At 38.9% G+C, this 288358-nt stretch overlaps 1 protein-coding gene, 1 long non-coding RNA gene and 2 pseudogenes across 18 annotated transcripts; 2 read left to right on the forward strand and 2 right to left on the reverse strand.

Annotated features, from left to right (window-relative positions):
• The first annotated feature begins 6480 nt into the window (after positions 1-6480).
• PLCXD3 (phosphatidylinositol specific phospholipase C X domain containing 3) lies at positions 6481-237674 on the forward strand. 16 transcript variants are annotated; one of them, XR_006585552.1, is made up of 6 exons: positions 34781-35372; positions 38344-38439; positions 42091-42182; positions 48397-48515; positions 126527-126654; positions 127990-128812. XR_006585552.1 is itself a non-coding variant. In XM_045037674.1 (3 exons), exons 2-3 carry the CDS (start codon positions 181892-181894, stop codon positions 226715-226717), a joined length of 780 nt encoding a protein of 259 aa, XP_044893609.1. In that variant the 5' UTR covers positions 34725-35372; positions 181779-181891; the 3' UTR covers positions 226718-230800. The 16 variants fall into 16 exon arrangements, 5 of the variants coding, with proteins under 5 accessions (XP_044893609.1, XP_044893601.1, XP_019666963.1 ...); XR_006585553.1 differs by lacking the exons at positions 34781-35372; positions 38344-38439; positions 126527-126654; positions 127990-128812 and adding exons at positions 6481-6783; positions 7731-7833; positions 53277-53637; XR_439604.4 differs by lacking the exons at positions 126527-126654; positions 127990-128812 and adding an exon at positions 53277-53637.
• On the reverse strand, positions 30214-34406 carry LOC109491841. Of its 2 annotated transcripts, XR_002735811.2 has the most exons (4): positions 34264-34406; positions 33766-33882; positions 32041-32088; positions 30214-30453 (listed from the first exon to the last, which is right to left on the reverse strand). It is a non-coding gene; the product is annotated as an uncharacterized LOC109491841 (long non-coding RNA). The 2 variants fall into 2 exon arrangements; XR_002145389.3 differs by lacking the exon at positions 34264-34406 and having other exon boundaries at positions 33766-34056.
• Positions 237675-272695: 35021 nt separating the features above from the next.
• LOC101094906 lies at positions 272696-273481 on the reverse strand (annotated as a pseudogene).
• A 439-nt stretch (positions 273482-273920) lies between these two features.
• LOC101093995 overlaps positions 273921-288358 on the forward strand; it is a 21359-nt pseudogene continuing 6921 nt past the window's right edge.

Consider the following 288358-nt stretch of genomic DNA (forward strand, 5'->3'; position numbering starts at 1 on the left):
ACTGACCATTTAATGAGAAAAATAAATCAAGATTTCAAATGGCTTAAAAGAATGAAAAAATACTGCAATAACATGGGAGTGCAGACATCTCGTGATTTCAGTTCTTTTGTATATATACCTTTGATTTGCAACAACAGGGATGAACGGAGAGGGTATTATGCTAAGCTAAATAAGCTAAACCGAGAAAGACAAACACTGTACGGTTATCACTTATATATGAAATCTTAAAAAAAATGCAATTTCATAGAAACGAGAATAGAAAGGTGGTTGCCAGGGATTGTGGAGGAGTGGGAAATGGAGAGATGTAGGTAGGTCAAAGGGTACAAACTTACAGTTGTAAGCATAAGCACTGAGGATCTAATGTCTACAGAGTACTACAGTTAAAATGCAGTATTGTTTACTTGAAAGTTTCGAGAGTAGATCTTAAGTGTCATCACATTTTTCTTTTAAGAGGATATGTTTTTTTCCATAGGAATAAAGGAATATGATCTCACTTATATACGGAATCTAAAAAGAACTGAACTCAGGAAAACAGAGGGTAGAAAATGGTTGTCATGGGTGGAGGGCGGGGCAAATGAGGAGGTTTTGCTCAAAACACACAAAGTTTCAGTTTTGTAGGATGAATAAGTTCCGGAGAGCTATAGTTAATAGTAGTCATTTGCTAAAAGAGTAGATCTTATGTGTTCTCATCACATACATATACAAATGGTAATTATGTGAGATAATGGGTATGTTAATTATCCTGATTATAATCTTTGTAAAGAAATCTCACAATTTGTATGTATATCAAAATGTTACCTTGAATATATACAATTTTTATTTGTCAATTATACCTCAGTAAAGATAGGAACAAAGTTTTAATTACATTTAAAAATGACATGGTTCATGTGGTACTTGAATAACAGAAATATGAATATTAAGAAACAAGTAATAAGCCTCCCATAGAGTAACTAAAATTTCTGATATTTTAAACAAAGTTCATCTGTCACTTGTGACTGCTTCAAACATTTTACTGGCAAGCAAGTCTATTCAGCCAATAATGATGTGGAGATTCAGATATGAAAAGAGGGGATTTAAGTGACTTGCTTTTTAAAGAAAACAATGAAACATGGCTTGCAATAATAAAAATCTGGGGTTTGAGTTATGGGACTTGCTGGTCCCTCTTTCGTCTGTACAGTTCATTCCAGGGCTTGCTGTATTCCATTTACTTCTCATAAGGAAATTAAAACAGGGTACTGGGGTTGAGCAAACATGTCTCAATAAAGCATTAGAGAGCCCAGGAAAATTTAACGTAGAGAAGCAAATGCATTTAATAAAAACGTACTAATTGCTTATCCCTTCTCCATCTTATTATTGTTCTTTGCCCTTCTTTCTTTTCCATCTATCCTAACTCCCTTGGTCATTGCCTCTGGTCCCATGGCCTCAAATACCACCTACATGCTGACTGACGACTAATATGTACATATGGCTTTGACCTCTCCCAGAAACATTTCCACGTGGATGCCTAAGAGATGTTTCAAGCATTAACATGGTAAAAATGAAACTCCTACTCTGACTGCCCTCATTCCCCTTCCTCCTGAAACCTGCTGCTTAGGCTTTCTTCCTCACTAAGTCAGTGATAATTTCATCCTTCATTCGCCTAGATCAAAACCATTGCAGTTATGCTTCTCTCTGGCCATCGCGAAGGGGACGTGATGTCTAACATGGGGGAGGAAGATGGAAGGCATACACAGATGGAGAAGGAGCCAATCTCATCTTAGGAAATTCACAGGAAGCCTCAGAGAATATGTGTTCCAAGGAGACGTTTGACAGTGAAAACTCAGGGCTGGGTGTGACTTTTTTTTTTTTTTTTTTTTTTTAACCAAACAGTGCCATATTGGCTTCAGGAGTAGAATTCTAAGAAGAGTCCTGTAGTTTTAGACATCTGCTGCTTTCATCAGGTGTGCGGATGAGGGAGACAAAGCCATGATGAAAGTTATATTCTAAATGAGTAGCCTCCTCCAGGAGGGGTTGTTTCACAATGTTTTGGAGAGTCTGACTCTGAACACACTCAAGTGTTGCCAACGGTGAGGCGCACAGCAATGTCTGTTTTTGGTGACACTGAGAACAAGGCTTCTGATGATGGTCTCACCCACGGTGTGCCCTGCGAAACCCAACACCTGTGACTGTTCAGTCTTCTGTTATTGTGGAAATAATTATACTATTCATGGAACACAATAATCTGCAATATTTCTCAGAGGAAAAAGAACACATTCTGCCTCTCGGTTCAATTTCCAGAGCAAAATTCAACAGCTTCACTGTTCTACAGGAAAAACACACCAAAAGCAAAACACACTGACAACTCACATAAACAGAAAATGGCTATGGATCTCACTGAATATATTTATTTTTAATTTTCCCTCCCACGTGTCTTTTGTATAGATACAGTGTATTTTAAAAGCTGGCATTCAACCTACTATAACTATTCACTGTTCCACGCAGTCGATGATCATTCATTTTCCATGTACCGACAGTGCTTTTGTATGGATACGCTATGATCAATGGAACAAAATTGGAGTTTTCATTTGCCCTGAGATTTAGTAGTTAGGTGCCACTGGAATATAGGATGTGTAAGAGTTTACTTGTGTCTAATCTGATTGGGACTCTGGCTAAATATCAAGCAAAGGAATACAGGAGCCAAATTTATTTATTTATTTTTGGTTACTTATTATATTAAGAGGGCTAAGCACTTTAGGTCTATTTTTCACTGATCCTCAAAAACAACCCTAAGTAGATAGTACTGTTACTTTAGTACTACGACTACTGTTACTTTTTTTTCTTAAAAAAATTTTTTTTTAACGTTTTATTTATTTTTGAGACAGAGACAGAGCATGAACGGGGAAGGGGCAGAGAGAGAGGGAGACACAGAATTGGAAGCAGGCTCCAAGCTCTGAGCCATCAGCCCAGAGCCCGACGCGGGGCTTGAACTCATGGACCGCGAGATGTGACCTGAGCTGAAGTCGGCCGCTTAACCGACTGAGCCACCCAGGCGCCCCTACTGTTACTTTTTAGATAGTCCTGCTTTATAGGCAAGGACAATAGGTTTCATAGAAATTTAAATGGTTTGCTTGGCAGAGTCAGAATTTGAACCCAAGTCTCTTCTTTTACTTCAAAGCCTATGTGCTTATGTGCTTGGCTACTGCACTAAGGTGCTTCCCCACCACACACACACACACACACACACACACACAAGGGAAAGAATAAAACAAAGGAGTGACCCGAAGAAATGTAAAGAAAGATGACCTGCCTTCCTTTCTAGGGGGCTTGGAGAACACCCAAGGTGTAGACAGAGGAGGACTAGCGTGACAAAGAGTCAAGTCAGCTTTGACTTCTACTTGAATGTTTTGATGGCTTAAAGCCAGGCCTCAGTGAAAGTGGAAAAGAGAATATGGGAAGAAATATAGCTATTTAAAAGAAAATGATTCCCAGGCTATTTCCCAGGACAAAGAGAGCTTGCCATGGTCTTCATGTCTTCTACCATTCTGGCAGAATTATCGGTGGGGCTAGAAGAAGAACAAAGGAAATGATGCTTCAGCAATTTAACTCATAAAATGGGCTGGAAACCAGAGTCCGTGGATTTACAGTCGGAAAGAAGTGGTTTGGGAGTTTGACATCCTAATGGCTTCAGTATCCTGAGTGAAATGTATTTTCATCCTGCTATAATTGAGGATCTGATTACAGTTACTGGCTGTTAGTTATTTCAAGTTTGGTTTGACCGAAATGGAAGAAAATTCCCAAAGTTTTGCCATTCATTAATGATGCAAAACTACTTTGGGAACACGTTTCTCTCTTTCAAGGTCAAAATTCTTCTTGCCTTTTTGTTGCCAAAAGGGCCTGTTAGGGGAGAATAACAAAGTTAACAGGATGTCTTTGGCTAATTAATTATAATTTTCTAATAACTCATTTAAAAAGAAGTAATTGGCAAAATCTAAAAATGGCTAATTTGTCTGCCTGCCTGTATAAGTAAAACGTTGCATTGTCCTTGTAGGTTGTGAATAAAGAAATAGTTATGTGCATGTTTAGTATTGATGCTTAAGGAATTACATAAGAGCCTGATGCCAGGATGTATAATGTTTAGGCCCAAAGGTCTATTTTAAGTGTTATGATTAGGAATCACTCGTTCAGAACCAGGATACAAGCAGGAATTAATATTAGTTTCATTGTCATTTTTGTGAAAGTGAAAATTGTTTCCTAAATTAAAGAGCTTAGTTGCATAGATATGTTGAATCACACACATAAGAAACAAATGCTTTTTTGTAAAAAAAAAAAATTATTAATTTCCTAGAGCTGATAACAAATTACTACAGACCTGGTAACTTAAAACAACAGAAATAGGGGCACCTGGATGGTTCAGTTGGTTGAGCATCTGACCCTTGGTTTCTGCTCAGGTCCTGGTTTCAGGGTCATGGTATCGAGCCCCACATCAGGCTCCACACTAAGTGTGGAGCCTGCTTGAGATTCTCTCTCTCCTTCTGCCCCCTGCCCCACTTGCTCTCATGCATGTGCTCTCTCTCTCTCAAAAAACAAAAAACAAAAACAAAAAAGAAAAAAAGAGGAAAGAAAGAAAGAAAGAAGAAGAAAATAACAGAAATATATTCTGTCTCAGTTCTGGAGGCTGAAAGTCTGAAATCAAGAGGTCAGCAAGGCTATGCTGTCTCTGAAGGCTTTAAGCAAGAATCCTCCCTGCCTCTCTCTCAGCTTATGGTGGTTATCAGCAATCTTTGACATTCCTTGGCTTGCAAATACATCATTCCAGTCTCTGTTATGGCCATTTCTGCACATGTCTCTCTCTGTGTCCCAATTTCCTTCTTGTTACAAGAATCTGTCATTAGATTATAGCCTGTCCTAATCCAGTATGACCTTGATGACATCTGAAAAAGACTCTATTTCTAAATGATATCACATTCGCAGGTGCTAGGGGTTGGGACTTAGGCATAATTCTGTGGTCAGTGTCTCAAAGCATGATTCTGTTCCTTTTTTGTGCATTTCCCTTCTCGTCAGCTTTCTTTCTCAGGTACATAACCCATTGGGTTTCTCAGGCCAATAACCCATCTTCTCTGAGTTTTTACAAAACAAAAACAAGGAATCAGAAGAACTCATAGAACTCATGGACCAAAAGCAATGGATTAATAGTCAGACACCAGAGTCTAGTCAGGAAAACATAAATCACACCAGTAGTTTTAATAGAGAGAATTTAATATAAGGAATCGGAAGATGGGAAAGGCAAAAAAGCAGCAGTGAGGTGACACAGAGGTAGTAGCTGCGGGAAGATCAAAGGGGAATGGTTGGAACTTGTGCTTGGAAAAGGGGCTCACAGAGCTGAGACCAAAACCACTGTGGAGATGGTGTTGGGCCATCTGCTGGTATCTTAAGGGTACACTGAGGTTAGTTATGAGTCTGGAAAATATTGGAAACCAGAATCACCTGCCACTGCCTAGGTGACAAGATGTCGCTGAAATGACACTGATAGCAACAGCAAACATTCAGGAAGGAGCATGTCCCTTCTCCTTCTGCCTGTCACTAGCATCCCCTTAGTACATCTGATTATGCCAGAACCAGACTGGGAGCCATCAAGCACAGGTGAGACACGGTCCAGTGTCCTGGCTGCAGCATCGCAAAGCGGAGTGTGGAAAGATGGGTTTGGAGCTGAGAGATGTAGGTCCAAGTTTGCAGAGCCATTTTTTTTTTTTTTCAGATTTGAAAGATTAGTCAACACGAAGCTGGTAGAAAGGGGGTAAAAAGGAAGTCTTAATGAAACTCAGAAAGAAGCAGAGGAAGTGGGGAAGAAAGACTTCTTTCAAGACCAGGAAGTAGAGTAGAATGAATGAAGTTGGTGGATTCCTTACTAACACTGGATATTTTTAGCCCTTGAACTGAAGGTTTTGAACTTAAACACTTTGGTTGGAGATAAAGGCATGTGGGGGAAAACCTTACCTTCTAATCAAGGAGGAGCTAAAAAGACCCAGGTGGGAATTTCCTCACAACCTGGGGCAGCTGCTGGGACTGCATCGCTGTTTAAATTCCACTAATAGGGAACAAGTGCTATTTATTATATGCTCCTGTTGTATGCACTGAAGGGAATAGAAAAATAAATATGAACACATGTATAACTAATTATATAGCAATCAGTGGATAGGACTTTAGAGAACAAATAATTTATACTCTGTACTGCAGTGTTTCTCAACATATTTATTTCTCATTATATGTCTGCCCCTTGAAAGTGCCCCTTTCAGACACTTTTTCCTAATTGTTCTCTTCCCATAAAATTTTCATACCATAGATATACTTACTATACATCTGTCTATATAGTGTGGCTGGAGAGACACAAACCATTGTAATGCTGAAGGTTTCCTCTTCCCACACCCTGCAAGAACTAATTTACCCCCTCGAGGGAACACTGCCCCACTGAGAATTTATGCCACAGCGGAATTCGTAGATGCTCCACCAGGAAGTCGTACATGCTCCACCCGGAAGCTCCACCCAGAACTCCGTCAATGGTGGTGAACCTCTCCCCCCAGCTGCTTTGGGCGTTGCCCTAGGAGAACTCTCCAGAGAATTGCCCTAGACCCAGTGGAGGTTTTATCCGTCTCAAAATCTCATCAAATCCTCCCCACCTAAAAAAGCTGTACCTACTTACAGTGAGGTACAGAAGGCTGACCTTCTGTTCCTGCACGGGCTCCTGGAGGCCTCTAGCTGTGCCAAACCGGAAGCTGGCCCCTCAGCCTTAGGCTCCAGAGCAAGCAAGTAAGCTTTTTTCACAATAAGACAGGGGGTGTGTTTCAGTCCATTGTCTGCGCAGTGCCCTGGGGGTCCGCTGAGAACTCTCGGATGCTTATAGTCCCACAGGACCCAGAGCCAGGCAATCACTTAGTGACCCCTGGGAAGCAGCCGTTAAAAACCAGGGCACCAGGTGTGTCTAAAAGCTTCCCTCAGAGGATATTAGTGTTCTGGAGCGTGGCAGAAGGAAAGCATGAAGTTGGAGCCCACCAGCTGAAATGAGGCAGAGGGAGAGTATATAGATGTTTCCTGGGGGGAAAAGTAGGGGGGGGGGGGGCGAAGCCTAGGGATGAAAACAAGAAATATTTTAAATAGAATGGAATAGAATAGAATAGAATAGAATAGAATAATAAAGAGGGTGCCTGCTAGCTAGAGTGAGGCCAGGGGAGAGCTTGAAGATATTGCCCACCAGCCGGCAGGCCTCTAGATGAGTGCTAAATTAGATGCCTGCTCCTCAGGCCATCACTTTGAGGTTAACAAATGAGCCTCTTTCACATAACGTCTGGGCATCTAGATCTGCTGCTTCTTTGCCAAGCTGTGGGGAGAGTGAATCCCAGCAGGTGACCCCTATAAGAGCTATTTGTCAGAGAGCTATAGTCTTGTGGGCCTGGTGGATATGGGCCCCAGTGGCTTTTAAAGCTGGATGTTTTGAGGGCTTGCCTCTCAGGTACAGGTCTTAAAAGTTGGGGCTTCCCAATGTGGGATTCAAACCCTTTTCTTCTCAGGGAGAGAAGCTCCAGGTTCTGAGATCCCCCCTGACTGTGGTAGCCACCTGGGGGTAGGGCCTATGGTGAGACTGTGTCCCAGCCTCTGCTACCAGCTTTGATGTGGGCCTTCTGTCCTTTGTCCAATTAGGTACGATCACATAGTTTTTAGGTTCTTTTCAGAGGAAGTTGTTTCATATTTTGCTGCAGGTTCCATTTGTCTGTGGGGAAAGGTGAGCCTAGGGTCCTCCTACATCACCAAATGCAATGAGAATTCCAAGAAGCTCCATCCTAAAGGAAGAGTCCAAGCTAGGTGAGGAGGGATGCGTGAATGAAATATATTTGTGCACATCAGAATGGGAAAAGATGTGGAAATTTTTGGAGACGGTGAAGAGGCTGTGTATTCAAATTAAAGAGTAAATCAAAATGAGTGGACATGGTAGCTATTTCAGAGAATGGTTATTCTGTTTTGCAGAGAGATTAGGAAATTTTGAAGTGTTCTGGAGAAAACAAAAGCAATTCAATTTGTTAACATCAGGGAATGATTTACTGAGAGGTTGCTTACTTACTTACTTACTTGGAGTGAGGGAGGGGAGACAACAGAGGCAGGCACTTCCAGACCCTGATTAAGTGGGAAGGTCAGACACACACATGGAGTAGTCCAAGAGTGACAGAGGGTAGTGTAACAAAATGTAACATTGTATGGTTCCTCTGTGCTGGCTGTAGGATTGTAGAGAAGAGTGACTGATGTGGTTGACCGATTATGCAAATCCTGAGTGATAAATCAGGGCAAAATAGAGATAAAACAGGATTTGGAACTTAAAGCCGTTCATAGTATAAGTCATATTACCTCCTTATAGGCTGTTGGGCTGTAGCAGAATGAGGAGTGGGTGAAAGCAGATAGCTATTTGGACAACCTTTTCAATAGTTCTCTGTCTTCAGAGATCTGACATTTCCAGAAAAAGCAAGCCCAGAGTTTGTCAGATGTTCTGCTTTTGGACGAACGAGCTTCCTGTTGAGTTTTGTTCTCCTTCTTTTTGGCAGAAAAATCAAACTCTGGCTTATAGATTGAGAGAGCCAGTGAGAAAACTTCACTGCAGATCCCTATGGTTAATGGCCCTGAGCATTTGAGGAAACACATCTATTCCAAAGTAGTAGAGGACAAAACAGCCTATTGGAAATAAGAATAACTGAAAGGTAGTGGATCCAAGCAAAGGAACCATGGACATCTAGAAAAGGTGGGGTTAAGGGAGTATAAGATTAAAGAGAGAAAATGATAGTCGATGCAGAGTCACCTTGAGGCAGATTCTACAGTTCTTGCTGACTCTAACTTTTTATTCTTTCTTAAATTTGTCCCCATCTCTCCATACTCATTGCCACTGCCCCTGTTTGGATCACAGTTACTGTTCACCTAGACTGTTGCAACACTCTCCCAGCTTGGCTTTACTGCTTCATGCCTTGCCACTCTCAGCCTGACCCCAATTCATCTTTCACTCTGCTGCCAATGAGCTTTCTGAAATATTCATCCATTCATCACACAAATATTTGTGAAACACCTCCCATGAGCTAGGCACTCTACTGGGTGCTGGTCAGACATTGATCCGTTAACCATACATGGTCTCTGCCTTCAAGGGGAATGTCCTTAATGGACAGCTGCAAACAATGAATAGAGTTTTGAAGACCAAGTGTGAGGAGGGTGCCAGCACCACGGGGGTCATGGTGTGGTTGGGAGGAGGGAAGGGGCAGGATCTAAAAGAACCTTAAGAGACCGATGGCTGCAGGTCATGTTAGAGCTTTTAGTTATTAGCTGAAAGCTATAGAAAGGCTGGCCAGATGAAGTTTGTTGATAAGAGGAGATCTGAGTTTTGCGAAGACCATTCTGGCTGCAGAGCTGAGAAAAGTTTGGAGGGTGCTATCTAATTGTATCTCTGCCTTCTCTCCTCTCACACAATCCCTGAGTTTTCAGGTTTAAATCCTGGCCCCTTAGTTTAGTGTTCAAAGGCTTTTAACAGACTGACTCTGCCTCCCTGACCAGTTCCATCAATTGTTGGATTTCTTCTACAGTTTATACATCTGGCTCCCAGTCAGAATTACCTGGGGACATGTTAAAAATTCAGATTCTCAGAACCCATCCCCAGGTATTTTGTTTTATTAGTTACAAGGTTTGACTTGAAAATTAACATTTCTTTTTTTTTTAAGTTTGTTCGTTTATTTTTAATTTTTTTCAATGTTTATTCATTTTTGAGAGAGAGACACAGAGCATGAGTGGGGGAGGGGCAGAGACAGAGGAAGACAGAACCTGAAGCAGGCTCCAGGCTTTGAGCTGTCAGCACAGAGCCCGATGTGGGGTTCAAACTCACTAACTGTAAGATCATGATCTGAGCCTATGTCGGACACTTGACCGACTGAGCCACCCAGGTGCCCTGAAAATTAACATTTCTAAACAGTATCACATGCTGACAGTCTAGACCAGGGCTGTCTAAACATAACTTCCTGTGAAAATGGAATTTTCCCTTATCTGTAGTGTCCAATATGGTAGCCATTAGTCACATGGAACTATTGAGCACTTGAAATATGGCTAGTGCAACTGAGAAACTAAATTTTAATTGTAATTAATTTAAATGCATTAATTTAAATAGCCACCTGTGACAAGTGGGTAGCAAATCAAACAATCCAGGTCTAGACTCTAGTGTGAGACATTTCCTGAATCATGGCTGTACTCAATCTGTAGTTCCCTGCCTAAGGGTCTAGGCACGAGTTCCCCATTCCAGGAGTCTGTTCTCCCCTAATCATCCTGTCTTCCCTACATGGTCAACTTCCATGAAGTTTATGGGTCTCTCCTCCAAGAACATTCCCTTGACCTCTTCAGGGCTGGATTAGATACCCGTCTTCCAGTATCGCAAATTTATGCCTCTTTGTATTCCCAACACCTTGAGGGCTGCCTGGATACAGAACTGTCTGTACATACTTGTTGTATAAGTAAATAAATGAAAAAATAAAGAACACCAAGGTGCAGAATCACTTAACTGAGTCAGGCATAGATAGATACTGATAATTAGAAGGACTGCAACTTTGCTATATGGAACTCCACAAAGCTGACCTCCAGAGAATTAAACTGTTCATGATCTTTATTTGATAGTGGGGTCGATGTCATGTCTTCAATCTGTTTGTGGTTCAGTTAGCTTTGCAATGTGCAGGTGATGGCATGGTTTGGGGAGAAAAATTTTGGAGCCAGACTACCTGTATTGAAACACTGATTCTGTCACTTACTAGCCGTGTGACCCCAGGGTAGATGTTGTTACTTAACATTTCTTTTACTCAGTTTGGTCATGTACAAAATGGGTTAACCATAGTACCTACCTCTCAGTGTTGTTAATGAATTAATATTTGTAAAGGGCTTAGGACAATATTTGACACACATTAAAGAATTAAGTGTTTGTTAAGTAAATGAAAAGCAAACTTAGCTATTGACTCCATTAATATCCCTAGTTAGTGATCTTGTATCTTGATCAAAAGGGGACTTAGGAGAAATGTAGGCAGTATATATTTTCTTTCTTTCTTTCTTTCTTTCTTTCTTTCTTTCTTTCTTCCTTCCTTCCTTCCTTCCTTCCTTCCTTCCTTCCTTCCTTCCTTTCTTTCTTATTGGTTTTGTAGATGTTTTATTTATTATGCCACTTCCCTACTAACTTTTTAAATTCAGGTTTTTATTTAAATTCCAGTTAGTTAACATCTAGGCATAGGTAGATACTGATAATTAGAAGGACTGCAACTTTGCTATATGGAACATCTAGTGCAATGTTAGTTTCGGGAGTAGAATTTAGTGATTCATCACCTATATATAACACCCAGTGCTCATCACAAGTGCCCTCCTTAATACCCATCACCCATTTAACCTGTTCCTCCACCCACCTTCCCTCCAGCAACCCTCAGTTTGTTCTCAATAGTTAAGAGTCTGTTTTGTGGTTTGCCTCTCTCTTTTTTCCCCCCTATGTTCATCTGTTTCATTTCCTAAATACCACGTGTGAGTGAAATCATCTGATATTGGTCTTTCTCTGAGTTATTTCACTTGGCAAAATACATCATTAATAATTAGCAATCACCATGTCTTCTAGGACTCAATCAGGATGAGAGGGAGAGATAGCATTATGAACATTGAGACAGGTTCATGGTAAAGAGCACTGCTCTAAGAGTCACTACATAGACTGCAGAGTGTGAGGAGTAGGTGAGAAGGAGTTCTGGAAAGGTAAAAATGAAACAATCAAGTTTTAAATGGAATCTGGGGTGATTTTGATGTAAAGGTAAGCTTTCTGTAAAACACCTCCTTTCAGATATCTTATTACTTTTTCAATCTAAGCCTGAAATAGATTTTGGAAATAGAATGTAAACTTCCACGTCTTCTTTCTCAAAGGATTGCTAATGGGCATTGGATGTTTTCTCATCTACTAAAATTATGACTCTTTCCTACTAGCACCCTTCTTTCTCTTCTGGGGGGAATTTCCTCCTTGCCATTGTAGGTACTCTTGGTGGGGAGGAAGTCAAGGTGTCCTGTCCGCCTCTGGGGGATGGACATGGATCTAACACAGGCTAATCAGACACTTTCCTCTAGGACTTTGAAGTTTGACGGAAAGATATGTGAACTGGATTTACCAATCCAGTCATTCATTACCTTGATACCTAAACTCCATGGTTAAGTAGTTCCTTAAGGCTTTGGGCTTAAGGCTTTGGGTTTGCCCTTATTCCTGAATTGGTTCTGGAATTCTGGCTTCTTCAGAATATTAGCTACTAAATACGCCTCCAACAAATTCCAGGTTGTGTTTACATTAGCCAAAGTTAGTTTTTGGTGTAAAAGGTCTAAACTGATATGACTCATATTTACTTAAGTCATGACCTAATGAAATAAATGTTGAACTTCATAATTTTCCCTCAAAGCACTATGTTTGAGGATATTCTTTTTGTTGGCTCTGAAGTAGAAAAGGAAGTTGCAAGGTTGCAGTGATGGGACTTTTTGAAGTGAAAAGGAGTGCTAAACATTTAGGGATATCAAATAAGAAATACAGACTAAAAAGGGAAATTATGTCCCCAAATCCATCTCCAGAACAGAAGTCTGCAAATATTTTCTGAAAAGGCCAGACAGTAAATAATTTAGACTTTGAGGGCCGTGCAGTCTTGATCAAAACTCTTGAACTCTGCCTTGTATCACAAAAGCAGCTATTGACAATGTGTAAATAAATAAACAAGGCTCTGTGCCAATAAAACTTTATTTACAAATATAGGCAGCAGACAGGATTTGGCTCATGGACCATAGTTTGCTGACAGTTGCCTTGGAATTGTGCCTGGTATATGTCAGGCATTTAATGAATATTCATCAACTGGATGAATGAAAAAAGGGTCAGTCTCTAGGAATGGCACAGTTCCCATCTGATGACTTCTATTTTCTTTGAGTATTAGCAGCAAGAGGTCAGATATTGACAGTGGAATAGAGTTGGACTTTGAGATCTTTAGAGAAGTTCTGAAATAACGGCTGGTTGGGGACAATGTCTGACTCCAAAATCCAATTCCTGTAGTTGGCTAGGAATAGCTTACTGGAAGGGAAAGGAAAGGAATTAACATCCATTAAGAGTTCGTCATGAAAAGCTCTTTGGAACACTGGAATTATCTGAGGTGTTTGTTAATAGATGGGGATTCTCAGGCTCCTCCCCGGACCTTCTGAATCAGAGCCTCTGAATGCACTGCTATTTTCATCAAGGTCCTAAAGTGATTCTTATGCAAATTAAGTTTGAGGACCAGTGGCTTGGTTGATATCAGCAACTTAAAATATATTATATAATCTCCACAACAACCTTATGCAATAGATATTATTAGCCCCATTTTATAAATGGAAATACTGGAGCTTAGAGTCACAGAGAGGATTGTGCAGTCACATATATAGTAAGTGAAAGCACAAGGTTTCACATCTGCACTTGTCTGCATTAAAGTCCACGATTCCCCACTATGCTTTCCTGCCTCTAGCAACAACAACAAAACGAAAATATGGATTAAATTCTTCTAGGACGTTATTTGGCTCCATCTGTGAAAAGATTGAAAATACTACTGAGGTTCAGTTTGAAAATGAGATAGCTGAAGATGAAGCATTTTGGACTGAGATTTGAAGACTGTTGTATAAACTAAGGACAGACAGTCCTATACAAATGTAGTCCCTGGGATGAGTGGCGGATTTGGAGTAAGAAGGAGTTTCTTTGAAATGTGTCATATTTTTGTTTTCAGTGTTCTAGCACAACAGAGATATGCTAGAGATATTTTTCTGAGGCTGTTCCTGGAATCAATTTGATGCAAGCTCCTTTTGATGTGTAAAGAGATAAACTAAAATTCACTCATGTTGTGAATAACATCCAGATTGGCTCCTTCTATAATCATGTTGTATCTTATTTTACCATGCATAACATATTTAGTTCCCCTGTGTTTGCCATGCCATCATTTCACAGAATTATATATTATATAGGCTATGTTTCAGTTCAAGTGGGGTGAACTTAACTGCCAGTTGTTTCCAGCTATGTACTACCACCACATTGAACTGGGACTTCTGTGCTAATTCCTTCATGCAGGCCATCCCTTGACCAGCAAGCCAGCTGGAAGCAAATAAGCATAAGTATGATTTTCCTCCATCCAGTGAAGAGCTCTGAGATAGGGCTTGGTGAGATCCAGAAGGTACAAGAAAGGACCATGTGAATCTCCTGGAAATGAGCCATAGTTGGGTCCTCTTGCTCTTCCACTGATTGCTAACTTATGCGTATCTGAAGTTGTACAAGTTTGTTGCCTGGCTAACTTTATTCCAAGACTTAAAAGGCTTCTGTTTTTGTTCAATACCTGGAAATACAAGGCAACTATGAAAATTTGAGTATGGAGGAGGATCTGGAATACCAGAGGAGTAGCGATCTATATTAACTGTAAAGAAAATGTGCCTGTTCTGAACAGGCAATATCTATTCCATTTACTTATATAAAAGTAAACCCTAATCAGAAAGACAGAATTTACTGTACAAATTTAATAAAATTTAAAAATAACTCTGATTATATGCAAATTTGGGTTTATGGGATACCCTTTTGAAGGTCACCTTCCAGTATGATGTGACTCTGCTCTTTTGAAATAGTTGATACGTGCTGAATTGCACCTTAATTAAATTCCCTTATGTGTTGTTGGATTAAAAGCACCATCAGCACTTCATAAACTGTATGTAAATTTTTTAACAGAAATTTGAAACATTGTACACTGGCTTTTATTCAATACCCTCACCTCTTTCCATAAAACTGCTGTCAGTGGCTGTGTGCCCATTTAATACCAGTCTAGGCAAAGCATAGATGGAAAAAATCACATCTATTACCAAAAAAAATCATCCAGTATAATATGTTCCCCAATTATTATCCAAGTAGTATATTGTGCGTTATCTATGCCAAGGCTCAGCTTCTTTTAGCATGGAAAATCGAGAAAGGACTAGACAGCCAAAATTATAGTGTTTACAAAGGACAACTTTATGAGCCAGAAAGAAACTGCCCTACATTCCTGCCAATGGCAGGAAAGAATGCCTTCCTCCTAAGCCCAGCCATAAGGTTCCATCTGCCAGGTGATATTGCAGTATCAAGGAACAGATGATTCCATGGTCTGCCCTGATTTTCTTACCCCACAAGGAGTCTAATATATAACATATAACAGGAGGAATGGCTGAGAACTCTTGTACTGAATGAAACCTGCCTGACCAAAGATACTGCAGGGTCAATCCCCTGCTGATAAATGTCCTCTGGAAGAAGTAAGAAATTTCACAGTACCTTACTTAAAGGGACATCCAAAAGAGCTGCCAGAATTAGAGCAAGGAGAAAACTCTTGGCTGACAACAAGTCTTGAGACTCCTCTTGAACTTTTATCCTTAAGAATACAGGTTCTCCATTTTATGAACATCCCATTTGGAATTATTCTGTATATAAGAACAAGTGGCTCACGTCAGGTAGGGGCAGTGGAAGGAATAGTTAGTCTTTGCACTCAATTAGAAGCAAAATTTACCAGATCCTAACAGATGTCTGGAAACAACAGACCCCAATCAAGTAGAAGGAATGTAGACAATTTTTAGCAGTGAGAAGTCAAGCACCACAGCAATGATGTTTTGTAAGAAGCAGTAAGAGTTTGCATGATGGGTACCATGCCATAAAGACTGGAATCTGGGCCAGGACTCCAGATTGCAGGAGAATTCTGGGGAGAAAGATAAAAATCTCTGCACCAAAGGAGTGAAGTTAGGGAGCAGACACAGGAAATAGCACAATAGTTTTCCCAGAGCAGGAAGAATGTCTTAGTAATTTTGGGGCCCCATTTTCTAGCTCAGTGCCTCGGGAATAGGGAGTGCATTTGAAACTGCTGATCACTGTATTCACTCTTGAACAACAATTCCCTTTGGTTTCTGTGGCATTAGCTTTTTCTGTTATTCTTTAACTCCCTTGGCCATGCCTTTTAAAAACCTCCTTTGAAGGGTTTCTTCTCACTACTTACAGGACATCTCAATGGATATCTCATTGGTACCTCAAATTCAGTGCATCCAAAATACAGACTCTCATCTCTAAACCCGAGGCTTCTCCTGTGTTCCCTGCCTCAGTGAATAGCTCCATCATCTTCCCCAAAACTTAAAACACAAGCTTGGTGGCAGCCTTTCCTTTTTCATCTCCCTCAGTGTCTGCGTCCAGTCACCAAATCCAATTGATGTGTCCTTCTAAATAGCTTTCAAAACTACTACCCACTTTTTTTCCTACACTGACTGCACTACCCTATTCAGGCTACCGTGATCTTTCACCTACATTGCTGCACAACCAGCCACTCTTCTTGCTTTTACCTTTGCCGCCATCCAAAGCATTCCCGCTAGTGCAGCCAGGCAGAGCTTCTAAAAACACAAATCTAACCATGCCTTTTTCTCTGATTAAATCCTTCAGTTCTCCATTATTCTTGGATTTCCACATTAAGAATAAAGTCCTGGTTTCTTAAAATGATTATAAAGCTCTTTTTGATCTGGCTTCTGATTACTTCTCCAGCCTCCTCTTTCAACTCCTTTGTCCTTTATGTACCCCTCAGGCCTTTTCCACTTTATTCTAGAAGCATATTGACATGAGCTGTCTATAAAAACTTCAGACCTTTGCACACTGCTGTCTCTGCCTCAGATGCTCTTGCCCTCTTTGTCTGGCTAGCCGCTATTCATTTGTAGGTCACCCTTTATATTTCACCTCTTCTGGAGCATGGTCCATGCTCCAAACACCCCATCATGGAACTTACTAGAGAGTATAGTGATTGCTTTTCCTTTCTTATACTCTCTATTAGGATGTAATCTGCATAAAGGCAGACATGATCCATCTGCCTTGCTTATCATATTCCCAGAGCCTAGCCCTGTTTCTGGAACATTATTCTCTTCTAGTGAGTAGTGAAAAAATGAGGGTTTATTGAACTCACCTGAAGAAATTTATAGACATGAGGGTTGAAGGGAGAGGTTGAACATAAAAACAAGGCAACATCCCAAAGTTGTAGCCATTACAAGTGTGTGACCTTTTTAAGAGTCCTGGAGGAACTCTGCGGTAGATTAAAAATGGCTAAAAATTCTTTGACTCTTTTCACATGGAAAGGCAAAAGTTTATTTCCCCTCCCTTTGGACCTGGGCTGGCCACTGTCAATTTGACCAATAGAATATGATAGAAATGATGCTCTGCCAGTTGGGACCTGGCATTTGAGAAGACAGGTATCTTTTACGGTACTCTCATGGAATTCTAAGGTGCCACGTAAGAAGTTCAACTACTCTAGTGAAAGGACCACAGGGAGAGGCTCTGAGACTGCATGAAGAGAGAGAGGGACCCAGCTGAGCCCAGGCTTGCAGTTATCTTGTTAAGGTTTTGGGCATGTGAGTGAAGCTGTTGGAGTCTTCTAGGACTTAAGAAACAGGCTACCAGGCACAAGTGATCTCAGTAAACTCCAAGTGAGAAGAAGAATTGCTCAGCAGAGACTTGCCCATATTCTTGACCCCCAAGATCATGAGATATAGGAAAATGATTTAGGGGTGGTTTGTGATACAGCAGTAGATAACCAGAACATCCAGTGCTTCCTTTTCACTGGCTGTTAGAGATGCAAGGTAGGGAAGGGATTTTCTCAGTTCTGCCATGTTCTCCCTGCAGTAGCTGGGGCTTCAAAGACCTGTCCTTGCAACTTATTTCATTCCATCCCAGATTATGGGGTCAATCAAACCCCTAGGTGGAGTGCATATAATGGCTAAAGGAATTTATATAAGTTGGTCTTTTGTTTTGGCCTAGTAGGATTCTGGTGTACCAACTCCTAATTACTCATGGCTCATTTTCCTGTACCAAGTCATTGCCTGGTATCTCAGTCCTTTAAACAGGTATTTTTTATGATAAAAATCTCAGTCTCCCAAAGACCAAATCTGTGATATCTGCTGCCACATATCTCTTATTTATCTCAGACCTTGTGGTTTCTCTGAGATATAGAGCTCTGGAGATTACTTGACCCACCTCTACTTAAAATAATGTGCTTAGTTTGGGGATCCATTTGGACTTCTCCTCTCTCATTCTTGTGCTCTATTTCCCTCTCCAGTTATTACCACCACCTTCACCTCCCCTAAAAAGGTTAAATCTCCAGTTGGTCCCAGTTGACAGTGTGCTTAAGGCTTATTCTCAACTTTGTTTCCAGATTCCTACCCTTTTTATAACAGGGTTATTTCAGTTGTAAGAGACACACATCCAACTAAGTCTCATTTAATCTAAAAGAGAGAATGTATTGTTTTTTGTATCCAACTAGAGAATGAGAGCATCCTCTAGGGCAACTGGATCATGGGAGTGATCCATGGCATTATCTCCTGATCTCTGGCATCTGCTTCTCTCATTCCCTTTTGCTATAAATGTGTCAGGAAACAAAGCCACAGAATTCAGGACTTCTATCCTTTTAGTAGGAAACAGAGAAGGAAAAAGAGTTTTCATTTTTACCTGTTGCTCTGATCATTTTTAGCTGATCATTTCATGTGCCCAAACTAGAGCAGTCATCATAGGGCAAAGCACTATGCCTGCCTGGGTCTGAGCACTGTGCCCAGCACTGTGATGAGAGAGGGGCCTGTTACCAGGTAGGTGCTTGGCATAAGTGAGGCCTCAGAGACAATGGTGTGACTTAAGAAGACCCTCAACTTGTATTTGTAACTCTTGCAGCTGGGATTGTCCAGGAGTGAGCTGGGATGGAATGGATGAGAGGGACTGTGGAGTCATGAGGAATGAACATGGGAGAGCAGGAACAGAGCAAGGCAGGAGTGTGTCCATCTGAATATGTGCCTGAGTTCAGAGCAAGGGAGTATAGGGGAAGAGTAATGTGGATTTTTCCCAGAGAGGCCAGATCTTAACCGTATATCCATTTATAGAGATTTGTTAAGAATGAAACATCGAATATAAGCATTGGAGGACTGGACAAACTTGAGATTGAGCTGTTTATTGCTGGCATTAGAATGGTTATTTCCTCGGGCGCCTGGGTGGCTCAGTCGGTTAAGTGTCCGACTTTGGCTCAGGTTATGATCTTACGGTTCATGGGTTCAAGCACCGCATTGGGCTCTGTGCTGACAGCTCAGAGCCTGGAGCCTGCTTCAGATTCTGTGCCCTCCCCCTCTCTCTGCCCCACCCCTGCTTGTGATCTGTCTCTCTGTGTCTTTCAAAAATGAATAAACATTAAAAAAAAAAAAAAGAAAGGTTATTTCCTGCAGGTAATTCTATTTGAATCGTGTTTATTTACTTATACTGTGCCCAAAGGATAATGGCTGAACTTCATTTGAGCTGTTAGCAGACTCAGGAAGGAGGACCCTGACCTGAAATAGAGTATGAATAAAGATAAATATGTTTTTCTTTTTTCAGCCAAAAGCAGCTAAAGAGATGAGAAGCTATTTTCAGATAACTGTAAAATGATGAAGGGAAGGCAAAGAGATTTTTTAAAAAATTCTTTTTATGAGAAGGAAATTAAATATTTTGAATAGATAGCCTAATTACCTTATTTAATAATATCTTGTTAACTAAGAAAATAAAGTGAACATGTTTAAATAAATTATGAGTTGAAAAGTTATAAAAATGCCTTTAAAAAACAAAAGCAAAGATATTGCATTTTGCAATGAGTCAGAAACCTTCTGTCTACTTTGTTCGTTAATGTGCATATATTGCATTACTAAATTGATTGTCTAGAATATCCTTGCCACTTTATGGATTAAAGCTTAAGCATCTGTATAAGCCTTCATTGGTAAGACAATTGATTTTAGAGTCACCTATATTAAATCTTGGGATAATGCTATGTTTACACACATTAAAACAAATATTAAGTATGTACATATTAAGGCAAATCATGCTTTCCTAACAAATTATTCTGGAACTGCGGTGCCTTTTCTATTTCCTGTCTTAGTTTTGATTCTAAATCTGGTGGACAATTTTGAGATCTGAGATGAGAGAATATTCTTTTCATGGAAGTATTTTTGTCTTTGCAGAAGGCAAGGGCACTATAGTTGGCTGTTTTTCACAAAATGTGGCTTCGTGTTTCTTGATGGCTCCTGTGATAAGCTGACTGTCCAGAGAAATTTGGATTTCACATATGTAGTTCCAGTGAGTGAATTCATCCAGGTTAGACCATATGTCTTGGCTTCATGTTCAAAAAACATGGACTTTATACTCAGGCAGCAAGAGTGGTATAGATTTTACCAATTTTCCAGTGCCTACCTGGAAAGCTTAGTTCAAATTGGCTGAAGTGGGAAAACTGTCATAAAGTGAAAAGTGGCTCAAAGAATACAAGAACGTGTTTAAAATGAACACAACAGGTAGTACCTGAGCCACATATAGAATCCAGTTTATTAAAATGCAGATTGGACTAGAGGAAAATCATTGTAGAGAGCAATTCTCAATATGTGAGAAACTCACAAATCAGTCATCCTGCGGAAGGCACAGGTTGAAAAGTAATTTAAAATATCCATGAGTATACTGGGTTGTATGGACATTTCAAAATTGACCCATGGAAACAGATGATGAAAGGCAATAAGGAGACAAAATGTTTGAGCTGCATATTAGGAGGCAGCTTCTTTGCAGACCATCAGGGAGTAACAAACGGGCAAGATGCAACTGCCTTGATGCAAAGCCATCTCATGAGATAGGTAGATAGAAAAACATGGAGCCATGTCTTGAGAGGGTTCAGGGGGACATTTGTTTTCTCCCCTTGGTTTGATGATGTTAAAGTGTTGAATAGGGTCCCCTGCAAATTGACGTCTAACTAGAACCTCAGAATATGACCTTATTTAGAAACGTGGTCTTGGCAGACATAATTAGTTAAGGATTTCAAGATGAAATCATCCTGGATTTAAGGTGAGTCCTAAATCCAATGGCTGGTGTCCTTTACCAGATACAGGGAAGATAGTCATGTGAAAACACGGACAGAAATTGGAGTTATGATCCACATACCAAGGAATGCCAGGAGCCATCAGAAGCTGGAAGAGGCAAGGATCCTTCCCTAGAGACTTCAGAGCAAGCGTGGCCCTGCTCACACTTCTTTTTTTTTAATTAAAATTTTTTTTAATGTTTACTTATTTCTGAGAGAGAGAGAGAGAGAGAGAGAGAGAGAGAGAGAGAGAGAGAGTCAGAAAGAGAGAGGGAGACACAGAATGCAAAGCAGACTCCAGGTTTGAGCTGTCAGCACAGAGCCTGATGTGGGGCTTGAACCCACAAACCATGAGATCATGACCTGAGCCAAAGTTGGATACTTAACTGACTGAGTCACCCAGGTGCCCCCCCCCCCTTTTTTCTAATTTTGGAAAAATGTTTATTTATTTATTTAGAGAGAATCCCAAGCAGGTTCCATGCTATCAGCACAGAGCCCATTGTGGGACTTGATCTCATGAACCATGCGATCATGACCTGAGCTGAAATCAAGAGTCAGACACTCAACAAACTAAGCCACCCAGGCTCCCCTCACACTTCTGATTTCAGATTTCTGGCTCTAGAACAAGGAGGAAGTAAACTCTGGGTTTTATTTTAAACCACCGAGTTTGTAGTAATCTGTTACAGGAGCTCTTGGAAACTAATACAAAGGGGGAGCACTGTGTAAAGCTGTCTGAGACAGTGGCAAGTCCCCATGAAGCCACTGCATCTGGCTACATAGAGGTGGACTTTCTCAGTCTTTGAAAACATCTCATTTGTTAGTAGGGAGGGACCAAGCGCAAATAACCACTGCATGGGTAGGGTGAATCTAACGTACAATCATATTTACAAATATTACATCTGTGTGGGGAGTGGCTTGTGGAAAAACAGTATGTAAATTGTACATCAGTTCTCCAACTGAGAACTGACACGTAGGTACATTTTTATAGAGATTTTAAAAAATATCGGATATGTCTTGTAGCCCAAAATTGTTGAGTGGAGGGGAAGTCTGGCACTGGGAGTCTCAGTATACAAACCTGGTGCAGCAGGAACAGCTACTAGCAGCTAGAGGCTTCCACTAGTGGGAGGCTCTGAAAGTAAGGTGAAGGAACCCAATATGAGTAGAACATGTAGACATATGTAAGATGTTTAACAAAATGCTTAAAATGTGGTAAATATGACAGGTGTTTAATAAATGTAAATTCCCATCCTGGTCTCCTTCCCATATTGCTAAGCATAATTAACTCTACAGAATTATATATCTTATATATGAAATACTTTTGGAGCTATTCCCCATGTAGGTCAACGTCAGAGCATGGTCATATTGACACAAGCCAAACCCCAACAGAAATTCTAATGTTTACTTGTCCTTTTCTCTCAATGAGAAGGATACAAATATATATTTCATGGCAACTATTTTATTTTATTATTTTTTTAATGTTTATTTTTGAGAGAGAGAGAGGGAGAGAGCAGGGTCCGGGGAGGGACAGAGAGAGGGAGAGACACAGAACTTGAAGTGGGCTCCAGGCTCTATGTTGTCAGCACAGAGCCCAATGTGGGGCTTGAACTCACGAACTGTGAGATCATGACCTGAGCTGAAGTCGGACACTTAACCAACTGAGCCACCCAGGTGCCCCTCGTGGCAACTATTTTAAATTCTCCTATTTGCTTCTATTCTCCTTTACCCCCAAACTGGAGGTCTCTTATTGTTCTACCTCAAAGAACTTTGTCATCCATGCTATCCAGGCCCTGCTTGGATCTTTGTTCTAAGACCAAATCTTATCTATGCCTCTATGGCCCCATGACATATTCCTGACACTTGGGTGCAGTCAGGTCTCAGGGACTATAGTGCTTCCTTCTGTGTGATCTTCCCAAGAAGCTACATATAGCAGAAATTTCATCTTTTTTCTCCTTGAGGAAAAGGGAAAGAAGAAATAAATCATCAGGCAAAAGGTATCAGGGAAAGACGGCAAACCTTTCCACATCAAATGATTTTATTCAATTATATGCAATCTAATAAAGCTATCTATATTTGACTTTCCTATGTAGCACATTTTTCTTCCCATCTCATGTCATTTAACTGAATATGGAACCTTCATTTTAAACCTATTAACAAAATTACCTGATGGTGTGTGGTAGGTGCCATGTGCTATGGATGGGGAAATGAAACTAAGATGAAAAACTTGCCCAGAAAAGTATTGCCGAGCAAAAAATGATATGTTGCTACATTTCTGTCCTCAAATGCCATTGGTTTTGCTAAACCTAACCCACTCCTACTGATTCTTTAAACCCCCTTCCATATTGTACTTGTGCTGTGAACTCTCTTCTGTCTCTCCCAGGGATAATCTATCATTGTGACCCCACATAAATTATTACACAGTTATTTATGTGTGGATGCTTTGTAAACTGTTGGTGTATCTGTCCCCCTGGAAGACCACTGGTCCCTTAGGGATGGAGACCTTTATCCTTAGAGTCAAGCACATATGTAGTAAGCATTCTCTAAATATTTAATATAGTTAGTTATTTTTATACTCAGTTTCTCTATACTTTTCCATGCACTTTCAATAATTTATGATGAAGACTATTGGACCTACCTGATTCATTATAAGAGTACTATCTTAACTCATTGATTATAGATTTTGTCTTCAGTGGGCTTTGACATGTGACCTTTGATCAAATAGTATGATGGAGGAAGGATCCCTTGTGTGGCTGTTTAATTCCATGTTTCAAATAATGACCTTCATTATTTTAAAAGGGATACCCAAATATCTGCTAGCCATAAGTGAGTGGCCTCTCAGGAGACAAGAGGAGCTCAGAGATGAGGAGGCTTCAAGGAGCATGGATTCAGTAAAAGCTTATGAGAACGAACTTGAAATACAGCTGTTGGAAAAGGTCAATAGCCTCTGGTTCCTTTACACTTAGGCCTCACCTCCCGTCTTTTTCTTGTCAAGGACTGCCCTCATCTAGACTTGGACCAGTCATTTTGGACCAAGAGCTCATTTTGCTTGGTCCTCCAAAACTTTTTTTCTTTTCTCCTTTTTAAAAAAAGGCTGACTCTGTGAAGTACATTACTAAAATTGGCCAAGATTTTTGCCCCAGAAGACCACGAGGCACAGGAGGGACGTAGTGAAGAGGAATAACAGGAATTGAGAAACTTCTCTTTGTGAACCTGATGGAATGGAAAGAAGTAGACTCTGGGTCTAGAAAACCATCCTCAGGATGGGCATGGGAAACTGTAAAAAAGTGAGAAATGTGTAGAAGAGCGTCCTGCTTATTGCTGGCCAAAGTGTTGGTTTGCCGTGAATATACGCAGTATGGACATGACTTAATCTCTTATTGAAGAAGTTGTAAATTTGCTTCAAGCTGTATTTTCTTCTTTAGTAGCTTCTTTTTCTCTTTCTTTCTTTCTGTCACTTATTTTTGAGAGAGAGAGAGTGTGTGAACAGGGGAGGGGCAGAGACAGGGAGACACAGAATCCAAAGCAGGCTTCAGGCTCTGAGCTGTCAGCACAGAGCCCGAGGTGGGGCTTGAACTCACAAACCACGAGATCATCACCTGAGCCCGAGTTTGATGCTTAGCTGACTGAGCTACCCAGGTGCCCCAGTAGCTTCTAAGTTGCCTGCCACTGTATTATTAATGTGGTTGAGGGCTACCCATTGGCATGCAGGATTGAGTGGTTGAAAGTACTGGCCCCAGAGGTACACACCCTGACTGTTACCAGAGGAGTTAGTCTACAGATATGTTCTCTTACCTAAAATGATAATAATGCGTTAAGTTTTGATGTTCTCCAGGTGGAAGTATAAAAGTGCAGCTGCTATATTACCATCATCATCATAATGGCAATTATTGTTTCTGTTAACAGTAAGAATCTCAGAAAGCTAAAAGAACTCGAAAAGTGAAATTTAATGGAAGCTGAAATTGCCAGAAGAAAAATTAAGCACATTATCATTTATCTCCCCTTTAATCCTCCTCTGGAGGGAGCAGAGGGACAGAAATTTCAGGTCAAACCTTTTTATCAACAGTAGTTACACAGAAAGTGTATCAGACAACTTCTCTTCTTTTCCCTAGAGCTAAAAATCAGGGTGAAACTGTTTTTGGATATTTTATCCCTTCAAAGAACCAGAACCTCTGTTGCCTACTCAGAACATTCAGAATCCACAGCTTTGCAAAAGAGATTAGCTTAAAAGAAAACATTATTATCTGGTTTTACAGAGACTTCCAGCTTTGCTTCAAGTCATGTGTTTTTCTTCCCCTCTAAAAAAAAAAACAAACAAAAAAACAAAACATAAAGAATAGAAAAGCGGATATTTGGAAGGTCAAATGCATTGCTAAAGGGAGGATATATGGACTTTCAGTCTAATTTTCCTATTTCCCCAAGGATCCTCGGTTAGCTTGTGGGATAACCAGTGCAGCCACTATCGAATGGGAGTTCTGAAGCTGATGAGGATCACATATGGGGTACAATGAGGCGTATTGTGGAGGAAGCTATTCTTGTCCGGGAGGCAAGAAAGAACTTCCCCTATGAAATAATAGGTAAGAAGAAACCTGAATGATGAGTAGGAGTTACTGTTCAAAGTGAGGGAACATGATGTGTGACGTTCCCAGGCAGAGGAACTGAGAGAAAACCAATTTGGGTAGACTGTGTGGAATGAGGGATGGGGGGAGAGAGGAGAGGACAGTTTGGGAGGTAAGCAGACTTTGAAGGGGCTCAGAAGGCATTCTAAGGGTTTTGGACTTCATTCTGTAGTAATGGAAAATGAAGAAAAATAAGGATCAGATTTACATTTTGAAAAGACTCACCCAGCTTCATAACTGATGCAGCCAGTGATCATGGATGGATGCTCAACCATTGGATGGAAGGTCGAGGGGACAGGATAGTAGCATGGTGCTGGGGATCACCTGACAAATCACTTTCAAATTGGAAAGGGAAACATGTACAGTTACAATGGAGAGAGCCTAGAGCTGTCAGTCAACACCTTAATCAAGTGCTAAAATTTAGCATCTCAAAGTGAGGAAATAAGCCAACACATTCAGAATGTGGGACATTCTACAATGTAACTATCTTGAACTTAACAAAAATTCAGTGTCATAGAAAAATGGAGACAATTCTAAAATAAGAATTAAAAGAGATATAACAATGTAATGCAATGAGTTAATCCAGGTAGAGGAAGCAACCACAAAAGACATTCATTGGGCAACTGGGGAATTGGAAATATGGACTGGCTATTATAGGATATCATGGAATTATTTTTAATTTTATTAGACATGGTATTGTGGTTATACAAGACATTCTCCATATTCTTAAGGTGTGTACCCTGAAGTCATAGGGGTAAATTCTCCTGTTATTTATAACTTACTTTCGAATAGTATAGATAAAATTTGAATAGTTTTTTTTTTTTCAACGTTTATTTATTTTTGGGACAGAGAGAGACAGAGCATGAACGGGGGAGGGGCAGAGAGAGAGGGAGACAAAGAATCGGAAACAGGCTCCAGGCTCCGAGCCATCAGCCCAGAGCCCGACGCGGGGCTCGAACTCACGGACCGCGAGATCGTGACCTGGCTGAAGTCGGACGCTTAACCGACTGCGCCACCCAGGCGCCCCGAAAAATTTGAATAGTTTTATATTCATAAAAGTATTATATCAAAAGACTGAAATAAAGAAATGCAGTACAATGTTAACAACTGTGGAACGTACGTTGTTCATCGTAAAATTTCTTTGAAGATTTCTATGATTAAGACTTGGTAATAGAGAGGATTCAATACAAAATAAAAAGGAATAAAGAAAGCGAGTGAATGTGGCACAGTCAGTTAGGTTATTGTAGTAGTTCAGGTAAGACCTGGAGCATACATGATAGGAGTGGTGGAAGAGAGAACTTAGCAAGTTAGATCACTATTTAGGTAACAGAATGGATTAAACAGAATAAATTAGAAGTGATTGTTTGGAATAGTGCCTGGTGCCTACTGCCTAGTAGGCACTTAATTGTCTCAGTGCATAACAGGATGAATGTATAACATGGGATTCAAGAAGAGGGAGATGTATGCTTTACAGATTTTTTACTTAACCAATTGGGTGCATAATAAGACCATTAATTAAAATAAAAAACAAGAGAAGGAGCATGTTTTGGGAGGAAAATGATATGACTAGGTTGAATTTGAGATTTCTTACAGATCATCAAAGTGGAGGCCTCGGGTTGGCATTTATATATAAAGCTCGGGAGCAAGTGATTTCAGAATTATTAGCCAATTAAAAATTGAAGCAGAAAAAAATATCCCAGGAAGAGTTTACAGAATAAAAGCTAAAGCAAAAATGGTCCAGGATAAAGCCCTGAGGCACTCTAAACTTTAATGTATGGACAGAGAGGGGTGGCTAGCCAAAAATGTTGAAACTGAGTTGGAGAAAAACCAAGAGAGAGTAGCAACAAGGAAGTCAATGGAAGATTATTTTAAGAGGGAAGTATTTGAACAGTATCATATATTATCATATATTATTGAAAAATCAAGCAAGATGCGATTGAAAAGTGAATATAGAGACTTAGCAGACTTAAGTTGTTGGTCTGAAAGAACAATTTTGGAAGAGTGATAAGGGGAGACATTAACCCACATTGGCTTGTGAAGTTGAGTGAGGGGAGATGATATGAAAAGAGTGTTAACTCCTTTGGGAAATTGGACTGTGAATGGAGAAACAGAAACCAGGAGTGGGAAGAAAGTTTTTTTTAAAGGTGGGAGCATTGAACATATATAAATAGAAATTGGAAAGGAAAGCTGTGAAGCAAAATTATAGTTACGGAAGAGGGAGGGAGTACCTAATAGCACAAAGTCTCTGAGAAGATTGGATATGGTGGGATCCAAAGCAGAGATAGGAAAGGTAGGTCTCATTGTCTAACCATGCTAGGTTCCAGGTTTTATTGATGAAATGAAGAACATCAACTGAAAGATTTCCAAAATGCTTTTAGCTCTAGCAATTTATCGTTTTGGGTGTCTGGAAGAAGAGGAGGGTCTTGGAATGTGGATCCTATTAGGGTAGCAAGAGTGTATAAAGACAACAGGACACCATCAAACTTCAGGGTCGGGAGTGACTGTTCATGGGGTTGTCATCTGTAGGGTAGATGAAGTGAGTGAACGGACACCTGTGAAAATCACTCTAAACTGTGAAATACTGGTGGTTGGTATCACTCCCATCGAAGCCAAAACAGGAGGAAACAGAAATCACATTTATTTTGCAGTTTTACCCATGGCTAGTCTCACAGCTGCCAAAACTTTAGAGTTACTCTGAAGATATTTTTTCAACTGGCAGTTGAATTTAAAATAGTTTTCTTTAAGGTTGTTTTTATATGCAACTCTAATAAAAGAGTTTGACCTTCCCAAATGTTTTTTTTTGTTTTTTTTTTTGTTTTTTTTGTTTTTTTTGACTCTGTGGTGACTATGCCTAATGTAAGGATATTGGAGAAGGCAGACTTGAAATAGGAAAATAGTGAAAAGAGGGACTGTGGGCCAAGACGTGAAAGTGGGTCAGTGCAATGGAGAGGAGACAGGCAATGAGATAGGGACTGATAAGCACTGATGCTGGTTGTGACTCCTATAAGGGTTCAAGAGTCCATTTTTATTCATGTTAACATGAATCACAACAATAATATGACCATTTATTGAGCACTTACTTTGTGGGAGGCACCATACAAGGCTATTCATTATCTCATGTAATTCTCAAAACAATCCTGGGGGGTACTATTATTATTCCTATTTTATTTTATTTTCATTTTGGTAAGATATATACCACATGCAATTTACCATTTTAAACATTTTAAGCGACATTAAGTACATTGGCATTATTGTGCAACTATCACCGACATCCATCTCCAGGACTTTTTCAACATCCTGAACAAAAACTTTGTACCCATTGAACAGTAACTCCCTCATCCCCCTCTCCCCGATTATTCCTGTTTTGAAGATGAGGCAGCTAAGGCTTCAAGAAAATAACAAGTATTTCCCAAGGGCACAGAACTGATTTGTGTCCTTAGTTTTAGAGTCTAGAATTTATGTGTCTTGAAGAATTTAGTTTCAAGTGAATATGGATTTCCAGGCAGAATTGCCAGTCTGTGCCTTCAGGTATCCGTTGAAGTAAGAAGGATTATGCTAAGAATACAAGTCTGAGTTCTGGAATACCAAAGTCCCTTTAGAACAGTTAGCATTCTACTCTGGCAGAAGAGTTTGCTACTCTATAGTCTCTCTTACTCATGGTCAAGACCTTGGGCCTCTATGAAATCTCTCCATCCTGCCAAGGAATAAGGACTTTTGAGGATAACCAGGAAGCTTTCTTGAGTTACCTTTCAGGCTAGAATGGCCAGCTACAGAAGAATCTAGTAAAGTATATCATTTAACCCCAAACTGTGAACTCTCCCAGAAATTAGTAATTTATTGAAAAATAGCTTGACCAACCCCTTTTTTGGGGCACACTTAACTGAGAAATTTTTTTAAACACTGAGAAACAGTACTACTTTTCCTTGTGATTTTATTTGCTTCTTTTGCTGTTTATGCCTTTCTTTTTCCTGCCTCTTAACCTCTTCTGTAAAGTCAAGCTTACCCACAAACTATACATACATCCGTTGGCAGTGCACTTTAATATGTTGCTTGGATACAGATGTTTGGAACTATAGGAGCAAAATTTATACCTGATTCTGTTACTAAGGAAACCAGGGCAACTTAGGAATTTTCCTTTGGGAATCATGGCCATAAACTGGAAAGAAATCTATTAAGACTTTTGGAAGAAGAAAGATAGGTAAGACATGGTTTAATTGTATTTCTACACTGGCAAGTTAATATTTATGAGCTTCTGTAGCCTTTTTCTGCCTGTGGTATAAATATTGCTACATGAATCTTTTTCAGTAAGTTTGATCACATTATATGTGGGGGTGGCCAGGGTATTTAAATATAAACACAAATCACACTTGTAAAACATTTCCTAAACCAGACTATAAATAAAAGCATTCGTGCTTTAAGGGACAACAGTTACAGGATTTTAATTCTATAAACCTTTCCTTCACAATCAGAGCATGGGATTTGCAGGAGAAATTCTTTGCTTATGTCAGCCCTACTGGCAAATCATCTCCAGGAGAAACAAACAAGAAGTTAATTTGCAGAATCTATTTTGCTTCTCCAACTACAAGGACACATTACACCTGTCTGAGATTTCCGTCCATCCAAAACCCTGACTGGGTTTCTTAATGTTAGTGAGGCTGGCACTGCGAGAGGTAAGTTTAGTACAGCAAGAGAAACTCTGCCTGCCCAGGCTAGCTGATAGAACCTTTTAGCATGTATATGTAATCTTGTGCTGAAACAGAGCTCTTCATGAAAGCGAGAATGTTCTCTTCCAGACGGTGTCTTTGACAAAGCTCGGTGTTCTTGTTAGAGCTCTAGTCATCTTCTAAAAACTGCTGCAGCCCAACTGTAGGAAGTACCTTGTCTCTGAACACAGAGCCCAAACAGTGCTAAAAAGGGAAATGGAACATATGGTAATAAACTCTCTGAAGCTTGGATGCCGGGTTGTAATCAGCGACCAGGGTGAGAGAGGCATTGGCAAACATGAACTCTGCCCCTAGGGCCTCATTAACAAGGCCAACTGTGCCGCAGTGGAGGAAAACAGTATCACATACTCGAGGGAGATCACAGCCTGTCAGGGCAAATCCTAGATTTCCCTTTGGCTGGAGGGAACATTAACTGGAAGCAGAGGAAGCTTCCGCAAGAAGCTGGAAGAAAACCATGGCCCCCTTTGCCATACGTGTCTCTGCTTATTCAGAAATAATGATGATGAGCTTTTCAAAGTTTATTTCTGTCAAATGATGTATGCAGAGCACTGGAGGTAAGGGATCAGATTTGCTCTTTGGCTACCCCTACCTCTGGCATCACGGAGGTGGGAAGTCATTCTTTGCCTCACCTTTCCCATAAGTGTAATGAGGAGGGCTGTCTGGCCTGAGTATTCTCTAGGATCCTCCTATATTCTGCTAAGATCCTCCATGCAACAGACATTTTTCCTCAAGGATGAGAGCAGTAGTGGGTGATTTTATGGGCACTGCCAACCAAGACCATGTGTCTATATTTCCTTTTGACTTCAAAAGGTATCTTTATGGGCAAGTATTTCTGAGGCACACATGTATCTCTGTATACTGTGTACGTTGCACCAACTTCTGTTCTCTTCCTTTCTCTTCCTCTTCATCTTCTAACTTATTCTTGCTAATGATAAATTTCCAAAATTCTCGGTACTATGCGCTAAAGATACACATCAAAATGAGAAAAAAAGTTTCAAGCTGGGTAATATCCCTGATCCTACCAACTGATTTAGTCCCAGTGGCCTCTGGTTACCCATTCACAATCATATTATCTATTTGTATGCAGGGTTTTTTTTTTCTTTTGCATTTTACTGTGCAGTTCATAACTGCTTCTTACCTCTTTCTACTCAAATGCACTTTATTTAGCAGCTTTTCTTTGAAAATAATAATATTATTCAGTCATCCCTTTTTTGTGCTTGTTATTTTCTTTAAATACAACATCACAGGGGCGCCTGGGTGGCTCAGTCGGTTAAGCGGCCGACTTCGGCTCAGCTCACGATCTCGCGGTCTGTGAGTTCGAGCCCCGCATCAGGCTCTGTGCTGATAGCTCGGAGCCTGGAGCCTGTTTCAGATTCTGTGTCTCCCTCTCTCTGACCCTCCCCCGTTCATGCTCTGTCTCTCTCTGTCTCAAAAATAAATAAATGTTAAAAAAAATTAAAAAAAAAACATCACAATTAATGATTAAAATAAGTCTTTGGTATGAGTGTTATTATCTTCATTTTATAGATGAGGAGGCAGAAGCTCCTAAAAGCTCTAAGTCACAGAGGGAGTGAGTAACAGTCTTGATTCGTAGGCAGCTCCCTGACTTCAAGATATGCGGCCATTTAATTATATCAGGCTACCTTTCAGAGTAACCATTCTCTAGGGCTTCCATAGCACTGGTGATCACATGCCTCGTTCTGCCAGGAAATGGGGCTAGAAGTATATGTGTATGGGTATGTGAGGGGGAGCTGACATTCAGGCACTTACCCCAGATTTCCCTCCATCCTTTCACTGTTTCTCTTCTAGGTTGATGATCTAAGATATTTAGAAATATTTGTAAATATTAAATATTTAGAAATGTTTTTAAGATATCAAGAAGACTTGATTGTAATTTACCTGGAGCAAGAGGACATCTGAAGCTCTTTCCAGAGCTATATGTTGATGCTCTAAGTGTGGCACATAGTGTAGATATTTGCAGCCATATGGTTACAGTGAAGTATGGAGTAGGGTATGAGAAAGTGGTTGAGAAGTCAAGAGAGACTTGTATTCTACCCTTATTTCCAAGGGTAACAAAATGTAAGACTTTGAACAAGTCACTAACCAATTTGCCTTCCTATTCCTCCTCTGTAAAATGATTAGTGAACTTTTTATATGGCTGCTTTAAAGGAAAATTAAAAACCTTCTAAAATCTGTGGCATAGAGAAGCTAACTAGATCTGTATAACATTTATATTTCTTAAAGTCACTTAAACCTTTGTAGCATCTCTTAACAGCCCAGATGTGTTCTAGAAGATGGGTGTATCCACACCGAATGACTTTTCTGTGGGACTGGTAATTGAATGGAGAGAAAGGGGACAGAGCCCATGGTTGAAAATACCTCCAGACCCCAACTTTGGAGCTCAAGGTCATGATGCCTTTCTATCAAATATCTTAGATCATGAACCAAGAATTTTGGAAATTTAGAGGAGAAACAGTGAAAGGATGGAGGGAAATCTGGGGTAAGTGCTTGAATTTCAGCTCCACCTCACATACCCACACACATATACTTCTAGCTCCATTTCTTGGCAGAATGAGGCATGTGATTACCAGTGCTATTGATGCCCTGGAGAATGGTTGCTCTTGTTGGAGAGCATGTGTTGGGAAGTGCATCTCCTCTTGTTGAGAGAGATGCTCCCCAGGCAGAGCTGGAGAGACTACCCTACACTCTTCTAAACTGGGACATGTTCCACATAGGGCCTATTGTTGGTGCTTTGTGGATCCTTCCCTCCCAGAGCCCATGATAGTACTCTTCTTTGGAAGGGATAAAGAGGAGCCTCCTGCCACTACCTATTAAAGAGCCATGCTTCCTTCCTCCTCCATGAATAGCGTTAATCTGCTTCTCTCTCCTGTCTGGATCATCTCTCTCATCTGTGGGGTCATATACTAATAACAAAGCAAGATCTTTTATGTTAGGTCTCCCACCTTTTGGAAATGCTTGCAATGTATAGTTCTAAAAACTGCCAAACTTTATAATAAATGCCTATATATTGAAAAAATGTATGCACTCTGAAGTTGCATCTTGAGAAAACACAAATTCCTCCATTTTTCCTCTGGATATTTTTCCAAACAAACTACTTAGTCTTTTGTTCAGTCTTCTGCTCATGCTACAACAGCAGCACCTGCCCAAGTGAGATGTGGAGCAGGCAAGGTTTATTCTCACATGTACAGACTCATATAGTCAACTATCTATTGGACATCTCCATACATTTCAGATGTACCTAAAACAACACTGGAACTTAGCATGTTTGTTGAGCTCTTGATTTTCCCTCCAGCACCAGCTATTTTCATATTCTACATATCTACATTATTGACAACTGTCTTCTTTTAGTTACTGTAGCAAAAAATCTTGTGTCATCCTTGACTCCTCTCTCTCTTTCACACCCCATGACCAATCTGTCAGCAAATTTTGTTAGCTCTACCTTCAAAAAATATCCAGAAACTAACGACTTCTTACCATCTCCACTGCCAATCCATCATCATCTCTCACCAGGATTATTTCAAAAGCCTTATAAGCTGAATCCCTGCTTCCATTCTCTTCCACTATATATTTTTAACAGTGGCCGGAAAGGTCCTTTTAAGATAGAAGCCAGACCATGTTATCTTCTGATCAAAATCTTCCAAGGGTATCCGACATTACTTGGAATAAAACCCAAAGTCTGGGGCGCCTGGGTGGCGCAGTCGGTTAAGCGTCCGACTTCAGCCAGGTCACGATCTCGCGGTCCGTGAGTTCGAGCCCCGCGTCAGGCTCTGGGCTGATGGCTCAGAGCCTGGAGCCTGTTTCTGATTCTGTGTCTCCCTCTCTCTCTGCCCCTCCCCCGTTCATGCTCTGTCTCTCTCTGTCCCAAAAATAAATAAACGTTGAAAAAAAAAAAATTAAAAAAAAAAAAACCCAAAGTCTGCATATGATCTGGCTCCTTTATAACTTCTCAGAACTCATCTCCTACCACTTTACCCCTTGTTCATCTGCTCCAGCCATGCTGGCCTCCTTGCTTTTCTTTGAACACGTCTGGTATATTCCACAGAGTCTTTGCACATGCTCTTGTGCGACCATCCACAGGCTGGCTCCCTCGTCTTCAGATCTTTATGCAAATACTTCCTTTCATTGAGACTTATTTTGGCTACTCTATTTAAATGCATCTGACCCCTATTCACCACCTACACACATGTCATAATGAATTTTCCTCCTTCATTTTTCTGATAGCATCTGGTTTGGGTTGAATTGTGTCCCCAAACGCATCTATTGAAAATCCCAACCCCCTGTGCCTGTGAATATGACCTTATTTGGAACTAGTGTCTTTGTCCATTTAATCAAGTTAAGATGAGGTCATGAGGGTAGGCTGTAAGCCAGTATGACTTATGCCTTTATGACAGGAGGAAAACATCATAGAAAGACAGAGACACACAGGGAGAATGAGAAGTGACAACAGAGGCAGGGATTGGAGTAATGCAGTTGCAAGCTAAGGAAAGCCAACTATTGATGTTCACCACCAGAAACTAGGAAGAGGCAGGAAAGGAGTCTACTCAGAGTTCTAGAGGGAGCATGGTCTCACTAACACCTTGATTTCAGACTGCTAGCCTCCAGATTATGAGAGAATGAACTTTTGTTGTTTTAAGCCAGCTAGCTGTAGTACATTATTATGGAAGCTTTGGCAAACTAATACAGTATGTATCACACCTTCTGATATACTACATATTTTACATGTTTGTTGTATTTATCGTCTGTCTCCCCAACATGGTAGAGTAAACTCCAAGGAGGACACACCATTTCTGGCTCCCTAGTCCATACTGCTCTGATCTCTGCGGGGTTCCACTCAATTCGACTTCTGCCTAGGATTAATTGATCCTAATGCTTCTGGATGAACCTGCAGAGAAATTTCATGAAGATATGAACTGAACTCAAAGCAAGAAGTGGACATTCTACCTTCTAAGGATAGTGGAAGAATAATTTGGAATTGTATAAAATTTGGAGACGACAGACTACAGTGCTGTAAAGGAAGTCTTCCATTTGGACTCCCAGATAATACTGCCCATGTGCCCAGACCACATAGTGTAAAGGGTTAGGTAAGTGCCTGTGTATTAGATGAAGAAAATCATGATGGATTGGTTGGACACAGAAGGATATATACCACAGAGAATTCCTGATAGCTCTGAAGATATCTTGTCAAAAATTTACGTGTTTTTAATTTTTCCTCAGTGTTGGTTTTAATAGCTTTTAATTTTTTTTCACAGCACTTAAAGTGTCTCAATAACACTATGCCTCAAAGGAAATGTATTGTCTTTGTAACACAATATTATACGCATTATTGAATTCTGAAGCTAAACCTGCTAGAAGAGCAATGCAAAATGAACAAAGCATTCTCTAGAATGCTTCAAACAACACCAAAAAGATATGTTGTCCATCTATCACCCAGAAGATGCACTATACCTTATTTCTGGTCTGTAAATACAAATAGAAAATTATTAAGGAGAGAGAAAAATTTAAAAAAAATCTGAAAAATAAAATGAGGATTCTTAGGGCAATATAATGCAAAGTTTGGGGGAACAAGACTATGGAATTAGAGCTGGGTTTGAATTCTGGTTCCAAGACTCAGTAGCTGTGGAGTTACATGATAATAATAATATTATGTTAGTGACGACTAGTACACGCTTAAAGTGTTGTTGTAAGTTAAAGTGGGTTGTAAATTAAATACACATGAAAAATACTTAGCTTCGTCCTCAGAAAGTGGCACCTGTTATTGCTATGTCTTCCAATGCAATTGCTATCTATAGGTGAGATTTATTTTAATCTCTTGTGAAAGAACATTGAGAGAGAGACTCAGTTCGCTACTGTAGAGCCGCTCAGAATCTCCTTTCAGGCTGTGATCTGAATGTGCTTGTTGACAATGACTATTATTGGGATAAAGGAATCATGTACAGTCTTCTGATTAACTACTGTATCACTTCCCATCATTGTCCTTTTCATCTTATTTGATATAAATATGTAACCTAATGATCCTTTCACTTAAATCTCTCCTTTGATGGGGAGATTTTCAAAGTGCTTTTTCAGAAATTCATTAATTAGGCAAGTCTACCCATTTTTCTAGAGCCTATTACTGAGATACTTGAAGAACTTTGGGGACTAGGAAATTCCCCCTAATTTTCTAGAGGAGATGGAGAGACAGTCTCACAAATTTCAGAGTATATCATGTATAGGAGGAAAAGGGTTATTCTTGGAATTAACCTTATCACTGTTTTCATATTAACGTTTATTTGCAAGTTCCCTTGAAAAGCTTTCACCATATGCATGAATTGACCAAGTCTATCATGACAATTAGACCCTCCTGGAAACTGTGCCTCCCTATTTTGATTATCTTCCTTTTTTTAAAAACATTTATTTATTTTTGAGAGAGAAAGAGAGAGAGGAAGACACAGAATTCAAAGCAGGTTCCAGGCTCCAAACTGTCAGTGCAGAGCCCGACGCGGGGTTCAAGCTCACAAACAGTTAGATTGTGACCTGAGCTGAAGTCTGATGCTCAACCAACTGAGCCACCCAGGCTTCCCTGATTATCTCCTCTTTAAGGCCTGGCATCATGGACTCTGATTTCCCAGCAACACTTTCACCTCTCTGATTTCATATCATGGCAAATGTCTAATTGGGGGTTCAATTTTCCCCTTAACTAGATGTAGCTGGTTGTTAGATAACTGTGAACTTAAAAATACTCAGCTGGGGCCACCTGGGTTGCTTAGTCAGTTAAGCATCTGACTTTGGCTCAGGGCATGATCTCGGGGTTCATGAGTTTGAGTTCTATACTGACAGTGCAGAGCCTGCTTGGAATTCTCTCTCTCTCTCTCTCTCTCTCTCTCTCTGCTCCTCCCCCACTTGTATTTTCTCTCTCTTTCTCTCTCAAAATAAATAAACTTAAAAAAAAACCCAGCAAAAAACTACTAGGCTAAAGGAAACCACCAGGTTGCAGATGATCCAGGAACTTCATTGAACCTGAGTTTTGGCTGGCAATCTGAGCAGAGAGCTTGGCTGTCAACGAATGAAGCATGTTTTAATTAGGAAGCTTTATTACATCATTACAGGGAGTAAAGAGAGTGTGGTTTGAGAGATTGCAGGATTGCAGGCTAGATGCTTAAGGAGGCTCTCCTGCCATGAGACCCTTGTCAGAATCTGACCTTTGTCATTCTGTAAGATGATAAGACAGAAAAAGTGCTATCTTCCTTGGTTTGTATGGTGGTTAAGAAAATAACCAGATTTTTTGAAATTGCAGTAAAAGTGCCCTTCTTCAGAATTATTTTGGAAAAAGAGTGTGAGATCATTGCTGTGCCCTCTTCAGGAAATCCACACCCTAAGATTGCATGCTTCTCGCTTTGCTTGGGTATCTCTACTCAAATGCCTCCTCCTCTATCTTTCTTTGTGGAACACATTACAACCTTCTCGTTATAATTTATATTTGTAGGGTTATTATTTATTGTCACCTCTACTGGAACATGAAGTTTATGATGGCACAGACTTGAGATGGTCATCACTCCGTTGCCAGTAAATAATCATTAAATGAAAATTGAAAGATTTGAAGGAGGGTCTGGGCGGCTCAGTCAGTCATCCAACTTTGGCTCAGGTCATGATCTCATGGTTCGTGAGCTCCAGCCCCGTATCGGGCTCTGCACTGTCAGTGCAGGGCCTGTTTGGAATTATCTTTCTGCCCCTCCCCCCACTCGTGCTTTCTCTCTCTCAAAATAAATAAACAAAAAAAAAAAAAAGGAAAAGACTTGAAGGAGGTGGTGGAGAGATGTTAGATGCATGGTGTACGATAATCAAATGGACACAACTAGCTGGTCTGGGGGCTATCAGGCCTAGTTTGAAAAAGAAGTTTTATGAAAACCTGACTAGTCTTGTAAGAGCATAGTTTCTGTCACTGTGGTAATGAGAAGCAGGAAGAATTATAATATACAAATAATCCTAAGAAACTCTTAAATTTTAGCCAATAGCTTAACCTCTCTGCCAAAATAACCTGCCTCCTATTTTCTGCATTATTTTTCATTACCCCAGTCAGAAGAGGGAAGAGTTGAGCTAAGGAAAACATCAGAGAGTAAGGGAAGGCTGGCTACTGGAAGTGTTGGGGCTGGTAGGGACTTGGTGTGAAAGGTAAGTGTTGAGGCTTTCTGTCTCAGGTGGCTGATGACAATAGCCTGATACATCGGATTTACTCTCCTGTTCTCCATGGCTCCTTCCTTCCTTCCTCACTGCTAAACCTTATTTGAACCTTCCTCCTTTGCTTTCCTTTCTTATTAGTATCTTTCTTTCCATCCTGCCTTCATGACTGGGCAGCAGATGACTCAGGCTCCCTCTGGGAGAAGTCAGAGTATGAGGTTTGGAGCTAAAGGACAGGGACACCAAAATAGTATCTGTTCTTTTAGTTATTGGCTGAGCTGGCCAGATTCTGTGTTTGGGGGGTTGGGTATAAATCATTCGTTTTTCCAGTTTGACTTTTGCCCAGGGAGTGGTAAGAATGGAATAAATCTTAAATGCATTTTTAAAAAGTATACTTATGCTCTTCTCTGTGTGTCTGCTTTGAATAAGTTTATTGTCTACTGTTAACTTTAGTGAAAAATATGAGACGATGATGGCAATTATGAGGGCTATCATTTTTGAACACGAATGTTTCAGTCCTTGTACTAAGCGCTATATTTGAATAATTTATTTTTTAATAGTTTTAACAATGAAGGTGGGTATTAGTATCAGCTCCATTTTACAGCGAAGGAAATTCAAATTTAGGTTTAGGAACTTGCTCAAACTCGAGCTAATAAAAAACAAAGTTTGCGGTTCAACATAGGTAATACACCACATTAGTAGAATGAAGTATAAAACACACATGATTATTTCAGTTGATGCAGAAAAAGCTTTTGAAAACTTCAACAACCTTTCGTGATAGAAACAATCATTAAACTAGGGATAGAGGGAAACGATTCGAAAATGTTGGCAAGGATGTGGAGAAATTAGAACTCTTGTAAGTGATTGGTAGGGATGGAAAACGGTGGAAAAGGGTGGAAAACGGTATGGAAACTATGGAAAACAGTATGTCAGTTCCTCCAAAAATTATAAATAGAATTAACATATGATCCAGCATTCTCAATTCTGGGTATATATCCCAAAGAATTGAAAGCAGTGTCCTGAGGACATGTTTGCATACCCAAGGTTATAGTGACTCTATTCACAATAGACAAGAGGTAAGAAGCAACCCAAATGCCCATTGATGGATGAATGGATTCACAAAATGTGGTGCATATATACAGTGTAATATTATTCTACCTTAAAAAGGAAGGAAATTCTGACACATGGTATACCATGAATGAAACGTAAGGACCTTATGCTAAAGTGAACATAAGCTAGTCACAAAAGGACAAACGTTATAGGATTCCACTTATGTGAGTTACCCATATTAGCCAAATTAAAAAAGATGAAGTAAAGTGGTGGGCAGGGGCTGGGAAAAGAGAGAATGGTGAGTGAATGAAGGAACAAACAGTTCAGGAAGATGAAAAAAGTTCTACAGATGGATTGATCACGATTGTTGTACAATGTGAATGCATTTAATGCCACAGAACATGCACTTAAAATGGTTCAAATATTAAGGTTTAAGTTATGTATATCTTGCGACAATTAAAAAAATAAAGTTAGGGGGCGCCTGGGTGGCGCAGTCGGTTAAGCGTCTGACTTCAGCCAGGTCACGATCTCGCGGTCCGTGAGTTCGAGCCCTGCGTCGGGCTCTGGGCTGATGGCTTGGAGCCTGGAGCCTGTTTCTGATTCTGTGTCTCCCTCTCTCTCTGCCCCTTGCCCGTTCATGCTCTGTCTCTCTCTGTCCCAAAATAAATAAAAAAACAAAACAAAACAAAAAAAAGTTGGAAAAAAAAATAAAGTTGGGACTTATACTTGAAATTTGTTAAAAAATGCTTTGAGAACCCAGCGTGCTCAGAGCACTTGGCAGAACTACAAAGTAACAACTCTTCTATTGAGCCCACGGATTCTGAGTGTCTTCTGTGTTTTGGTCCAAAATGCCTGACCAATGTGATACAGAAACCAGTATTAAAAAATGGGTAAGACTTCCATTTCACAGTCAAAATGCCTAATTTCAAGTCCCACTGTTCATGCATGAGATTGCATTGTCTGTTAATTGGGTACCATCCTTCTGATGCCCTGATATGAGTGGTAATTTCAGAAACTTCTGAGGCACATATCAGTTGCACTGCTTGTTTGGACATAGTTCAGGTGTGGCCTGTACCACAACTTTATGAATGAGGTTTTGAGGCAAGAGCTATTCTTTCACACCTCATGTCCTTACTTTTAGAAAATATTTTGTGAACAAATTCAGTAGACAATGGAGTGGACGTAGATTCGGTATGGTTTAGCCTTTTGAAGTCTAGACTTAGCAATACGTGAGACTTTTCAGTGGGCTATTGTAAAAGAGGTTGTTGTTTTTCTTTTCTTTTCCGATGTGCTTAACAGAAACTAAATATCTAAAACCAGCTTCAGCCTCTGCTTTAATGACTTCCAACCACCAACATGGAAAAGGGTATCCAGAAGAATTTTAGGAAAGTTAAAACTTATTCAGTGCATGGAGGGGTCATACATGCAACTTCTAATTATGGCCTTCTATACTATTTGTTGGCTGTGTGACATCGAGCAAGTTAAGTAACCTTCCTGAGCCTCAGTTTCTTTATCTTAAAGTGGGTTTTGTAATAGTATCTACTGCACAGGGTGGTGGTGAGGATTAAATGAGATGATCCCAAATGGTCTTTCTATTTTTACCCTTGCTGTCTTAACACTATTTTAACACAGCACTAATAGTTACAGGCATACTTTTAAGTCAGACCATGTTGCATCTTTGCTCAGTACTAGAATGGCTTGCCATTTTGCTTAGAGGGAAAGCCAAAGTCTGCATAGTGGTCTGCAAGGTCAGATGTGATCTGGCCCCTCTAACCTCTCTGCTATCCACTTTTACTATTTTCTGGTCTCTTCCCATTAGCAATTGTGACCTTCAGTGTCTAGGGATATTCCTGCCTAGAAGCTTTTCTGGAGGCTTATCCTTCTCTATGGAACGTTCTTTACCCCCATTATGAACCTAGCTCATTCTTTACCTGCTTTAAAATTTTATTTCAGGTGCCTGGGTGGCTTCCTCAGTTGAGCGTCTGACTCTTGGTTTTTGGCTCAGGTCATGAGCCAGGGTCGTGGGATCAAGCCCTGCATCAGGCTCCATGTGCCACACTGAGCGTGGAGCCTGCTTAAGATTCGCTCTCCCTCTACCCCTTTCCACCATTTGTGCTCTAAATCTCTTTCTCACTCTCTGTCTCTCTCTCGCTTGCTCTCTCTCATATAAAAAAAAAACAAACCAAGGGGCGCCTGGGTGGCGCAGTCGGTTAAGCGTCCGACTTCAGCCAGGTCACGATCTCACGGTCCGTGAGTTCGAGCCCCGCGTCGGGCTCTGGGCTGATGGCTCGGAGCCTGGAGCCTGTTTCCGATTCTGTGTCTCCCTCTCTTCTGCCCCTCCCCCGTTCATGCTCTGTCTCTCTCTGTCCCCAAAATAAATAAAAACGTTGAAAAAAAAATTAAAAAAAAAAAAAACCAAACCAAAAACTTTATTTCATGTCACCTTTCAGTGAGGCCCACCCTAACGACCCTGGTCAAAATAGAATACTCCCTCTCCAGCATTATCCATCCCCCTTAGGCTTTTATGATCTTTCATTGGCACTTATCTTCTAATACACTAAGCCATAAACTTACAGATTGCGTATTTGACTATAGGTACTACTAGAAGTTAAGACCATGAGGACAGAGATGTTGAACTGTTTTTTCATTACTGAATCCCCAGTGCCCAGAACAGTGCCTGGCATATGGTAAGCATTTAACAGTTTTGAATGAATGAATGATTCCATATAAAGCACTTAGCACCACTACTGGTACATAGTAAGTGCTTAATATATAGTAGCTATTTTAGGGACTGCAGGCTGCTTCAAATCAGAGACCAGATGTGGTGTTTCAGACTTCTGCTGTAATGAACATGAGGAAAGCAAATTTATCAAACACGTATATGGGAAAAGTCCTGTGATGCCAACGTCCTGAGCATATTATTTCCCATTCCCTAATTGTAGAAAGTGGTTAACAAGGGCATGTTTTTCATGTCATATAATTTAAAACAATCAAGGGTCTCAACAAAGTATATCATTACTATCAGGCAATCCAATTCTTGGAAAGAAACTTAGATATTTTTGCATTAACCTCTTAAACAGCAACTTTGGTTAACTATATGATTTGGGGCAAGTCATTAACCTCAGTGTCTTATCTGTTAGTGTCAGGTGACTGGGGATTGGAATACAGTTCTGGGTATGGTCTCTCCAGGACCGTCAATTGTACCATTCAGTATTTTCATGGGATGAGAGGTTGAAGGTCTTTATTCAGACCCATGTCCAACAGACTAAGGCTTAAGAAAATAAATGAGTATTAGGCCCTGGAAAATTGTGTCTACCAAGTCAACTTCTGTTTGAGTTAAACTTAGACTAAGAAATTGGCTCTCTGTAAACTTGTTGCTATGGTTTTGAGCTTTGCTTTTTGTTAGTTCTCTCTCTATTTTTCCCTTCTCTTCTGTCCTCTTCCTCTCTTTCCGCATTCTTCTTTCCTAAGGTGTAACCCCTGCTCTGTGTGGCTGCTCTGGTCTTTGGGGACTTTGATGTCTATTCCCAAGGTGAGGAAGTCCACATCCATATCTAGCTCTAAAGATTTTCCCTACACTCAATAAATTAATAAGAACATTATGAATAATTTTATGTAAAGAACTCTGGAAACTTACATGAAATAGGAAAGTTATCTAAAATCACAACTTACCAAAACTGACACAGAATGGACTATCTGAATAAGGTCTATATCTGCCAAATAAATTGGAACTGTAATCAAAATCCTTCCCATGAGGAAAACTACAGGCCTAAACAGCCTCACTGGTTCATTCCTCCAAAAGTTCAGGAAATAATACTGTATTTATACAGATTCTTTCAGAAAATAAAGAAAGAGAATGCTTACAATTCATTTTGTGAGGTCAGTATAACCTTGAAACTGAAACATGATCAGGATATTATAGGGAAAAAATTACATCTTTTTATCTACCATGAACATAGATGCAAAATTTCTAAACACAATATTAGCAAATAGAGTGCAATAAGATAGAAATAACATAATAGTTCACGGCCAGGTAAAGTTTATTTCAGGAATACAGTAATAGTTTAATATATAAAAACCACTTAATATCATTTTAAAAATAACTTTAAAATAGAGAAAATCATATTATCATCTCAATAGATACAAAAAAGGCATGACCCCATTCATGACTAAAACAAAACAACTGTGAGAAAATTAAGATGAGAACTCTCTTAATGTGATAAAAAGGAGTCTAAAAACTCTACAGCTGACATCATTTCTAATGGTGTAATACTGAACTTTTTTCCCTTAAAGTTGGAAATGTCTACTGTCACCATGTTTATTCAACATACTTTTGAAGGTTCCAGTCAGAAGAAAAAGGAATAAAAATTACAAAAATATTACATGATGAGAAGAATAAAGTTACCTCTATTACAAATGACATAATTATATAAGAAATTCAAAAGAAGTTATAAACTATTAGAATTAAGGTATTACCAAATTTGCTGGATGGAAAACCCATATAGAAAAAGTACTTATTTCTATATTTCAGCCAAAAATAAAACCATAAAATTAGAAAAGCAGTACCATTTAAAATAGGAGCTAAAAACTATGTACCTCTGGGTTAAACTTAAGATTTATAAGATGTCTATAATTAAACTACAAGTGTTGGTGCTCCTGGGTGTCTCAGTTGATAAGCATCTGACTTCAATTTTTTTTTAACGTTTTATTTATTTTTGAGACAGTGAGAGACAGACCATGAACAGGGGAGGGTCAGAGAGAGGGAGACACAGAATCCAAAGCAGGCTCCAGGCTCTGAGCTGTCAGCACAGAGCCCGACACGGGGCTCGAACTCACAGAGTGTGAGATCATGACCTGAGCCGAAGTCGGCCACTTAACAGACTGAGCCACCCAGGTGCCCCATATAAGCATCTGACTTCAGCTCAGGTCATGATCTCAGGTTTGTGAGCTCAAGCCCCTCTTCAGGTAAAACAACAACAACAACAACAAAAAACAAAAAACAAAAAACAAAAAAAAAAACCCACAAAAACCATGAGCCCTGCTTTGGGTGAGCCGCACTTGCTTCTCTCTCCCTTTCCCTCTGCCCCTCCTGGGATTCTCTCTCTCTCTCTGCCCCTTGCTCACTTGCGCCCTCTCTTTCTCTCTCAAAACAAACCAAACAAAAAACCCCCCAAAACCCTGTTGCTAAAAGAAAGAATACTTAAATGGGGGAGATGAATAAAGTTTGTGGATTGAGAGATTCAATATTTGTAAGATGTCATTTTCTCCAAATTGATCTATAAATTTGATCTGAGCCCAATCAAAACCTAGCAGGATTTGTGTAGAAATTGACAAGCTGATTCTAAAATTTATACAGAAATGAAAGTACCAATAAACCTTAGATAATATTGAACAAGAACAAAGCTGGAGGGCTTACAACACCAGACTTCCAGACTTAGTGTAAAGCTCCAGTAATTAAGAGTGTGGTATTATGCAAGGAGAGACAAACAGACCAACTGGACAGAATTATGAGTCTAGAAATAGACTCACACATACAGAATTTCTTGATTTATTAAAAAGGTGCCACTGCAGTTCAGTGGGAGAAAGTTGGCTTTTCATTAAATGGTGCTATAACATTATTCTTATGAAAAAAATGAACCTTGCCTCCTATATTACAGCATACAGTAAAATTAATTTGAGAGGGAATATAGATCTCTATTTGCAAGATAGAAAAAAACGGAGCTTTGGGAAGAATACAGAAGATATCTTTATGACCTTAGGTAGGCATGACTTTCTTAAACATAAACATAAAGCATTAACCATAAAAAAAACCTCTGATAAACTGGGTTTTAACAAAATTATGACTATTAATTCATCAAAAGATATCAATCATTATGATAATGAAAAGACAAGCCATATACTGGAAGAAAATATTTGTCATTTATATGTCTGACAAAGGCCTGGTATCCTAAATATACAAAGAGTTCATGTAAATTAATATGATATAAACAAACCATACAGTTTTTTAAAATTTCAGGTATTTCATAAATAAGATATCCAAATAACCAGTAAACATATCAAAATCTAATCTATATTATTATTCATCAAGCGAACAGAAAGCAGAATCAGACCTATAAATACAGAGAACAAACTGATGGTTTCCAGAGGGGAAAGGGTGGGAGGATGGGCAAAATGGGTTGATTTTGATCTCTGCCTTGATTCAGTGGTGGTTACACAGGAATATACATATATGAAGACACATCCAGCTGTATAGTCAAGATTTGTGTACTCTATGCACTTTACTAGATATGCATTATACTTCAAAGGCAAGCAAAATTAAAAATTAGATTTTAATAAAAGTAAAAAGCATTAGTTAAAAGAACATACACAAGAAAGAATATCTAATGGGAAAAAGACAGTGTCTTCAACAAATGGTGTTGGGAAAATTGGACAGCTATATGCAAAAGAATGAAACTGGACTAATTTCTTATACCCAAAGATATACCCAAAAATATCTTATACACAAAGATAAATTCAAATGGATTAAAGACCTAAGTGTGAGACATGAAATAATAAATCCTAGAGGTGACATTAACAGTAACCTTTTTTACATTAACCATAGTCATTTCTTTCTAGATAAGTCTTCAGAGGCAAGGGAAACAAAAACAAAAGTAAACTATTGTGATTTCATAAAAATAAAAACTTTTGCACAGCAAAGGAAGCAATCAATGAAACTAAAAAGGCAACCTATTGAATGGGAGAAGGTATTTGCAAATGACATATCTGACATATTTTAGTATCTAAAATATGTAAAAAACTTATAAAATTCAATATCTAAAACCCAAACAATCTAACTTAAAAATGGGCAGAAGACATGAAAAGACATTTTCCCAAAGAGGACCTGCAGATGACCAACAGACACATGAAAAGATGCTCAACATCACTCATCATCAGGGAAATACAAACCAAAACTATAATGAGATATTACCTCACACTTGTCAGAACGGCTAAACTCAACAACACAAGAAACAACAGATGTTGGCGAGGATGTGGAGAAAGATAAACCCTTTTGCACTGTTGGTGGGAATGCAAACTGGTGCAGCCACTCTGGAAAGCAGTATGGAGGTTCCTCAAAAAATTAGAACTACTCTACAAACCAGCAATTGCAACACTAGAATACAAAAATACTAATTCGAAGGGATGCATACACCCCAATGTTTATAGCAGTATTGTCTACAGTAGTCAAATTATGGAAACAGCCCAAGGGTCTATTGACTGATGAATGGATAAAGAAGATGTGGTATCCTTGGAGTATTAGTCATAAATATTGAAATATGAGTCATAAATGAGAATGAAATATTGCCATTTGCAATGACATGGATGGAACTAGAGAGTATAATGCTAAGTGAAATAAGTCAGTCAGAGAAAGACAAATACCATATGATTTCACTCATATGTGGAATATAAAAACAAACAAAGGGAAGAGAGAGAGAGAGAGAGAGAGAGAGAGAGAGAGGCAAACCAAGAAACAGATTCTTAACTATAGAGAACAAACTGATGGTTACCAGAGGGGAGGTGGGTGGGGAGATGGGTGAAATAGGTGATGGGGATTAAGGAGGGCACTTGCAATGAGCACTGGGTGTGGTATGGAAGTGTTGAATCACTATATTGTACACTTGAAATTAATATTACACTGTACGTTAACTGGAGTTTAAATAAAAACTTAAAAAAACAGAATAAAATAAAAAAAGATAAGCCAACAGGTGGATGAACACAAATCCCAAATTCTCACACCAATGAATGGGCAGAGCACCAGGTCACAGTTCCTTCGGGTGAAACAACAGGCAGTGTACATCGAGGTCTGTGCAGGATTTAGGCTTGGTAGACGTCCCCTAAGCCCCCGAGCAGCAGACTGTAAAGCTAACAGCCCTTCAGCTCCTGTGGGTAGCTCAGCTGATACCAAATAGGCATGAATATCTCAAAAAGAGAACTGAGCAGTTTCAGGCACCCAGCTGGACTCTGCAGTCTAGGAGCCTCTAGCAACCAGAAGGGAGCTTTTAGCAGTTAGCCTTTCCTTATCTCACCAGCAGATCCTGGAGGATGCCTCTGGCATGCACTGACTTAGGACCTTTGCCTTTGGTTCCTTTTCCACAAAAAAAGAAGTCCCATTCTGTGCAAACCTTTCTGAGGATGAGTTTGTAGACATCGTCAATAAGACGACCACTTGGTAATCCATTTTAGGATATTGGAAAACTAGTTTTAATCCATTCTGATGGAAGATTTTATGCAAGAATTAAAGCATTCTAAGTCTGGTTTTTCGATTTCATATCACATCAACAAACTTTGCTGTGGATGGAATTAGCAGCCAAAGAGCTCTGTCTAAATCATTGCTTTCTGTTGTCCTAAGCTTTCTCAGTGTTGGATGTTGGCTTAGATGCCAAGCTGGACCAAGAACATCGTAAACTTCTTGTCTATTTAATGACTAAAATAATAGCCCTGTTTGATAATAGCCATCCCAGACTTATCCATCTCAAGCTATAAAGGGAGACACATTAGTATTTGTGGTCACATATTGACCAGTTGAAACCTCATACATGGCTTTCAAAAGCAAGTGAACAAATGTGTTTTTGGGATGAGGCACTGCAAAGAGCTACAGAGCATTGTAATTGGAAGCTCTTTATACAGCATACATTCATACTCACTGATATTATCTTACATTTATACGAGACTTCACAATTTCAACATGCTTCTCTATATATTCTCCCACTTGATTTCCATAAATTTCCATAAAATAGGTATCATATCCATTGGAGGTGCGTTCAAAGTCACCAGTAAGTGAAGGAGGTATTCACATGACTTACTACATCCATATCTATGGTTGGTGAGGCTGGACTTTCACAAGTGAAATCCTTTGCTTTTCAGCTTTCGAATTAAAGAGTTTGAACTAGCAAGTGGCCTTTCCTTCTTCTATCTTGTATTGGCCCCAAACCTTGCAATTCTTGACATTTATACAAGAGGTGCTCATCACACCATTTTATGAGGTAAGTCATACAAGGATCATGAACCTCATAGAGATCTTGTTATATTTCTCCAATATGATGGACACCCATGATAAAAGTAGGAGCCTTGTAAAAAACCATAAGCAAAGCTCCACATTTTACTTTAGGTTTAGAGAGTGTCAGACAAACTATTATTGAATCAATAGAGAAAGAAAACAAAAGCATAGTTGCCCTCTGAAACACCTAACTGACATTATTTTTTTAAATAAAGTGTAAAATATAGGACAACTCTAGGAAGACAGTTTAAAAATTAAGTTCTCCGTGAGGTCATTCAGCAGCTGAAATGATTAATAGTAGATAAAACTCATGAACTATCATAATTTCCTATGCTGTGGGTATATTATTTTTCTCTCTGGTTTTATTAAGATATATATGAAGAAAATATAATTTATACCAGCAAAATTCCTCCTTGTTAGCTGTTCAGTTCTGCAGATTTTGGCTAATGCATACAGTTGTCATACCACTACCCAAATCAAGAAGCTAGGTTTAAAACCATGCCCGTCAGACCCACCAGCTCTTTTCACTATTCCAGGGTACACTATTCTTGGGATCTGGAGGTATAAAGCTAAGAAATACCCAATTTATGCAGACAGACCTAAGCGAGACCCTCTGCTAGGAAAGCGGTACCTGCTGAGGTGGTCTCCAGCTCCCTGGTTATAAAGAAATAGGTTGTTCTTTTTCTTTGACAACAAACCCATCTTCATCAATAATTTTTGACTTAGCCTAATGTAAGACTCTTATCCCTGTATAAATACTGCTCTGATTTCCTAGTAGAAATTTGATAGAGAATATATTGATAGACTGTGATGTACTTATCCAAATGGTTAATTCCACAATTCTATGATTACAACTACAACTTGACCTTAAAGTATGTGATGCCTAATTTTATCAATGGGCAAGCTATCCTGGACTGAAACCCCATAGAGGAAGAATGGATGAGTAATCAGACAAGTAAAAATTTGCTGCTTATAGCATCATCCAACTGTGTGTAGAGCAAGAGTCATTATATTTTAACATGCTGGGAACATTTGTCTTGATTGAGTGTTAGTCAATAAAAATTCCTGTTTAAAGGATTGCTGCTGTGGGGTCTGCTCTTGTTCCTGAAACTGCAGGGACACACTGAAAATTGGAAGAAAAGCATACTACACAATACCTAATAAAGTGTTATAAAGTACTAAAATAGCAAAGTCCCTTGTCCATTAAAAATGTAGTAAAATTTTCTGAAAATGAAATTTAATATTATGTGTTATTTTTTCTTTCTTGGAACCATAGATTACTTAAATATTTCCATTAGCGCCAAAATAGAGTGATATGATAAAAATGATGAAATGAAAGATTATGGTTTTCCACTGGGTATCAGAAGAAAAAAGATTGGGAGAATTATAATAAAAATAAAACTCAAAGGAATTCAAATGCATTCCATTTGCAATTAAAGCACACATTTAAGTCATAGGGTGATGTAGCCTTGGAAGAGGAGCTATGCTAATTTATAGGTATTTAATTAACTCCACAGGGTAGAGTCCCCTGTTGTTACTTTGTGTATATAATATTTATATTGATAATTACAAAACTAATTTAAAATACTAAAAAAAGACGTAAGTGAATACAGTTAAGCCCATTCTTTCTCAATTTCCAAATGGTCCATATCAGATTGTGAAAACTGACCCAATATATTTTTTAATGTTTATTTATTTTTGAGAGAGAGACAGAGCATGAGCAGGGGAGGAGTAGAGAGAGAGGGAGACACAGGATCTGAAGCAGGCTCCAGGCTCTGAGCTGTCAGCACAGAGCCCGACGTGGGGTGTGAACCCACAAACTGCAAGATCGTGACCTGAGCCAAAGTTGGATGCTTAACCGACTGAGCTGCCCAGGTGCCCCAAAACTGACCCAATATTTAGCAAGGTCTTTACTCGAAACTTTAGTCGTAGTGGAACAAGGATGAAGAGGGAAGAAAGGAAACGTAGAAGATTCCTTCCTTTTGTTTTCTTTGGATGGACGAATCTAAAGAGTGTCCTGTGTAAACCTAAATGTGAGACCTAAAACCATAAAAATCCTAGAAGAGAGCACAGGTAGTAATTTTCTCTGATATCAGCCATAGCAATATTTTTCTGCATATGTCTCCTGAAGCAGGGGAAACAAATGAAAAAATGATCTATTGGGACTACATCAAAATAAAAAGCTTCTGTATAGCAAAGGAAACAATCAAAACTAAAAGACAACCTATTGAATGGGAGAAGATATTTGCAGATGACATATCTGATAAGGGGTTAGTATCTAAAATATATAAAGAACTTCTACAACTCAACACCCCAAAAACAGATAATCCCATTTAAAAATGGGCAGAAGACGTCAACAGGCATTCTCCAAAGAAGACATACAGATGGTTGATAGAGATATGAAAAGATGTTCATAATCACTTACCATCAGCAAAATGCAAATCAAAACTACAATGAGACATCACTTCACATCCATCAGAATAAAATCAACACAAGAAACAACAGGTGTTGGCAAGGATGTAGAGAAAAAGGAACCCTCATGCACTGTTGATGGGAATGCAAACTAGTGCAGCTACTATGGAAAACAGTATGGAGGTTCCTTAAAAAATTAAAAATGTAATTACCATATCCAATAAATCCGCTACTAGGTATTTATACCCAAAGAATACAAAAAAACTAATTTGAAAAGATGAAAGCAGGGGCGCCTGGGTGGCTCATTCGGTTGAGCATCCAATTTCGGCTCAGGTCGTGATCTCATGGCTTGTGAGTTCCAGCCCCGCGTCGGGCTCTGGGCTGATAGCTCGGAGCCTGGAGCCTGTTTCGGATTCTGTGTCTCCCTATCTGTGCCCCTTCCCTGTTCACACTCTGTCTCTGTCTCTCTCAAAAATAAATAAATATTAAAACAAAATTGAAAAGATGAAAGCAGTCCTATGTTTATTGCAGCATTTTTTACAATAGTCACTATGGAAGCAACCCAAGTATCCATCGATAGATGAATGGTTAAAGAAAAAGTGATATATATACACAATGGAATATTATTCAGCCATAAGAAAGAACAAAATCTTGCCATTTGCAACAACATGGATGGAGCTAGAGCTTACAATGCTAAGTGAAAGAAGTCAATCAGAGAAAGACAAATACCATATGATTTCACTCATATGTGGAATTTTTTTTTTCAACGTTTATTTATTTTGGGGACAGAGAGAGACAGAGCATGAACGGGGGAGGGGCAGAGAGAGAGGGAGACACAGAATCGGAAACAGGCTCCAGCCTCTGAGCCATCAGCCCAGAGCCCGACGCGGGGCTCGAACTCACCGACCGCGAGATCGTGACCTGGCTGAAGTCGGGCGCTTACCGACTGCGCCACCCAGGCGCCCCTCATATGTGGAATTTAAGAAACAAATCAAATGATCAAAGAAAAAAAGATGCAAATCAGAAAACAGACTCTTAGCTATAGAGAACAAACTGATGGTTACCAGAAGGGTGGTGAGTGGGGAGATGGATTAAATAGGTGATGGGGATTAAGAATTCCACTTATCACTATGAGCACTAAGCAATGTAAAGAATTGTTGAACCCTGATATTGTAACCTGAAGCTAATGTAACACTGTATGTTAACTATAGTGGAATAAAAACAATAAGCAAACAAACTATGTCCTTTTTGCTTTGTACCGTCTTGGCTGAAAGTAACATAGGGCCAACAGAAAATGAAGTTTTGTTTAAAAGACAATTAGTATTTATTCAATATAATTTTTTCACTTTGCTTGTATTTCTCCCATTCCCTTTAAGGTACTTTTTTTTCCTCCAAAGTCATCACATGACTGTTTTCTCCTTTCTGTTTAAAAAATGGTTCTATTCTTGAGTTTGCTGGAGGATCAGCCTAGAGGGCCATAGACCTCGGGCAATTGTGGGCATGTCCATGCTCTCCCAACAGTGGGGGCAACATCACTGAGTTGAGTAGGCAGAACAGTCCTGAAAAAAAATCCATTAAACTCAAAACTCTTAGAGGAAGTAATGGAAATATAAAAAGAGGCATTAGTTGACAATATTTACTGAGCATGTAATGGAGAGTGTTTACACAATTATCTCTAAGCTTCATCTTGCCTGCCCTTGGAGAGGAGTGTACAGTGTTATTTTCTAAATTGTCTTGAGTCAAAGCTCTGATTGATTCCAAACATATTAGAGAAATTGTTACTAGAGTAAATATATTTTTAAAAGAATAAGACATTATTCGTTACTCAGAATGGTATACTTAGAATATAACATTAGATCTATTACAGTATAGCATCTTTAGATCACCCTCTCCTCTGCTTCTGTCTTCCCATCTCCTTCCTGGACTCTGACCCTTCGGCCCTCATGCCTCCCTCTTCCAAGGACACTTAAAATTCCACTGAGCTCACCCCAATAACTCAGGATAATCTACCCATCTCAAGATCCCTGACATATGTACATCTGCAAATTTCCTTTTGCCATGCAAGGTAATATATACACATGTTTCAAGGATTAGGACGTGGATAACTTTGGGGGAGTCATTATTCTGTCTATCACACATGCCAGTTGCTAGGATGTTTTTCCTTGATGACCATCCCAGGTTTCTACATCTCTGGTTTGAGATTAAACTATATTCTCTGCAAACTATATATCTACCTTAGTAGCTTGTTTTCTCTTAGGTTTTGCCAATAGGGGGCATTAAAGGATACTGCAAGGCAGGACGAGGAAGTGAATTAATTCTTTTTTTTTTTTTTTAGCTCGATGCTCTTGATTGGCACTTCCCCAGAAAAGACCCTCCCTGGCAGGTGCAGATGGTGTAGATCCCAGCTTTTCCTCAAATTCTCAGCATGGCCACACTTCCAGAATCAGTCTCATTACCCTCAGACTATGCACACAAGCTGGGCAACGGACCTCTTCCGAAGTTTGAGTCTTCACTCATCAGAGCCACTGTTCCAAGCATCTGGCTTCTGAAAACCTCAAATTATTTTCTTTCTTTCTCCAATCCTAGAGATGACAGCAGCTTCTTGCAATAATTAGCATAGTGTTCATTTTTAGGCGTTTCAGTTCTCCAGCATCTGTTTAACTATTTCCCTACATTAAAATCTCTTGGTTGAAGTACCTGGTATACTTTTGTTTTCCTGATAAATTTGCACTATGGTCAGTTTTTTTTTTTTTGGTCAGTTTTTAAAATACCCCAACAAGTGGTTACAGAACTAAAGAGTGGTAATAGTCTTAGAAGAAATGGGTAGAAAGACCTCTGAGGGAAGAGAAGTGATCTCAAACCTGTCTGATGCAGTTGTTTTGCAAGAAACATTATGGGATAGAAATAAGAGCCTATCTTCCCACCAAAATCATCACTTCACAGGATCCTAACATCAGATTTTTTTTTCTTAATGTGAAGCAACAAAAATCCCAAAGACAATTACTTTGTTTTTGGGGTTTGTTAAATAGCAAAATCATTTAAAAGAATACAACACAGAATTACTAGAATATCTCAGTCCAGTTTAAACTATGCAAGAAACTGATTTAATGTGGCTAGATTTAATTCAATACTTAGATAATCTCTAATACCAGTAGTTCAATAGTCTTCTCAGTGAAGATCTTAATAACATTTCACACACATGTGTATGTGTGCCCATGTGTGTGTTATAAGAGAGATTTACCTTACATACTCTTACAGTCTTTTAGCTGCCAAAAGAAACTATGCCTTTGAATTTCTACATGTGTGCTATAGTGAAACTACCCTCACAATTTATGACCTCGTTACATGTTTGAACATCCTTTAGATTACACTCTTGGCAGAGATAAATGCACTCAACATAAAATAATAATGTTTCAATCATGGAAATGTGATCTTAATCATGTTTAAACCTGCTTTTTAAACTCTGACATTAATTAGCAACCCAGAACTCCTTCTAAACCTCCATACCAGTCTTTGAAGAGGTTATTCATCAGATAAGAATGATGTTTGTCTAGGAGTGTACTTCTCTTAATGGACTTAATGTCATTATTTCTAAAATGTCTGGGTCCCCTTCTCCCTCTTCTCCTGCTCAAGTTCAATGGCCTACATAGCTCTTTAAAGTCATTAAGACACTGGGAGGAGGTGATGTACTAGAAGTATACAAGAAGTGAAAACAACCAAGTACATGTATAATAAAAAGATGACACCTTAGGGGCTGGGTAGGAGGGGTTGGGGACAAAGAGCAAGTCACACTGAAGGTTATCAGGTATCTGAAGTTGGGCTACATGAACGATGGAGTTTAAAAGGGAAAAGTAATTTCTGAAAAGAAAAACTGGAGTGGCGTGTGTGTGTGCGCACACATGTGTTTAGGGTAGAATGTGAATATTTTCGTGTTCCAATCTGAGGTCTAGTGCTAGTGCTAAGGAACCCAGGGAATGTAATGGAGGTTCAGGTGCATGGATTTTCCCCCACTGATTACTAGTTGCTTCCTTGAGTTATTATCCCTCCTTCTGCTGCACCCTCCTCCCCCAAGCACAGAGCTCAGAGTTATCACAGAGCTTTCCCAAATCCTAAGATAGTCTTGTTTACTGAGAACTTAATGAGCTCTTAAATGAGATTAGTTATGTCATTGTCTAATATGTGACCTATCATAGAAATGACCTTAGCAGTCTTAATTATTGTGCAATATAAGAGATCCAGAATGCGTGCTAGGTAGAAAAGAGAGAAGAGGCTCTATGGGAAAATATTAATTTTGATTTGAAAATATAGATGTAAGGACAAGGACTCCCTTGAAGTTTAGACTCTAGAGGAATAATATCAAACTTCAGGAAATCTTGACTGAAAGGAAGACCAAAAAGAAAATCAAGTGAAGGAAGAGCAAAACCCACCTATAAATTAATTTCGAGTTTATAAACCAAATTCATGATTCAAAACTATAGACAAAGGCTTAATTGACCCCCTTGGTGTATACCTAGCTTCCCATACACGCTTCTCCTGAATATCACAGGATAGTGAGCATGGGAAAAGCAGAATCATTAGCAAAACACACAGTGAAGGGTATAAGAAAGTGGTGGAAGGTTTGAGGCTATTTAGCACATCAGCAAAGAAAACTCATGCAGTATGGCTACAGTGAGACAAATGATAAATCAATTTGAGTGACTTATGTATTTAATCGTTAGGACCTTTGCATTTTTCTGATGACTCCATGAAAATTCAAGTCTAGAGAGAGGACTTTGGGCACTAATGGGTTAATGCCTCTTCATCCCCATGTGAGTTAATAACAGAATCATATACATACTGTGTTGTTTATCCTAGTGCCTACAGTATGTACTAACGACTCCATAACTATACCTACTATTTTATGTGTGCCTGCCTTCTTCCCTGGTAGTGATTTTCAGGTACTACATGGTAGGGAGTCTGGATCACTGAGTGAAATATGGCTGATTAATTTTTCTTTTAATTATTGTGTTAGATGAGGGTATATTTTCCGACATTGTTTCACAAATATTTTAAATTATTTTTAAAGGGTTATTTTCTATCCTCTTGTGGCCTGGCATATGTCTCTAGGGAATTACACAAAAATTTACCACTTGGGTCTAATTTCTGTTGAAATGATGTATACTGCCAAAATATCTAAATGAAACAAGAACAAAATTCAAGCCTTACTGATATAGGCAACACATCTGAATAATTGAATGAATCACCCCATTTTCATCTGGGAGTTTTGTTAGAGGGTAGCTTTAGGCGTAAGTACACAATAGAAAGTGAAATGAAGAGGAACAAGCTAATTAGTGTTGTCAAATAAACAAGAGTGCAGAGATGCCAAACTTGGTGTCTTGATCCAAATTAGCCAAATTTTCTACGGTAATTGTATTAACTGAATAATTTCCAAATTTCAGTTTTTCTTGCTGTTGTAAAGAATGGTCAGATAAGTCCACGTGTTATCTCATTGTCATTCCATTTCACCCTTTGCCATGTCTTACACCCAACTTTTGTTTTGTTTCTCTTCTTGGCTTCTTCTGTTTTCATTCCATGATGGCTTCTGCTTTTCTTCTCTGTCGATTGCTTGCAGTATAGATTATACAGATCATGTATAGTTTAATCTTAAAATGGTTAAGACTTATCAGTGATAGATACTTAAAATTATCTTTTGTTAGTCTGAAGCCATTATGTCATATTACTAATCAGCTGACCTGCCAATATTTGCCTCACATGAAATCTGGTCACATAATTTCTAATTTTTTTTTTTTTCGAGAGAGTACGCAAGTCAGGAAGAGGGGCAGAGGGAGAGAGAGAGAGAATGAGAGAGAGAGAGAGAGAGAGAGATTCCAAAGCAGGCTCCATTGATCCCACAATCCTGGGATCAGGACTTGAGAGGAAATCAAGAGTCAGATGCTCAACTGACTGACCCACCCAGACACCTCTAAATTTTTTGTAATATATTTTAATTGTTCCTATAACTATTAGTTCAACAAATCCTACCATCAAATCACATCATTAAATACATTGCATGTGGAAATGTGCTTATTCACATAGTTTTATTATTGTTTCCAACAGCTATTTTGTATAGTTTATTTAAAAGTAATTTTTAACAAGGTGAAGGCCTCCCGATCCCGTTTAGAGCCATTGTCATGAACTGCATTCAACTCAAATGCTGGATTTTCCAAGTCCTGTGTCTTTTAGGTATAAGGCAAGAGCCATAACTCAGTTTTTCAGTGCCTGTGAAAGAAAATATGAGTGGCATGAATAATCATAGATCTATTCTCTTTCAATCTCACTAATCAAAGTTAACAATGAGGTTTAATGAGTAATATCTTCGTGGAAAATTATAACAACAATTGTCATGTTGAAAAATTCAGGTTTTATAATTACACAAAGTACGTGATAATGCTGGGTTATAATTTTCTTACTAGAAAATATTTTAAATAAAAAATAATTTCCCTGTTATTAGCCAGTGCATACTGGGACATTCTTCTGTGGCTTAACAGCCTGCAGGTGGCCACACTACTTAACCATAACTTTAAGTATTGCATTTGGGATTTCTATGCAAAATCAAGATTAGTCTTGTGACTTTTTGGAGTCAAACCAGCATGATTCACTTTGAGAAGTGTGCCACTTTTCAGTTTCCTGACCACATGAGTTTTCTGCCAATCTCATTAAAATTTAGAGGCTGTATGTTTACTGATTTTTCTGTTTCTGGAAGGTAGCTCCATAACTTCCTTATCCCACAGTGATGTGGGAAGATTGTGGGCAGGTCTCCTCTTGAATTGTGTTTTCTTAGCTCTTATTCTCTTCCAGGTGCCTTACAAATTAGAATCTCTCAGCCAGGGAAGTCTAGGCATTTGCAGTCTCCTTTTGGACCTTTTTTGTCAGTTGCTATGTGATTTATTATGGACTTGGCATTCATCTCTTCCCGGTCCACAGTTGTCTTTGCTGGGGCCAGGAAGGCTTCTGAGTGACTTTATATTAATGATACTTGTTCCTTATTTGATGTGGTATAAATTTCGTAACCATCTTCTGCAGTGTGTGTAAAGGCAAGTTTGTTTACAAGCTCCTTATACAAGCTTTTAAAGATACTTTGATTCCAAATATAGCCATTTAGCACTCTGTACAAATATTTACATCATTATTAGATAGAATGCATTCCTATATTTTAGCAATGTTATTTCTCTATAACAGTGAAAGTGCCCCTATATGTATCTTCAGAGCATCTTTTTTTAAAAATTTCTTTTTTATGTTTTGTTTACTTTTGAGAGCGAGAGAGACAGAGCATGAGTGGGGGAGGGGCCGAGAGAGAGAGGGAGACACAGAATCTGAAACAGGCTCTAGGCTCTGAGCTGTCAGTATACAACCTGACGTGGGGCTCGAACTCACATACCACAAGATCATGATCTGAGCCAAAGTCAGACACTTAACCAACTAAGCCACTAAGGCGCCCCCTCAAATGTATTCTTAATATGCTTTCAAATAAGGGGCACCTGGGTGGCTCAGTCAGTTAAGCGTCTGACTTCAGCTCAGGTCATGATCTCATGGTTTGTGGGTTCAAGCCCCGTGTCAGGCTCTGTGCTGACAGCTCAGAGCCTGGAGCCTGCTTTGGATTCTGTGTCTCCTCCTCTCTCTGCCCCTACCCTGCTCATGCTCTGTCTCTCAATAATAAATAAACATTAAAAAATGTGCTTTCAAATATTATTTTCAAGCTATATGCAGTAATTAAGTAAAATTATATTAATGCCTATATGAGAAAGTAAACAAATATTACATCTTATATACATATGATACATAATAAAATAATTTAGTAGTCATGTGGGTGACTTGGTGTGTAGTGAACAAAATGAGGCCTAAGTCTTGTTTTTTTTTTATTATTATTAAAAATTCAACACCCTAAAGCCAAATAATCCAATTAAAAATGGGCAGAAAACATGAATAGATGTTTTCCCAAAGAAGACATACAGATGGTCAATAGACACATTAAAAGATGCTCAACATCATTCATTATCAGGGAAATACAATGAGATGTCACCTCATATCAGTCAGAATGGCTCAAATTAACAACACAAGAAACAACAGGTGTTGGCAAGGATGCCCAGAAAGGAGAACACTCTTGCACTGTTGGTAGGAATGCAAACTGGTGCAGCCACTCTGGAAAACAGTATGTACGTTCCTCAAAAAGTTAGAAATAGAAGTGCCTTACTATCCAGCAATTGCACCACTAGGTACTTATCCAAAGAATATGAAAATACTAATTCAAAGGGATACATGCACCCCAATGTTTACAGCAACATTGTCTACAATAGCCAAGTTATGGAAATGGTCCAAGAAGATATGATATATATATCACGTCTTGAATGAAATCCATAAAAAAGAATGAAATCTTGCCATTTGCAACAGTGTGGATGGAGCTAGAGAGTATAATGCTAAGTGAAATAAGTCAATCAGAGAAAGATAAATACCATATGATTTCACTCATATATGATGTCTGACATACTGTTCCCCAGCTGATCTGCAGTTCTAGGACTAGGGCTACACTGAGAGCTCCTTATCTGGCTTTTCTTCTCAGAATCTTCCCCAAGGTGTTCGTGGTGTCCCACAGCATTACCTGTGCCCACCACACAGCCCAAGATATAGATGGTTGAGTTTGGGGTTTGCAAGTTGAGTGAGTTACCCTGCAGCAGGGATTATCTTTGCTTCTATATACCCAAGGAGCTATTCGATGGTGGCAAGAGGATACAAAAGGTTTCATGGGGCATACTTGTGCAAGAACACTCATGAAATATGAGCTTACACATGCAGACATATAATTTGCTTTGTTGCATCAATCTGTTCAAGCCATAAAGTATAAATGAAAATGTTATGGATGGGGAGTGCCTATCAAAGTTGCTAATGATCTCTATTGTTGACAAAGATCTACTAGACTAGGATTCTTAGAACTCCAGATAAATTACATTGGGCCATGTCCTTCTACTTAATGAGTGAGAAAGAGAAAATTAGTCCCTGGCATCTAGCTGTTCTCCAGGTCCTATCAGCTTGGCTTTGGTATTCACCTGTTGGACATAAACACATTCACAGAACATCAGCATTAGACAAGGCCACTCTGTGACCTTGATGAAAAAAAGACATGATCCCTCTGTAATCATCTCTGAAAACAGACAATACCAAAACATTGGTATTGTCCGTGCCACAGAAATAATCTGATATACTGTGCTCTCATGAGTGACTCTTGATTCTTTACTTACTATATGGCTCTAGCCTTAGTCTAGTCTATCCTCCTTCTAGATAAGACTTCTAAAGATCCTCATTGAATTACCCCATACACCACTTCCTGGCAGCATCCAAATCAAAACAAACACACTTCCTTAAATCATCCCCCTGAAATAAAGAGTAAATTTTACAGTTCAGACACCCCCTTAGGGAGGTGTCCTAAAGTTCTCATGATATGTGTTTTCCCTCATAGCAAAAAATAATAAACCCAATTTGTATATTTTCAGGTGTGTTCCTGGTAGTCAACAGCTAAAAGATAAACTATTACTCAATGATTATGGTAGGAACTTTATAGTTGAACAAACAGCTATGGTCCTTCTGATGGCCAACAGTTGCTGGTCCTTAGGTGTTTTGTTTTTTTTTTTTTGTTATGATAAAATACATATAACATAAGATGTACCATCTGAACTATTTTTTACCTGTACAGTTCAATGGCATTCAGTACGTTTACATTGTTGTGTAGCTATCACATCTCCAGAACTTCTATCATCCATCTCCAGAACTTCTTCATGATCCTAAACTGAATATGCCCATTAAACCATAATTCTCATTTTCCACTTCCCCAGCCTCTGATACCTAAATGTTGTACTTTCCGTCTCTATGTATTTTACTATGTTAGGTAGCTGATATAAGTGGAATCACATAGTATTTGTCCTTTAGTGTCTGGCTTATTTCATTTAGCATAATGTCTTCAAAGCTCATCCATGTTGTAGCAGGTATTGGAATTTCCTTCCTTTTCAAGGCTGAATAATATTCCATTATACAATTATACCACAGTTTGTTTATGCACTCATCTGTCAATGGACATTTGGGTTGTTCCCACCTTTTGGCAATTGAGATTAATACTGCCATGAGCACTGGTATAATTACGGGGTAATTATTTTATTTTTAGCAAAGATGAGTAAAAAAAGTTTCAGGATTTTTTAAAATTCTGCACATGAACCTAAAAGCAGTCTCTTCCTTCCTTCCCAGGCCATCCTTCACCTCTAGCAACTCCCATTCTCTGGCAACTCAAACATTTTGCAAGTAACAACCCCTCAAAATCAACATCATGTTTTTTCTAAGTGTCATCACTGACTTTACCAAGGTAGCACTAGGGCTGGGACAAATTAGAGGAAACAGTAGAGATGCAAAACGATTTGAACCAACTTTTCTTTCAACATTTACTCTCAAAAATAAGTTATGTCTTTTAGTACTTAGTAAAGTGCTAAAAGACAGGCAGACTAAAGGAGGCTTATTGACATTGAGATGTCATTTATTTATTCAGCCATTAAGTTATCATTTGCCACTTTCTGCTAGAAACAAATTCAAGGGACTTGCTGCTCTATCTTCTCTAAGACCACATAAGAGACATTCAAGAAATATTTACGAAATGAGTAAGTGAGAGATTATTATGAGCCCTTATTATGCCTGAGGCACTGTGAAAGCCATTATAGGGTATCAAATAACACCATCCCTGTCCATATAATGCTTTAAGGCTAAATGCAGAATTAGAAATACACTACAAGATAGCTATAAACAAACTGCAGTGGGTGTGCAGAAAGAGAAGATTACTTCTACTATGGATAGTAAGGGGAGTTGCAAAGATGAGTTAGAATTTTGACAGGTAAAAGCACGGAAGTGCATTCCGTGGTGGTTGCAAGAAGCAGAACTATAAAGTTTACGGAGTTTCTATTCTGCTCAGTAAATTTTAAGTTCTCCACTTAAGCCTCGGAGTGCCTTCCATTTTCCCACCCACAGGAGGAAATAATTTCTCTTCACACATTAGTTAAGGAAACCAAGAAACACACAATAAGTGGGAAAACATGGATTTGAACCCAGGCCTTCCGATTCAAGAGCACGTGATTCCAACCACTAGATTATATTCAGTGGGTGCTAACAGCTTCTTCTGGGCTGGCACATAAGGTGAAGACATAGGGGAAGAAGGGAGAGCGAGAACCGAAAACTGCAGGGTCAAAATGGTGGAGGGAAATGGGGATTGTAACTTTTTTTCTACTTTGGACTTACGTGCAGAAAGCATTTTTATACTCGAAATACAGTAAAGCTTTTTGAATGGACTATTGTAAAGAATAGTGAGAAAAAATCCACATTGATTTTAATAGTTAATTTTACAAAGGTTCTTTATTGCCCATTTTATATGCCCTTTTCTTTAAGTTTGACTCTACAAATGTATATTTCCAAACACTGTGTTTTTTAATGATCTGGCTAAGATCATTAAGCAGACATCCTCTTTTAAAATATTTATTGTTCAGCTGAAATGTGTTCTAATGTTTTCTGACCTATAAGAATCTTTGTTTTTCAGAACATAATTCAGGAACAATTTAATTATAAAAATAAAACACATATTCTCTCCAACAACTGAGAAATATTGTGAACTACTGAAAGAAAATGCATAGCAAAGAGGCATGTATATTTTTTCCTCTAATATATTTTACTTTTTAAATCAAAGTATAATTAACATATAATGCTATATTCGTTTCAGGTATACAACATTGTGATTCAATAATTCTGTATATTACTGAGGACTCACCATGATAAGTGTAGTCATCATCTGTCACCAAACAACATATTAAAATATTATTTATTATATTCCCTATGCGGTACTTTTAATCTCCATAACTTATTTGTAACTGAAAGTTTGTATCTCTTAATTTCCTTCAGCTATTTTGCCCATCCTCTTACCCACCTCCCTTCTGGAAACCATCAGTTTGTTCTCTGTATTTAAGAGTCTGCTTTTTGTTTGTTTGTTCATTTGTTTTGTTTTTTAGATTCCACATATAAGTTATATCACTTTGTATTTTTGCTTTGTCTGACTTATTTCACTTAGAATAATACCCTCTAGTTCCATTCATGTTATTGCAAAATCCCATTCTTTACCATGGCTGAGTAATATTCCATTACATTATATATGGTATAATATATATGTGGTATAATATCCCATTATACCTATCTCTATCCATTCATCTATCAGTAGACCTTCGGGCTGCTTCCTTATATTGGCTATTGAAAAAAAATGCTGCAGTAAACATAGAGGTGCATGAATCTTGTTGAATTAGTGTTTTCATTTTCTTTGGATAAATATCCTGTAGTGGAATTACTGGATCATATGGTATTTCTATTTTTAATTTTTTAAGGAAACTCCATACTGGTTTTCACAGTGGTTGTACTGGTTTACGTTTCCACCAACAGCTGCATGAAGGTTCCTTTTTCTTCACCTCCTTGCCAACACTTGTTATTTCTTGTCTTTTTTATTTTAGCCATTTTGACAGGTGTAAGGTGATATCTCATTGTGGTTTTGATTTGCATTTTCCTGATGATTAGTGATGTTGAGCATCTTTTCATGTGTACATGTTGGCCCTCTCTGTCTTCTTTGGAAAAACGTCTATTCAGGTCTTCTGCCCAGGTTTTGATTTTTGTTTTGTGTGTGTGTGTGTGTGTGTGTGTGTGTGTGTGTGTGTTGAATTGTATAAATTCTCTATGTATTTTGGATATTAAACCCTTACCAGACATATCACTTGCAAATATCTTCTCCCATTTAGTAGGTTACCTTTCTGTTTTGTTGATGGTTTCCTTCACTGTGCAAAAGTTTTTTTATTTTGTTGTGGTTCCAATCAGTTTATTTTTGATTTTGTTTCCCTTGCCTGAGGAGACATATTTAGAACAATATTGCTAAGTCCAATGTCAAATTATTGTCTATGTTTTCTTCTAGGATTTTTATGGTTTAAGGTCTTATATTTAGGTTTTTAATCCATTAAAATTTTTTTAACATTTATTTATATTTTGAGAGACAGGAAGAGACAGAGTGTGAGCGGAGGAGGGGCAGAGAGAAGGGAGTCACAGACTGAAGCAGGCTCCAGGCTCTGAGCTGTCAGCACAGAGCCAGACACAAGGCTCAAACTTATGAACCGTGAGATCATGACCTGAGCTGAAGTTGGATGCTTAACCGACTGAGCCACCCAGGCTCCCCTTTAATGCATTTTGAGTTTATTTTTGTGTATGGTGTAAAAATGTGATACAGTTTCATTCTTTTGCATGTAGCTGCCCAGTTTCCCCAGCACTATTTGTTGAAGAGACTGTCTTTTCCCCAGTGTATATTCTTGCCTCCTTTGTTATAGATGGACTGACCATATAAGCATGGGTTTATTCCTAGGAAGAAAGAACCATGTATTCTTAATAGTGGAAGAGGATATGAAGAAAATGTTCCAAATAAGTAGCAATGTTTACAAACTGGGCATGTGTGATTTTGATGGACAACTAGAGTACATGAATAAGTTTTAATGGTAGCATGAAACCACTGCAATAAGTTATTTTGTTCTTTCCACTTATGCTTAGAACAATTTTTTAAGGTTAGCTATTATTGATACCACGATTAAAAATCATTACTATATTCTCATCTCTGTTGTGGCGATGAAAATTTTATTCTATACCTTGAGTTTTCTTAGGGTAAAAGGATAGAGTTAAAAAAAAAAGACAAAGGAAATATTTTCATTCTTTCTCTTGCTAGCTATTTCCAGCAGCCATATGCATGAGAAAGTATCAGTTGTAGAATACTAGAGTCACAGCGGTCATTAGAAATCAGTAACAACTTCTAGTTTAGTCCAGTTCGCCAGTGGTAGTGATGGTTAATTTTATGTGTCACCTTGGCTAGGCTATGATGCCCAATAGTTTAGTCAAATACTAACCTAGATGTTGCTGTGAAGGTCTTTGTGGATATGATTAGCATATACTTATTTGACTTTGGGTAAAGCAGATTATTTTCTATAATGTTGTTGGGCCTCACCCAATCAGTTAAACGTCTTAAGAACTGAGACAGGTTTCCTAAAGAATTCCTCTTCAAGTTGCAGCATAGAAGTCCTACTTGAGTTCCCAGCCTACTGGCCTGCCTTTTGGGTTTTCCAGCTCTTATGATCACATGAGCCAGCTCCTTAAAATAAATCCTTCTCTCTCCTTCCTTCCCTCCCACCTTTCCTCTCCCTACTTCTCTCTCTCTCTCTCTCTCTCTCTCTCTCTCTCTCTCTGTGTGTGTGTGTGTGTGTGTATGTGTGTGTATGCAGAGAACCATGACTTATACAGTGAAATCACATCATTTTCTTAATGTAATTTAGTAAGTGGTAGCAGTACTGGTAATAGAAAGATGAGGAAACTGGGTCATAAAGTTGCCTAAAAGATTGTTTATAAGGCTGGGAAAGAAATTCAGAACTATCAACTTTCAACCCTGTCCTTTCTGGTGGATTGCATGCTGAGAAATGTGAAGTTTTATGCAAAATCAATATATTAAAAATTCTGGAATTTAAAGCAGATAAAATAGGAGAGGGATTGTTTGCTTTACCAAAAGATACAGTGTACAATTCCTTATAGAGACAACTTTCCTCAACATTTAAAGTGGTTTCATTAAAAAAATAATAAAAAATGTTTGTAAATTTTTAGAGACACATAAGTTCAACATACTTGAGCAGGGCATATTTTTAAAGTGTATCCTATTAAAAAATATTCCCAAGATTCAATAATTATTTCATTCTCTTGAAGATGAATACTCTGTAATTATAGAAAAGGCAATAAAATAGACATATGTTATTGTCTGAATAAACATAAATCTCACATTTCATATGCTGCTTTGCTGATAACAAAGCTTTTCATATATGCCCCTAGAAGATTTACTACAAATCTCTGAGTTATTATCACTATTTTATAATGGAGATAACTAGGGCTGACAGAGACTAGAAGACTTGCCCAACATACTCAGAGACAGAGCAACTGATTCCCAGATCTGAGCTCCCCTCATGGCCCTGCCATGATGCCCACAGAGCACCAACATTAGTCAGAAGGGTGGTATTTGTAGAATCTAATAGTGAGCTAAATTCTTCACTCTAATCAAAAGGATATGTGGGCTCCTACTAGGCTAGCAAGAATATTAAGATTTGCCTTAGGAAAAAAAATCCCAGGACGTTTCTACCTTATTCTTAAAGATAACCCTGCCATATCTTCTTGAAGCTATGAACTGATTCTAGGCAGGAATGGAAAATTTGATCACAAGGATGGGGACTGATCTCTTCTCTCCAACCTTCTCCCAGTGCTCCCCATTTGGAGTCAATATTCTTTGGGTTATGCATCTTCATACGATAAACAAGCTTTAGTTGTGGTTTTTAGTGCTGTAGGGTTTACTGAAATGAAATGATCATTCCCAGGTTTGACAGCTCTCTCTCTCACCTTGTTTTCATTTCCCCAACCGAACAGCATTTACTTTAGGAACAGGATTTACCCACCACAGGATCACAGAACAGAGGTACCATGTTGCATCTACATTCTCTGGGTTGCAAAGACCTAGCCAATTTTCAGTGCATCACTTATACATTCCTCAGGCCACCCTTAGACTCATCATGTTTGTAAAACTTTCCCTTCTCTTTCTCATCTGAGAGCAGGTGGACCAAGACAGTTCTTTGGAGGCTCAATGAGTGATTTCTCCTGAGAGAGACACATCTCTCTAGTCTGCCAAGGAATGAAAAATCAGACAATCGCATAAATCATTTTGAACGTTGCCAAATAAATTCCACCAAATGGTACTGGCAATAATCACAGTATGTCACCAGGAAATGTGATTTTCTTCTATCATTGGGCTTTAGCCTTGTCCTGAGTGCGTGAAAACGAGACAGAGGACATAGCTTTCCCATGGCGATAACAGGTTTCTCATGATCCCAGAAACGAAGGGGTTGAAATGCTTCTTTACCTTGAAACGTCTGGAACAGGGTATCAGGAATTAAATAGGAACCACCTGGAATTTACTGCTCTTTGCTTACAGCACAATTGCCAACCATTCCCCAAATTAGGCAAATGGTGATTAAAGACCACCATTTTGTTATACGCAGGGCTGTGGGCTCCGGCTGAGGAGAGGCACAACCTGTTGTAGCTTATAAAAAAGGAAAGCTCTTTGGTAAGAATGGAAAGTCCTGAGAGCCAGTAGGCGAGGCTGCTCCCCAGGAGGCGATAGCATCCCAAGTCCACTAGGATTTTAGCTTCAACCACCGGACTGTCTTTCGTCCAGACTGGACCAGGAAGTCACATCAAAGGGCCCAGCAAGACCCTGGGCAAAGCAGCTGGGTGAACCAAGTTACAAAGAAGCCAAGGAAAGCTGCAGAATGGCGAGAAAAGGCAGAGACGCATAGGAGGGATAAGACGGGAGGAGGGAGGCGAGGAGGGAGGGGAGAGAGCAGAAAGCCGAGCACGGACGTCAGGAACAAAAGCTCCGGCGGAGTCTGGCGGAGGCACTAGGGGAGCACGGGGTGTTTTGAATAATTATTAAAATTAGCATGTGTCTGCGCCATCCTGTGGGTGTGGCGCAGAGCGGAGTGTAAACTCTAGCGGGGCCGGAGCAAACACTGGATTAGCGGCAGCAGCCTGCCAGCCTGCCCGGGAGTGTGGGGACCAGCGCGCGGCACGCCGACCGGCACGATGGCCTCGTCTCAGGGGAAGAGCGAGCTGAAATTCGCCGACTGGATGGCAACTCTGCCGGACAGCATCCACAGCATCCCCCTCACCAATTTAGCCATCCCAGGTAGGCGCGCAGAGGCTGCCGACGGGGCGCTCCACCCGCCCCGCCCTGCATGATCTGCCACGAAGTGGTAACTTGCCACGCTGCCCGAGGGAGAGGAGCTCGTCCCCAGGGGTGGGTCTCCGGCCAGGCGAGCGCGCGCTGGGAGCCTCGGGCCTCCTGGCGTTTTGCAAACCTCTGGGGACCGTGGCGCGGCGAGTCAAGGTGACTGCTGTTGCACTGGGCTGTGAAAGCAGGCAGGCTGTGCGAGAGGACTGGGGCAGGGGGAAGCCTCGGCCCTAGGGTCCTCCTCGTGCCCCCTCCCACGGTTTTCCTCCCAGACTCGGGGTGGGGGGCGGGCGGGGGCGATTTCTGGGTCTGCGGGGTGACTGTGCGCGGGGAGCGCGAGCTGGCGTCCGAGGGCTCGGCTCCGGCTGCGGCTCGTGGACCTCCGACTCCATCCCTGTCACGGAGTCGAGCGGATTTGGTAGATTCTCGGTTAGAACCTACCCGAACCATTAATATTCGTCCCCAGTCTCCTTTAAAGAGACAAAGCGCTTCCCGAAGAGCGATGAAAGTTCGGGGACCCGCGGCGGCGTGACCACTGCCCTTGACGGGGAGCTGAAGGGAGCGAGGGGCGGAGGGGCGCCGCTTCCCGGTTTGCGTGGACTCGGCGGGCTTGGCCCCGTGGTCACCGTCTGGATTGCGTTCCGAGTGCTGTTAGCGTCGTATAGCGCCCGGGTCAGGAAAGCAAACCCTTGCGGACCGAGCGTCTGTGTTGCTTGGGACAGAAGCCCAGCAGGGAAACCTGCGTGAGCGGCGGCCGAGGGTGCGATGAACTGGCCAACCAAAGGGGAAAAAGCGGACAGTGCGAGCGTCCAGACAGCCTAGAAGGAAGTCCGGCAAAGCGAGGAAGAGACGCGAGGGACCCAGAGTCTTCAGCATGGCGCGCGCGCGGTTTAGACCAGAGAACTAGGCAGCTTTCTGGGGCGGGAGCGCTCAGTAGCCCCTAGCTCAGGTGTGCAAGAGAGAGGGACATTTCAGGGCGGACTACTACGGTGAGAGCTGGGGCCACGGCCATACTTGGTTACCAATTTGACTCTTCACTTGGGCTGCGGGTGCAGATGTCTGATCCCTCCAGGACCCGGCTAAAGGACAATTTACCCAAAGGTAGTCCATCCCTAGCCCAGAGCTCAGCCTGGTTATCAAGTTCACCCTTCTGGTCTATCTCCTCTTGACCTGCCCCATCCAGCGCCCCCTCTCAGCCACTGGAGGAAGACATAATAAAGAGGAAAGGAGAAAAAACAAGAGAGAAGGGTTCTTTTGAAAAATCCCAACAGGCTCTATCTAGCCAGCAGCGCTGGAATTGATCAGTAACTCAAATCAGTGGTCGTTAGTCAAGTGGATGTTTGGCTCCTAGGACAGGCACAGGTTGCATTCTGAGGGCCAACCCCTGAAGGAAGGGTTTGTCTCCTTTTGCCCTTCTTCAAGAGGTTGCTTCCCAAGAGCCCAGGTATCTCCGAGGAAAAGAACAACCCAGCTTCTCCACCCTGCACTTACCCTGAGACCCGGGTGAACCTCCAAATTGCTCTTTTGAAGGAGACGATAGAAAGTGCACAACTTTGTTGGCAAAATTTCACTCTCACTTCCACAGGCGTTCCTATCTTTTCTTGCTTTTTATTTGGCTTGTAGACGGTTGCTTTCATATGATCTCACCTGAGCATTTCTGTACACATAGAAAGTAATAAAGGCAAGGACTCTGATGCCAGCCTTCTGATAGATGACTCACCAGATATGCAGGGGGTTTAAAAGCCTAAGTTCACATTGCTAGTTCTGAGGGATGGTATGATACTATGTCAGAATCTATATTACATTTCTCTAATTCTTCACCTTTCAAAGCCGTAGTATTTACACCAGATCACATAATCCTTCCCCAAACCTCATGAAGCACACTGGTTCTATTAACTCCATTTCATAGATGCAGCTCAGTGAAGGCAAATGATGTACCATCAGATAAATGATCTGGCCCCTAAAGTGGTCCTTGGGGAAAGTCTCCTAAGACTTTTAATAGGGAAACACATTGGGATTTGTATCGGGGTGACTCAGTGGCGAGAACTACTAACCAGGGTGAGGGGACAAGGAACAAGGCATTAGCAGGATATAGGGCAATTTTCCTTTTCTTCCCATGGGTCAAAGTGAAACCTGAGGTCAGAGACTTTGATATTCTGCTTGTCTTCCAGTAGAGGCATTGGGGGTGAGACTGGGAGGCTTCACATGAGACCCATTTTGAATATGGTACTAGAGGGGCTGTGGCATTGGACACAGTGGGAATTTTCACTGCTTTCCCAACCCTTCTTAATATTATACTCAAAGCGAATCCCCTGCAAAGCATCCCATTCTCACCCCCAATACTTCTGAGAAAAAAAAATGTTTTGCCAAATCCACACCCCTGAATTTCCCCATGTAAAGTAGGTTTGGTAGATCCATACATATAAATCTAGGTGTAAAAATGGGTTTGGTACTTTTCTGCATTGCTCAACTGTGAGAATTTTTGGAGGAAAAAAGACATTCAAACTTTGATACAGAAGACTAATTGGAGACTATTAAACACTAATGGAATAATTGCCTTAAAATCATGCTAATAGCTTCCTGGCTGCTACATGTTTACTTGGCCAGTTGCTGCAGCTTGAATTAAGTAATTATCTCCACCATTTAAAACCACTCCTGATGCACCATACAAGTGGTGCATCTGTGGAAGGGAACGCCTGCTCGGTCATCCACTAAGTTCAGGTTTTCTTAGGTGAAGCAACCAGAGAGTGCTTGATAATGAGGCTACCCTCTTGGGGCAGCTGACCCAGATTATTCACGGCTAGTGCAAAGAACAATATGCAGGTGCGCGATATTCCCCACCATGAGTGCAGTTCTGGCATCTCTAAACATTTCTCTCCTGTCTGCGTCTTTAATGCTTTCAGAACCAAATCGCTTACTGGCTGTTTTGCATTTAAATGGCGTCATGATTTGGTATTGACTGGCCTAAGGAATTAAGTTAGTATTAGTAGTTTTTGCTTCTAGTCTACTTTTCAAAAGAATGGTACTGTCAGAATACGTTGACAGTTACTCAGATTTTAGTCTCATTCGTCATTTCTTCCAGCCTCTGATGACACCAAACTAAATTTTCATTCATACATGTTTCTTTAAACAATATCCTGCAATTTTGGGTTATGAATGATACTTCCTCTCACTATGGGCAGGTGAGAGAGGATCGACAGAGATGCAGACAGAAAGAGAGACTATAAAATTCAGGTGAGAGCGAGTCTGATGAATTTCTGGCATCATTACAGTAGAGTTCTAACTCTATAATCATGGTGCCTCCAGAACCATGGTAAAGAGATCCATCATTGGAGCAACCAAGCTGGTGCTTGATATGGCTAAAGTGTTAGTGATCTGGGTCTATGATAGGTAGTCATTCTGTCCAAAATTTGAAACATCGGGAAGGGTTTTATTATTCCATGGGAGGGATCGGCTGTGCGTTTTCTGATATGTGATGAAAATCTTCTTCACATAATGCAGCAAACTGACCAAGTGACAATGAAAGATGGGCTAAAATATGTGGTATTGGAACTCAGAGAGGATGTATGTTTCCTTGGCATTGGAGGAGTTCATGGAGAAGTGGAGACCTCAAGATGGACCCCACAATCAGAGGCTCCTTACCCCACCCCTATCCTTGGAATGTGTTTTCCACACCTGGAGCCCTTTTCAAGGATGCTGCCTTAAGAGAGTAAGTTGTTATTGAGACCATCTGGCAGTACGCGTGACTGAATCTGGGTAAGGCCTCTAAGATTCTGGTGGGTGGGTGCAAAGATGTACTCTTCTTGAGGCCACTGAAGACAAGCCTTGTATGTAGGTTCTCTTGCTTTACTAAACTTGCCACCTACCAGGCTGGGGGGGGGGGGGCCTGCTTCTTTCTTTGGTCTCTCCTGCCCTCTGTGTACACAGGTCAGGGTTTAAACCAACGCTTAAACTTTCGATAAGGAACACAGAAATACTTTGGAAATCAATAATCATGCTGTTGATTTTGTTCATTTCTTCCAGAAAATGCCAATGGCAATGAAAAAGAGCAGTTTTACTTAGAGAAATTAGATGTTTATATGGTCCTGATTTCTGTGTTCTTGTGTCTGCTTTCATTAGTTTTTAATGTCTTTCCCTACAACGATCTCTTCTTGTTGCCAGTATTTCTGGAGCCAGCTGTCTTTTTCCTTTTCCTTGTAACTTACTATTTCTGTTTTGATTGGGATGAGACCATCTACAGGACATATCTAGGATTGGGTCTAATTGTACAAATTTCTTTTAAAAAGCAAGTTTTTTTCCCTATAATTTTAGGATGGTGACACTGAGATTAATCCTGGAAAGCAAACAAAAGCAACAAAATTGTTTAGGATGAATATCTTTCTTGTGTTGCCTTTCCAATTCCCAGTTTTGTTTTTGATTTTGCTAAAAAGGAAAAATTAAATATCTGGAACATAATTTATTCTAGGATTTTTCTTGATGAGTTGAACTGAATCACCAAATTTTAATATAAAGTGATCCTGATGCCATTTTACAAAATGCTTTCTCATGTACATACATGTTTTCTACATGTTCTATCAGTAAACCTCCAAGGCTTTGCCACTCAAAGTTGGTCCAGGAAGCAGGGAAGGAATAGGGGAGCTTGTAGAAATGGAGCTCAGACTCCACCCCTCAGACCAGTTTAATTACAATGAGCATTTTATGTGATCCCCAGGTCTTGTTTTGTTTTTTTTTTTATGTTTATTTATTTTTGAGAGAGAGTGCGAGAGAGCGCACAGCAGGGGAGGAGCAGAGAGAGAGGGAGACACAGAATCTGAAGCAGGCTCCAGACTCCAAGCTGTCAGCACAGAGCCCTGTCGCAGAGCTCCAACCACAAACTGTGAGATCATGACTTGAGCCGAAGTTGGACACTTAACCAACTGAGCCACCTAGGTGCTCCCCTCCCCGGGTCTTCTTATATACACATTGAAAGTTTGAAAAACACTGCTTTAGGGTAGCTTTAAAGAGATCCTTTATGTAAGTGGCAGAGCCAAATTTAAATATACATTTTTGAGTAAGCTCTTTCTATTGGACTATGCAGTCTATTTATGAGCGTTCCAATTTACAATCAGGCTTAGAGCCAGAATATGGGTATTTGACTCCAGGCTAATGGCCCAGGTTGGGAACATACTGATAAGCTGATATTATAGTTCTTCATGCACCTTGAACATAAATGTGACTTAATTGCTACCTAAGTGTTCAAATTAGGTCGCTGTGATAAATGTAAAACCTTTCCCCTCATTTCCTTAAAGTACTGCTATCAGCCATCAACAGCACTTAAAATCATCCTATCTGGTGATGCTTGTGGTCACTAATGACAATTTAGGAAACAACCCTGTGTTGGTTCGTTGTCCATTGGTGTCATTCTTCATTATGTTACAGGCTCAGCTACTATTGTTGTATTTAAAGGTTACAGATTCATTCAATTTATCTATAAGCTAGAACTTTTCAGTATTGCTCTTGAGTCATAGTGGTATCATGAATGCAAAATGTGTTAAATTATCAGCATCAGAAAGCCATCAAAACCATAGGTGAACAATAAATTGATGTTTTATTAAAAAGGAAATGATTGGGGCGCCTGGGTGGCGCAGTCGGTTAAGCGTCCGACTTCAGCCAGGTCACGATCTCGCGGTCCGTGAGTTCGAGCCCCGCGTCAGGCTCTGGGCTGATGGCTCGGAGCCTGGAGCCTGTTTCCGATTCTATGTCTCCCTCTCTCTCTGCCCCTCCCCCGTTCATGCTCTGTCTCTCTCTGTCCCAAAAATAAAATAAAAAACGTTGAAAAAAAAAAAAAAGGAAATGATTGAGGGGTGCCTGGGTGGCACAGTCGGTTAAGTGTCTGACTCTTGATCTCCGCTCAGGTCACGATCTCATGGTTTTTGAGTTCGAGCTCCACATTGGGCTCTGTGCTGATGGTGTGAAGCCTGCTTGAGATTCTCTCTCTCCTTCTCTCTGCCCCTCCCAGTGTGTGCTCTCTCTCTCAAAATAAATAAATAAACTTAAAAAAAGGAAATGATTGATCTTGTTTATTTTGCAAACCATGCCTCATTTGTTTGAAGCATGGTTGACATGGAATAGATATATAAATATGGTTATAATTCACTTACTTGAATTTTAGTTATTGAACATAATCTGTGTTCTAAAACAGTTAAAAATTTTAAAAATCCTCAAATTGCTTCAATGAATAACACAATGTTTACAGGTTAAGGCTTACACACTTTACCCTTATGCAAATTTCTCATATCTTTACTTAGAGTTTATTTTCTCATATTTGATGCCAACCCTACCCAATCCAAATAGAGAGTGAACTACAAAGAAGAGGAATATGACTGCTGAGTGTCATATATCAGCAGTAACATAGGGAATATTCATGGGGGAAGACTAACAAAAGAAGACCCAGGGACACATAAGGTAGGGTTTCCTAAACCCTGCCACTCCCAAAGTAAAATCAGAATCATGGGGAAATTGTCTGTTTTGATACTTCCCAGACACCTCTTTAACGGACTTCCACATAGTTCTAGAAATCTCTGGTAAAATTCTTAAGTATGCTTTATAAGCTGATTTTGGGGGCTACCACATACATGGTATCCGCCATTTTTCTTCTTTCCTGTTTTGAGGACACTTTAAGGAGTTGTCACTTTTGCTGATTGGACATCTACAGGACCTGTGCTTCCACAATTTTTATACCCACAATACCACTGCTGCTGACAATCCCGCCACGGCCAGAGCTATGTCTGCAGAGACCCAACGTTGAGGATGTTAGTGTGTAAAAAAGGCCCTGGATTCCACTGTGGTCAGAGGCTCCCAGAACTGGTTTCCCTATTGTGGAAGCTGCTGATGCCAACTTCTGACCTGGTCTGCCATCACTGCTTGAGCTACGAATGCCAACAGTGACAGAAACTTTTAATATTTTTGCCTAGTAGGGATGTCAGCAAAAGAGCTTTCTGAATTTATATTGATTCTTTTGTTGTTGCCCCTTACCCTAGAACTCAGGTATGAGTTTATAAAATAGAAGATAATATGTAGGATAGACTTTGTTCCTTACTGTGAATTATTCTCAATTTTAGCCCACTCTCCATGTGCACGTGTGTGCGTACACACATATAGTGGTTATCGACTTTAACTATTTTTCCAAGAAGCTTGTCTTTTCCCTCTGCCCTGTAAGTAGGCCTCTGGTGGGTGCTACCTAATTAATCCTTCCTCTGGACGGGTCCAGAGTAGGAATGCAGCTGGGGTCTATATTGTTTTTGGTGAGCAGCCTGGAACAATGTAAATAGAGCCAAATAAACTGACATACCTAAAGTAATTGCTGACACTGCCATTGTTTGAAAGCAGAATAGTAGAGTAATTGATGTACTCTGAGCCCTAAAGTTTAAATCTCATGCACACATAGATATGTATACACACGTTTTATTGTTGATCAAAGGAGTCAGCTCTGTTAATATAGAAATTTTTACCTATTACGACTAATGAAGCTGCCTCTTACCTAAAAGCATTAGTTTGGGGAAACCGGAGAACACGTCATCTCGATGAGCACTCAAGGAACTTCTGGATACAATCATGGGACTTGATAGTTTCAAGAAGTTTATATATTCTCTTATTTCTCCTTCTCTGGGTGGGGTTAGGATCCATCTTAGAAGATTGGGGGCCAGAAAAATGCCTAAATCGCATATTCCAGAAGGCAGGAAAAAGTGAGAGAGAAATTTACCATGGTTCACATGGAATTCTGCTGCCAGAAGCTTTCTACTGAGCCATATGTTTTTATTATGCTCTTTTAAGAGAGGAAGATGGGTCAGGAAGAGGGGCAGGCGGAGATGGTTAAACATTCTTGAGAAGCAGCCAGGATTAGTCACCTCCGGAGGCCAGGTACTGAAGCAGATGGCACATTGATTTGTTAGATGTGCTCTTGTTATGTTCCTATCTTTCATCACAGACCCTGGGAATGGACAGCTCTGTTACCACTCTATCTTAAATGCCAGCCAATACTACGTTTCACATAGAATTCTTCCTGTGAATTAATTTTTAGGAAGCAGCTATGTTTATCCTTAGTCAACATTATAAATGATAGTTGTGTTCCTTGATCTACTTGGAGAATTTACTTCATGAAGAAAAGTGGACTAAGATGAATGGATAATCTTAGTTGCCTGCTAGGCTTTCCTGGAGGTCCTCTCTGGCTTCTTGGGTGGCGAAGAGGAAGATGTGCTTGAAGGTGTCCTAATGGGCAAATGGGAACTTATCTCAATGCATGTCTCAGGCCACATTGCACTATGGAAGGAGGAGGGGCAAGGGGAGGAAGAGGAGGAGAAGGAAGTCCAGGGCTGCCTTTTGTAGAGTTAGCTCTGAACATACTCCTGCCATGTCTTGCCCTGAGCTTTTCTCCCAGGAAAGGGTAGGGGAGAGGCGATGTTTGGGGGTTGGGGTAGGTGGTCAGGGGGAAGTGAAGATACTGACTTGAAAGTTGCTAGAAGGAAAGGCTACAGAACTGTTTTGTTTAGACTTAAGCACACCCTCAGGTCCTTATTTCTCCTTGTATCTGTTCAGATTCCTTGGGTCCAGCATTAGAGTCCCAGTCTTGAAAATGTCCTTAATTCTCTTATCTCACTCTTTCTATCTGTTTACCTGGAAAAGCTTCAACTTCATTAACCTCTATTTTTTTTTTAACTTATTTAAATCCCAGAAAATTTCAGTGGCTAAACATTACTGGTGGAAAAATTACATAGCCTGGATGCCTCAACTCACTAGAAATTTCTGACCCTATATCTTATTGTACATCCCCAGTAAATTAGTTTCCCTGTTCTCTAAGATGATAATTTCATATTTCTTCTTGCTCCTCAAATCAACTTGCTCCTTCCCACCTCACTCTAAACTTAGGACCTCATCTTGTGTTTTACACACACACACACACACACACACACACACACACACACACACACACACACACAATATACGTACAGAGAAGAACTTCCTCAGTTTCCCATCATTAACCCAGCAACCTACCTGCACTGGTTTCTACACATTCTGCTTTTTCTTTACGTAAGAGAAAGCCCTGGATATGTTCCTCCCTAAGTCCATCTTCTCTACTTGTGGTCTGGATCATATCCATTTAAATCTCCTCAGAGTTTACTCCCAAATTCATCCCCTCTCTCTCCTGTGTCATTATTTTTCTCTACCTCTAATGGATCACTCCAGTCACTATACAAACATGTTATTATTGCCCCTCTTAAAAAAAAAAGCCCTCTGGCTCCATACCAGCCTCTCTCTCCACTGTACTATTTCTCTCTGATATTTGTAAAAACACTCCTCTGTCTTGAAGTTTCTTCCTTTTTTCTCTTTATTCCATGCTAATCTCATTATTTCCCTACCACTGGCACTAAAATTGTTTTTATCACGTTTGTCAGTGATCTGTATTTTGCCAAAGCAAATGGTTAATTCTATATCATCTTATTTGATCTTTCAAAATCATTTGATGTGTTTGACCCCACATCCTTTCTTTTTTTTTTTTTTAATTTTTTTTTTAATTTTTTTTTTTTTAACGTTTATTTATTTTTGGGACAGAGAGAGACAGAGCATGAACGGGGGAGGGGCAGAGAGAGAGGGAGACATAGAATCGGAAACAGGCTCCAGGCTCCGAGCCATCAGCCCAGAGCCTGACGCGGGGCTCGAACTCACAGACCGCGAGATCGTGACCTGGCTGAAGTCGGACGCTTAACTGACTGCGCCACCCAGGCGCCCCCCACATCCTTTCTTAGACATGTTCTTCCTTTGGCTTCTTATGGCACTTAAAAAAATTGTGGTAAAAACACACAGCACGAGATTAACCCTGTTTTTAAGTGTATAGTATTATTAGCTATAAATATAGTGGTGTGTAGTATATCTCTAGAACTTTTTCATCTTGCATGACTGAAGTTTTATATCCATCAAATAACAACTTCCCATTTCCTCCCTCCACCACCCCTGGCAACCACCATTCTACTTTTGCTTTGATGGGTTTGACTACTTGATGCCATTTGAATGTAGTATTTGTCTTCCGTATCTGGCTTATTTCACTTGCCATAATGTCCTCAGGTTTCATTCAGCATATGACAGTATTTCCTTCATTTTTATGGCTGAGTAATGTTCCATTGTATGTATATTCTACATTATATTTATCTGTTCATCCATTGATGGACAGTAGGGTTGTTTCTACATCTTGGCTGTTGTGAATAATGGTACAAGGAACATGGGAATGCTAGTATCTCTTTAATATCCTTATTTCAGTTTTTTTTATAAATACCCAAATATGGAATTGCTGGATCTTATAGTAGTTCTGTTTGTATTTTTTTTGAGGATCTGCCATATTGTTTTCCATAGCACCTGTATCATTTTACAGTCCCATCAGTAGTAAACAAGGGTTCCAATTCTCCACATTTTCACCAACATTTATTTTCTGTTGTTGTCTTTGATAATGACCTTCCTATCAGGTATGAAGTGATATCTCATTGCAGTTTTGATTTTAATTTCCGTGATGATTACTGATGTTGAACATCTTTTCATATACCTGTTGGCTATTTTTATGTCTTTTTTTGGAGAACTGTCTATTCAAGTCTTTTGCCATTTTTAAAGTTATTTGGTATTTTGCTATTTGGTTGTAGGGGTTAATTATATATTTTAGAAATTAATACCTTATTGATATATTGTTTGAAAATATTTTCTCCCATTTCAGAGGTAGCCTTTTCACTCTATTAATTGCTCAATTACTTTCTTGCATGTGGAAGTTTTTTTATTTTTATTTATTTTTTATTAAAAATTTTTTTAATATGAAATTTATTGTCAAATTGGTTTCCATACAACACCCGGTGCTCATCTCAACAGGTGCCCTCCTCAATGCCCATCACCCACTTTCCCCTCTCCCCCAGCCCCCCGTCAACCCTCAGTTTATTTTCAGTGTTTAAGAGTCTCTTATGGTTTGCCTCCTTCCCTCTCTGTAACTTTTTTTCCCCCGTCTCCTGCCTGCTGGTCTTCTGTTGAGTTTCTCAGGATCCACATAAGAGTGAAAACATATGGTATCTGTCTTTCTCTGCCTGACTTATTTCACTTAGCATAACACTCTCCAGTTCCATCCACATTGCTACAAATGGCCAGATTTCATTCTTTCTCATTGCCAAGTAGTATTCCGTTGTATATATAAACCATATCTTCTTTATCCATTCGTCAGTTGATGGACATTTAGGCTCTTTCCATAATTTGGCTATTGTTGAAAGTGCATTGGGGTACAAGTGCCCCTATGCATCAGCACTCCTGTATCCCTTGGGTAAATTCCTAGCAGTGCTATTGCTGGGTCATAGGGTAGTTCTATTTTTAATTTTTTGAGGAACCTCCACACTGTTTTCCAGAGTGGCTGCACCAGTTTGCATTCCCACCAACAGGGCAAGAGGGTTCCTGTTTCTCCACATCCTCGCCAGCATCTATAGTATCCGGATTTGTTCATTTTAGCCACCCTGACTGGTGTGAGGTGGTATCTGAGTGTGGTTTTGATTTGTATTTCCCTGATGAGGAGTGACGTTGAGCATCTTTTCATGTGCCTGTTGACCATCCGGATGTCTTCTGTTTTTTTTTTTTTTTAATTTAATTTTTTATTTTTAAAAATTTACATCCAAATTAGTTAGCATATAGTGCAACAATGATTTCAGGAGTAGATTCCTTAGTGCCCCTTACCCATTTAGCCCATCCCCCCCTTCCACAACCCCTCCAGTAACTCTCAGTTTGTTTTCCATATTTATGAGTCTCTTCTGTTTTGTCCTCCTCTCATTTTTATGTTATTTTTGCTTCCCTTCCCTTGTGTTCATCTGTTCTATGTCTTAAAGTCCTCATATGAGTGAAGTCATGATTTTTGTCTTTCTCTGACTAATTTCACTTAGCATCATACCCTCCAGTTCCATCCATGTAGTTGCAAATGGCAAGATTTCATTCTTTTTGATTGCTGAGTAATTCTCCATTGTGTGTGTGTGTGTGTGTGTGTGTGTGTGTGTGTGTGTGTATATATATATATATATATATATATATATATATATATATATATATATACCACATCTTCTTTATCCATTCATTCATTGATGGCCATTTGGGCTCTTTTCATACTTTGGCTATGTTGATAGTGCTTCTATAAACATTGGGGTGCATGTGTCCCTTCAAAACAGCACACCTGTATCCCTTGGATAGATACCTAGTAGTGCAATTGCTGGGTCATAGGGTAGTTCTATATTTAGTTTTTTGAGGAACCTCCATACTGTTTTCCAGAGTGGCTGCACCAGCTTGCACTGCCACCAACAATGCAAAAGAGACCCTCTTTCTCTGCATCCTCGCCAACATCTGTTGTTGCCTGAGTTGTTAATGTTAGCCATTTGACAGGTGTAAGGTGGTATCTCATTGTGGTTTTGATTTGTATTTCCCTGATGATGAATGATGTTAAGCTTTTTTCATGTGTCACTTTTTCATGTTTCACTTTTTTTCATGTGTCGGTTGGCCATCTGGATGTCTACTTTGAACTGTCTATTCATGTCTTTTGCCCATTTATTCACTGGATTATTTGTTTTTTGGGTGTTGAGTTTGATCAGTTCTTTATAGATTTTGAGTGCTAACCCTTTATCTGATATGTCATTTGCAAATTATCTTCTCCTATTCTGTCGGTTGCCTTTTAGTTTTGCTGATGGTTTCCTTTGCTGTGCAGAAGCTTTTTATTTTGATGAGGTCCCAGTAGTTCATTTTTGCTTTTAATTCCCTTGCCTTTGGAAATGTGTTGAGTAAGAAATTGCTGCGGCTGAGGTCAGAGAGGATTTCTCCTGCTTTCTCCTCTAGGGTTTTGATGGTTTCCTATCTCACATTCAGGTCCTTCATCCATTTTAAGTTTATTTTTGAGAATAGTGTAAGAAAGTGGTCTAGATTCATTCTTCTGCATGTTGCTATCCAGATCTCCCAGCACCATTTGTTAAAAAGACTGTCTTTTTTCCATTGGACATTCTTTCCTGCTTTCTCAAAGATTAGTTGGCCATACTTTTGTGGGTCCAATTCTGGAGTCTCTATTCTATTCCATTGGTCTATGTGTCTGTTTTTGTGCCAGTACCATGCTGGCTTGATGATTACAGCTTTGTAATATAGCTTCAAGTCTGGGATTGTGATACCTCCTGCTTTGGTCTTCTTCTTCAAAATTACTTTGGCTTTTCGTGGCCTTTTGTGGTTCCGTATGAATTTTAGGATTGCTTGTTCTAGCTTCAAGAAGAATGCTGGTGCAATTTTGATTGGGATTGCATTGAATGTGTAGATTGCTTTGGGTAGTATTGACATTTTAGCAGTATTTATTCTTCCAATCCATGAGCATGGAATGTTTTTCCATTTCTTTTTTTTTTTTTTAATTTTTTTAACGTTTATTTATTTTTGAGACAGAGAGAGACAGAGCATGAACAGGGGAGGGTCAGAGAGCGGGGGAGACACAGAATCCGAAACAGGCTCCAGGCTCCGAGCTGTCAGCACAGAGCCCGACACGGGGCTCGAACTCACGGACCGTGAGATCATGACCTGAGCTAAAGTCGGACGCTCAACCGACTGAGCCACCCAGGCGCCCCTGTTTTTCCATTTCTTTGTATCTTCTTCAATTTCCTTCATAAGCTTTCTATAGTTTTCAGCATACAGAAAACTTTTACATCTTTGGTTAGTTTTCTTCGTAGGTATTTTATGATTCTTGGTGCAGTTGTGAATGGGATCAGTTTCTTTATTTGTCTTTCTGTTGCTTCATTATTAGTGTATAAGAATGCCACTGATTTTTGTACATTGATTTTGTATCCTGCGACTTTGCTGAATTCATGTATCAGTTCTAGCAGACTTTTGGTGGAGTCTATCAGGTTTTCCATGTATAGTATCATGTCATCTGCAAAAAGTGAAAACTTGACTTCATCTTTGCCAATTATGATGCCTTTGATTTCCTTTTGTTGTCTGATTGCTGATGCTAGAACTTCCAACACTATGTTAAACAACAGCGGTGAGGGTGGACATCCCTGTCGTGTTCCTGATCTCAGGGGGAAAGCTCTCAGTTTTTCCCCATTGAAGATGATGTTAGCTGTGGGCTTTTCATAAATGGCTTTTATGATGTTTAAGTATGTTCCTTCTATCCCGACTTTCTCGAGGGTTTTTATTAAGAAAGGATGCTGAATTTTGTCAGATCCTTTTTCTGCATCGATTGACAGGATCATATGGTTCTTATCTTTTCTTTTATTAATGTGATGTATCACATTGGTTTGTGAATATTGAACCAGCCCTGCAGCTCAGGAATGAATCCCACTTGATCATGGTGAATAATTCTTTTTATATGCTGTTGAATTCGATTTGCTAGTATCTCGTTGAGAATTTTTGCATCCATATTCATCAGGGATATTGGCCTGTAGTTCTCTTTTTTTGCTCTGTCTCTGTCTGGTTTGGGAATCAAAGTAATGCTGGCTTCATAGAATGAATCTGGAAGTTTTCCTTCCCTTTCTATTTTTTGGAACAGCTTGAGAAGTATAGGTATTATCTCTGCTTTAAATGTCTGGTAGAATTCCCCAGGGACGCCATCTAGTCCTGGACTCTTATTTGTTGGGAGATTTTTGATAACCGATTCAATGTCTTCGCTGGTTATGTGTCTGTTCAAATTTTCTATTTCTTCCTGTTTGAGTTTTGGAAGTGTGTGGGTGCTTAAGAATTTGTCATTTCTTTCAGGTTGTCCAGTTTGTTGGCTTATAGTTTTTCATAGTATTCCCTGATCATTGCTTGTATTTCTGAGGGATTGGTTGTAATAATTCCATTTTCATTCAAGATTTTATCTATTTGGTTCCTCTCCCCTTTTTTTTTTGAGAAGTCTTACAAGAGGTTTATCAATTTTGTTTATTTAAAAAAAAAAAAACAACTCTTGGTTTCATTGATCTGCTCTACAGTTTTTTTAGATTCTATATTGTTTATTTCTGCTCTGATATTTATTATTTCTCTTCTTCTGCTGGTTTGGAGCGTCTTTGCTGTTCTGCTTCTATTTCCTTTAGGTGTGCTGTTAGATTTTGTATTTGGGATTTTTCTTGTTTCTTGAGATAAGCCTGGATTGTAATGTATTTTCCTCTCAGGACTGCCTTCACTGCATCCCAAAGTGTTTGGATTCTTGTATTTTCATTTTCATTTGTTTCCATATATTTTTAAATTTCTTCTCTAATTGCCTGGTTGACTCATTCATTCTTTAGTATGATGTTCTTTAACCTCCATGCTTTTGAAGGTTTTCCAGACCTTTTCCTGTGGTTGATTTCAAGTTTCATAGCACTGTGGTCTGAAAGCATGCATGGTGTGATCTCAATTCTTTCATACTTATTAAGGGCTGTTTTGTGACCCGGTATGTGATCTATGTGCATGTGAGAAGAAAGTATATTCTGTTGCTTTGGGATGCAGAGTTCTAAATATATCTGTCAAGTCCATCTGATCCAAGATATCATTCAGGGCCCTTGTTTCTTTATTTATTCTCTGTCTAGATGTTCTATCCATTGTTGTAAGTGGAGTATTAAAGTCTCCTGCATTTACCACATTCTTATCAATAAGTTTGCTTATATTTGTGATTAATTGTTTTATATATTTGGGGGCTGCTGAATTTGGTGCAGAGACATTTATAATTGTTAGCTCTTCCTGATGGATAGACCTTGTAATTATTATATAATGCCCTTCTTCATCTCTTGTTACAGCCTTAATTTAAAGTCCACTTTGTCTGATATAAGTATGGATACTCCAGCTTTCTTTTGACTTCCAGGAGCATGACAGATAGTTCTCCATCTCCTCACTTTCAATCTGAATGTGTCCTCAGGTCTAAAATGAGTCTCTTGTGGACAGCAAATAGGTGGGTCTTGTTTTTTAATCCATTCTGATACCCTATGTCTTTTGGTTGGAGCATTGAGTCCATTTACACTCAGTGTTATTATTGAAAGATATGGGTTTAGAGTCATTGTGATATCTGTAGGTTTCATGCTTGTAGTGGTGTCTCTGGTACTTTGTGGTCCTTGCAACATTTCACTCAGAGTCCCCCTTAGGATCTCTTATAGGGCTGGTTTAGTGGTGACGAATTCCTTCAGTTTTTGTTTGTTTGGGAAAACCTTTATCTCCTTCTATTCTGAATGACAGACTTGCTGGATAAAGGATTCTTGGCTGCATAATTTTTCTGATCATCACATTGAAGATTTCCTGCTGTTCCTTTCTGGCCTGCCAAGTTTCAGTAGATAGGTCTGCTACTACCCTTATGTGTCTACCTTTGTATGTTAGGGCCCGTTTATCCCTAGCTGCTTTCAGAATTCTCTCTTTATTCTTGTATTTTGCCAGTTTTACTATGATATGTAGTGCAGAAGATCGGTTCAAGTTATGTCTGAAGGGACTTCTCTGTGTCTCTTGGATTTCAATGCCTATTTCCTTCCCCAGATCAGGGAAGTTCTCAGCTATGATTTGTTCAAGTACACCTTCAGCCCCTTTCTCTCTCTCTTCTGGAATTCTTATGAAACGGATATTGTTCTGTTTGATTGCATCACTTAGTTCTCTAATTCTCCCCTCGTACTCCTGGATTTTTTTTATCTCTCTTTTTCTCAGCTTCCTCTTTTTCCATAATTTTATCTGCTAATTCACCTATTCTCTCCTCTGCCTCTTCAGTCCACGCTGTGGCCGCCTCCATTTTATTTTGCACCTCATTTATAGCATTTTTTAATTCATCATGACTATTTTTTAGTTGCTTGATCTCTGTAGCAATAGATTCTCTGCTGTCCTCTATGCTTTTTTCAAGCCCAGCGATTAATTTTTTCAAGCCCAGCGGTGACTATTATTCTAAATTCTTGTTCTGTTATATTGCTTAAATCGGTTTTGATGAATTCTTTAGCTGTAGCTACTTCCTGGAATTTCTTTTGAGGAGAATTCTTCCATTTCATCATTTTGGCTAGTTTTCTGTCCCTTATGTGTTTTAAAAGCTTGTTGTGTGCTCTGCACCTGTGAGCACTGCTATATTAAAGGAAGGTCATACACTGTCCAGGGCCTGGCGCTTCAGGAGGTTTTTTTCTGGAGATTGTTACTTGCTCTCTGTTGTTGTGACTTTGGTTATTTTATTACCCTACTCGTAGCAATATTATGGACCCTCCACCAGGTGTGCTTTGATTTGTTCCTTGGAGTAGCCCTGTGAAGGAAAACAGACGAACAGGAGAAAAAAACACGTAAACGCACAAATAAGTAACACAAACAAACAAACAAAAACAAAAACCTAAAGACTAAAAACAAAAAACCCCAAAACACCGACTACAAGTAAAGGAGAGGGTGGAGGTGGAGCTAATGGAAGAGCACATACAAGGAGAGAAATAACAGGAACGGGGTGGGGGCAGGGGTGGGGAAGAAAAAATAAACATTGATTAGGCAGAGAGACTAAAAGGCTTAATCCAGAAAGATAGAAAGGAAAATAAAGATGGAGGCGGGGAAAATGGAATGAAGATAAAGTTACCCAGATGGAGAAACTATATAGCTTGATTATTCCAGAGAGAGAGAAAGTGTAAAGAAGGAAGTGTAGAACATGTATCAAGACACTGGATTAAATATGTTTGTTTAGACAGGCCAATAACCAGAGCAACCAGCCTAAGGGGAGGGAAGAGATAAGGAGGAGAAATGGGGACAGGGGGAGAATATATCTCTATATCCAGAATTGACCTAGAGTTAATCCAGGCAATGCTGCATCACTTGAAGGTAGTCGCTGTCTTCAGGGTCTCTGCCCCTCCGGTGGGTATGCAGTTACCCAGTGCAAGGGGGCGTGGTTTGGCATAATCTGAACCTACCTCCACTATGGGCCCTGGGAGTGATCCCTGAGGCCTCGCCTTGGTGGTGGTGGGGCAGGAGGGAGGTGGATGGTGATTCCCCAGTCTCTTCTCCATGGAGCTGGACCCGGTGGAGTCAGTTTGAGTCGTCCTCACTGTGCCGCTGGCGGAGATTGGGTGGTCCTTCTCTCTCTGCCAACTCCTTTGACTCTGTGCTTGGCTAGGATTCAAAGTCCCACTTCATGAGCTCTGGCCCTGGGGAGGCTCCTCTTAGTGCTTCAATATGTGGTCCCAGCTGGCTTTGTCTGTGCCACTGCACTTCAGGGAGGTTTGACTTCTCCTACTGCAGACTGAGCCGCTGCCCTCGCCTCTACCAGCCCCCAGGGGGGTGGACACAGGCAGGCTTTATCCTTCCCACAGCATTCCAGGGAAACAGCGGCCTTATCCTTCTGCAGAGTGCACCCTCAGCCCAGCCACTGTGCCTGGGGGTGGCAGACGCAGGCAGGTTCTGTGCTATCACACAGCCCTCCAGGGAGGGAACTGCTTTCTCCAGCTGTGGACTCAGCCTCTGACCTACCCCGCACCCAGGCCTGACTCCCCTCCTCCCCAGGTGCACTAACAGGGAGCCGGCTGGATCCCTCTCAGTCTCAGTCCGAGGTCTTTCTCCTGTCCAAATACGATCCTGCACTTCTCTAGCCGCTCTTTCTCTTCTTTTTCTCTCCTCAGAAGGGGGTCCCTCCCCTCCACGCCCACATGGCCTTTTTTTATCTCTGCCTGTTCACAGTTACCCACCTATGTTTTTTTCCAGCTTTCCCATTTTATTCCTAGAAGATTCAGTCTCATTTCCTCCCAGGCTCTGGTGTTCAAAGTCCTTTGGCTTCTACACTTTTTTGTTTGAGAGATGCTGGAATTATGGATTCCCCCTACTTCTCCACCATGTTGGCCCCCACATGTGGAAGTTTTTTAGTTTGTAATCCCACTTTTCTATTCTTCTGTTGTCTGTTCTCTTGGCGTCCTATGCAAGAAATAATTGCCAAGACAAATGTCCAGAAGGGTTTTCCTCATGTTTTCTTCTAAGAGCTTTACTGTTTCAGGTCTTATATTTAACTCTTTAATTCACTTTGAGTTAATTTTTGTGTATGGTGTAAGATAAGGGCCCAATAAATTTTATTCTTTAGAATGTAGATATCCAGTTTTCCCAACACATTTATTGAAGAGCTGATATGTCATTGTATATTTTTGACAACCTTGTCAAAGATCAGTTGACTGTATGTATATGTGTTGGTTTAGTTTTGGGCTCTCCATTTTGTTCTATTGATCTATGTGTCTGTCCTTATGTTAGTACCATACTGTTTTGCTTACTATAGTTTTGTAATATGTTTTGAAACACAAAGTATAAGTCTTCCAGCTTTGTTCTTTTTTTTCAAGATTATTTTGGCTATTTGGGTTTTTTGTGGTTTCTTATGAATTTTAGGACTGTTTCTTCTATTTCTGTACAAAAAGGTCATTGGGATTTTGATGGAGATTGCATTGAATCTGTAGATAAATTTGGGTAGTCTGGGCATGATAACAGTATTGTCTTCCATCAATGAATAGGGGATGTCTTTCCATTTATGTGAATCTGTTTATGTCAATCTGTTTCACAAATGTTTTACAGTTTTCTGGGTACAAATATTTTATCTCCTTGGTTAAGTTTATTACTAAATATTTTATTGTTTTGAATGCAGTTATATGGGATTATTAATTTCCTTTTTGGATTGTTTATATTTATTTTTTAAGTTTATTTATTTTGAGAAAGAGAGGGAGAGTGAGAGAGAGAATGAGCAGGAAAGGGGCAGAGAGAGGAGGGAAAGAATCCCAAGCAAGCTCCTCACTCAGCACAGAGCCTGACTCAGGGTTTGATCTCACAAACAGTGAGATCATGACCCGGACCAAAATCAAGAGTCAGACACTTGATCGACTGAACCACCCAGGCACCCCAGGATTTTTTTTTTTTGGCATATAGAAAGGAGACTGATTTTTGTATATTGATTTTTGTATCCTGCAACTTTACTAAATGCATTTATTCCAACTGTGTGTGTGTGTGTGTGTGTGTGTGTGTGTGTGTGTGTGTGTGTGTAATCTTTAGGATTTTCTACATATTTGATCATATTATCTGCCAGCCAAAATCATTTTAATTCTTTCTTTCCTATTTGAATATCTTATTTTTCTTGTAGAATTGCTCTGGCCAAGTCCAGTACTGTGTTGAATAGAAATGTTAAGAGTGGGCATACTTGCTTTGTTCCTAAGAGCTTTTAGCTTTGAGTGTAATATTATCACAGACATTTCATATATGACCTTTTTGATGTTAGGGTCATTTCTTTCTACTCCTAGTCTGTTTAGTTTTTTTTTTTAATATGAAAGGGTGTTGAATTTTTGTCAAGTGCTTTTTCTGCATCTGTTAAGATGATCATGTACTTTTAATCTTTTATTATGTTAATGTGGTGCATCATATTGATTTTTTTTTAACATTGAACTATCCTTGCACTCTTGTGTTAAATCCCACTAGGTTATGGTGTATGAATTTGGTTTGCTACTATTTTGTTGAAGAGTTTAGCGTCTTTAAATCATCAGGGATATTGGCCTGTAGTTTTAGTATCTTGTAGTGTTTTTATCTGGCTTTGGTAGCAGACTAATGCTGGTTTCACAAATGAGTTTGGAAGTGCTACTTTTTAATTTTTTGGAGGAGTTTAAGAAGGATTGGTGTTAATTCTTTAAATGTTGGGTAGAATTCAACAGTGAAGCAATCTGATTTCCAGCTTTTCTTTGTTTAGGGATTTTTGATTACTTGTTTAATCTCTTATTAGTTATAGATTTGTTCAGATTTTGTTTCTTCATGATTCAGTCTTGATCAGTTGTGTGTTTCCAGGAATTTATGCATTTATTCTCAGTTATACAGTTTGGCATATAATTGCTCATATTAGTCTTTTTTTGAACTGTTTTATTTCTGTGGCCTCAATTGAAATATAATACATATATATAAAGAATATATTGTTTTTATGCATTTGAGAATTTCTCATTGTATTGATTTCTAGTTTTATTCCATTGTGGACAGAAAAAGACACTTGGTGTGATTCTAATCTTTTAAAATCCTTGAGACCTGTTTTGTGACCTAACATATGATCTGTCCTGGAGAATGTTCCATGTGTGCTTGATAAGAATGTGTATTCTGCTATAGTTGGATAGAATATTTTGTGTATGTCTGCTCAGCACATTTGGTCCATAGTGTTCAAGTTCTCTGTTTCCTTGTTGATCTTCTGTCTAGATGTTCAATCCATTCTCCAAAGTGGAATATTGAAATTTCCTATGTATTTCTCCTTTCAGTTTTGTAGTATTTGCTTTGTATATTTAGGTAATTTATATATTTCCCTTGTGAATTGACCCCATCGTCAAGTAGGTTTTATCTGTGGGATGCAAAGATGTTTTAACATATACAAATCAATAAATGTGATATCCCACATTAATAGAATCAAGAATAAAAATCATCTTATCATCTCAGTAGATGCAGATAAGCTTTAACAAAACTCAATGCCATTTCATGATAAATTCTCCCAACAAATGGGATATGTAAGGAACATACTTCATAAAATAAAGATCATATATGACAAAGCCATAGCTAACTTCATGCTCAATGATGAAAGCTAAAAGCTTTTTCTCTAAAATCAGAAACAAGATAAGGGTGCCCCCACCAATTATTCCTATTCAACCAAGTATAGAAGTGCTACCCATAGCAATTAGGCAATAAAAAGAAATGAAAGGCATACAAATTAGAAAGGAAGAAGTAAAATTGTCTGTTTGCAGATGACATGATCTTATATGTAGAAAACCCTAAGAACTCAGCCAAAAACCTGTTAGAACTAATAAACAAAGTCAATAACATTTCTGCTTAGAAAATCAACTTACAAAAATCAGTTGTCTTTCTATACACTAACACAAAATTTCTGAAAGAAATTAAGAAACAATTACACTTACAATAGTATGAAAAAAACCCCAATAAAATACCAAGGAATAAATCTAACCAAGGAGATGAAAGATTTGTCCATTGAAAACTATAAGACATTAATGAAAGAAATTAAAAAAGATTAATGGAAAGATCTCCCATCTTCATGGATCATAATACTGTTAAAATGTCCATACCACCCAAAGCCATGTAGATATAGATTCAGTGAAACCCCTATCAAAATTCCGATGGCATTTTTCACAGAAATAGAAAAAAACTATCCTAAAATTCATATGGATCCACAAAAGACCCTGAATAGTCAAAGTAATCTTGAGAAAGAACAAAACTGAGGCTTCACAATTCCTGAATGAAAACTATACCACAAAGCTATAGTGATCAAAGCAGTATGGTACTGACATAAAAACAGGCACATTGACGAATGGAATAGAATCAATAGTCCAGAAATTGATCCATTCATATATGATCAACTAATATTTGGCAAGACAGCCAAGAATAATCAATGGGGAAAGGATAGTCTTTTCAATAAATGATGTTGGGAAAATTGCTATTTGCATGAAAAGAATGAAATTGGACCTCTATCTTAACTATGCACAATAACTAGCTCAAAATGGATTAAAGACTGAAACTGTAACACTCTTAGAAGAAAACACATGGCAAAAGTTTCTTAGCATTGGTCTTGGCAATGACTTCTTTGGATATGACACCATATGTATAAGAAATAAAAGCAAAAACCTAAACCAAAGAGGTAAAATATCTGCATACTGAAAACTACAGAAAGCTTATGAAAGAAATTAAAGAAGATGCAAAGAAACAGAAAAAAATTTCATGCTCATGGGTCGGAAGAACAAATATTGCTAAAATGTCAATACTACCCAAAGCAATTTACACATTCCATGCAGTCCCAATCAAAATTGCACCAGCATTCTTCTCAGAGCTAGAAAAAACTATCCTAAAATTTGTGTGGAACTGGAAAAAAACCAGAATAGCCAAAGTAATGTTGAAAAAGAAATCCAAAGCTGGAGGCATCACAATTCTGGACTTCAAGCTGTATTATAAAGCTGTAATCATCAAGACAGTATGGTGCTGGCATAAAAACAGACACATAGATCAATGAAACAGAATAGAGAACCCAGAAATGGACCTACAAATGTATGGCCAACTAATCTTTGACAAAGCAGGGAAGAATACCCAGTGGAAAAAAGACAGTCTCTTCAGCAAATGATGTGGGGAAAACTGGACAGCGACATGTGGAAGAATGAACCTGGACCACTTTCTTACACCATACACAAAAATAAACTCAAAATGGATGAAAGACCTAAATGTGAGACAAGAAACCATCAAAATCCTAGAGGAGAAAACAGGCAACAACCTCTTTGACCTTGGCTGCAGCAACCTCTTACTTGACATGTCTCCAGAGGCAAGGGAAACAAAAGCAAAAATGAATTATTGGGACCTCATCAAGATAAAAGCTTCTGTATACTGAAGGAAACAGTCAACAAAACAGGCAACTCCCCAGAATGGGAGAAGATATTTACAAAGGACATATCGGATAAAGGGTTACTATTCGAAATCTATAAAGAACTTATCAAACTCAACACCCAAAAAACAAATAATCCAGTGAAGAAATGGGCAAAAGACACAAACAAAAGACACTTTTCTTTTCTTAAAATTTTTTTTTAGTTTTTATTTATTTTTGAGACAGAGAGAGACAGAGCATGAGAGGGGGAGGGGCAGAGAGAGAAGGAGACACAGAATCCGAAGCAGGCTCCAAGCTCTGAGCTGTCATTAGAGCCCGACGTGGGGCTCGAACCCATAGACCATAAGATCATGACCTGAGCCGAAGTCAGAAGTTCAACCGACTGAGCCACCCAGGTGCCCCAAGACACTTTTCTAAAGAAGACATCCAGATGGCCAATAGACACATGAAAAGATGCTCAACATCACTCATCATCAGGGAAATACAAATCAAAACCACAATGAGATAACACTTCACACCTGTCAGAATGGCTAAAATTAACAACTCAGGAAACAACAGATGTTGGTGAGGATGTGGAGAAAAGAGAATCCTTTTGCATTGCTCATGGGAATGCAAATGATGGATCCACTCTGGAGAACAGTATGGAGGTTCCTCAAAAAATTAAAAATAGAACTACCTACAACCCAGCAATTGCACAACTAGGTATTTATACAAGGGATACAGGTGTGCTGTTTCCAAGGGCACATGCACCCCAATGTTTACAGCAGTGCTATTGACAATAGCCAAATTATGGAATGAGCCCAAATGTTCATTGACTGATGAATAGATAAGAAGATGTGGTATTTATATACAATGGAAATATTACTCAATGATCAAAAAGAATGAAATGTTGCCATTTGCAATGATGTAGATGGAACTAGAATGCATTATGCTAAGAGAAATAAGTCAGTCAGAGAAAGGCAAATATCATATGATTTCATTCATATGTGGAATTTAAGAAATAAACAGATGAACACAAGGGAAGGGAAGGAAGGAAAAATAAGATAAAAACATAGAGGGAGGCAAATCATAAGAGACTCTTTTTTTGTTTTGTTTTAATGTGTGCTTCTTTTATTATTTTTATGAAGATCATCTTTTTTATATGGTCAGGGGCCATTGGTTTTTCTTTTTTTTAACTTGTTTTATTTTGTATTTTTTAAAATTGACATCCAAATTAGTTAGCATATAGTGCAACAATAATTTCAGGAGTAGATTCCTTAGTGCCCCTTACCCGTTTAGTCCATCCCCCCCCCCACAACCCCTCCTGTAACCCTCAGTTTGTTCTCCATATTTATGAGTCTAATCATAAGAGACTCTTAAAGACAGAGAACAAACTGAGGGTTGCTGGAGGGATGATGGGTAGGCAGATGGGCTAAATGGGTGATGGGCATTAAGGAGGGCACTTGGGATGAGCACTGGGTATTATATGTAAGTAATAAATCAGTAAATTCTACTCCTGAAACCATTATTATGATATATGTTAACTAACTTGGATTTAAATAAAATGCATTCTCCACATTTTTAACAGAAAAAAAAAACCTTCTTTGTCAAAAAAAAGAAAAATAAGCAAAAATGAATAAAAGCACATTACAGCACCTGGGTGGCTCAGCCAGATAAGCATCCGACTCTTGATTTTGGCTCAGGCCATGATCTCAAGGTTTCTGTGTTCGAGCCCCACATTGGGTTCCCTGCTGATAGTGCAGAGCCTGCTTGTGATTTTCTCTCTGTCTCTGTCTCTCTCTTTCCCTCTGTCCCGCATTTGTGCTCAAAATAAATAAACTTAAAAAATTAAAAAAAAATAAAAAAGCAGGACTATATCAAACTAAAAACCTTCTGCACAGCAGAAGAAATAATCAACAAAATGAAGAAGCAATATATAAGATGGTAGAAAATGTTTGCAAATTATATGTCTGATAAGGGGTTAATTTCCAGAATATAAGGAACTCTTACAGCTCAATAACCAACAAACAAACAAACAAACAAACAAAAACCCAATCTGATTTAAAAATGAGCAGAGGACATGAATAAGGCATTTTCCAAAGAAAACATGCAAATGGCCAACAGGTACATGAAAATATGTGCAAAATCACTAATCATCAGAGAAATGCAAAAAACAAAACCACAATAAGATATCACCCAATATCTATTAGAATGGCCATTATAGAAACATACAGTTAACCTGGCTAGAGAGTCTAGAGGCCTCTCAAACCACTTTTTGTGGATTCTCTGGGCTTGTGTTTATAGATTCTTCATTAGAGGGATTTGCTGGTCCCTCCTCTACCCTGCCAGCATCTCATAATTTCTCACTCCCTCTCGTGTTTATTATGATGCCACCTAGCTCTTTTTTGTTCTCAACAGTTCTTGGGCATCTAGAATATGCCAGATCCCATCAAGAGGCAGGCAAAGCAGCGGTCAGTTCCTTGAGCAGCTCCTTGAAAAATCACGTTGGACACATGCTCTATTCTTCTCTACTGCTTGAGGAAGAGGTTGCCAAGCTTACTGGCCTCTGTCTGTGATATTGCCAGTGCTCTGGAGCAACAACAAACCACACAGCTTTCTTGTGTTTAGTGAGCCCCAGGCATCTAGAATGTACTGGGCTTTCCATTACAGCTCTTAGGTGAGGCAGAAGCCAGTGTCTTGGGTAGCCCCTTGACCCCCCAAAAGTCAGAACATTGGAAATATGGTCCAATCTTTCCCTTTTCAAAAAGAAGCTGGGAATTTACTCTCAATCATGTAGCACTGTGTCAGGGAGGGACTAAGGCAAGAGTGTGCCACAAATTTTCCTACCAGCTTCAATGGTTGGTATTGCAATTGTGTGGGGTGTAGGGGCTTCTGACTTGGTTTCTGGATTTCTCACAAAAGGAATTGATTAATATATTGTTGAAAAATTAGTGTACCCATGGGGGGAAGAAGGGTTTGTGGCTTCCTCTTCTGCCATATTGCTACTGTTAATCATTACTATCTTATTTTTCCAACCTTATTACTATTTCCTTTAGGTCATCTTTGCTAGCTATGCCTCCGTTTCTTTACATCTAGGGCTTAGGCCTTGATCTCTCTCTCTCTCTTTTTCTATAATGACACTCTTCCCCAAGGTTAAAATATATAAACCAATGACTTGAGATAATATCTATGTGCTGATGACTCCTTAAGTTTATATTATTTGCCAGATACCTCTGCTGAACTCTGTCCTCAGATACCCCACTACCTTCCTATCATTTTCATTTGAATGTCCTATAGAAACCTCAAACTTAACATGACTTAAAAAGAACTCTTAAGTTTACCATCCATTGTTACCCTCCAAGTTTGTTCCTAATCAAGTGTTCCTCATCTAAGTCTTTTACCTCACTGTCTGTCAGTTTCTCAAGTCTTGGAATGATTCTTCAGTTTTTTCCCCTTCAAACCCTAAAACCACCCAGACAGTAAATCTTGTTGAATCTTTCTCCAAATGTATCCCATATCTTTTCATTTCTCACTATTTCCACTATTAAAATGCTAATCTAGTTACTGTCCCCTCCTACATGAATTACTCCAAAGGCCCCTAACCCATATCCCTGCCTTCATTTTTGTCCCTCTACACAGAGTAGCTTTCAAAAGTATAAATGTGGTATATTATCCATTTGTTAAAACTCCTCTACCTTTAATTACTAAAATTACTGATCCCTGTCTGTCTCTCTGACCTCAACTCCTTCTACTCTTTTCTTACTCATCATAGCCTTTTTTTTTTTTTTTTTTGGCCATCAGGCCCTCCCAGTTTCCTCTTGCTTTAGAGATTTGAATCTTCTAGATTGTCACCACTCTGCCTTCTTCCTCTTCTAATGAAGTCCTCTCCTCAGGAGACATCCCCTGACCATGCTAGCCAAAGCAGTTTATCTCTATCCTTATAATTTTTCCAACCATTGCTTGACCTATCTTCTTTATAGTGCTTAAGTAAAAACAATTAACTACTTTCTTTATATATTTATTATATATCAACAGAGTATAATACAAGCTCCTTGGGAACAGGACCTTGTCAGTCTTTGTAGGTACACAGAATATGTCTGGGCTACAATCAGTATGCAATCCATACTTGTCGACTAAGAAATAACAGTATAGAGGGAGTCTGATCTTGCACAAAGACCTCTGGTCAGTTGATTTGCGAAAAGGCAACCCAACAAAAGTATTCAAGACAGATTTATTATTTGAATTCTTTGTAAAGTCCTGACCTCCATGAACATTAGTTAAGATTATGCTGGGCCCAATGTTTTTTTGAATGAGATACATGACAGTTGAACAGAGTGAAATCGGAATTTGCTTTATGTAGCAATTTTTAGCCATTATGGTACCACATGTTCAACCAGTTTTCTTCTATTTTTATATATTAAATTGAGTGATCATAATAAAAACTTTGATGAAATATCAGATTGGACTGTGACTTAAGGGTAAAAAAAAAGTATGCAATCTTTAATACTATTCTGGTTTCTTATTTATTTATTAAAATTTTTTTTAATTTATTTTTGGGAGACAGAGAGAGAGTGAAAGCAGAGGAGGGGCAGAGAGAGGGAGACACAGAATCTGAAGCAGGCTCCAGGCTCCAAGCTGTCAGCACACAGCCCGATACAGGGCTCAAACCCATGAAGTGCAGTATCGTGACCTAGGCCAAAGTCAGATGCCTAACCGACTGAGCCACCCAGGCACCCCAATACTGTTCTGGTTTCTAAGCTTTGTATTCTAATTGTCTGTAAGTTGGTCACTTGAATATAATCTGTATAGTGACTTATTTAACCAAAATATAGTAATAATACTAGACCCCACAATTACTTTGAGTGCTTTTATTATTAGCTTCATAAGAAATATGAAAAATTCTATTAAAATACAACAAAGGTATACAGGCTAGCCCACAAGGCAAAAAAAAGAGGACACAAATATGTACAAAAGATGTAGGAGCTGTCATTTAATTGCAGAAATGTATCCGCGTGACTGAAGTCCAAAAAAGGTTGACATTCAAACAAAGATAATATCAAGATGTCTCCTCCCTATGCTTGGAGCTAGATGTAGTACAAGGGAGGTCTAGAACATTGCTTGAGACAGATAATGTAAAATGAACAAATGATACCAAGAAATAACCACTCCCTAAGTCAGGCAGGGGAGGCATAGTTTAAAAATTCAGGCTCTGTTTTCGAATACCTGGGTTTTGGGTTTGCCATTTATTAGCTCTGTGAATTTGGGAAAATTATTTAATCTCTCTGTGCTCCAGTTTCCTCAACTGAAAAATGAAGATAATAACAGTACTATAGGTTGAGTACTTCATAGGAATAGTATTTCTTGGCTTGTTGCAAGGATTAAATGAGAATTAAATGCTACCTATTCATATTTTATTTGTGATTTTCAACCAGAATGAATAATCTTCAGAAGCAAAGTGAAAAGCTAGTAAGAAGAAATGTTTTTAAATGTGTTCAAGCTTTTGTGCCAAGGCAATATGTATCTCTAGGTACTAAGGGAAAAAAACAACTGACAAAATGTTACAGAAGTCAACGGTCATTTCTAGAGATTGTAGAAACTGAAGTATACAGATATGTAACTGCCACAGTTTTCAAAAGAGGAAAAATAGATCCTAGCGACTTTACGTGGTAATAATGAATGGTTTGTGAGTAATTAAAAAGGAAGCGATGGTAATCTATATCCTGGATAGAGGTAAGGCATCACCCTCTGGTGAGAAAAGTGAACTAACTGCCTGGGAGATATAAGACCCGCATTGTGGTGTTGATTTGCAAACAAGTCTTGGCAAGTCACTTAACTCCACCCAGCCTCTCGTGTTACCTTTGTAAAAGTGCTTAACAGTTGATGTTGTGGGCCAATTTGGTCCAAGCCATGGCTCTGCTACTTACCAGCTCACTCAGGGGAGCTCCTAAAAATTCTCTGGGTTACAATTTCCTCAGCTCTAAAATGGAGAAAATGACAGTACCAACCTCACATTCTTTGTTATAAGGATTCAATAGGAATAAGCATATGTATGTGTATAAGGTGCCTGGGTGGCTCAGTTGGTTGAGCATCTGACTCTTGATTTCAGCTCAGGTTATACATGTGGTACATATGTACACATATATATGTATGTGACAGCATACCTGTCACGGAGTAAGTAGTCAATAAATGTGGTTTTTTTAATCATTCCATCATGTCTAATTACCCTCATTTACTTTGCTGACTGGGTCTCTGGCAAGGCCTACCTGGTTCTCTGCCTCTCTAAGCGCCTCTTTCCTTGTCTCCCCTCAATTAAAGCTTCTTGGCTTTTCTGTCTTCCCTGCTCAGGCTCAGCACAGCCTTGGGCTCCAGAACCAGTCCAACTATAAACAAGGGAATGTGAAGAGGGCTACTTCAATGTTCACCTTCCTGTGTCTAGCATTCAGGCTCTCTGATGCAGCTGAGTACAGAAAATGGGCTTTATAGGAGGGGGCAGATGTGAGTAACACAGAGAGGAGACTGGATCTCCCACGGGTGGAGAAGATGTTGGCTAGGTAGATACAGTGACAAGTGATTGGGAAGGTGTCCATAGCCAGAGAGGACAGTGACCAGCAATAGTTCTGGTGCAGCAGAGAGAATAGGTTCCAATATATGGACAGAGATAATAGGAAATCTACAAGTAGATTTTACAGAAACACAGGAAAACTTCAGCCAGATTAGACTTCTTCGTATGAAGTTTACTTGTCTGTGTTTGAGCTTTGGACACCACCTAGATGACTAGATTTTTCTAAGATTAAGCTCTTCAGCCCCAGACTGTACCCATATCATAGGACAGAAAGATTTCTGTACGACTCTTCCTACCAAGTTTAGAATGCCTTGTGCCTGACTGAGTGCTCTCTCACTGTGATTTATGAGAAAACTCCCAGTTGTCACAAGTTGATATATTAGGTAACGGAGCCTAAATTTTAAAATGACTTATAAACTTGAAGATTAATTGAAGCTATTCTGATGAGCTTTAACAAGAATCAAACTAATAAAAAAAAACAAATTAAAATATGAAATATGTAATAGGAACCTATGGTTTGTGAGAAAAAGACCTAGGACACATAGCCACCTGGAAGCTGAGTATAAATTAGTAGTGTGACATGGCAGCAAAAATGTATATACGTGCTTGGGCTGCATGGCTAGATACAGTTTGCAGAGCAAGGGATGTGACAGCCTGGCTGGCCCTGTGCTCAGCTAAGCCATTTGCAGCATGGTGCTCCGTTCTAGGCTTCAGACTTTCACAGAGATCTTGGAAAGCTGCAGTGTTTTGGGATAGCAAGGGAGTGGGGATTGTGGGGAGGGCTTTACCAAACCATTGACTCTGACATTTCTGGAAGCCAAACCATATGGGAATATAGCTACCTCTCTTCAAATACATGAAGGAGAGGTCTCTGGAGTTCTAAATTAAAGCAACCATAAAATAGAATGGGGGTATGAAGGTTTTGACAAGCTGAAGGGAAAGGGAGAATGCCTTATCAATGTGACTTTTAAGTAGTGAACTCATCCTCTCCAGTAGAAGTGTGTAAAGAGAGGCTGGATGGTCATCTTCCAAACACCTGCACTGACACAGTGTTTGAGCCAGATGACCTCTAAGGTCTTTGCTGGTTTTAAGATACTGGGTGGTTTGGGGTATGTTACTTAGTCTTTTTGAACATCAGTTTCTCATATAAAATACGGATATGAACAGTACCCATGTTCGTGTGGTTGTTATGCAAATTAAATGGAATATTTGGTGTGAAATATTTAGCATAGTGCCTGACCCCTAGTAAGTTCTCAATGTATGAGTTATGAGTATTTAAGTTACCTAATGAATTATTGACAGACAGAATAAATCAAATGTCCTAATCACTATTTCTACTTTACCTGTTCTCCATCTATAGCATGTTTTCGGTCTTTTACCTTCATTTTTTTTTATAGTTTTACTTATTGTTTAATTGCCTATAAGGATTTAGCAATCTCTTTTGGCAGGCAGGATATGAACTGAAAATTGAATACAGCAGGACCAAAGGCCATTTTAATTTAGGACCTGAATATTATTTCCAAGGCTATTAGATTAAACAATATTTTGGCATATCAGTAGATAGAACTTACTTTTCTCTTGTGTCAGTGTGATTATTGAGACTAAACTCCTGTGATAGAAGATGTGCAGACTCCAGGCTGCAATCATTCCATTACCTATACACAGATTGGGATCCCCTGGGCCTTTCCTGAAGTCAGGGTGCCAGAATGACCCTATGGACCTGACTTCGAGCAAAGTTCTTGAAGGAGAAAGCAACAACCCTGACTTCAAGATTTTTGAAGAATGTTTTCCCCCTGAAGCCAACTGATTATTTCATTATGATAGCGGACAGTTCATGTAAAATCCATTTAAACAATTTATTGGGGGGCACACTATAGTATTTGGCAATGGTATTTGCTTATTTGATGGTGATAAAATGAAAGATTGGCAATAGAAAAAACTGCTGGACTTGAGAGCTAGAAATGTAAGAACAAACACCTTGCAAAAAGTTGCTAAAAAACAAAGGTATGTGACTCATGGAGACAGTAACTTAAACATGGCTCCCCTACTTTGGTCTCAATAATTCAATGAATGTGCATGTAAACACTAGAATATGTGTGCATTTGTGTGTTTTAGGATCTTAAATCACACGTTTTATTGGTATCAAGTATTACCAAGTCAGTGTGATTAAATATTGGAAATCAAAAATGTAAGACCAATTTCTCATTCCTCCCAGTGCACCCGAGAAAACGGGCATTACCTTTTTTGGTGATTGCTGACAGTCCGGACTCTTGGGGTAGAGTAAGTCACTCAACATCTTTGTGATTGTTTGCCCACCTACTCAGATGGTGGTCTCAATTATTGCTTTCTCAAAAGGAGAATAATTCTATGTTAAAGCATGTAAGGCTTTTGTAAAATATGTGTGATAATACCAGGATCAGTAAAATTAGACTAAATAATTATGTGTGCGTTTGTGGTGCTGACAGTATTTTTGATGCAGGAGTGCAGAAAAATAGCAATTCAAAATTGAAACACTGACACATGACTATGAATTTACAAGTGAAAATGTGACTTTTTACTTCCCAAATATATAATCTGAGTGACCAATAATTTTTCAAGATGTAAATAGTGTTTTATACATATATAAACTTAAAGATTTATACTTGAAAAATTATGGTAAGAGACGTACAACACAAGATTTGCCATTTTAGCTCTTTTTAAATGTGTAGATCTGTGACATTACATACATTCACTTTGTTGTTGCATCCATCACGGCCATTCATCCACAGAATATTTTCATCTTACAAAACTGAAACTTGCTAAACAATAAGATTTAAAAATTACTTTGAAAATAATCTTATCTTTTACCCATAAAGCACTTTTGATATTGTAAAGACATAGTATCTATTTTATCATACTTGCATCAACAATCTTTTAAGAAAGATGGGGACTCAAGTGTCTCTGAGTGCTTGGTAGCTTTGCTGGCTCTCGCTCTTCTCATTAATTGGAAAGTCAGGACTGGAACTCAGGACATCTGGCTTCCTGTGCAGTAATTTTCCTTCTTAATCCCTTAATAATAAAAATGAACTCATCGTTGTTTTCGCCTGTACTCAAGTAACTGGGCTCATTTTTCCTTGATTGTGCTAACCCATTGTAAACTTTGTATTGCCCTCCAGGTTCTCTTTTTAATCCCCATTGTTCGAGGTTTGTGGGTTTTTTTCTTTTTCTGATGGGATCGTATTATGTTCCCTTTAATTGAGATTCTTTATGCTTTCAATGATATATGGAGAAACTCATGTTAAAGCGAACCTGGATCTTGAGAACATGATGCTAAGTGAACTAATCCCGTCACAAAAAGACATATACTGCATGATTCCACATACATGAGCTATCTAAAATAGTGAAACTCATAGAATGAAAGGGTAGATGCCAGGGGCTGACGGCAGGGCAGGGAGCTGGGCAGTTGTTGGGCGTGAATAGAGTTCCAGTTTTGCAAGATGAAAAAGTTCTGGAGATCTGCTGTACAACAGTGTGAATACAATTAACACCATTGAACTGTACACTTAAACGTGGTTAACAGGTGGAAAGTTTTATGTTACGTGAGCATGTATTTGTTACCACAGTTGGTGGGAGACAACTTGCCCAGTCAGATCAGGTCTTATGGTTTTGGACATAAGCGGCTGGAGGTTAACTCTGTGGTTTCCCAGACTGTTATAATTCTTTGAGTCTCTAACATGAAGAAACAGCATCTTCTTTAGCTTTGCTTCTGGCTCTGAGACTAATAATCTTGGTTTTTCCTCATTTCATTCATGATTTCACTGATTGGAGATGGCCAAGTCACATTACCTTCTTAGGTCTCTGTGATATCAGACTAATGTACTTTGTTGTCTTTAGTATCCTGCTGGTAAGGATTAATGAAATAATAGATGACAAGCTTTCAAATTCTTTCTATTGGAAACATCTTCCTGGGTTTGTAAAACAGGTTAGGATTCACATTGCACAGAGTTACCTACCAAGGAAAATTTCTCTTCTTGGATGGAGTGAGTGGCACCATACTACAAATTGGACAAGATCAGGATTCATTCTTCTAGAAATTACATACTAAACAACATATCCCAAACTGTTCTTGGAGCTAGAAATGGAAGTAAACAAGCTAAGTCAGGAAATTCCATTCAGTAGTAGGAGGGAAGGAGACCCTTTGAAAAGAACTGGCAAGCAACTGTAAGTTGTAAAGTAAAATGTATATGTTTATTTGAGGTCTTAGCGATTGTAATCTGGGAGACAGAATCGACCAAAATCAAAAATGTGCTGGAGAAAGACAGGGAAGGCTAGAGTTTTTAAAGAGGAAAGAGGGGATTTGCATAAGTTGTTTTGAAGAAAAGGTGATTGGTCCTGGCTTATCTACAGTTACATTAGTCTATGTGTGATTGGTTGCTGGGGCTGGTGTTAGGCAGAAAGTCCATTTATGCCCATTATATCAAAAGTATGTGCCTTGGCTTTTAGCTGAATTCAGAAAGAAGATAATCAATTCCAAGAATTTGAGACAAAAGATGTGCATGAGTCCCACCTCCTCAGTGTCCTCTCAGCTCCATTTAAAAGAACTCTCTTAGCAATAGTTATTCCATTTTATTTTCTTCATTGTTAGAATTTACCTAAATCAGAGGATAATGTTGAATCTTATTAAAATATCTGAGCTGTAGGTGAAAAATTCCTCTTGGAAGATTTTGTTTTTCATATTAAAAGGTACAGCATGGGCACAGTGGTTGGGGCCCCATCACATGCTCCCATAAGCACTCTTAGGTCATTATCCACATGGCTTGGGCCCTGAATAACCAATTAAAGACTGAAATTTCCACTCTCTTAGTTTCAAATATCCAGTTGAAGGCCTGGACTTTTCATCTTTCTCAGGGATGTTCTTGTGGACTAACTTTCTGATCTTCATGCTGGAAAGTGGGACAAGGGAGGGAGGCCATGGCTGAGGTGCTCATTCCAGAAGGCTCTCCGCCAGCCTTTAACCTTGTTCCCTACGTGGCCTCTGTTTTTTTAGTCTCCTTCCAGACCTGGGGACAACCGCTTGCAATCGTATTACACTCTTTATTTTTCTGCATCTTCAGTTTCAGGCCCTGGCGGGAGTAATATCAAAAGAAAGCATCTGCTCTTTTTGCTTGGCCCTTTTAGAAGCTGTCCATCTGGTTGGAGAACGCTTACTGAGTTCTGAGGTCACCCTGCTGAAAGAAGTTGTTTCAAAGGTGATGGAAAGGCAGTTGTTGGTTTTTTTCCTTATGTTTGATTCCAAAAGTGTAACCTGACTCATCTTCAGTAGGCTGGAAAGCTCTCACGCAGTTCTGGGAGGTTTAGGTAAAAGTCCTATAGCAGTATGTTCGTAGAACAAGATTGTGTAGTAATAGCTGCCATTTATCAAAGGCCTGCCTTTTGGCAGTCTCTTCTGTGTACTAACTCTAATCTTTATAACAACCCTGTGCAGTCAATATTATTCCCATTTTACAGGGGTGCAAACAGAGATTAAACACTTGGGTTCACAGAAGTATTAGCTGATGAAGACAGTGCTGTCAAATTTCCAAGTTCAAGTGTTCTTTTCTTTTCTTTTTTAAAATTAGGTTTTGGGGCGCCTGGGTGGCGCAGTCGGTTAAGCGTCCGACTTCAGCCAGGTCACGATCTTGCGGTCCGTGAGTTCGAGCCCCACGTCGGGCTCTGGGCTGATGGCTCAGAGCCTGGATCCTGTTTCCGATTCTGTGTCTCCCTCTCTCTCTGCCCCTCCCCCATTCATGCTCTGTCTCTCTCTGTCCCAAAAATAAATAAACGTTGAAAAAAAATGTTTAAAAAAAAATAAAATTAGGTTTTGTATCCTGAATAAAACTTTTAGGTCTTATGTAGCAGTTCCCATTATTTGTTCAGAATTTTTTTCGTTGATAAATGATATTTTTCTGTGTTGTTCTGTTTTAAGTAAAGAGCATATTTGAACACATTTAAAGACAATCAATATTCGTGTATTTTAATGTTTTACTTTCTTGTTGGGCTCTAACTTTAAAAAAAGGACCTAGACATTTTCTTAAATCCTTAAACAAGTAAAGCACCAGACCTAATGGAATTAAATTCAGCACGAGTAAGATTAAAAGTTTGCTTTATGGCCAAATTGTGTTTTTTCTTTACACTCTATCCCTGGCTGCAAATGTCATCATACCATTTTCTATCAGATGAGAAATAGCAAATGTTATAAATGAGAAAAATGTTCAGTGCAGCTACATCAGCCTCACAAGTGCCTAAGTGGAACTTTAAATCCAGTGTTATATTCGAAAGGACATTGCTGCGTAGTGCAGCTTGGAAAGCCTCTCAATGGGTGATGCATTGGTCCTTGACCCTGAGAGATGGCATTTTGATTTTGATTGCTTTTTTTATGGCGAGTTTAGAACCTTTCCTAGAATATTGCTTTCAGGGGATTTTTCTTGGCTAATGTTTGGGCAAAAATCATTTTTATTCCAGCTGAAAGTCATCTTTTTTATCAGAATTCAGAGTAGACTATGACAAAGCTTTGGCCCCCATCTACTTAAAACTGTTTGATTTGACTGTAATATTTGCTGACAGTCATAACAAATGTATTTTCCCAAACTTTAAGACAATATTTTAATAGAAAATTAAATGAAAGAAATAAACTTTGCTAGATATTTCCCATTTCCATTAAAAAAAAAAAGAAACCTATGGAAACAACATTTAATGGTTACTTTCTATATTCTAGGCCATGTGTTAGATACTTAGCCAAATATTGGCTAACAGTTCCATGTAATGAATTCATGGGGTTATTATTTTTTTTATTATAGAATTTGTTTCTTTAAGGTAGATACCATGATTAATTTCAACTATTTTGGACAAAATTTTATTTTTATTTTTCCTTTGTTTCGTGTTATTTATTTATTTATTTTCAATTTATTTTTAATTTTTTAATTTACATCCAAGTTAGTTAGCATATAGTGCAATAATGATTTCAGGAGAAGAATCTTGTGATTCATCCCCTACGTATAACACCCAGTGCTCATCCCAACAAGTGTCTTCCCCAATGCCCCTTGCCCATTTAACCCATCCCCCCACCCATAACCCCTCCAGCAACCCTCAGTTTGTTCTCCATATTTAAGAGTCTCTTATGTTTTGTCCTTTCCCTATTTTTATATTATTTTTGCTTCCCTTCCCTTATGTTTATCTGTTTTGTATCTTAAATTCCTCATATGAGTGAAGTCATATGATTGAACAAAAGTTTACAAAGGACCATACTTTCCTTTTTTTGGTCTTCTATTAATGACTAATATAAGTTAGTCATTTTATGATAACAGGATAATTATTAACATCGGTTTTTGAACTACGTACCATACAGAGATATTTGGAAGAAGCTATTGGTATGTGCACAGCTGTTTGCGCACACACTGGACTAGACATCTGGTTTTTTTGTGTGTTTGAATATTACAGTTTTTAAAATTTAAAAAATTTTAAAAATTGTGGTAAAAGGCACACAGCATAAAATTTACCATTTTAACCATTTTTAAATATAGAGTTCTAAATATAGAGTTCTATAGCATTAAGTACATTCACATTGTTGAATCACCACCATCCATTTCCAGAACTTTCTCTTCTTCCTTAACTAAAACCCATTAACACAACTATCCATTCCTCTCTCTCCTACCCTTCCCTAGATACTATCATTCATCTTACAGTCTCTGTGAATTTGACTACTCTAGGCAGTTCATATACGTGGACTCATGTAATATTTGGCCTCTTGTGAATGGCTTATTTCACTTAGCGTGATGTTTAAGGTTCATCCATGTTGTGGCACAACTCAAAATTTCTTTCCATTTTAAGGCTGAATAATACTGCATTGTATGTATATACCACATTTTGTTTATCTGTTCTTTTGCTCGTAGATAATTAATGTGTGTCCATCTTTTGGCTATTGTGAATCATGCTGCTGCAAATGTGGTTGCACCAACACCTGCTCAAGTTCCTCTTTTGCTGTATTTGTGGACATGTCCAGAAGTGGAATTGTTAGATCATATGGTAGTTCTATGTGTAACTTTTTGAGTAATGTGATTGTTATAGTTTTGATCTCTTCTTTTGCTGCCATTTCTTTGGACTTTTAGTGTGCTTGTCTTTAGAAACATTTTCCTACCTAATTATACCTCTTTATTTGCTGTTTATTTTCTCTTAGTTGAAGAGGGACCTAGCTAAGTTGATTGTACTTAGAATAGAAGTAAATAGGACTCTGAGGGACATTTAATTAAGTTCATCAGCTTTAGTATATAAATGTTAATCACATCTACTTTAACACTAAAAGGTCCTTTTATATATACTTTTAATGTATTTAATTGCAAGTGTAGTTGATGGTGTTTTAGATAATTAAGATATAGGAGTTGTGACTTCTAGGTAAGCAAGATATTATAGTTATTTGAGTTAAGATTCCTTAACTAGATATTAACTATGTGTATTCTAGTAATGAACCAAACATTGGATGCTATCCATAGCATAATTTTTGGGGCAAAAATTCATCAATTATTGTTACAGATGCTTATTATGTATCTGTGTCATCCTCTAAGCACAGTTTCAGATTAGCGTGTAGAAGTAGTCTAGATCTTGAATATAACATGTAAAAATAAGCCTTGTGCACCTGCCAAAACAAAACAAAACAAGACATAATTTACTGATCTTACAAATGACTTTAAGAATAGCCAATAATTTCACTAAAAATAAATAAATGCCAATAAACAATATGGCTACATGGAAAGGGGATATGTTATAACTATGAAATATTAAATCTTTAGCTATGATATTTGCAAATCATCCTAAGATAATTTCTCGATGGTGTGAGAAATTTACTTTACTTCTGCAGCATTTCAGCAAATTGGCTTCCCTGACTTCTTTCATTTTTCAGGCAAGCCAAGCTACCCACCCAGCACTAAGCCACCTAACTAACACTCCAATCCCAATCAGGACCTTTATCTTGGATCCTGGTTTTTTGTCATCCTTCCCACTTGTGCTCTGGCTCCATGTTTCCATTCAAAGTCTATTTGAATTCTGACCCATTAGGCTTGTCTCCCATTTCTACTTGTCTCTCACACTTGATGACAGGGAAAAAATAGACCCCTGGAAAATAAAATAGGAAGAATTATCTACATTAGAAACTTCATCAAAACCAAATCCAAAATGGAAAAGACTTTTTTTGTCCTGAAATGGAGAAGCTACTCTATTGAGGATTAGTAGTAGGAAATCAGTATACTCTTCCTCCTCCTTCTCTTTCTCTCCCTCCGTGTCTTTCATTTACCCAATGACCTTATAGAACTTATTAGACACTGCTGGTTTCTATGCCTTTGAGTAGCTCATACATTCCTGTAGGAAACACACATGTCAAAAAATAACAAAGCAAGAAATAACAGGTATTGGCAAGGATGTGAAGAAAGGAGAACACTCTTGCATTGTTGGTGGGAATGCAAACTGGTGTAGCCACTCTGGAGAACAGTATGGAGGTTCCTGAAGAAACTGAAAATACAACTACCCAGGATCCAGCAATTGCACTATTTTACCCAAAGGATACAAGAACACAGATTTGAATGGGTACATGCACCTCAATGTTTATAGTGGCATTCTCAACAATAGCCAAATTATGGAGAGAACCCAAGTGTCCATCAACTGTTGAATGGATAAAGATGTGGTAGGGGCGCCTGGGTGGCACAGTCGGTTAAGCGTCCGACTTCAGCCAGGTCACGATCTCGCGGTCCGGGAGTTTGAGCCCCGCGTCAGGCTCTGGGCTGATGGCTCAGAGCCTGGATCCTGTTTCCGATTCTGTGTCTCCCTCTCTCTCTGCCCCTCCCCCGTTCATGCTCTGTCTCTCTCTGTCCCAAAAATAAATAAACGTTGAAAAAAAAAATTTAAAAAAAGATGTGGTATATGCAATGGAATATTACTCAGCCATCAAAAAGAATGAAATCTTTTTTTTTACAATGTCATTTTATTTTTATTTTTTTCAATATATGAAATTTATTGTCAAATTGGTTTCCATACAACACCCAGTGCTCATCCCAAAAGGTGCCCTCCTCACTACCCATCACCCACCCTCCCCTCCCTCCCACCCCCCATCAACCCTCAGTTTGTTCTCAGTTTTTAAGAGTCTCTTATGCTTTGGCTCTCTCCCACTCTAACCTCTTTTTTTTTTTCCCTTCCCCTCCCCCATGGGTTTCTGTTAAGTTTCTCAGGATCCACATAAGAGTGAAAACATATGGTATCTGTCTTTCTCTGTATGGCTTATTTCACTTAGCATCACACTCTCCAGTTCCATCCACGTTGCTACAAAGGGCCATATTTCATTCTTTCTCATTGCCACATAGTACTCCATTGTGTATATAAACCACAATTTCTTTATCCATTCATCAGTTGATGGACATTTAGGCTAAAAAGAATGAAATCTTGACACTTGCCATTCACAATGATGTGGATGGAGCTAGAATGTATTATGCTAAATGAAGTAAGTCAATCAGAGAAAGATAAATACTATATGATTTCACTCATATGTGGAATTTAATAAATAAAACAGATGAATATATGGGAAGTTGGGAAAGAGAAGAGAAGGAGACAAACCACATATATCTTAATGATAGAGAACAAACTATGGGTTGACAGAGGAAGGTGGGTAGGAGATGGACTCGATGGGTACTAAGGGGCACTTGTGATGAGCAGTGGGTGTTCTATGGAAGTGATGAATCACTGAATTCTACTCTTGAAACCAATACTGCACTGTATGTTAAGTAACTAAAATTTAAATAAAAAGAATAAAGATCTTTAGTATCTCACGGAGGCCAATGATTTTAGGGAAAAATATGTAAAAATACAAAAAATAAAAATACAGTATGATTAGAACCAAAGTAGAGATCTGCCATGTATAAGCAGTAGGAGGAGTGGACAGAGAAGATTTACCGTAAGAGGCAATGCTGAGGTTGTGTCTCAAGGAATTCGTTTTCTTGGTAGAAAAGGAAACCCAGGACAATTCCAGGCAGAAGGGTCAGTATGTGCAAAAAGCATCAAGGTGTCAAGTAATAAGGCACATTCATGGAATCGTTAGTTGTCAGACACAAGGAGACATTTGGAGATGATGTAGAGCAGGTAAGGAGTCGATAAGAATTAGAGGAGAATGAGGCATTTTCAGCGGGAGCTGAAAAAGAAACATTCTGGCACCTATGCTTAGGGAACAATTCTGTATTTAAATATGAAATGCCAAATAAGACTTCATATTAGAACAGCTATAAGTCTGGGAAATCCTATATCACTGCATTCTTTGATCTTTGGAACTGGGACCACTCAGTTCCACTCACTGTATAGGCTCCAGGCAATTCATCTAAGACTTTGGGGACTGGAGATATCTCTCCCAACAGATTGGTTGCTTAATGTTAATTTAACTTCATTTCCCTGTGCATTAATTTCTCAATATAAAAGAGGCTTTGGATTGGCTTCTCAATCAAATTGGTGATCTCACTCTGACATTTGGTACAAGGTTCAAATGGGCTTCTTAATACGGAATCCTAGAGTTAGCTTGGCTAACTCTTCGGGACTCTAATTGTTATAACCTGACAGAGAGGGAAACATAACACATTCTCTGGTAGGACAGGATGTCTGGCAAGAGAAAGGCAAATGCTATATGTGATAGAGTCATTTCTGTGCCCTTAAAGGGAAGAACAAAAAAGTAGGCATAGAAAGAAGGAAGGAATTCCTCCCCTCAAATAATATCTGCTCAGGTTTCCATAGGACTTGAGTTTTGTCTTTCCACATGATCCTCCAGAAGACTTAAGTTATACCTTGAATCATGGTTCCCATATCAATCCTGCCATCAAGTTGGACACCAGGATACTGCCTTCATCTTGGCTTTCTTTTCTTGCCTCCTATTTAAAGTTCCCCTAATTGCCTTTTGGGTTTGTCTCAGCTTTACAACCTGTCAACAAAGCCTAATAGCCAAGTATTGTTCGTAATGGGTAATTTTACTCAGTCGTTCTAAGCTCTTATTCCTATTGAGGGAAGATCATGGTATGTGTGATTCATTGTGTGTGAAAAAATGGTTTCCTCTGGCTAGTTGTCATTTAACTTTTCTGGTACTCAGAGTTCTTGTTTTTAAAATCTGAGGATTGGACTAGATGATCCTAGGATCCAGGAGGCTATCTTATCTAATGACTCCATAGTATGTTGAAATATTGGCCCCTGTTCTTCATCTCCCCACTCATCCACATGACATAGCCTCATTATGAGCAGAGGATAATTTCCTACTCCTTGATTTTGGAATTGGCCATGTGACTTGCTGAGAATAGAACAGAGGTACAGTATGCTAGTTCTGAACCTAGTCCTTAAAGATGCCTCTCTCCTGCACTTGTGCCATGATTATGAGAGTAGCTTCTCTGGGTAGCCTGCCAGTCCCCAGAAGAGGATGAGAGAGATGTGGAGCAGAGCCACCACACAAGCCACTGCTTCCTCATGTGAAGCCTTCTTGGCCACTTCAAACTTTTAAACAAGAAGTGAGTGTTTATTGTCTGCCACTGAGGTTTTGGTTTATTAAATAGCATTATTATTGGAATACCTAACTGATTCAGCCTATATGGCTGTAGTGTTTTCATATAGTAGACTTGATAAATATTGATTGAATGATTCTGTTATTGAGAATTGTCTTCTTGTTTTTGCATGAAGCACAATGGTCAATATAAAATTCCCCTTAATTATACATAGAATCCATCTAAACTGCACTGATTAGGGATTCTTAAAAAACACTTTTCTGTAAGAGAAAGTGGAGTAGCAGTTATTGAGTGCTATACCTTTCAGACATTTCTTAAAGTACTTTTACCCTTGCAACTACACTCAACTGCACCCCTAGTCAGTACCTGTCTGTCATCAGTCCTTAGAGACACTACTCCACGCTCCCTGCAGAAGCTTCTCAAATGACTATGTAATTTCTCTAGCTGGTTGTATTGGGCCATCCTGACCTAGATCATTTGGGGGAGAAAAGAGCAGCTGCTGAAGAGATGAAGGTTTTTAATGAGACTCTTTTCACTGGAGTTTTTACAAATTAGGTCAGTTATAATCTGATAAAAGCAGGAGATAGTCTAGTGGATAATTAGGAAATTGCACTGAGATATAGGACAGCCTCTTCAAAATGACTTTTAATGCCTAGATGAGTTTTTCTGGAGCAAGCTGCAATGCTGAGAAATCCCGAGTTCAGAAGTTACTGTGGTATAAGGAGAATGGATCTTAGGTATCATGGACAGGAGAGACCTCTTGATCCTGAGTACCATATAAGGCTAAGTATCTGAGAAAAGAGGCACCTAATCCTTTGAAGGATCCTTCAGAGAGAACCAGGTAATGTCATAAGCCTTTTAGCAATAAGGATGCAGACTCAGACGATAAGAAATTGACCCAAATTCTTTCTACTACCCAGTTACACTCTGGTTATTTTTGCCATGCTAATAAAGTATGTTTTTAAAATTGATCATCTGCAATAGCCTGTGCATTGTACTAAGAGATGGAAAGATTATTGGTTCTTTTTGAAACTACATCTATTACTACTAGAAAGTGCCATTTCTTGAGTTCTTATTTTGAACTAGATAATTTTATCTGTGTTATTTCATTTGATTTTCATAACTTTACTGTAAGGATGATAGTATTATTACCATGTTTCAGATGAGGAAGTAAAGCCCAGAGAAAAGAAGTAACGTTTCTTCTTGTTCACAGGACCAGGAATATAAAACATAGGCTTTTAGGAGATTTGAGGGAGTTTTTCTCAGGATAACAGGGATAGAAAAATGATATGTGGTAGATGATATCAGTACATGTGGCATAATATTGGCTAGGAGAGCAAGGCCTTGGCATGAAGGGTGTAGACGACAGAGCTCAACCTTTTTCTATAAAGGGCTTTGAGGGCCATATGGTCTCTTTTGCAATTACTCTGCCAGTAACATGAAAACAGTCATAGAAATTTGTAAACTAATGGGCATGGATGCGTTCCAATAAAACCATATATGAACACTCAAATTCAGATTTCTTAATTTTAATATCCTCTTTTGCCTTTTTTTAACCATTTAAAAATATAAAGGTATTCTTGGCATGCAGACTGTACAAAAACAGGTAGCAGACTAAATTTGTCCTGTGGTCTGTAGTTTGCTGACCCCTGGTCTGGTGTCCAGCAGTACGTATGTATCCATATGTATAAGTTTTTATTATTTATTGTAGCAGGAAATGGGAACAACACTGTCACCGAATACTGGTTAAACAGAGAAATCTGTGGAAACCTCATTTTGTAGCCATCTCAAAAGCAGTGGAAGATTGGAATGTTCAGCATGTTATGTCCCCCAGAATCATCTTTGACCTTTACTAAAAGCCTTGATGAGGGGCGCCTGGGTGGCGCAGTCGGTTAAGCGTCCGACTTCAGCCAGGTCACGATCTCGCGGTCCGTGAGTTCGAGCCCCACGTCCGGCTCTGGGCTGATGGCTGGGAGCCTGGATCCTGTTTCCGATTCTGTGTCTCCCTCTCTCTCTGCCCCTCCCCCGTTCATGCTCTGTCTCTCTCTGTCCCAAAAATAAATAAAAAACGTTGAAAAAAATTAAAAAAAAAAAAGCCTTGATGAGAACTTTGGGATTTTCTTAACCTTTCTGTACTTCAGTTTTCTCCTCTGGATAATGTGGGCAATAAGAATACACTCTCTAAGTCAGGTTCCCTGAAACCATCCCCAGGTTCAGCAATTCACTAAGAGGAATCAGAGGACTCATCATTTGGTTATATTCACAGCTGTGACTTACTGTGGTTGAAAGGATACAAACCAATATCAGGAAAGGGAGAAGGCACGTGGGACCAAGCTAGGAAACCAGGTGCAAGCTTCCATTGGTTCTCTCTCGCCATGTGCCTTTTCCCTTTCCTGATTTTGGTTTGTATCCTTTCAACCACAGTAAGTCCCACAAGACATGCATAATTCTTTCAGCAATGAGTTAAGACAACACATGTGAGATGTTGTCAACCAGGGAAGAGCATTAGAGATTCAGGGTTTTTACTGGGGGCTGATCACATAGGCACCCTCTGTCTCGCATGTGTCAAATTCCAGATACCCAGAAGGAAAGCAGATGTTCAGGGTATCATTCACACAGATAGTTTAGGCATAGTGAACTATTCCTGTCATTTCCGGAAATGGTAGAAAACTCCCTGAAACCCAATTCCTAGATGCCAGCTAAGAGAGAAAGTTGTAAGTAGGCCTTTCAAAGGATAGCAATGGGGCCTGTTAAGTTAACTCTTTATTGCGTACTTTCCCAAAGTGGTGAGGATTACATATGAGTTAACATATTGTTAACATATTGTACTTAAATAATGCTTGGCAGAGAATGAACCTGCCCCCCCCCCGAAAAAAAAACTGTACATATCACTCTCAGAAGATTAACCAGGAGACAAGAAGGCCTAATTAGAAGGTGTCCTAGGGTTGCAGATAGGGCACATTCTTTCATGGATATATTTTTGTGGTGTGAATCATTATACACTCATATAAACATATGGGAAAGTGTAGTTAATTTTACCTCTTAAACTGTAGCAATTAAGAATATGCCTTTCCCCAGTAATCTATTCAGTGTTATGCCTTATAGGCCAAACAGATACTTAGAGAGGTCCACACACCAGAGACAATGTCATCCTTCTGCTCACTCTCCTTCTGGTAGTGGAGGATGCTGTTGCTCATGAACTCCTGAAGATTTGAAGAGTTGTTTGAAATTAACAAAGAAGACATTTTGTTGTAAGTTTCCACTGAAGGACTGGAGGGGATATCCAAATCATTGTACAATAGTAAGTGACAAGGTTACCTCTGTGGACTGTTCTGTATGGCTTTCTCTCTACTAAGGATGCCTGAATGCAGAATGGTTCTTCTATTGGTTCAGTCATTGTATTACTCACAATTGGTACCAAGAAAGGATGATAAATGTGCTATCAGTTTGTACGAAGGAGCAAGTCATTACTTTGTTTTGTGCTGCAGAAACCCCAGTGATCATAAATTGATTCATTAAAGGCCTAAGATGTCAGAGTTCCTCTTTTATTCTGTTGAGATACTGTTAATCCTCAATTACCCGCCAGTGCATTTTCCACTTTATGGCTAATTTAGATGCTAATTTTTAACACTGGGCAGAGTTTCTCGTGCCATCCAGAATATTTTCCTTTACGTGGTAATTTTTTTTAGACAATAAAAATGCTTTAGAGAGCAAAACAGTTAAAAATCTTCTGCATAACGTATCATATAAATTAAGGAGCTAGACATGTTCTTTACACATAATAAAATGATTTATCTTTTTATAATGGAGCTGTAACTTAAGATACATATTAGTATCTATAATGAGCAGTTCTTCCTTTTTTTCATCTCCTGAGTATTGAGGAATTGATACTGAGCTAAAGATCATCAAGTCTCTAATAACCCAATGGTTTTCTGACAAATCCATAACGTTCCAGCCATCACCACTTCTTAGAAAGCAGAGCCTTAAGCCACGGCAATGTCATCTCTGAAATACAACAATATAGCCTGCCTATTCTGGGATGACAATTCATGGTATTTTTTTTTAAATATAGAAATTACGGTCTAGATCGTTTTCTTTTTAAGAGTCTGCTTTAATTACTGACAGACTTTTAAAAAATCCCCTTGAGTGAAAACTAAAAATTGCAGCTATTTCTAATTCTGTCATGTACAGTTTAGTATAGTTTATAAATGTCTTCATCACCTTAAATATCTTACTGAGTTTTGTAGGCCTAGGAGTCTTAAGTCACGAGAAAAATGGCATTTAGTTTGACAATGTGGAGAATGAATAATTTACCCAATTTGGGGGCTATACTCTCTTTACCGAGCGGTTTAGAAACCAGACAGGGCAGATTGGATGCAGCTACTGATACTTACAGAATTAACTGCCTGTTCCTGAAATGTATAGAATGGCAGAAGCATTACAGTTAGAAAAATGGAAAGAGAAACTGCCTCAACAATATATCTTTTATAACCAGATAGGGCATCCCTTATGCCATAGGCCTGTAGGAAACTTTAAACTGTGAACTCATTACATTTGGCAACTTAATTTTAAGCAAGAAATAGATCCAGATTTTAATTCTGTGCCACTGTTCTGAGATGGGACCAGGGGTTTAGAGTCTTGGTAGTCACGGAACAGAGGAGATGAGATAATCATTAGAGGGCAATCAGCTACATAGTGGGCAACAGGAAATAAGGCAATATAAAGAGGGAAGGGTATAAGCAAATAAACTATAATTTGCCAACAAACATTTCTATATGTAACAGTAGGAAAGACCATCTTTAGTTCTGATAAGCAATCATATTGGTATTTAAGCTTGGTTATGAGTGATTAAGCTCAGTCTCAACCCCAGAACCTTAGTTAGTGAAGTGGGGAGGGGGGTTTTCATTTACCTTCAAAGATGGGCCTAAGGAATGGTTCTGCCTTTAGTAATTCAACTAGACTCAAGATCAAAATGCTCATTTTATTAATTCATATAGGTTTGTTACAGGTGTTCATTTAAATTATCCAATTAAAATCTGAATTAGGTTAACTGTAACTTTCAGTATGAATGCACTTTGAAACTTGCCTTTACTAGAAAGTCCATTCTAGGATACATTCTAAGAATGTATCCTACTGATATGTGTGTACATTTGTAAAGCGATATGTGTATTAGGATGTTTCAACATTGTTTGCAATAGCAAAACATTGGAAACAACCAAAACACCTATCTGCAGAGATCTTTAAATAACTTATGAACAATGAAATACTCTGCCAGCATTAAAAAAAAAATAGGATAATTCTATATGTCCAATGTGGAATGATCTTCACAGTATTTTAAATGAAAATTATCATGCATAAATCTGTATTATGTGCAGCCATTTGTATTCAAGTATATTTTAATGCTTATTTATGAATATATATATATGAATTCATATATGAATATATTCATATAAATATGTATTTACATTCCTATAAATATAGGAACATATGAATATAAATACATGTATACATATGAATGTAAATACATATTTATATTCATGTTCAAAATCCATAGAACATCTTTGGAAGGATACTTAATAATTGGTAACAATCACTGCTTCTTGACAAATGAAAAGGTGTTGAGCACTAGGGATGAGAGGAGGATTTAAATTTCACCTTATATACTATTTTACACCTTTTGACTTTTGCAATGTGTGTGTTTTATCTACTGAAAATGTTGTCTTAAAAAATTTACGTGCTTGGGAAGAGCAAATGAATTTGTCTTCTTTTGTCCAGAATACTTTGTTCATACTATTATTATCACATTTCTCAAATTGTCTCCTACTAAGAATTTTCTGTTGAATTCCCTTGTTAGTTTGTGAGCTCCTTTACCTTATATCTGTTTCATGCATTTTAACATCAGACCTAACATCTGGCATATGGTAAGGGTTCAATAGTGTTGTATGAATAAATGTATTTTTGTATGACATGATTCACTTTTATCTGACTAAAAACTACCTTAGTTTTTACTTTATTATTTTATGATAATCAAATTGCAAACAAATCAATAAATTATATAGTACAAAACGGCTTATATTGTGAAAAGCAGAAGTCACCTATCCCCATCCAGTTTTGTCCTATAGAGAAAACGACTCTTAACTTCCTTTTTGCTGCATTTTCTGATATTTGCTTCCATACCTCTAAATAATAATTTTATATTGATGTTTGATGATATTTCCATTTTAGACACCATCTGTTGGCTTTTTGGGATAGTACTTGAGGACTTAACTCCCTTTGCTGACTCCTCCTGCCTCCCACCTCCACTCCTATCATCCTCTCATTATGATTATATTGCTATTTTTGGTTAAATCCTAGAATTAATGTGTACATTCCTATGACTAGATATCTATTGTTCACTACTAAGCCAAGTAATATACTATGATTATATTTCATGCAGTTTTTTTTCTAAAGCTAAAGGTTGCATTAAAAAATTGTTTTCTTTATGCTTATGGCTGTTATGTTCCAGTGCTCACAAAGGCTTGTCACTTGCCTATAATAATTTTTCCAAATGTTCACAGTTCCACATGGTGCATGGGTTTATTTTTCCCTGGGTACCCCACTCCTTAGCCCTCCAAGCTTCTATCCTAGTGTGGATTGTTCTCTAGATAATATACAGCTATGCCCTGGACTTACTTTTCTGCCTCTGTGTCGAATTTCCTTTCTCCTGGATTCTAAATCTGTATCTTCTGTGATATAGTTAAAGCCAGTAGTGATACTGAATAGCATTTGTTATGTGCCAGGCACTGTTAACATTCATGAACTCACTGAATCCTAATATACTCATGAAGTTAGGTACTATCACCTCCATTTTACTGATGATAAAATTGAGGTGCACAGAGGTTAAATAGTTTTCTCAGTGGTCCACAGCTGGAAAGTGAAAGGATTCAAACCTAGGATTCTGATTCCAGGATCTATTCCTTAATCAATTTAATATACTGCCTCTTGTTCTCAAAATGTGTCTTCAGTATACATGAAAGGGCATTTAGGAGGGAAACTTTTGAGTCTTTGCATGTCAGAAAATATAATGTATGCTCATGATTGACACATTAGCTAGATATAGAAGTCTAAGTTGAAAATCATTTCAACTCAGAATTTTGAAGGTATCGTCTTTTATTTTTTATTATTTAAAAACCTTTTTTAAAAATTTATTTTGAGGGAGAGGTAGAGAGCAAGCCAGGGAGGGGCAGACAGAGAGGGAAACAGAATGCCAAGGCAGGCTCTGTACAGAGCCCAATGCCAGGCTTGAACTCATGAACTGAACGGTGAGATCACAACCTGAGTTGAAATCACGAGTTGGACTCTTAACTGACTGAGCCACCTAGGCACCTCTGAAGGCATTGTCTTTTAGCATCAGTGTTACTTTTGAGAAATAAAATGCCATTTGCCTCTCTGTGTTTTGATCTGTTTATAAATAACCTCTGTAAACTCAGGAAATCCTGTTTAGCTCTAGTATTTTAAACTCTGATGATACGCTTTCATTCATTCATTTTGCTGGGTAATTGGTAGCCCTTTCAGTCTATAAATTTCTGTTTTTAGCACTCAGAAATTTCCCTTTATTGCTTCTGTGCTAATTTCCTTCCTGTTCTTTTTGTTTGTTTCTTTATAAAAATCCTATCAGTCTGTGTCCTTAGAGATCCCTTTTCTCATTTGTTTCTGGTCTCTTTCATGTTTGGAGTTTCATTCGAATATATGGTGATCCTTGGATTCCCAGTCATGCTTAAGAGTGAGACCAGATGAAAGTTTATTGGAAGTTTGAGAATGATGGTGGTGATGATTTGAATGTGTATTGTAGGGAGCTAAGGGGTACAGCTTATCAATTCTCAGGATTCATTCTAAGGTGATCAGATGATAAGCATGTCTGCTCACTGAGGTAGATACCTCCCCAAGTTGTTTTGGGGAAGTATTTTAAGAACATTCTAGGGTTTTATGTGTGTGCATGTGCATATGCATGTGTATGTGTGTGTGTGTGTGTGTTCTGCCTGTTTAGGCTTCTAACATTAGGGAAAGTAGGCCAGGAAGGGAACTGGGATTTCCACTGCTTAGTAGCATTTGCCCACCTTCAATTTCCACCATACATAGGCCCCTATTGGGTCAATTTCTCCTGAGCAAATCTTTGTCCTCCTTCCAGTTTGTGTGAGGAGAAATCCTTGCCAAGTTGTATGGGATGAAGGAAGATACCCAGTTATATGGGTCTAAGTGCTCTGATTTCTAGATTTTTGACTAATGCTTTCCTCATTTCTACCTTGTCTCACTGCATCTCCCATGATACTTGGTGCTTCTAAATCCTATGCTTTTTCAGGCTTCTATGGAAATTGTCTTTACATCTGTATCCTTCAGGCCCTTGGGTTGCAGCTTCCTCTGCTCTTCTGTCATTCATAAGTTATTTGTTCATCCACCTTTTACCTTCTAGATATGTGTTGATATTTCTTTATTTCCTTTTACATTCTCATTTTTTCCTGTAATTTTTAAATCTCTCTCTCTTTTTTTTTTAATTTGGGGAGGAGGCAACATATTTAATTTGCCATATTTCCTAAGTTTATTCCACATTGTCCACTAAAAAAAATTGAAGTATTGTTGACATACAATGTTACACTGGTTTCAGGTATAGAACATAGTGATTCAACAAGTCTGTACATTATGCTATGCTTCCCACACATCAGATATGTGTGTGTATGTGTGTGTGTGTGTGTGTGTGTGTGTGTGTGTGTGTGTGTCTGTCTGTTTTAAAGCTCTATGCCCAATATGGGCCTCGAACTCATGACCCTGAGATCATGAGTCACATGCTCTACCAACACATCATATATCTTTAACTGATGCCTTGGCTAGCAAAATCACTGGACACAGCTGCTGGTCTGGATCACACCAAAGAGGCCTTCTTTCTAAACTATCTCCTTTCAGCCCATAATCACCTTGATCTCACCATTCTTATTTTCCATGTCCCTGAAGCGAAGCAAAGTATTTAAGAAGATAGAGACCAAGGATAAGGCTGTTGGTGCCTAAGATCTTTCATTAAGGTGAAAGAGTGTGGTAGATGAATTTGTGGCTCACACCACAAAGTAATAAAAACAGCATATGTTCTGACAGAAAGAAAATTTTTCTACCAAAATAATATATAAGTATAAAGATGAAATGTACCCTGATGTTTTTTCACTCATTATTTCAGTGATGGTAAGTTTTTAAAAACATAATTACTGCTATTTTATAAAAATTTAACTATGATACCTTTTATAGTATGCTTTTCCCCACATTGCTAGATTCAATTATTAACTTTATATCCATTTTTAGATCTGCTTTTTCTATCCAGTGCTCGATTTTCTTATGCATGAAAATACTTTTATTTTGTTTAGTTTTTTTTAATTTATTTTTTTAAGTAATCTCTACACCCCAACATGAGGCTCAAACTCACAACTTCAAGATCAAGAGTTTCATGCTCTACTGACTGAGCCAGCTAGGCACCCCTGAAAGTACTTTTCAATGAAATCTTTAAAAAATTCTGACCCTCAAAATTTGTTTTTTATTAAACATTTATATAGTATTTTAATGTTAAATTCTCATTAGAATTTTAATTCTATTTAGAGACTACAACTCTTTAGGAGATTAGAAAAAGAGGGCATGAAAGAGAGAGCAATGCTTTTTTTTAAGTGTTGGTTAATGAGATCCAGGGAGAAAGATGAAAGAAATGGGTTTCCTTTTGTGTTTGCAGGAGGATAAGGGGAAAAAAGGAAGAACAGACTTAATTGGGTAGTTTTTTTCTTACTCAAGATTTTGTTTTCATGGGTTAGGAAAATTTGGGACTTAAAGTCTTAGTCAATTTCATAGCAGAGGTATATATTCACATTGAATTGAGAGGAAAGGTCTTTTGAGGTTAGTAAGAAGCATCAAGAGGCAGCTGAGACAGCAGCTTTTACCCTAGGCTATTTGAAAAGTCAAGAGCAGAGCTAAGAATAGATGTTTGTAATGGCCTGTCCAGTTTTCAGACCACAGACACATGCTCCCTGGTCCCCATGGCTGCTTAGAGTATCACTTTAGAATATGCACTGGTTGGATATATTGGAAGAGACTGAGTCACTTGCCTATCCAGGCTCAATTTTTCTTTTACTCCCCTGGTTGGTTATTAGATTGAAAGCAAAGCTGAGGCAAGGACCAAGAGCAAGGCTTCTGGATCAAGAGAGTGAATTGAGAATTGAGCACATGCTGAATCATCTCTCATATGCTTTAAACTCATACAAAAATATTGGGTGCATACTTATAACAATTAAGAAAAAAAGACATAAATTTCAAATGCTGAGAAAGGGAAATCTCTGGAGACTTTACGTAGAACTGCTTAAAAAAATTGACAAACACCTATGTGGATAGGTAGAAGCTGAAGTTTAGGAACATAAAATGCTGTTCTTAAGCTGAGTTTTCTTAACAGGGTCTGAGTGTTGTGCACTACACCATCAACGCTGAAGACTTCATGAAACTATAATGGGTTTACACAGAAGATAACCTCCCTGAGTACCTGATAAGGTCAATAAAGTGAAAAGCATGCAATAAATTTAGCAAGCTTAGGAATCTATATTTCCCAAAGCAGGGATTATTAAGTAATCTGAACAAAATTAAACAAATACTTATAATGTCCTTTAAAAGATAAATAATGGAATAGGAACATAAAAATGTATAGGTGATAATAAAATAAGAATAAGTGACCATGAAAAAGCAGGTGTATTGAAATTAACATTAAGGTTCTTAGACGGTAGTAAAATAGTTCTAGAAAAACCAGAGAGAAAACACATACATTGCATAGAAGACTGGAAACAGATGAGGAGAGAATGATGAACCAGGAGAACGCAACACAAAGATGTAGAAATGGAAAGTATGAGATAGTGAGGGGACATAGAAGATTCCCAAAGTCCAACGCACATGCGCTACAAATTGAGAAAGGAGAAAATACAAAGAATGGTGTCAAAACAAAATATAAAGAGATAATGGTTGACAATTCCCTAGAACGAACATAAGAGTATTCAGATTAGAAATGCCTTTTGAGTACTGAGCAAGATAAACAATGACCAGGGGAAAATAAAGGAGCAATTTTTGGGAGTGGACACAGAAAATAAAATTTTTACCCATATTTATTGTATCTCATCTCTTTCTATTATATGCGTTATACTGTTCACAATATACAAAGCAGTAGTATACACACATAAATATTTTTTTGCTGATTGTGGTGCACAGTCAGTAAAGTTTGGGACTCACTGATATTTACATCTTATAAATATAATCTTAGGATTTTTTAATAGGTAATTAAGCTCAACCTAAACTGTGGGAACTTGATGTATCCCAAACCTCATATGTCCTGAAACTAGACCATAGAGTTCTTCATATTAAAGCTGACTGATAAGTCAGCAGTGTAGAGTGAGGGATCCTGTCAGACTAAAAAGATAGAATAATGATTATTTTGCAGTCAGTACTGGGCATGATGTTGGACTGGTGTATGAGTGGCAATTGGATGGTTCAATTATGGAAGCCCAGATGGTCAGCGAAAACCTGACCAAAAGTGTCTAGAGCAATACTTGTAGCATAATAACTAAGAAAACAATTACATTAAAAAGTGTTGTCACTGATTTTGTTGAGTTCCCAAGGATTTAGGAAGCCTAATTTTCCTTGAGAGGGCAAGTATTCAAAGAGGAAGGGTAATCCTGAAAGTGAATGCCGTGATTAGTAGAAAAGAAGGAAGCTCAAGGAAAACCAAGCCTAATAGTGGTCAATGCCGATGCACAATACAAGAGGCATGGAAATAATAGTACATCAGCAGGTTAGGGATACCTGCCATGATCAGGAATACAAGCCTATGCTAAGGTAATTTAACTCTGGGGAAAATTTAACTCATAGAACCTTTGCATCCAGATAGCAAGATCTGGGAAAATCCCTAAGAAGTTGCAAATAGGGATTACAGATGGAAAGCAAACACTCAAAGACCAGAAATATGAATCTCCTACCATTAGAAGCAAGTACACTATGGGGCACCTGGGTGGCTCAGTCAGTTAAGCGTCTGACTTGGGCTCAGGTCATGATCTCACTGCTGGTGAGTTTGAGCCCCACATCGGGCTCTGTGCTGACAGCTCAGAGCCTGGAGCCTGGTTCGATTCTGTCTCCCTCTCTCTACCCCTCCCCTGCTCTCTCTCTCTCTCTCAAATATAAAATAAAACATAAAAAAAATTAAAAAAAGGAGCAAGTACACTATGACAAATTCTTCTTGAGGTAGGATTGGTGTTTAGGTGAGACCACAGTAGTTTTATACAATTGGTTATAAGGCACACAGTTCATAAACTTTTCTCAAAGACAAATTTGCTCTGAGTTCTATTCATGGAAAGATCTTACTTTCCATTCATTTTCTCACTCAAATCAATCTAATTGCTGTCCTTACCATTTTACTAAAAATGCTTATTATAATTTACTGATAATTTTAGGTTGGCAAAGCGAATGCACACTGTTTAATCAGCATCATTTCACAAAGTTGAGCTTACTCTTTCTTTCAACAAGATAGTTTATTCCATAGGCTGCTGTTCCGGGCACTCTCATGGATTTTTTTTCCTACCTCTTAAGCCACTCCTCCTCAGGCCTCCTCTTCTATCACATTTCTAAATATTAGATTTTGGTTTTATCTTGGACCCTATTCTGACCCCTCAGTCTTGATGAGATCATTGAACACCACCAATCTGCAAATAACTCCTAGATTTATATGTTCAGTGAAGATCTCTCATCTGTGTTCCAGGACTGCTCAACTCCCCACATGCTGTCTCCATGGGACTGCCTCACAGGCATTGCAAATATGTTAAAAACTGCACTCCTCAAACCCCATTTCCCCTGAAATCTCATACACCGGATTTCCTGATCTGACCCTTGGTTAACTTGTTGGCTCTGTTCTGCTGGTGACTTGATCAGAGCAAAATGTTAACCATATTTTTATGCGGAATTGCTTATGATAAATGGCCTTGGCTTTCTAAACTGAATCTTGACTAAGAGCATTGCCATATACCTCATGTGAACATCATAGCTTTGGGCTTCCCTGAATATGGTGACTCTTGTAATTGGACATGTTCCTTGCAGAAATATGACACTGATTGCCTGGGCTAAATGACTTGCTGAAGGACTAGACTGAAATCACATATGATCCTGAGGCTCTCTAAGGCTGCTAGGTGCAGTTTTAATATCATTAATTTCTCAGGGCTGTGGGTAGAACAAAGTTATTGATTATGAGACATGTACTTCTTCAGTGGATTTGATACCTAATTAGAATTAATTAATGTTAATTAATGTAAAACAGATGTATGGACCTAACTTGTCACAGCTCAATTTTTAAAGAGTTGTCCCTGAGATAGGAGTGGAAGGCTGATGTGTTGGGGTGGAACCCAATTGGGTTCTGACCATGACACTGAATTGGTCTGCTGCTACTGATTTGGAGCAGAATAAGTCATTTCATTCTTCATCTTCCAAGCAACCACCGTGGCTGACCCTTCCTCTGGATGGTCTTATCACTTAATCATTTGAAAGATGATCAAACACTTCTGAGACACTGTAAAAATAAGGTGAAAGTAGAAATATCAGTGTAGGTTAACGAGTGGGGAAAGATGATGAAAAATGCTCCTATAGCCCAGTGTCTTAGGAAGAAAAAAAACACCACAATTTTGCAGCACACTTTATAGGGGAGAGAAAACTAAATTCTCAAGTGTGTGTGAAACCAATTGCAGTGACTTAGAGGAGAGTCATTATTTCAAGAAAATCACATTATTCCTCCCCCTCTCCTCTTCTACAGATTTTAGAGGTAGGAGGGACAATTTCCTGATCTTTTGTAGGATACAAGAAAAAAAAAAGGAAATTATTTCAGTCATGCATTACACTGTTCCTGGAGGCTTCTCTAGCTTAGAATCCTGTTGCCTTCATTCTTAATGCACAATAAGCTAAAGTACCGATTTTGGTTTTATCTGTTGAGTCAATTTATGGATTATATAGAAAAGTCTGTTCCAGTATCTAGAAGAAATGTTTTGCTTGAGTTTATTTACAAATAAACCAATATAATAGCAAAATGTATTATACAATTTGATTATCCATTTCAGTTTTTAGATGTAGTCCGAACAACTTTTAGTCCTTTTGGAAAATAGCAAACCAGTTGTTAGAGGACAAATATGAGACACCACTGAGAATGCATTTGCTGATAAAATATGAACAATTAATCTTACACCAAATTTAGAAGCCAGACTTATTATAATCCCTTTGATCAAAGACAGAATATTTAGGCAGCAACAATAATTGCAGCAAGAATAAAAACCTGACAATTCCAAAAACAATCAAAGAATAGTTTCAATAACTTTAAGTTTACACGTTCGTAATAAGACTTATAAATAACACAGAATGTAAACTGTAAGCTTCTTGTTAATGACAATACATAAAATCTAATTATCAAAGATTTCAAATGAAATTTCATTTCATAAATACATTAAAAAGTCTATCATAAATAGAGCGATGAATCCTTCAATTCTTGCAGGGTAAAGAGGACTCACTGGGTAAAATTATTTGTGTGGAAACACATTTAATTTCTTGGTTACCTGCAGTACGATGTCAGTAAAGTAGAAGCATATGTAAACCGCTTGACTTATTTCAGTGTGCCAGGCTCTGCTCTCCGTGTTGATGAGCTGCAATAAAGCCCGGAGTTTCCATGCTGGGATTTGATAGCATACATTCTGATGTTTCTTCAACTTAAAAAAAAAAAAAAAGGTGAATCTGATGATGCACATGTCTTAGTCCATTAGGGCTACTCTACCAAAATTTTATGGACAAGGTGGTTTATGAACAAGAGAAATTTATTTCTCATAGTTCTGGAGGCTAGAAGTCTAAGATTAAGGTGTTGGCAGATTTAGTGTCTGGTGAGAGCCTGCTCCTTGGTTCATAGATTGTTAGGTATGTATGTATGTATGTATATATGTATGTATGTATGTATGTATGTATGTCCTCACACGGCAGAAGGGGGAAGGAAGCTTTCTAGGGCATCTTTTTTTAAAAGGTCACTAATCCCATTCATGAGTGTTCTACTCTCATGATCTAACACCTCCCAAAGCCCCACCTCCAAAGGCCATCACATTAGAGATTAGTGGTTTCAGTACATGAATTTGGGAGTGCATATTTGGTTTAAAGCAGCACATACTCTTACAGAAGATGAGAAAGTCATGTATCACCTGTGCACCTCTATTTAGCCACAGTTTGAATGATTTAAGTACAGTTCAGCAAGAACGAAGATGAAGTGTATTAAAATTCAACATTTTTGATAATTGACTTGCAGTCACCACTGTGGTGGGCATTGGTGTGCTGAAATGAAATTCCCCAGTCTCTGAGAGGTTTATGATATACATGGGGAAATAAAGCATCCATAAAAGCACCTTTTGCAGGAGACTGGGAATTACGTTATATTTTTATACACACATATCTTTCTTAGAAAACATAGGTTAGTTAACTCCTTTAAATTGGAGTTCTTTTCTCTCTGCACTGTATAATTAAGTCTTTGTTGCATATGACCTTTGTTGCATATGACCCTGGGACTGTTTCTTGACGTTTTACTTTGACCTCCATCATTAGTTCCTTGCAGGATTTGTGTTTATGTATCCAATCATTTCTCCTTCCCTTCTCCCCACACAGAATAGATGCTCAGTCAATACTTGTCACTTGTTTGATTGTATGCTTGATTGTATGTTTGACTGTATGCTTGTTGGGCACAAAAGAAGCTGGTAGGAAGAGGTCAAAATCTGACAGGTAGTTGAGAGTGCTGATATTGGCAGAGAACATAATGGTAGACTGAGAAGTCATAGGGAGGTATCTGATGGAAAGGAGTAGAATGTGTTATGAAACAGTAAGAGATATGGCCATCTAACCAGCTGGCAGTCTTGAAGCCGGGGCTATGAAATCTTGTTATTATTGATTTTAGGAACATGGTATTTTAGGAACATTAACTTGACATTGGTGTGCTAAAGGGACTTAGGTAGTGTTGCTAGTTGGACATGTCCCATTCATTCATGTGAATTTATCATTCTTTCAAAATTAGTGAGATAAAGCTGGATTTGAAGTATTAATTCATCATGATGTTATTTTTTTTTTTTATCTCAGGTTGTGTTGACTGATTTCTCACCTCCATTTATAGTAATGGAATCTAATTGAAGGGCTTTTAAGTAAGCAACTCTGCCACACTGATGTGGGTGATTTTTTTGTGAAATTCTGATGACTCTTTTTTCCTTTTATCTAGTCTGAATGGCATTTACATTTGGAAGAATCAAGACATGAAATCCTCCTAGCCTCTTCAAACATAAAAGTGGCTGTGAATATGTTATTTGTCTTCTTAAGCCATATTTTTCTCTACAGCCTTGAACCTAGGTGAGGAGACTTAGAAGAGAGTGTTTAATCAATGACTTTACTATTCTTTTATTTAGTCATTTGAAAGAGTACTTGGCATTTAAGGGAAATGTTTTTCTTTGAAAAAATAGGTAAGAAAGAGAAAAACTCAAGCAGTACGCCGTGGAAATGTCTAAACAAAAGATGCTTTGCATAAGGAAATAAGTTGTAGGAATAGATACTCTGAAAAGAATATAAATATATCTTTTCTTACTTGAAAGGGTACAGCTAAAATGTAGCATGAGTTGGATATGTTTGCATAACACCACCCAGTGTTTCTGTATACATTTTTTTTACAGGGTCTGATAAGAAACTTTCCTTGTTAAATGTGTATGTAGCTCCTGAAATAAATGCAATTTATGTAGATGCCTTTGAATGTTTTCCCTCTGATCCTTTATTTTTCACTTCAGCCCATTCTTCCTGCTTCAGCTTTCTCTGGCAGCCTCACAGCCTAAAGAAAAACATTCTCAGGTTTCCAGGGGGAAATTCAGCATTTCTGTGAGCTGACTCCACCCTCTATCTTGGCCACTTGCTTTAAATCCACTGTTTTGTCCACCACTTGATCCCAGCAATTAGCATGGCTTGTGGCATGGGATTGGCATTCAGTTAACATTTACTAAATGAAAATGATTAAAGGTCCTTAGATTTGCCCCAACTGGTAAACTTTTGCTCTTCAAAGTAAATGACTGTATAATTTCTTATCCATCTCTATCACATTTCTTCTTCCCTCTTATTTTAGTTTCAACTTTTCAGTTTTGGTGTCTAACTTTCATTTCCACTGGAGATTCTCAGGCCGTTCACTGTGTTCTTTATTCCTTCTATGTTCAGTTCTTTCCATATTGAACCCCTAAAGCTTCATCAAGTTGGGTCATATCTAAATCTGTTTTCTAAAATCTTATTACCCTGACTACCCTCTACCCTTTCATCTCTGATCTAATTAATTTTTAAGAATTGAAGTAAAATTGACATATATTAGTTTCAAGTGTGCAGCATAATGGTTCGATCTTTATATTTATTTCACCTAGCTAACCTTTACCACCATGGCTATTATCTAGAATGGGGAGAGGGAGAAGGAAAAGCGATTGATGGATGGTGGTTAAACATTGTTCCGGTGACAACACACATTTTCTGTCTCCCTTTGAAAGTTGTTGTGTTTCAAATATATTGTGTATGATGATGGTTGATTCTTCCCTAAATTAAATTTGCTGCCTCTGCTGGTTCTATCCACTCATATATACACAGTTTTTCTTTGCAGCCATCCACCAACAGCATTCTATTTCTGTGACTTATATACTGTTTTCTTTCTTATAACTATAGAATATCATTCTTTGGGAGAGTGAGCTGAGACACAATGGTCTGCTGAGATGGGGAAGACCCAGTCTTTTCGCAATTCCTCGAAGAAACTTATGGCAAAGTCAGGGAAATAACGATACTCGTCTCAAGAATACCAGGGACTTGCTGAATGACTCTGGGGAATTCAGCAGCTATCCCCTTCTGGGGAAAAGCGACTGAGACACAAATTTCCTGTACGTGAACTTATTCTCATGTCTAAGGACTGGAGTCTGGTTGATACACAACCCTGTGCATAGAAAGCATCTATGTTCCATTGAGGAAATATATTTAGTAACTACCACATGCTCAGAGCTATACTAGTGTCTTTATAAAACATAAGTAAGTCATCTATTTCTCCAGACAACCCTGTAAGATACTTATTAGGTCCATTTTACAGAAGAGGCAAAGGTATCGTTAAGAAGGTTAAAAACATTTTGCCCAAGTTAAATAGTATTAATGAGTCATTGGACTAGAACTTGTACCCACGTTTGTCTACACTTACGCTGTACAACAGAAACAACAAAGCAGACAAACTCCAGGTGAGTGACTAAATGAGGGAACATACCTATGAAAGAATACAGATCTCTAGGAAACCAGTTCCCATGTGGTAGGAAAAAGATGATAGAAAATAATAGGCATAACAGCAAAACATTCAGCCAACAGTCTGTGATGCTTGTATCAGTTCTTTGGCATAAGAATATTGATAGGACCGCCTGGATGGCTCAGTCAGGTAAGCATCCAACTCTTGATTTCAGCTCAGGTCATGATCTCACAGTTCATGAGTTTGAGCCCCACATTGGGCTCTGTACTGACAGTGTGGAGTCTGCTTTGGATTCTCTCTCTCCCTCTCTCTCTGCCCCTCCCCTGCTCATGCACGCTCGCTCTCGCTCTCTCTCTCTCTCTCTCTCTCAAAATAAATAAATAAACTTAAAAAACAAAAGAATATTGATAGACTCTCTGGCAAGAATGGGAATGTTACAGGGTTTTTAGACTGGAGTTAGCTGTGGGAGCCTCAGAAATGTGTTGCTTTAAGTGTAAATGCTTTTAAACTTCTGATACTTGCTGGGAGGGCCAACATTGCTCAAGAAAATCATTAACTATTGTTTTAACAAATATGTCTCTGCCCACATTGATCTTGAAGTATACCACACAGAGATCCCTGGGAGGAGGGCAGCTGAATTGCGTATCACTGCCTTGTGTGCCTGCTTTTGAGATTTTTCACTTGGAGGTCATATTTGACACTATCTTTGTTGTTGTTAGTTTTTTCTCTGTAATCTATAGTGTTGTCTCTTTATCAACAGTTACACAGGTCTCTTGGATTGAGTTTCACCTGCTCTGGGAGATCATGAACTTCTCATTTTAGATGCTGCACTGGATGAAACCTTCATAGCCTCTACTTATAAAGTTTAGACCTTTCAAACATGCCTTATAAATGTGTTGAAAATCTTACCAGCTTCATTTCATGTATGTAGATTTTTCTTGAGTAATTTCCCCTTTGTTCTTCCTTAATATTTAGGAAGTTTCCACCCTTGTGAAAGTTCTATGCCATAGTACGAAAGAGAACCAAAGGGAGTCTTGTCCCAACTCTGATGAGCAATTTAACAGGAGACAATGCCAGCAAAATTTGGGAGAAGAGAAGACTATGGGAAGGGCAAACTTGGGAGACAAGATCAGGGCAGCTCTGTCTGCTTTCCCCATCAAACTCTTTCAGGCATCAGTGCCTTGGGCACTGGTTTTATTTCAATAAGGAATGTGATCCCTGAGAGAGGAAGGAAAAACTAGGCTGACAGTGTGGTAATCGAACATCTCTCTTTCTCAACATTGCCACAAAATCGTCCTCATCTGAGAGTTGGGTAAATATTCCACTCCGCATGCCAGGCAGGACTTGGGAAGCCTCTACACCAACAAGAAAATGATATTTTATCTTACTGTTCAGTGAATCAGTTGATTATACTGTTTAAAGAAAATTGCTATCTGAAAACTCTAGAATAAAGTAATAAAAGTGAAAAAAGAAAGAACCCCAGGGAGAGCCAGTTCTTAGGGTGCGGCCTCCCTCCGCCATCATTCAGTGAGTTCATCTGGTTCTTTGCTGATAACAAGGATTAGGCATTGATGCCCAGTGGAAAATAAAAAGAGCCCAGCTCTACCTGACAAAACAATCACTCTGTTCCTCTTCTGAGGTATTTCTCAAATGTTCTTGGCAAAGCAGTGCTTTTTCGTCTCTGCATAAACATTCGGGGCACACCACCTTTATTATCACAGTGGTCTACACCTGTCTTTTCTGCTAGACTTTGACCTTGTTGACACCAGGGACAGTTTTATGCTCACTTTTGTAGTAATAGGCATACGAGTGTCTGTCAAACTGAATTGTAAATATAATCCCACCATTTTCCTCCTCAAGTGGAGATCTTTTATAGAATTTCCCAATGATGATCATATGGCAAATATTCTATGCACTTCTTCCGGCCTGAAATTCACTGGCTTACAAAATATTCCATATGTGTATCTCAGGAGCCAAAAAATAATAAAACAAATTTCGATGTGCACTTCTTTTCATTGAGATGTCTTAGGATACTTTGACATATCTGTGTCTTATGAAGAGTGTAGAGTAAAACTCTTTGTACAGTATGTACCAAAGGAACATTATTTTCCCAGATTCCACTTATTTCATCTGAAGTTTATCAGAACATGCTCCTGATTCCGAGACCTACTCCAAACTAGAAAGAAGGACACCTAGTTGCATTCCAGGGGCATACTAATTTGGCATAGAGATAGCAGGAGGCTCCATCTCCCGTTTTGCTAACTGGCCTCCTCATCCTCCATTTTTCTGCTTCTGTCCTCCCCAAGGTGGATGGGTCTGTGCTGCAAACTATCTCCTTCTTTGCCCCCTTTCTATTGCTTCTCTTCTGTTTATCTGGGGAAACTTTGAACAGAGAAGAGGGAATGAGTTGATGCCACCCTTCTTCACAGAGAAGGATGAGTATGCATGCCTCGGGGGCAGCCCAAGGAGCCGGGAGACCTGCATTTAGAAAGTGTGCCACTGATAAGGGAACTTCTATAGAAACTTTTATCTCCCCTTAACAAATAAAGCATTTTTGGAAGATGAGAGTTAAATGGGAAAACAGTAAATTTGTCTGTCTTCGCTAGTGGGGAGACCTGAAGTCAGGTGTGTTTTGCAAGAAAATTTCAACATGTTCTATCAGTTTAAAATCTGTGTAAATTGCCAGCAGTTCTCCTGACAGCCGCCTTTCCCAGGAAGTGCCCGTGGAATGTCCTCTTTAAACTGCTGAGGAATAGAAGGTTAATTTTCAATTCTCTGTCAACTGAAACTTGTCAATTAAAATTTCATGTTCTTTTCTCTTTAAGACTTTTGAAGAATGGAGTAGAGGAGCTTGTCTAGAGATAATATAACTACTACCTAGCTTGAAGCTTTTGTACCTGAGATGCTAGAAATGTTCATTTCCTATCACTTGCAACCTGCAAGAAAATCCACAGCTTTCCTGCTTTCCTTGCATCAGTCTTTCATGTGGCATCTTCTTAATCCTATCCTTTGTCCCTATCTTCACTATGCTCCTCAACATCTTGATCTGGGGGAAATCAAACTAAAACTAAGGGGAGCTTTGCAGATTAAAGAAAGGTTGAAGTCCCATGGAACAGAGTTACTTTTTATCTGTTTGTTCTCAGGGTACCATTTCTGTATATAGATGTACTTACTATATAATTGCTCTTGTGCATACTCCTCCAAAGAATGTTATTGACCTCTCCTTTAGAATGAGGATTATGAAAGTATTCGGTGTCAATACCATTTCTCTGGTAACAGTTATGCTTTAAGATACACGGTATAGCAAACCCAGTTGATGTCCTGTATGTATATCCCCTTGGCACTCCCCATTCCTGTGCCTGCCAGTGGCTTCTAAATGCAAGGCTTCTTAATGACACGATGATGGGAGTGGGGTGGGCGGTGGGATGCCAGCAGAGCTCTAACCAATGAGGAAAGAAAGTTTTCTTCATCCATCCCCCCCCCCCCCCCCCCCCCGTAAGACAGCTCTGGGGCATGTTCTATTTTATATCCTAGATGGTCCCAGCAGGAGGAAGCCCTGGTCTCACAGTGATACCCTGCTCATTACCACACCTTGCATTGGCTTCTTTTTCTTTCCCGTCTCACTTCCCCACTCTCCTTCTGGTGCTTCTGCAATCACCTCCCTAATAAACTACTCATCTTAGGCTCAGCATCTGCTTTTGGGCAATCCAAACTCAGCTACAAGCAGAGACAATACATTTTATTCTTCGAAAACGAAAATGTATGGTGCCATTGATAGTGGTAGAAAAATCTGTGTATAATTTAGGAAATTAGAAAGTTATCTTGAAAATAGACCGGGGCCTCTGCTCTAAGATTTCTGCTTTATAATCTTAGCACAATCTTGTTCAGTCACTCACTTAAAATTTTTTTCTTGAGCTTTGATATAAAAGATATTAATGCAAATTGCTGTGGGGATATCAATAAATGTAATATCTTTTCCTATTCATAAGAATATTAGATTGTACATTTGAAGAGATTAGGGGAAACATAAAAAGATAAAAGATAATAGATAATATGCAGAGTGTCAAGCAGTAAATGTTACAATGTAACACAAAAATCGAGACAATATATACTGTAGGAATTCAGAGAGACCTGTGCATGGGCTAAAGGAAGTTTTACAGGTACAGAGTGTAGAAAGCATGTGTGTGTGGCATTCTGGGTCTGGCTGAAGTGGAAGATTCTTTTAGGGAAGTGCTAAAGTTAAACATATGTAGGTACCGTGGTGGGGAGGGAAGGGGAAAAATAGTTACAAACAGAGAGGGAGGGAGGCAAACCATAAGACACTCTTAAATACAGAGAATAAACTGAGGGTTGATGGAACAGGGGGAGAGAGGAAAATAGGTGATGGGCATTGAGGAGGGTACCTGTTGGGATGGGCACTGGGTGTTGTATGGAAGCAATGAATCATGGGGATTTAGCCTCAAAACCAAGAAAACACTGTATACATGATATGTTAGCCAACTTGACAATAAATTATATTAAAAAAATGTAGGTACAGGGGTGCCTGGGTGGCTCAGCTGGTTGAGTGTCTGACTCTTGGTTTCAGCTCAGGCCATGATCTCATGGTTCGTGTGTTCGAACCCCATGTCAGGCTCTGCACTGACAATGTGGAGCCTGCTAGGGATTCTCTCTTTCTCTCTCCCTCTCTCTCTCTCTCTCTCTCTCTCTCTCTCTCTCTGCCCCTCCCCACTCTAAATAAATCCATAAATAAATAAATAAATAAATAAATAAATAAATAAATACTTTAAAAATAAAATGCTTCTTCTCTTTAAAAACAAAATATTTAGGTACATTGTCCCAGTTAAGAAGAACCTGAATGTGTCTAAGGAGTTTGGAAAGTGAATACAGTTTTTCTATTTCTTTTTTTTAGGTTTATTTTATTTATTTTGAGAGAGAGAGAGAGAGAGAGAGAGAGAGAGAGAGAGAGAGAGAATGAATCCCAAGCAGGCTCCACACTGTCAACACTGAGCCCAATGTGGGGCTCAATCCCATGAACAGTGAGATCATGACCTGAACTGAAACCAAGAGTCAGACGCTTAACCAACTGAGCCACCCAGGCACCCCATCTTTTTTTTAATAAAGTGCTATCATTTATTCACTTTCTCATCTGTTCACTAAACACATACTAAACTGCTCTATTTAAAGACATACACTTGGTTTTGTTACTTGAAAATAAGACAGAGAGGAGAAAAGGATGACTCAGATGATTAAGAAGGTAGGAAATTTAAGAGAGAATTGAGTTTAATTTTAGACAAATTCTGTATTTATTTAGTTATTCACTAACTTTTTCAGCAACATTTAAGGCAGGCCACCCTGAACCCAATATACCAGTCCTGTGTGGTTTTTACAACATGAGAGATCTTCACAAATTTCTCTCATTCTCTGATTCTATCCATTCTCTCAGTTACTTTTTGAAAACCTAATTGGCACCAAATTTTAAGATATTTTTCAAAGCATTACAGTAATGGCCAGTAGCCAGATTAGGATGTGGGATCAAGAAGGCTCCAGCCAAAGTAAGTTCACCCTAAGCTTGGCCCCAGACCTCTTCTCTTCAAGGGCAGGTGGCCTTTTCATCCTTCTCAACTCATTGAAGTCCACAGGGTTTCTGGCTTGGATCAACTCTGCAGGTCCCAAGAGTGATGAAAAAAATGGGCTCCGGGTGCCAGTCAAGAGCACCTTGATTTCAGGCGCATTGATTTTATGAAACCTTTGATGTCTGTTTTGGTCCTGGAGATCTGGGGAAATATGATCTATAGAGTTGATGTTTCCACACTTTATGGCATGTTAAGAGCTATTATGAGGCTTTCAGTTACAGTTGCACCAATGTCGGAGGGTAGGTTTCTCTCTTGCCTCCTCCAGTCTCTCTTGTAATTTTGGTGTGTGAATGGTTGGTGGTGTTTGTAGTGTTATATTGCACATCAACTGACAACAGCAAGAATGCTTCTGAATCCACATTTAATTTATTCACAGCACTGTGTGCAACCAGATGATGATGGCAAGTTAATGGGCTTTGCCTTAATGAAATAACTGCCTCCCAGGTTTGGAGGTTTATGCTAGTTTTATTTGTCAGCATTACCTAAGTGGATACAAGAAAAAATTGTAGCTTTATGCTGACGTATTATCAGGTCCATTTGCAGAGAAAGACAGATGTTATGGCCTCCTGCTGCTGCTCTGTTCTTTGAGCCATGCCAAGTTTTATCTCCCTTCATTCTTGACAATTAAACGCTACAGCCCTTGGGGCTCACCTATGTGGCTTAGATGAAGAGGCTTTTCAAGTTGCATATTCCATGGAGTTGCATCTTAATTCCAATATGCTGTTATCGAGCAAGGCCTGTGAGTGTACTGGCTCTGTCTCTCTCTCCCTTTTCCCTTTCCTGCCTCCTTCCCTGTCTTTTAATTCATCAGCATTTAGAATCCCGGAAATAATATGACATAAAAACCAGTGCCTCCCAATAAATGGGAAATTGACAAGATGCTTGGCCTTAGTTTTATATGTACATATTTTGGCTTTGTTCTTTTTCTCTCAAATTCTTTTTTCTTCAATTACTACTGAGTCTTTAACCCTGGCTAACGACTCTGCCTTTCCCAGTCTGCCTTTCTGGTAACTCATTAATGCTTAGCAATGAGAAGAAAAGGGCAACGGCTCTATTAACACAACCAAATTGATTTATAATCAGACATGAACCAGGAACTGGGTGAGAGTTTTACAAGCACTAAAGGTTAATAGAACCATTCTCTAGCCCATTTTCCAAACCAACCTTCTTGAGGTTTTCTGACCTCCACCCCCAGATATACAGCCATTGCATAAGAGACTTTGGCAAGGGTGGCATGTAGGTGGAAGTTATTTATGAACATTAATAGCTTTTTCAACTATTGTACAATTATCAGAGAACCCCTACATGTAGCCCTAGCTAGGTTCAGAATAAAGCAATTATATAGTTAATTTAGCATTTATCTGGAAGACTGGGTTCCAAATTAAAAAGCTTGTTCAGTTGAGACTAGCACTTATTCATTTCATGGGGATTTTTACACAGGCTCTGTTTGCCAGTATGAAACACTCATATGAAACTCTTTTTTGGAGTTGACTAGTTGAGTCAGATCACAGTCCAATCAATTTCAGAATGAACAGCCAGCTGGATAGAAGCCATACTTTCCATTACTGGTTAATTGCTTTGGTATGAATGTGAATGGCTAATCCATCCTCCAAAGCCAAGAAGACTTTAAAATAGTTTGTATGTGGTAATTCACTGGTAGGAAGGAATCAAACAACAGCACTCCCCCTCAACCACCCCTTGTATGCTAGTCTCTGATTGTTCTGAAGAACAGTTTCACCTTCCTCCCTCTCCCCACAAATACAGTTTCCCTTGCATTTTAGTGTTTGGAGATTTTATCTCATTGATCTTTTTCTCAAAAAACGGCTCTGCCACAGTTTCACAGAGGAACTCAACGAAGCCTCTCCCCTTGGAAGAGCCTTGCTTCCTAGTGAGAATCAGTGGCAATATTGCCATATTCCCACTGGCAGAGTTTTAAAGATTTTACTAATCCTTTACCTGCTGGATGACTCATTTGCTGAAATTCTGTCATGCACCTGAGGTGTGATATTAGTTTTCCTTTGACCCACTGGATAAAATGTGGCATAATAAGGACACCTCAATCAGCATGATTTCTGTGTTTGGAGCCAGGATGATCTGATTTATGTGCCCTTCCTTAATAAGAGACCCTGAAACACTGGATATAAATAAATTGGTACTTGAAAATAGTCTGTCACCAGGAATTATGCCCCACCATGCAGTAAACCAGCCTTGTTATGAATTCGGTTGGCAGGATCCTAGCATCACAAATCAAAATTGACCCTACCCTTGTCAGCTGTGCTCAGCGCGTTAATATAAAGAAATGGGTTTCTCTTCAGGGCCATGGACTTAGATTCCTTTCCCATCAATGGAGAGTGTTTTCTGGAGCTGTGTCTAGGAAAACCATGTTACAGATTCACATGTTGTTCCTAGCTGTCTCTGTGACAAAAGCTTATTGGGGAAGCTCATTCTCTTCCTTTCACTTCAAGAATATGACCCAGGGGCTCCTGGGTGGCTCAGTCAATTGAGTGTCTGACTTTGGCTCAGGTCGTGATCTCACGGTTCATGAGTTTGAGCCCCTCATCGGGCTCTGTGCTGACAGCTCAGATCCTGGAGCCTGCTTCAGATTCTGTGTCTCCCTCTCTCTCTGCCCCTCCCCCACTTGCATTCTGTCTGTCTCTCTCAAAAATAAACATTGAAAAAAATTATTTAAAAAGAATATGACCCAATTATTACTTCTCTCTCTCCCATTTTATTCTTTAAAATATAATACCCAAATAATACAAAGAGTACTCTACTAATTCTACTGCAAAATTAATACCCATACTAATAGCAAACTCTTATATAGACCTTACTATAAGCTACCATAATCAAAAAGCCTAGCAGGTGCTAATAAAATACCTTGGGCACGGATATGCTATGAGAAATTTGTGTCTGTTTGTTCTGATGCACAGTTAATGGGCTTCAGCCTATGATGCCTACTTAAAATTGAATTGGCCACTTGATTATTCATTTTTATTAATGTCATTATCTGCAGTTATGAAACCAATGCTTAAAAGGTGTCCTCTTTTATTGATTCATGTATTATTAACCTTCCAGCATGTATTGTAGCTTAACTGGTATTATAGGACCCAAGTCATTTGTTTAAGTAATGAGGACAAAATAAGAAGAGCTGGCCATATATTTCAGAAGGAGGATTTAGCTCAATTATAGGCAAACAGGCTGCTCTTGGCAGAAAAAGTTGATACTACTCCCCAGGTGGAAGATGTTGGCTAATGCTATCTGAGAAGCACCGAATGAGTCCCTGTAACCTCAACCGAAACTGTGACTCCCATCTGTTTCTTCTGGTACCTGAAGTGCTATCATTAGGATTTCTTTCCTTTGAATCTAACTTTGCCATCCTTGGACAGAATGGTTATAGTAATAGTACTCCTAAAAAAGCTTGAGGAGTCTTGGGGACATGTATGAAGAAAGCCTAATCAGATGGAGATGCCCCTGGATATACTAGGGAACTAAAATACCAGACAAATAACCAAATGACTGTTATGTGAGAAATATGGTTGTCATCACTGTTCACTTGGAATTAAGGCCACTGAATTCTAGGGCCTTAATACTTGCCTGAAGATAAGTAATGAAACGTGAGATGAAAATATGTATACAGACTGATTTACACTCGCTGTTTTTCCCATGTAAAAGAATGCCTATAATAATTTAATTAGGAAAAAAAAAGCAGACTCCAACCTTTTACCAACAAAATAGCTCAAGAAAAGTACCAAGACAGAACAGAGTTAAAAAACAAAAACTAAAACTAAAAGTTGCAGAAGAGTATGTATGGATTCTCAGACAAATTTGTTCTTTTTTAGTACAGTCACAGGCCATCCTAGATACTTACACCTAAGTCTGGTATGTCTGTACTTCACCCCAGCTGCCCTGAAATACTATTTTAAAAAGCTAATAATTTTGTTTTATCAACACATCTCCAGTTTCCTTAAAGGGAAGACTCAATTCCTATTTCTTCCCTAAGACTGCTGCCCTACTCAGCGTTCCTGCAGAAGGTCAGCAGTCTTTCCAGCCTCCGTGCTGTGCTTCTCCTAATTAAAATAATAATAATAATATATTGAATACTTACTAAGTCTGAGGTCCTTTAAAGACTGATTTTATCTATCCATCTATCTATCTGTCCATATATATATATATATATATATATATATATATATATATATCTATATATATATCTGTCTATCTATTTAAACTACTGGACAAATATTAATATGTGAGGATTCCCTGGATCTCCTTATCCTCATAATAAGGAGAATTCTTCTTCAGAATTTACACACACACGCGCACACACACACACACACACACACACACACACATGCACACTAATAGAATCATCACAACTCTCTATAAGGTAGATATTACTTCCTTTACTTAATGGATTAGAAAACTGAGACATGAGACATTACATAATTTGCTCAAGGCCACGTAGCTAATAAATGGTGCAGTTAGGATCTGCACCCAGCGGTCTGGCTCCTGATTCCATGGACTTAATCGCTATATATTCCACAGCTCTTTATAAATGGCCATCATATAAGCCAGGCCATGGCCCCCATGTCTATGAATATTTCCCTTCCTACCCTTGTCCCAGTTGACTTATTCCTTTCTACTTCTTTTTTTTTTTAATTTTTTTCAACGTTTTTTTATTTATTTTTGGGACAGAGAGAGACAGAGCATGAACGGGGGAGGGGCAGAGAGAGAGGGAGACACAGAATCGGAAACAGGCTCCAGGCTCTGAGCCATCAGCCCAGAGCCTGATGCGGGGCTCGAACTCACGGACCGCGAGATCGTGACCTGGGTGAAGTCGGACGCTTAACCGACTGCACCACACAGGCGCCCCTCCTTTCTACTTCTTAAAAGTCATCATCACTTCTATTCAATTTAACACTAGTTACTATTGTACTATTGTTTTTCACTGTTTATTCTCTAAATTCTTCCTGCCCAACTAGCCTGAGCAAATATCTGAAAACAGACAACATTATATGGTTCTTCTGTGTCTCTGGAGAATCTGGTACTTGAAAAGGGACCAACATACAACTCGATGGAAACTTGAGATACTGGAAGTTTTAGAAATTAGGTTTAAATATATAGGAGATTGTCAATTTAGGAGTAAGTTTCATGGCATAAAACAGAAGAAAAATTCAAATAATAGTAGCTTAAGCAAGATTTATTTTCTTCATGCCTGAAGGAAGTTTGGAGGGCTAAAACGGGATCTTGAAGATGTCTTCAGGGACCCAGGCTCCTATCTTTATGCTCTGCCATCTTTAGTAGTTAGTGTCCATCCTCAAGGCCACTTATGGTCAGATATTACATCTGCATTTCAGACAGCAGAGAAAAGGAAGGGCACTTTTCAGTGGGAGAACTTTTAAGGAGACTTCCTGAAGGTCTCAAATAATACTTTAATTTATATCTCACTGGACGGACCTCTTTATACGGCTACATGGCTGGGAAAGGTAGTATTTAATTTAGCCTATCAATGTGCCCACTTAAAAATCAAGGTTCTAGTAATAAATTGGAAGGGGATAATGGATATTAGATAGTCAGCTAGTAAGTTTCGTCACAAAAGGAATGAAAATCAGTTTCTTCTCAGGTATCTTTTTTTTTTTTTTTTTTTTTATGAAAAGGTTTTCCATTCATGACCATGACCGTGCAAGAAATTAAAATATATTCTGGGCAGCTCCTGGGAGTTGCAGGACACCTGAAAATCAGCCTGGTCTCCTTTCTATAGAAATAAGTATCAGGAAATATCCCTGAGCACCATTGCCAATCACTGATGGTACTGTTTTTGTTTGCTTAGATTGTTAAAGATGAGGGTTTTCTTGCATTGAAATTTACCTTGATAAATGTATTTTTATAGTTATAGGAGCGAATACATGTAAAGCTTTGCTTTCTTTGGCTCTTTTCCAAGGACGAAAACATTTGGCTGAGCATTTAGATTTTTTGATGCTCTGAATTTAGTTTGTATAAATAGCTTGTAAAGTTGTTTGTCTAATCAGAGGTTCAGTACTAAATAATGATTTCCAAAGAACACTCCCCAAGTTAACAACCTTGGCTATTTCTAATGGAGAGACTTCCATATGTGTTTGCATGCTGCTCTTATTGTCTTGTTTATTCATTCAAGTATGATTAAGCTGCTGAAATAAGAAGCCCAACAATACTCTGACTTAAAAAGAGGAATTTAATTTCCCTCTCACATAAAATTCTGATGTGAGTGTTCTAAGTCAGCAGCTTTGGTCCACATAGTCATTCAAGGATTCAGTAATGATTTGTCTAGTGATCACCTTTCCAGGCAACTTAAGACAGAACAAACCAAAGCCTAGGGCTAGGCATTTCTTTCCAAACATTACTTTCCCCGCATTCCATTGGTAAGTACTGCACATGTCTTATCATGTGTAAGAGGAGTTGGGAAATGTCTTGTAGCCTTGTGTCCAGTGGGGTGCCTGGGTGGCTCAGTTGATTAAGCGTCCGGCTTCGGCTCAGGTCATGATCTCACGGTTCATGAGTTGGAGCCCTGCAGAGGGCTCTGTGCTGACAGCTCAGAAACTGGAGCCTGCTTCACATTCTGTGTCTCCCTCTCTCTCTTCCCTTCCCCCGCTCTCACTCAGTCTCTTTCTCAAAAATAAATAAACCTTAAAAAAAAAGAAAAAACTAGATTTGAGTGAATGGCTAGCAGTATTTATCTCACACTAATGGTCAGTAGTTAGTCTCCTGTCATAATCCAATCTCCCCCAACACTAAAAAGGTCTTTTGAAAAAGTAAATTAGATATTACTTTTTTTCTGATCCAACTTCTCTGATGGCTGCCCTTAACATTTGAATAAAGTCCAAACTTTTTGCCACTATCTACCAGACAGGGCACCATGTAGCTTATGACTCTTCTTCACCCCATCCCCTACATTCTTGCGTTGTTTGGGTTCTGCCACATCGGATTTTTTTAAAAAAAATTTGTCTATTTTGGGGAGAGCACAAGTGGAGGAGGGGCAGAGAAAGGGGGACAGAAGATCCCAAGCAGGCTCTGTGTGGACAGGCTGCTAGCAGCAAGCCCGATGTGGGGCTCAAACTCATGAACTGAACCATGAGATCATGACCTGAGCTGAAGTTGGATGCTCAGCTGACTGAGCCACCCAGGTGCCTCTGGCTTCTATTTTCTTGACCTCACCATGCTTTCCAACTTTCAAGCTTGTGAATTTGCTGTGTTGTGGGTCCAGACTAGAGTACTCTGAGATGATCCCGTTGCTGCTTCCTTCTCATGATTTCTCTTTCTCCTCAAATGTCACCTCAGCAAGGCAACCTTCCCCAACCACTTCTCACTACCAGTTACTGTAATAAGACTCTGTTATTAAATTACCTTTTTAAAAATTCATTTTCTTATTTATCGTGTTCATTTGCTATGTGTGAAAGTTTATTGTGGCCAGAGCCTCTGTCTGACTGGATCATAGCCCTATCCAATGAGTCTGATGTCTCAGTAGTTCATATTTCTATTGGTTTCATGTATGTTGCATTGTTCACTATATTTAGATTATAAGCTCCACAAAGACAGAGGTGATATTTTCTAAATAATTATATATTTAAATTTTCAGTAGGCTGAGTTTATTAAAGATAAAAGGGAAAAATATAGAAGGTTTTTAAAGAGAAAATGGCCCAAGGGGCTAACATTTCAATCAGATTAGATTTTATACCACTTCTCTTTCTAACCTCATGAAATTCTGGTGACAAAGCTTGTCCCTATGATGCTTAAGTAAACAAGTTTTCAGGTGGAATTAAAGTAACACTTTCTGTTAAATTCATAGTTTTTCCTTGACTATATATGCTAGATATCCTAAAGTATAGAACCATGCAATAAAATAACCGAACTTTAGTCAAAGTGTATAGAGAAATTATTTTGATTTTTGGTTTTGAAAAATCTGTTCTGAAGTTGGTTTACATCTTTTGTCCAGTACAGATCACAGGAATGTGTAGTTTTCTGCTTCCTACAGGCCCTGATTTTAGCCCTCTATACCTTCATTTTGTGCACCTGCTAAATAATATTGAATTGAAAGATGTCATGGCTGCTTGCATAGTAGGTACTAGAGGGTCACAACCTTTGACTGTTGGAATTTCTTAGTAAAATACCTGCTGATGCTGTTACAAAGAGATGCCTTATAAGAACTTTTCAAATTATTCAGCAATAGTAAGAATTAATATTTATTGAACATATTAAGTAGCAAACTCTGATGAGAGTGTGTGTGTGTCACTATTTCACCGAGTTTCTGGTTGGAGATGTATCAACCAAGGGTTAGAGATGGTAAGTCACTTACAAAAGATCAGACAGCTGGTAAGAGATGAAGCCAGGATTCACACCCAACTCAGTCTTATAACAGATCCCATTCTTTTAAACAATGCTAAAGTGCCTCGTATTAGTAGGTATTTACAGGGATGGTGCTCAGATATCTTAGAAAATTGCTAAGTTTTCAGGGTTGACATTTATAAGCCTAACCAGTTGTAGTATTCAAAATATGTATCAGGCATTCAGTCAGAATGGATACCTAACTAATGTAAATGGATGCTAGCACATCTTACCCGATACATGCTTACTGAATATCATTCCTGTTCCAACGACTCTTTCAATATTTGCCCTTCCTCAGGGAATACACCAAGAACCTCTCATCCCCAACCAACATGTCAGGATTAAGTGGTATCTGCAGGGTGGGCCATGCTGTCAGGTGCACGGCTGCCATCCAGAAGGTGGTATGGATTCATCTCAAAGGCCCCGCAAAGGGTTCTGTGTAGTATGATGCTGAATGATGGTTCTTGTTTCTTCATGGTAGAAAGAGGGTCTCCTTTCTCTGCTAAAGTATGAATAAGAACCTCTGTTCCAGTAACTCGTCTCCATAAATATTATCTTACAAACTTTATTCAATGCTTTAAAACTTATTTTGCAACAGAACCATTATGTTTACCAAAGAACACCTATTACCTTTGCTCTGGATTAGTGTTTTGGAAGTGCTATGTAATCTGAACGTGACTTCCCCTCCTGTACACGACCAACTCTTCTCCCCCCACCCTACCCCCTTATCTGTCTTTCCCCCTGCTCCACCTCAGTTACATATGAAGAAATTCATTTTCAGAGAAGCTTGGTGACTTTCCTAAGATTTCTTGGGCAAAAGCTGAGACTCTTAAGTTTTCAAAATCTTTACCATCTAGTCCAGTGCACTTTCCACTATATCCCCCTGCTTGCACACTACAGCTGACCAGTGTCCATGTGAGTGGCACCCAATGAACTTCAACTATCAGATGATAGGCCAGACACTAATCTTGAGTTTCAATGGCACGTTGACATTTTTTGCATACTCTGGCTTCTCTAAAGGTGTTTATTAGAAGGTTACTAATAATTGTCAAAACTTGGAAAATAATATCCATCAACATGGGACTAGTTCTATAAATTATGGTGCAACAATATAGTGGCATCTACTGTCTTAGGAATGGTGACAACATTGTACACTTGTGGAAGAGATGCCTAGAGCATATCAAACAGGAATAATGGCAGCTCACCGAATAATGTTCTCGGTATGATATCATTTAATATTATATGTATGTCTTCGTGGACACATGTCTATATGCCAAAAAAATCTAAAATCTATATGTCAAAATATTTACAGACAATTATTTGAATAGTGATATTATATGAATTTTTATTTTCTTCATATACATTTTATGCTGCTAGAAATATTTTATGATGAGTGTGTAATACCATTAAAATTGAGAGGAAAAAGTTATGAGTTATTTTTTTTTAGAGAAACAAAACATCAGCCATTTTTCATAGCTTCTTTACCGGTTCCAAACCCACCATTGTCTCTGAGTCTTCCACAGTACCTGCTAACACTTATCTCCAGGCGTAACCCCAGGAGCCACCTAGAAATAATTCCTCCTGCCCTCTCTCTCATCAGGCTCTCTTTCCCCAGGTCCTTGATAATTGGCTTCCTTCTTGTATACACAATGTCTGCCTCTTCACCTTTCACCATGTTATCTCTATCTACCAAAAATGTATTCATCTCTCAAGACCCATTCTAAGATTCACCTTTGGATAAACAGCTGCTTGGTGCCTTTGAAATCACCCCATCCATTGTATTTTTATGTTGCTTTTATAAGATTCCATATCACAGGATTGGATGCAGGGCTCTGTGCTGAATATGCCTTGTGTAGAGGTGTGTGACAAGGGAGTGAGTGGAGAATGAAATCCAGACTGCAATCTGATCATCAAGCTGAGCCCCCTGACCTCCATTACTAGGTCACATCCCTCTGTTATTAACCATTGTCCCACTTATAATTAAGCATTATTAATACTCATCTCTTCATTACCCAACGAGGAGAGGGTTTGGGTCTGCTTTTGCTCCCCAGTACCTAGTACTGTGTCTGGCACACAGAAGGTGCTCAATAAATATTTCATTGAGTGAATCAATAAATTAATAAAAGGCCAAGTGACTTGTCTAAAATGACAGACAGAAATCACCCCTGGGGTGCTTTGTAATACAGCATCTTGGGTCATTGCCACCAGGGCAAAGAGAGGTAAGCAATGATATGTAGAAGAACCACAAGTGTCTCCAGCTTTTGGCGAGTGCCTCCTGGGTCTTTCTTTCATGCTGTTTCCTGTGCAGCGGGAGAGGAATGAATGGCTGTGGCACTGCTGCTGAATGTGTTTGCAAGGCATGTGCCACCCGTGCTCAAACACTCCTTCCCATTGGCTCCGGCCACATCATAAGACATCACAGCGGCACAAGTGACCCATTCATTTTCTCTTCCCACCTCTAGGCGTTTGATGGAAGCAGATTACAGGAGGGGAAAAACCAGATCACCTCAAGGGGGATGAGTCATTTTATGTTTTTGTTTCTGTGCATTAAAGAATTGATTCATGAGATTTTAATGCTTTACTTGCTATTGCAGAAATTTTCTCTCCCTACTGTGAGGGTGCTGATGAGATCCACTGAGATGTGCAGCACTGCGTTCACACCACTGTAATCATTCTTGGAAGGAGCATTTTATTTCCTGATTTCTACTGCCATCCTTGTGAGTCAGTAATAGAAAAAAACACTTTGGCACCAAGGCTCAGGTCTCGTATCTTCTGTGCCTGAGCAAATATGGAAAAATCTATAATATTGCTCTCAAGGTTACTGAGAAATTAATCTAGCTACCTTCAGCTTGAGACTGAGGAGAGGGGTGTTTTAGCAATTATTGAGTGGACTGCCTTACGATAGGGAGATTTGGGGACCGAATATCAGACCATTTTTCTGGCTTTCTCATTAGCAGTACTGAGGCACATACTAGGTGAGAAAAGGGGCAAAAGGGAAAGAGATGAGTATCACTTAACAAACACTGGGCATATTCCAGGATGTCAGTATTAAGGATTTATTGTCATGTAATCCTCAAACAGAAGGATAAGGTTGGTGTGATTATTTTCACTTAGGCTGTGGGTTCCGAGGTTCAGAGAAGCAAAGATTGGCCCAAGGTTACCTGATTGGTAAATAGCAGTGTCTAAATTTTCATCCTGGTCTCACTTTAGCAGGGGAACAGCCTCGAAGGCATAGAAGGCAGGCTGGTGTGCGCAGGTTAGCCCTGAGCTCCTTTTTTCACGTGATGGTGAGAGCCTGGCTGTCAGGGTGGTTGAACAGAGCTTCGGTGTGCAACATGACCTTGCTAGCAGCACCAGCTCACTGCTCCAAGACCTTGAAAATAAGGTCGAGTTCCTTGTGAAATAGGAAAAATGGTTCTCAGTTAAAAGAAAACTACAGGCAAGACAGAGTGAGATGTACGGAGGACAGAGTAGACAGTCCCTTTTGCCCCTTCACGGGAAAAGAAAAAAATGCATCAGTCAATTCATCCTGTAAGCAGGTCAGTTCAACAAAAATATCAAGGAAGTCACTGGATCGCACAGCTATTTATATAAAGCACAACAACTGGTTGGCTACATTTTTCGTTTTTCATCTGTTGGTCTGTTATATTAAATAGAATCTTCTGGCTACCATTTATTTACTCAACAAATATCCATTAGTCACTGACTGGCAGATTTTGCTGGGTGCTCAGATATTACAGATGTGATCTCTTTCCTCTTGGAACTTGGTTCTCTTGCTTTTCTTTGGCAGAAGGTGCTTTGGAAAGTACAGTTTTAAAGCACTTTCTGGAGAAGTAGACATTGAAAGAACACCGTGCAGTTTATCACTGAAAATTTTAAGACTTTATGAAGGAAATAGGGAATAAACATCAATTCGGTACGTCTTCCTTCCTCTTCCCTCCACTTCCTCTGCTCCTCTTTTCTTCCGTTCTTCCTTTCCTTTATCTTTTGAATATACTCATTGCTGTCCACCAAAAAAGCAGTGGCAGCCAAAGAAGTGAGAGTTTTTCAGCTATGATGAACTTCCCCAACTTACACAATTGAAGCATTTAGAAAGAAACTCTACTTGTAGCACAAGTATAAGAATTGCAATTTCTACATTAAAATTGCTTTTCTTTTAAATTATAGAGTCAGGTGAGCGAGGCTTGCAAAATTATCCAGGGTATGGGCCTTCTAAAAGTCTTAGTCTGCTCTGGATTATTAAGTCAATTTAAACAATTGACTTTTCATCCAACAGCAGGAAACTAGGGAAAGTTGGGTCCTTTGTGGCTAGGCACTGTCTAGTTAGAAAAAGTCCCTCTTGTTTCCCAGTGAGATCTGTCTCTTCATCTTTCTTGCCCCTCACTAGCTTCTCCCTCCTGTTCATCTTTCTCAAGGTCCCATATGGTTGCCTTGGTCACTTTTTGAACAACAAACTTTATGGGTCTAGCTATCATGGACCATTGTAAAGAGATGACCTTGAAATTGGAGGTAATTACATTATTGTTCCCCTCTTGAATTTCTGAAAACAAAGGGTAATCTGAATCCCTCTGAAATTATCTGCTTCTTACCTTCACAAATCTTGTTTCTATTAGGGATTTGTGAGTAATGGCTCAGCAAGACAGCCAGGTCAATGAGACCTTCCTTTGTGGATTTTAATGTAAAATACTCCACATTTAGTCTGAAAACAATCAAACAAAAGGATGATTGGATTCTGTTCTGCTAGTTTTCTTTTTGAATGAAGAACAGAAAGATAAAATATACAGACATACAGCTAGCCACTTAATGTAATATCTAGTGAATGTTTTCCTCCCAATTCATGTTGTAGAATTTCTAGGACCTCTATATCTAGAAAATTATCTACCTTGACAGGAAAATTTAGGATTAATTTATTGTGAAACGTGTTTGTGTTATATGAATAAACCTATAACCTAATACAAAAGTCACCATAAAGTTATGTGTAAGAATTTATAACTCTAAATGTAGGGAATTTTATGGATATGTTTATGACATAAGTTGTGATAATGGTTTCATGGATGTTTACTAATCTCCAAACTCATCAAGCTGTTTTTGCTATATATGTACAGCTTTTTGTATGTAAATCAGACGTCAATAAAGTGTTTTAAAATATAAATATAAAAAAATAAAACATAAATATCAAGAATTTTATATACTCAGTGTGCTTTGTATCTTTGCACTCTTAGCACTCTGAGTATACTCTCATATACTCAGAAGTATATATAAATAAATATTTTTCTGATTCCTATTCAAACCAGAGAATAAACCAGTAGTTCTATCTGTGGCCATTCTATAATTAATTAAACTTTTGAGTAACTACCTCAAAATCTAGTGCTTAGAATTCAAAACATCATTAGTGAGAAATGAAAGCTCTACATGGAAATGGATCAGTCTGGCCTGGGAAATTGGCATGAACATTCTCTAATTCTGACATTCTCTGCATCTGCTTGGCGATTCTTTTTTTGTTTGTTTGTTTTGAGAGAGAGAGGGAGAGTGGAGTAGAGGGGAAGATGGAGAGAAAGAATCTTAAACGGGACCTGATGCAGGACCTGATGTGGGACCTGATGTGGGGCTTGATCCCACGATCCTGGAATCCTGACCCAAGTTGAAATCAAAGTCAGATGTTCAACCAACTGAGCTACCCAGGCACCCCTGCTTGGTGACTTGCCCATGGTATAGTGAGCTCTCAGCAGAGAATTTCTTTCTTGCATATTTCCAAGTGAAGAAAGTTTGGTCAAATACCCAGTAGAGGACAACCAGTTAGTCAGTCAAAGCTGGGGGACGACAGTTGCTCTTAGAGCCTGCTTAGATGAAAACGTTGTAATGGGCTGGAAGGACAAAGTTCTGAGGTGCCAGCATTTCCTCTTTCATGGTAACTTTCCTATTTCCTTCACACCTGACCATAAGCTTTTAAGGATTTTATCATTTAAATATTTCACTCCCGGGGCGCCTGGGTGGCGCAGTCGGTTAAGCGTCCGACTTCAGCCAGGTCACGATCTCGCGGTTCGTGAGTTCGAGCCCCGCGTCGGGCTCTGGGCTGATGGCTGGGAGCCTGGATCCTGTTTCCGATTCTGTGTCTCCCTCTCTCTCTGCCCCTCCCCCGTTCATGCTCTGTCTCTCTCTGTCCCAAAAATAAATAAACGTTGAAAAAAAAAAACTACTTTAAATATTTCACTCCCCCTTCCGAAGCTCTTAGGTAATTTATATCTTCTAATTATATGAGCCCCAAGTACTATACCCCCTTGAAGGTGTCCTGGAGAGAAACCGGGAAGGTCACCCGCTAATAAGTAAGTACCTTCCCTTGGCATGCAGCACATATCGCGACAGAGAATTCTCTTGTATGCTTGCCGAGTTCATTTTGGACAGGCAAAGGCCCAAGTGGAGAGGCAGGTGAAAACCTAACCACGCCTGTGAAACATTTCGTGTCTTTCCTAAATATTCCTGCCTCATTAAGCTCCATTATTACGGGAAGATGTGGAAATTTTTGCTGCTGAAGCTGCAGTTATCTCCAATAAATTGAATTAGTGCTATTTTCATACTTAACCTTGTAAAACTACAGACAGGTCAGTTCTTTATAAATTCATTATTTTAGTTTCACAATCTAATCTTACCAGAATTCCAAGCAACAGTTTGATTCATTTCAATTCGTACCTTTCATATTCATTCTTCTTTCAATTAATTAAATGTGTGGATTTACTTTATTGACGAACATTACATAACATTTGCTATGTGCTGGGGACTGTTAAAAGTGCTTTACAAATATTAACTCACTTAATTCATAATAACCTAATGCAGTAAGTGCTATTATTATTCCTATGATATCTGTGAGGCAACTAAGATACAGAGAGATTAAGTAATTTGCTCAAGGCTACACAGCTGACAAGTAGCAAAGCTAGGATTCAAACTCAGACAGTCCTGCTCTAGAATTTGCTCCCTTGCGTTAGATCACTGCGACATGCCTTGCCAAATTGGCATTAGGTCCTATCTTTGACATTTGCTTTCCTCTGATATATGAAACAGTGTTTACAGAGGTATCAAGGTTGATAAGAAGCTGAATATTTTTCTAACATTATGATACTGGTAATTAACTGGTGCTGAATGAAAACATTAAACATAAGTTAAACTTTAGCTTATATGACTTCTTAACTGACTTTTATAAATTTTTGGATCAGTTTGGATGTGAAGAGATGTTAGCTTTTACAGAGAAGTCTCAGATCTGAACTTTTCCCTTCCTTATCCTTTTTTCTCTTTCCCATATCCTTCCTTATCAGCCTTGCTCATTTCTCTTTTTTGAGGACATTTATTTCTAAAGCATCTGCATATTCACAGCATCCACTCCCAGTACACCTGTTTTTTTTTTTCTTATGTGAAATCATGTGAACACATTCATATTCAAGATGATATGGATCCCCAGTTTGGTGACATAAAAATCCCAGTTCAGTAAGATACGAATCCACAAAATTCCCCTTAAATTATTTGGCATACAGTCATGTGTAATCAATCTTTACAATTATATTTGACCAGGTAGTTGCTAAGGTAACATGAAATAACATCATTAGCCATCTCTCTTTATCCCTTTCTCTTTTCCTCCCGCTCTTTCTCTGTGCCCCCCCCCACCCCCCGCCGCCCAGTAGGTCATTTCCAGATATTAAATGTATCTATTCCCCTCCCCACCAGTAGCAGTGTCTTCTTTGTCCTATTCCATTCAGTTTTCAGTCTCACCCATTAACTTGGTCTTTCCTAAGCAAGCCTTAGCAGAAAGCAGACAGATCGTGCATGAGTCCAGGGGCTTTTCTCAGTGGTGAAAATTTTCATAGGTAATATCGCATTTTTGTTTTGGTGGTTGACAGTATGCCTAATGCAATAGATGAAAGAGTGACTGCCCTTCTGAGGAACATCCCAAAGTCTTGGCCGTTTGGGTATAGCCTAAGTGGTATAGATACAGAGACTTTCTAGGAAGCTGGAATAATTCAGTACTTCTTCAAGGTAGAAATGCTCGTTTCCAGCTCTCCCAAAGTCGGTCCATAGTCTGACTATTCCAGTTTCTGAACTTAGAGAGTCTTTGAAATATTGTATGGATAAAACTGGTACTTGTTTTTACCCATCCTATGTATCTTACTGTGATACCAATGTTTTAAAAACTACCTTTTGTTACCAACTGTTTGCTTTTTAATAGCAACGGAAGCTTCTATAAAGCATTTTCTTTGTGTAGAAAAATGCACTAAATATTATGGGGTAGAAGTAGGGAGGATGAGGATATTGATTTTTAAAAATTAAGCAATTTCTGGAAGAAATATCAGGAGACTAGGATGGAGATACTTGTGGTAAAACACGGTAATAATCTGTCTGCTAGGGCTGTCAAAACAAAATAGCACAGATGAGTGGCATAAAAAACAAATTTATTTTCTCTTAGTTCTGGAGACTAGAAGCCCAGGATTAAAGTGTCAGCAGATTTGGTTTCTTCTGTGGCCTCTCTCCTTGGCTTGCAGATGGCCATCTTCTCGCTCTGTCCTCGTATGATCTTTTCTCTGTGTGTGCACACCCTGGTGTCTCTCTTTGTATGTCTAAATTTCTTCTTCTTATAAGGACACCAGTCAGATTGGATTAGGACTCACCTTAATGGCCTCATTTTGACTTAATCACCCCTGTAAGGCCCTATCTCCAAATACAGCTACATTCTGAAGTTAGAGCTTAGGGGTTAGGGCTTCAACATAAGAATTTTATGGGGACACAGCTCAGCCTATAATAAACATCTAGGAATGCTGGTTGAAATATAATTTCTTAAATATATGTCCAAGCTGAGAAGAAAGATACAGAAATTCCTGTGAGCCGGAGATAAGAAGGAGCTAAAGGCTAAGGGAATTGTTTTCCATATAAGCCATGGCAGAATGGGGTGCAAGGTGTTGGGCGGAGGGATAAAGCTTAGGTTTGAATGTCCTCACAGGAACAGAAACAAGGCATCTGACCCAAAGAGATCCCACGGAAAGTTGGAAATGGGTACTGAGACTCCCAATGAAAGATGGAAACCTTGAAGCATTTCTACTTTAAGAAAAAGGAGGAGTAACTGGATTCACCACTTAGCTTGGGAAAAATGCAAGATGTTTGTTTGTTTTCTGGTTTTGAATAGACTAAATTAATATTCCCATGTGCCCTTAATGAGATTGGAGCCCAAATTTATCCTGCCTAAGTAGTACTTCAAGCCCTAACCTGAAAAGTTAACTTAGAAGTTGTTTCCATGTGAATGATACCCATGGGGTGAATGGAGGAAGAAAATCCCAAACTGTTTGAGAGCAACACTTCAACAATCCAGACTCTCTTAGGAATGGGAGTCAGGATTCCCTTAGGAAAAACAATGCTTGCTTAAAATGGCCTCCCAATAAAAGTTTCAAAACACACTTGGAAATTATCTACCATGAACATGAGGCAGCAGATGATTAATTTGTAAGGCTGGCTGGAGGATTAGCAACCAGAAAACTTGATAAAAATAGACAGATCATCTGAAAGAAATATTCACATAAGTATAGCTAAAATTATTAAAAAGCTAAAACAAGATTTAGAAGACAAAAAAGAGTAAGATGTTACTTATAAGAATAAGAAAAATATGAAAAAACTCTTATGTAGAGAGTATTCTTCACTGAATTTAAAACATGATACACTGGGTAAATAGCCATTTTATATAGAGCTGAAGAAATTTAATGAACTAGAAAACAGAGCTGAGAAAATTAACCAGACTGCAACACTGAGGGAAAGAAATGGATACATGGTTGATAGGGTAAGAGTCATGGAGGAAAGAATGAGAAAATCCAAAATAAAGGTAATAGGATTTCTGAAAGAAATAGAATGGGGAATGCTATTCTTAGATCCAAGAAATCATGGCGGAGAATTTTCCAGATTTGATTAGCAACATGAATGTTCATAATGAAAAACCCCATGGGTCCTGAGTAGAAAGAAAACAAACAAACAAAACCCCCAAATCTACATGTAAACATATTGTAGTGTGATTGCAAAACAAAGCAAAAAGTCTTAATAGCAACAAGAAGGAGGATCAATATGTTACAAAGAATAAAATCAATTAGGAGAGTCCTCAATAAAATCATTAGTGGTCAGAAAAGAGTGAAATAACACCTTCAAAATACTGATACTAATAACAGTCATTCTAGAATTCTTTATTCAGATAAATTATTTAAGTGAGAACAAAATAAAGCCATTTTCTGAAAAACAAAAACTGAGAGAACTAATCACTCAAAGACCCTCATCAAGTGGATTACATTAAAAAATGGCCCTTTAAGAAAGAATGGGATGAAAGAAGTAATGGGGAACAAAGAAATTAATAGATACATATGTAAATCTAAATGAACATTAGATGTAAAACTTAATAACAACAATGATCATTTGGGCAGAGTGTTATAACAAGATAGAACTAAGACCTATCTTCTATATAACTGATATATATAACTGATTTGTCAGTTCTATAATACCATGTTTTTCCAGAGAAGGATAGAAACATTAATACTAGACTGTTGAATTAAGTATGTGTGTCAAAATTTGAAGGATAATGACTAAAATAGAAAAAGAATGAATAATTTTCAAAGCAGTAAAAGTACAAGAGAGGAATAAACTTGATTAATACAAAAGAAAGCAGAAAATAATCAGAAAAAGTACGGCAAATAGAAGACACAAATAAGAAGGTAAGAATAAATCCAAATTCATTCCTACAATGAATATAAACAAATTAAGAGACGATTAAGAAACACCCCAATTAAAAATGGGTCAAAGACCTTAACAGATACCTCACTAAAGAAGATCTACAGATGGCAAATAAGCATATTAAAAGATGCTCCACATCGTATGTCATTAGGGAGTTGCGAATTAAAACAACAGCGAGATGTCACTGCGCAGCTATTAGAATGGCCAGAATTCGAAACACTGACAATACCAACTGCTGGTGAGGAGGCAGAGCAACAGGAACTCTCATTCACTGGGGGGAAGAATGGAAAAGAGTTATAGTCACTTTGGAAGATGGTTTGGCAGTTCCTCACGAAACTGAACATACCAGCAGTAGTGCTCTTTGGTATTGACCCAAAGGAATTGAAAATTTATGTCTACACAAAAGCCTACACGTGGATGTTTATAGCAGCTTTATTCCTAATTGTCCAAACTTGGAAGCAACAATGATGTCCTTCAGGAGAATGGATAAATAAACTTCGAAACAGCCAGACAACGGAATGTTATTCAGCACTATAAAGAAATGAGCTATCAAGCCATAAAAAGACATAGCAGAATCTTAGATGCGTATTACTAACTAAAAGAAGCCAATCTGAAAAAGCGACATACCATATGATTCCAACTGTGTGACATTCTGGAAAAGGCAAAGCTCTAGAGAAGTGAAAGGGTCAGAGGTTGCCAGGCATTAGGGAGGGAGAAAGGGATTGATGCGCAGAGTCTGTTTAGGTCAGTGGAACCAGTCTGTATGATTTTATAATGGTGGATACATGTCATTATATATTTATCTAAACCTAGAGGTGTACACACCAAAAGTGAACCCTAATGTAGGCTATGGACTTTATGTGATAATGATGTGTCAGTGTACGTTCATCAAATGTAACAAAAGGTTGATAATGTGGGAGGCTCTGGGTGTGTGAGGATAGGGAATATATGGGAAATCTGTGTAGCCTTCAATTCACCTAAAGCTTCTTAAAATATAAAGTCTATTTTAAAATAGACTTAAAAACAATTAGGAGTCCTGCTTTTGCAGTCTTCACGGGAGACTCACCTGAGACATAAGGACACAGGAAAGTTGAAAGTAAAAGGATGGAAAAAATATACTACGTAAATATTAACAAAGGAAAGTTGGTAATAGTAGTTATCAGACTGTATTAAGACTGTAAGGCAAACAGCATTTCTATGACAGAAAGATAGTTACTACACAGAACAATTCACCAAGAAAAAGCTTGAACAGCCCTAAAGATGGCATTCACCTAACAAAATCAAAATAGCCTCAAAATATACAAATAAAAGCTGTGTGCATGTCCGTCACTAAAGCCACAATTTTAGTTGAAGAGTATTTTTAGTATAATTATCATTTTATGTGCTAGATCATGCAGTTAAGAAATTAGTAAGGGTGTGTATGGTTTGACAAGACAATAAAAAAGCTTGATATAATGGGTATATAGAATCATGCTCCCCTCAAATTAAAGGATACTCATTCTTTTCAAGCACATATGGAATATATTTAAATATTAATCACATACTGGGTCACATAACAGGTCTCAAGAAATACCAAGGTTAATTATCAAGATTATACCTATCACTTTCCTTATTTTCAATGCAAAAAAAGGGAGAACAAAAATACAGAAAAAGTAATTTTTAAAAACATCATTAAAATATTAAAAAAAATATTTCCTATGTTAAAGAAAAAGTAATGGACACGAAAAGTAGGTATCAAAACTAGCGTAAGAAAGCTAACCTGGTCAATAGAGTGGAATTCAGAGCCCTTTACGCATACATTAGAAAGGAGAAACATGGGGGTGCCTGGGTGGCTCGGTAGGTCAGGTGGTTAAGCGCGGACTTCAGCTCAGTTCCGGGTCTCACGGTTGGTGAGTTCAGGCCCCAGCGCCAGGCTCTGTGCTGACAGCTGAGAGCCTGGAGCCTGTTTTGGATTGTGTGTCTCCCTCTCTCTCTGCCCCTCCCTCTCCCCCACTCATGCTCTGTCTATCTCTCTCTCAAAAATAAAGAAATAAACATTAAAGAAAAGAAAATCATGGGAATTAAGAAGCTAATCATCTAATTTAAGAAGTTAGACAAATAAAGAGAAATTAAATCCAAACAAAGGAAGGGAAAATAATACTGGCAGAAATTGATTAAATACACATCAGAAAATATAGAAAGACAGCAAAATAAAAATCTATTTCTTCTAATAAAATAGACTATCCTCTGGAAAAAGTAATCAAGGAAAAAAGAGATTACAGAAATAAATAATGCTAGAAATGAGGAGGTATAACTATTAGTGCTGTAGAATTTTAAGAGTTCATGAATTACTTCATGCCAACACATTTGAAAAATTGAATGTTTTAGAAAAATATAACTTAACTAAAAATAACTCATTTGAAATAGAAAATCTGAAAGGTCTATAATGATTAAGCATTAAAAAAAAGCTTAAAAAAAGTCTATCTTAACTGACAGATAAAACATTTGGATCAGACTATGTTCCAAGCATAATGTTCTAAGTCAGTAGAGAACATATAACCCCTATTTCATATAAACTCCCAGAGAACAGAAAAAGTTAAAATAATAAATTAAAGCCAGATAGGGCTGATGTCAAGAATGCAAGGATATTTTAAAATGAGAAAATCTATAAATGTTTTTTACCACATTAAAAAAATTTAAAAAGGGAAAAAATTGATCAACTCACAAATACAGAGAAAGTATTTAAAAAATTAAACACCCACTTATAATTTTTAAAAATATATACTTTTTAGCAAGCTAAAAATAGAAAGGAGAATCCTTAACCTGATAATGTATCTACCAAACAACTAATTTTAGCACTCTATTTAGCAATGAAAAGATTCTCATTAAGTTTAGAAACAAGACAAAGATGCCCACTGTCATTACTGCTCTCCAGCACTGTGTCGGAGGTCCAGCTAGAGTATTTAAATATAATAAATAAAAACACACCTATTGGAAAGAAAGAAAGAAAACTGCTACTTTTTGTAGCAAACCAAACTATAACATACCTGAAAATAAGTCTAACAAAGAAGCATACAAACTTCATAAACAAATTATAAAGCCTTATGGACATAAAAAAGACTTGAAGAGTTCAATATGTTAAGATGACAATTCTCCCCAAATTGTTCTATCAATTACTGAAATCCCAATCAAAATCTCAACACATTTTTTTCTTTTTTCTATTTTTTTTTTAATTAGAGAGAGAGTACAAACAGGGGAGAGGGGCAGAGGAGAGAGAAGGAATGTTACGTAGATCCACACTCAGCACGAGACACAATGCGGGGCTCCATCCCATGATCCTGGGATAATGACTTGAGCCAAAGTCAAGAGTCGGATGCTCAACTGACTGAGCCACCCAGGCGCCCCTCAAGTTTCTTCACTGGATCTAATATATTCTAAAATTAATAGGAAAGAATGAAACTCCAACATTAGCCAAGGCAATTTTCACCAAGAAAGGGAAGTATAATGGTGAGGCCCATCATATCCAGATATGTAAAGACAGTGGGTGATAAATTTCCCAAGACTAGAGTTTAGTAAAAGGCAAAGCTAAGATTAAATCCTAGTTCATATTGCTGCCAAGTCTACATTCTCATATATCATGCTCCTCAATGACATTTAAGTCATAATTTAAAGTTATTTCTAGGATTGATAAAATGGATAATGTGCATGTAAAACAACAAGGGTAAGGAAGTTATAAGAAGGAGCAAGCTAATTGGGCTGTGGACCACATTAAATCTACATTATGAATAATTATTCAGAACTATAGAATTATAAGTCTTTGCACAATAATGTATGCTTTCTACTATCTATAAAGATCCAGAGGAAGGATGAAAATATAAGAAGCATATTAAAAAGAATACATACACAAGTAATTTTTAAAGCAAGGTTGACAACTATTTATATGCATTAGAAAAATATATAAAATATATATTTGGAAGAATCTAGGTTATTTTTTTATGAGTGATACTGAGAATTGAGTAAATATGTGAAGAATGTATATGTCATTACATCAAACTTGTTTTATTAATGGGTAATTAGAACATGAGATCTTACTGCTTGGGACACCTGAGTTGACTTGAGTGTAAATTTTTGTTAAAATCAGCTGAAATGAGAATATGCATATATTTAAGTTTTCCATTCATCTGGTTTCTGCCAGCTAGTTTTTTTTTTAAGATCTGCTGAAAATCCACAATATAATACTCTGTAGACTCTTAAAAGAAATATAATTCATGGACTCTACCTACTCTCAAATTCCTTGTATTTTAATTGAGAGATATGGTCTAGACATAATTAAAAAGGAATTAAGGATTGAGCGTTGTGAATCGGCAATGGATTTTATGAAAGAGACAGGAAAACAAAAGTATTAGTAGGGAACAATTTAATACATTCTGGTTTTAGTATTTGGAGTCCTGATATTAAACATATTTTTTTATTTTTATGTTACTGAAAAAACCCTCTAGGACTTCAGAGATCAGATATCGTTACTGGAAAGGTCTTTTGTTCACCTTGGGAGAACAGAAGAGAATCAGGGGTCTACTTGGTAGGTAGGATTCAACTGAAAGAACCAGAGAATGCAGGGGGAAATGTCCCAATCTGTGAGCTTAATTGATAGTAAGATTTGATTATCTGTAGCCTCACATGATGGAGTTAACTGGCCACATGATTGTAGAGAAGTCGCCTGAAAGAGTTAGGATAGTGAAAACAACCAATAACTTTCTACCACGCAGAGGTGGTGTGACAAAATTAAGGGGTGGGGGAAAGACTAGAAATGCAGAAATAATGTCATTTTTTAATCTGTGTTCCATGGCCTGGCTGATTGCCTATAATTATCCTGCTGTGAAAAGGTAAATTCTCTCCTGAGCATTAAAGGTGCCATTTGCCACAGAGGAGTGGGAGGAATTGCACTGCTAAGCGTGTTGGGTTTGGCAGAAGCCCAGTCTGAGAGATGTAACCTATTTGCTGACTAGTAGGGAAAGGAGTTTGGTAGGTGGGCATAGACAGTTTAATTTCTTTGCATCTTTTCTTGTTTCCCTTTAGAGTCCTAAAAGAAAATGTGATTATCATAATCTTGTTTCATGTGGCATCTTAAGTTGGCTGTTGTGGAGGATGAGGAACACAGAATTGGTGCCAATAGGTGTTGGGGGTTGTTGTGTAGCCATGTGACTCTGAAAAATGTGGTTTTCTGGGCCAAGGAAAAGAGACAAACAGAATGGATTCATTTCTTTTTTTTTTTTTAATTTTTTAATGTTTATTTATTTTTGAGACAGAGAGAGACAGAGCATGAGCAGGGGAGGGGCAGAGAGAGGGAGACACTGAATCTGAAGCAGGCTCCAGGCTCTGAGATGTCAGCACAGAGCCCGACGCGGGGCTCGAACTCACGAACTGTGAGATCATGACCTGAACCGAAGTCGGACGCTTAACCAACTGAGCCACCCAGGCGCCCCACAGAATGGATTCATTTCAAACACTTAGTGACATATATGTGCTTTCTTCTTTTTTCTTTTGCTATATGCTCTGACATATATCCAGAAGTTCCTTTCTGTTGTATGGATAAGAATTAGATATAAAAAGAAGTCCGTTTAAGAGCTCATAGGTGAGGTACTTGATATAGGTACAATCATGGTCTTTATTTTTATTTATAATTTACTTCCCACATACTTTTTGAAAAGATTTGAGCATATTGTAGCACACCACATTTGACACTAGATAATTAAAATAAAAAAATAAAAGGAGATTAGCAATTAAAGGAAAGAGATAAAAGAAACTACCATATATCTCTAGCCTGGATTTATATAGCTACCAAAGGAACTTGCTAAGGAAGGTTCAAGACATAATTTTCTGACAATAATCATAATCAAAATCGTAATACCTAATTCTTTGGCAAGCACTGTGCTGAGGGCTTTATGTGCATTATATCATTTAATTCTGCTCGTGGCCTATCAAGTGAGGTTGGTCTATGGTATTTTCCCTATATCACAGCTCAGGAAACTGAGGCACAATAAGATTAAGTCATTTAAATTGTCAGATAGCTAAGAAGTAGTGGAACTGGGTAATCTAATTTCTAGAATCCATGTCATTCTCTCCAGTATGACTGTTGACGTGGAATGAGTTAGTGGACAATAGGGTAATACTCTTCAAGAAAATAAGAGGATTTTGCCCTGGATATCCAGGGGTTCAGTCTCCGAGTTTTTCCAATTGCTTCATGGTAAACATATTGCAGAATGCTATTTACCATTTTCCCCAAATTCCAACTATGTCTTGGCATCATGGATATTTGTCTGACTTGCCATATATATGTTGTCTGTTGAAAAGAAAATATCATGTCCTAGGAAACCTCGTAAATCCTCCCTAGCTCTTTGATTCCAAAGTTCCAGGAAATTATTCTAAATAATGCATGCATTGCGTAGGATATAGGACCTAATTTTTTGTGATATCCTTTTTTTAATCGTGAAATCTGAGGGTATGGAGTTATATGATTTGGAGGAGACTTGTGACTGCACAATCTTCAGCAGAACCGGGAAGGGAAGAATTCTTGCTGCTGGCATTTTCCTATAGGGAACCCCATCAGAGGGCATTTTCCCTCAAAATGATTAACCCCCAACCCCTTTCCTGCCAAACTACCAACTTTTATATTTCTAATCTACACAGAGGGAGAAAAGGGAACTAACAGTGACATAGAGTAAGATCTGTTGTCCAGCAATTAAGGGCTATGGCCTCAGTCATAGCCAGTCCAAGATGGCAGAACTTCCTCTATTGCCTGAGATTCAGATTTGGCCCCTTTTTGACTCTACTGCTCTCCCCACACAAGTGATTTTATAAGGCACAGTGTAACCTTTTGGGGTGTAATGGTTCATCATTTCATTGTGAATCATAGGAAATGATGAAATATTTGGGAGTCATATCCTTTCAAAAAAGATGAATGATTCAAGTGTCACTGTTGGAATAGCAAATGGCTCAGATAGTTTATGAGTGAATGTGTTTTCAGTTGGAATCTGGGGTGGAAGGTGTGGGGAAGGGGTATGGCAGGAAGAAGAGAGGGAATAAGAAGATATTACTTCCACTTTAGGAACTCTTGATCTAGTCTTATAAGCTAGAGGACTTGTGAGGTAATCGTAGTGTTCAACTTTGTGTTTGGCTCAGTGTCTAGGATATTGCCAGGCATATGTTAAATATTAGGTAAAGTTTACCAAAAAAATATAACCCTTATGTATTTTTTTGTCCTAAGCTTCTAGGTTTATAAAAGACCATAAGGGTTCTTTCTGCTGCTTGTCCCTCCGTTTCCACATAGGGCTGTACATTACCAGAATTTATTGGAATTTTCCACCCAAATACTTCTCTTTTTTAAAAAAAATTATATATATAGAGAGAAAGAGAGCATAAGCAGGGGAGAGGCAGAGGGAGAGAGAGAGAATCTCAAGTAGGCTCCACTACATGGAGCTCAATCCCTCGAATCCTGGGATCATGACCTGAGCTGAAATGAAGAGTCAGATGCTCAACCAACTTGAGCCACCCAGGCACCCCTGTACCCAAATACTTCCAATGACTCTTTGTGAACAGAAGCCCCCAGATAGGAGTGGGGAGCGGCGTTTGAGTGTTGTCCAGAGTAGCCTGCCACAAGAGAGGAAGTCTTTGAAGCTTCATGTTTCATCTTAAAAACAAAAGCAATTTTTGTCCTCTTTTTGGTGTGTGTGTGTGTGTGTGTGTGTGTGTGTGTGTGTGTGTGTGTGTGTTTGATAAAAATAATCTTATTCTCTTTAAAATATCAGCCAAAATTGGTGTTCTATAAACGTATGCCATGCTTATGCATTGGCTTCTAGAACAACCACACTGCCATGTACCTAAATTGCAATTTGAAAAGACCTAAGCCTTCCTGGACAAATTTTTCCCCTAATAATGAAGAAGCAGTTAAATTTGTTGTCTGATTATTTGATAGGGCTGAAGTTCAGACACTTTAATATGTCAGTTGAATTCCGAAAAACAGTGCATAGGTAATTCTAAACAGTTAGAACTGTTAGTAAGTAGTGAGATGACACAACACCTGAGTGTATTTTCTCTCCTCTATCCCATACATCCTACTACCCAAAATCTTGATTGATCTGTTCAGCCAGTTGACATGTGCACCAGATTCAGCTCCACTGTAAGCAGGCTTCTCTGGCCACCCTGCCCTGGTGTCCATGGATTTCTCATGGAAGTCTAGTCATTGCAGGTTTGTGTAGCACATATCTGTGCCGTAGCTTGACAGCTTTGTGATGGCAGCAGGGGAAAGGTCGGTAAACTCATTTGTAGCAATTAGCTGCTGGTCAGAGAGTAGTTAATACTAATGTGTTATTCTTTACAGGATGTTTTTTTTCTTCTCTTGGGATTTCTCCAAGGTTTTCTCAGAGGCCTGATTGCCTTCCTCCTGTTGAGTCTTCAGTCACCAGCTCTGTCTTCTTGCCTTGCTAGCTAGAACAAGGGGCAAGGGACTACTTTTTCAGTCTGGATCAGACAGCACCCTGAGTCCCTTTCTTGTCATCAAGCCAAGTTCATCATCTGCTTCTATTAATCCTAGGGTGTGAAGAAGGAAGCTGACCCAGGAATTCAGCTGGGGTTCCTGAGAAGACATGTTCCGTTAACATTCTTCATCTAACTGCAATGAGGAAACTGTTTGTAATGCAGGAATCGACAATGGAACCATCTGTCAGGATAGTGGCCATCCTAAGGTGTAGAAATGGATATTCCTTCCTGGGGCCATTAGGCAGCCCACAGTGGGTAATAATAACAATTGTCATATGTAGAGAGCCCTACAATTTACAAAGTGCTATTTCATTGTTTTGTTTAATTATCATAATAGCCCAGTGAGCAATGTCTACAAAGGCATAATGGGCACCATTAGTGTTAACTACATATTTGAGAATGAAAGAGAGAGGTCTAGTAGACATCTACTAGATCATCCTGAAATGTCCCCACCATTGTTCTTCTCCTGCCTGTGCATACTAGTATTCTCAGTCTGATGATTAGTCCTGGAAAATGTTTTTTGTTCATATAGGATTAATTGTTATCTCTGGCACTCTGCTGCAGTGGAGTTTTAGGAGAGTTGCCTTCAAGCCCACAAACAAGTGTGAGTCTATTCCTGTCTTCCAGAGTTTGGTTTCACCTCTTACTGGGGCAGAGGTCTTAGGTGTGGGCAAAAGGACACCAACGGTTCTTGAACTTTTTCCTCCTGCCAAATCCCTTCTCACATAGAAGGACACTTCACAGAGTTAACTCAAATTCTGAAAATTAGTATGTCTATTTTAAATCCAACCAGATCTGTCTTTGGCTATGGTCCTATGCTTCACACTGTGTCCGGCCTGCCATATGCTGGGTTGTGTCACTGTTTAGCAAAAGAGATGCTGAATGGATCTTGTTGTTTGGAACATTCTACTCACTTGGCCCTGGGCACTACACTGGCTTCCCATCTGCTTCTGGGTACAGCTCTTGGATCTGATTCTAATCCTGAAAGTAGGAGATGGTCTGAGACCCACCCTCACTGGGCTGTGACTCAACCTTATGTGTGCAGAGCTTCCTTCTTTTGGGGAGAGTTTTTTTCAATTCAGTTGAACTCAACTCAAGTCATTAGGCATTTTGAGCAGCATGAGAAGAATTACGTTCTAGTTAGTAGTGGGTCAGAGTTTGGAGAATTCTATTACAACCAAAGCTATATGTCCTACATATTGTTTCTTTCCTCCAGATATCTCTTCACTTGCTCTTGGCTCCTGACTATTATGGTCTTCATCAGTGGGCTTCTGTGTTCTCAAGTTCTCATTGGTTTGACCTTGAGTGGAGGTACCTTGAGTGGATGTAGGAAACTGATGTTGGGGTCTGGGGCATTTATTGCTCTAGATCCCTCTCTGAGCTTGCTTTGGGTGGGTGAGTCCCTTCACTAAAGATTCCTTCCAAGACAGCCTTCATTAGAGCCCTCTTCTACCAGTGTTTGGTAGCACTCTTCATCCTTACCCTTTGCTGCCTAGCAGTGGTAGCAAAGTCTTTGACTGTTACTAGCATTAGACACTACATTATAGTCTGTGGTTTCTCTATACCCTATTCACATGGTCCCATCATATATAAATTTTCCTTGAATTACCCTAATTGGATTGTGCCATCTGTTTTCTGTTGAGACTCTAACAGATGCACTGTGTGATTTGGGGCAAGCCCCTTCACAGAACTAGTTAACCTCAAATGTTGTGGGAGATTTAAAGCAGATAGCATCCCTTCCAGCTCAAAATTTGCTTGGCAATGTAGGGACTGAAAAATAAATCTCTTTTTTAGGAACTTCAGGTCTCATTAAAGATATAATATATATACCTCTGAAATGCAGAATAAAACTAAGCATCCAAGTGATTAGGATACATAGTAAGCGCTCTAAGAATTTGGAAATGGGCAAGGTCACTGACGGTCAAAGGAAACATATGGATCTGCCAGTGAGTTCTGCTCCAACACTGAATAACCTTTTATTCGTGGATTTCCTAATCTAGATCCAAATTGGATGGTGTCTTCAAGCCTGTACCAAGCAGAAAGCCTATTTTGGAACTACTCCAGAGATCCCACACAATATTGGTTAACCTTAGACAAGGCCTTTTGGAAATGATTTACTCTTGATTTACTCAGATACATCCCACAATAAAATATAAAACTTCTAGGATTTATTAAATTGAAATGTTCTTTTTTAAAAAAAGCATAGAAAAAACAGATTAGGAGCTGAGAGGCTGGAATTCTAATTTTAATTGTCCTTCTTTAGCTCTGCCTTAAATGTTTTTTGATCTGAAAAGAATTCTCTTTTATTTTGTTATAGGTTACTTTGGTTTTTTCTTTGATTCATCTCTATTAAAGACATATACACTGATATAAGAATAATATAATAATCACCATCATATCTATCATATACATTAAAAAATGAAATACTATCAATACAATTAAAGTCCATGGTACATGCACTATATATATATCCCATTTGGATACTACTTTTTTCTCCACCAAAAATAATTCCTACTCCCTCTCTCCACCTACCCACCCCTACTCCCTCTTTCTACCCTCCCACCCCAGCCAAGGCCAAGATGGACACATCGCTTTGCCAAATCCCTTTGTGTAGGGAAGCCTCACTTTCACTGAAGATACAGAGATATGCTTTAGCCTCAAAGGATGTTAGCTTTATGTGAACACTGCTTGCTCAGGCCCAGGCCTTTCTGCTGTGTATCTGTAAAAACCCAAAGCCTTAGGGGTTTAAATCCGTAAATGTCCCCGTGACATCCAAGGCTTCAGGGATGGCTTACCCTTTTGGATTCTGTCTGCTCTTTGGTTTGGTTTTGAGCATTGGAATTTTCCTTATTTTCATACTAGTTCAGTTGTACATTTTTAAAATAAGATATTTTAAAAATATATCTTCATATATTTCTCTTATAGTAGAAGACTATTTAAAAAAAATTTGGTTTAACATATTCTGCACCAGGGTACAGAAGCTAGACATTCTACTGAGAATCAAAGACTACTCATACTGGAAGTTTGAGAACTCTTCTCCCATTTCATAGGTAAGATGACTATTGCCTAAGCTAATTATGAAAATAGAAAAACTTTTATAGCCATGAAGCTAATTTGGCTAATCCAAATCTGCTGTAATTCAAATACATTGACTATTAGAAATGAATAGTAGAAAGTAAAATAATAGTCTCTTTAGCAGTATTCTGCTGTAGAACTTTTCACTTAACATTCCTTAAAGGCAGGGACCATCTTTTTAAAAATATTTAGTTGAGTTTATTAGAGGCAGCAATTGTCTTACCTATTTTTACATCTCTCATGGTGCTTAGTACACTTCTTTTCATATTGCAGGTGTTCAAAATGTATTTGCTAATTTGATTTGAATTGACTTTTTCAAGTTCAATGTGAAAACAAAATGGCCCTCATGTTTTTTCTTGTTTTGCTTGTCCTGACACTGACATTGAGCCAGTTCACAGCAATCTCTTCTGTAGGTTCTAGAGAATTTGTGACTGTCCTGGTCTAATATTGGGCTCATTCAGTCACAAAGTATTTGCTTGGCTTGTACAAAAATAAATAACTTTTAACTAGGGAGTTGTGTTTTAATTATTTGCAATCCTGTGTGGCTGAATGTTAACTCCCAAGTTAAACATCTAACAAGTATAATACAATAAACGGCAGAGTTTGTTATGATTACATTTGTTTTGTTTTCATCTCAGCCTGGGATCATTAGAAATGACTGATTGGCGTGGGAGATCATTCCATCTATCATTATGTCTTTTTCTCCCGGAAGAGACCAAAAGTGAGTAAGAACATAGAGTGCACATTTCACCACAATTTAAACCCAATCTGAACACTCCCTACTTGAAGACAGCACAAATAGTCTGGTACAATAACAAGGATTTCCAAAAAAGAAAAAAAAAAAAAAGAATTTCCTTAAGAAGTAAAACAATCGATTAAGGTCTCTGTGCCTGGTTCTGTGTGTTCTACACAGTGCATGTCCAAGTCCAGAATCTTTGAGCTAAGGCCTGGAGTCGCTAGACATCAGAAGTAAAGACTAGCAGAAAAGAATATAAATGAGGAAGCAGAGATGTGAGGCATCGAGGCTGAAACAAGAAATGTGTGCCCCGCGGGGAGCGGACTGAGGAAGGTGTGAGATTGGAAGAGGGTCGTAGCAGGAACGGGGGGGGGGGGTGGGGGGGGGGGGTGGGCAGAGGAGCTGGAATTTTCCCCAGTCACAGCTCCCATGACTGCCGCAGCCTGCTTTGGGTGTCCTTTACTTCTCTTAAGGTAGTGATCCGGGGCGCCTGGGTGGCTCAGTCGGTTGAGCGTCCGACTTCAACTCAGGTCACGATCTCGCGGTCCATGAGTTCGAACCCCGCGTGGGGCTCTGGGCTGATGGCTCAGAGCCTGGAGCCTGCTTCGGATTCTGTGTCTCCCTCTCTCTCTGTCCCTCCCCCGTTCATGCTCTGTCTCTCCCTGTCTCAAAAATAAATAAAAACATTAAAAAAAAAATTAAGGTAGTAACCCAACTCTGAAAGGAGATAGGAAGAATAAAGTAGGGGAGGAAGAAAGAGTGTGTTAAGTCACCAAAAAAATGAGACCACTTATTGTAAAAACAAAAATAATAGGAGGAGATTCCCTTCAGCATAATTTATATGAGAGGAAATTCAGAAATGTATGCTAATAGAGGGATTATTCTTTTAAATGTTTTTATTTATTTTTGAGACAGAGAGAGCATGTGAGCAAGGGAAGGGCAGAGAGAGGGGGGAGATAGGATCCAAAGTGGGCTCTGGGCTACAGCAGTGAGCCTGATATAAGGCTCTAGGGCTTGAACCCATGAACAGTAAGTTCATGACCTAAGCCAAAGTCTGACGCTCAACCAACTGAGCCACCGAGGCGCCCTGCTAATAGAGGGATTATACATGTTAGCATATGCAATATAATGAAATCATCTAAACAGTGTTTGAAGACTATGTCATAATGATGAAAAAAGACTATAGAAAAACTTTGATGATATAACCTAATGCGTTTGGTCTGCACTGATCAAACTGTGTAAACTATGAATGCGTATGGATCCATACTAAAAAAACATATGGGTAAATGGAAGGTTTTCTCTAGGGTGGCTCTATTCAGGTAAGAAAACTACATATCTTCTCCATTTTAAAACTAATCCTTAATGTTGTCATATTTACTCCGTAGCCAATAAAAAACACCATATATGTGCTGGAGTATGGAAAAGGAAGTGGGGTGAAGTGGTTTGGGAATATTTGTATTGTGTGTAATACATATGTGTGTGCGTTCTTGGACTTAGGAGATCAAATATCATGTAGCAGTAAGGTGATGCTATTCAGAATCTTCTTGGGTTTAACGTTGCTACCCGTATTCTAGTTTTTAGCAACCGATCTGAATGCGTGCACCAGATCTACCAGACACAGCTTATTATCTTAGCTTGGTATTGTGTTTGGGAAGCAGGAGGAGGTATGCAGTTCTCTACATACCCAGATTTCAAATCTGAAGGCTGGAGGAAGGGAAGGGGAGATTGGTAGAAGGACCAAAGGAATAAATAATCCTCATGCCTCAAGCACTTCTTTGATAAGAAAAGATCCAGCTGTTGGCTAAAAGTGGTGTTTTGTGAGGGCATCATAGAATCAAAGGCTTAAATATCAAGGAGATGTTCTCTCTGTAGCACAAACATGATTAAGGGCAATGTTGTTTTATTTCAGATTTTTATTATTCATAAAAGGGAAACCAATAGTGCCAGACATGCAAGAACAAAGCTAAATAAGCTTCAGAGGCCTTCTGGCTCTCAAATCTAAGAGAATATAATAACTGGACTGTTTATTTGCCATGTTTCTTATTTGTTTTCTTCTTAGAGGTAAAACACAATAGAGATTCATTTCATTCAGAATAGTTGGTTTCAATGACAGGGTTTTGGTCTTATGTAATCTGTCCCCTCCCTTTCCCAGGTCATTCATTATGTCTGCCCACGTGACCAGACCTGCTCCTGTGCCTACAGACATAGAGGGCTGCCCCAAGCTTTGGGATCTGTCAGTATAGGGAAGTTCTAGTGGAGAAACCAGTGGAGCAGGTGGCGTTAGGAACACATCAGCATCTTAAACAACTAGCTCCTAAAGAGGAGTGGGGAATGCCAGGCTGCGTGTCTGGTGACCACATCTCCCTTCCCAACTTCTTTGCCCTTTCGATGCATGTTAGCAGAGTCTGACTGAATTTCCTTAGTTCCTGCTTCAGTGGCTGCTCAGATTTGGGTACCTGTCCCAAGTATAAAACTCCTGGGGGAAGAGGTGGTCATGGAGTAAGCTTTCCTACTCTCGAGCCCCTACAGGCGATCTGGGTTGAAGGGAAGCTGAGGGTCATGGCTCTGGATATCAGGAGGAAGACTTACACTTGTAAGAATCTGGAATGGCATGTGTGTAAGGAGCAGAGCCTTCCTGTGATGGCAGGCTTTGGCATTGCTGCATCCAGTGCGGGAGAGGACCCCCGTGGTCCAGGGAATCAAAAAGAGAGAGGACTTTAAGACACAATTTTCTCTCCACTGCACCCCTAGATGTAGTGGCAATATTTTCACTGAGTGGTTCTACGAATTTATGACAGCCATAGTGTTTATAATCTTTTGGTGCAGTTCTCATTCATTCATTTATTCGGTCTATGCTTGGTGAGAATCTACACTGTGTGCTAGGTAGTTTGTGCTCAGAATTAATGCAGAAATAATAGTTAATATTGATAATCAAAGCTAGTACCTACTGAGTATTTTCTATAATCAATGTTTAGTGCTTATCATTTACTTAAACTTTATAGGTAGATAGCATTATCAATCCCATTTGCAGATTAGGGTATTGAGGTTTAGAGAGATGGAAAGATATTATTTCATACAACAGATATTTATTGAATATCTTTTGTGTGCCCATGGCCATGCCTTTTAATGGGTATATAGTAGTGAAAAAGACAGATTAGAATCTCATTCTCATGGAATTAAATACTAGTGAGGGGAGATAGACAGGAAGCAAACAAGCAATTAAATGAAGTGCGACTTGAAGCTAGTGATAAATACTGTGAAGAAAATAAAAGGTGATCATGTGACAGAGACTGACAGGCAGTAGGGAAGGGTTGGATGAGTTACACTCACTTTACATGCAGGAGGTTTACTTAAAAAAGATGGCAGTTGAGCTGAGACTTAAACAAAAAGTTGCCAGCCCTGAAAACAACTAGGGGCAGAGCATTGCAAGCAGGGAGAATAGAGAGAACAAGGGCTAGGCTGGAATGAACTTAGTGTATTCAATAAGCAGAAAGAATCCTGGGGTAGCTGGAGTCCAGCCAGCAGAGGGAGAGGGACCCATCTTGAGTGGCCATGAGACCCGGGGCTACATACTACCAAAGGCTCCTGGGAGTCCAATCTCCTTCGACTTCATGGTGCATCTTTGGGGCCAGTGAATGTGGAAAGAACCACACAGTCTGCTCTGCAAAACAGGTTTTCTTGTTGCCTCTTAAATAAAGCATGTCTCTTTCAGGTCCAGAATGTCTGGTCCTTCTTGAGCTGTCCAGGCCCTTTAGAAGTCAAGGCAGAGCAGATTGCCAAAAGGAACATGATTTTTTTTTTCTGGTTCTCTCCCAGATTATTTGCCAACAGATAAGTCCCTTCTGAGTTCCCCTCCAGGCTCTGCTAAAATAACCAAGGCCAAAATTATTGACAAACTATGCCATTTTTCTTCCGAATCTTTGCCACATTTCTTTCATGGACACCATCTCCCATCTTTCTTATTTAGTCATCCTTGATTCATCCTTTTCCCTGAATCATGGCATCTGGCAGAGTGGCCATGATGAATCTGGAAATACAGACATTTGAAGAAATTGAAGCTTGGTGGCCTCAAGGATAAGAGCAACGAGGCTTACCTGTGCTCTGATTTGCTCCTGCCTTTTCTTATGGCTGGGACTTGTGTTTGGTTATTACTTGAGATGTGCAGATTGATTGGCAGTGTTCATATGAGTAGTAGTGAGCAAATGACTTCAGAAAATTTATCAAAAACATATTTTATTATAAAAATTACCAATATGAATATTTTATTGATAAATAAAAAGATCAGATAAGATTTTCTTCCTTGTGACACAGCAAAGTATTCAATCAATAATCCAAACACAAGTATTATAACATCTTCCCAAACTGCACACAAGCAAAAGTGTATGCATCAGTGTGTGTGTGTGTGTGTGTGTGTGTGTGTGTGTGTGTGCGCGCCCATGTGCAGATAAGGGAACTGAGGAATAGGGATGCACAGAACAATGGGGAGAGAAGGCAGTATAATAGTAGTTGTAGAGAAGATGAGGCCAGTATTACCTTAGTACCTTGCTATTCAAAGTGTGGTCCTTGAAACAACATTGATAATACCTGGGAGCTTGTTAGAAATGCAGAATCTCGGGGGCGCCTGGGTGGCTCAGTCGGCTAAGCGTCCGACTCTTGAATTCGGCTCAGGTCATGATCTCACTGTTTGTGGGTTCAGGTCCTGCATTGGGCTCTGCTCAGATAGTGTGGAGCCTGCTTAGGATTCTCTCTTTCTCCCTTTCTCTCTGCCCCTCCCTTGCTCTCTCTGTCTCTCCCTCAAAAATAAATAAATAAACATCAAAAAAAAAAAAAAAAAAAAAAAGAAAGAAATGCAGAAGCTCATGCCCCTTCCCAGACCAACATAATCAGATTTTAACAAGATACTTGAGTGATCCCTATGCATATTAACATTGAAAAAGTTTCATGTGTTTGGGGTTTTGTTCTCACCCTTTCACATTGATTAGTAATTATTCTGAAAGATCCTGTTGAGCTCAGGACTGAACTACTCTTTTATCAAAAGGTATCGTATGTAGCTTATCATAGCATCTTTCATACTTTATGATAATGGTGGCTTTTCTTGCTTATTTCTCCCCACTATGATCTGAACTCCACAAGGACAGAACCTAGATGAGTCTTGCATCTGTTTTATTTCCATATCCTTGACCCAATGCATGGCATATAATAGATAATAAATGTCGACCAAATGCTTGGCTTGATAGAGCAGAAGATAAAGCATAAGAAACAGAGGGAACCCACCTTCCCTTTTTTGACTTAGTAAATGCTAATTATTTTAATCTCTCCAGCCCTCCACCTCACCTCTTCACAGCCATGCATAGAACTTTCATACTGCCTTGCACAGAATAGGTGTTTGATTTATTTAATACATTAAAGAAGAGCTAGACAAATCTTGTCCTCATAACATTCATGCCACACAGAGGCTTCTGGAGTGGTGATGAAGACAACGAATAAAATGTACCTGTCCGCATGGGTTTAATTTTATCCTAAACGGGCTACTGGTTACCTTGAGAACTTGTTAGAACAGTTGAAAGAAATGTTGAAGTAAAAATCAAGAGATTAGTAGAAATAAGTGCCAAAGCCACATATTCTGTTGGGTTTTAAATAAACTCAAAAGCAAGGCCTCATGTGTGACAGTTTTTAGTTGCAGTACGTATTTAGACAGCTTCAAAATAGAATGGCACAATAAGTGTATGAGAGATGTGTTATAGGTGTGGGGAAATGTGTATATTACAGATGAAGCAGGGAAATTCAGAGTGTTTGGTTTCTACCTCTGGAAATCGCTCTGCCTGTATGGTTTCCACTAGGGTAGGCTTTCTCAGTCTTGTTATTACGGGCATTTTGGGCTGGTTGATTCTTTGTGGTGAGGGCAGTTGGTGCATGTAGTTGTAGGATGGATAGCAGCATTCCTGGTCTTCCACCCATTAGATGCCAGTAGCGGTCCCCTTCAGCTGTAACAATGCAAAGTATTTCCACATGATGTCAAATATCTCCTGGGTCAAAATCACCACTGGTTAAGCACCAGGGGTGCTTAAAAAAGCAGATGGGTCTATTGCTCTTTTGAATTACCTGACAAATACTGCTGATCTACTGATTTTTTCCTTAAGACTTTATATTTACGATATAGATTCTTCCTGGTCTCAGGACTTTCCCTTTTTGGAAACTGCCCTCACTGATGCTGTGTTGCTGGGCTTAGAAGGTCATAATGCTGCCAGTGTTAGCTTAGCAGCACAATATACGTGGCAAAACCTCCACTCACGATTCCATTTGACTCTGCTGAGAAGAAGATAGATGCCGTGGAAAGAGAGAACGCATTGCTGAGCTGGCTTAGACAGTAATTTCAAACTTCTCTATTTCTCGGGGTCTCTTTTAATTATTTTCTCTGGCATCCCTATTGATAGTCCTTAAAAAGAAATTCCTATAAAAGAAGGTTCAACAGTTTCACCAAGGGTGGCAATTAGAACAAGCCGCTTTTTCTGCCCCTTGCCTGGAACACCACTGCTCTTAAACTATTCACTGTCGGCTCATCTATTGGTTTAAGGAAACAGCCCAGTAATTCTAAAGATATTGTGATGAATATTGAGCTTCTGTACTCCTGGGAAGCATCAATGTAATAGGGCTTCTCAAATTTGGCATCTGGGATCCTGGATCAAAAGACTTAAGTAAGGAAACCAGCCTCTTTTACTTCAGCTTACTGTCTCTGAGGTGTGCTAGGGAAGAAGGCGTTACACAGTATGAAAGATACAGATTTAGCCAAAGGGAAATCACAGCACGACTATTTTGATTATTCCTTTACAAAAAGATTCATCTCAGAGTTCTGCAAGATATGTCAGGTTTATTACTTGAAAATGTTTTTTCTATACATTTATTGTGTCAAGTAAAGTATATGCATTACAGGTGTGTAGTTTTTAATTATCCGTTCAATCCTAAAGTGTTCTGGTTTCTGATACATATTGTACATTATCTCTGATGATGCAAAATCTCTTGTATTGTGCACAAAGACCTGATCATGTGCTGGAGGGCTGAGGCCAGGAGTAAGGAGTGATCCCTATTCTTCAAGGTTTGGTCTTTGTCTCTAAAACAAATCCCAATAACTCATCAGTTTAATTAATGGGGCAAACAAAAATTAGTGAGATTAATGATACGTTGTCAAGTAAGAACCAACTAATTAATTTTAAAGTTTTTTTTTTTTTTCTGTCAGATTGAGCATCATGTATTTACAATGGAGAGGACTGATTGACTTCCAAACCAAGTAAAAGTGACTTAAGAATTAATATTATTTCCATAATCTGTGCATTTTCTCTCCTCCATTACAGTTAGAAGCCAAGAGTGGATTTTATTTAAGTACTACCAGTGATGGGGCAGTACAGATCCACCTGCAGAGAGAATCATGTGCTGATGTTAGAGTTCCATATACCATCAGTCAGGTTTGCAGCCTCTCAAAGCCAGAGTCCACACAAAGGGTTGTGTTTAGTGATTTAGTACAAGGTTACAGTGGATGGAGCTGTCTAATTAGTACTCTGGAGACAGCATTGAAAGGTATTAAAGGAATACCGACGGGTGGACAGACTCAGCAGATAACCAGGTTTAGATACCATTCTAGTATATAATGATGGGATTTCAGTCTCCCAGGGGTGACAGGGGCTTATAAGAGCAAATAATTCCCCCAGAAGAGTTGGGTACTAGATATGTTACCAAGTCAAAATTCCTGTTAATGAAAAATGGGGCAGAAAGCAAAAGGGACTTGTTGATGAATGCCAGGGTATTTAGCTAGAAATCAATGATACCTTCTCTCTAAGGTTAAATCCATTCTAGAGGCCAAGACAGGGTAAAACCTTTGAGAAGGGTAGAATGGTGGCAACTGGGATGAAGGAAATAGTACCTGAAAGCGATTTCAGTGGTCCCAACAGGAAACCACGCCCCTGGCAGTGGAACAGAAAAGAAGAGGGCATATCTGAGAGAGGATTTGAAGGTCAATACGATGGGACTTTAAGACCAATTGAATGTGGGGTTTGAGAGGCAGGTGAGAATTGAAGATGAAGCCAAGAATGAGATAGAAGAATCATAAGGTAATCAAGTATGTTAGGCGGCACATGAAAAGGAGGATTTTGGAAGAGGAAGATGCTAAGGTTCACCTGGGACATTTTAAGTGTAAGGTTCCCACAGACTGATGAAATTTAGTTGCCTGGTAGGCAGACAGGGGGTCTGGAATGCAGGTCAGATTAGATGGTGTTAATTCATGGTGCATCTGTTAAAGGCATGAGGCCAACGAGGTAGAGGAGATCAAGCAAGGAAAAAGAATGGAGCCACTTGAAGTCTCGAATAGAGCTCTGAATAACACCCTCATTTGGGAGCTGGAAGAACAAGAAGAGGTCGTGAAGGAGACTGAGAAACAGCAATCACAGGGAATGTAGAAAGACTAGTAAAGAGCTATGTCCCAAAAGCCAAAGGAGGAAAATATTTCAAAGAGGGAGCATAGCAGTATCAAATGTTCCAGAAAGCCTGAGAAGGATTCATTCATTTGCTTAATGAACGACATGAGCTAAATTGCCTGCCACGTTCTGTGTGAGGGCTTAGGAATGAGATCACAGAAGTGGCTCGTGGGTTTTCTTTAGTGGTCATCAGTGATATTTCACAGAGGATGGATATGAGTTGCAATAGTGACGGTCTGACTACAGTGGATGAAAGATGGCACCAAAGTCAGGGAAAGAGAACCGGGCTGTGTAGACTAATTTCCTGAAAAATTCGAGAGGAAGTGGTAAAGAAAAATTGCCTCATCTGTAACAAATGATTATTAGAAGTAATTATTTCACCTTTGCAGCATATCCTGTATAAATTTTATTTGGACCCATTGGCCTAAAATAGGTTTATATTAATAAAACCAGGTGCAGTAGTGGACGTGGACTTATAAGGCATGGGTTTTTTGGTTTTGTTTTTTTTTCTAGGAAGCCTGCAATCTGCTTATAGTGTGTGCATGTATATGTGTATATAGGAAGGAAGGTTTGTGGGTGGAGAGTCAGAAACAAAGAGAAAATATTTAATGAACATGACGAGTGTTAGTAACAACATCTAATAACAATTACTAGTTGATGAAGGGGTGGGTGCAGACCAGAGGGACTGTGCATTCAGGAGACAGAAAGACCACCATGAATGGAAATAATTCTTCGCTATACAGAAGGGAATACTTGTGGGGCATAAAAGAAGACTAGGATTAAGAATTTCATAAAAGGAAGACAAGAGGGTAAACTTCACACCATCTCTTCCAATGGAAGGTGGAGATTGTGCCACCTGCTCATCCCTACCCTAGAATGAGGACTCAGAAATGAAATCTACCCTTTCAGTTCCTCACCCAGCAGTCTTCTTTTGGTTCCCAGGTAAAAGGTACATATGCTTCCCCATTCCTGTGGTGTTGGTCCTATTATCATAAAAGGTATCAAGGTATCAAATATGCAGGAAGCCTGTTACCAGACAGCAGGAGTCTTGAAAACCTCAGCCCTGTGCCAAACAACAGGAATAAAATAGGGAGAGGGAAGCCTGGTATGCCATACATAAACTTGCAAGCTCAGTGCTCTGCAGAGCAAGGAGAGGAGCAGTTGTCATTTTGATGGAGTCAGAGCCTGAATTCTAAGGTCAGGATATAGATATTGGAATTGTACACTCATGGGCACGTCAAACCTTAGCCTACTGGGCCTTTTGTTCTGAAGGTTCACAGATGAAATTGACTTGATACATTCTCTTTGATGTTTATTAACCCCATGATTTTGTAGAATTTGAAATGGAACTGTGGCCAAATCAAGAGACCAATAGAAGTTCATCCCAAAGAACTTGTATAGATAATACTGGAAAGATACTGAATGAAAGAAGGTTACTATTTAGTGTAAGTACATGGCAGGATGTCACTATTCAGTTGCTGTTCAAAGCCACAAGACACGGGGTACATTTGATCATTCAATATTTGCTAAAACCTTAGACAAATGGCGGATAAGAATCTTGTTTTCAAAAAAGTATTTACAAACCTAAATCCTACAATTTAAATCATCTCCCATGTGAGTTTGCACTGCCATCCCGATGTGTATTCACCTAGGTAGTGTTTCTTTAGTCACAAGTGTATCTGTTTTGTGACTAGGTATACCACCGCAAGAGAACAACAGTAATTTAAGTTTTATAGTCCTTTTATGGGACTTTTGCAAACATGGTTTCATTTGTTCTTTGTAAGAACCCTGTGAAGTAAGTGTGGAGAATGTTTTAATTGAGCAAACTGGGAAACCCAAAGCCAGAATGGTAAACAATCTGATGATCCTCCAGTGTTAACTTGTGAGTTAGCGATTGAGCTTGAATTTGAAACTCATCACCCAACCCCCACTTTAGTGCTGCTTTCATTACCTGATTTACTTTAATCTGAAGACCAGACTGCAAATCAAAGTGTTGGCCAAGGCTGTAGTCTCATCACCTGAGGCCGAGTCTCCTCTTGCAAGCTTGCTGCTTGTTGGCAGAATCTAGTTCCTTGAGTTGTGGGACTGTGGTCCTCAAGCTCCTAGAGGCTGCCCACTATGTAAGGGGTTGGGAGGAAAACTTTTCCTCTCCCAGTTTGGGTCCTGTGATTGGCAGTCTGTAAAGTAATTGATGATAGATTAATAGGAGAGAAGACAAGGTTTATCTATGTGTCCACAGTATACATGTGGGATCACTCAGTGATGAGTAACTTACTGAATACCCGGAAAGGAAAGGCTTGTATATTAAAGTTAGTCAAAGGGAGGCAGGTAGGGCTTCAGTGAGAGGGTATGGAAGGTTATATTGTTTTTTTTTTATTCTAATGACCAGCTGAATTTACACAGTCTTCCCAGTCAAGAAAGTCCCTGGGAGAGAGGTCAATGGCAGCTGTATTTTCAGAAGCTCTGCTTAAGTTTAGATAAATGTTTCTTTTTGTGGCTGCTGATTGTTCAGATGTTTTCAAATTAAAGAAAGTTTCATAGCACTTTGGTATTAATCCCTTCAACTGCCATGTTGCCCTCTCTGCAACATTGCATTTTACTTAAAATCGACAGGAGAAAACCTGTTGCTACTTGTTGTCTCGTTTTATGGCTCACCTGCTTAGGTCAGGCCCCCCCAGAATACTCTCTCTTTGGTTAGCTCAAAGCCAACCAGTTAGAGACCTTAATTACAAATGGGGGAAAAAACTTCCTTTCCGTATCCTGGAACATAATCACGAGAATGATATCCTGTCATATTCACCACATTCAAGGGGAGAGGATTACACAGGGCATCTGTACTCAGAGGATGGAGGTTTTGGGGGCCATTCTAGAATTTTTCCTACTACAGCACCCAATAGAATGAGCAGCTAAGTCCAGTGCTATCAAAGACCATAAAATGAGATTATCATACATATTCTTTACATTGTTGAGTTAATAAAATGGGTGATGCATGCTACTTGGTTAGACCAGATGACATCTAAGATCATCCACCACAGTATGCAGAATGACTTAACTCCAGTTGTGCATTCAAGAAGACCTTTTAAGCCAATTTTCTTTCATTCTTCCTCTTACCTTATAGTTTTTATGCATAGAAAGTTGCACATGAACATTAATTTTTTTTTTTAATATTTATTTATTTTTGAGAGAGAGACAGACAGAGTGCAAGTGGGGAAGGAGCAGAGAGAGAGGGAGACACAGAATCTGAAGCAGGCTCCAGGCTCTGAGCTGTCAGCACAGAGCTGGGTGCGAGGCTCAAACTTGTAAACCATGAGATTATGACTTGAGCCGAAGTCGGATGCTTAACCAACTGAACCACCCAGGCACCTTGCCCATGAACATTTTTAATTAATTTTTTTTCATTAAAATTTTGACTTATTTGTCTATTTATTTTGAGTATGGTTGACACACAATGTTACATGGGTGTCAGGTGTTACAACATAGTAATTCAACTCCATATATTATGCTATGCTTACCACAAGTGTAGTAAAATTCCAAGTTCTTATATTGGGCAGTTGAGTCTTTAGACCTCAAATCCTCTCATCAACACAAAAGAGTTGTCACAGCCTGTATTTGTTAACTGTTGCTATGTAATAAATTATCCCAAAACTTAATCACTTAAAACAACACACAGTTTGTATGGGTCAGGAATCCAGGCAAGGCTTAACTGGATTCTCTGCTTCAGGTCTCTCTCGAGGCTACAAATCAAGATCCCTCCGGGGCAGGGTGTGCTTCCAATCATACTCTGTGGCTATTGACAGGATTCAAATCCTTGAGGGCTGTTCAAATCAAGGCCTTATTTCCTAGCTTGCTATTGGCTGGAGGCCATTCCCAGTTCTTTATTACATGGACCTCTCCAACATGACAGTTTGCTTCATCAAAGTCAGCATGAGAGAAAGTAACATGATGGAAGTCACAGTCTTTGTAACCTAATCTCAGAAGTGGTATCCCATCATATTTGTGTTATTTAATTCATCAGAAGCAAGTCACTAGATTAGGCCCATACTGGGGGGGTCAGGGGGGCAAGGATGAATGCCAGGAGGTCAGGGATTTGGGGGGTCAATTTTAGAAGGATACCTACTGCCTAAATGAAGGGATGATGTGGCAGACTGAGGAGGAACTAGTAAAAGTGATTGTTTCAAAGAAATGAAGGGGGAAAAAAAAAGACCTCTTCTAATCAGTTCATTTCTTCAGAGCCAGAGCAAATGAATTTGATTGGTGTGGGTTCATAATGGGAGTGGCCAGCTCTTCTCTGACTAGAGAATGCAAATCAGACCCAAAATTCAGAGGCTAAGTTTAGAATCAGGGGAGCAACATTAAGTATCAGGTCCAAGGTATGAGTCTGGGGCTGTAGACAAGAAAAAGATAAGAGGTGAGGAGCCCAGAAATACTGAGCCAGTGTAGCAGCAAAATATTAGAGCAGATAAGGCAGAAAAGTTGTGGATGTAGCCAAGAACAAAGAAATAAAAAGCACTGTCTTGCTTGTGGGCAGGGCTCTCTGGTTTTTAAAGAACGAGGGCTCAGCCAGACTTTTCCTCTGTTACTGAAAGGTCATAAAATACCATTGTATTTTTGTTTTAAGTTCAAACAAATAGAAAACTTAATGGGTTAGTGAAAATGTTAAAATTGGGGAGGAAGTACTATTCCAAATGAAATCAAAAGCCATGAAGATAGTCCTTTTTTGGCCAACATTAGATTGTGTATTCTCTCCCCCCAGTGCAAAGACAGTGTTTTTTATTGATTGATGATTTAATTCTCCTCTCCAAGTGATGTTTGCCTCTGCACCAAATGCTGTACATGGACCTCAGAATCACCTAGCTTAGGACAAAAAATGGTGGGGGTTTCTTCTTCTGACTGTTAGCTGTTTTTAATTTTTATTCCTAACATTCCCTTATTTTGATCTCCTAAAATATTGTCCTGAAATGTCAACAAATAATTTAATCTAGAGACTAATGTCCTTTTATACGATTTTCAAAACTGGTGACTTTTTCTAGGCTTTTTTTTTTTCTAATTTGCCAGATAGCCACATGACAGAATAATGAAACCAATGTCATATTGAAAGCAAAGAACCACTCATTTCTGGAAAAAGAAATCTAGTCATATTTAAATTCCCTTTCTGCTTGCTTCCAAATATGTCTATCACAATATTACAGAAGTAGCCAATTATTTTCATCTCCCTTCTTTTCACATGCTTGGAAATTAACTTTAAAATTTTTTCAAATTTTATACATTAACCCTTATTTTGAGAGTTTAGCTTTTCATTTATACCTATTTTTTTTCAGTGTTTTTTTTTTTTTTTTTTTTTTTTGGGACAGAGAGAGACAGAGCATGAACGGGGGAGGGGCAGAGAGAGAGGGATTTTTTTGGGGGGACAGAGAGAGACAGAGCATGAATCGGAAACAGGCTCCAGGCTCCGAGCCATCAGCCCAGAGCCTGAGGCGGGGCTCGAACTCACGGACCGCGAGATCGTGACCTGGCTGAAGTCAGACGCTTAACCGACTGCGCCACCCAGGCGCCCCCATTTATACCTATTTTAATCCTAGATCATTTGATTATAGCTCTTCTTCAACTCACCTTTTTATTTCTCCCTTTAATCATGTTCTGTCTGTATATTGAGCCACAGCACAGGTTGTTTAGCCTTTTCATTTATATAGCAATTGGCTGAACAGCAACTAATAAGTTGATATGCGGCAATTTCAATCCCTGTTAAAATTTGCCAATACAGATCCAGACTGCCAGTTTTGCTTATTTAGAAAGTGCTAACATTTTCTTCCTATCCCATGTACTGAAGATAAATAGATCAGACAGTTCCAGATTAAATTAAACATGGCATTTCTGTATTTTGGAGTTACCTTTCATTGTTTAAAAAAAGCTAATAATTCTGAGGAGTTAGCTGTTCCAAATCTTAAAGGTTATCATTTGTAAGGCATTAAAGTATTCTTCAAAATATTTTCTCTAACAATTTACCAAGGTGTCTGAAGTTCATACTCTTGTTATTCCTCTGGGCTGTTTAATGCTCGACATAGATAGATGTACACATGGACATATAGATATAGATTGACATAGATATGGAATATAGACAAAGATAAATATTGCATCACCGAAAACAATTGCTTCAAATAGCTTATCAGGCAAAGGCCCTGAGGTGATGGATGATAAATATAAAGGGAGTATGTGTGTGTATGTGTGTGTGTGGGTGTGTGTGTGTGTTGGGTGGGAGGAGTGTAAGAAGTAGAACAAGGTGTGTCTTTTTTATTTTCAAAAGAACTAGATCAGAAATGGGGCAACAAGGTCGAAGGAAGCCTGAGTAACAGATGGGGAATGACGCGTGTGAAAAATTCAGGACATATTAATTTCATGTTACCTGTTCAGTAGGTCATGCCCAAGAATTACGGGAGGCTTTCAAAAATAAAATTAAGGGGCATCTGTGTGGCTCAGTCCATTGAAAGTCCAACTTGGGCTCAGGTCATGACCTCACGGTTGGTGAGTTTGAGCCCCGCATTGGGCTCTATGCTGTAGGCACTGAGCAGCTTTGGATCCTGTCTCCCTCTCTCCACCCTCCCCCACTCATGCACATGTGCGTGCTCTCTCTCCCTCTCAAAAATAAATAAATTAAAAAAAATTAAAACGAAATAATTTTTCTTGATTAGATCCAACAATATTTTAAATGGCACTCTGTACTTACAGGCAAATCATGCACATGTTCATTGCTACATTTCTGGAGTTTTGATATTTGTAACAGACAAAAATAATAATAAATAATTAAACTAAATTAGTAATAAATAGTAATTAAATAAATAATAATAAAATAATACATTAAACAATTAGTAACAATTAAATACATAATAATTAAATGATAATTAAAGGTTGCCCTTGTTCTTCCTAGGAAGAAATTCTTCCAAATTTGGAAGCTAACTCCAAAGAGAGCTTTCACTGTCGAGAGGAAATATTTGTGAAGAAAATAGTCTATTAGTTAATTTTTTAAGTGCTGTCAGTTTTGTTAACTTATAAGAAAATCTGTTTATTCAATATGAGAAAAGTACTTGGCCTCATCCAAGTTCACCGTTGCTCAAATGAAGAGTAAGGAATGATGTTAAATGTTATCAACATTGTTCTGTCCTGTTGCTTCTTTTTCCCTGACTCTAACCCTGTGACCTCTTGTGCCTTCCAGAGTGTATGAGGTAGCAATTCATATGTTGATCATCTGTCCGTGAAAAGGGCTTCTTTATTCGTTGACACAAGCTCTCTACCATTAAAATCAACTCCGAATGAATGGAAAGGGCAAGATCATAGACAAAGTATTTGGAAACCAGTGAATCCCCATAAATTCCACTTTATAAGTGGTCACTTATGCCACCTATATGGAAAGTCAATCCTAATGAATACATTAAATTCTTTGTTGACAGAAGTAGAAGGTGATCATTTGTATTTAAAATACTGATCAGAAGGAATTTTTAAGTCATTTTATAATCAGTTTGGTCTGTTGAAGTGCTGTGTGTACTGTATAGGCTATAAAAAGGGCCTGCCTAAAACATGAGACTGAACTGAGAAAATATTACTTATTATTTCCTTTGGTTCATTTGAGGGAGAGATATGGACATTATAAGAGGGAAAGAAGTTGGGGAGAGCAAAGGACTGAACTATAACCGCATTATGCCTTGTTATTCTTCTAGGATCTCATGATTCCTTCAGCTTCTACATTGATGAAGCCTCTCCAGTAGGGCCTGAACAGCCAGAAACCGTCCAGAATTTTGTCTCTGTGTTTGGAACCGTAGCCAAAAAGCTGATGCGGAAATGGTTAGCCACTCAAACAATGAACTTTACTGGTCAGCTAGGAGCTGGGATCCGTTATTTTGATCTTCGAATTTCCACCAAGCCCAGGGACCCCGACAATGAACTCTACTTTGCTCATGGTTTGTTCAGTGCCAAAGTCAATGAAGGCCTTGAGGAGATTAATGCATTCCTCACAGATCACCATAAGGAGGTAGTATTCTTGGACTTCAACCATTTTTATGGGATGCAGAAATATCACCATGAAAAACTGGTCCAAATGCTGAAAGACATCTATGGAAACAAGATGTGCCCAGCGATTTTTGCCCAGGAAGTTAGTCTAAAGTACCTGTGGGAGAAAGACTATCAAGTGCTGGTCTTCTACCATAGTCCAGTGGCTCTGGAAGTGCCCTTTCTCTGGCCTGGGCAGATGATGCCAGCACCCTGGGCCAACACCACAGACCCGGAAAAACTGATCCAGTTTCTTCAGGCATCCATCACGGAGAGAAGAAAGAAGGGCTCGTTTTTTATATCTCAGGTGGTACTGACCCCCAAAGCTAGCACTGTGGTCAAAGGAGTGGCCAGTGGCCTCAGAGAAACGATCACAGAAAGGTAAGTGTCTTAAGGTATCGAGAAAAAGTCTTAAGGAATGTAACCCAAATTCATAGAGCTAGTAACTGACAGAGCTAAAATTTATACTCAGGTGTATTAATATCCTAGGGCTGCCACACAACATACCACAAACTGGGTGGCTTAAAACAGAAGAAACTTATGATCTCTCAGTTGCAGAGGCTAGACATCTGACATCAAGGTTTCAGCAAGGTCAACTCCATCTGATAGCTTTGAGGGAGAATCTTTTCCATGCCTCCCCACTAAGTTCTGGTGATGGTTGACAAGCCAATGTCTTGGCTTATAGATACACCATTCCAATCTCTGCCTCCATCTTCACATGGTGTTCTCCCCATGTATCTTTCTCTTCTCTTCTTATAAGGACACCAGTCATATTGGATTAGAGTCCACCCTAATTATATCATCTTAATTATGTCTGCAAACACCTTATTTCCAGATAAGCCTCAGTTATGAGTACAGGGGATTAAGACTTCAATGTATTTTTTTCTAGGACACAGATCAATGCATAGCACCATGCATTTTGACTCCATGTCCAGTTGTATTTTCATAGCACTCCTTTTCACATTTATATAGAACTTTACAGATTACAAAGCCTTTTCTCTATTTCTTGTGGCCTTGTTTTATATACCTAATTCCATTTGATCTGCACAATAATCCTAGGAAGTAGATAAAAAGTGAGGTTTAAAGAAGTGAAATGTTTTGCATAAGGCCAATTGGACAATGAAGGAGGAAACCAAGACTCAAATTCCATGCTTCTCACACCATATTCTATTCCTTTATGCTATACCATAAGCAAGGGTCACTCTCTCCAGAGCATGGGTTTCCATTTGGCAAGCCCAGCCATACATGTTAGAGTGGTGCTTACTTGTGAAGTATAATTTAAGCAATCACCAAAGATCTCTAGCTCTTTCCCATCAGTGTGATACAATATGTGGAATTGTACATGTTGTTTATTCTTTTCAGTTAAAGTATCAAACAAAGCAAATATTGTCTGAAGAGAAACTACAATTCTTACCAGATCTTATCTTAAACTTTACTTGACATTTTGAATTATGGTAAGGAGATAGAGCATACATATTTTGCTCAAGGTCTTTGTAGGAAAAGACAAGGAGACGAGGAGAAAAGATTAGGAGATGAAATCGTATGGATGGCCTCATACCATAGCATGTAGAGTAGGGAATGGCAGGAGGTGAAGCTTGCAGTGGGGCAGGAACACACTTGTAAGAAAGCCTTTAGCCAGGCTAAAGAAAGAATTTCATCTTATGAACAATGGGGAGCTAGAGAATTGTATTTAGTGGCATAGTGACTTGACCGGATCTGCATTCTAGGTAGATAATTGGTGTGGCATGGAGGCAGAGGATTGGAGAGAGTGGACAGTGAAGAGGTGCTCGGAACTATTTCAGCAAGGTAATGCAAGCTAAACTGAGGAAATGAGAAAACACAGAAGGGGATGGTATCCACAGCAAAAATTAGAATTATTTGACTATTTAGCTATGTGGTGTGAACGAGAGAAAAGAGTTAGGGATAAAGTTTCTTCTTGAGAAGTGGAATGAGTGATGTAGACATTTACAGAATCAGGAAACAAAGACTTAGGGAGGAGTTAAGGAAGCTACAGTCAAGGTTATGATAAGTTTAAAGTATGAGTAAAGCATCCGGTGGATGTGGCCAATGGATCATTAGGAATATAAACCAATTCAAGTGGCAAATTATTGGCATTTTTGGGCAGTGAAAGCCACAAGCTATTTGAGTTGAGGCGTTCCTCCATACAGAATTGTAATTTCCTTCTGTTATTCAGATATTAGCTGAGATCTCCTATTCTTTAAAATTTTAATGTGATCCCCAGTTCTTCATTGTATACCCTATGCAAGTATAACGCCTTCCCTAGGATTTCTGCCAATGTCTAGATTTCTTACATTCCTATGGTATGAATGCTTGCTGCTTCTGGTTTATATCATTTTATGGGTTGATTGTCCCATGTGTATTTTCCATGACCCTGTAGAACCTTAAACTTGCTTCTTGCTCAATTTCTACAATGGTTTTTAGATTTTACTGAGGATTTGAGACAACAGGTTTGGTTTTATAATTATAATAATACAATTAATTTTAAATTGAACTTTAGACTTGTCTATAAGTACAAATATTCTGGCCCAGGATATCTTCCCCAGATGACGTCTATATCACTTTAACCCCATGCTCAAGTCTTATGGCTAAACCCTCTCCTCCACCTCCTTCTCCTTTTCTTTTTCTCATCTCTTTTCTTTCCCTAGGCACACATTGTCTAGGGAAGAGAGATTCCACACTCTTCTCTAGATTATTATGCCAAACTATTCTCCTCATTTCTGGCCCTAAGGCCCAGCTAGTCCCATCAGACTGTGTTTGATAGCACCACCTTCTACAACAGTTCATTGTTTTGGTAAATAACTTACCACTTCTCTTACATCCTTAAAAATGAGAGAGTTCTAGTGTATACACATAAGAATGTGTTGTTCTTAACTACACCCCACAAAGGCCCCAGATTTTGAGAAGTCCCTGAGGACCCATTAGAGGTAGGGAAGGCAGGAGGGGACTGGGAATCAACCAATTGCAACATTCTTTATTCTCACTACGTCTTTAATGAAGGAAGCTTCATCTCTAAATTTTACATATTGGGCATGAAAGGAGTCTTCCCTTTCTTTCTTTACCTTCTGTTGCCTCGTTCTATATTTAGGAAAAGACTTTCCCATCTAATATGCCTGCTTTGCATTTGGCTAAGAACCATACCCTGCTTTTACCTGTGTAAGGAATAGCCTTTGGGAAGTCAGGAAGAAAAATCTACTCAAGGTATAGATAGATGACTTTCATTTTTTTCTCTTACAGGATTTCATGCAGTTAGGTCTTTGCAAGTTATAAGTTGAACTGCTCTTTGGTTACTTATGCTATAGTACAGTATTAGTAAAGTAGGATTTGTGGAAAAAAGACCAAATAAGTTAGGAAAGTGCTGAAAATTAGATATCTGCTTAAGTCTCTCAAAAGATTCACAATCTTTATAGCATGTAAAAGTCACTAACAAGCATTTTAACGAAGAATTCTGTTTAAACTGAACTAATACAATGTTTTGCAAACACTTAATATTTTCTCAGATAGCACTTATTAACAGCCCATAAAATTAATTTTGAAAAACTGTCCTCAGTCATCTGCTCTAATTCAGAACTTTTCACTTGCCTCTGGCTTACATATCTGGAATAGTAGAGCTGTGTCACTGAAAAAGGTGGAAGAAAGGGGTGCCTGGGTGGCTCAGTTGGTTAAGCACCCCAGTCTTGATTTCAGCTCAGGTCAGGATCTCATGTTCGGAAGATCAAATCCCGCCTCAGGCTCTGAACAGGTGCCTGGTTGGGATTCTCTCTCTCCCACTCTCTCTCTCTGTCCCACCCACCACTTGCGCGCGCGCGCTCTCTCTCTCTCTCTCTCTCTCTCTCTCTCAAAAAATAAATTAAAAAAACTTAAAAAGAAAAAAGAAAAGGGGGAAGAAAAATTTTAAAAGTAGAAATGCAGACCCTGTAGGTAGAATCAACTTTTTTTTCCTCTCTAGGACTATGCAAATTACTTGCAAATGATTTGCAAATATATCTGAACCTGGCCATTATGAACAGTTTGTCTCAGAAGTTCTAGAAAGACCTCCTTGTAAACAAATTGGAATGCCTGTATGCTGCGTATGGTATTCATGTAAAGCTCTGGTTTTGTTTTTATTTGATTTGACATATTTCAGCCTTCTGTGTGAAGCTTATAGGAAAAGGTCATTGTCAGTCCTTAGATAGTTCCTTGCAAAGTTAATTTACTTACCTCTGAAAGTCATCGAAAGAATACTTGACTTCCCAAAGACATAGTGCTTCTTTTTTCTCATCAAGTGATAAAGCCCATGAAGACTTTTTGCCATTTTCCTCTTGCTATTGTGCACAAACGTACTCATTCAGAAAGTCCTACATTAACACCAAAAGATGTAGTGAGACTCTCCTTTGCCACCAAAGAAGTCACTAGGCAATTTAAAGATCTTCCTGGACCTTAGGTATTTTCACCTGCAAAGTTTGGAGTTTGAACTAGATTATTTCCAAGACACTTTCCAGTTCTAAAATCCTACAGTTCTAAGATCCTGCATGTGACTAGTTTCTCTATAATGTTTTATGGCGTCTAATATTTGGACTAACAAATCTGTGAGCACATGCATTTAGAAAACAGTGTTTGAAGGTGTAGGTGGCTTTTAGGACAACTCAACTCAGGTAGTGTAGCTTTCAATCGGCCACTGGTTCCAAATATTGCAGATGCATTTTCCACATTTTAGTAATGCCAAAAGACACAGATTTTTATTTCTTAAAGACCTATTTTTAATTTATTTTTCAAACACCAGCTTTTGCACCTCACCCCCACGGAATTCACACGTTCTTAAAAAGAAGGTGTGCAACTTGAGTCAAGTCCTTCTCTAATTCATGGAAGTTTATTAAATTATAGGTTTTGTTAGTTTAAAAAAATCAGTTAGACCACCTGTTGGAATATTTAAGGAGCAATACGTCTTTGCAAGTAAATTGATGCTGAATTAATTGAGACAAGGTTTACACAGGCCAGTAATTTAGATGATGACGATGATGGTGGTGATAATGATTATGATCATCATTATCATCTATTTTAAGTGTTCCGCATCTGTTTAATACTGTGCTAACTGCCCTGCCCATTTTCCCTCATCATCACAGTCATTGTTTGGAGGATGAAGTAAAATATTCAGCATGTAATTGGTTGTTGGCTGACTGTGAATAAGCACCAATGTCATCCAGCTGGGAAAATGAAGGCTCCTGTATTGGTTGAGCCCACATTATGTACCAGGCACTGTACTAAGTGGTTTGCATGAATTTATCCATGTAATCTTCCCTCCAGCCTTGCAAGGTAAGTATTATTAAATACATTAGAGTTGAAAAACTGAGGATAAGAAATGTCTAGTACCTTGCTCAAAACTCCCATATTGGTTTAGCAAAACCAGGATTATTATTTGGATTTGTTTGACTCCAAGTTCCATGCCTACTCCTGCAAACTAGGTAAAATTCACGTTTCTTAGCAGTGGGTACATATAATATGTTATCTGTCATCTTGGAGGGCAGAGTCAGGTCTAGGGGTTTGGCAGGGAAACGTATGCCACAGTTGGGGTAGGCAAAGCCAATGAGAAGAGTAGATTTGAAATATTTTGGTTTCAGCTCAGGTCATGATCTCAGGGTTCGTGAGTTCGAGCCCCATGTCAGACTCTGTGCTGGCAGTGCAGGGCCTGCTTGAAATTCTCTCCCTCTCCCTTGCTCTCTCTGGCCCTCCTCCATGCTCTCTCTCGCTCTCAAAATAAATAAATAAACTTAAAAAAAAAAAAAAAGAAAGTGAACCGAGGTAGAATGCTGTCATGGGGACCCTCATGGAAGCACCATTATTAAATAACAGAAAGGAAGGGAAAATTTAAAGGTGACTTGGTTTCCACCTCCTTGCCTTGTGCCTCGATTGCCCATTTGACTGTTTCCGTTGAGTAAGGAAATTGAGGCCAGAGGTATGCTAAACGATTGTCCAAAGTAACAGAAGTAACTGCCAGCAAATATGGGATTAAAATCCAGGTCTTTTGGCTTGCAGGCAGAATTTTGTCCTCTACACCTTAGGGAAGGATGAGGACAGAGGATGGACAAGAAGGCTAGGAAAAGTCAGAGACCATCAGACTGCAGGGACCAACATGGAAGGGTCAACCGGCTCTCTATCTGCATCGTGCGCAACATAACAAGGTGCCCTAGAACCTTGACCAGAGAGGATCAGACGTCTGACCTGGGGGTGGGCCATCGATTTTGTGCAGGGCTGACCTTTCATGGGCTCTCTTTCTGCCTCGTGAACACAATAAACTCTAATATTTCCATCTTATGGGGACATACCCCAGTTCACAACCATACCTCAAACAATATTTCTGCTGCCCGATTTACCCTGTTGTTGCCTGGACCCAGCAGGTGTGGGGCTGGACTCTGGGAAGTTGTTCACCTGTGGCACCATCACCTTAGCATCTTCAGGGAGCTCACGAAGGGTGGAGACTCAGAATGGTTCAAAGGCAGCTCAGGGTGACATGAGAAAGCACCAATCTCCATGAAGAGCAGCTTTCTGGCTCTGCCCTATCCCACCCCCCACCCCGCCACCCCTGCCATGCCCCAATAGGTCAGTGCACTGGTGGGACAGCTGAAAATGGATTAGTCTCTTCAGTAAAAGGGAAAACGGCCTCCTCAGGAGACACATGCCTAAAGAGAAAGAATGTCAAGGAGACCATGGAAGATCGGCATTAGAATAATCATTGTTCGTAAGATGCTTTCATCATAAGGTTTAATTTCTTCAACATATACTTATGGAGGCCTCATTTGTTCAACAGGTATTATTCTTGATATGCAATTTAAGAAACTGAAGGTCAGAAAAACTAAATAATTTGTTCAAGTGGGGCTTGAACCAGTGCTAGGATCAATTCAGAATCTAGGTCTTTTGAACCATTAGAAAGAGGAGTCTGGCTTGTAAATAAGATGGAAGCTCCAGACAAATGGGGCCATGCTTAAGAAGCGTTCATGAAAATGCAAATTCCTTTGGGGCACCTGGGTGGCGCAGTCGGTTAAGCGTCCGACTTCAGCCAGGTCACAATCTCGCGGTCCGTGAGTTCGAGCCCCACGTCAGGCTCTGGGCTGATGGCTCGGAGCCTGGAGCCTGTTTCCGATTCTGTGTCTCCCTCTCTCTCTGCCCCTCCCCCGTTCATGCTCTGTCTCTCTCTGTCCCAAAAATAAATAAAAAAAATAAATAAAAAAAAAAGTTAAATAAAAAGAAAATGCAAATTCCTGTGTGCTTTCCCAGAGGCTCTGATTCATGAGCCTGTGGCTCAGAGTTTTCAATTTCTAACAGCCTCCAGGTGAGTCCTTCTTTGAGCAACACTGCTCCCCTCTGTAGGCAAGCTGCACCTCAACCCCCACCCCAGCCACAGATGAACTTGGTTTCAAGAAACCTGGAAAGAAGACATCCGGATGGCCAACAGGCACATGAAAACATGCTCAATGTCACTCCTCATCAGGGAAGTACAAATCAAAACCACACTCAGATACCACCTCACACCAGTCAGAATGGCTAAAATGAACAAATCAGGAGACTATAAATGCTGGAGAGGATGTGGAGAAATGGGAACCCTCTTGCACTGTTGGTGGGAATGCAAACTGGTGCAGCTGCTCTGGAAAACAGTGTGGATGTTCCTCAAAAAATTAAAAGTAGACCTACCCTATGACCCAGCAATAGCACTGCTAGGAATTTACCCAAGGGATACAGGAGTGCTGATGCATAGGGGCACTTGTACCCCAATGTTTATAAAAGCACTTTCCACAATAACCAAATTATGGAAAGAGCCTAAATGTCCATCAACTGATGAATGGATAAAGAAAGTGTAGTTTATATACACAATGGAATACTATGTGGCAATGAGAATGAATGAAATCTGGCCTTCTGTAGCAGTGTAGATGGAACTGGAGAGTGTTATGCTAAGTGAAGTAAGTCATACAGAGAAAGACAAATACCATATGTTTTCACTCTTATGTGGATCCTGAGAAACTTAACAGAAGACCATGGGGGAGGGGAAGGGAAAGAAAAAGGTTAGAGAGGGAGGGAGCCAAAACATAAGAGACTCGTAAAAACTGAGAACAATCTGAGGGTTGATGGGAGGTGGGAGGGAGGGGAGGATGGGTGATGGGTATTGAGGAGGGCACCTGTTGGGATGAGCACTGGGTGTTGTATGGAAACCAATTTGACTATAACTTTCATACTTAAAAAAGAAAATAAATAAATAAATAAGATAAAAGTTAATTCACAAAAAAAAAAAAGAAAAAAAAGAAACCTGGAAAGAGAGAGTCAACCCCAAAATGTATCAGTCCCCTTCCAATCCCAGATTCAGGTAGTTCTTCCTTAAGCCATGATTTCTCTACCCACAGACCGTGCTAGATTTGTTCTGTCACTAAGGTAGAGCTACCCGTCACTGATTTCCAGAAAAAATTGGTCCTTTACTATTGTCTCTCATGCATCTTCTCTCCCATGTCACATAACTCTATCCTAGGATTATTGTGCTGCAGAAACATGGGCAAGGCTTTGGGGAGAGACTCTTTTCCCCTGGGCCCAAAAGCACATTCCTTTGCAAGAAGCGTTAGTAACTTTGAGACTCTGTCTTCCACCAAAACCAATTAACATTACAGCATTTGCAACTCAGTGGCCTCCCCAGTCCTGATTTCAAACAGTAAAAAGAAGTTTCTATAACAACTTCAGACCATAAGGCCGTGTGATACAAGAATGATTTCTGCCTGGGTCCTGCTGGGGTGTGGCAGGAGGGAGGGCTGCCTGTACCCCTCTCTGTTTTAACAGCTTTTGACCCAAGAATTTTTAAAACAGGAGTGCACATCAAAGCTCACCTTCTCCTTCATTCTGCTGATGTTGTATGATTAAATGACAGGTGAATACAGGCAGGCATCTTTCATTATCTGTGTCAGGAGAGTCAAAGACTAGAGAGAATGCCAAGCTGTTGGGAAGTCAGTTGCCCATTCAGTGCCTGGTGTGTGTGTGTGTGTGTGTGTGTGTGTGTGTGTGTGTGTGTGTGCATGTGTGTATCAGAGAGAGAGAGTGTGTGTGTGTGGAGGAGTGGGAAACTTGGGAGTGTGTGTGTAGGGGAGAGAGGGTGTGTGTGAGAGAGGGGGAGGGAAAATACGTACACTTGTCTAACAAGCATGGCGTAGGATAGGGGTTTACCCACTTTAATCTCTGGATCTAAATTTTCTTATGGGGAATTGCTTGGCAGATTGAATTTAACATCTGAAAATGAAGTAGCCTAGTATGTAACTGGCATTCACAAAAAGCTGAGAGCAGGTGGGTTGATGGTGGGCAGAGGGAATAAAGATGGAGGGCCCAGGCAGCAGGGATGTTTAGTCAATTAGATTGTGGCACAGTAATTTGGAGACTTCAGCCAGCAACTGAGGAATAAGGAGGCTTGTTTGGGATTTGAAATGAACCAAAGCACATATTTTCAGTAGATGAGCCAGTAAGTGGTGTCTGTTTCAAGAAGTAAAATGGGTCGGATCTGGACAGCACAGGCCACATAGTGAGGCGCAAGGAAAAGCCTTCAGGCTGGTGCTCCCTTTCTGCCCTGTACTCACAGGGCTCCTGAAGGGAAGCACAAGCCCATTCCACTGAGCGCTCATCCAAAGGGAACAGCTCCACTCTGGAGAGACCTTATTGAAAACTGGGGGAAGGGGAAGCATTGCCAAATCACTAGACACAAATATATAGTTGAACACACTGACCTTCCTTGTTGCAGCAAAAGAGAACTCCCACCATTGGGAACCATGATACATCCCAGTGAGAGGGTTGGAAGGGAATTTTAAGCCCTATAGAATTGGGGCTTAGGTTGAGTGACTTGGGGAAAGGTTCAAGGAATTAGAGGTTCTCTCTAGACTGGATTGTGTGAAAAGGCAAGGATAATTCTATAAGTGGGTATCTCCATAAGCCTTTACTTATTTATTTATTTTTTAATATTTTTTAATGTTAATTTATTTATTTTGAGACAGCGTGTGAGCACACGAGAGGGGAAGGGGCAAAGAGAGGGAGAGAGAGAATCCCAAGCAGGTTCCCAGCTGTCAGTGCAGAGTCCATCACGGGGCTCGATCCCACAAACCGTGAGATCATGACTTGAGCCAAAATCAAGAATCTGATGCTCAACCGACTGAGCCACCCAGGCACCCCAAGTCTTCTTTTTTTTATGTTTGTTTGTTTTGAGAGAGAGATAGAGAGAGAGAAGAGGGGCAGAGAGAGAGGGAGAGAGAGAATCCTAAGCAGTATCCACACTCAGCGCAGAGTGCAGGGCTCAATCTCACTACCTGAGCCAATCGCTTAACTGACTGAGCCACCCAGGCTCTCCATGAATAACTCCTATCTGTATGGCCAGAAGAAGGATGAACTATAATTGGCAAAGGAGGTGCAGTCATTTATTTTAGTCTAGAGAGGTAGATGTTTGGTTACTTTGTGGGTGATCTTGTTTTTGTGCTTAGACAAAATTAAAGTATCCTTTTTTATCCCACTGTCTCATGATCTCAAGTAACCTAGTCTGAGGTTGGTATTCTGGGAGATTGTTCAGGTCCAAAAGGAACATAATAGGCCTAGTTGTGCATGTCAGGCCAGCTTCTAAATGTCAGGGGTGGCTTTTAAATTTCTTTTCTCCCTTTTCAGTGCAATGCAGGGAAGAAATATCACTTCCATTTGGTTTAAAGCCTCTGGTGTGAATTAGGCTTTCCATGTGCTTTTTCTTTGTGGTTCTTTTTCTCACTGAAATAAGTGAGGCTGTATCTATGTAGGAGCCCAGACCATTTTGATAATGAAGCCAATCAAAGAATTGGTGATACCCCAGCCCAGGTTCGTCTACTGAAAGTGAGAACTCTTCACATTGAGCCATACTGACAATCTTGATATTCTTTCTCTGCAGTCTTAAGTTTCTGCCTATCTCATTGAGAAAGGGCTGGGGCTGAATGGCAAATATAAGGAACCCAGGTGGTAGATATCAGAGGAGTTGAGGGTGAGAAAAAAATGTGAGAACACAGAATTTTATAAAGAGAATTGCTGATTCTTTGATATTGGTGACTATTCCAACTTTCTTCCCAAAGTTTCACAACTTGTTGAAGGCACAAAGAAGCCAGAGGGGAGAGTCAACTGTCACGTTTACAACTGAATTGTTTTCTTGCCCTTTATGGCAGGGGGAGGCATATCCGCCTGAGCTTGCTTGAATGGGTGCACTAGCAGGCTTATTTGTGTTGGGTGCATTTGGTAGACTCAGCTTTGGGTGACTAATCTATGCATTCCCAAGGGTGACTCCAACAGGTATAAATACTTATTCCAGTGAGGTGTATGAGCTAAATCCTCTCTGTGAAAGGATAAAAGGGTGAGGAGTTGCTCCACCTGCACCCCACCTAACAAAATTGTTACAGAAATCTCAAATGAGTTAACTAACACCACTCTAGGCAATGACATTTCAGCTTTTAATTTATCACATTCAGTTGATAAAATATTTTCTTCCGTAATATTCTCATTATAACAACAATTTAAAAAGCTGTAAATATGATATTTTCTCAGACTCTCTGGCCTTGGGGCATTTCAGAAGCAAACACTAGATGCATCGGCTGCAGACACTAATCTTTGGCTTCATGGTGTAGAGCACAGATCTTCCGGCTCTTGATCTGTGTGTCTGGGATGGTTGCCTCACTCATTAACTTATTTTAAAGTACTAAAAATAATTAGACAAGGATAGATAGAAACTTGCTTGTCATAATTGATTTTTTTTTTCAGAAATCGCAAGTATAGCTTGCATTTTTGCTTTAGAATATTCCTTCCTCCCACCCCCTCATCACTTATTTCTCTGTGGCCTCAGCTGTTAAAAGAAAAGAAGCTTACAAGTTGTTTCTGGAGCTGTGACATCCCTTCTTGAAGGAGCGGTATGTGGCAGTGAGACTGTAATGTGTGATTTCATTAGTGAATGCTAACAGCACAGGCTGCCCTTTGGAAATGTATGGGAGATTTGGCCAATATAAAACTGAGCGAATTCACCGCGTAGCTGCTGCCTGTCTGAATACTAAGCAGAAAAGCTGTTGCCAATATGACTTAACTATGGTTTGAAAATGAACCAGTCAAGAGGATAAACAACACAGTAACAAGTTATTCATGAATGTACATTTTTCAGATGTTTTGGTTCATTTTTGAAGAGTTTAATTTAGATGGCCTGTTTCTCCAAATAAAATACTTGTAAGAAGTAGCTTATAGTGAAGAGACTGTAGGGAAGCTAGGTTAGATAGTTCAGTCTAAGTCAAATCTGTCAACAGATACCCAGTGTTGATTTGGGGGACATATGATGGAAAAAAATAGCCTGGAAACTTAGTTTTATTCCTGTCTTAGTTTTACATTTACTGGTTAGCAGTTGAACGTTTGTGTAATGAATTTGACCCTTATTGCCATTCACAAGCAGAGCAGGCTGCCACGTGCATTTCTACCTGGTTTTATAGACAGAAGGAGAATTTCACACCTTTGCGTGCGCGCGCACACACACACACACACACACACACACACACACACACACACCTCATTACCACTATGGGCTTACACTTTACACTTGTGTTCTAAGCAGCCCCCAAACAGGATGTGGCCAATACTCTTGTATCTGATAAGGACTGAGAGACTCCATAATACCATGGACATTGAGGCAGATGTTTTAATGTCTCCATGACATGGGCTGTGCAAATAAAGGCATATTCAATGGTCCACAATTTTCTGCTCCAAGTAGCATTAGGTAGCCAGCTTGAGATTGAAAATGTGATGTGATGTGTGTGTGTGTGTGTGTTGAAAGGTGTAAGAGAGAAGTAATGAAAACAAACAGAAATCTACTTTTTTCTCAGCATCTGTGAGAATATATCTTCTGATTGGAGGTACAGAAAGTGTTCAAAGACCAGATGTGGTGCTCTCACCTAGTTTCAAGATTGTTCTGGAGCATACAAGTACAGTGATTCTTGAGGTATTTCTTTGGCAATTGAGTTGTGAAATTTTATTTCCCTATCCCAGCATTGCATGGCTTATCTTTGTGATATTTTGAGGCTTTTGTCTTTCTATAACTCTTGCTAAAAATTCAGATAGAACTTAGATATGGTGGGCTAGAGAGGAGAAGAAAATAGCATAAACCACTTGGTGAATGTTTTTATGCTATGGGTGTAGAGAATTTTAATTTCTCTTTTTAAAGTGACCAAAGTAGTTTCTCTTAGAGTCCCAGCTCAAGAATCCATCTATCTTTTGAATCAGCCAGTCACTCAACCAAAAAGAATGTGTTAAGACCATGCTGTGGGCTTGGAGTGGGGATAGGAGAGGCATGGTGTACTGTCTTATAAAATATTGCCTCCTGATCCTTGGGTTACAGGGTAATCTTTTTAGAACTTGAGATTTATATAGGAGACAGAATTAGAGAATGGCACATGACAGAATTTGCAACTAGTACTAACATTTTGACCTGTAGATTTCATATGCCATAGGAGCTCAAAAGAAGGAAAGATGACAAAAGTGACTTATCTAATATTTCAGGATAATAATACACTGACCGTCTCTGCCCTTTACCTTCCTCCAACCATTGCAATGTGTTGTACACAAATATCAAAAGTATGTCTATTTTCTCTACTCAGATGTGGTCTACTTTTGTGGTTCTCTAATCATTGACCATTGACGGTGGTAAAAGCATCTTTTCTAAGGTAGAAAATTCTGCTTGATTTTGGGAACATTTCCAGACAATAAGGTTCAAACTAGGCCAACAAGTTGAGTTCTGTGGTGGTTTCAAAGACCCAACACTTTGTGTGTTTACTGGTGTTAGTGATGGCTGTTTATGAGAGAAGGGAAAACAAAACCATTATGCGAAAGGATTTTCTTTTGACCACAAAATTCAGCAAGTCCCCTGAGAAAATTTGGCAACTATGTGACTCATGTCTTATTTTTTAACTTTGAGGTAGAAAAATATGCTTTTAGGTTTGACATTCTGTCCTGCCCACCGTATATGCCAAGATACTTCCTTGGTTATCAGAAGTACATATCAATGAAGTACATTCCTTCACTTATTGAATTAACTTGACAAGGGAGCCACCTTTGGGATTTCTGAAAGATAGCTGGGAAGCAACTTTTGACAAATATGGTTGGTCTATTTTTTCCTCTCTTCCTTCTCAGTTTTGCAGTGAAAAGGGACAATTTTATAGCAACTTGGCAAAACGCAGCGCAGGAAGTCCCAGCTGTTCTTGCCCCAGCTGCCTGTGAGATCTAATAACATAGGGTGGGAATAGCACATCTCTCAGAAGAGCGCACACATTTTAAGTTGCTTTAATTTTCCTGCCAATTAGACTTTTAAGATGCCAAATGTATCTCCAGGCAACCTCTGTGACAATTTAGTACCCTTTGGTAAAGGAGCTTAAGGCAAAGAAAGATTTTCAAGTGGCAAACGGCAGGGGATACATTTATTCTTTCATCACCAAAGAAAAATGCATGTACGTATTTATGGAGACCTGAGGACACAGGGATATTAATACTGATGCCACTGAAGGATGCTAAAGAGACTGGGAGTCAGAATTCTCAGCCTAGGGCAGGATTTCTTAGCCTCAACACAATTGACATTTTAGGATAATTCTTTGTTGTGAGGGACTGTCCTGTGCATTGTATGACATTCAGCAGCATCCCTAGCCTCTACCATATGACTCCAGCAGCACCTCGACCTCCAGTCAGAACAGTCAAAAATGTCTACAGACATTGGTGTGTGTGTGTGTGTGTGTGTATGTGTGTGTATACATGCGTACATGTGAAAATTCCCTCTAGTTGAAAACCCCCAGCCGAGAGCAGCCACTGCACAGATCTATGACAGTTACTTTTTCTGGAGCTCAACTCCTTTACTTGTTAAACAAATGATACCAACTGCTCAGGGATTAGGGAAACATAAAATATTTAGTTATATGGCTTGTTTTTTTTGTCTAAGTGAAGATGCCAAAATTTATACATTTTCAGTGTCTGCTGCCTTCAGAGTAGTCACCTTGGGAATTTACTTATCCATCCAAGTGATACTGAAGCAATTTTAAGACCAGTTTCAGTGGGGGTAAATCTTTATCTTTTCAGGGTAAAATGGGTTTTTGAAACAACCTAAACTCATTCGGAGCCAAGTTTAATAAATAAGGTGGGTGAACAGAGACGATAAATGCTGTTTGGAGGCAAAATCCAAATGGTACAATAATGAGATTGATTTTTCATATGTGCCTCATGAACATACTCTGAAGGCAATTTCAATAGAGGAGTTATAAAAAGGTTTTGAGTCATCCTACCATTGATGGGATAAGTGAACAATCATCTCCACAGGTAACAATTCTGAATGATAGCTCACTTTCAGCTTGTAAGTTTTGGGGGAGTGTGTTATAAAAAGAACATCCCACGACCTTAGAATCATACCTCATAGAATAGGGTAGTATAAGAGAAAATATTCTTGATTCTTGAAAATAATGTCTGTCTTTGAATATGTTTATTATTATTTGTATTATGTGGCTATGTTAAGTGCCTGCACTTCAGAATGACTAATAGATACGATCAGTCCCTAGTCCTCAAGGTGGTTACTTTCTAGTGGGGAGACATATTCATGAGCAGTTTAATTCAACATAGTGTGGTAAGTGCTAAGATAAACCAGAAGCAGATGTTCACTGGTTTCTGAACCCAGCACTGCCATTTACTAATGAATTATGTAAGCTGGAGGAAGTCAGTTTCATCTGCCTTCGGTTTCCTGATCTTGTAAAGTAAAGGCATTGACTAGCCTTTGTCCTCTCTTCGGGCATCAGTACTCTAATTCTGTAGTAAAAGTGACAATTTCCAAGGGCATATGAATTACAATGTTTTGTAGGGGAAATTTAATCACATGGTATCTGAACACTAACCTTTAGTTCCATTTGAATTATTACCAAAACAGGAAGGAATTCCCAATTAGATGTTCATGAATACCAACTCTTGAGAGACCTGACCTGTTACTGGTAGTTCATTATTAAAGAATGACTGTAAATCAAATGAATTATACTGACTTTCTTTTTCCCGGACTCTGCAGGGTTATAATGAGCTGTATGTAGCCTTGGTTGACCAGAAGTTGCTGTATCCTAGGAAAATGGCAAGCAGTGGAGAGTGAAGTAAAACGTTTATATTTAAAACTTAAATCAATAATCTTTTGTTATCCAAATCAGTGCATTGCTACAAAAATATGACTGACATCCATAAACCTAGGTTCAAGTTTAGATGATTTACAGGGTGCCAGTTTCTGACCTTGACATTCTCAACTGTAACATAAAGAAATTGGAATGAGAAGTTATATTTTTGAATAACTACAGTAGACATATCTGTTCTCATTTTAGACCTCCTAGCAATTGAATGATGCAGATATTTTCATTTCTACTTTATATGTGGAAAAAAGGAGGCTTAGCAAAGCAAACCAAATCACCCAGCCTTACACAGCATCCATGGCAGAGCTGGATACAAACATATGTCTGCCTGATTTCAGAGTCTGTGTTTCTTTTTTAAGCCCCTACACATCACTCCACGTTCTAAGTTGTTTCTGATTAAGTTCTGAAATTGTATGATTTTTTTCACAAATAACCCAAAGCAGTAATAAGAAAGTATCATATTTACTAACAACTATAAAATGAAAGAGAAGAAAATGTTTCCATCTACTTCCAAATTCAGGAATTTTAAACAACAAACAACTTAAAAGTCCTATCAGAAGAGTAGCTTTTCCCAGCATGTGAAAATGGCTTCCAATGAATGTCATTGATTCTTACCCAGAATATTTTAGATTCCCAAAGCTTTAGGGATAGAGGAAAAGGCAATCCAATTTTCAGATTATCTCCTTTGGCTAGTGTACTGATTGACATGCTAACAGAAAAATAAGTGTGGTGTTCTATTTGGTGGCTTGCCCAAAAAGCAGCTACCTCCAGCTCCAGTTTTAAACATTCACCTGTAAGGAGCCCTGGTGATTCAAGGGTCTGTGTACTAAAATAGTGATAGTTCAAGATTAAAATAGTCAATTAAGTGAAATATCCCTTTTAACTATATTACTTTTTTATGTTGTAGATTTTAAAAAGCTGTAGCGAAATATAGAGCTAGAGATTAGCAAGAGCTGTCAGATGTGGCTTCCCGTAGAGTGGCACGGCAGTCTATCCGTTCATTTCTTTATTCCTTCATTTTTTCTCCATCCTGGGAATGAGTTCATTCCATTGGGTATCTTGTTTGTGTTTTCTGTATAGTTTAAGCAGCTCAGAGAATTCACTCTGGACACCGAGCTGCGCTTGTCCTGACTCTGCCAACTTGCCATGTGTGATCTTAGGCAAGTTCTTTAAACACTGAGCCTCAGTTCCTCTTCTGGAAAAAAGAAGTGAAAATACACCTGTCTCATAATGCTACTGAAGAGCATAGCATGATAATCATGCAAGGTGTTTAGCTTAGAGCCTAGTACATAGTAAGAGATAAATAAATGTTGACTTTCATTATTATTATTATTAACAACAGTTTTATGAGGGCACCCAAAGGCATTCTGCTAAATTAAAAAAGTAAATAATTCTCTTCGAGAACCCAATTTCCTATGAAGAGATTTTATTATTGAGGCTAATTAAATTTACTTTAAATAGAACTTTACTGTAATAGAGCTTATTATTATGATTTGGATTTTCCAATAGATGTGGATACACATGACAATTCTACTCACCAAGGGTCAGATGTTACATGGCCATTTTGCAGCATGTATCTTAGGGTTTTGTTTTTCTCTAACACTAATATTACAGATTTCTATTATGTTGCTCAGTATTTTTCTTATAATCATTTTAAAACTAAGCTTAAATCTGTTACAGTGATTCTGTACATCAGAGTTATCAGTGGAACTTTACAATCTACGTGTGTTCAAGCTCCTTCTTTGGAGATTCTGCAGTGGCCCTGGATCTCAATGTCATTTTGGTGTTGGGTCTGATTTGAGAACCACTGATTGACTATCCCATGAGCTCCTTGAAGAGAAGGACCACCACCTTTTCAGTTTTATACTTCCTAAAATGACATATAATAGCTATTAAGTCTTTTCTGAGTAGTTTTGGAGGTCAGATATCATAGAAGAACATGAAAGAAAAATTGAGTTACATATTCCAAAGAAACCAAGCCTTGCATGTTTTTAGAAATGAATTCATATCTAACAAATTCATAATTGGCCAAAGTCACCTAAACTTATTATGGTAACAATTTTTTAATTAATAACATGATTTTCAAAAATTCAATCTGTAGTATTCTTCTGACATTGTATTGGTTTATACCAAGGAGTAAAGAAAAGACTAGCCACAATTAACAAATAGCTTAAATACCTATCCTTCGGAGATCTACTAACAGGTTGGGCTAGCTAGATAATGTTGACAAGGAGCTGCGCTGAGAAAGACATATTGTTGTCATTAATCACATTTCCATTGTTTAAATACATCAAGCAATGAAGCAGGTTCTGTTGCAAGCAAGCATATATCCATCTCAGGGTGAGGTCAAGCGTGTCTGCACAAATACGGTTGTTATAGTAAAACTGAAAATAGTTCATTACAACTCTTCTAGGATCTCTGTCACCCTTGGTGACAATTTGTTGTGACTGGGGTAATTGTGCAGTTAATTCTGGCAGTGAATGGTGGGCCCTTAGGTTGTGTGAGTTCTCCACATCCCCGTGCCCCCCTCCGTGTTTTTTCCACGTGGCTTGCAAAAACATCACGCACCCTCCAGATGGTATAGCTTAGTGAGCATTTCCCACTGCAGCCCCATCAGCAAAGAGATGGGAAGGGAGAAAGATTCCTTCTATCTCTAGGAGTCACTTCCCTGTGAGGTTTTGGAAAGGGTTGTTTCAGAATATATTGATGTGTTTCAGAATATATTAATATCAGAAAGATTTGTTCAGACATGGTACTCTGCAAACTGGATGAAGGTGAGGAGCCATTTTTATTTTTAAAACCAAAGATCCACATGGTTTGGGAATTGTTGATACCCCTAATAATATGAAGTCTAATATTTGTGTTAATGAAAGAACAATCAAAAGCAGTGACCCCCAAATCAGTTAATAATAACAGCATCTCAATAATTGCTGATGCCTGTAATCTTAGATCCACACACCTGAACTGATTTCCCCAAAGTCACTTGCTGATTTTTATTTAGGCCAAAATCTCCAGTTATCACGCCCAGTTTTCTCTCAATAACACAGGGTCACTCTTGGTAGTAATGCCCACCATTGTAATAAATTTCTCAGGGACATCCAGATGCTCAGTTTTCTTAGAGAAGTGATTGGGTAGTAAAGATAAATAGACTGGTTTTGCAAACAATTATTTCACGTAAGTTAACAATTGAAGCCAAAGGAAATCATCTGATGTCCAAAGGAAAAAGATATACGTGTGGAATAAGACATAAGACCTAAGGTCTGGTGAGCAGAAGTTATTTTCTTCTTCTCCTAGTATTATCCCGATCTATTCCAATCTAAACTTCACCCTGACCAACACCCACCACGTCTCCACTTGCCAGATCTTACATGCAACACACTTTTGTGATTAGGACAGCAGGAATGGGAAGAGGACATTTGGTGAATGAAAACAATGCACAGATGCTCATTTCCTTTTAATGTGTATAATATATGTCAAACCAATTAAAGAAAAACTCTTAGGCACAGTTTTCCAGTTCCCCAAGTGAATATGTAGGTCCTCTTCAGGAGCAGCAGGGAGTAAATTTGGATGGAGCGTAAATGAACACTGTCCATAGCATGACTCTGTTAAGAGTTCAAAAAAAGGTGGGGCTTCAGTCTTAAACAGGAGCATGGAGGTTGGGGTAGAAGTGGTTTGTGATATTATCATTTCAGACAAGTGCCTTGGAAACATTATTAATCAAGTTGTAAAGTGTTCTAGAGATCATTGTCCCTGTTCCAGTTAGAAAGGTGTTGCTCCAGGTGTTATATGGCTCTTTGTAGCTCTGTGCACTTCAAAGTATGATCTCCAATGACAGAAAAATCATTTACATCACACAGTAAAACGTTAGATTAGGGGTCTGTGATATCTAGAACTCAAAAAGTACGTTCTGTGTGTCATAGGTCGAAGAGGCTGCCTGCCTCTACACTCTTAGCAGACTGATGCCCGGTGTCAGGCTTGTGCTAAGGGAGGGAGAGGGTGGTAGTGCAGTGAGGTGCCTTGGAGTAAACACGGACACATTGGGGTCTCAAAAGCTTGGTGTGAGTGTGTATTCTGCCAGGGGGCTTTCCTTTAGACATACAGAACTCTTTGTGTCTAGGGGTAAGGGAAGCATACAGTACATTAGGGAAATGACAAGGGGTTCTGTATTCTGTAACATAGTATTTGGGATTAGAGCAAGAAATAGCTGTAGAGAAAGAAAAATGGTGCACATTACAAAGGGTCTTCCTTGTATTTCATCCTAAGAAATTTGAGGTTTCCGTGAGAACTAACTGAATGGTTTTATGCAGGGAAGGGTATGATCAGATTTGGATTTAGGCAAGTCACTGTATCCACAGTAGAGAGAATGGGTTCAAGTGGGGCAGTACTGCAGACAAGGAGACCAGAGGGGAGTTGCCAGACCAAAATTCCTATTGGAGCAGGAAGTTTGTCTAGTTTTGCACCTCACGATCTAGGTACATAATAGGTAGTCAATAAATTTTTTTTTTAATGTTTATTTATTTTGGGGACAGAGAGAGACAGAGCATGAATGGGGGAGGGGCAGAGAGAGAGGGAGACACAGAATCGGAAGCAGGCTCCAGGCTCTGAGCCATCAGCCCAGAGCCTGAGGTGGGGCTCGAACTCACGGTCCGCGAGATCGTGACCTGAGCTGAAGTCGGATGCTTAACCAACTGAGCCACCCAGGCACCCCTGTAGTCAATAAATTTTTGTTGTGGTTTTAATTCAGATACCATATGGTGATGGACGAACTAATACGGTGACATCAGAGATTAAAAGAGATACACAGAAATTCCAAAGATGTTAGTGAGGTAGAATCTGTAAGAGGTGACAATTGACTTGCTATAGGAAAAGGTGAGGGGAAGGAGTTGTAGGAGTCAAAAACAAACGTTTCTGGCTTGGCTCCCTCACGATGCCATTCGCTAAAGTCAGAAACACTGGACGTAGATCAAGATGTAGAGAGAGAGAAGATGACAGTTTGCTTCAGAGATGTGGTCTTCGAGAGGTTTGTAGGATGTCTAAGTTCCAGAATGCAGTGTTTTAAACAAGAGTCCACACTGTTATTTAATGCCTTATTTATTGCCTCTAGTAAACCTCCTTAGCTGTGATGTGCATTGTCTTTAAGTCATATGAAAAAGTCTTCATACCTTCTTGCTCTTTAAAGCTTTTCACTAAGAGGATTCTCCTTCAAACAGGTCCAACTCTGGGAAGTGTGAGGTGGCGAAGGGTCTTTTTTCAAATTAACGTTTCTCATTTAGAAATCTCCTAGAAAATTACCTGAAACTTAAAAGAAATTCGCAGCTCCAAAAGAATGACTTGTTAAAAAAGGATTTGTCTCATTTTAAGCTCTCTAAACAAAGCATTTTTCAGCTGTCAAGAATTGTTCAGATGTACGTTTGTTTTTTGCTTGAATAACACAAAGACATCTGAGTCTTAAAAGCATCAGACTTACTGGGGCAGAGTTCAGAATAGTTTGTGCAAAGGTAATTTGTGCAATGGATTGCTACCCTTATTGTTAACCAAGTGCATTAAGAAAAACAGGCAGAGATTTAAGACAAGGCTAATTATCATTCATTCGTATCTTGAGCACTTGCTTTTGCCAGCATTTGCTAGATGTTGTCCATTCAAAGTTAAATAAGATATTGTCCTTGCCTTCGTAAACCCAGAGAGTTCCAGGAAAAATTCACAGAAAAAGTGGGTTTTGATCTAAAAATTATAATCAGTAGGAATTTGCCAGATGAATCTGGGGGAAAAATAACTCTTAAGGCAGAAGGAATACTGCATGCAAGTTGTAGGAGGTGTTTAATAGGCAAGAATGTTCGTGTTAAAAATGCACAAGGTGTTTAATGGGGTTTGAACTGAAATTCATGTGGGAGGGGACCAGATGAAGTTACCAGAAGTTTACTAGAGGTCAGACAATGGGGTGGGTCCTTTGTGTGTAAAGTCTTTCAATTGATAAGGGAAATATAATTCTTTGTTTTATGTTTTTAAAAAATACATGGATGCATTGGGAGAGCATATCTGTGGCTATAGTTCATCCTGTGACCAGTTTTATCATCAGCCAAATTCACTGATTCAAGTTCTCAGGATCTGGCCATTCTTGGAAATCGACCATATCTGGCCTCATTAAGCCCACACAACTTAATGTTGCAGTAGGTAAATTAGATAAAAGTGACCTAGTTCTTAAATGTAATATTCACCATGAAATTTAATCTTCACCATGCCAGAATATTGCAATCATTTTGCTCCTTTTTTCAAATGTTCCCTCAAAACAATGAAACAAATGTTTCCTCAAAAACATGGCATATATTTCTCATATGTTTCAAAGCAGCAGAGTGAGGCGCGAAATTTGAGTTATATTACTTAATTGAAAAATAATATACACTTGACTTAACATCTTAAAACCAAGATCTTTGGTCCTTAAAGTGTAATGGGCAGTAGTAACATCATTAACATTGCTTATTCATTGAATGAATGAATAAATAATTTACTACACTGACAACAGTGAGAAACTTGGAATTTGAAAACTGGAAAGGATGTTTAGCTCTCCTTATAGCAATTTCACTTAAATATATGAAAACTGAGGGCCACAAGTCAAAGAGCTATTTAGTAGAGTTGGTCCTAAAATTCCAGTCCTTGGGCTCTCAGGCCAGTGGCTTCTTCCCACAATATGTCTCCTGTCATCACTGAGATAATGTTTGAATTTCCTCTGTTTTGCAAGGACTCCAAGTAGGAAGGACAGTGAGAACCTCACTTTACTTGTATACATGGTATGCTCAGACCTCCCACCACATTATGGAAATGTAATGACAGATAAAACGAAAAAGGATCCCTACTAGCCTGAAGCTCATCCTTCAGTGAAAATAGATTTTAGGGTGATGGCTAAATAAAATCACACTGATATGAAATGACAAGCTATAGGGAATGGTAAGTGGGAAAGATGTATGCTCCAACAGAAGCAGATAGCAGAGGGACCTAGTGAGTGAGTGAGTAGGGTATCTACCTTGATTTTTACATTTTCTTAAAAATCCAAGAAATCTGAAAGATGGAGCAAGTTTGCCTCAAGGAAAGTTGTGCGACAGCACTTGGGATTTCTTTGATAGTTTATGAAACATGTCATCACCTAATTTGAAGTTTTTCCAATCTTTGCCAAAAACAATATGATAAAGGATGGTTTGGTGAATTTTGTCCAGGGTAACAACAGAGAGCAACTTTTTGCAGAGTTTACCACAACCTCAAGGTGGTGGTAAAGGCATAAAGTTGTGAAAAGTAATCCCCAGCCTCAAATTCCAAAATAATAATAAAAACACCAAGATCTAAAAAGGAATTTAACAAATATGAGATTTTGATTTGCTTATGCAATATATTGCTCAGACTTAAGAGGCAATTTTCTGGGGAAAATACTGTTGTTTATAATTACTCTACTCCACAGACCTCTGTGGGACTCTTCTTATACTAAGTCTTCTAGAATGGATACCAGGACAATTTTCTTAATCTTGTCTTTGGACAGACTTGGACCTGATTTTTCTGATTCATCTTATATGCTCAACTCACCCTTATTGTATTCCATTAAGTATGATTTAAGAAAGATGACGTTTGTATTTGATGACTCAGCCCTCCATGGCAATGACAGTCTTTTTAATGGGATATATTTGACCCCTAAAAAAAAGATAGATTCCCACGAAAGTTCATAGTATCTTCTGCATAAAGGAGATAGGACCTAAGATCCTAAGATTATTGCCCCTACTCTCATAGCTTCAGGCGGAGAAAAAGGAACAGATGGAAGAAAAGGCCAAGTGAAGAGAAAGTCTCAAAGAGAGATGGGGAGTGCAGTAGATGTGGGATCAGGTAGTGGGAACTGCAGCAAACAGACCTCTCCCGGTACCTCCTTTATGGGGTCTGCTGTGGAACTGGCTGAAACCAACACACCTCATTCATTTTCAACGAATACATGGGAGAAACTAGGAGAATGAGAGAACTGAGCCCTTCAAGAAAGGGACGTGGAGGAAAGCCTCGGCCAGGCATAGGGTGTTTCGAGCCTGGTCATTTCTGGGAGTCTCACTGTGGAAATGACCTTGAGTGTTTTAAAGCAAGGACACTCAACCAGCATGTTGCAAAACTGCACGCTGAGCTGTCAACTTTTGATCAATGTGTAAAATTTACTTTGGCTTTGTTGTGAATATAAGGAAAGCAGACAAAAAACTGCCCCCACGTTTACTACGTGAAGAAGAAAAGACGTAGCAGATACTCAGCCTAAAGGGGAATGATTTGACTTTCGAAGGCTCTTGGGACCTTGAAATTAAAAATGTTCCATGCAGAACTACTTAAAAACTTGAACAAGAGGCGGCTGTGTGAGGCTTGTGATATCTGGCGATGCCGGGGATGGAAGACACTTCTTGCGTGGGAAGTGTGACTGCAGTCTTCATCAGCCTCACCCGTCATGTAATCATCTGCAGACAGACACGAACTGAACAGGCTGGGCAATGCAATGCAGAACTGGATGCAGCTCTCTACAACAAAATGGAGCAGAGCACTAAGAGAAAACAAAACAACCTCCCTGTTTCCTGGGACATTCTAAGACTTTGCCCTGGGAGTTTACAGGTACAGTTATGGGAGAAAGCAGGTAGGATAAGCACAGAGCTTGGACAGCCAAGAGAGCCGTGCTGCATTAATGCAGAGTGATTTATACTCACTGTGGTGCACGTGGTTGTATTGTAATCATTACTCGTTTAGTGCTTTTTTTAGTCAAGGGTGCAGCAAGGTATTCCATAGCATTTTAAAGTGTCAGTTGAATCTCCAAAGTACAAGAACCACTGCTTTAAACCCTTGGACTCCTTCATGTGGGGAAAGTGTGAGATGTGTTTGACAAACCCTCACCTCCAACTCTCCCCTTCCCCATGAAGCCGGATGTCCTCTGGTTGTTGCAGTTCCAACGAATGTTGATTTCTTGGGGATAATATCCTTTCATCGCATTCTGGCAGAATTTAGGGTAACAAAAAGTTAAAGAACTCCGTACACTTTTCCCAAAAAGAGTACTTGACATCTCTGAATTTGGGAGAAGTTATTTTCCTGAGAATGCAAGCCCCGCTTAAGAGCTGATTATCAAAATGACATTTTTCACCCCTACATATCACTTTGAACCCTAACTGCCTCTAATGAGTCCAGCCATCCTCATTTTTAGGGTTTTATTTAAATTTCAGTTAGTTAAAAACAATGTAATATTAGTTACAGTTGTACAATGTAGTGACTCAATAATTCCATACAACATCCGGTGCTCATCACAAAGGCACTCCTTAATCCCATCATCTATTTAATCTACCTCCCCTCTGGTAACCATCAGTTTGTTCTCTATAGTTAACAGTCTGTTTCTTGATTTGCTTCTCTCTCTCTTTTTTCCTTTGCACATTTGTTTTGCTTATTAAATTCCATATATGAGTGAAATCATATGGTATTTGTCTTCCTCTGACTTATTTCACTTCACATTATACTCTGTAGCTCCATACATGTCGTTGCAAATGGCAAGATTTCATTTGTTTTGATGGCTGAGTAATATTCCATTATATATATGTAATTCCATTACACACACACACACACACACACACACACACACAGGACATCTTCTTTGTCCATTCATCAGTGAACAGACATTCAGGCTATTTCCATAATTTGGCTATTGTAGATAATGCTGCTTTGAACATCAGGGTGCATGTATCCTGTTTGTATTCTTTGGGTAAATACCTAGTAGTGCAATTGCTGGATCATAGGGTAGTTCTATTTTTAACTTTTGGAGGAATCTCCATATTGTTTTCCAGAGTGACTGCAATAGTTTGCACTCCCACCAACAGTGCAAGAGGGTTCTTTTTTCTTTGCATCCTCACCAACAATTGTTGTTTCTGTGTTGTTGATTTTAGCCATTCTGACAGGTGTGAAGTGATATCTCATTGTAGTTTTGGCTAGTAGTTCCCTGATGATGAGTGATGTTGAGCATCTTTTCACGTGTCTACTGGGCATTAGTATGTCTTCTTTGGGAAAATGTCTATTTATGTCTTCTGCCCATTTTTTAATTGGATTATTTATTTTTGGGGGTGTTGCATTATATGAGTTCTTTATATAAGAACTTATATATTTTGGATACTAATCCTTCATTGGATGTGTCATTTGTAAATATCTTCTCCCATTCTGTTGGCTGCCTTTTAGTTTTGTTTCCTTTGCAGTGCAGAAGCTTTTTTTTTTTTTTTTATAAAGCCCAGTAGTTTATTTTTGCTTTTGTTTCCCTTGCCTCTGGAGACTTATCTAGAAGGAACTTGCTATAGCTGATGTCAAAGAGGTTACTGCCTATGCTCTCCTCTCGTATTGTTATGGTTTCAAGTCTCACATTTAGATCTTTTTTTTTTAATTTTTTTTTCAACGTTTATTTATTTTTGGGACAGAGAGAGACAGAGCATGAACGGGGGAGGGGCAGAGAGAGAGGGAGACACAGAATCGGAAACAGGCTCCAGGCTCTGAGCCATCAGTCCAGAGCCCGACGCGGGGCTCGAACTCCCGGACTGCGAGATCGTGACCTGGCTGAAGTCGGATGCTTAACCGACTGTGCCACCCAGGCGCCCCACATTTAGATCTTTAACCAGTTTATTTTTGTGTTTGGTATAAGAATGTGGTCCAGTTTCATTCTTTTGCATGTTGCTGTGCAGTTTTTCCAGAACCATTTGTTGAAGAGACTTGTCTTTTGCCCATTGGATATTCTTTCCTGCTTTGTCAAAGATTAACTGACCAGCCATTTTTTTAAAAAAATAAATCTTGCTTTGGAAACAGAAGAACAAACACAAAAACAATTTTCTGGACACTTAAACAACTACTGGATAGAACTAGGGGTCTTCACCTTGCATCTGTAGAACTGGTAATGTGTTGATATGTAGAATCTTTCTCATACTTTTATACTAACAGCCATTATTTGTCGACGGGTATTGCCAACAAATCATAGTAAGGATTAGTAGGTGACATCACAATCATCTAGGAATTTTGAATTATGTTTGAGACCCTGTTGCCAGATAATTGAAACAAGTATTTAGATGTGTGATTATTTGACCTTGTTAGTTCCTACCATTTTTTACTATCCTTGGCAGACTTCCCAGGGCTCAGTACTTCTGTACTTTAAAAGTATAGAAGGCAGTTTAAAAGTCACTCTTTTTGGGGCGCCTGGGTGACTCAATCGGTTAAGCCTTCTGACTTCGGCTTAGGTCATGATCTCATGGTTTGTGGGTTCAAGCCCCTCATTGGGCTCTGTGCTGACAGCTCAGAGCCTGGAGCCTGCTTCGGATCCTGTGTCTCCCTCTCCCTGCCTCTCTCCCTCTCGCACTGTTTTTTTCTCTCTCTCTCAAAAATAAACATTTTTTTAAAAAGTCACTCTTCTTCCTTACCAAGCACTCATGGATCAACTGAAGGTCTTGGTCTCTTCCAATGCCTTTTTCTTACTGATCCTGCATTTTAGGGACTGCAGAGCATCTAATGTGTTCACCATCACCTCTTGTCCAATGCTGTTTGGATATAAAACAAAACAAAAACAAAACCCCTAATAATTTGCTCTATTTCTAAGTCATCATTTGATGTAATGGTAATGGAATTTCTGGAAAAAAAATCTGTTTCAAAGTTGGAAGACCTTTTGTCATTTTATTTGCAAAAGCCACTTTATTTTGTTACTTAACTAGTTAAGTTAGACAAGTAGATATTGGCATTGCAAAAGAACACCAAGAATGCCTGGATATTTTTTTTCCAGTTTCCCATACCGACTCAAAATTCTGTTCTCATTTTTCTGACATTAAATATAAAGATACAAAACATTAGTTCCTGACAGGATTTCTCAGCTATACGTGATTGCTTCTTTTTGTCTTCCCACCTATATTTTAAGATAATGCTGTGCTGGGGTCCATTTGGAACCTCTGTTAGACTATAATATCACACAAATAGTCATGCCTTTTTTTTTTAAATAGATCCAGACAGCTGCTCCCCTAACTCATTTTGGAAATGAGGCTAATACCTTACAAAGCAAAAAACACTTTACATAGAGAATCCTCTTAAGTCTTAAATAATCATTTGTAAAAAAGTGTTTGTTTCTCCAAATACCGACGAAAGCTACTGGAGAGCATCTCTAAAAAAATCTCTCCATCTTTCCTTGGAGGAAATGGTTGGAGCAGCAATGCCTTGGAGGAGCAATGACAGGATATCCAGCATCCCTGAAAGAGTGGTGGTGTTAACAGAGATGCTGGTGTCACCATCAGGAGAGTGGGGGAAGCAAAGGGAAAGAGTGGTAAAGCCAGCAACTTTCATTGTCTTACGGATTGGTTAGCCCTTTGGGGGACCATGGTGGGTTTTTTTCCTCTCTGTCTTTTCTTTCTTGCCCCTGTTTGGTGATGCTTTGAGTAATAGTTGCCCCCACCTGATGTAGTGTTAGAACAGGGAACACCTAGGGAATCTGCAAGTCAGGGCAAGCTTGTCAGAGAGAAGATAGAGAAGCTGAAGGCCAACAGGAGTTTGAGTGGTTTCACACGTCCCCTGCTAACATCCATCATAATCAGGAACACCTCTAAGATGATAATTGCCACATATGGCCCTGAGATGCAGACACAGGTACAATGAGCTCCCTGCCTTTAGGACCTCAAAGTCCAATGAGAAAGGTGGGCATAGCAATAAATTGTCATAGTGTAGTATGATACACCACTAATATTAAGTATGAACAACATGATGTAAGAGTTCGGAGAAGAAATCTGGCATTTTGCCTTTGAGTGAAAGGTTGCTAAAGACCTATGAAACTGATCTAGTAAGTACCGGAATAGACCAGTTCTACTGGATAGTGAGTTTTGCCAATAATGGACCAGAGACCATTTAAATAAGTAAAGAGGGGTTTTTCGTGTGTTTTTTGTTGTTGTTGGTTTTTTGTTCACTTGTTTGTTTGTTACTGTAGTGAGGTCTCTATTGGAGGTCCTAAAGTGTCCATTTATTAAACAAGGGGATTCACTATGCACCTATTAGAAAGGCTAAAGTCCAAAACACTGACAACACCAAATGCCCCACCCAATGTGGAGTGACAAGAATTCTCATTCTTTCTGGGTGGGAATGCAAAATAAAACAGCTATTTTGGAAGACAGTTTGGCAATTTCTTACAAAGCTAAACCTAGTCTTACCATATGATCCAGCAACCTCACTCCTACGTCTTTATTAAAATGAGTTGAAATCTTACGTCCACACAAAAGCCTGCACATGGATGTTTATAGCAGCTTTATTCATAATTGCCAAAACTTGGCAGGAACTAAGATGTTCTTCAATAGGTGTATGGATAAACAAACCATGATACATCCATACAAGGGAACATTATTCAGTATTATAAAGAAATGGGGCATGAGAAAGCATGGAGGAAACTTAAATGCATATTGGTAGATGAAAAAACTCAGCTAAAAACGTTCTGGTAAAGGAAAATCTATGGAGACAGTTGGATGCTGGTGATGGTTGCACAGCAATATGAACGTATTTAATGACCACTGAACTGTACACTTAAAAATGGTTACAAATGTAAATTTTATGGTATGCATATTTACACACACACACACACACACACACACACACACACACACACACACACACTATAGGGACAGTAAAAGACCAGTGGTTTCCAAGGGTTTAGGGGAAGGGAGGGTGGGTTGAATAGGTGGAGCACAGCATTTTTAAGGCAGTGAAACTATGGCACTGTAATGGTGGGTTTGGGACATTATGCATTCTTCAAAACCCATGAACTCTACAGCACAAAGAATGAATCCTGTTGTAAACAGTGGACTTTAGTTAATCATGTGTCAATACTGGCTCATCAGTTGGAAAAAATGTACCACACTCAGGCAAGATGTTAGTAAGACAAGAATCTGTATATTCATGGAGGTAGGAGAGAGTATATATATAGGAGCTCTCTGTACTTTCTGTGTACTTTTTTTGTAAACTTAAAACTTCCCTTAAAAATAGAGTCTGTTAAAAATATCCATTTGGATAAGGCCAAATAAGTATATGGCAAAAACTCAAAACATGGTTGGCCATGAGTTGATGTCAGTTTTGATTTGAGCAAAAGAATACAAATCTGTAAAAGTTAGTGGCATTAAATCTGAAAATATACATATGCACACACACATACATGCATGTACACTCATGCACACAATTTAGGGGAAAAGATGATACATAATAAGTAATTGGAAACTTACCAAGATGTTTAGTTGTATGCATTAGCTATATTTTTTCTCTCACCAGTGGCTTGAGCTAAATGACAGATTGTGTTCAGAAAACAATTGTTACTTCATGAATATTCTCATTCTCTAGCCTCTCTTGTCACATTGCTATTTCAGTTATTGCCTTAGTGCATCAAAGTAGATAACATTAGATAAACCACACCCAGAGTGGCATGGATGAGAGGGAAGCACTCTGGACAGGATTAGCATAATGGGATTCCAATTTCAGCTCTGCCACCGAGTGAAGACAATACAAGGACAAGCTATTCACCCTTCCTCATGTAGTTTCTACATCTATCCAGTAAGAGGGTTGGGCTACATACTCTGAACTCCATTCTTGCTCTCAAGTTCTTTTGTTTTGTCTGGTTAAATATAGCCAAGACAGGGGCGCCTGAGGTTAAGCGGCTGACTTCGGCTCAGGTCATGATCTCATGGTCCATGAGTTCGAGCCCCACGTCGAGCTCTGTGCTGACAGCTCAGAGCATGGAGCCTGCTTCTGTCTCTGTGTCTCCCTCTCTCTCTGCCCCTCCCCCATTCGTGCTCTGTCTCTCTCTGCCTTTCAAAAACGAATAAATGTTAAAAAATTTTAAAAAAAAATATAGCCAAAACAAATTTGGAGAATCTCAAAGAAAACCCAAATCTGCAGAGATAATTTCATTTTGAAACAAATCTAATGTAGACTTACATCATCAATTACTATTTGGACTTTCAAAAAGAAAATATTCAAGTTGCTATCCTGATTACCCTGACTGAGTCAGAGTCACCCTCTTACATGCTCTTATAGAACTATTCAACTTCCTTACATATCTCTCACCACAGTTTGTAATTACAGTATTATTTGTATGATCATCTTGTTAATGCCTGTGCACGCGTGTACACACACATACACACACACACACACACACAAACACTGAATTGTGAGCTGTGTGAGAGCAAGGAATGAATTGGTTTTATTCACTTCCCAGTGCTTAGAGCCCAGAGTAAGTGGGAAATGCATAGGTACTGAATCAATCAATAAATGAATCAATGAATGATTCAATATATTAGTTGAGTGCAACAGCAATATAACTTTAATTTTATGAAGTAAAAGAATTATGATATTTAAAACATGATTTAGTCTGCACAAATTAGGAAGCTTTCCCTAAATGATACCAAACATAGATTGCAGAGTTGAGCTGAAAGTTTTTCAACAGAAACTTAGGAATTTTAATTTTTAGTAATCAGTGGTAATTTCTTTTACATAAATGATCTTCTGTTAATTAATATAAGCCACAGGCATTAGCTGCATTTATGGGCTTCTTATCTAAAATAATTTCTAGGCAAATTAATGAATTAAAATAAAGTTATAAGAGCAAATTAATCGGAACTATGCTGAACATAAAACTTATAACAAAAATAACTATTTCTTTATGTGACATAATGGAAATAGATCTTTCCTTTAGATGCAAATATTTCTTTGCTTGATGATTTGATTATTTGGAAATGTAAAAAGTCCTACCTTTTATTTGAATAAGAGCTGAAGAAACCTGAAACTTTAATTATTGAGTCTACTCCTTCTAAAAATAAGTTGCATTTCTAGATGTTTGACTTAGTGCTTAGTCTTTTGGTCAAATACGTCAATAAAACATTGGATGGACTACCTTTTGCCTTCTTCTATCCTATACTCATGGAGATGACTTTAAATGCCAGCTTAATGCTTTCCTTTATGTCCAATTCATTATTCATGTTTTAGAAGCCCATCTGAAATCATTCCTTTTAAACATGCCCATTAATTCAGAACATCAACTTAGAAAGATTATTTCTTCAGCCCAAGATAATGGTTTTTTTTTTGGTGAATGGAGAATCGTACATGCCATTTAAAACTTAGAGCTAATATAAGATGGTGAAAATGCAATATAGTTTGTTGTTACTTATCTGAAATTGACATAGATGCCTGAGGTGTAAGGAAGATTTTTTCTTTTCAAACAAATGAATCATCCAATTCAGTTTAATCAAGTAAATAACATAATTCATGGAAATATTTGCCCTGTGTGTAGCAAATATATGCTGAGCCTTTAGGGGAAAATTTTTTAATATGACTTAACACTGAAAAACATTTTCATTAAGATCAGAAACATGTCAGAATCCACTATTAGTTGATGCCATTCTTTATTTTCTCACGTTCAATTATTTTGGATTTTTATTTTAATATTCTCAGTCTAGACATGTGTTACGGTTTTAAATTATTTCAATCCAGTGTTCAGGATGGAGATACACACTGAGTTTAGTGATTTTTGTGGCAGGCCAACATGGAACCACCTACCGGAGTTAGACATTTTAACTTCAGAACTAAATTGACCATTTATTTTCGCCAAAATAAAGGTACTTACTTTGCATATAAACAAAGTTAATCTTCCTTTTGCCTTACTGTAATTCACTTTCAAAATATTCGTTGGATATTTACAGATATTTTATTTTGAGTTTGGATTGTTTTTCTGTTTACAGAAAACATTTTTGAAGCAAAACAAAGTAGATTTCAAGTAAACCTAAAATCTGTAGATTAAGTAATAAAAGATAGTGACTCCATTTGAAGGAAAAAATGTGCTTTTAATATCTGTAGTCCAATTTCCCTCATCATTGTGGTGTATTAAGTGGTCTCCATGTACCTGGAAGCCAGGTCAATGGGTGAGGATTCAGGGCAAGAAAGGCAGAGCTACGTGGGTTTAACTCTGGATCCTACAGCTACTGCGAAGTTGGAGCAGCTTTGACAACACAGGTGTGTTGACTTTGATGAGTTAATTATCATTAAGCTTTTACATGCTTCTGATGAAAAAACAATCTATACTCACACTACTCACATTCAGGTAAGTACAGATCTGTGAAGCTGCCAATTCTCCACTTTTGAGAACATGAAGAGTTCTAGGACCCATCTAGATATCCATCATTATTTTTACTTTTATCCAGATACTGTCTTCAGATAAATGCAAAAAAAAACAAAAACAAAAACAAAAACAAAAACAAAAGAAGCACCACTGTTTATGTTTCTTTGTATGTGAAGCAACAATTTCAACTTACTGAAATAACTAAGTACGTTACAAAATCTTACATATTTCAGTTTGGTAATGAATCAGCTCCTTTCCTATTAGTTTGTGTTTACTTTTATGCTGCCCTTGTGAGTTTTGCTTCTGTTTTGAAAGTTTTCTACAACCGTTGCTGTTGACTTGATATATTAAACAGAAATAGAGAATGAGATGTTGAAGCTGATAATTGAATATCGACATGAAATTTACAAAGCATTCTAGGCATCTTATTTTTAGGTTCAGTAAGGCATATTTTGTGAGCCTTCATGTTAATCATCAAACTGCATTGTGACTCCAGCTCTTTGGGGCTCAGCCTTTCTGTACCATTGTTAAGGAGATCGGTGGACAAAATCAATAACATCTAACTACTGCATGAATGTTGAAATTAGGGCCATTTCCTGAGTATATGTTCAGGTTTTCTGGTTTAAACTAGAAACTTGAAGGTCTCATCTTTAATTTTTTTTTCAACGTTTATTTATTTTTGGGACAGAGAGAGACAGAGCATGAACGGGCAAGGGGCAGAGAGAGAGGGAGACACAGAATCGGAAGCAGGCTCCAGGCTCTGAGCCATCAGCCCAGAGCCTGACGCGGGGCTCGAACTCACAGACCGCGAGATGGTGACCTGGCTAAAGTCGGACGCTTAACCGACTGCGCCACCCAGGCACCCCAAAAGGTCTCATCTTTATATACTCTACAGAGTTCACTCTTCAACACCTAGAATGATGCCTCCATTACCTAGCACAGTGCCTGATGCAGTAGCATTTGGTCTAAAAGGATTGAATGAAAACTATGGCATCACTAGCCAGAAGAATCCAAGAGTGCAAGACTCTGAGTTTATGTTTCCATGGCTTGATCAATTAGAAGATATGTTGATTACCCTGTGGGGCACAGTGCACTCAAAATCACATCTGCTTGCCACTGTGCTCATTTCCAAAAGGGAAAGATACTGGCTACCAAGATTTATTTTTGAATAAATAGATAAGACATGGATTCATCAGACTTCAACCCCTATAATGAAGTCTCATTTATTATAATGATTAGAGCAAAGCTTTCTTGTGGATGGTGGAAAGCCCAACTGAGAGAGGGCTGTGGACTTGTATTTAAGTAAGAAAGCATGGCTAAAAATGGGCACCTTTGCAACCCAGTTGAGTTGTTTGGCCGTAAAACAGTAAGCTAGAATCTCAGTTTATCACCACTAGGTACCTATGTAGGTACATAGTAACTAGAAGACTCCCTCTTCATTTTAGATTCAAGTTATAGATTAGAAACATGGAGGAGGGTCTAAGAAATCCAAAAAGAGTGATAGAAACTTTCTTCTCTACCATGACCTTGACTATTTCCCTGCCTCCTTTAAAACCTCCAATAAGGTAAGAAGAATGATTCCTAGGCAAAGCAGGTTGGGTGAACAAAGATTGAAAACCCAACAGCAAGCCAACTCATTTATAAGTGAAAAGTTCGGCTGAGGGCAAGGAACGTTTCCAGTTTACATAATTCTAAGTAATTCACTTAAGTGGAAAAACTTAAATTTGTAGGGCTCTTGGCAATTTTCAAGGGTATTTACAGTCATGATTATATCTGAGCCTTCCCCATAACTCTGAGATAGAGTGATATATTTTCACCCTGCACACTGCACAGAGTCAGTCATTTGCAGACATGGCTCAAGTAGTCAGTCTTCGTTTCGAGAAATACTTTTTCATGGAAAGGAAGCTGGCCATTCTGGGCATTAACATAGCAGTGGAGAAATGTGATAGTGATGGCATGGCCTTCCTCAGGTTGCCTGTTAGTGGTAGAGCCAGGTTCAGAATCAAGGACTTATAATTCTCAAGTCATTTTTACTGATTTTGTTTTCTACTCAATTCCACTAGATGTGATAGTGTGAAGTAAATAAGAAAGTTTACTAAATTTTACTAAGAAAAGTAAATCAGCATTATGGACCTTCTTTATTTGTCATCAGAAATAGTAGCAAAGAGTGTTTAAAAATGGCAAGTATTTTATCAGCAATGTTTTTCATATTTATTGTAAATACTGTACTTCAGTAGGATATTAAGAAAAGTTTCTGTTTGTTTTTTAAGTGCCAATCCTTTTTTATCCCCTAAAATGGAATGGAATACCAGGAATAAGACGTGTTATAAAATACATTTTCTGTTATTTGTAGCTAAGAACGCCACACATCTGAAGATATTTTCAAATGATTTCTACTTAATGACTTCCAGTGGGACGGAAGTTCCTAATAAAATTATTCTTTGGGTTCTTTCCTGCTGATTTGATCTTTTAGTTGAAAAGTATTCATTAATTCTTTCACTTGAAAATAGCACTGTCCCTGTGCAACAGTTCCCTCTCAGACGATTCCACCTTAAAGAAAGTTCTTCCCTGACCGTGTGTCTCCTAGGGGCAGGGCTGGTAAAACTGATGAACAGCTGGCCCACACGTCATCAAAGACAATGCCCATCATTAGTGCTGCTGTCTGATTCACCACCAACTTCTCCTTGTAAGTTCCTTTTCAAATTTGAACTTGGATTGTTTGAAAGAAAAGTTTTCAATCTGTAGTGGTGAAGGGATATACGGGATTTTTATAATTGTACTTCACGTCTAGAACGGAGAAACTAAGGACACCTAGCATTCAACTTTTGGTTAATTGATAGATCAGTTAATTGATATGTCAGTGATATATAAAATACATTTTGTTGTCTCTAGGGAGGTTTTGATATTTTAATATGTTAGTTATTTAATTTCATAGTATCATGTCATGTGTTTTCAAGGACACTGTGTGAGGTCAAGTTCAAAATTCAGTTGTAAGCAAATACTCTGATATAAGGCAGATTGTGGTGCACGCTGGTCACTTCATTCCCTAAAAGAAACTGTTTCTTCATTATTCCACAGAAGTGCTGCTGATGGAAGGACCCAGGAGAGCAGCATCTGTATAAAAACATGCAGTTGTAGGAGTGATTCAATAGAATTTTGGAAGTTAATTGAGATTCCAGAAAACATACACACATACACATGCACACAACACACACACACGCACACACACACACACACACACACACACACACACACACAGACCCTCTTTTCTGAATTTTCAACAACTCTTCACATCACTAGCATCAGGCTCCTGTCACCTCTCTATGCCAGTGTCTTTCCTTCTATTCCAGCTTGAATCAGTTCTATAATAACGTTTAAAGTCTTACCCCTGCAGACTCCCCTCAGATAACCCAGGACTGTTCTGTCATGAGGAAGCATTTTTTTTCACCTTTTTTTTGGTGGGGGGGGGGGGCGGACATTTTTATAGTATTATAAATTAACGTAAAGGAGGATTTTAGTGAGGGAAAAAGTGTAGCAATTGTTCTTTTAGGACCACATTTCAAACCCTCCCCTAAAATTTAACCAGACACTGTTGGTAATAATGCTCATCTTTCATATAGCACATTCTATGTTCATTGACTCTTAGAATCAATAGCTAGTTAATTAATGACTTAATTAAAGCTAGAGTGAGCACCAGCCCTAAGGAAGGGCAGCATCGTCACTGTGTCATCTTGCCATGCCCTGCTTCTCAATTTGCTAAGTGCAGACTCAATTAGGCAGGCAGATAGTTCACATGGCCAAATATTTGCATGCCTATGTGATTCCAAATTTTGAAAAATTATATCATTTCAAATTTCTCTGTATATGTACAGGTTTTTCTGATGTTGATATCTTAACTCTAAAACAACCCAGAGGAGACTTACCTGGATGGCTAACATCCCCTGACAAGGTTATTGCTACTGCCAGCTGGAGCTACCTCTGAGAAGCCCAAAACTTCCATTTCTCCTCTGCTCCTACTCCTTAGTCTCCAGCAGCTATCCAGCCTCACACCATTCTTGAGGGCTTTTCTACAGTTCTGGGGGGATCTCAGCTCCTACATGCTGTATATCTTCCTTGGCGGCAGCAGAAAGGAGATTGCCTGAGCTAAAGAGGGAGAAGAATGTGTAAGGTAGCAAGCTTGTGTTGACTTTTCTATAAGCAGAGCTCCTGCCCCTGCACTAGCATTGCCGAATAATACCTTCCCGCTTCCTTCAGAAGCCGTTAATTCCAGAGAAAAGGTGATGATGCAAACATCTCGGAAGCATTACTAGAGAAACAGTCAAAATAATCTGACCATACTAAGAGAACAATAGTACCCAGAATGAGGGTGGAAATACTCTGTTATACTCTACACCCAAGTTAGAAAATTGCATTATTTTCCAGGTACCTCTTTTGGAGGAAGTATCAACAAAGTGGAGTGTCCAGAAGAGATTGACAAATACAATAAGAATGTTCCAAACTGGGGGCGCCTGGGAAGCTCAGTTGGTTAAGCACTCAACTCTTGATTTCAGGTCAGGTCATGATCCTCTGTCAGTTTTCTAAATATGGCAAGGAGAAAATCTATAAGAAAGAAGGAGAATGTATTAACAAATTATATACATATATGGCACCTCCATGGTTCAGCAATATTTGCTTTATATTATTAAGTTTCTAGGAATTTTCCATGTTGTCAAAGAATGCTGAAGTGGATAATTTAAAAAGTGTCAGATAACATGATATCCCAAAGATACAACAAGCAGATAACACAATGGAAAACACGCTTCTCATACTAATTGACCTAAACTTTTGCATTCTTTTGGTACTATGAAAAGACTCTGTAAGATCACTGTCAGGAGGAAGTTATAGAATTAATAGCGTAATGGATATTATTCTCTTGCAGAACGGATGACGAATCATTCCTTTCCTCCTTGCACCTGTGGTTGTCACTGATTAAGGAGCAAAGGCCAAAGAAATCACCCCTGATAATTATGCATGATTACATGGGCCCACAGACACATGAACACATTAGCAGTTGGGATATTATGATCCAATTACATTCTGTGTGTGTTTGTTCTACCTGTTAGCATTTTCTCTAAGGAAGGTGAAATTTCTGAATTTGGCTTTTTAAAACATTGAACATCTGATTTGGATGCTAAAGCACATTCATCTTTGAAAGAATGTGTCAGGGACATGGAGTTACACAGCGTACTTTACACAAAAGTCTGTGCTGATGTAATAAATACCTCCCCCCCTCCCCAGCTTCTGCTGAGCAATTTGGATTGAAAAAGTCTTCCATTAGAGTGGCCATGACAAACATTTTCTTTAGAAGTAGGTTTGGATTTTCTGAGCCTGATATATTATTCATGGCATAATGGCATAGAGGAAAATTCTAACAGATGATTAAAGGAAGATTATGTGGTGAGAGTTTCTAAGTAGTCTAATTTTGGTTGCCTTTCTGCTTTGCCAGAGGGAGTAGAGGTACCCATGTGAGTCTGCACCGTGCATGGCACTAAACATAAATGCAGTTTTCCTCTGGCGATCTCCTCCCACCTGCCCTCCAAAAACAAACAAACAACCCTCAAACTAGCCTAAGACCGACGCTGTTTGCATTTTGGAAATGGAAACGTGGTTTCAATTTCTCCATCTCACTGAGTTTGCCAAAGGCCGCTCTTGATTCCTACTTTGGTTGAAAGAGAAGATCTACTGATCACAGAATTCCTGGCCAACTAAATTGGAGACTTGTAGGTTGGGTTTCCCAAGAAACGCACTCTGAGGTGCTGAGATCTGTATGCAGAAGTTTTGTTCTGGAGCTCCCTTGGGATCCATGCCTATGGCAGAGTGGAGGAGACAGGATAAGGCGGAGAGAGGAGCTGGGCTGGGCTGCAGTCTCAACAAAGGCCTCAGCCAAGCCCACAGAAGCTCTGGACTGGGATGAATCTTCAAAATTGTCCCACTTTGAGGCAGGTGCCTCTATATACTCCTCCCCAGTGTGAGTCATTAGACTCAGGCTGTCCTCAGAGAGGGTATGTCACCTTGAGTGAGGTGGCTTTCTTTGCCTGAGGGCAGTTCTTGGACAGAAACTCAGCTCAGAGGTGGCCACCAACAACACTCAGCCACTGGGAGAATGAGCCATCCCAGTCTGGAAGGATGGATGTGGGCGCTCTTCATGGCAGTCACTATGCATTTTATACGTAGAGTAACTTTTTCCATCACTTGCCTTAAGGTAACCTAAAACTAGGAAAAATGAAAAATTCAAGGTAGCTAACATTTATTCGTTGTCTAATGTGTCCTGGGCACTTTAAGCGTTAGCGAACGGTAAAAATGGAAGAGGAGCTAATACTTATGGAGTTCTGATCTTTCAGGCATTATGCTAAATTTTATATACATGTCATTCCATTGAATCTTCACGTTCATTCTCTCTTTTTATTCTGTTTCAAGAGTGAGGAAGATAAAGCTAGAAGAGTTGAAGTGACTTGCCTCAAGTAACACAAGTATAGATGAGAGTGCAGGGTGTGAATTCAGAGTCTGCTCCAAAGTCTTCACTCTTCACCTCTATGCTGTACCACCTATCTATATTATATTGTTTTAGTTTATTCTTGCAAAAACACTATGAGGCATGTACCATTATATGCCCAAATTACAATGGAGAAACTTCACATTGGGGAGGTTCCATAACCTTCCTTGAGGTCACATTTCATTAGTAACTCAAATAAGGCTCTGTCTGATTCTAAAGATTTTGCTTTTTCCACTGCCCCTATATCGATTGTTGGCAGTCCATTAAAACTCGATAAATACTCACTTAACTTATGAGTCCTTAGAGAGTAGTTTTTATTTAGCCTCACGAATTTATAAGAGTCCATGGAATGTTTCCATTGGAATTAAAGTGTGTGTCAAGAAAGAGGCCAGCAGCTAGTTCACGAGGCCAGAGGAAGCTTTGGGGACATCTCCATTTGCTTCCATGCAAGGCTATTAGAGCAATTAAGCAATGTCTTATTTGCAGCAGTTCAGGCAATTCCAGAATTAGTTCCATAATTAAGGCAAAGACCATGTCTGATCCATATCTGTATCTGTCCCAACAACTGCCACATGGTAAGTACTCTGTAAACATTTGTTGACAGTACAAGGGACTACATGAATGTGATGGAGACCAGTGGTTACCAGGATTTCACCTTCAAGGACCTTTTACCACATTTTCTCCTCAGAGAGCCTGTCCTCTCTTAATAAATGTTTATTTGATAAGTAATAACTTGTCGCCCCATTGTTAAAATTAAATGCATACAGAATTCCACTAGAACTGCCAATAAACAATAGGTACTCAACACTAAAACTGAATTAATACCATGATCCTGCCAGCACTAAAGAAAAGTGGCATTTCAGTTAACGTGTGGGACGACAGTTCATGGGTGACTGATTTCTGTGGTGGCTTACATTACAACCTCTGATTATCCCCCCAAGCAGGGAATCATTGAGAGCCAAGGGATCAACCTGGAGAGTCCTTGAGATGTTTGTTCCCAGCGAAATCAGAAATGTCAAATTTGCTTTCAGGGTCCGTTCAACTGTGGCTCTTTTGTAGCCAATGGAAATCTTTCCGAAGAGCAGAAAGGCAGGACAGATGCCCACAGATAGAAACTGTACTGAATGAAGTCAATTGCTTCTGAACTTTGAGTACCTGAACATTGCCCCGAGTGAGGGGCTATCTGGTGTGGAGGAATAAACTGAGGTGAAAACCCCTGACCCCGCACAGAGGTGTTCATAATCGTGAGCTGCTACCCTTGAATGAAACCCGTTGTGTGCCTCCTGGCAATCTAAATCTCAACATCCAGAAGGGTCTCTGTGTTTAGAATTTGCAATGCTTTATTGCTCGCTTGCTCCCTTAAAAAATTAGCAGACCAGAGAGTCCCTGCTCAGTGGGAAGCTGACCCCTCCCCCTCTGTTCTCCGAGCAGGGTTACGGCTTATGCTGCAACATTGGCTGGGAGCAAATGATGAGCCTGCAGACACAGGACATTTTATGAGCTCTAAACACCATTCTTCTTGTAGTTTCTATGATCTTGTTTTAATTGAAAATGAATTTTTAACGGTTTTGTTCCACGCCACACTAAGAAGCTCCTGTTGCCAGCATCAAAGGAAAGGAATGGCGTCCTTTGCTTTGATTTGACTGCATTGCTTTTTGCTAAACAAACGCAAAAATAAACTAAACAACCTGTCCGGCATGGGAAGGAGGTGAGATAGCTTTCATGTACTCGTGGGGACTTGGAATGTATCCCTTTGAAAACTTAAAGCCACTAGTAAGGGTGATGATGAAGGCAGGTCCGTCCCCTGCCTGATATGCCTCATATGACAGCAGCTCTTATGTCCTTATCCCATGGCCCCCAAAACATGTCTGCTTTCATGGTTGTGCTGAGTCACGTTTAAACCACCCTGTCCCGAGAGACACCCGGGTGGTTCAGTCGATTAGGCATCTGACTTCAGTTCAGGTCATGATCTCATGGTTCATGAGTTCTAGCCCCACGTCAGGTTCTGTGCTGTCAGCACAGAGCCCAGAGTCTGCTTCGGATTCTGTATCTCCCTCTCTCTCTGTTCCTTCCCTGCTCGCACTCTGTCTGTATCTTTCTCAAAAATAAATATTAAAAAAAAATTGAGCAACCCCGGACCTTACATTTGAATCGTACCCTCATAGATATCATCACTTTGTGTGTGGGTGCGTCTACCTCCGAGTGCTATTATTTCTAATTTTACAATTAGGGGAATTTGGGATACAGAGGGTTTGCATAATTTATGCAAGATTATAAATAAAACACATTACTGTAGTCAGGACCAGAACTGAAGTTTCTCTCTTAATACCAACCCAGGTTTTGCTTTCCTGTTATTTGTTATTGTTTTGGTTTTTTCTTTGTAACAAATCTCTTTCCCCTACTAGACTGTATGTGCCGGGAGAGCAAGGACTGTGTCTGTTTCTGACCCCCACTGTGTTCTCAGCACACCGTAAGAGGTGCTTCATAAATATTTGTTGAACAGATGTCTTTATGAAGCTACAAATGGAGTTTTAAGCAGAGAATCTAGAAAAGTCAAGGAGAGAGGGCTTTCGTCCTTTCACTGCCAGAGAGGGGAAAATTCAGACCAGCTATGTGTGTAGTCATGCCTTTAATTATTTTCTGTTTTACACCTAATGGCTGCAGTAATTTAGTTCTGCAAGTATGTAGTGTAGGTCATAGGAAGGCACGGGAAGGCTTTAGTCTCCTACTTAGGAAAGCTCAAGTCCTCTAAAATCTCTAGAGTTGTTTGTGAGGGCATTTGTCTTATAGGTAATTCATGACTTCCTTCTTCCTCTGTGTGCAATTCTAGGGGAAGAGGATTTTTTGAAAAATGAGCTATTTTCATCAGGCATAAATCAGATATGCAGCTTCCTGAACAGAAACAGGTTTAGCAAGGAATGATAAGCCTTGTATTTTAGGAAGTTATGATTTATGAGATAACCCATCTGTCTACCTGAGGTTATTTCTAAGCTTCTTTCAGGGTTTAAACCTACAGATGCAAAAGCCCTGCCTTTTATCACTGTATCCTTTGGTGAATAAAACACCAACCTTTTACGCAAGGGCTTCTCTTTATTTTGTCTTTCTTTTCTTTACCTTTTCAAGTGAAATTTCTAAGCTCTCAGAAACAGCCAGACTGACAGGAAATCACATTTTAAAATATGTCGGACTTGATTTTAATTAATTGGTCCTGGGTGACTCAGTTGCTCATGGAAAGAAAGACCTGTGATCGTAATTTTAAACTTTGCTGATCAACAAAAATCCATATCTCAGGAGAGGCTGGGTCTGGGACAGGCAGTAATGAGGCCCTGACATTTTCATTTGTAATCTTTATCCCCAAGGCCATCAGAGAGTTCTGTAAAAATTAATGAAATGAATTTGGAGATCCTATTTCATTCAATAAAAGAAACATGTCATTGTTTAATTAAATGCATTCAAATAAAATTCACTGAACGATCCAAGTATTTTATTATCTACAATCATTCATTCATAACTGCAAAAAACCCACAGTTTCAAGAAGTTAGAGAAGTAACATATATAAAATGCATTTGTGGTAAAAGTATTATGTGTATACACACACACACTTGAATATAAATTTGACATGGATTCCTAGTATATCTAAATCTAATTAAATGATAAGTAATTAGAATTAATCATGAACACTAATATGAAATTGATAGTAAATGAATCTGATTAAGTTTAATTCTGATATACTTTATTCTTATAAAGATAATGGTCACTACTATCATTATTATTACACAGATTCTCCCAACACTGTATGTGTAAGGCAGGGAAAATCATTGTACAAATTGGTCAAGTTAATTTAAAAAACACACACACTTTCGTTCAACAAAATAGCGTGAATTCACAAACTCAAATCTGTGGCAGTAGCCACAGTGAGGAAAACCGAGCAGGCTTTTCACGAATTATGTTGCGGCATACATCTCTATTCCCAAAGTAATTTAAAAACATAAAACCTGTTCATTTACTCAGTAAATGTTTATTGAGCACTTAGTCTATGCCAGGCACTACCATAAGCATTGGGGATACATCAGTGGGAAAACAAACAGTCCTCCTCCTCAAAGCGATTGCAGTCTAGTCGGGGAGACAGATATTGATCAAATACATAAATATAATTACAATTCTGACTAGCATTTTGAAGCCGTGACATTTAAACTATCACCTGAAAGACGAGTGAGGTGGCCAAGTAAAGGGGCATAAAAGAGAAGACATTCTAATAAAAAACAGGCAAACAACAAAACAGCATCTACAAAGTTCCCTGAGCAAACTCAGGCTGGTCCAGAAGCAAGACTGAGGACGTGGCTAGAATCCAACCAGGGAAAGAGTGACCGGAGACGCAAGTGGAGAAGCCGTTAGTGGTAGTTGTTTCATAGGCCAGTTAAGGATTTTTACCTTTGTGCTCAGAGCACAAAGAAGTGATTGAAGCATCCTAAGTAGGAGATTGACATGAATTAATAAGTCAAGGTCAGCACACTGAGGGTTGCTGAACTCAGTACTTTCAACTCCTTTTTTTTTCCTTGAAATCTTTTCAGAACCGATTCTCAAAGCCAACGCTTCAGAAGACCTCTGGCCGCCATTTCTCTCCCCTCTTGTTGTTCCTTGGAGGGAGGTTATCCGGACTCCCGCAGATGTGCCTGTTTCTGCCCTAAGAAGCCTGCAATCTGTTTGAAGATGCCTTTCCTCGGGAGAGCTCCACAGTCCAGAGAAGGGCTTTGAGGCTTCCTTTGGTTCTGAAACTGCTTGCTCTTTTGCCAACTTAATTAGCATCTGTAGTGGGACGAGCATACTCAGATGTTTGCCACAACTGTGTGCCTAGAAACAAAGCCCTTCCCAGGACATTTCCCTAAAACCCTCATCACCAGTCTTGCCCTTATAGCACCAGGACCTCTCTCCTCCTTTCTGTCTTTGATTGGGTTTGTGGACGTTGGAAAGAAATCCCACAGGCTCATTTTTCCATTAAGACTGTATTATGGCTAGGTGGCTGTCAGAATTTCCTGCTGCCTTCCTTCCTGGAGATTCTGGAGACTGGAGCAGGGCATTGCACAGGCCGTCCCTCAGTGGATATTCGAGACAGTACCACTGACAAAGAGCTAGACACTCATCTTAGCACTTTATATGCGCGACTCTAATCCTTGCCCATCTCTGGACAGACCTAGGCTTATGCATGTACTTTCCCTTCTCTTGAAATGCCTTCCTTCTTTATCTAATGAGTCATGACCAAGTTCAGATGCCACCTGTTTTGTGATCTATTCCTTAAATTCTTCTTTAATTTCTCCTAAGTGACATAAATTATTTCATCTAATATGCTCCCATGGAATCCTATGCCCCTGATCATTGTACCATATTATATTGTTACAGTTGGTTCGCATCCATTTTGCTTGTTAGACTTTGTGACATCTGAGACCAAGATTTCTAGTTCAACGTTTAAGTTCCACAAGTGTGGGGTTTTTTTCCTTTTAGGTTTCAGGTATTGTGGTAGGTACAGGCAGTATACTGGTGACTATGATACGATTTTTGTTTTTTGAAAAGTGTGCAGGCACTGAAAGAAAAAGGCATGGAAATGAATTATCTCAATGCCCTGTGCAATGCATAGTCACAGAACTATGTTTAAAGGATATAAAGCATAAAGAAAGGAAAGGGTTCTTCACCCAGACTTAAGTGGGAGGGATCAAGATAATGGCTGAGCCAAATCTTAAAGGGCAAATAGAAATTAGTTAAACCAAGAAGAGGTACTGAAGAAGGAATGGTATTTCATAGAAAGGTAAGGCCTGAAAAAATGCTGAGGGCATGATGAAACCACAGGGTGTGGTTAGGGAAAGATACAAGCCTCTCAGTATTGCTGGAGAACAAATTAGCACGTAGGAAGTAATAACAGACGAGGCCAAAGAGGGGTGTGTGTGGTGGATGGTGTGAGAGAAGTGTAGACAAATTCATCTACACTGCTGGAGAGCTAGATGTATCTTGTAGGTGAGAGAAGAGTTTGTGGTTGTTTTTGTAGAGAAATAATGAAAAGAGATTGTCCTGGTTGTAGCGTAGAAAAAGCACAGAAAGGACTGTGGGGACAAGGCTATGGCAGCATTTCTCTGAGAGAGATGAAGTTTTGAACTTCAGGGTGCTTCTAGGGAGCTGTAGTTAGAACCCTCTTCTCCAGAGGTGTGCAGTACATCTTTGTTGAATGAATGAATGACTTAAAAAACTACAGTTTAACCAGCTTTTACCATGAAAATTGTTACACTGGGACAATATTTTATTAGCACCAGAGTAGGTCACTCTATCCAACACTAAATATAGTCAAAACTTGGTAATTAGCTGTACATTTGCATTGTCAATATCAATATTGTGCCCAAAGGGGCAAACCTTGGTTCTCAGGAGGGCAAAAGCAAAATCAACTCTTTTTGTGTATAAAACACAGATATAGAATCAGTATATCAACACAGTCTATCATGGAGCAGGAGAGTGAGTAGGAAAAACTATTTGTAAAGGCTCCATAGGGGGGCCATAATGAAAATGGCCATAATGAAAATGCCATTCTAAATAATTATAACTTCAGTAGCATTAGCTGGTTTTAATACAGTATATTGAGTTTTTGTTTAATATAATTCTACTTAAAACTGTCTGAGTACTTGAGATACAACCTGGCATTATTACTTGTTTTGTCTTTGGTATCATACTGTCTTCAGGAAAGTATATCTGAACAGAAATATAGAAGTATTCCCACAACTCAGAGAAATGGCATTTTAAATGTAAAACTCTCTTTTTTTTTCACCTGAGGCCTACACGCTATTCCAAAAGGATGTTTCATCGATCCTCAGAGCAATCTATTTTATAGGAAACAGAGCAGAGCACTTTCACATTCTCCTAACATCTCCCTATGGGGATGATAATGAGTTGCTAAATTCAGGCCCAGGGATTTTAATCTTTGAGTGGTAGAAGGCATCTGAAGAGCTGTTTCTGTGGTGGTCATGGTTCTAAGATGGGAATTAGTTGCTGTGACCTTGAACTTCAAGGAATCTAGTGAACCAGCACACAGTTAAGGTCAATACATAATGAGCACTGGCCTCAGGGTCATCCTATTCATGCCACCTCCCACCTCCCAATTCCTCCCAGGAAATGCCCCAGTTCGGATAACTTTTTCCACAGAGTGTCCACCTTTTCTAAAATGCCAAGACGATTCTGCATTCACAACAGAGAGATATCTTCTGCTCTGGCAAGTCCAGAAGAACAAGTAATGGAATTCAAACCCGAGTGGCTGCACACACATAGCAAAGGCATCTGCCTTTCTAATCAACTTGAACACACTTGTGTCTGTACTTAGGGATCCAGATTTTTCATTGTAAGGTACAATTATCTTCTGAAACTGTTGCTGTGAAGACCAAATTTCTCCACCTGCCAGTCTATTCTATGAAGGCATTTGGATCCATGTCATGCTCGTTTAGAAGCAATTGGATCCTCCCCTATCTGTGTCCAATGGGAAAATGTATATGCTGAAAAACATGGATCAGAATTTTTAAGGTATTATCCACCAGATTAAGGTAGTCCAAGGCAGTCGACCCAGTGTTGCCTGGGATAGTGGAGTTTGCTTAGACCAGGTATGCTTTCTGAGATCTATTCCATTCCATACTTCTGCTTCACAAACCAAAAGGGGCATGGCTTCCTTTTTGCCCTGATTTTCATAATTACATGCTCCTGATTTTCCTTCTACCTCTATACCTACTTCTCTTTTTCTTTTCTTGAATCAAGTTTTCTGCTCAACCCTCACATGATCTTCAGATTCTCTCTTCTCTTCTCCTTCTGCAAAATCGGGTAATCTTATCCACTCTTGTAGCTCTAACTCTTCTATGATGGCTTAACAGCACTTTGTGTCCTGAATATCAGATCTTTTTCCAAGTAGACACGCTACCCCTTTAGGGCCATGGTGGTAACTGAAATGCTTTCCCTAGATATTCACATGACTAACTCCCTTGTCTCCTTTAACTTTGCACAAACATCCCCTTATCCATGAGGCCTATAACCCACCCTATTTTAAGTTGTAATCTATACCACCCCTCTCTACCTGCACATTCCTAATCCTTTTTTGTCTCCATTTTTATAGCTCTTATTCCCTCCTATCAAATGACATAACTTATTTAGGATTGTTATTTATTGTTTGTCCCTCTTTATTGGAATGTAAGCTCCTCACAGGTGAATATTTTTATCTTCTTGGTTCATTCAAGTTTTCCAAGGGCCTCCAGTGGTATCTGGAATATAATAGGTGATCATTAACTGCTTAAAGGATGAGCCCTGATTGTATTACGTTAAAATGTTTTTCCGTATCTACCTTCCCACCAGCAAATCGTGCACTCTTTGGATGCAGAGGTTTTTTCTGTTGTATCTATTTACAGTGTCTAGCACATTTTCTGAAAATAACAACCTCATCATAAATGTTTGTTAGGTGTACGTAGTCATCTCTGACCTCACCACGCATGCCTTTGCAGGGTTTGAAATCACACCATGCCAAACTAGAATACGCGTGCAAAAATGTTGTATTCTCAGTGGGAAAACTGCCCTATAAACTCTCACAGCGACTGAGATCTCCAAAGAGGAAAAGTCCAATATGGACCGCTCTAGTGAATGTTTCTCCTGCAGAGTCCCTTCAGAGGTTAAAAATCTACCATTGTCCACTTGGCTTTTTTTTTTTCTCTATTCTGTGTCTATAATTGGGGCATTTATTTTAATAAGTTAGAAAACTAAAGTTAAGCCTGGGTGTTGTAAGCTTGAAAAATAGTATCTTGCCTCCTGTGACTTCTCTTTTTCTTTCCTTTCTCAGAGCTCTTCCTGCCATGATGCAGTGGGTCCGCACACAGAAGCCAGGAGAGAGTGGCATCAATATTGTCACTGCTGATTTTGTAGAACTTGGGGATTTCATCAGCACTGTCATAAAGCTCAACTATGTCTTTGATGAGGGAGAAGCCAACACTTGATAGTACCATTTGGAGCATCCACGAGTAAGATAGAGAAGACTCATTGTATTAGGCATATTATCTATAAACACTCTGATCTTCCTATTCCACTGAGTCTCTGAGGGGATTAGGCTGGTAGTGGGTGGGAAAAGGGGGAATCCATTTCTTCAGTGATGATTATCATACTCTGCATTACTATAAATACTTCATTTCCCATTTGATGAGCAAAATCTGCTACTAGTGTTAGGGATAAAAAAAGACCAGTGAATTTTGTTTTCCAGAATTAGTCTTTGTAACGTATAACTCATGAGTGTTTACTTGATTGCGTTTCCGGTTTCAGCCTAGGGCTCCTACACTGTTTCCACTAACTGAACCTTTCTGCTCCCTCTTTCGCTCGCTCTTTTTAATCAGCTGCCATATGGGACTCAAAACAATTGAATGCCCAACGTAATGTGTATTACATCGTTGTACTGAAATTTGTTTTTGTGAAGACTTGGTATAATATAATATTCTATAGTTGTCTGCAATTGGTCGATCATTGCTAACTTTTGGTCATAGAAAATATGCATCAAATCAGTTTCCTTGCATCAGTAATATTGGAGGCCATAATCAGTAATTTTTGTGTTATATGAATATAACAGTGTTTCACAGTGTTTCTATTTAAGGCAGCTATAAATATAGAGTAAAAACTTTTTTGAAAGAATGATTAGTGCCAACCCTGTAGTGAAAAATGGAGGAGGGAGAAGAGATGGATGCCATTTTAATTCAGGAATCTCTTAAGTAATATTGCCCTGCAAATCCTCAGTAAGTAAAAAATTATGACAGATGTGTTAAAATCAGGAAGTTCTGAAAAGAACTCTTACAAAATCTCCCCTATTAATTCTCTTGATTAAAAAAAAGGAAGGAAAATGAAGAAGAAAGAAATGAAACATTGTGCAAGCTTTCCTACCAAATTGGCATCTCCGAACATGTAATTCTAAATCTCAAATTTTGAGGAACGTATTTCGAGCAGCTTCAGTTCAAATTTTTACTCGAAGTTGAGGAAAGTTGAGAAAAGAGGAAGGGTTGCAGAAAGAATTAAAAATTTTTGAAACCATGTATAGCGTAAAATCTTAAAGATCCATGAAATGTTTTTAGGAGATGCTTAAATACATGGGGTGTGGGCAGACACAGTGAAAATTAACACTGACTCATCACTTCTGGGTTCTGTCCTACCCCAGAATCGAGCCTGGGGCAGAGGCAAAAGTTTCACAGAACCTTTCTGTGTCTCAACTTTTGATATAGTCCACATCTACAGAGAAGGAAAATGATAACTCCGCTCTGAGCCTTGCTCCCTCCTTGGTGTCTTTGTGATATTTGACAACTCTAAAATATTCTAAAAGAGCACAATAACCCTTACCGGTGTGCCTCACAGGAATACTGTGAGGCATTTCTAAAAATCTATAAATTGCTGAAATTCTTATAATTATGAATTGTTTTAACTTCGTGTTTAGAAATAATTGCACCTCAAGAGTTTCCCGGGGAAATGCGTTCCACGCAAAGTAGGACCATAGGAAAATAGAAAAATCAAAGCATGTCTGCAGTTTTTAATTAATTTAAACATAGGACATATGGTTTGATCTCTTACACCTAGGTAAGGGGGTTGATCCCAAGATTGTGTCAAGATTTTGAGTAATTAAGAGCTAGTTCTAAGGTTTTAAATACTGTCAGAAAATAGTATTTTTTAGCAGCTGCAGGGAGGAAAGAGAAAATTTTCACCCTGAAGAGAATGTTTATGAAGAATGTGTAGTTGTGCCTGGGAGAGCTGCAGCAGCATGCAGACGTGCAACACTTCCACATTCCAGTTGTGTGTCTGTCGTGCCACCCCCAGTATGCCGACACGTACCCACTCCTGCCGGCAGACAGATACAAATGCGCACAGACACACGCAGACACGGGTATAATCACAGTTCTCCTTTTCCAGGGAAAATATTGGTGATATTTAATCACTTAATTTTGAGACTGAAACCCTTAGCAAGGTATGAAAAGCGTGGTTAAGACCTTTGAACGTAGAGTAGCTGATTATCTTCAAATATTTTTGTAAAAATATTCTGGCTTGGGACTTAATTATTCACAAATATAGTTTTCTTTCCACCTTCCCTCCTCTTGCAGTTTATTGTCTTTTTATCTCTTTCACCTGCTCTTAATGTGCAGTTGAATATGAATCCTTTTTAAAGGACTATGGATTATTGAAATTTACATCCTGTCAATTTGCTTTGTGAGCAGATCTTCTCTCTGACAATTCATTATTCATCCCTCGGGAGGATCTTTAGCCAAGCACACTTGCAATGACACAAGGATTTAACTTATAAATATGACAGAAAACAAATCTTTCAACATATTAATGAGGAATGAATAAAATATAGGGGTAACTATGTTGTATTTTCTTGAACTTAGATGCTTTCTTATAATGTTTGCCTAGAATTAGCTTTGTCATATTTGTCATTTGGGTGCTGGAAAAAACAAACATGCTGAAGCATTAGACTAATTGTGCAGGTTTTTTTTTTGTTTGTTTTTTTTTTTACTGGAGAAAGCTTTTTATTGCTATTAATGATATGCACGCAGAAACCTTGTTGGACAAAAGGTACTTTCAAGTCAATGTTATGGTTTCCATGTGGACATACAGTCCCCATGTAGCAGGCACCAAGAATAAACGGACTTGCCTTCATTTCTAAAGGCGGGAGCAGGTCGAAGTGGACCATGGGTCCTCCAGCTAGAGGGAGAGTCACCAGGAAGGAGTCCTTGGAAAGGGGAACAGAGAGAAGGTGCCTTTGGCTGTCTTCTGCCTACTGGCTCTGCCCTGAGGCGGATGTAGGGAGCAGGCTGTGGGCCTTAAATAGAGTGGGGGTGAGGACTAGTATTATGCAATCAGAGCTTAGCCTCAGCCTCTGCTCCTTTGTCTTCGCAGGGCATTGTCTTTCCAGAGAGCCAGGAGCACAAGGGCTACAAATAGGCCCCAGGATGTAGGCGGTATATCTTGGTGCACTTTTTGTTTGGCTTTTTCTTAAAACTTTACGTCACAAGTCCTACAAGGCAAAAACAGAAACAAAATCCAACCACTACCCAATCTGCAGCAGGAAATCAAAGGAGGGGGTGGGATGAGGGAAGATAGGCAAAGAATATCATTTTTTTCGTTTGCTTTCCTGTCTGTAATTTTGAAGGACCGAAATGGCGAATACTTTGCCATTATCATTTATGTCTCCCTTATTACCACACATTCATACGAGTGCAGAGAATGAGGAGGCATCTTTGAAAAGCCTTAGGATATTTTGTATGATGACCTCAATATTCACTTTCAGCCATACTGGGAAAACTCCCTTTTCATAGAGCACCACCCAGCAGTGAATGTACTAGAGCATTAAGTGTTTGGCATGTATGTGCCTGTGTGTGTACACGCATAGAAACACACACACACACACATACACACACATGAGATGCACATCTCACACGCATTATTCAAGTTACAACTGCACTCTCTAATCACCCAACCTGATTCTATTGCCATTTTAACTCTTAAAATCAGTATTTCCTTATGTTAATGGGCATAAACATAACTCAGATATTTACATATTCAAGAGGAGAAAAAGATCACTAGAAAACCAGTGAAAAATGAGACCATCATAAATAAGAAATGACGAGCAGTGATAGTCTAAATACGTTGTCAATTACGCTTCAAGCTGGAGAATTGAAGATGGACTTGAATCAAAGTTACAAACATCTTGACTTGAAGCTGTTTTCAGTTCTTTGAGTTCCTAACATGTTTTAGCCAGAGTTACCTGTTCAGGTTCTCCCCTGTTAGCATTCCAGACTGGAAAGTTGGAGGTCTCAGGAAATGCATGTTCTCGTGAGTTTCCAGTTCTATAGTTCTACAGATGCGATGATGCAACCTCCTAACCTTTGGTTGCTCATCCAAATGAGTTTCATAGGTAGAGTGCTTGACTTTTGAATCACTAACAGAAAATAATGCACAGTGTCCCTCAGGATATGCTAAACAAGGTTTTTACAAGTATTTTATTTGACAGCATTTTAGTCTTTTCGACTAGATTACAGTGACACAATGGTGTAGAGGCTATATTTGCCATAACTTATTGGTGGCTCCTGTGTTATATACAGTTTTAAATAATGCTCTAAATCGTTTGTTTTCCCAATGACATCAATAAAATGTTCTGTAGAATTTGTAAAATGTATTGATTGAGTCTGTTAAAAATTGTGCAGTTTTTATTTCATTTGTGGTACGATTTTATAGGTATTAGTTCTAAATGTATATTTGTATGAGTCAAAAGTATGTGCTTGTATGTGGTTTGTGTGTTAATATATTGTATCTTATCAAAAATCAAACTTATCCTAAAGAAAAAGGGCACATTGTGACCAGCCTTAACTCATTGCCATTTTTTGTTGTAATTTGGGATAAAAATCTGAAGAGAAATTATGTTTTTGTCTAAAATGGCCTTTGTAAAAAAAATCATGTGAGGAATGTGCTTTAGAAATTATCTGAGCTCCCCCAAGCAAATAGTTCAGCTTATGGAGTACCGGAAGCCTCTCAAAAGTTTCAAATGTCAATGTATTTATTCACTTCATTATCATGCAGAAAAGTTAGATTCACATTTGTTTCCATCAGCAACAGAACCAGTGCACTTCAGAAGTTGTTCTTCCAAACACGGAACCATTCCGCTTATGAGGATAAGTCTTCCGTGAAAGATTATTTCTTCAGACATTTGCTTTTTAAACATTGGAATTCTCAGTCAAGATGAACTGCCGAGGCTCTGTGAGAGTCACTAGAGACCCATCAACATTAGGTGGTTCCAACACGGTTCCCTTCTCAAAACACAGGTGTACGACATCCTTTTACACCTTTGTTACCTGCCTGCGTGTAGACTAGCAATAGAAAATGCAGGACTAATTCAAGGATCTGCGTGAGTTGTCATGCTCAGAGCAAAAACTTTGTAATCTTCCTTGAGCCTGGTATCTGGGTGTGGAATATTAATCAGTCTTATTTCCTCTCTTTCTCCATCCTCAGTTATTTCTTTTCCATATTTAGTCTTGCCAGATGAAACACAGGACACGCAGTGAAATTCAAATTTCAGATAAACAGTATTTTTTAGTATGAGAATTTCCAAAACATTTCATGAGACATACCGAAAACTTTTCATTGTTTATCTGAAGTTCAAATATAATGGGATGTGTCCTTTTTTTTTCTTTTTTTTTCTCCTAATCTGGCAACCCTATCCATCCTGCCTCTCTCTTTTTCAATTGGGCTACCTATAAAGGGTAAGATCCTACCTCCCTCCGAACCCCTATCTTAAGATATCTTATGGAAATCTATAGTCCTAATACCCTTCCTGAAGGAAAATGTTGGTCCATGCCAAGTTCCATGAATGCTTTACAAAGGACCAACTCAAATATAGGTGGCATAATCAAGTAGCTCTATAAGATTAATGCCACCACATTCAAAATTTCCCTTCACCCTCCTGTTTCGAGATCTAAACTCTCCCCCACTAATCCCTTAAGTAATATTCCCCAGTAACTAGGACATCCAAAAACACACCACACCTTAAAAATGCCCCTTGAGGGGCACCTGGATGGCTCAGTTGGTTAAGTGTCCCACTTCAGCCCAGGTCATGATCTCATGGTTTGTGGTTTCCAGCCCCGCATCCAGGCTCTGTGCTGACAGCTCGGAGCCTGGAGCCTGCTTTAGATCCTATGTCTCCCTCTCCCTCTGCCCATCCCCCACTCAAGCTCTGTGTCTCTCACATGTAAAAATTAATTAATTAATTAAATTTTTAAAAATGCCCCTGAAAAGTGGTAGCACCTTCCAACTCAATACCAGGACCTCTTTTAAAATTCAATTTCTTTTTCTTCAGAGAGTAACGAACTAATCTATTACTCCCCTCATTACAACCCTACCACAAATTATTTTTATCAGTTTAGAGCTAATCATCTATGAAATTATAGAAAATCTGACATAGAAAGAACTCTTTTGATTGCTAAAAAGAGAGAGAGAAAAAAGTCTGGGATGTAGACACAGTCTCCTCAGGAGACTGGGTTGGGATTGGGCAGGTGATAGAATATGGACCTTGACAATGAACCAGTACCCCACAGGGAGACTTGCCAAAGCAAATTATAACAACCAGCAGTTTTTTGGAGGAAATGAGAACTCAAGACATCCCAGAGTAAGAATAATGAAATCTAAGGCCAGTTTCTAGAACAGTTTGCAGAGAATAGAACTATGTTGGAATTCCTAAAATAGTATTTTCAAATACTCTTGTATCCCACAGTGAATCCGTGACATGATCTAAATGTGGTTGGTGTTTGGGAACAGTTTTGGTACCTACCTCCTCTCTTAACATTCCTATGAATGACAAGAAAATCCAAATTTCTTAATGTAATATTTCCATCTCATGGTCCCTGCTTGTACACATTCACATTGATTTGCTTCATTTCTAAAGGATGAGAATTTGCAGAGCTGGTGACATTTCCTTCACTAGACCAGAAATTCACCAGAGGGAGACAGATCTGTGCCTTCTCTTTTTAGGATCTGGTCACTGATACTTTAATAAATGTGGTATAAAGAAAATACATACCTACCACTGTTCTGTTTAGCAAATGTGAATCTTTTGGATAAGATTGTTGTTCTTAATGTAAAAAAAGTTTCTTTGTATCCAGTGAAATGCCTAATAAAGTGCTGGTACCAGTTACCTTTATTTTTTTTATTTCATAGTTATCAGTGTTGCATTATAAGTCCAAAAGTAGATCTCTTAAGTAGAACATGACTCAGAGCATGAGAAAATATAATTTTTTAAAAAATATGAATCATCGTGTAAGGATTTCCTCTGTGAAAGGATATATTCTCCACCAATAAAGGCAATGCCATGAGTACTGCCATTGCATCAAAGTTAGGTATCTCCAAATCTAATACTCTCAGCCTCTGATATTACCACAAAGAAGACCAATATCAATACAACAAAATTATATTAATTTACTATTATTATTATAAGATACCATTTTGAGGTTAAAAGCTTAGGGTAAATGAAATCTACTTTTGCTGAACCTTCACTATGCCCAATGTGTGAAACACTATTTCAAAAGGGAAATGCCTTTGTATTTCACCAAACAAACCCTATGTATTGGAGTTCAAATCAGGCTTAACACAAAATTTAAGCATTGTAATAGTATTTTAAAGACAACCCAGCAAAACAAAACAAAACGACATGTGGTCCAAGATAATTTTGGGGATTGAACTTGAACATAAGTGCCCCCCAAAACTCTGCCTATTATATACATTGGTGAGTTCATGACATGAGAGGATTTCTATTTATAAAGCTGTAATGATTTCTACATTTGTGAAACAGTGTGTATCTGCAAATAATACTCCACATAATCATATCTTTGTCCTTAACATTGCAATAGTTGATCAGAGCCGTTATTCAGTTATTCAGCAAACATTTGCCAAGTACCTGCCGTACGCTAGGCTCCTTGCTAAGCACTACAAAACGTTTCTAAAATGTTCCTTAGGAAAAGGGATGAAGCACATCTTTGGTACTTTGTCAATGGAGCTAACAGGTGGCATCATTTTGTCCTCCAACAAATAAACAAAAACCAAACATACATTTATTCTCAGTGATCTTTTCAAGGTAATATCCCCAGATAGTAAAACTGTTCGAACACAGTTGTTCCTAAAAGCCTAAGAAGAAAAGGACAATTTCTGCAGTAAGCGTAATTGGAAATTGGTTGGTCAGGGTCATACATGAATGAAGAGTGGATTCCCATCCTCTCTCTGCCACATTCCCTGTCATCATGTGCAGGGCAGTGTGTACAAGCTTGGCTGCCACATTCTAACTGTGGCTCAAAAACAGCAAAAACTAGAGGCTCTATCTCTTCTCCTTCCTTTGCTTGCCTCCAGGACTTCAGATGAATTTTTTTCTCGCCAGAAGAGGCTGACCGCACAAAGCAAAGCAGCCCCCATAAATTGTCTCTTTCACACAGGATAAAAACGGTGATGCTCCCTAGATCAAAGGAGCGAAAACATCATCTGGAATTGGAGGAAATACTTCTTTTTAAGTAGAAAGACCGTCCTGCAATGGACAGTTTCAGCACTGGCTCTCCCAACATGTGCCTCAACATAGTCCTTAGTAACAAGCCATAATAAAGGCTGCACTGGAATCAAGGGCCAGAAGCAAACCTAAATGTAACTGGCACTTTCTACCATATTCATCCTTCAGTGGATAGAAGTATTCCGGGAACCATCTGGAGCTGGCTATTAAGCAAAGATGAACCACATCAAAACTACATTGAATTCTGGAAAGTGGGATTTAGTACCCTAAGTGACAGGGAGAGAAGAAGAATGCCAATGCCGGCAGTTCCCAAAGAACTCCTTGGCAGAATGCGTATTCTCCCCTCATACTTTTTCCCTCAGAGAAATGTGTAAACTTGACCTCCTGGGGTTTTACTGAGAAATGATGAAGAGGAAATCTTTTGCCTCAATACAAGTGCTCAGCTATTATTAAACTGTGCTCTTTCATTTTTGGAGAAAAACGTGTCTGCAGGATGGTTTTTATTTTAGCAATAGGAAAAGGCAAAAATATTAATATAGAACCAATAATCCTCTTCTCATTGGGCTATAGGATTATGAATCTTTGACTTAAACTTCGACAGGAAGAGGCACATCTTAGCAATGTCCGTACTCCCAGGGCATGGCAGTTATCACAACATGTTTGGAAGCAGTGAAATTAAATTGTGACTAGATGTGACCCATTCAAATGGTAGACAAGTGCTTGAGGGTCAGGCACATGCTGAGCACTGTTTGGTGGTGATGAGGGTTCAAAAAAGTCCAAGGCAGTATCCTCTACCTCTTTTTTCTCCTTGGAGAAATACTAGAAACATTGGAGGAAGTTAGGAGAAAACATACTGCCTAGCGTTCTCTCCAAGGACAGAAAAACCTCTTCTCTTAGCTATAAAGTCAACTGAGTCTTTGCAAAGACTATTTACCCAAGGGAACTGGCTTATGATGCATCTATTTAAAAAGAGCTGAGGAAGGGTGAGGGAGGGGGTTACATTTTGAATATCAACAAAATCTCTTGCGAAATTTTCCATTCTTCTGCTTGTAGATACAAATGAGTTTGCATGGATACGTTATCTAGATTCCCACAGACTCCTGCTTCTATACAAGACCTCTGCTCACACACCCTTTTGGAAGACTGTTCCCCTCCCCACACTTTCCTGAGTCCCCAGAGGATGTTTCCTGTGTACTTAATAAAAAACTCCACAACTTTCAGCGGCTGGCTGTTGTTATTTCCTCGTCTTGATGTTCACTTCAGCCTCCAATATTTGCCTCTTTTCCATGAGCCCCAAGAATCTGCCAGATAGGCACTGCTTGTCCGGTAAAGCCCTCAGGTGCCGAAGGAGTGAGCAATCATGGCTGAATGAAGGTAGGTGTGAAATGTTTCTCCTGCCTTTATGTTACATTCTAATAGAGGGTCTCTAGTAGCCTGATAATTACCCAAATTCAAATCTCTGTCTCTTTCTCTCTCTCTCAATCTCCCTCCCTCCCTTCTCACCCTACTCCCTCTCTCTGTGATGTATGGGCTTGGGACAGAAATTAATTCCAGAGACAGCCACCATGCTATTCTCAAAGTCATATGCTAGTCTCAAAGTCACTACTCCCCTCTGGGTACCAAGGCTTTCTTCCTGGTCAAATTTATTTTCATGAGTTTGCTTTCTCTCAAATTATTCTAGGAGGTTTCTTGGTTCTTAAACAAATAGGCCTCTGATGGACCCCCCCCCTCCAATTCTGTTATTTAGACCTATTCCCAGATGTATGTACCTTAAAAGAGCCAGCAGCTCTGGCCGGCAGCCATCTCCATACAATGGGCAAATGACAAAATTGGGTAGAGGACTCTAATGTGCAGGTTCCCAGCTTCTGTTTAGTAGGAGTCCTCCTTCCTTTATCCACTACAAATAAAATTTATTTCCTCACAATCTGATGAGCTCGTTCACAAGGAAATATTAAAAGGACTTAAAGTGATGTTTTTCAATGTTACTTACTTCAGAGAAGCATTTACAGAAAAGTAAAAAGTAAAACTCGCAAAATAATTTATCACAGGATGGCTTTCATAAGGGAAAGGCTAATGGATTCATGTCCCCCTTCCCCACCTGTGAGTTATCTTGAGAAGCCCTATGAAAACACCCAGGACTCCCTGTTGCAATTATCAAATTTTATCGTGCATACAGTTACCTGAATCTTAAAAAAAATACAGTTTCTGGTTCAGCAAGTCAGAGATGGGGCACCAGCTTTCCTGTATCAGAGTGACTTAGCTCCTGCATACGAGTAGGATGTCGCATTCTTACTGATAGAATTTCAAATAGTCGTAGTCACTCAAGGGTATTCTTAGGACACTTTAGAGCCATGGTATGTCCTTGGCATTTCCTGTTCACTTTGCCAAGCTGGCTTTATCTCTGCCTGTTATTCCAGTCTGATGAATGGCCAGGCAGATTTTACTTTCTCAGTCCAAGATAATTTTTACCTTCTCAGTTTGTGATGGAAATAGAACTCTAATTTAAGCCCCCCAAAAGAAGGGGCTATTTTTCAGCCTAATCAAAACTGAAACAGAAGCAATTTGGGGATCACTGGATCTGGGATCTCACACAGTATCATGAGGGCTTGAATTTTCTCCTTCTCTCAGTTTTACTTTCCTCTGCATTGAATATATTTAAGGAGGGTTTTCCACATTGAGTCAAGATGACCAAACAGCACTTCTTTTTCCCAGTAATTTCCACCAAAAAAGCAGAATTGAGTCTGACTGGTCTGAGTTGGGACTGAAGTCAATTTCCCAATCAAGCACCACACAAATGAGAATGGAGTGAGATGAGAGATGGTCACGTACAAGGAAAATCAAATCTCTGCTAGGTGTGAGAAGGTGCTCCTGTCAGGCACAAATATGGATGTCCTCTAGCAAGGTTTTCCCATCACCTCTGAAAATCATGCCCTGTGTCGGAGCACTGCCTTTACTCATCGGCTTGGCCTTGATTGCTTTGAGTTCAGCTCAGAGTCCCCGGAGGAGATAAGAAAGTCAAAACTAACATAAGAAGATTTTTTTTAACATCAAGAAGATTTTTAACTTTTATGTTTTGGAGGGTTTTTTTGTTCCACTTTTTTATTTTAAATGATTTCAAACTTACAGAAAAGTTGCAAAAATATTAGAGAAAACTTCCGCATATACTTTCCTTGGAGTCATTTTTAATTTTTTTTAATGTTAGGCTCTTCTCATCTGGGAAATAGTGTGTTTTAAAGCATTATTCAAATTCCAGAAGCAATTAGGATGTCAGTACTGAAAACTTTAAAAATCTATATCCCTGAAGCCATTCATATAATAAAGTAGGTCTTCATTCAAAATGCACAATATACTAAAGCACCACGGAGAATATAAAGATTAAGTGGGTGGCTCATATAAAAAGAGGAGAAAGGAAAATCCCTAAGATATATAAAATATGAGAGGATATTATGTGTGCTGTTTAGTCCAAATAAGATGCAAGTTAGATTTCATGCTGTGGAGAAGTGACAGGCAATTCCGAGCAAGACCATTTCCAGAAGAAGGTAATATAGTGAAATTAATGGTTTTATAATGGGAGAAATTACAGCCTTGGTAGCACCAAATCATTCTTCCCTAATCAACACTAATCGCAGGAGGTCCAAAAGTCATCAGCTCTGTCCTTGGGGTCACTCTTCAAATCATGGGATGAACAGAATCTACCTGATATCTGAGATAAAGCATTTCTGAAATAAGGAAGTGAATGAAGGAGAGTGTACGGTGTGTATCTGTGAGTGCATGTGTGTCTGCGTTAATGTTTGGAGCTCGATAGGATTTTCTGCAGGATTTCTTCTTCAAAGTTACTTATTAATAAATGAATTGAAAACTTATTAGACGCCTCCATCTAATAAGACTCCTCACAAGGCCACATTTCCAAATTTGGGCTGCCATTTCAGCAGCTACAATTTCTTATGATGCCGCAAAAAGAAAAAGGCCTCCCAAATAAGAACTATTAGATAAAAACACGTTTTTAAACTAACAGTGGAAATATAAAAAGATGACTAGCAGCCATGGGGACATGAATGATTTTTGTGTTATTTACCAGTGAATCCCCAATACCAAGCACAATAACTGTGTATTTATTTCCCAGAGCTGCTATAACAAACTGGGTGGCTTAAAACAACAAATTTAGGGGCGCCTGGGTGGCGCAGTCGGTTAAGCGTCCGACTTCAGCCAGGTCACGATCTCGCGGTCCGTGGGTTCGAGCCCCGCGTCGGGCTCTGGGCTGATGGCTCAGAGCCTGGAGCCTGTTTCCGATTCTGTGTCTCCCTCTCTCTCTGCCCCTCCCCCGTTCATGCTCTGTCTCTCTCTGTCCCAAAAATAAATAAACGTTGAAAAAAAAAATTTAAAACAACAAATTTATTCTCTCACTGTTCTGGAGACTGTAAGGTGTTGACACATTTGGTTGGTTATTGCTAGGAGATCTAGGGAGGGAAAACCATCCTATGCTTCTCTCCTAACTTCTCGTGGTTGTAGGAAACCTTGACATTCTTTGGCTTATGGATGAGTCCCTTTGCCTCCATCATCACACTGCCTTGTCTTCCATGCTTATGCCTATGTCCTCTCCTCTTCTTACAAGGACACCGCTCATCGCATTTAGGGACCACCTTAATCCAGTATGACTTCATTTGAACTAATTACATCTGCAAAGACCCTATTTCCAAAGTAGATCACATCTGAGATTCTGGCAGACACTCGCCAACCTACCACCAATTAGTACATTTCTTAAAGAAATGCTGGAATAACCACAGTGTGTTAAGAAATAGTATCAGTGTATCATCCATCTGCCTTCTGATAAATTCCCCTATAGTTCAATGGGTGGGCAAGCTGTTCAGTAAATTTAAACCAAAACAGTGTCAAATTAAATTCAAATCTCTAGTGTGTAAAAACCCACTTGGAACTTCTTTTCTTATAGACTGACAATATAAAAAAGCCTGGACACCATAAACAACATTCTCACATTGTTACTATATAACTCTGAAAGGTAATGTTCTAACATACTCTGCTCAAATAATGTGTTTTTTTTCCTACAACCTCTCCCCTGTTACATATCTCTGTAGATGTCTTCTCAAGGAGAATGACTACATGATTAATAATCCTTTTATCCTTTTTTTTTTATTTGCCATTTTTGGTTGCACTTCAAGAGGTATAATAAATTTGTGTTAACAAGTTTACAGAACAGCATCTAGGTAGAACAGATTTGTTGTCTCGTGGTTCCATTTAGATAGTAATAAACTCTGGTGTTTCCATGAGGAGCAAACAAGGAAACAGAAACTGCATAGTCATTTGAACAGGGAAAAATTAACATAAATAATTATTAACTAAAACTGGAGATTGAAGTGATAGAGTATTGCCTAGCATTCAGTAAGGAGAACCAGAACTCTAAAGAGTATAGAAATAGCAGAAACAAGAAGCACTCTCAAACTCTAGATGTGAGATAGAACATCCAAAAAAAGAGGTCCTCTCAGAGTGAAATCATATCTAATTGGGCACTGCTGTGTCACTGGAACTTAATGGCAATCTGCCCTCTGGAGAAAGCCATCCAGAGGGAGATGTTATGCCTCAGAACTCATTGCATGTTGCTCAGGTGGGTGCAGAAGAAACCACAGACAGGGGTCTGTTCCACCAGAGTCTCTCCTGCAGAGCCACTCCTAGGGAAAGCTGTGGCCAATGGGTGTTTCTGAGCATCGTGCACTGAAGGAACACAATGCCAGAGAAGCCATACGCTGTAGGAACCCAACATTAGAACAATCATTTGGCAGGAGGCTGGCAAGAAATACAAACTGAGACCAGGAAGGCAATAATACGTCCTTCCTTCAGGTCCTGTGATATTATGACTGATAAGAAATATACACAGTATTTGGTTTTCATCCACAATTCTTGGCTCACAGCTCCCAAAACCTTGAAATTTCCTAAGTGTTGATAAAGGTGTCTTTTGTTATGTTAATGTGGTGACTTTTGGATTCCCACCTAGGAATGGGGGCTGTTTGCCAATGAAGCCAATCACATGATTAGAGGGTTAGAACTTTCAATCCCACTCCCAGAAACTGCAGGGAGGAGAGAAGGACCAGAGGTTGAATCAGTCACCAATGGCCAACGATTTAATCAATTGTGCCTATGTAATGAAGCCTCCAGCTTGGAGAGAGTATGGAAGCTCCTGTGCCTTTTCCCCATGGCTTACCTTATGCACCTCTTCCATTTAGCTGTTCCTGAGTTATGTCCTTTTATAATAAAGGTAAAAATGTTTTTCTGAGTTCTGTGGGTGGCTGTAGCAAATGAATTGAACCCAAGAATGGGGTCTTGAGAACCTCTGATTTGTAGCCAGTGGACAGTACAGGTAATAACATGAACGTCCTCGGAGTATGGAGGACGACAGTCTTTGTAAGATTGAACCTTCAACCTGTGGAACCTGATGCTATTTCTAGGTAGTGTCAGAATTGAGTTGTGATTAATTCTTAGATATCTTATTGGTGTCCAAGAAGTGTTTGATGTTGTATAGGAGGCCCTGCCAATACATATGTTGGAATTAGATCCAAGAACCTAAAAAGAGTTCCCCTCCAGTGTGCTCTACCCCTAAAACTTAACATTGTGCCAGCTGAAAAAGGAAATCTATTTAAAGGACCCAACTATATTTTCACAACACAGGCAATTAGGTGTTGATTTGGAGCTATAAATTCATAACTGGCACATCTGGACATCAACTTCCTTAGTTTGCAAACTGAATTTAATTATCTTTCCATGGCTTAATGACATATTCTAGACGGCTAACTTTTAGCATATTTTCATTGCTTAATGACATATAGACTGTAAACTTTTATAGGGAAGAGAAAGTTTCTCTAAATTCCACAAGTGCTAAGAGAACAGCATAACATTGGAGGTCAAATATCTGATGTGTCCTATTGTGACATTTCAACATAGTGATCTTCAATTCTGGGCCAATTACAATGCTTTTTTATCTTTAATATGAATAAAATTGAAATCATCATTACATAAAATTATTTCTAATTCAAAAGTCTAATTAGCATTATATCTACTTTCAATTATTTATTTCTCACTTCATGCTTTTTTTTTAAAACTCTTTATGACTACATTGTTGTTGTTTGATAACTGTTAACACTAGGAGGATCTAGCCTGTATTAAGCATCTTTTATGGACTAGTACTTTCCTTATCTCATCTTATTTAATTGTCAAATATTGACATTGGAATTTAAGTATTATCATCTCCATTTTCTTTATTTAGAGAAAACAAGACTTTAAGTTTAATAACTCTCCCAAGCCTTCATAAGCTAATAAATGGTTGAACCAAGATATAGATGCATGCATCAATGTATGCATCAATGACTCATCAGGCCCCCATATAGCCTCTTGAAGAAAATAAGACAAGTGTTAAGAAAAAAATTATAAAATAGTTATACCATTGCTACTATTTGGCTTTTTTCTCCTTCAGTTTTAAGGCCAGAGAGCATTATTGCTTCTTGCAGAGTTAGACCAGATAAAGCGGATCAATGACGATTATTTTTTAATAACATACATCATAACTAATGATGCTTATTATGTATACTTACAGGAACTAACTGTAGTCATTTTTTCCACTTCACCTTCTTGTTTCCCCATTCCATTTTACTCAGAACCTGGTGTTCATAGGTCTTCTTCTGTTATCACCATCTGACTCACAGAGATTCCCTGTTAATATCCAGGGGAAGGTGAAGCAAAGAATAAGCTTATCACCAATTCTTGCAATTATTTCCTTGGAGATTTAATGGAGTAGATCAATAAAGACAACTATTAAGAGGCAACGTACAAGAATAAAGAAGCTGTGCAAACATCCTGTAGATCAGTGGACATTAATGAATCTTCTCCTTCAGTAACTTGCTTTAGAACCTACCTAGGAAATACTCCACCCTGTCTTTGAATGCTTAAAATATTTTATTATTTGACAAAATAAACACATAATCCACACATCGATTAAAATGTTACATATATTTAATTCAAGTGTATTGTGAAAGCTCACAATGCCAGCAAGGAACTTTTATAAGTAACTCATTCACTACTTGTTGAATACATATTATGTGCTAGGCTGGTGATACAACAATGAACAAAACAGACAAAAATCACAGCTGTCCTAAGGCTTAGAGTGTAGCATGGAAGACTGACTATAAAAATAAACAAGTAGTTTTATGGTATATTAGAAGGTAATACGGGGAAAAAAATAAAGCAGGAAAGGGATATTGGGAACGTGTAGGTGACAAGTTTAAGTGGGAAGCTGAGGAAAAGTCTTACTGAGAAGGTAGCATTTGAACAAAGACCATCTTTGCTCAAAGGTAAAGTGAGCCATGTCAACATCTGGAGAAGAACACTCCAAGCAGAGTTTATCAGACATCTCTTATGCATCCCTGAGACCCTCTTGGCCTCATCTGTGTCTTGTTCCAGTTTTATGTGGACTCTGATGGATATAATTTCTTTTCTTCTGCCCCAGGGCTTCTTGTTGATGTTGCTGCTGACCCTGGGGCACTTAAACCCACAATTGCACAAGTTGGAAGTGCAGGGGAATTAATGCCCATGTGGATAAACTTTAACCAATGCAAAAGACGAGCCTGTGGATAAATTCTTCCCCCTTGATGTTTCCCAGGAACACTGCTGCTTAAGAGTGCAGTCTACTGAATCAAACAACTAATTGCGCTAAATAGATGGCAGTTCAGTGTGTCCTTGCATTGGTTATCCATCCTTTTCTGCATCTTTCTTCTCTTCTGTGAGAAAGAGAAATATCACATAAGCTCTATGCCTCTGTTTCTGGGTAGCCTAATCTAAGACATAAAAGGAAAAAGAAGTGCAAAGTCCTGAGGTAGAAATATGATCGACACACTAAAGAACAGCAAGAAGGCCATTGTGGTAAGGCCAGATGGAGCAAAGGGAAGAATAAAAGGAAACTAAGCAATGTCATTGAGGACCAATCATGTAAGGTCTTATAGACACTGAAGAACTTTGGCATTGGTTCTGCCTGAAGTAGGAAGTTATTGACATTATCTGACTTATGGTTTAACCGGATCACTATGAACACTCTGTTAAGAGCCTGAGAGGAACAAGGGTAGACATGGAAAACCAGTTAAAAATCTTCCCTAAAAATTCTGGTAAGAGATGATGGTGGTTTGGGCCAGTAGCAGCAGAGATGAAGAGGTGTGGTGGATTCTGGTTATATTTTGAAGGTAAATATATCAAGACTTTAGGGAGTGAGAAGGAAGAGGAAGTAAAGATGACTCTGTTGAAACTTGATTTGATATAAAATGTAAGGAAGAAAACAAGGAAAGAGTAGGTGTGGGAAGAAAGCTCAAGAATTTGGTTTTGTACATGCTAAATTTAATATACTCATTAATCTCCAAGTGCAGATGTCAACAAAACAGTTGCATAACATGTCTGGATTTTAAGGGTTTATGTTTCAAGTTTCAGAACAGTAATCATCAGTATTGTTAATGTTTAAAGACATGAGACTGAATAAGATTACCATGGAAATGAGTATAACCAGAGAAAAGAAGGGTGCAGAAACCAAGCCCTCCCAGGATACTCCAACAGTAAGTAAGGGACATAGAGGAATCCACAAAGAAGACTGAGGAGTGGTCAATGAGGATGATGAAAACCAGGAATGGTGTCCACTTAGAAAAAAAAGAAAGAAAACACTTCAAAAAGAAAAGAGGATAGGGGCGCCTGGGTGGCGCAGTCGGTTAAGCGTCCGACTTCAGCTAGGTCACGATCTCGCGGTCTGTGAGTTCGAGCCCCGCATCAGGCTCTGGGCTGATGGCTCAGAGCCTGGAGCCTGTTTCCGATTCTGTGTCTCCCTCTCTCTCTGCCCCTCCCCCGTTCATGCTCTGTCTCTCTCTGTCCCAAAAATAAATAAACGTTGAAAAAAAAATTTAAAAAAAAAAAAAAAGAAAAGAGGATAAAATGAGAGAAAAGAAATAAATGATTTATTGTGTCGAATACTGCTGAAAGTACAACTAAGATGAGCATTGATATTTGATCAATCAAATACCAAGCATTTGATATTTAATTTAGCAAATGGGACTTGTTGACAACAGTATTTTTATTGGAATAATAGAGACAGAAGCATGATTTGACTGAGTTCAAGAGAGAATGGCAGAGGAGAAATAGAGATAGTGAGAAAAGACCTCACTTGAGGGGGTTTGCTATAGAGGAGACTAAAGGAATTGAGTGATTACTAGAGAGAAAATGAAAGGAAAGGTTTAGTTGAGATTGTTAAACTAAGAGCTTATAAGCAGATAATGAGAATAATCCACCAGGAGGGGAAATTAATGATGCAGGAAAGGAGTATTACTGGGGAAATAGCCCTGAGAATGTGAGAATAGAATATAATGGACAATTGAAAAGGTTGTCCTTACTAGGAACACAGACACCTCATCTGCAGGAGCAAGAGGGAAGATAAAATATAAGGGCACAGGTGCTGGTCAGTGAATGGATGTAATGTGGAAACTTGTAGACCTTCTCCTGTGATTGCCACCATGTATTCAGTAAAACTGAAAGCAAATTCATCAGCTGAGAGTAAGCATGGGTAAGTAGGTGCTGAAGGTAAGGAGAGAGGAGAGAGCACAAAATAGTCATCTATCACCCTTTCTGTTTGAGAATTCTAAGTTACTTTCATTCTAAGCTACCTACTCCCAAATCCCCTACCCCAACCACCAATGCCAAATGGTAATCAAAGTAGAATTCATGGAGGGGTTTCATAGTGAGCAGAACCTGGTAAAGTAAACAACTCTGCTCACTCAAATTCTCTATTTTCTCTGGGGCACTTGGAATAGGGCCAAGCATGGTCTCTGTTTTTATCACTTGAAATGTTTTCAGCAACAACTAATCCAACTTCATGTCCCATCCCAATGGTTCAATTGATACCCAATTAGTTCTGGGGGTAAGGAGTCAGGCTGAGCTTCTTTTCCTGCTTGGAATGACTTCTTGAGAAAAAGCTGAACCAACTTTCTCTGGTAGGCATCTAGGGGATTCTGGATATTTTGATGAGGCAAGATGAATCCAAAGTTTCCTTTCTTTCCTCTAGGGCATCTAGAGATGCCCTAGATTGAACTTCTAGAGATGCCCTAGAAGAAAGGAAGAATGAGTTAGAATTTCTATGCCCCAGAAAATTTTAAGAACTTAACAAATATTGTCTCCTTCTTTTTGGTCTGCTTCCATTTGGCTAGCCTTCATTATATATATTTTTCAGATACATAGACCTTCTTTTCCATGTCTGGATTGGGAACTACATTTTTTCCTTGTCTTATAAACAAAATAAATTGCATTTAGAATGCTTTCCTTCTTAAACTTTACACATGCATTATGTCTGTCATGTTCACAAAAACTGTATCAGAGAGGTATCTGATTTTGTAAATAAAGAAACTGAGGTTTTAAATGACCTATTCAAATTTATGTATCTAATGAGCAAAGGATTATTTTTGCCAATACCCTTTTACCACAGATCTCATAACTTTCACTAAGATTATATTTACCCATCTTTTCTCTGCTGTCTACTACAATTATAGCACTATACCAACCCAATAAAATTCTAGATGGATTCAGCTAGTCTAAGCTTAGAATATCCAACTAGAAATTGATTAGCAGTGGACATGTACCTTACTGATCAAAGATTCTAAACCCTTCTGTCAGTGGAAACATATACTTCATCAGTAAAAATAGATGAAATTTTTCACTAGTTACTAATATGTTTAAGGAAGACTTAAATTTCCTTAAGCTACAGAATTCTGGAGAATCTGCAAGCCAATATTTTAGCCAGCCAGTACCCTGTAAATTAAAGAAAATCATAAGAAGTCTCACAGACCAGGAAGACTATGACAAAGGAGTTGGGGTAAGGAAGAAAAAAAAAAGAAAGAAAGAGAAAATCTAGGTTTTATGGGAAGAGAAACTAACATTTATCCAGCTTTTTTAATCTGCCAGGCATTTTATACATATTATTTATATCAACCTTGAGAGCCATGAAGTAGAAGTAGGATCTCTCAAAGACTAATAATGTTCAAAACATTGTAAACTTTGTAAGTAGGATTTCCACCCAATATTCCCTGACTTCCCACCTCATCTTCTTTGGAAAGGCTATTTTATTCCCAAGGATCCTAAAATACTTGCCAATAGCAACATGGTTACAATAAATGTATTTGAGCCAACAGACATAAACATATATGTAATAAACACTTAAAGAAAAGAAAAAAGTCCAATTCCTCCATAATATGCCAACCTAGGCAATTAACTAACACAAGTCTAGAATCACAAGGTGTCTTGTTTTGAAAAGGCCATTATAGAGCCTGCTATCTTCCTGTACATGCTGTTTTCAAATGTGAATAGTTTCTTTCCAAGGCAGCTAAAAAGAAGGCAATTTTGCCAAAAAGAACAATGTGTAATCCGATGTTTTGCCTGTCTTTATCAGTTCATCCTTAGAGATGTTAACTGTATGCCCAAACCTAAATTAAGAATCAGAATTTCAATAAATAATTGAACTCTTGGGGTGCCTGGGTGGCTCAGTCAGTTGAATATCCAACTTCAGCTCAGGCCATGATCTCACTGTTCGTGAGTTCTGGGCTAACATCTCCAGGTCTGGAGCCACCTCAGATTCTGTATCTCCCTCTCTCCACCCTTCCCTTGTTTGTGCTCTCTCTCTCTCTCTCTCTCCCCCCTCTCTCTGTCTCAAAAAAAAAATAAACATTAAAAAAAATAATTGAACTCTTATAAGGAAGAGACATTCATGTATTGATTGAATTAACATTTTAATTAAAAACTCCTATTTTTCAGGTATTCTCCTATATCCTTTAGATACAGGGGTGAACAAAATATAAACATACTTGTTCTCACGGAATAAACATACGTTATAGGAGGGCTAGGAAAGCTATAGCCAATATAGGAGAGCTAAAGCCAATTATTAGACAGTTACATAATCACAAATGTAATACAATATATGAAGTGAAAATAATGAGTTGTAAGTAAGCATACAAAAAAAAAATCACCTGACTTATTTTGGAAATCATAGCAGATTCCTAGAAGAAGTGAGACTTGAGTTCAAAAGGACAAGTGGGTGCTGGCTAGCTGAAGAGAGAGGAAGGGTCAGGGAAGGCTTGGGCAGCAGCATTAAGTGGAAGCATGGAATGCTCTGGTTTCAGAAGGAATTCCATTAATGCTTTTGGGGATTGAGGAGGGAGGAGCTTGAGACGGAGCTAAAGAGGTTATGCAAGGTCTTGTGGACTTTGAGAAGCACTCTGGACTGTATTTATTTTTTTATTTTAATTTTTTAAATATGTATTTATTTATTTTGAGAGAGAGCACGCACACGTGTGCAAGCAGGGGAGAGACAGAGAGAGGGAGAGAGAGAATCCCAAGCAGGCTCCGCCTTGTCAGCACACATGCAGGGCTCCATCTCATGAACCATGAGATCATGACCTGAACCGAAATCAAGAGTACAACACATAACCAACTGAGCCACGTAGGGGCCCCTGGCCTGGATTTTGAAGGCAATCTGATACTGTTAAAAATTTTTAAGAAAGAGAGAGAACTAAACATATTTGTTTCTTGAAAGATTTCTCTGGATGCTATGAATAAATTGGAAGGACCAAACAAAAATATTCTTCAGGAATTCAGGAAAGAGAGGAGGATGGTTTGAACTAGAATAAGGGTAATAGAGGTGGAGAAGAGTAGGTGGGCTTCAAAACACAAGAATTAGTGTTTAATTCAATATGGGGGTAGAGAAGAAAGAGGGTCTGATATTACATCCATGTTTCTAACTTGAGAAAATCATGAAATTGTACTAATCATAAAAATGGAAGAAATCCAAGGATACACACATTTGGAAAGGTGCAGTATTGTTCCAACTTTGGACATAATGAATTTTAGATACTTGTTTGATGAGGAGGAGCTCTTAAGTAGGCTGCTGGGTAAACTGGCTGATGATACAAATTTGAGAATGTCTCCAAATCTATTTAGGTACAGAGCCTAGATTGAAACAAGGCTCCTTCTCAATTATTTAGGTTGTATTGCACAGTGACAGCAGGACACAGATATGCACAAAGGAGAAACCAATAACAGATACCCCTTGTGACAAGTATTTTCCTCCCATGTGGGCCCTCAAATTAACTGACCTTTTATCCTTCATCATCTAAGTGACTTCCTTGTTTCAGTTCTATTGGGATAGGATTTGAGCCATCAACAAATGGTAATGAAGATGTGAAAGCAACATTGCCTAGAACTTTTCCCCTTAAGGTGTGGAAAAGGCTAAAATTTTAAGAATGAAAAACATCTTCATAGATAAAAATTTTACAGTGTAGATTAAACAGAAACCAGGGGCTAATATCAAGAAAGAGAATATAGTTCATCAAGGATAAATTCTCAACATTAACCTAGGTGGTATACAGGGTATTCAAAAAATACGTGCTATACATCATGCTTATAATTAAAGGTAATGATTCATAGATGAAAGACATTTAATTATTAGGCAAGACAAACAAAAATTTTAAAAAATATGTTCAAACATACGGTATGGATTATTTGTTCAGTCAATAAACACTTGTTGAGGAATCATCATTTGACAGACTCTGTGTTGTATCTGTATCTCAAGACATAGAGAAGAATAAAATATTAGTTTCTTCATTGAAGAAAGTCAAGTTTTAGGGGAAAAACAGATAACTATCAAAAAGTTACAAAACAAACATACTCAAAATAAATGTGTTTCCATGGGAAATTCCATGGGAACATTTAAATTGGATCGATTAAATTGACTGAGGTAATGATATTTCAATTTGATTTAAAAAAAAAAAGGTGAATGTGCCAAACTGAAAATGGTGGAAGGCCTCTATAAGCCTAAGACATAGTTTGGCAAAAGAAACAGAAGAATGAAAGGTTGCAGTGGACTGACTGATATACAGGTATATGGTGGGAACCAGTGGGAACTGGTGGAAAAAGAGTCTGGGATGGTGGATTAGGGTTCTGTGTACTGTGCCACGGGTTTTATCCTGCAGGTAATGAGGGATCATCTGATCGATTCCCGAGAGAGGTGAGCCATATTCCACATGGGACCGAGTCTGGATATTGGTGGAGTAAAATGGTTACCTGAGTAGGCATGGCAATGTTACAAATGAAGTTCAAAAGATAAGAAACTGTTTAACACTAAGAAAGCCAAATCTGTCAAGCGTGAGGGTTGAGCACTATAGATGAATAATAGTACAAGGTAAATGGTTGCAGGAATGGGTTGAAAATAAAAAGACAAAGAGTAAAATAAAGGGCCCCAAGAGCTAAGGAACAGCAGATTCACTTAATAGGCCTCTGTCTAGGACACGGGTGAATGAGTTGGTTTAGTTAAAAGGGATGAAGTTTGGGGAGCTCTCGCAGAGGGAGACATAGGTTGTTAAACAAGGAGCTAACATAATCAGACTGGTATTTTAGAAGAATTGCACTGGAGTATGGTGAAAGATGGAGCGAAGATAAGGGTCAGGAAAGCGTTCTTTTGTGAATGTGAAGAAGAGAAAGACTTTGGTGAAAGTTTAAACTAGTTTATGGGCCAGAACAGTTTGGTCAGGAAGGGGAAAGATAAAATGCTGCCAGAGAGGTTGGGTAAGACTGCAAGGTGATTTGCAGGATGGGTAGAATTTGGCTCAATAGTGAGGAGTGGGGAAGGGACTCCATATTGGAGGAGGAGGTAGCAGAACTTATTACAGGGTAGCAGATTTGGGAAACTCCTGAGCCAGACTCCATCTGGCGTTTTGGTATTCATATCTGGTTCTCAGCATGAACTCTCTTTTGGAAAGGATTGGTAAGTGTCCTCAGCACCATATTTGTTACTGTCCAGTGGCCTCCTGCATCGGTCACCATCAAAAGTTTCAGCACAAAATCCTGTGGGTTGGAAACCAATACAATAATAATTAATCCATGGGTTTGCATTTAGACGATGTTTTGTGCCTTGGTGTAGTAGAAAGAACTTGAGCTTTAACCACATACTAGCTAAATGATTGATGAAAATGATCTTACAATAAGAAAGATGGCTGTCTGTCAAAAGAAAAGAATGATATGGTTTAAGTATCTGCACATTGAGCTGTAATCAGAGATGTTCTGCAGACTGGCCACTGCTTTTTAATGATTGCATTGACGTCAGACGGTGTCTAGTGCAACCAGCTATTTTTATATATCAATTGAAAATGCAGCAGCTATCTCTCCTCTGAATTAGATCACAGAGCAGCAATGAAAACACATGCCTCTGCCATAAGGTAGATGAACAGGCACTTCTGGGTTATGTTAGAGAGAATATGAGTTTTTCTCAATCTGCCCTGGAGCAATGGTTACAGTTGTCAATTGTACAAATCACTGGGTACCTTTTCGTGAAGTATTTGTAAGAAAGGAAGAAAGGGAATATTTTGCTTCGCTGATCTGAGAATAGCTACAACAAAGCTGAGCACAGTACACACAGCAAACCAATCTTTAGGAAAGCAGCAAGATTATCAATGCCAGACAAGGAAAGAATGTCCTTTTCTCCATGTTAATGCTGATTCCATTAATGAAAAGGAAGTTGGAGGATCAGGTTCCGGTCCAAGGTCCTGGGACCCAGGACGTCTGAGGGGCTGAAGAATTCCTCCAACTGGATATTTTCTGATGCAGCTGTTCCTGAAAATACCTCCTGATGTTGCCAGATGGGAATCTCTGGATTAGAAAACCTTATGCATAAGCACACAGCAGCAGGACAACTGTGACTGGTATTCTCAGCAGAATGCCAGAGTAGCTCTGAATATATTTTCATGTGCTATCATACTTTGATTAGAAATAAGGAAAATGCATGATCAACAAACATTACATAATACATGTTCAAGAAAAGTCTCATAATTATGATGACAAAGGTCATAGTAGATTTTTAAATCTCCCTATATAAAATCAGTTCCTTGTGCATACAGTTTTGTTTGTTGGAGAAGGTAGAAACCCATTATTTTATAAAATTTGGGGGTGAGGTGGGAGGAATAAACATTCAAATTCAAAACCATCAGCTTTTTGTGATTCTATGTTCTTTCCCAGATAAGTACAGACATTTCAGCAAGACCTTTGTTTGCTGAGCAGTATTATATGACTGCACTTTATAAATTCCGAATTTTAAATTACAGATGATAATATCAGCTCCCAAATGTCAGACATCATGATGAATTGGCTTTTCAACTTTTTAAGCCATTCACTTTCCTCCCTTCCGAAATGTCAAATGTAAAGGCTCCTGATAACAAAGCTGTGCAAAGCTTGTTATTATTTTTTTTTTGCAGGAATCATAATACTTAATGGACAATTCTTCCAAAGCTTGTTTCATATGTGTTCTTTGCTTGATATTCTAATTGTTCAGACTGTACCAGCTTTTGAGTAAACTAATCAATAAAATCTACCTCCCCCCAATATAGCAGTTTTGAAATGATTGTTTTCACCACTTCCATAGCACTAAAATTGTGTTTAAAATGTCAATTTAATGCCTAATTAACCTCTTACTTTTAATTTGTCTTTTGTTCCAGACACACAGATGTTCATTTTGCCCTTTTGGAAAGTGAAGGTAGAACAGCTAAAAAAAGAATGTCAAGGCTCATGAATTTTTCGTCATTAACATCTTAATCTAGCAAAACTGACATAAGAATTGCACCTTGTATTTCATGGAATGTTGTTATAAAGCGATATTAAAAACTGGACTGTCATGCTTTTTTCCCCTACTTTCATCAAAGCTAAAATGGAAATATTCATTGTTGAAAAGCACAGAAATTAAACTGTCGGTTGTTTGATTGATTTACTTATAAATATACTCATTTACTCATTCATTCAACACATCTTTATAGGGTATCAACCAAGTTCTAAGCACTAGGCTAGGTAAGAAATACAAGGTAAACAAAACACAGCATCTGAGTTTGAGGAGTTGGAATTTATGGTGGGAACAAGCTATATCATAGTTATAGTAAATAAGAACTTAATAGATCAAAGACTATCTCTTTTTTCTGAACATGACTTTGAAATTAAGTTCCTGAAGTTCTGAAAAGACTATTACACAATAATTCTTTAAAAAAAAAAAAAAAAAACCTTACCTCAACTATAATCTAACATAGCTCTAAAGGATACTCCTCCTTTGTTTAGGTCACATTGCTATTCAGCTTTTATCCTCTTGCTCAGCTATGTCTCCTTGAGAACATGAAACAGGTCGCAGTGCCCTTATACATGCCGTAATACAAACAAATTCAGATTTCCAACAGTGACCCTCATCAAAATAACTGTATGTATTGCTCCATTTTCAGCAAAGTCATTTTCTATTTTTCTTTTGTATCTCTCAGGAAAATGAGTGGGCATCCTAACCAACTCTGATGATTGCAACCTTGACTTTCATTACAAAGGGAGCACATAACTTTCAGATAGCTTAATTGATGAACAAAACTGTTGACACAGAAGATTCAAGCACCCTTCCTCCGTATTAGCAATGGAAGAGAATAAATATCATCATATGTTATATGCACCAAACATCTCTGGAAGGATGCACAAATTCAGATTCCAGAGGCCTCTATCTTCAGATTAAAACTATTCTGCACCACCAGGAATAGAAGGGCTCAACATTTTTCTCAATGAGAAAAGCATCGTCAATTGAAAATTGTTAAATCTGATAATAACACCTAACCTTATTAAATTACTACCACGTTCTTACTTGCAGGTATTGTGATTCACTTTTCTCATGCTTCATCTCAGGTCAGCGCTCACTTCCACTGCTACAATCCTAAAAACAGGCCATGGGCCAAGAGTAGCCCCGTGCACGTAGGACACCTTCAAAGCCTACTGCATGTAATCACAACTGCCAACTGGCTGTGCAATTTAATGGAACTTGAATATACAAAGGTAACTTCGGCAGTGAGGACCAAAGAGAGTTCTATTTATTACTTTATATTTGAGAACAGAGAAGTAAGCAAAGTTGTATGGTGCTGAGGGATCAGGAGTGGAAATAAGTATGAAGCTTTGGGTTGTATATGGTGGCTAAAGGACTTTTCATCACAAAGATGCCTATGGTTTAGTTTTAATTTGTTCATGTGTATGTGATGTTACATTTGTACTCTGATATACTTCAGGAAAGTCTGCTACTCACACAAAATGACCTTGTATAGGTAGGTGTATGTGTATGTTTATTTTTGTTAGTTAATGGTAGGGGAGGGTTGCAATTTTTTTGGATATGTGAAAAATATGGAAAAGATCCAAGGGTCTTTGTGTCAGTCTCAGGGTTGACACAGTCTGAGAAGAACAACATGAGCAAAAGAGCAAGTCAATTCATAAAATGAGAGCCAACTGTTGGAAGCAGGTGTCCAAAGCCAGAGGTGGCCATGAGAACACAAGTCCCTCTGGAGCTCATGGCAATCTGGGAAAGAGCCGTGGTCTTCCACATTCCAGGGAATGGGGCTCAAATCAATCCTCCTTACACCTAAAGAGTTATGGAGAACTCCAAACACCCACAATACATAAGTATTTGCTTTGAACAAAACATTTTCCCCACAGTTATTACAGAAACCGCAATCAAAAGATTTGTCTATCCATCGCCTGTTAGAAGGCTACAGGAATATAAGACTATGCATTGTTTAAATCTCTTAAAAACATGATTTGTCGTCCCTATAAGAACTTCATTTTTTAGGGGCGCCTGGGTGGCGCAGTCGGTTAAGCGTCCGACTTCAGCCAGGTCACGATCTCGCGGTCGGTGAGTTCGAGCCCCGTGTCAGGCTCTGGGCTGATGGCTCAGAGCCTGGAGCCTGTTTCCGATTCTGTGTCTCCCTCTCTCTCTGCCCCTCCCCCGTTCATGCTCTGTCTCTCTCTGTTCCAAAAATAAATAAACGTTGAAAAACAAAATTAAAAAAAAAAAAAAAAAGAACTTCATTTTTAAAAAGTAGGTTGGTCCCTAGAGAAGGGATTACTTAAATTAAAGCCAATCTGTGAAACGTAATTATTTCTCTGGAGTGTCAGCATTTACTTCTCTTGGAGAAAGCCTGCAGATCTGGGCTGAAATGGTGTAGTTGCATCAGTATTTTGTGGTCATTGGACTTGGTTCCTTGTATCTGATAACATATTTCTATAAAGGCTACATGTGAATTTTATGTAAAATGGTTATTGAAACGTTGTCCATTTTGTTATTTGCTGTCTGTGGCAAAGACTAGCAGTTGCTCATCAAATGTTTTTAGTGGTATATACCTAACCAGAAGAAGACTACATACACTTCCCAGCCAACCCTGCAATCCTTACATGATGTGGCATGTGCTCAGTTGGAGACAATAAAATAGGTGCAAAAGTGGTTGTATGAGAGAGAGTTCTGGAAAATTCTCTTAAATGGAAAAGGACAAATAACTTTGGAGGCTTACTCCTTCTTTCTCACAGCCTGAAAGTCAGATATGATCACTAAAGCACCATAGCTGTGTTGGACCAAAAGGTACTTTAAGGATGGAAAGCACAAATCTTGAGAATGATCAACCAGAAAATAAGAGCCCAAGTCCTTGGTGACACCATGAAGATTCTCCAAAAAAGCTTGGGATTTCTTCTTTTATTTGAGAAATAGCTGCTCATTTGTTTAAAGCATTTTTATTTGGGGGTTTCCTGTTTTATGCAGCAAATCTAACCATCTGTCTCCTGCATAAGGATATGAATTGTAAGTTTCTTGTAGAGTTTATTGCCAGGAAAGGCTACTTCTTTCATGATAGGTTTACTTTATATCTCGCTGCCTTTGCTTTTTATGGAGAGCGGAGTTAAATTTAGTGGTTGTTGCAAAATGATTCTTGCCGTAGGCTGCTGGTATAATGATTTTTATCTCTCCCCCTGCCCCCAGCCTGAACCATTCCCACATCTTCTGGTACTTCACCTCCATTTGAATTAGTTCAGTTGCATATATTTATAAACTTCCTGAAAAGTGCTTTTAAAAATATATAATCACAAGATTTAGCATGATCTGCTGATTAGGTGACATTACAGTTTAGAAAAGAATCATATAGGAAAAAGGAACTGTGGTTTAAATCACTGATATTTAACCAAAAACTGCTTCATTCTCCCTTAGCTGAAGGATATTTTCTCTCTGCTCATCAAAACAAATCAAAGACAAACAAGACCTATGTATATTTACAAAAACAATTCAGATTATAAATATAGTTCTTACACTGTTGCTTCTTTTGTATACACAGAACTCAGGAACTCAAGACATGGCTATTTACAAGCACTAAATTCATCAGTGTTGGGTAGTGAATTTTTATGCTAACCGCTAGTAAGGAGCAGAGCCAAAATTGAAACTCAGGTCTCTGTCCTCTGTCCATAGTACTGATTCCTACTTGTAGAAAATAATGAGATGGTGCAATCTCAGGGGGAAACAAAAGGTAATGTACCAACAGCCACCATCTCCTCACCTCTTCAAACATGTTTTGTTTTGTTCGTTTGTTTTGTAATTAAAAAGAACAGATAAAATAACAAAATAAACCTCTACAGATTTCAGTTACACCTCTGCCACCAGTCTGAGGTGCTGACCTCTGGAAATCAGTGACCTGATGGTGACACACCTCCTGCCCCTCCCTAACGTGTTCTCTTGCTTCCTTCAAACTGGAAACTTCTCAGATCTGCAGGGACTTGCTATAGGTATAAGTACACTGGGGACAAGAGTGGGGTGATTTTCACTACACTATAAAAATGCAGAAAATATAAGCCTTGTTTTCATTAGAACATAGTTCTGACTGCAACCTATTTTGTGGGTGGATAAAGTTGTGCACACAATAAATCATTTTGCTAAACTTACTGTCAACGAAAGAATAAAGTTAAATTTCCTTCAGGCAATTTCTTATATAAATACAAAGATTTTCTTAAGCATAATTCAATAGAGCAAAATAAGGGTATTTTCCCAAAAACCTCTTAACAGCCCAGAGAGAGAAAAGACTTAAGTTCTCCTGAACATAGCTTCAAGTTTCTAGAATTATACAGGCCCCTCTATCCACTCCTCCATCAGCATTTGCCTTAGGACAGTGATATTATGTTCGTTTCTGTAGGAACCCCTCACTCTTGTAGAGCAGGGACTACAGCACAGTGACAGGAATACGTATAATGGGGACTCAGTGCCAAAATGAAATGAATTTCTGATTTAAGTCCCTCTTGCCAGTTCCCTGTTCTTTACAGAAAGAGAGATCTGCTCATACTCACACTTTATTCTCTTACTTGAAGATTTATATCTCCCTCCACATTCTCCTCTCCAAGCCACTTGTGTTTAATTGTTATTCTTTCTTAGTTTAATGTGGTTCTTGATCTTGACTGTTCCATTCCCTTTGAATGAGTGACGAACTAACTCATTCCTTCATTGATAAACTAAGAGTAGTTCCAACAGCAATGAAAACAAGGCATGCTAATTAAAATGTCAAAGAAGATTCAGTGGCTGGCAGGCTGGCATGAATGGCTGTCTCCTGGAAGACCTGGTCTGGTCACTGAGGGCTGAGAGCCTAAAATCAGACTCCACAATGCACTTGCCATCCTGTTATATGGCATGCATGAGGCATGAGTTTTTGTTATCAATCAGTTATTCTAATTAAGAAAAATTAGTCTAATTAGTCCATAAATGGACTGTCCACTTCCAAAGAATTTAAACACAATAAAATATAATAAATTTTTAAAAATACATTGTGCAGATATTTTTTCAAAATCCAGAAAGATTGCAAGACTACATGTGGAGCATACCCAGCCCCTGGAACATAGTAAGTTATGTTAACTGGGATAAGTTTTATAGTATAATACAAATTGTTAAGTTCAGACATGTTAGTAAACAAAAAGGTGTAGATAAAGAAGTCATTATATTTAACCAGCTTTTAAAAGTGATTTTGATAACATCTTAAAATCAGATTGGGCAAAAAACAAAAAACAAAAACAAAAAAGCAAAAAACAAACCTATATGGAAGCAAAATGCTGAGGAATAAATGACTAGGTAGTATCTATTTTTCAAGAGCTTCTTCCAATAACAATTTATTAACATTAAACTATCAGGACATACAAGACACTGAGCTAGGAATTCTGCAGGAGTAACAAGATATAATATCTGTATTCTACCCTAAAAAGGCTTGACTGATAAGCTATTTATGGAAGAATAGTAAACTCACAGTATAAGGCAAACCATTAAAGCAAAATTATAGGAACAACTATATACTCTCTACAGCTCAGAGGTAGGAAAGGTTTCTGCTTAGAGCAAAGCTCACAGGCCACCTAGGAAGGTTAAGTAATTCTATCTAAATGAAACAAATTTCTAGGAGTCTGTCTTTTGTCTCATGCTCCCGTTCCCGTCTCCATCCTCAAACCCAATCTTATTCCCTCATTGAACAAACCATATTTAAGCTCCCAAGGATACCATCCAAAACTCAGTGGATAACAGAGTAAATAAAGTAATGTGAGACTAAATTTCCAGCCTAATGTAAAGGACTTGTGTCACAAATTTGAGATTGAAATTTATTAGGTAGTGCTTCTACCTATAGAGAGGAGAGAAAAAATTGTATTGGATAGAGAGAAAATTGGGGCAGTGATGCATTCACATGAAGCCCTCGGCCAACTCCACCAGAAATTTCCAAATTTAGCTGGGATTCCTTAAGAGTTGTTTCAAGTTGGGTCAATAGGCCCAGGCTGTCACTTCCCCAAGTCAACCAGTTAGTGAAGCAGCAGTCTTGGGAAAGGATTTAGGCATTGGGCAAAGTTAGCTCTCTTTGAGACAATCCTGAAAGAGGGCAGACAGCTCTCCACAGCCCCAGGAATAAATCTTTCAGTGCTGGAGGGGGATCAGAGTGGCATGAACCAACATCCACACAGGTTACACGATTTTTTCCATTTAAGTTTTCCAAAGTCAAAATTGTCTTCACTCATTTTATGCACATATATACATTACACTGATGTCCCCTAATTAGTATTATAATTATAAATTCTGAGTAATAAAAAATACTATAGCTTTGTAGATGACTGTGATATTGTGACTTATATACTAAGAAATATACATATTTGGTCTTTGTCTTATTTCTGGCACAGAGCTCCTAAAACCCTTGGAATATCCTAAGAGATGAGACCAAACAACAAAGTCTTTTGTTATGTTAATGCTATTACTTTTGTTTTTTTCTTCCCCCAAAATTATGTTTATTAACATACATCATTTATATAGATTTTTTTGTTTTATTTTTAAATTTATTTTTTAAATTTAAATCCAAGTTAATTAACATATAGTTTAATAGTAATTTCAGAAATATATTTAGTGATTCATCACTTACATATAACACCCAGTGCTCATCCCAACAAGTGTCCTCCTTAATGCCCATCACTCCTTTAGTCCTTCCCCCCACCACACCTGATCAGCAACCCTCAGTCTGTTCTGGTATTTAAGAGTCTCTTGTGGTTTGTCTCTTTTGCTATGTTAATGCTGTGACTTTTGAATCCCACCTAGGGATGGGGTGAGTTGCCAGGAGAACAGATCCCATGATTAGAGGGTTACAATTTTCAGAACTTTGGCAAGGGCAGAGGGGCTGGAGATCATTAGGGCTAACTTCCAAAACCACGACCTCCTGAGCAGGGGTGAGCAGATTCTTTTCATTTAGGGTTTAGGGTGAATATTCAGAAGGGAAACTTTATCACCACATGTAGAGGTGGGTATAAGATCACATGTGTATCTTAAGGAAACATGCTCATACATACATTGTATGCTATGTTAATGAGGTTTGTGCTTCTCCTTGAGAGGAGATTGTAACGTTACAGTGACATAGAGGTAACCATGGGACACTCCAGGGTCCATCTGCGCAGAGGTGAGTCAGTGATCAAGCTCAAACTGGTCTAGGCCAGCTGGAGTTCTTGCTGTTGTTTTTCTCTAAAAGATAAGATTAACATTCCTATGAAGAGGAAGGGGGTCAGTAAGGGTCTTGCTGGTGACACTTCCATGTTGGTGCTGGGAGAGTGGTGCTTCTGGAGAGGGCATGGAAGCTCTGTGCCCCTTCTCCTTGACTTGCCCTGTGCACCTCTACCATCTGGCTATCCCTGAGTTATATCCTTTTATAATAAACCAGTAATCTAGTAAGTAAAATTCTTCTCTGAATTCTGTGAGCTGCTCTAGCAAATTAACCCAAAGAGGAGGTGATGGGAACCTTTGATTTATACCCAGAGTTACAGGTAACAACCTGAACTTATGACTAGCTTTTGAAGTGGGGGGCAGGGAAAGGGATCTGTAGTCTTGTAGAACCTGTGGAACCTGAGGTTATGTCTCCATAGGTAGTGTCAGAATTGAGTTTGACAGCAACCAGAGTTCACACCCTGCTGGTGTCCAAGAATTGCTTGTTGGTGGTATAGGAAATACTCCTTCCACAGGTTGAAATTGGGTCTAGGGACTCAAGCAATGATAAAGCTTCCAAGCAGTTTTGGTTATTATGTTCAGACCTCCTTTTTCAAATAGAATATCTCTCCTTTCTCTCTTGCCCAGCTGTTGCCAAGTAATTTACAACTTGAGAAAGGATAATGGAGGTATAAACAATGCACAGATGTCTCTCTGATTTCCTTTATTGTGTTTCCTCTGGGAGGTATTAGGGAAATCATTCCTTGACTTTGCCCGAGTTTGTTGAGGATGTTGATAATAATGGAAATAAATACGGGCATGCAAACAAAAGAACAGCTTTGTTCTTCTCATTAGAGAATGTGACTGGAGGCTCTAGGTCAACATGTCAATGCCATTGGAAGTTGGACTTCTGGAAAATTGTTTCATAGAGAATTTAACTATGATACATGCACAACCATTTGTATCATAGGACTTGTAGAACTATGATAGAGACTGGTGAGTTTCTCACTTAATAACTTTATTCATTCCCCAACAGATTTCTCAGTGAGCCCACTAAGAACTTTGGAGATACAGTAGTAAATATAACAGCTACAGCTACAGCTTCTAATGAGGACAGCAGAACAATGGGGCAAATAAACATTTTAACCAAGAAAACAAAGTCCAAGGTGTCCCAGGAGTATAAGCAGGCCTTCTAATCTAAACTAAGAAATCACTACAGATCTCCAAAAGAAAGTGACATTTTTAGCTGAAACCTGAAAAAATGAGCTGGGTTTAGACTTTGAACGAGGTCAGAGAGAAGTGTTTTAAATGAAGGGGGCATCTTGGTCCCAAGGAAAAAGAATGGCATACTTTAGAAAATAACCAAAAGAAAATTGGATGTTCAAGGGAAACAGTGAGGGGGGAAGAAACAGTGAGGGGGGAGGAACTAAATTATGAAGGACACCATTAAACCATGTTAAAGGGCTGGACTTTATTGTCTGAGGGACATAAGGAAGCCATTGAAAGATTTAAAGATTTAAAGCAGAGAAAATATGTAACCGTAATTCAATTTTATAAAAATGACTTTGACATAAAAATATTGGAGATGGAGCTGGAGAGAGATGACTAGATTTAAGAGATAATTGGTATCCAGAATCATGAGGGTTAATGATTGGATGATATGAGGAATTGTAGGGGAGTCAGAGAGCACTTGGGCAATTTGGTGGAGACTGGTGCCATTTACTGTGTCAATGAATGCTGGAAGGAGAAATGATGGAGCTGACAAGTTTACTTTTGCACATTGGAGCCTGAGGTATCTTTGAGACATCAATGGGTAGAGTTTCAGTAGCAACTTGACTGTGCTTTGGGGGCTCCCTGAGCTAAAGACATCCACGAAAGCCATGTGAAAGAATGATATTGTCCAGGGAAAGTTTGGAGACCAAAAAGAGTAGCATACTTAGAATAGCACCATGTGTCAATATTCTAGAATTGGGTAAAGAACAGAGTCACAAATGCATCTGAGAAAGAATATGCAAAGAAGTAGGAAAAAGGGAGAGTTTGTTTGGCAGAGATCGTTACCTAAGCATCCACCTGCCTCCTCTGTTTCCTAGACTGTTTTTTCCAGCCTCCCAGGAGTTCAGTGTTGCCATATTGAGCTCTAATGGAAGGGGAACAAAAACTGATGAAGGCCACTTTCAAAGGTGGTACATAAAAATCTCCCCAAACTTCTCCATCTCATGGCTCAATGTCAACCCCAAGAGGAAGTCAGAAACCTTCCTCATCCCTTAGGAGAAAATACTATTAGATTTTACACGAGTAAGAAGGAAACTTCTTTTATGTTAAGCCACCAAGATTTGGGTGTTTACTGTAGCAGCAGCATTACCTTCACTCACACACACAGTGTGGAATCACAGAAGCCAAGGGACTAAACTACTTCAAAAAGGAAGGAGTAGTCAACAATGTCAAATGACTGCTGAAAAGTCAAGCAAATTAAGTACTAAGGAATCTCTTAGATTTTGCAACCCATAAGGCCCGGGTGACCTGTATATATCAGTATTTGCAACTGAAGATTTTTAGGATAAATGTAAACATATCTATGATCTTAATGGCAGTGGTTGTTTTAAGGAAGTTTCTGCATTCATAAATCAATTAGACTGTCTTAACAAACTTTGTGTATAGGTGTTTTAAATGTCATTTTTCAGTCAAACAAGACTTCCGAGATTGGTTACACAATTGAATTTTGATTTATCGACTTGGCCCTTAGTTTTCAATTGACTGAGTGGATTATTTAATTCTCTTGACTCAATTTGGATGAAGAAACAAAGCCTGTCCACAAAGTGTCAGAAAAAAACTTGGGATCTATAATAATCAATTAATCAATCAATGGCTGTTTAGCTTGGCTGAAACAATTACACTTATTGTGAATGCTCTGAATTTTCTGAATCAGTGATTTAAAACTAAATTTTATGCATACTGAACATTAGTGTGTGGGAAAGCCATAAGGTTCTTGTTAAAATGTAGAGGCCTAGAACCCTACATATAAATATTCTAATTCGGTAAATAGATCTTGGGAGCAAGAATTCACATTTTTTTAACAAGCACTTCAGGTGATTCTGATAGGTATGGTCCCTAGCTCACACTTTGCCAAATACTGATCTGTATCTACCGGGATGCTTTAAAATCCAAATTTGTTCTCAAAAGAGGAACTGTAACTGACCCTTAGGTACTTGGCACCAGAAAGAAAATTTGGAAAAAAAAAAAAAAACAACAGAAAAACATTTTTGTTACAAAAGAATGAAAAGGAGAATTTTAAAAGGCCATGTCAAATTTTTCTTTCTTCATAAATTTACAGACATTATTCTCTCCATTTTTATCCATTCTCTTCTTGTGAATTTCAAATAAAATGGTAATTCGATGATGAAATTTTCTCCTTTCAGGGCCCCAGAATACAATTAGGTGATGCAGCAAGCTTGTGTAGCACTTTGTGCTATATGAACTCATTATGAAAATAAGAAGGATTTTATTTCCTCATTTCCTCATAATCTCATTTCCCTGCCTTTTTACTCACCTTTTAAAACAGCCCTCCCACTGGTATAACTTAAAGAACAGGACCTCTCCCTCCTACCCCATCCAGATGCATAGCCACTTAAAACCCTCGTTATTCTGCTCTCCATTTATTCTCTCTGGTTCTATGTTTCCTCGTTTGTAAAGATGGGATAGTAATAGAATGAACCTCATTAAGTTGTCATAATTAAATGAGATAATATATGTAAAATGTTTAGAAAATGTCTGGTATTTTGTAAGCCTTACACAAATGTTATTCAAGAATTATACTAGCACAGGTGTTTCAGCCATATTACTGCACTTACACCTTCTTCACTTTTTGCAAAATCACACACTAAACATAACAGTGCTCACTGGAAAAAATAGGGTTAGGAACAGATCCTCAAAAGCCATGGTACGGAAAGGGCGGGCCTACGCCAGCCGACTCCATCTTGTTCTGTGTCCTTCACCTTGACCACACCTCCTCCCCTTGACTCCATCTTGTTCTGTGTCCTTCACCTTGACCACACCTCCTCCCCTTGACTCCATCTTGTTCTGTGTCCTTCACCTTGACCACACCTCCTCCCCTTGACTCCATCTTGTTCTGTGTCCTTCACCTTGACCACACCCCCTCCCCTTGACTCCATCTTGTTCTGTGTCCTTCACCTTGACCACACCTCCTCCCCTCGAGTAAACCCTCCCTCACCTGCCGGACCCTTCCCCAGGACCCCTCCCCAGCCAATCGGCTGAGGCCATAGCCATTACCTCACCAACTGACCCCAGGCCCCAATAAAACCTTTGTCCTTTTGAAACTCGCTCTTTTTCCCTGGTATCTCACCGCTGCGTCGGTGCAGGTAGGGGATTGAGCTCAAGCTAGCTCGAATAAAGGCTCTTTGCTTTTGCATCGGACTCGGCTCCCTAGTGGTCTTTGGGGATCACGAATTCTGGGCATAACAGTACTTTTACAAAAATGATAAGAATCCTGAAGATACAAAGATTGAGTTAAATCTCCACTAGCCTTTGCCCCCCAAATCTGTCAGTCCGCCCTTTGATGTCTCAAACCCTGGGACTCAAACTTTCCCTGTGGAGATACAGGTCTTTAACAACAGCCACTTTGATAAAAGATAGTTACATCAGGACTCAAAAGTGTGTTCTTTTGTTGTTGTTATTGTCTCATTTTAACACAGGAAAATCTCTTCCCAGGTTCTTAGTCTGCAAATACAGTTTCTCCAGGTAGTTTCACCTAGTGGACAGTATAGCAAGGATTTCAGGTCATTAAGCCAGCCACTTTCTTGAATTAAAGGAAGATATTCAGAGCCTTTTAAGCGTTTTTTTTCCAAACTCTTCAAATATCATAAAAGTTTTGTTTTATTTAACTGTGAAAAAGCTTACACAGTTGATCGCTTCGGACAATGAACACACTGGGAAAAACCAAGTTTGGTCCAATTTGTTTTCTGTGTTATGCTGATATCACTCCCCTAATTACCAATTGCATGAGTTGATTTGCATTTAAAAACACATGTTGTAGCAGACTGTAGATATGATTTTTAAAAATCCAGAAGACTTGAGAATTGCGCTATAATAAAAAGAGCCTTAGCAATCTAACTCCCCAGCATTCTTTTCCAAAAGTGACTTGAGCCCAATTATCAAGGGCTAAAAACGCTGATCTTGTTAGAAGTCTAGAATAGTGTGAGTGTTGGTGCACCCTGGTGGTAAGCAAAGACGGTCAGACTTGATGTATTTGGCTAATATATTAATCAGAGAAGGCAGCTCTACTGCTTAAACTCCATTTATATCTCAGCCAGTAATAAACAAACAAATAAAACTCAGCTCTGAGCTTTCTCGCAGGACATTCTTTTGTTGGTGTTTTTTTTCCCCCTTCCATTGGTCATTAGTCATTGCCTACTTTTTTTTCTTTTCTCATTTCTCCCTCAAAACAGGTGGAAAGGAAGTCTTGGGTTGTTCTAACAGCAGGAGCTGTTTCCCTGAAAGATTTTAGGCCCTACTTCCTTTGAGGGGAAGTAATGGGAATGTGATATTACAACAAGCAGTGGCCCTCCAATGGCTTGTGGACCCTCTTACAGGTACCAATGCTCCTACAGACTGCTAGGCTCACTCACTCCCCATGCTCTGCGCTGGGAGATACTATCACCAGATAAAAGAGAAACCACAAACTGTTGTGGATAAGGCATCAACTGCTGTACCAGCAACAAGGTAATGAGCATTATGTTGTCAGCACTTATTCTACTGTCTATGAGGCACATAGTCACCCTGGAAAGATCCCAGTGGTAGAAACGTTACAACACAAAACCTAGTTCACTTTGCTCCATCTCTTGGTGGCCCCAGGCTATACAAGTTTCTTTAAAAGGTAAAGTTTTCTGAAGTCCTGGATCCAATCTTTGAATATATGGATAGTAATTAGACAAAGTAGGGACCTGTTGAGCCATACATTGGCGAAGTCCATGGAACATTAGCAGCGTCACTTGTGATCATTAATGAAATAAAAGGCGACAGATCTCAGCAGAATGCAGAGTTGGATTCCTCCTCAAATTAGGAGAAATATGAGAGAGGTGGCCAGTTTGGGTGTGTTTTGGATCCCCTCATCCTGGCAGCCATCTCCCACGGCCTCACTTGTTGATAGGATAAGTCATCAGTTTCCATCATATTTCATTTGCCTTATGCCACACACTCTGCAGCCTCAGACTCCTAATAAGAGTGTCTACACTCTGGCCACACATCCTCTGAGGCTGCCTTCTTTCTGAGGTCAATAATAATTGTCAAATCCAATGGCTAAAGCCAGGTGCTCATGTGCTAAGCTCTACTACATTTGGCCTAATTGTCCAAACCAACTCCTTCCTCTCAGAGTTGGTCTCCCCATGGCTGTTCTCAGGGGTCTCTGCCTACACCTCTCTCACTCTCACTTCCATTCTGACTGCCCACTCCATCATTCCTGCCTCTCTCAGTATTACCTGTCTTCTTACCCACAGACTCTGTAAGGCCTGTAGCGTTGGCTGATGCCCTGTAGCATTAACTTGCTTGTGGGTCTGACTTGCCATGAGGTCAGAGCTGACCCCATGTCTACATGACTGTTTGATCTAGTGTACGTTACCATGTGACAAGGTGTAGTCTCCAATCATATTTCTTCAGGCAAGTTTCTGATAGAGAATCTGCTTGATTGCAATCAAACAAAAGGATGAACTGACTTTGCGCCAGGTATAAGCCTCTGATCTAATCAGTTGTGGATAGTGGTGGGCATGCTACCCATTCCACAGGTCTCATAGGGAGCACTGGACGAAGGCCAGCTGACTATGAGTTCATGGCATAAGAGTTCGTCACCCTGTGCCCCCACCCTATCTCTACCATAATCCATTATTTACCCCTGTCAGTCCCCTGCCCTCCCTTGTCAATTTTTTGCTACATCCGCAGTGGAAGTTTTGCCATTTTCCCCTTACCTTTTACTCCCTTTGCAAATGCCATTCTTTCTGCCTAAAAGGTCCTTTACCATTTCTTTGACTGTAAAATTTATCTTTTAACACCCAACTTCTCCCTCTCTGAAACTTTCAGCCTACTTTTGCAGGCACTGCTGCTCATCTCTGAGTCCCCATTTTCTTTCATGCTTACTTCCATTTAAAGTTTTTCTTAATGTTTATTCATTTTTGAAAGACAGAGTGCAAGTGGGGGAGGGGCAGATAGAGAGAGAGACACAGAATCCAAAGCAGGCTCTAGGCTGTCAGCACAAAGCCCGATGCGAGGCTCGAACCCACGAACTGTGAGATCATGACCCGAGCCGGAGTCAGACGTTCAACCCACTGAGCCACCCAGGAACCCCTACTTACTTCCATTTTAGCACTTACTATATCCATGGGCCATGTTTAGTACTAAACTTGTCTTCCCCGATAGAATTCTTGCCCCTTGAGGTACAGGTCTACCTCTTAGTCATCATAGCTTCTTCACCAATGCTTAGGATACTGTCAGAAATGCAGTAGGGATTCAGTAAAGGCTTTTTGAAGGAATCCATACATAAGTGAATGAGGTGTTTGGAGTGAACATGGAAATAGTAAATGGGGATTAGTAACAGGGAAAGAAAAGAAATGATAGTACTTATGCTACAAATGGCAGTCATTCTCTCAGAATGCTTTTTGTGAAACACTTACACCTGTGTTAGGCAAATTTTTACTGTTTCGATTTCTCTATACAAGGTAAGGCTACATTTATGGGAGAAGAACTTGATACTATAGCTTGTATATTATGCATCCCATTAAAATGAACTTCTTTGCTTTAAAATAAACCATAGCTTTTCTTAATGTTGACATCCTGCGGAAATTCTTACCATAGCAAAATTTCAAATTGGTCAGCACTATTGAATCTTTCCAACCTGTGTTAATCTGGGATAAGAGTAGGAGATAAGAAAAGAATTTCTTTTATAGAAAATGTAGAATTATATAACTTTTTAACAAAGAATTCAGCTACCTATCATTACAAATAAACAACCCCAAATTTAAGTGGGCCTAAAATAAGTCTTTTACTAAATTTCAAGATTTTGTTAACCACAAATTCAAGTAGGACTCAATTGTATGATTCTTCTGCTTCATGGGTCATCTACTGTGATCACTTTATGATACTTAGCTAAAAGCTGAGCTGCTCTGGACAGTTGAAGATGGCTTTCTGCCACGTCTAATGACTAGATGGGAATGCTAGAAGACTGAGCTCAGCTGGGCTCCTCTCTTGTCTGTGTAGTCTGAGGACCTCTTGAGCACTGAAGCTGAACTTTGTGTATAACAGCTCCAGGCTCCAAGACACCAAGGCAAAAGCCACCATCGTCCTAAGGATCAGGGCCAGAACAAATGGAGTGTCACTCTCTCAGGGCTCTATTGGTCAAAGCAGTGATAAGCTGGGATAGATTCAAGAGTGTGGAGAAATAGGGTGCTTCGGTGGCTCAGTCGGTTAAGCAACCGACTCTTGATTTCAGCTCAGGTCATGATCTCATGGTTTGTGAGATTAAGCCCACGTTGGGCTTTGTGCTGTCAATGCAGAGCCCACCTGGGATTCTCTGTCCCTGTCCCTGTCCCTGCCCCTCTCCCACTCATGCTCTTTTTCCCTCTCAAAATAAATTAAAAACACTAAAAATAAAAGAGTGTGGCAAAATATACTTCATCTTTTGATGGCATGTGATATAGGCAAAGAAGAAATAAAGACGGACAGCTACTCCAGAAATATAACTTTTCTTTCATGCTGTATTATCTTCAAATATAAAGTCTTCTAATCACATCATCTAGAGAGCATTTTACCCACTGCTCTGTCTGGTTGCCAGTCTCTTGTCTCTTTCTTCAGCAATGGTGAGGCAGACATTATTTCCACAGGAAAGAGAAATCCATGGTTTGTTGCTTTTGTCAATATAAAAATGTTGGAGAGTTGGGTGGCAAAGCTGCTGCCATTTACATCTTTCACATGAACTACATCAAAAGAACCAGCATGCCTCTCTCTGTTGATGATCACACCAATTCTTCCCAGGTTAACACCTCTAGTCACCATACACAGATTACCAGTGTCAAACTTGATGGAGTCAGTAAACTTTCCAGTCTGCAGATCAATCTGAATGGTGTCAGTCACTTTGATGAAGGGATCAGGATAGTAGATAGTGCCAGCATCATGGATCACCAGATGAAGAAGTCCTTTTGTCCCCACAAAGATCTTTCTCACTTTGCACAGCTTGTACTTGGTCTCCTCAGGTGCAATCCAATGAATAGCAAAGTGACCCTTGGTGTTGCAGATCAGATGGAAATATTCCCCAGTCTTGTGTATGCTGACATCCATAAAACCATTAGAGTAGGTTATATCAGTTTGGACCTTGCCATCAATCTTAATAAAACACTGCATACAGATCTTCTTTACCTCATCTCCTGCTAGGGCACACTTAAGTCTGTTCTTCAAGAAAATGATGAGAGCGAGACACTCTCTTGGTTTATGGGGACCAGTAGATGGACGAGGAGCAAACACACCGGTCAGTTCATCCAGCGTACAATGCTGAGCCCACTACATGCTTCAGATGTTTCTTGGGACCACGAGCCATGGCTGTGCTAGGCACAAAAAGATAACTTTATTACTTTTAAGAAGATAGAGTAGTTTGGTTCAAGTTTCAATCAATCAATGAATAGTTATTGAATATTTATTATGTGACTTATTCTCCATTTAATTTTATTTGGCCTGCCTTAAAGTCCTTAAAAGACCTATTTTCATGGAAAACATGTCATTGCTAATGATGTTTTTAGAAAAAAATATATCAATTTGGCCTTTAAAAAGAACCAGCCCTCCTTGGATTGGGTCTCAGAAAAAGCAGAAGCTCCAATCTAGCTACTTGTGTGACTTCAGGTAGCTTAGTGGAACTTTTCAAGATTTCTGTTTCTTTATCTGCAAATTTATTTAATTAGTCTTTACTTAGTATCTATTCACTATCTGTACTGGTCTAACTACTGATGATACAAAGAAACACAAGACTATTCCCTCGAAGAATGCACAAGGTAAGGGGCACATTCACAAATAATTATGAGGCAGTTTTGCAACACTTGGTACTGATTGCTAAGGTGTCTTTTATACCTAAAGTATGAGTTTTAATTAACTTATAAATAATTTATATGTAAATGAGTGTCTGAAGAATTTATTCTCTTGAGGCACCTGGATGGCTCAGTTGGTTGAGCATCGGACCCTTGATTTCTGCTCAGGTCCCGATCCCAGGGTCGTGGGATCAAGCCCCACATTGGGCTCTGAACTGAGTGTGGAGCCTTCTTAATATTCTCTCACTCTCTCCCTCTACCTCTCTCCCCCACTCACATATTCTCTCTCTCTCATAAAATAAAATTATAAACAAGAATTTATTCTCCTAAGGATTTAAAATATGTATCTGTGCAATTTATTTATATTATTCAATTGTAATTAACTGCATTTTAATCTCTTCCTTCAGAGCCATAAGACTCTAAGACTGAAAGTGGTTAGGAATGCATCCACTTCAATTTCTTCTTATATAGATAAGGATTCTGGGAAACAGAGAGGCTAAGGGACTTGTTTTACATCACACAGCTTGTTATTGGCAAGGCAGGCCATGCCAACATGTTCCACCCTTCATAGACCTACTTGCCTATAAGGGCATTTTAGTCCTGCACATCTTCCCTCAACTGAGGTGCTAAATTCCAGAGCTCTCTCAGATTTATTGCATTTTTAAAAAATCTTCTCCAGAACTCTTGTGCTGTTTTGATAAAAAGAACTTTAATCTGTCTACTTCACAACTTCTGGAGATTATATAGTAATAGGTTAACACATACTTCTTTGGCCATGGAGGAAGGCTGACTATATAAACACTAAGACATACTGTTACAAGTTCTATTTCCATTTGTTATACATACAGCTCCTAACTGGAGTGAGATTAAAAAACAGTTACTCACAAATACAAAAATTTCTTCATTATTCAAACCATGGTATTATTCTATTTTTTTATTAATAGTAATCCACAAAACATGTACTAGAGACATGGTTTTCTTTCACTGAGCTGTCAGGAGGAAGCATAGCTTTCCAGAATATTGGCACCAGAAGGGACCTTAAAATACTCCTAAGTCAATCTCCACATTTTACAGATGTGAAAGGTGAAGCCAAGGGGTCAGTAGCCTTTTCTAAATTTCCAGACAGTCTTACCCAAACTAAACCAGAGTCCAGCTTTCTGATTCCCAGGCAGTGCCCATGGCTAAATGAAAGAGCTTTGCTGGAACATTCTCAGAAAATTGTATTCTCGTTTTTGATAATGAAAGGATGCAATTAAAGCTATCCTCCTCCAAAAAGATGTGCTGATATTTTGCTATACATCAGAGAAAAGCTTCCAAAGTCTCTCCTGCTCTCATTCATGAAGATATTTTCTCCTCAAGCCATTCAATCGGCCTACAAAGATGTGCTTGGATAATCAGTAAACATTCAATTTGTCTTAATGAAAGTCAGACAAAAGGGATGAGACTTCCATGTTTGCCCCAGTGATTTTCATTGATGTCAAAATGGTTTGCTATGGAAATTCCCTGAGCCATTGTCTTCTGCCCACGGATGTTTTTCTCAACGTTTTCCAAGTTAAGGAAGGATGTGTGTCGACATGCTATGAACCAGAGCAGAAACCAGCAGGAAAGGGCCACCCGTCAGCAGTCCTGAGTACACTGATGCTCGGGAGCGGCATATGCGTCTTTCTGCTACTTCTCTTCCTTTACCCCCAAAGACTGTGACATCTTCCTGTCTAAGTTTTCTTCATCTCTGCTCACGTTTCCGTCTAAACATCTACCCCTATCTTACTGTGGTCTTTCTTGTGTTTTCTTTTTCTGCAAGTATGGGTCCAAATCTATTTGAAAACAGGACAGTGTTCAGGCACTGCAGTATTCATGTCACATAAACGAATCATCTGAGAGAAAGAATGGATACTTCACTTTTATTCTTTATGTATTGATGTTATATAGACTTAGCTTTGCTCCACCTGTATTTGGAGTTGAATAGGAAGCCTTTAGTTTATTTTAAAAATGGGCCCCTGCTGAGTAGCCTCACCTCTTTTGACCTAATTATGAAGAAAACACCTAGACCTTTAAAAATATTCTGATTCTGACTCCCAGACAGACTGTTATTGAATTAGATCTGACCTTTGGGGCACAAACCCCTTAGGCAATCCACTTACTCTTTTCAGTGGGGTTTGCTGATATTTTCCTCTGGTTCTAATGTAGCTTAAACTCCTGTCTTTAAGACAGCTTTTAAAAAATTAGAGAGAAAGCAAAAAGCTAGCCTCAAGGCAAACAGTCCAAACTCACCGCTTTGGCAGGCTGAGAAATCTCCATTTGGTTGTGGCAGCAAGCCTAATGAGAAGAAAGCCATTAATTAAATAAACAAAACGTTGCATTTTGGTCAGAGGGACAATATAGGTAGCAGCGCATTAGCCCTTGCCAAACCCTTTCTAGGAGAGAATTACACCTGTTCTAAGGAGTTGGTTTTGTTTAACCTACCACAATTACTTCCAGAGAAAGAACTTCAGAGTATATGCTTGTGAATCATCAAGCTTCTCCTATACTTTGGCTTTATCTTAGAGGCTAAAGTTAACTGTAACATACTGACTGTATTTCTTCCGCATGAGTAGAGATTAAAAGACAGAACTATCCCGATCTCCAGGTTTTAGGAGATACATCTCCTAGAACAGTCCTCTTGGCTTTTTCTTAGACGACTTCGCTTGTTGACTCCTATACCCTTGGTGTCTTGTGACCTACCCTGGAAAACTGGGACTACCCCACTCTGGGTCCTGTCTTCTCTCCACTGCACTAGTGATGGTGGAGACAGATGATGTAAAAAGCCTTGAGTGCTGTTCTTTCTCTATTATCTGGTCCCTAGCACAGCTGTGGTACCTCATTGGAACCTGGCCTAATGGTTTTATGCAGTCAGATAATTATTCACAGGACTTATCTTCATTGAGCACATGCTGGGGAGAAAAATAATAGCAGGATACAGGAAACATTATCTGCCTCAGATTCAAAATTGGCTTCCAGTGACTTGATTCTGGTTTATGTTATGAAAGGGAAATGAATAGTCTGCCTGTCGTTGTTATGAATGCTTTTGTTGAGCCCCTTACCCCATAACTTCACAAGCATACATTGGAAAACATAGGTTTTTCACACTGTTTTCCAATGATGGGGTTGAATCACAGAACCAGCTACATTTTCTCTGCTGGTCCTTGTTGGAAACCATGGCATGTATTTGTGCCATGGTATTGGGGGCGGGGCGGGGGGGGGAGTCCTGTCTGTATTTGAGTTTATGTGTTATGGCTCCAGGTGACCTTTGCTAAACATAGGAATATAACCTGAAAGTGGGAATACTGACCCACTGATCCCTAATGAGCATGATAACAAGTTTGGCTAAAATCAGGTAGCTTGAATCCAAAGCCATAAAGAGAGATAGAGAGATTTTGATAGAGGAGATGATTAAGAAAGATTTCTTGGAAGTTCAGATTGTTTTAGGTAGTAAAAATAAAGACACTATACACTGAGGAACTATTGCACAAGATCTGGGACCCCAGACAATGCTTAGAGAAAAAGAGCCAGGAGGTCTGGGAGGAGAGGAGCCACAGCAAAAGCTGGGAGATGGGAGGGGGGGTGGTTGGTGATGAGAAATAAGATAAGACAGCACCAAAGGCAAACCTTGAGCCAAGCTCACCTTTGATTTGAATGTGAACTTTGAGGAATTCATAGGACCTTAAAACAAAGAGTAAATATTGTTCAGATACATTACTTAAAATTTGTATTTAGACCTTTTAAAAAGTCAAATCATCTTAAAACAACAAACATCTTGTAGCCAACTTACTGAAAGTTTTGATTCATCCTTCTCAAATGAAACAGTGGGACTATTGGCCTGTAAATCACCAGCATATGGTCACTTGTTCTATGGGGCACCATAAGAACGGTCAGTACCTCCCATGGTCAATGTTGGGGAGGTACCTCCATGAAAGAGCCTTCTGCTTCACCACTAATTTAATGACTCCATGCTTCAATCCAATCCTAATTACAAAAACAAAAATCACATCAACTTACATACTCCAGCATTTCATATTGCAATATCTGTCGTCCTTAGGTTGTAGCCAAGATGAAAACACTGGCCAAAATGATTTGAAAAATAAAACTTATTTTACCTTGTGACCAAAGAGTAAAGAATCAGGTACCTAGGAGGAATGTGCTTCTGTTTGAAGGAATGCTTTTCAGGTGGTGTTTTACATCTGAAATGCTTTTCTGACATTATTTTACATTTATACCTTCTACTGGATGTTCAAACATATTACCTAGTTAATTAAATCTTTTCACAATTTTGTAACACCTGTTTTCAGAGTGACTCCAAACAGCAGTGACATATGAGGTTTAGTCATGACCAAATGAGTCACAGTATACACAGAAGTAAAATTTCTAATAACATCAAATGTCCTAAATCAAAGAATGTTTTCCAATTTTTTGGTGATCTCTAAGAATGGAAATATAAACAAAGATTAAATTTCATCCCAAAATTGGCAAGTGAGTTATCCACACACATGAATAGTCTTTAAAATGGTCTTTTAAATTTTTTGTTTAACATTTATTTATTTTTGAGAGAGAGACAGAGCACAAGGGGGGGGGGGGGAGGAGCAGAGAGAGAGGGAGACACAGAAGTTGAAGCAGGCTCCAAGCTTTCAGCCCAGAGGCCAATGCAGGGCTTGAACTCACAAACCATGATATCATGACCTGAGCCAAAGTCAGATGCATAACCGACTGAGCCACCCAGGTGCCCCCAAAATGATCTTTTAAATCATCCCAGGAAACTCAAGCTTCCTGCTTGGTGTGTATGCTCAGAAGTCCTCCAAGAGAGTGAAAAAGTAGTAGAAAGAGGCCCTTCCTGAGGAGAAAGGCTACAGGAAGTAGAATGTGGAATAAATAGGAAGGCATATTGGTTTCCTATGGTGAATTCCTTCCTGATTTTCACACCACAGTACAAACCTGAGCTCCTGCTCCATTTTAAATTACTTCAAGCAGCTTCTACCACATTGGAGTGGGACCGTAGGTTGACTATAAATTTTCTGTTTTCTATGAATCTACCCCTCTTTGTTTTCTGTTTGTACTTTGTTCCTCCTCCCTACCCACCTTAGTTCTTCGATTCCAGTTTTGTGAAATCCACTTTAGGAAAAGTGGAGTTTGAAAGGAAGGAAGGACAAAGAAGAAAGAAAAGAGAGATAGAAGAAAGGAAAAGAGATGGAAGGAAGGAAGGAAGGAAGGAAGGAAGGAAGGAAGGAAGGAAGGAAGGAAGGATAGAATTTGCTTACTCATCCTAAATTGACAGGACTTTCTTTTCTTTTTTTGCCAGTTGTTTTCCTTGCTCCAAAAGAACATGTCTTGCTTGTTACAGTAGTTAAAATGTTTCATTCAGTAGAACTTTTTTAATTTAGTTTCTGTGTATTCCAAAAGTTAAAGCCAGGATTTGAAAAGTATTTTGAAAGCAGGAAAAATCACCCCTTCTGGTGTAGTGCTATTGTTATTTTTAAAAATCTCATTAAAAATGAAATAAAAGGTCCTGAAACTGATATAACACTGTATGTTAACTATACTGGAAGTAAAATTAAAAACTTAATTTTAAAAAAATGAAATAAAAGATGTTAATCTTTGGACTAGTAACAATTAAAAAAAAACCTTTTTTTTTTAACATCTATTTGTTTTTGAGAGACAGAGACAGCCAGAACATGAGCAGGGGAAGGGCTGAGAGAGAGGGAGACACAGAATCTGAAGCAGGCTCCAGGCTTGAGCTGTCAGCACAGAGCCTGATGCAGGGCTTGAACCCATGAACCACGAGATCAAGACCTGAACCGAAGTCAGGTGCTTAACCAACTGAGCCACCCAGGCACTCCAGGACTGGTAACAATTCTTAAACTACTGTTGTTTCTATTTGAAACATTATAATTGTAGATAGATTTTAAATATTTAGATGCAACTCCAATGTTCTTTCCCTGAATTCACGATTGATAAAAATTGGAGTAAATATTTGTTTCATGTTTAGTTTGTATTTGTTGAAAAAAAGTAAGAATGGTAGAAAAAAGAAACCAAACACCACCGTTGTGCCTCTATTTGCATTGCCAAGGATGCTGTGGGCTCTGGCTTTTTCACCTGGTCCAGAGGGACCCAGATCCAATTTATCCCACCCACACCCTCATGGAAAATTCATGTCTGCCCAGGTTTTCCTCACACTCTGTCCTCACAGGAAAAGGCTGGTGGAGGCTGCTGGGTGGCCTTGATCACACACACAAAGCCTGTGCTGGATCTCACCCATCAAGGGGCACTCGTGTCTTTTTCTCACATCCCTCCTTCCTAGTTCTGCTGTTTCTCCTTCTAAAAAAAACAGGACTTGAACACATTAAAAAAAAAAAAGTTTTGGGTTGCATGGGTAGCTCAGTCTGTTAAGCATCAACTTCAGCTCGCTTCACGATCTCATGGTTTGTGAATTCAAGCCCCGCATCGGGCTCTGTGCTGACAACTCAGAGCCTGGAGCCTCCTTCAGATTCTGTGTCTCCCTCTCTCTCCGCCCCTCCCCCACTCAAGCTCTGTCTCTCTGTTTCTCTCTCCCTCTCTCTCTCTCTCTCTCTTTCTCTCTTGAAAAAACAAACATTAATTTTTTTAAATTTAAATAAAGTTTTAAGAAACTTAAACATGTAGAATTTTTACGCAGTTATAGAATTTATAGAGATTTCTCACTAAAATAGATTTGAGTCTCTCTTAATTTACCTTCAACTTAATATTTATCCAATTTTGTTTTGAAGCTGAGTCTTGAAAGCTAGAATGTTTTTGAAGAGAAATGCATCTCACCTAAACATTTCAAGACATATTGAGATTCTTGATGAAAGCCATAATAAGGAATATGAAATTTGTTACCTGAGGCTTGGCTGTTGAGCTGAATTTTGTGCTGGTATTTTTTTAAGTCATAGGTAAATGGTAAGTTTTCCATTTTTTTATTATCCTCTTTCCTGTAGTAGTGGGCATGCATGTGAAGTTTGTGTTTCTTAGAATGGCTGGTTAAAAAAAAAAAAAGATTTCTAGATATAAATTGACTAAGTCAGTAACTGTTAGAGACTATGTTTTATAGCACATAACACACCGTATCCTCTCTAATATGAGATGACTGTGTGACAAGGTCTATGTGAGGTGAGTGGAGATTTTATTTATGCATTTGGGAAGCAAACCTTCATGTACTATCTTGTCATTACTAATTGAAGTGCAATCTTGTCATATCTAACTTGTTAATAGCTTCATATGTTCATTCTGTTTCTCCTTATTCATACTGTTTACCTTTAAGACTGGTGTTCAAGACTAGAGAAGTCATGGGGTGTTTGTTTTGTTTTAGTGAACAATTCTGGATTTACTAAAAGAGGAAGTCTGAAAGTGCTGATTAAGCAGTTTGATATTATTATGTTTATAAGCCAGATTCTCAAAAATTTGCTGTGGATCTTTTTCCTGCAGAAAATTATGTAACCAAGTCACAAAGTTGTTGTTGTTGTTGTTGTTGTTGTTGTGTGTGCACGTGCACGCACCTGGTAAGTCTACCACGTGGTAACTACTTCATTTGCCCAGACTAAGAATTTAAAATATATTTGAGTTCTAGAATTTATATTAAGCTTGTGGCAGAATAGAAAAAAAATGTTAGCCTGACTGATACTTTTGAAAAAAATTAAATTATAGAAAACTTTGGCTATAACTTGTGAATAACCTAGGAATCGTTATCTATAAGTGGATAATAAACAGATGCATCAAAAAACAAATTAGTTCTTCCTCTGAGGTTTAGGTTTTCAGCTGGGGGTGATTTGCTTCCAGAGAACATTTGGAAATGTGTGGAGGAGGTTTTTGATTGTCATAATGACTGGGACAGCCCCAGGCATTTAGTGAGTACAAGGCCAGAGATGCCAAATAACTCTCAATGCATACAAGACATTCTGACTCAATGAAGAACTCTCACATCATATCAATGCCAACAGCACCCCTGATGGTGTCCTTATTCTTAATAGGTTTGACATATGGAAAATATCAGAAACTGGACTGGATAATCTTTTTCTTCTTCTTCTTCTTTTTTTTTTTTTTTTTTTTTTGTGCCAATATAGACTCAGGCCAATGAAATGGACTAAATAGTAAACAGAAATTTCTTTTTCCTAAAATTGTAGCTAACACCCACTGTAAGCAATTAGTAATTTAGATTCTCAATGTTTGTGCCAAGGGGTTTGATGGTTTTATGTAAGGTGGTAACATACTGGAAACCGTTTAAATCTTACTGTAGCAAAATAGTGCTAGTATCTCAGAAAACAAAAGATTTCTTGTAATTTCAAGTGCTCAAAATTGGGACAGCTGGAGGTTTAATAGCTTTGGACTTGAAAATAGGATTTAAAACTAAAGTGAACCTGTTAACAGCCTAGACATCATTGTTTATACTGATGATGGAATAAACATAAGAAACTCTGGAAATCTATATAAATACCAAGGAACAGGATAAAATAAGCTATGTATTTAGTTCAGCCTTGGACAATTAAACCTTTTTATTCTTTGTTTTTTCCATCAAGAAGAGCTATGGTGGGATTCATATCTTTTTTTTAAATTTCATCAAATGTTTAACTTAATAATTTTTAAGTTGAGTAAGTTGATTTTTTCAAGTACATTACAGCAATATCCCCTAAAGGCAACACCAACTTATTACATTCTTTTTTTCAAGTTTTTAGGATGTAATTTCTCAGCTGTGATAATGACCCAGAGTCCAGTTCTTTATTACAGAACTAAAACCCATGAACATCTTGGTTAATCTCCTCATACATGTGTAGATGTGGGTACTTTCATGCAACAAGTCTCTAGCTTTAAAACCTGTTTAATATGAAAAGATCCCTTGTGAGCTTTCCAAAAATTTTTATAATCTTCTGTGATATGGCTGGGTTTTACTTGTGTATTTCTCTGTTTTCAACTTTTTGAGTTATTGCTGGAAATCAAAGTAGATAATAGTTTTTAAAAATTACAGTTTACCCTTGAACAACATGGAGTTAGATGCCAAACCCCCACACAGTCAAAAATCTGTATATAACTTTTGATTCCCCAAAAACTTAACGACTTGTGGCCTACTGTTGACCTTTGACCAGAAGCCCTACTGATAACATCAGTAGTCAATTAACATGTATGTTGCATGCTATATATATGTTATATTCTTGCAACAAAGTAAACTAGAGAAAAGAAAATTATATTAAGAAAATTGTAAGAGAAAAATCTCCAAAAAACTTGACAATATATTTATTGAAAAAAATGTGTGTATAAGTGGCCCATACAGTTCAAACCCATGTTGTTCAAGGTCAACTGCATTTGAGTTTTGACTAAGTTCAGGCTATTACATTACAGTTGGTTGAACTGCACTTTAGTTCTGTTAGGAAACTCTTTGACATTATCTTAAATAATTTTCGCAAAAACCATCTAGGCTCAGTGCTATTATTCCCAAACTACAGCAACAGGCATTTAAATAACTGGGTCCCAAGGTCTAACGTTTGGAAAAGAGACTTGTAGTCTGAAGCTCTTCCTGTGATAGTATATAATCTTGCTATTTTCATTTAAATGTGACTGCCTCATATTTTAGCTAATAAACACATTAAATAAAATCATGAAACTACTGGGGCACCTGGGTGGGTCAATTGATTGAGTATCCAGCTTGGGCTCAGGTCATGATCTTGAGTTCAAGCCCTGTGACAAGACTGTGCTGACAACTCGAAACCTGGAGCCTGCTTCAGATTCTGTGTCTTCCCCTCTCTCTGCACCTCTCTCTCTCTCTCTCTCTCTCTCTCTCTCAAAAATAAATAAACATACAAAAAACCTAAAGACAAACAAAAAATCATGAAAGTACTACAATGCCGAAATTTGAATCTAAAAAAAAAATTTGAATAAGGGTTAGAATCCTTTCTCATTCCATATAGAATAAATAAATTTATAAAATTTGACTTTATGGTTCTCCTTTGGGTCCTGAGGCTCTGCAAGACAATGTAAAAATAATCGTTTTCAAATTTGTTTTCTTTCTTTTCATCCTTCTTTCATTTCTTTTCATAATACATTAATAAGAATTTAAATCAAGATTTGAATGATACTACAAATATGTTATAAAGTGATCAGGAGAATTAAAGTAATTTAATTTTTTGCTTGTGAGAATCATCCCTGGTGTTGTTCTTCACTTTTCAGAAGTCATATCAAGTTTTGTGATTTGGTAGAAACACAATGATTTATAGAAAAATATGTTAACATCTATGGTAAAATATTTTCAGTTTTAAATCTGGTTAAAAAGTTTCTAGACTTTTTTTAAACACAGTTTTTGTGCTTGTTTATTTTTTTTTAAGTCATCGTATCTGTCAAAAAACAGAAAAGATTAAATGATAAAAAAAAGAAAAACTGGCATAAAAATAGGGGACTTTCAGTTTTGCTGAAAAACTAAGCAGAGTAATGCAGAGTAGTTGGAGGTTGAAATGAGGGTAATTGTTTTATTGTGGTTTGTTTTTGAAATTGGAGAAATGGGAGCATGGATATATGTCTATGGGAACCATTAACAAAGAGAAGGGAGATCTGTCAGAGGAAAATTCCTGATTCAGTCAGGAGCAGACAGGATCTGGGACACTTAATTCCACTACAGATTTCTAAGAGACAATATGGAACACATCTCAGACTTATTCCATCTGAGGAGAGAGAACGTGTGAAAGTGTGAGCATCTTTCTACCAAATCCCCAACTGTCCAAGGCTGAGGGCTACTCCAGCAGCATTAACTCCCTGGCATTTCTGGCTTGACTTTTGCATAGGCTGAAACTTCCCAGGGTCATTAACGAGCCTCAGATGGGGAGTAGCAGAGATTTCATTAAGCAGGCTTCAGTGTGTAGGGGTGAGCTCAGGGGATATGGCAGGTCACCCATTGCTATTGCTACCCTCACACTCCAGACAGCAGACACACTAAATACTAACAGTCATGTCTAGTTCAGTAACCAGTTGCATTGTTCCCAGAAGAGCTTTATAAATCAGGAACTTAAAATACATCAGCTAAATTCAAGACCTTCTATTTTAAAAGCCTAATGCATTATTATGAAACCCTCTACAAGCTTACAAAGGCCAAGAACAAAAAATTTCTTTAACATAAGTGAATAGTTATTTGTAATATCTGTAATGTCACAAACTAAGAGAAAAACAAGGCACCCGTAAATCATAAGATGGGAGTGTCAACATGAAAATTATTCAATCCATTTATTTTTTCAAATGACACTAAGTTTGGTTAATCGTTTGCCTGAAGACTGACCCATTTCCTGCTCCATTACTCTTTGATACATTATAGTCAAAGATCCATCCTTATGTTGGTGAAATAAGTTGCACTTGAAACAAGCCCAGTTGTGGCCTTAACACTTTCTTTATCTGTTGTCCTTAATAAAACCAAGCTCTCTTTTAATCTTTTACCAGTGGTAGCTGCTGCTTACCAAGTGTACCAGAAGGTCAAGAAATAGAAGTTGGTGTTCTTTCCTGCACTCCCACCCCGTCTCTTCTTCTAGACCATAAGTCTTGCCTTTCTTCTAAAATTCTATCTTCTTCTGTGGATTAGTTCAACCTCCAATCCCACCATGTAGTTTTTAGACCACTCTCTTTCTCACCTCCCAAGGGAAACCTTCCTGATTCCAGACTCTGCCCCTGCACTGCCAACCTGTATCTTGCCTTCATTACACTGTTAATATTTGTGATTATAATAAAATTACAAATTTATCTATACATACTTGCTATTAGTACTTTAGATGGCCCTCTAAATTCTAGTAATTTACATTAAGTTTTTAAATTTGATTCTTGTGATGACTACATTTATTCCACATTTATAAATGAAGACAGTGAGTCTTGGTAAGGTTAAGAAATTTGTCAATATCACACAGATAGAAGGCTGTGAGCCCATCCATGGCCCACTCAAGCCGACCAACTTCAGAACTTGCTCTTCTACCCACACTGCTTCACTGCCTCCATAGTATTTTAACTTGTTTTTTCATTATTGTTTATTGTTTATCTTCTTAAAAGACTCTAAGCTTTTGAAAGAAGGGGTCATATGTACATTGCCACCTACCTAGGTCCTAGACTCATGCCTAACACAAAACAAGTGTCTGATTCACATTTGCCAAATAAATGAATAAATAAACCAGTTACTACCCAATCCTGCATTGCTAAATAACTAAAGGGATGGTTGATAGGTTGGTGATGGGTCAGTGGTTTTATTTTTCTATGATATAATCAAGTATATTGACTAAAACAGACTCGCAAAAAATAAACTACTTCATACTAATCCATAGCACATACATGTAGATTATGTTTAAAAATTGCCATAGGCAAGTAAACATCTCAGTTTAGATGGATTGGAAAAAGGCTAGTTTCAATTAATGAAGTATCCTTAAAGGAATGGAATTTTATTCCCCAAATGTATATTGCAATAAACCAAGGAAATAAGATTTGCTTAATGGATATAAATAAATAAATGGTTTTTCAAAAAAAAAAATTTTAAGTATCAACACACAAGCCCAATATTATGCTAAGTGTTATGAAGAATATACAAGGAGAAGATCTAAACTGTTCTTAAGTACTTTACAATCTGGTTTGATACATGAGACATAATGAGCAGACCAAGAAAATGTCTAATCAATGGCATTTTCTGTGACCCAGATTATAGCTTTATAGATACTCTAATCTGGAGCTTGGCCTAGGGGCTGGAGAGGTGAGGAAAGTTTAGAGTACGAAATGGGATTTGGCTGAGAGCATATAGGTTTTTCATGAGTGGGTTGAAGAGATTTTAGGACAAGGGCAGGGGAGGATAGAGAAATGAGCAGACAAGTGGAAAGTTGACGAGTGTAACAGAAAGGCAAGTTGCTTGCCGTGAGAACAGTTTGTGGTAGGAAAGAATTACAACACTCTGTTAAAAACCAGCTGGCTGATGGAAAAGGGCGATTATCAAGCTGAGCATTTAGACTCAACATAAGAGAGTTATTGTGGATTAAGAGCAAGAGTGTGGATATGATAAACAGAGGGTACTAGGAAACAACGCCAACATAACCTTGAGAAGGGGCTGAAAGTAGAGAGATCAGCTAGGAGACTATCATAGTTACTTAAACATGAGGTGGAAGGAGCCTGGATTCTAGATAAGACAGGAGGAATCAGAAGGAATAAAGAGATATAAGAAAGCCCATGAAGGCAGAGTTGAAAGGGCCTGTTGACTGGGCATATAGGTCTGGGGAAAGGAAGAAATAAATGGTGACCTCAAGGCTGTAAATCAGGAGAACTGAAAGCTCAGATTTAGAAACACTGCTCTGGGAAGGCCTGAAACCATAATCATGAGATTTCTGAAGGCTTTTGTAAACACGAGAAAGAAACTTAATGTAAAAACCTTAGCTAGAAATGTATTTGGGAGTGACACACAATTTAGAAGTTATTTTAAGAAATAGATTATGGAAAGATTTTTAAGATTATAGAGAGGTTTTTGAAAATTTTCTTAAAATAAGAAACGGTCTCCTTACAAGGGTGTACTGACATAGTGGAATTGGTATTTTTACCTGCTAGAACTCAGACGTACCTCAAAAATGTAACTTTGTTTTCTGTGACTTCTTCTTGCCTTCCTGACCCTAACTCAATGACTGAAGAAAAATATTTTGAACTTTCAAATTAATATTCTTATTCAAGGTAAATATTCAGTCAGCTCAAATTTTAAATTCCTATCAGTTTTATCTTTTGGTCTGTCATAGGGTTTCTTTTCTACCTTCTCTGTTTTCAGATTCATCCAAACACTCATAGAGGTGGTGGGATGGAGCCTCGAATCCAGACTGTCATTTCACACCACGTTGGCTGCCACGGTAATGGGCTTTGTCCTAATGACTTGCTCAGCATCTACAACTGGCATTCATTTTGAACGAGTCTTTCTATTTGGTCTTTAGAGGCTTTATGCTGACACCCACCATGAAACATGTGTTCCTTGCCATAGCATCTAATCAAGGCCTTTCCTGTTCTATCAGAGTTTTCTCAATAGGCACACAAGAGCTGAGGATATGACAAATAGGCTTCCCACAATTAGGAAAATTATCCCTGGTCCATTTACTTCCTGCAATATTCCTGCTTTCTTGTTGGCCTGCCATATTGTTTGTGACACCATTCTGAATTCAGGGCTTCTCTGAAAGCTTTATAATCGTTTCCATCTATGTCCAAGGTATCATAGTTCAAAGTCCAATATTTATTTGGACTCACAATTTGTTTGGATATATTTTGCTGCACCCTAGGTTTCAACTCTGGGAGACAGAGTGTTACCAAGATGTAATGGTATACTAGAGCCAACTTATATATACCAGCTCATGAAAGTTTAGGAATGCTGCCAGCTAGTTGTTAAA

Source organism: Felis catus, chromosome A1 (assembly GCF_018350175.1).
Source record: "Felis catus isolate Fca126 chromosome A1, F.catus_Fca126_mat1.0, whole genome shotgun sequence".
In the NCBI taxonomy this organism is placed as follows: Eukaryota; Metazoa; Chordata; class Mammalia; order Carnivora; family Felidae; genus Felis; species Felis catus.

Coding starts and splice junctions, on each gene's coding strand:
- PLCXD3 (XM_045037666.1), top strand. CDS start 67,685: ATGGCCTCGTCTCAGGGGAAGAGCGAGCTGAAATTCGCCGACTGGATG. Junction 67,788..181,778: donor CACCAATTTAGCCATCCCAG/GTAGGCGCGCAG, acceptor TTATTCTTCTAG/GATCTCATGATTCCTTCAGC. Junction 182,488..226,533: donor AGAGAAACGATCACAGAAAG/GTAAGTGTCTTA, acceptor AAATCTTTTCAG/AACCGATTCTCAAAGCCAAC.